Source organism: Apteryx mantelli, chromosome 3, assembly GCF_036417845.1.
Source record: "Apteryx mantelli isolate bAptMan1 chromosome 3, bAptMan1.hap1, whole genome shotgun sequence".
Classification (NCBI taxonomy): Eukaryota; Metazoa; Chordata; class Aves; order Apterygiformes; family Apterygidae; genus Apteryx; species Apteryx mantelli.
In genome coordinates this window covers 103,617,189-103,829,359 of record NC_089980.1, presented here as the reverse complement: position 1 = coordinate 103,829,359, position 212,171 = coordinate 103,617,189, and the positions used below count along the sequence as shown (strand labels likewise).

General features: G+C 37.7%; 2 protein-coding genes across 2 annotated transcripts; one reads left to right on the top strand and one right to left on the bottom strand.

Annotated features, from left to right (window-relative positions):
• The first annotated feature begins 3,217 nt into the window (after positions 1-3,217).
• On the top strand, positions 3,218-133,779 carry MYO6 (myosin VI). The gene is made up of 33 exons (XM_067294094.1): positions 3,218-3,253; positions 35,729-35,867; positions 44,082-44,151; positions 49,311-49,384; positions 51,532-51,661; positions 52,699-52,804; positions 54,717-54,772; positions 56,994-57,091; positions 58,875-59,039; positions 69,711-69,791; positions 72,451-72,631; positions 75,802-75,946; positions 88,660-88,817; positions 89,940-90,031; positions 90,600-90,672; positions 93,304-93,431; positions 94,541-94,636; positions 96,768-96,941; positions 100,577-100,615; positions 102,219-102,312; positions 104,418-104,548; positions 104,676-104,753; positions 105,714-105,843; positions 106,647-106,737; positions 107,615-107,765; positions 109,214-109,422; positions 109,822-109,900; positions 114,422-114,582; positions 122,360-122,463; positions 123,986-124,117; positions 128,748-128,966; positions 130,373-130,647; positions 133,473-133,779. The coding sequence occupies exons 2-32, from the start codon at positions 35,751-35,753 to the stop codon at positions 130,570-130,572; spliced, it is 3,762 nt and encodes a 1,253-aa protein (XP_067150195.1). The 5' UTR covers positions 3,218-3,253; positions 35,729-35,750; the 3' UTR covers positions 130,573-130,647; positions 133,473-133,779.
• Positions 133,780-138,562: 4,783 nt separating this feature from the next.
• On the bottom strand, positions 138,563-187,171 carry IMPG1 (interphotoreceptor matrix proteoglycan 1). Its single transcript, XM_067294595.1, is given in 20 exon segments — positions 138,563-138,759; positions 139,990-140,171; positions 140,269-140,345; positions 140,347-140,446; positions 143,480-143,690; positions 148,131-148,350; positions 149,324-149,898; positions 164,314-164,504; positions 164,604-164,824; positions 165,338-165,414; positions 166,938-167,191; positions 168,582-168,602; positions 170,395-170,453; positions 174,391-174,537; positions 177,100-177,191; positions 178,263-178,330; positions 181,003-181,031; positions 181,244-181,410; positions 186,293-186,526; positions 187,168-187,171. Coding segments are annotated over 20 exon segments (3,126 nt in total).
• Positions 187,172-212,171: the final 25,000 nt, after the last annotated feature.

Below are 212,171 nucleotides of genomic sequence, written 5' to 3'. Positions count from 1 at the left end.
AGAATTGAGTGATGGTAAAGGTAGTCTGTTCTCCCTCGCAGCCATTAAACTGACTCTATCCCTTATAAATATCAGTAGCCTAAAATAGTGATCAAGTAAAAAATGGTTTGAGCCTCCACCCTAGCCATACTGTTCCCTGGTATTCTGAAAAATCTCAGTTAGACTGAAATAACAGAGGTTGGTCAAACTTTCCTGTGAATGAAATCTGAAATGCTTCCCCCTCGTATACCAAAAATGGGTACAGTAAAACACATTCTTCCTTGTTTTCTCATTTCATCTTTTTTCCCCTTTGTTTAGGTTGAAGTTCCTGCACTCGTATTTTCCTTCTGCAGGAATTTTCTTCTATTTTCCCAGAAGATCTACAGAACAAACACTGCAGTGGCTTAGGTTATTTTTAGAATTCCCAGGGAGAAAAAAGTGAGAGAATAGACAGACATGCTCCTTACTGGGAAGTGGCATGTTAGATCATGAGATACTCTTCAGCGCTGCATCAGTTCCAAGGTAAAGTGGAATTGATTGGCTTGTTTACATTGAAAATATTTTGTTGACCATTTCCTGACATTATATCCTGTTTTGCTAACATTTTTGTTTTTTAATCAGTCAGTGAACTTAATACATGACTAGAAAATGAAATGAAAATTTTTTTCCAGATAATTATTATCCTTATCTCTTTTGCAAATAAAAAGAAGACTGAATATACAAAATACTACCCTAAAAGGTAGTAGTTTAAGTGGAAAGTCACTCCCATTCTCTAGAAATTTAAAAATATTTTGATTTGTCAAACCTGATAACTATTCTTAAATTGTATCAAGTGAATATGCAAATGCCAAATTAAACTGTCACTTTGCAGACATCTGTAATGCTTTAGAAAACAAAATAAGCTTGTAGCATGTTTTATGAATTGTAGGAATGTTAATCAGGACCCAGGATTTAACTCCACCCATGCTCTGCCTTAGATGCAGGCTTACTCATACATTTTGTGTACTCCCATTTTCATTTCCATGTGTACTTCCATGCTATTCCTTGACAGAACCCTTTCCCTGGAAAACTCCCTGGGATTTCTGTTTTTTCCCTAAAGGGGCCGAGATTAAGTTTTCCAGACATTCAGAAAGGATGCACCTAAACATACCATGTCTAAAGAAAAGTAGCCAGGGACATAATGTTAAGGAAAACATGAGAGATTTTGGAGTATGAACTAGCTAGATTCACTCTGTCAGCAAAACACACAAGAATTTATGCTCTCGAGTTGGACAGCAAAGAGGCTTTGCACATACAGTCAGGATAATTATGCCATTCATGAAGTATTGCATGAGGAGAAGCAAAGTTTCTATGGGAAAATTGACAAACAAATGGATAATGTTAGGAATGCTAATAAAACCAAGGGAGAGGGAGGCGAGACAAAACTCAAGTATAGGTACTTAAGGAGGGGTGGTTACATGCGTCTTTGGGGGTGTGACGCAAAGTTTAAGTATGATGCAATGCTGTCCAGTTGGGTTGCTCTCTTGAGTCATACCAACGCACTGGTGGTGGCCACTGGGATAAATAGCTGGGTGTGTGCGGGTGCAAGAGCAAACCTCCACACCAGCTTGGAAAGTCCGTGGAAATGCTGGTATGTAGGCTGGCAAGCGCGCCACCTTGCCAGGGCACCCCACTCAGACTGCACAGGGCCAAAGGCAGGCAGACGTGATTCTGGCTTCGAGCAACAGGCGCGATCTTAGCCCGTTTCGTGCAAAATTCAGCAATACGTATCTGTGGATCCCCAGAAAAAGGGCTGTCATGGTGGTGAAAACAATAGCACCTAAACAAGAGGGGAATTTGTGAGAGAGGATGTTTTTCAAGGAATCTCTAATTTTCAGGATTTCCACAGCAGCAGAGCTGCCATCTACTTCATGTCCCTCTTCACAGTGTGATGGTTAATTAAACCAAACATGAGAGCAGCAGGGAAACTTCACTTTATTTCAGTTCGCTTTTGCTTTGAGATTCTGACATACAAATACAAAGTTGAAGCATTCATGTTGGCACTGAAGTTGCTGATCAACTCTAGCATTTGAAATGCAAACAGAGAGCAAAAGACATAAGTAGCAGCAAAAAATACTGCTTATAAGAGAGTACACTGAGACAGCCTCACTGAGATCAGAGCTAAAAGGTGTTAAGACACTGCACAAAAATAACTCAGAAAATTTGTATTAATTTAATTCTTATCAATACACATCTGGAGGTACAACTCTCAGACTGTGGATGCAGTTATTTTGGTATAAAAATGCTGTGACATGCATACCTTATTTCTGCGTAAGAAAAATATGTGACAAACCAAAAACTGACTCTTTATGTGATGGCATTAGATCAAAAAAAAACCCCAACTGCAACCCCCCCCCCAAAAAAAAAAAAAAAAAAACCAACCCAAAACCAAAACGACTAAACACCAGTTTCTGGTGCTAGAAAGAAAAAGCCTGATGAGACCTCGCAGACCGCTCCTGCCCAAGCCCCCAGGACGTTTTACCCAGGGGAAGCGCCCTGCGTCTCCGCCCGCTGCAGGGGGGCACCCCGGCGCCATGGCCCCCACCTGGGGCGGGGCCAACGGTCACCGCCCGGCGCGCGGCCCCCTGCAGCGCGGGAGGGGGCGGGGCGGGAGCAGCCCCGCGCCTTCAGGTGAGGCGGGCGGCGGGAGCCGCGGAGCCAGCGCCGGGCCCGGGCGGGAGAGCAGCTGGCTTGCTGCCACCGTGGGGGCAAAGTCTCGCCCTTGGCCCGGGTAAGGCAGGTGCCGCCCGCTCGCAGGCCACGGACGCGGGGCCCAGCGGCGGCTTGGCGGAGCGGGGGCGGTGGGGGAGACCTCGCCTCGTCCCCCCCCCGACCCGAGGGAGGGGAGAGGGCGGGGGGGGGACGCGCTGCCCCCAGAGCGCCGCGCCCCTGGCCGAGCCCGCTGCCGCCCGGCTCAGCGCGGGGCCGAGCCCGAGCCCTGCCCTGCGCGCAGCGGCCTTGGCGGCCGCGGAGAGGCCCGGACGGGCAGCGCAGGCTGGGGGGCGGGCAGGGTCTCCCGGAGTGGCAGCGCCGGCCGGCCCGAGCCGCGCTTCCCCTACCGCCGCCCCCTCCCCCCGCCGCGGTGGCTGCCCTCGCCGCGCAGTCTCCGCCCCCGGCCGGCCCCCGCGGCGCTGACGTCCCGGGCGGCTCGCCGGGCCGCGCCGGGGGGCGGCGCAGAGCAGCGCGGCAGCGGAGCCAGCCGGGCGCGGAGCGCGTAGCGCCGCCGCCACAGCAGGTAACTCGGTGCCGGGCCGTGCCGCGACGGAGGGGGAGGGGGGGTGCGGCGTCACCCGGCCGGGCCCCACGGCGGCGGGTTATTGCCCTTCACCCTTCCCCGCTGCGTCCTGCCCCTGCCGTGCTCGGCGGGCGGGCGGGCGGTGCCCTCCGTCCCCCCCCCCCCCCCCCGGCACCTCCTGGCCGCGCTGCGGGCCGCCGCGGCAGGTGCGGGCGGCTGCTGCGGGCGTCGGGAGCCGCTGCCCGGGGGGTGCCCGCGGGCTGCCCGCCAGCGCCGGCCGGGAGGGTCTGGTAACTCTGCGTCTGTAACGTGCTTCCCAAAGGGGTGGGGGGAAGCGGGGGCTTCCCGGAGCGCCGCTGCGAGCGTAGGTGCCCTGTGGTATTAAACGTAGGCATTGTAATAATACGCAGTAGTTAGTTCTTTAAAAGTTTAGCAAGCCTAAAACAGAAGGTGAATACTTCAGTGGAGAGGATTAGAGTTTGAAACATTAAACGTTGAGAACAGAAGCTTCAGTTGCATTCAGTAGATCTCACCTTACGCATCTCTTTAATTAAATAAACATATTACCATTAACGTGGGAGAAGAAACACAAGGGCAGAGGATGCGTCCCAAGCAGTCAGATACTGGTCCTGTGGTCTGAAAGCTTGCCTAGAGCCAGTAGCTTCAAGTGAAAGCTTTTAAATGTATATGTGGAATCAGGAAGAGTCTTCCTGGGAGCATTCCTGAGGTTTCCCTTTAAGTTCTTATCAGGATGGTTTTTAGCATAGCCAGACCTTCCTTATTAGATACAATCATAGATTACAGTGCTTTTCCTTTACCTCATGAAATGTCATTGGACTTTTTCTTGTTCCTTTAGCATCATCTCCTGTAAAATGCCATACATGCTAAATTATACTGGGTTTCATTTTAATTCCTCTCAATTCAAAAACATTGCTTTGTCCTTGCAAGGAAAATGAATTTTTTTACGGCATTGACATACTCCAGAGTATGACTTGAACTATAATTAAAACACATCTTCTGTTGAAGCAAATTTGGAAATCAATGTGCATAAGCATGATATACTACCAAAAGCTGTTTTTCAATTTCTGTTAATTATGTTTATTACTGAATAGGAAATCTTAAATAAAAATATTCTTCCCCTTAATCTGCCATCACTTGGATACAATTTATAATGTATCATATTTTTTGTGGATGCTTGCCTGGTACTTGCTAGTCAGATTCCTAGCTAGTAAATCCCAATGCCATCAAGAGACCCATAAAGTTAAAATAGCTAAATTAATAGATTACAGATTGCACAAATGGATGGTTATTACCTGTTATTTCACTTAAATATTGCTGACTGTGTCAGCTTTTTTTTTTTTTTTTTAAACAAGAGTGGAGGGAAGTAGTATGTCATGACATCAAAATTAGTGTCCTGTCTTGCTATTGGAAGGAAAAGAACTTTCTTTGAAGTGAGCTAATTTCTTACGGTTCAGTTGACGTTATTAGGCTGTAAAATGGCCTATGAACTTGGTTAGCAGTCATCAGAGTACAAAGGTTGACAGCATAGTTAAGTTTTCCTTTTGTTACAAGTGTGACAAATTAACAGAGAATAGAGAGAAACAAACTCTGAAATTAAATGTGATCTGCAGTTTATTTTTTCAATAGAGAAGAATGCTAGGAAAAAAATCTGGTAACAGTAAAAATGATTTAAGTTATCCTAGTGAAAGTCTGAAAGTACAAACAAATGCCTTCTTGCAATATTTGTTTAAATATCATTGTAAAACAGTGCTAATGTGCAAGATAATTGTGTACATTTTATAAAATAACTGCAAAGAAAAGAGCAAGTTCATTGTTAGAGGTGGGAGAGTAAATATGAAAACTAAGTGGCATAGCAGAAGGTAGAAACCTTTGCACTGATTTTAATAAAACAGAAATTAAAATTTAGCTTGACTATTTTAGTAGATTTTTTTAAAATGTGTATAAATTAATCTATTTAGTGAAAGTACAGTTATGCCTTTCTGGAACTATAAAGCCAACAGAATGAATATAACGGTAGTTAAAGACTGCTGCAAGGCTTAAAAGCTATCTGAATTAGAAAACATGACAGAATTAGTGTGCAGAAATTGTGAATATGTACAATTGTAATAAACTAATCCCCCAGCCCCGTACTCTGACTTGAGTGGGCTTTCATGTATAATCTACACTAAATACTGTATCCTTCAGAATCCAGGATCGCTATGCATCTTTGTTTTGATGTTCAGTCACATAAGCCAGGTAAAGTAGCGGTTTCTTGTACCTGGCCTGCAAGGTCACAAAAGGGGCTTGTGAATACTTCATATTCTCTTGATATTTAATAACACTGGTCTGAAGAAAACTTTGAAGTTTTAGAAATTTTGACAGGAGAAATATGATACATGATAATATTGTGAGTGATGCAACAAAGGTGAGGAGGGATGAATTTTTTTATTTTCTCAGTACAAGATACAGAAGCATAGAATTAAACTGGCAATTTCAAAACAGACAAAAGGGATTGGTCTTTACCCAGTGTGTAGTTAGTTAAGCTTTGGAAATCCTTTCTGAAGCATGTGGATACTTAAAGTTTAGAGGGACTCGATTAGCAACAGGACAAATTCATGGAGGGAAAATTCACAAAAGCATATTGTGTACAGAACACCTTTTCTAGCTCAGGAATTTGCTGAGCTGCAAACTGTTGGAAGCTGGGAGAATATACGAGGAGAGTATTACTCCATTTTTGTACTCATTCCAGGCAGACAGCGTACTTGAAACAACAGATCTGCCATCTGACTAAGTAGGGCTGCTCTTAGTAAAATTATTTATTAATCTAAAATATTTGGGAACAGCCGAGGAAAAGGGACCAAGTCTAGATACTATAACTATTTAGTGGATGATTGTTCTCAAGGAGTAATTATGTGTCATCATCAAACTGGGAGGATAGTTCAAGTAGTACTATGGGGTGGTTCTGACACCTTTGTATTTGGTGTTGTCATTAATATCTTTGATGAATAGAATATGTGCAAAGTTTGAAGAAGACTGAGTAGGGGTTTCAAGTCCTGTTTTTGATGCTTTGTTTTGGAGGAGAGGAGTTTTTGATAAATTGGATGGGTGTATTCAAGTACAAAATACTGTCCTTAGGAAGGAGATCTCATAACGCAGATGGAAAAAGTTGACTTGGCAACAGTGCCATGAAAAAGGATCTGAGGGTTGTGAGGGATCACAGTAAGCAATAGGATGCAGTAATGTAAAAGTTTATCATTCAATTCTTGATATTAATGAAGTCTAAGAATAAATTTGTTCAGTTTTGGGTACTGCCTTTTAAGAAAGATAAATGCAGACTTCACAGTCTGGCAGATATGGTCATCAAGGTTGAGAAAGGGTTGGAGAAAGCAAGATCTACAAAGAATGATTAAGCTAAGCAAGCTCAGTTTCAGCAGAAGTAAGAGTAGATGTGGGGACAGGAGGGTGCCACAGTCTTAAATTTTATAAGGAGTGGTCTTTGTCATTCTGTCAGTGACCGCATCAAATAAGAAGGAAACAGTCTGTACCAAAGGTTTGATTCAGTTAGTAAAAGCTATTATGCTGTTGAGAAAAACTGGAACAAGCTGAGGTTGTGGAATCTCCTTTTTGGGAAGGGTTTTAAAAGTAGAATAGGACTCGTATTAAGGATATATTAAAGACTTCCCTCAAAACTGTTCAACAACTTCTTGTGCAGGGAGTTGAACTTGATGAGTTCTTTGGATACTGTTTGTATTCTATCAATCATAAGTATATATGGAAAAAGACATTTCGGTGCTCAAAATAAACACAGTTTCTGTAATACGGAACTAGAAGATTTTGGTGACCTGATGTTACAGCTTTTGGGCCTAAAAGTAGTATTGAGGCAAACTATTTAAACATGCATTCAACAACAAAATGCTGTGTTTCAGGAACGTGGACCGTAATCTTGTATCATCTATCCCCCATCAAGGATAGAAACTGAAGTATTTGTCTTCTACCACAGTGTATATACTGTACCTGACTTCATAATCTTTGTCCAAATGTTATAATGTCTTCTGTTTTGATATGTTTTTAAATAATTGTCAGTCTGCAATGCATCTGATTTTTGTAAGCAGAGTACATTTGTTTAGGTACCATCATTTTGAAGCAATTACAATCTGCTATTTAAAATATGCATGAGCAAATAAAAATTGCTTGGTGACTTAATATTTTAACATAGCATACCATCTATTTAGGTTTTTGTTCTGCTGTTACTTGGAATGACCATATTACACTTGTATTTCTTCTTGTAAATACTGGTGATTGAATCTAAAATACATGTTTCTGAATTTTTGATAGACATTATGGTAGTATAACGAACACATGGGAAAAACACAGTTCTTGAAGTCAGTAAATGAGGTAATTTCTTACTCCTCCCCCCCAAATAAAATTAGTTTTACAAAGCTAAATGAGAAGTCTTGACAATTTCCTCTGAGGTTTCAATGACAAGAAAAAAATACATACAAGCTTAGGCACTTTTAATTTCTGGTAGAATTATTTATATAGGAAATGAGTCGTATCTATTAATATTTAATAATACGTATGTTATTGAAAAGAACGTGCTAATTCTGCCTTTCAGTAAATGACTATCTTAGAATATGAGTTAAAAAAAGATTGACCTAGTCAAAGTGAATTCTGACTTTGTTTTGTTGAACGGCATGCAAAACCGAGCCAGTCCGTGGTGGGGCTGGGAAGAGCAGGTTCAGTTCTGTTCCATAGCTGTGGTATGTGTCAGAGTTTAAAGGCAAAGCCTGTTGTGATCAGTGGAGCGGTTAACATGGCCTTGCAGAAAATGATTTGGGAGCCCTTGCAGCGCACTAAATTTTTCCCACTGAGTGAGTGAAAAGGGAATGAGTTGCAGTGAGGCTATGCCTACCCCACAGTCACAGTGTCGACTGCAGCTCCTGTAGGCATGCTCAAGTTATGCAAGCTAATTTACAGCTACTGTTGGTAGCATGGTAGGAACAAATTCTTGGTTAGTGTGGTTTGGTATCTATGCTGCCATTACTACCCTGCAGGTGGTACCCAGGGTTTATGTGACTTGTAAACCATTTCTGTCAAAAAAATTTTTTCCCATCAGCTGAATGCTTCCCCTAGTTCTGCAAATGGGTGGATACAGGGTAGCTTCTCCTTGCTCCATTGAATGAGAGAAGGATGAGGGTACTGAAGTTGAACCTTATTTTCATGTGTACTACCCAAAGCAGTGCTGCTGTTGTTTTAACCTGGCCTCTGACTGGCAGAGGTAGAGGAGCCAGAAAGGGGGCAATTTCCAAACTGGGAACTGCTGAACTGAACTATCATGAGCTAGAATAGGTATGTCTATGCATGCATGTTTCAGGACCTAGTCATCTCAAAACAAAACAAAAAAAAACACCCCAAAGTTTTTGGTTGGAAGTCTGAGAGAATCTTGCATTTGTTTTCTTTGCAATTAACAATGTTTAGCAGGCTGACTTGAAATTTGGGAAAAAATGAGAAGCAGGTAATGTAACAAAGCAGTGGTTCACAAAAATCTCTCTTACATCAGGTAGGTTTGTGGCTGTATTGGGAACAGCAGCTTCTTGAATTAAATCTAAACTATTTTATGGATTGCCCAGGCCTATCTAAAGTTGTGTCAGTGTTGTTATGTTTAATATTTTGAGCAAGTCCAACTTGAAATTTTTTTTTTATAGTCCAGAATTAATTCTCTCTCGTTTGTCATGTTCTCTTAGTTTTCTGTGCTACCATGACACTTGAGAGAGTTTTGGTGATCTCAGATTCATTCTTAGTCCCCAGGAGCTAAAGAAATCTGACTAAAATGTGATACTATAATAACAGTTTTTCACAAGAAATTGAGTATTGAAGGGTAGAGTGTCATCAGGTCCTCTGATGTGATCCACTCGTGAAACTAGCATCGGGCAGTGCTGCACTGAAAAGCTTGTCACTTCATAGGAGAGACAACAGAGAGATGGCAGGGGCTGCTCGGAGGTCCAAGAGCTAGGCCAGTGACTGAGGCAGGGTGAAGGCTCGATTCGAGTTCACATCCAAACTTTGTTGATTCCCAATTTATTCAAGTGCAGCACATCACACCCACTCTGTAGTGGCAGAGATAATAGCAATAGAAATCTTTTTAGCAATCCTTTGTTGCAAAGATGGACTGCTTTGCTGTGTCTTCCGTCTTAACTGGGTGATTGCTGTGCATAGGCATGCCAGACTTCCCACAGTAGTAGCTCTCTGCTGGTTTTAGAAGACTCAGTTAGTTCAAGCTTTAATGGTATGTGTTAACCTCCTGCGGTGAGGACAAGCTCTGCTTATGTGCTGCAGAGTTTCCAGGACAAGGATCAAAGCATTAAGGAATGAAAATGCAAACACATATTTTAATAACTTCAGTTTTAAAGATTCTCTAGGGTTGTAATTTCGTGAATAGTTGGGCTGATGTAATTGTTTGCTGCCCCCTCGAAAGGAGGAAATCTTCTCACTGCTGTTCCCTCCCCTCCCAGCAGTGCTGATGTTCATTGGGCTCTTTCACATGTCAATTCAAATGTCATTCAGTTCTTCTGCTGACTCTGCAGAAAATAAGAAAAACAATCTTCTTTCTCTTCTTCGTCTCCCTGCTACAGAGGGATGTAATGAGTTTCAGAGCTCATACAAAGAAGGCAGCAGGAATATTCAGCCAGGAGCAGAAACAAGGGGAGAAGGATGAGAGGTTTATGCTTCTCAGTGGTTGTAAGCTATTAGTTCAGCTTACCACATCTCGTGAAATGAAGGCATTTTTGCAGTCTTTTAGACCTGTGCAATCCTTTTTTGCCTTTCCCATAAAGGGACATAAATGCCTTCGGCAGCCCTGTTGCAGGGAGGAATAAACAGCATAAATAGTGAATTTCAGAGCCATATGATAAGGCTGGAAAGGATTTTAAAAGATCACGGATTTTAGAAGGCCCTAAAATAACCTTGACTTTTAATATTATGTGAAGATGATAAGAACACTTGTTTTTAGTAGATGTGATGGCTTGGAGGGGGATTTCTTCTTTTATTTTTCTCTTTTTTCTTACCTAGAACTCTTTACAAAGATAGGGAAGACGGTATAAATCTTTACTGTATAGTTTTATGGAATGCTAATAAGTTTATAATTTTTGCAGTGTTTGCTAATCAGTTTAAAGCTTTTTATGTGTTCATGCAATTAGCCTTTTTAGCAGGCATTTAGATATATATTTGACCTTCTGCGGCATGGTGTACATTTCTGCTGTAGTGCAAAGAATATTTATGTGGATCCTACAAGGATGGTGCAGTTTCTCCTTCTCTTATTTGTTGGATTGCCTTTTGATGCACATTCTGCCAGGCCCATTTTCTCCTCCTCTTTTATTTTTTTTCTAAAAATAGACCTGCGAGCTGTGTATTCACTTAGTGGGAATGCATGTGCATGTTGCATCATCGCTTTATTGACCGTGTTTATTCTTTGCTGGGATCAAGCTATTTCTCAGAGACTTAGTTTTTGTTGATTTCAGTAACTGATCTCCTTGTGGCAATGGCTAGAGTACTTGTATCAAGTTTTGAAGCTCTAAGGGAACAGAAAAGAACTGGACTTGTTCATCATAGTTGTATTGAATCAGAATTGTTGGCAGGAGTAAAGCATTTAATTACAAGTGTGCAGAAGAAATAGAAGGTTTAGTGGTGGTGTGATGATCTTCATCTTTAATTGTGGTCCTGTTGCAGGATTCTTGCGTCTTCGGAGGCATCTGAAATTAGTCATTGTCAGGCCTCACAATTCAAATTATATGGACCTTGAGAGAGTGTTTAGTTACTTCAAGAATGCTGTAAATTAAATTTAGACTTTTTCCAGCTGTTTGGAGATGCATTATGGTCTTTTGAAAGTAGTGTAACATCTTCCTTTGTGTTTTCTAGTTCATTTATACAAGAAGAAAATTTTAAGCTTTGTTTAGTGGAAAGATGCTTTTTAAATATGTTTTGTATGATATCCTGATGGTAATCTGAAACAGAATTTTTTTTATATGCTGTTTCTGTTTTGCTTTAAAGTTCTACATCTGTTTAAAGAAAACGATATATTATTTGAAGAAAAGGATATTTCTCCCTACTAACTTAAGGAGAGGAATCTTAAACATGAAGTTTCCTAGTCTGTTATCATGCTGTACAAGTCATATCTTGCTCAAAAGGTCAACACCCACAGAACATGTTTTTTGCACTGCAGTAGACTAAATAGCTGCTTTTCTGAGGGCTATAACAGTCTTTTCTATTGTAAATGAAAATACAGTCTTCCAGTGATATGGCATCTGATACTAAGGATATTTGTAAGATGTTACATGCTAAATTACATGTATACATGTTCAACACTAAAGCAATAGTGACAGATCATATTTTGAACATACACTCTTACTGACTATACTGTTTCAATTTAAATCCTTACTGTCTTTTCCAATTTTTCTTTCATATATTTATTTTTAAAATCTTATATCTTTTTTTTTTAATAGGAACATTGAAAATAGATTTTTACAAGTGTTGGAAGTGAGGGGGCTTTTTTATTTCTGTTAATGTGGTGTTGTAGTTTTCTTCATGTAGTCATCAGCCTATCAGTGGTTTTAAGATACTAGGTGATTCATAAACTTTTATTCAAATTGCTTGTTGCAGCTTTCATCACAAACTCTTCTGTTACGGTCCTGGATCAGTTACTGAGCTCTGTAGAAGGATAATTTATTTCTCCACTCAAAGAATGTAGTTCTATTGTTTCCTGAATTTCATTTAATTTTTTTAACTAAAAAATAGGGAATTCATATGAGTTCCCTATTGGGAACTCATGTATATTCATATGAGTTCCTCTACTTGCACCATCCCTTTCTTGAGATTCCTAGCTACTTTCTCAGAACAGACGCTTGAACTTAGCATCTCTAAAATATTTTCCTGAATGACTTTTTAAAATGTATAAAATAGCATAGTTCATTGACTGTTTGCATCAGGTAGCAGTGGAAATTTGTGCAATTTTGGTCAAAGCTGCCTATTTTTGATTTTTTTTTTCTATTAGTCTTGGTTTCTTTATGAATCCCTGTGGGAGGGAAAAGGGTAAACAAAGAATACTTTGTTATTGGCATGTTTCCTGCATGATCGTGCTGATTTAGTCTTAATAAGGAGGTAGAAGGAGGGGAGAGGGAAACTAGCAGGAAGAGAGAGAATAGTTTGAGATAAGCTATTTCTTGACAAGCATTTGAAAGTTGAGAGATGGTGCCAAGACAGGAAGAGGCCTGAGAGCTGAGAGGATCAAAAGAACCCTGACAGATTTAAAAGGGAACACTTGAAGAATCGTACTGAGACACAAATGCTATTTTGTCTGTTTGAGGATGTGAGGTTAGCATCAGGGGTTGTCCTCCTTACCATGCACAGATTGGACTTCAAAATCATGCTTTCCTCTATGGTTGAAAATACATTATTAAGACTGTTGTCTGATCATGATATATCCCTGGTCACTGACTGCTGAAGGGAAGAACTAGAGGGACCTGACATCAGTTGTATCTGCAGTCATAAGAAGACCAAGAGGCATAACAGTTTGGTCTGAGCATTTCACCCCAAGACAGGTAAAGATTTTGGAGTGGCATCTGAAAGTGTGCTAAATTGTGGTCAGTTGTAATTAATGTAAGTTAATTGTCTCATGTTTTCCTAGGACTTAATGTGTTCTCTCTAGCAGTCTCTCATTTTCATCAGTCTTCTTTTTAACTGATGATTATCAAATAATTTTGAGAGAACCCAGGTAAGACAGGAGCCTTCTAAAAAGTTCTGTCATTTTGTCTACATATTTTATGGAGAAATTTAAACTGACAAGATTATCTTTGCATGAGGGCTGTGTGGTTTTGTTTTGTTTTGATCAGTTGTTCTATTTTAAATTCATAACCTACCTTTGCCATGAAAAACTTTTTGTATGCAAACAAAGCCATAACTGGTATTTTCTGATCTGACAATGAGGTAAGGACATCTATGATATAAATACTTAAAAACAACAGAGCCCCCTCTCCCTCTTCCCACCCCTAACTAGATTTAATTTAACTGTTTTCAGGCCTTTGTTTAAGGAAAATTTGTGTGAGTATAACCTACCTCAGTATACAGAAGAACCAAATCAAATATGAAATCGTAGGCAGGCTTGCAGGAGAAAGGTTTCTGTGTTGTGAGAAGTTAGCCTTGTGATGATGATAAGCATTTAAATGAACTTTGGTAGTTGGTATGGGGGACAAAGGCTGTTCATTTTGTATCTCAGGTCTTAGCACTCTTCAAGCTACTACTTTCAAAGATTTTTTTTTTTCTTTTCTGCCACATGCACACTTCCCTTGAACATCTCCTCTATGTTTTTGGACTATGCTTAACTTTCAGTATAAGCTAAAAGCCTGTACTAGAACCTAGGGAACCTAGAAAAGCTACAGAGCTTTCTGTGTCATTGCACTTCTGTTAAGGTCTTCACATATTGTTCCAGGCTAACAAGAAGAAAGGGTAGCAGAAGAATGAAGAGTGGGTTTTTTTTTGTTGTTTTAAGGTCTTACTCCAGCTGAGGGATTTCCTCTTTTTCATGTACTAAATCTCTCCTTAAAGGACACCCACCCAACTGGAATGGGAATGGCTCAGTGTGAAGCTCTGGTGCTTCAGGCTATAGTGAGTCATATATAGGATGCAGGCCTTGGTTCTGTGATAATCTTTGTGTTGTTGGATGCAGCGACAGTCAGATTCTGACCCAGGTATGCACTGATGACATTTACTTGGAGTTCACCAGAGCATACACCATCATAAGTACTCCAGTATATGCTGTTAGTATGTCACCTAGATTGACATCTCAGGTTGCGTTGTGCCTTACCCATCATTCATCTGCCTGGATCACGCTGGGATTCAGGCTGCAGTGGAGGTGTGGTCTGAGCTTTAGTAACTCAGGTGGAGATATTTGTGGGTGGTTTCTCAAGGTGGCTCCCAATGAATCAGACTTAAGTTTTCAGGATCAGCTACTGCCCTTAAAGAAGCCTTACATAGATGCTATTCCCAGGACATCTGCTTTTTTTCTTTTCTTTTGTTGCATTTACCCTACTACTTCTAGGATATACTGCCTTTTGTGTTTCACTGTTTCCTGGAAGCAAGCAAGATTCGTGTGGTGTCAGTCCTACAAATGAGAATGCAGTTCTGTAATCTCCCTGCTCATCATGAACTGTGCATAGCAAGATAGATTGCAAATGGAGTTGTACAAATGCAGCAAGTAAAACCGGCTCCATCGCTATGTATTTCTTCTGATGAGAGAGATACTAGCTTTTGTTTTACTTGATAACTAGGCTTGGTGTCTAGTCAGGATGGCAGTTACTGGTATTGGGGAGACACAAGGTAGGATATCTGGCAGAGAATTTAACAGTTAAAAGAGGACTTTCAAAATCTACATTTTTTTCTACTCTGCCTTCCCTTGCTGAGGAAGATTACCTATATGAAAATACCAGTATGTGCTGAATTGGGAATGGCTGTAATTACTTGGAAGCTGTCAATCTACAATTCCCCCCACTTGTCAGCCTGAGGCTGGGAGGGTGACATGGAGGTGACATTTACTATGTGGAACAGTCTTGTCACAGAAGGCTTTGTTCAAGTGGGCCCAACACAGCCCAGGAAGCCGTTCAGTAGAAAGTGCTTGCTCCCTATCTGAATCAACAGTAAGGAGTACCTTTTGTTGTTATGCGGTGTTGTGGGTTGCTGCTCTGTTGGTGACTCCTCTGGCTAATTACAGCAGTCCTTACACTGGATGATACAGCAGGGATCTTGTTCTGGGTCAGTAGAAGCACCTCTTCACCAAGCTAAGAGTATTCTAGCAAAGAAACCCCATGCCTTTTGCTGCCCAAAATGCATGTGAATTCACTAAAATCCTAGATTGAAGCAGCAACCTGTTTCCTTGTTTTGGGAAACATGGAATGGGGAATAATGATTTGTTGTGTTGAACTGAAGATCTATAAGCTAATTTTAGCTGAAGCTTAATGTATAAAGGGAAGCAGTTTAGCTTGGAAGGGTCTGAGAATAGAAGGGAAATAAGTGCCAGAGGTAAAAATTTATCCATGCTGGTATTGACGAGGGGGGATGTGGGCAGAAGCAGCCAGGTGGTCAAGGTAAGGAAAGCACAGTTCAGTACAGTGGCTGTGCAGAGCTGTGGACATGCTGAACGAAGCAGGCTGGGAAGATGTGATTTATCTACCAAGCAGAACCTAGCCTGTCAGGTGAGATCATGCACAACACACGACCAGTACAGCCACCTCTGACAAAATGCAGAGCTCCTGGCTTGGTGTTCTTCCCCTAAACCAAAAGCAATTAGAGCATTTCAAGGAGTTTTTCTTACCTGGAATAGTGTCAGTCTGATACTTTCCTAGAATGTGGCCCATTCTGCTGTCGTATTTTCTCTCAAATACCTTCAGTGATCCTGCCATTTCTTTTCTTTTTTTTTTTTTTTTTTTTTTTTTTTAAAGTAGCTCCCTGGTTTTAACTATAAATGTGAGTTGCTCTTTAGAGTAAAAAAAAAATAAAATTGTGGCTAGGAGAAGAGATAAGCTATGGAATGCTTAGAGGAAGGGGAATATGAGAGCCAAGGAAAAGTAAAATCATTCAAAATAATAAAGGCCTATCTTTTATTGTACTCTTATGGTAGAAGAATAGCTCAGATGAAAAATTAGTCCTCTGTCCCATTCATCCCTTCCCTTATGTTTTTCAATAAAAGGATTAATTCAAAAGAGTCATAGCAATAAGTTACAGGTAGGCTTTCACAATTTAATAATTGTGTAAGTGTAAGAGCACTTCCTGGGTGGCTCAGTGTTCTGCCTGAAGCACACACCTCTCATTATGATTTACTGTGTTGTTATTACAGGGCACATTCTATATACGTTTTCAGAATGATGTTGAAATGCTCAATGCTTCTGTATCAGAAAAGGATCATCACAGAGCACAGGTTGCTGGATGTGTGAAGAAATGAATTAAGTTACAGCGTCTAGTAAGAGTTTAATAAATTTCATAAGAGTAGAAGCTGAAAAAGCAATTTCTTTTTGAAGAACCTTAGAGTTATACTTTTCTCTGTTGTATGCTTAAATTTGAACTTCAGCAAATTTTGCTAACTTTACTAACTCATATTTTTCTTCACTTTTAACTGAAAAATATTTATTATCTTTTAAACAGATGCAATAGTATTTTTCCTTAAGCAGAAGAGAATGTGTATCCTTCACAGTTTGTAACAGTGAGAGTTTGCCAGCATGACTCACTGACTTCCCCCTTGTCTGTGAGAGGAGTATAGGAAGACTATCACTGGTCGTGCAGGCATTTGAGAAGGGTGCTGATTATTTTCTGTTTTTCCATGTTGCTAAATTCTTCAAGTTAATCAAGAAGCGCATATATATATATATATATGTATGTGTGTGTGTGTGTATATATATATATATTTTAATTTGTCATGGTAAACCATTATAGCTAGTGAGCTCTCTTTATTAGTTATCCAAATAAAGCAGAAACCCTGGAAGATATGAATTTACTTTTAACAGAATATTAATACTGAAATGCTATGTCAGGTTAATTGTTACTAATTTTCATTCTGTGTAGCAGGAAAAAGATATTAGCTGCTTTTGTTTTTCGGGGTTGCTGTGGAAGTTAAATATAGTCTTTTGAACTATAGCCTGGTGCTTCTTTTAAGTATCCTCTTTTTTAAATAGAGATAATAAAGGAATTCTTTAGACCTGTGTGTCCTTTAACAAATAAAAGGAAACATGTACCTTCCTGTAATTGAAGGTATGTATGCTATTGTGGAGGGTGGAACATGAGCTTTAGTAAAGAGAGGTGGAGTCACCAATAACATGGTGTGGTGAGAATACTGATTCATCTGTTGATGTATTTTGCAAAAATGAGTCTGGTGTGGGTTTTTTTAATTATCATTTTCTAATTCAGTGGATTGAGAGTTACATCAGTTGATAGACTGTTTTGTTCTGTCATCTTATTCTTTTCAAACTTAATTGTTCTTCAGTTCCTGCCTCAAGACATACTAAAGTTTTGTATAGGTCTCCTGAACCTGAATGAACTGTGCATTTCTATTGTATTGTGTATCTGAGCACCAAACAAAGGAATTAGTCTTTTCTGAGTTCCTGAGGAAATGTCTGGTTAGAATTAACCATCTGAGTCCTTCATAGTATTGTTATATTAATCTCTATTCTATGCATGTTGTTTTTTCTTTCACATTATATGTTGTGAATTTTTCCTAAGGTGATCTCAGAAGATGTCTAGTGATATAATGCTGTAAGACAATTATTAACTTTTAGTTTTCTAGTTCCCATGCATAATTCAAAAATGAAAACTATTCTGAGGAGAGTTTTTTACTCCAAAGAGGAAGGAGATCTATGAGGAGATCTCCAGGAGATCTATGAGGAATTTGGTATTAAAAAAAAAAAAAAAAAAGAACCCCAAGAACATGCTCAGATACTACGGCAGTGTGAAGAAGCATCCATCATGAAAAGAGGTTTGAAATATTTCTGTTCACAGGAAGGAGCTGAGTAGTTTGTATTTGTGCAGAATTTCCTGATTACTGTAATTTGAACTCTGGTGGAGCACAAATTTTGGATGAGACTACAAGGAAAAAATATATATGTGTGCATGTGTAATAGATGAGATGTTTGCTGGAATATGGGAATGCTCAAGACCTACGTATTGGAGTCCCACCTAGAGTGTTTGAGTCACTTTAAGTTGGAGTACAGTAGAAGAGAAGTCCATAAAACCAAAGAGATTACTTCGTAATAGCCTGCGCAAAGAAATCATCAGATTGTTTTCTTGAAGGTTAGTTGACGATAAGCCCCAAAAGATCACATAGGCATCCCCTCTATAAACTATAGGCTCTTTTGCTTCTTTGAGCAGTCTGGGTTAGAATGATATTTTTCATCCTTTAAAAACTAGGAGAATATTGGCTTTGTGAGGGGAGGAAAAAAAAAGATCATGGACTGTTTCATGTTTTGCTGTTGTTTGGCAGCTAGCAGTGAGGTCTTGCTTGTAATTACAAATGTATTACTTGAATGCTGCTACCATCAGAATTTTTTTGTGTGACTTGAACTTTTAGACCTCTTGTTTAACTGTTGAAGTTTCTGGGTAGTTGCAGTGTCTGCAAATGCTGACACTAGTCAGGAATTGACTCTTGAGTGTTTCTGGCATTAGCGCTCTTCTGTTCAGTGGGGCTGTATATGTGCTTAAAATAAATAAAAAGACAGCTGCTTTGCAGACTGGGTGTGATGTCTTGTGAACCAGAGATTGAGAGATATTGAGCTAGGAAGAAAAAAAATCTAGTGCTACTTTAAAAATCTTCATTATTATTAAAAGTAATTCTACAAAATATTTTCCCAATGATTCATTACCTTTGGTGTTTAAAAACTGTCTTATTTCTAGTCTGTTTGTGTGGCCTCAGTTTACAGTGATTGTATTGTAGCTTTGCTAGGATGAATAATTCTGTAGCCTGTTTTACAAGTAAACATTGTATATATTTAAACTGTGATTAAGTGGTCCTTATCTTTTCTCTTACACAAAGTGTTTAAAACTGTATGGCATTTTCTATTTATCTGTTACTGAACATATAGGAAAAATGTGAAGATGTACAAGAAGAAAATGCATTGCTTTGGCCTTGGAGGAACAAGGGAAATGTCCTCAAGCTTAGAAGTTAATAATGTATCTTTCAGCTGGAAAAGTTCTGAAATTATTCAGTTGGTAGGTTGTGCTAAAATTGGAGGAAGGCTTTAAAGGTGCTGTTCTTGATTACAGAAGGTGTTTGAATTAAAAAAGTATAAGAAGATTTAATTTTTTTGAAATCATGCTTAAGAATTATTTCACCTTATCGTCTTCTCTAATTGATTGATTGGATAATAGGTTTAAATACACCAACTAACAAAATCCATGGATTTTATAGCAACTGATCTAAATTGATCTAATTAAGTTTGTTTTTTTCCTCTTGTGTCACCTGGGTGAATCCTAATGATGTATAGCAGGTTGAATTAAATTGGGTTGTGCCAGTTTCTTGGGGATGGTGTTGAGAAAATTAGGAATTTCCTCACAAAAGTTAATTGTAGGGGGGCGGGGAAAGGACTAAGTGGAAATGGTAGCTCAGCGCATTACTGTTCCGCCTACACCTGGTCCACCCAGCCCATTTAGGAAATTTCATTTCATTGGCTTTCTTGGTAGTCTGAATGTCCATTGTATCCACTTCATCATGTGTGCGTAGACACGTAGCTGATATATGGTTTAAACCCATGAAATCAGCTTTTTTTGTTACTATATAACAATGATTCAGTCTTTTGGATTTCTGGACCCCCTGAAGTTTCTACTGGGGAGCTGGAATCTGTTAGAAATTACACATGCTTGGATTGTTTGGAGTATTGATTTTTCTTAATCTCCTTTTATGGACTGCCAAACCAACAGTTAAAAATAACTACTCTAGAAGAATGTTATTTCAATCCTAAAGGCATATTAGCCAGATCTCTGTGATCCACTTAAAGCATCTAACTTTTACATTTGAGAAGTTTAATTTCAACCATCCTTGACCCCAGATAACTCAAAGAAATGCCAATAATCAATTCCAAAATATCTGCCAATAGAGTTTTTCATATTTTTCCCTTTTTTCCATTGCAATGAAAAACACAAGAACAAAATACGTAGTTGCTTTGTAAACACTGTGTGCACATTATTTTCTTTGAAAAGTTTAAAAATGCATCTTCATTCTCTGAAGATAAAATTCATGGTTTTCTGGATTGGCTGTGAACATCTGAACTGAAGCTGGGCCCATATACTTCAGACCATTCTGGTACATATTTTGCAAAGTGTTACGGATGACATCAGCAGAGGGAGATATGAAAAATTACTGACTTTTCAGAAATACTGAACAAAATCTCTCAAAGCTGTTGGAAAGCCATTAGGTTTAGAAAGGTTTGAGTTTTTAACCTGAATCTTAAAGAAAATACCCTTAATTATCATGTCAGATATTTTGTTTCTGTATCAAATATTTTGGTGTTAATAAAGGAAACTTTCATTTGTACTAAAGAAATGAAAATATATATTAAAAATTAATAGAGTGAGTCTGCTTGAACTTTCATGTATAGGAGGAGGACTTACCCAGTCTGTATTAATTCTCTTTAACTGTGTCCTTCACACCCTTTGCTTATGGTATGATTTTACAAGACATGGTGAACCAATGTACCAACTTGCTGTTGCCCAAAGGAGGAGTTTCTGCCCTCATCTTCTCCTTTTCCTGGATATACTTGCTACTTCTTATCTTACACTGGCAGCAGAGCTCATCCAACTTTTTTGAGCTGGGCGGAATCATTAAAATGAGTTAAACCATCCATTTCAGGGAGGTGCTTTTCTGCCATTTTTAGCGCGTTGAATTGGCTTACAAGAGACTCTGGCAGCCTGTCTGGCAGACTAGCAGACTCCGGAGCTGATACTGGGAAGGGGGAGAGGAGGGGACCAAGAAACAGGAAGAGTGACTTTTGTCCTTACAGCAGTGAGCTATTAAGTTACCTTACTTTAAAAAAAACAAAACAAAACAAAACTCTTCCCTAAGTCACAAAATATCCAGAGTATGTCTTGATATTTTCCTAGCCGATTGTGAGAAGGAGCATAACTTGGTGAGTAAGGTGGTTGAATTGTCCTGGGGGGAGCGGAAGGAGTTTTGTCTGTTTTTAATGGCGGTATCTGTAGTTTGTGGGGAAGTGTAACAATGTACTGATCTTGTATTTGGCACTTTCAAACTTCCATGCGTGAGCTTCATGTGCTCTCTCCTCAGGGGTGGTTTTTAGTAATGTATATAGGTCTGCTGTCTTCCAGTGTGTTTAAAATAGTCTGGATTTATGTTTTATTATTTATTACCCATAAATGAAATAAAAATTTAGTTCTTATAATGTGATTGAAGAATATGAGTGGAAATCTTGATACATGTTTATAACTGTTAAACTGCAGATGTTAACTATGCTTCTGCACTTAACGCCCTCTTTCCTGTCTCCCTGGGTCCAACCAGTAGTGGAAAGATTAATATCTTCAGGGGAGAGGAATCTGTACCTTGTTTTAGACAAAACATGATGATTAAAGCTATTTGTAAGCTGAACAAGCACACGCTTTTGTTTGGAAAAGCTAAGCTAAACAGAGAATTATGTCAGAACATGAAAGAACAGAACTTATTTGCATTCCTGTTGCTGCTACTACCAAGTTGCCAGTTCCCATCACCATCTAATGGTGAGCTAATTGTAAGCTTCCAGCTGAGCATATAAGTGATATTTTACTTTAAGATCTGCTGTCCCATTAGACGTTACTGTCTGCTGGATTGCAGGGCAGAGTTCCACTGCGGTGCTTTACTTCTGCGGTGGTGGTAATGGCTGGTCACCGGGCTGGCACGGAGGAGTGACTTCCCATGTGATGGGCTTACAACTGCCTGATGTTTGCTCTCAGTTTAAAACCCAGCAGGATATGAACTGCTGGATAGTCTTGGGATAATTTAGAGAGCACTAAAGATAATTTTAATCACACTTTGTTTTTAAAGAGCAGGAGAACAAGATTGCACCACTTACATAAGGTCTGAAGGGGAAAACTCAGTTTGGCTAGTGTTTGAACTCTGTTTTTTGAAAGAAGGATATATTTAAAGTACTGAACTTAGGAGGTCTGAGGCAAAATGCTTGTGTTAGAGTAGGGACTGTTTGTCCACAGTCAGGGAACAAGTAAGCATGGCTTAGGCCTACAGTTAAAAAAAAAAAAAAAAAAAGTTTTGAGAAGTTGTCCTTCCATTATTTTAAGGCCTTTCTTGCTGCTGAGGTAGTGCTATATGATCTTCTAGCATAGTATTGAAAAATAAAACTTAGATTAACGTTAAGATAAAGTTGAAAATAAAATACAGATAAAGGGAAAAAAATACTTAACCTGGCCTGTGACTGTATTAGAGCAACAGTCTACAATTTCTGTCTTTTGCAATGCCAGGAACCATTAGCAACTGGATAAGAATGATTACGGGTGTGTCCACATTAGTGACTTAGTTCAGCTGAGGAGCTTGATCTTGAGGTGAACCTCTGCACCTACTTGTCTGCACTTACTGTACTTTGGTTCCTAGCACACAAACTAGTTTCCTTCTGGATGAAACTAAACTGGAAGATGCTCTTTAGAAGCACATTTAGTACTTTCCAACTCTGAATTCATACTCGGTCTGTGGGACCAGACTAGACTTACTAAAACTGCTTGGTACTGACTAGAATTAGTAAAACCCTCAAAATGCATATAGTATGGGTACTTCACCGTCAGCACTGCTGTCTCTGCAAATTTGCTCCTATTGTACTGGGCTACTTGCTAACATAGACATCCATTGAAGGTTAAAACTTACCTTTTGCAGTTACATATGTCAGGAGAGATGATGACTTGAAAAAAATCTGTACATAATATGCTCTGCGTTTCTGAATTTTGTCCTTTTATTGAAGTTGTGGATATTATTAAAAAATACAGAATTTGTTAAAAAAAAAATCTAAAGTCGACTGTACAGTGCTTCTGTGAGACTTTGATCTTTAAAGCATAATTATTTATTCTGCCCTAAAATAGATGCAGTTTAATTCAAAATATTTTAGGAGGGGCTGTAAAGCAACAAAATGGAAGAAAGGTGTCATTTGTAGTTGAAAAATGAAACAAGTTTTTTTTTTTTTTTTCTTCTTCTTCTGGGGTAAAAAAAGATCTTACCCCCATTGCCTTCTCCTGCCACCCCCCCTAAGAAAAAAGAAAAAAAAATGGTTAAATTCTGGGGTATTAAAGGAAAGCAAATGAAATAGAGACAAAATATTCAAGTAATCGAAAGAGGGAAAAGGAAAAAGTGTTGATGGTGACTTCAGTATCATTTCATTTAATAGAGATACAGTTTGATTCGGTTTTCTGAACTTCTGTTCACCCCTCCTGCCCTGGTTATGAGAGTGTCTAACCACCAGATTATCATAGGATGTATGTGTCTTAGACATTTCAACTGGCACTGTTCTACTTGATATCTAAATTAAGACTGCATGGGGGCAGGACTTTTACCCTGGTGTCTCATTTCTTAAAAGAGTTTCCTAGCCTCTGGAGGTGCGCTCTTTGTTTCAGACTGCGCAAGTATTTTGTACAGAGGCTCGCATGTCCTAGTTAAGTGCTCTACTCTTTGAGCTGTAAAGTCAAATTGGGAGAGACAGCATTACTGTGATTGTTCTCTCAATTACTCAGCAGGTTTTGAACTTAAAAACACTTAAACCACATTTTGTTGCTGAATTTACAACCTGACTAAAAGCTTACCTTGAGTCTACTTACAGCTTTCTTGCCAAAATAAATAGGCTGTTCTTAATATGTGACCTTAATGGTTTGCCCTCAGCATAAGCTTTCTTACAGAATTTATTATTACATTTAAGAGTTGATCTTAATAGTCATAATTCTGTATATGTTATTCTCAGCTTGCTTTAACATCAGATTTATTGGGATCACATGTGCCTTTGATCACTGTGCTTCAGTAGAATTCCCAGCCTTAAGGATAATACTCACGCATGTGAAGAGAGAGTGCTTTCATAGTATAGCCTGCAGCCGTGGGACTTGCTTTTGAAAGCCTTGAAGTTACCATGGTTTCTTTTGAAAGATGAGTTTGACCAAGTCATGTCTCTTGTATAGGCTTTGTAACACTTGAACAGAAAATAAATTATGATTTTTGTGATAACGCAGGATTAATTTTTAGTCATTGTTGACTTTAACAGCATATTTTGAACAAAGATGCTCTTTCTTGCAGCATTCCTATGAAATTAATATATAACTTAATACATGGGGGGAAAACAGTGTTCAGATGATGTATCTGAGGTTTTAAAATCAGTCAGTAAAATACAATTGGACTTTGATCTCAGTCTTCTATCTTTGAGCTTCTAACCATTTTCTGAACATGAAGTGAGCATAATATTCTTTAGCTGGGACCCTCTTAACCTGTGGTCTGTAAAAGTGCAGCGCCTTGGAAACTTCATCAGTCACCTGCTGCAACTCCCTGAAATACTGGGAGAGTAGGAAGAAAAATCATGTGTTGGGAGCATATTTGTCTTAAGACTGCCAAAATCTGAGCAAAGCTTCGTTGTGGTCTGGAGTCCGTAATTTGCGTGGCACTGTTCCAAAGTTTAGGGAAGCCCTGGATGGTCTGAAACCTTGCAGAAAACTCATATCCTACCCAAAATCAAAGAGCTGTGTTGTGTGCAAGGGAGGGGAAGGAGTGGACTGGAGAAAGAGTTCAGCTGTGGTCAGGATGTGGCTGATGTGGAAATTGTTATGGTCTGCAGTTTTCCCTGCTGCCAAGATCCTGTTGGTACTAATAGCGGATTTTGTTTGATTTGTTGCCATGCAGATGCCTAGCCTTTACAGCACTTTGGCTTCTGTGAAATATATTAAATGTCTCTCATGATCTTTTGTATTAGGAGAAAAGCTTTCAGTCCCATCCCTCAGAATTATTTTATGAATGACATTAGTCAACTTGCAGTAGATTTTTCTGTCTGTTTTTTATCAACAAGATAGAGTAGATCTGGACAAGAATATAGCTTTTTTTAGTTATCTATTCTGGGGTGGAGAGGTTCTTCCGAGTTCACTGTGGTCTGTAGAGGACTGTGGGTGTTTTAGTCCTTCACCTGTGAATCAGACCCATACTTTTTTTTTATGGGAAGTACAAGCTGTTGTGGAGAGATGGAAAGGGAGGCTGAAACTGGTATTATAAGCATTTTTAGAAGCTAATTTTGTATCTGAAAGAGTTAAGGTTTCTGAACAGAGAGGGATGGTAATAAAGTTACTGGACTGTGCCTGCTAATCTGCAGATGCTGATAGTCATTAATTTGTAATATTTTCTTCTTTTAATAGGGTGGCTAAATCAAAGTTAGTACTTTTTGGAAACCTCTGATTCACTCACTTTTTTTTAATCTGTTTTTTATTTTGGTTATAAGACAGAAGTGCAGTAGTATTTTTTCCAGTGTGGCCTCTGTGCAGTGGGGTGAGGTCAAGTATATGAGGTTTCATGTTGATCCTCTAGCAGCCTTTGATGCTGCTGCCCACAATGTTTAGTTTATTTGATCTGACTTTGGATCCTGGCAGAGAATATAATATTTTTCTAAAATATCAGTTCCATTTTCACTCTGCTATATTACCAAGAAGTGGTGTTTGGCAATGTTTTGTTATTGATGGACTTTAAAAAAAATTTTTATGCAGATGTGTTTCTGTTCTATTAATTATGTACATATGTGAGGTTGTTGAGAAAAATCTTGATATGCACCTGGTAGGTACTATCTGTCTGATAAAACTCAGTGCAGTTTGCTTGCTTACCTACCTATCTATCTATCTATTTACTTACTTTGTTTTGCTTCATTGCACTACAGAGGGGTAGATAACTGAGGGTTATACATCTAAACTTCAAAACCTGACAAGACAGATGGGTTCAGGGAAGTAGCTAGAGTTGTGTTTTGCGGTATGCGATCAGTCAACCCCTGACAGTCCATGGAGCGTTCTAAAGCATTCCCAATTGCAACTAAGGAGAACAAAGTTCTTATTAGCAGGCTTAGGGTTACTATGCAGAACTTGACTTTCTCTGTTGAAGTTGTAGGGTTGCCTGAACTGAAATGACTGAGGATGACTCATTTAAAAGGGCAAAACATATGATGTTGTCACTAGTTAGTGTAGATTTCTTCTTCAAGAGTTTTTTCTGAAAAGCTATTGACTTGAATTACTGGTGCATTAGCAAAAATTCAGAAGCACTGTTTTCATCTGTGGCTGGCAATATGCCTCTGACCCTCTTGTGAGGGGAGGGACTTTGTGGTGTTTGTTTATGAATTCTGGAATAAATTACTGGGAGTCAGTCTACCTTGGCCTTTTTCTAGACCTGTTCAGCAACAGCTGGTGTAGAATGCCATATGGGTTTACTTTAACTGGTATTAACCCCTGCTAATTACGCTGAAGTGCTGGTTACACCAAAATGTGCTTTTCAGCAGACATTTGCAGTGGTCTACAGAAGATGAACGTTCTGGGGTCCCAGTTACTTCGCATAATGTGCAGCTTCTGCAATTCAGGTTATGGGAGATAATGATCAGATATTTACCTTCCAAAACAACATTTATGGTAGGTGATAGCTTTTCATTTAAGTATTTGGGAGTCAAGGGATGGATTCTCTTACCTTATTATTTTTTTTCCCTTGGGTGATCTGATTTTCCACTGTGCAGAGCTAAGGTTTCTTGTGTTTGGCAGATTTGAGTGCTGATTGATAACTTCTGTTTGATCTTTCGTACAGAGCTCAAAGAGAAATTGATGGATACATAAAGGAGAATAAATAAATTTTGTTATTAGGTCACCTGAAGATGAGCAGTAGCTTGGTACTAGGATGTGCTGGGTGGGGAAATTAGACATTCCAACTTAACAATAGGAGAGTATGAAATTTAGAAGATGAATGGGTGGGGAAGGCTGGAAAATGACATAACTGGAAGAGAATTTAAACCTCGTTAGCCTAGAGCGACACCCTCATTCTTTAAGAAATAGTTATGCTTTCCTATGTTTACGTGTGGAGAACGTGTCGCATGAGGGTGTAAACAAACACACTGTTAAAATGCTAGTTGAAGTGGCTTCAAAAGTTGCTTGCCCTTAGCTGTTAATTGAGTATGATTTAAGCTAGTGTGTTTGAGCACTGAATTATGCTGCCATTGGTCACACGGTGTGGTTTCTCAGCTGTGAGGATAGCTACATTTCAGAGTTCACATCATTAACTTGCATTACTCCAGCTAGATCTGCAAGATGATGTTCTTATCTGCTCCTGTGTTCCTATGTACTTTGTCACGAGATGGCTTAAGATGCCATTGATTTCTTACTTTGTTATGTTCGTCTGTTTATTGAGTTCTATCTTGTACATCCTTATTTCCTTCTCACTGCCTGCTCTGTGCACTTTGTGTTTGTTTTGCTGAGCTGGACTTTCACAATCTGAAAGACTTCATTTTGAACCATAGATTTCTTAGCCATGTTGGTTTGCTTTTGCTATTCTGTTTCTCTTTTCTGTTTAGTAATGCTTCTGAAGTAGTGTCCAGACCATAACCGAGGAGTTCTTTCTCTAATTTTAACTTCAGCTTTTGGTTGTTTTTTTTTTTTTTTTTTTTGACTCTCTTTGTTGTCTTGATGAAAATTGAAATCATGGTTTTGGTTTTGCTGCTTTTCCACTTTCTGCTTGTTGCTATTATTGGCTTAGACACGATGTGAAAATGCTTGTGCAGGTCCACTTTGTATACTTCTTTGTGGGTCCATCAGCCATTTCAACTAAGGTTATTTTAGTTAACAAGAACTAGGACTGAAACCTACGTATTTTGTTAGTAGGAAATAAAACAGGAAAAATGTTCTTGACAGAACTGAAGCTTAAAAAGCTGACAGAAGAGCAAGAATCAGAGGAAATCATCAAATATTGTTGATCCTAATATAGATTAAGTTCAACTTCCCTGTACCATAGTCAAAAGACCACAAACTCTGTGGTTAAAGTTTTATAAGCTTAAAGTTGTACAAAATTAATTCTCTGGCTTGTACAACAGCAGTTGACTAATACTGGTTAAAGAGAACTGAAACTAAAGTTTGATAAAATTTTAAAACTAGCTGGGTTTTTATTAAGAAATAAACTGGAATTGTTGCAAATAAGAACTTTACTGTTTCAGCCTGGCTTTCACAATATTGAGGCGTTTTTGTTTAGTTTTGTTTGTCTTGTTTTAAACTGTTATTACATCAGCCATAGCTTGACAGATCTAGTCAATACTTGCCGTAGGCAGTGTTCCCAATGAGACAGGCAGAGTATGCATGGGGGACAGTGTTGTGTAAGTTGCCATAAAGATCTTAGTAGGTGCTCATATTGCCTGTTGATGAATGTAGTTCAAAAAAATTATACGACTTTTTGGGATGAGTCCATAGTAAAGTTTTCTCCTGTAAGTGATTAATTCATGTAACTCCTTTGCTGGGATATAAGAAAATTTTTTACCAAATTTTTCATGGTTAGCAGTTTTAGTTAGGCTTAGTAGAAGTAATATGTTACTTTTTATGGTGGATTTGAAGCTCTTGATGATACAACTACTCTTACATTTTTATAGTGTCTCTAAACAAAACTTCACGTAAGGCTGCTTTTTCTTTTAAAGATCTAAAGAATTGCTTGCAGACTACAGCTTGCTAAGAACTAAATTTATTGTTGTTGATGACAGATGAAAACTTCTTGTTCCCTTCAATTTAATATTTTAGGTTTACAGAAATGATTTTCCCCCTTCATATATGCCTTGGTCCTTTTTCATGGAAGTACATTGTGTCAAGTATGAACAGTGTCATGATTACCTCCAAATGTAATATAAGTATCAATATGCAAGGTAATACAGAATTTAGAATATAGAATGCTGCAGTCTTCCTGTGTTAATCCTTTTCTAACAGTGCAATTTGTGACAGTAGGAATTTGTAATATTTTCTAAGAGGTAGCTGTGTTAAGTGAACAAATGTCCATCTTGAAGAACAGCGCGATCCTTCATGGCTGCAAACCCTCCGCTGTGGCCTACATTTTGAGGCTGTGATTTGTATGGTTTCCCTGTTTGCCGTGCGCTGCCAATCGTGCTGCTCTTTGCTGCTTGCTTGTTTGCCCATCTCCCGTGCTTGCGATGCTGCGAGCTGCTGTCTTGTATGTGGCTGCCACCTCTCTTCCGCCAGTTTGCAACTAATGATCCTTCATTCTCTCCGAACCTTGTTGCGGACCTGTCTGTTTCATAGTATCTACAAAATGAATGCGTTTGCTTTAATTACCCAAACCCTCCTTTCTTTGGGTTTTCAGAGCTTTGTTATAACTTTAATTTAAAGATTTTCTTGTGCACCCAGTACTTTTTTTTTTTTTCTTATGCAGTACTGAGGCTCTTGGCACTTAGTAAATAATAATTTAAAAGCATTAAGTCTTTTAGCAGTCTGTTCAGTTAAAGTAAGAATTGTTTTATATGCTTCTTGCAATATGTGATTTTCTTTTTAATCTCATCCTTTTGTAATGGATTGCTTTTTTGTTCTGTGGAAGGTGCGTATTAATAAAAAAAAAGGAAATTGATTAAATGCAAAATATTTAAAAAGTATTAAATATATTTGAGAACGTTTCACTTTCAGAGCAGTGATAAATTCAAAACAAATTGATTTCCTGTGAAGAAAATTTCTTACCATTATTGGACTTAACAAATCTGGTTCTTTTTAAGAATCTGTTTTCGTGCAGTATCCGTCTAAATATTTACAGAGTGGATATGATTTTTTTTCAAAGTATTGGTTCCTATTCAGGCCATCTCCTAACACAGATCAGCATTTCTTGAAGTGGACAGGAAGGGAAGAGACATGAGCAAGGAGCAAAGAAAGGAATAAAGCTGGGATGAACTGACCAGAGGAGAAACTAAGGTGAGGGGAAATGAGATGGTTTAGGGCAGACTGTTAAAGGTCTTTCCTTCACCATTCCTGCCCTGTCGCATGCCCTGTTCTGCTCCTGTTTCAGGATATTTTTCCAGGGCCACATGCTTTTTTCCTTCTAATTTCAGAGCGTTTTTATAAACGTTCCTCATAGTGAGGAAAGTGGAAAGAGTATGGATGTACAAGGGTAGACTGTTTGAGAAATGATTCAGAGCAGTGTTGCTTTCTGTACTGAGATCCAGAGTATTTTTTTGTAATTGTGAATTGCCGCATTTAATGTAAAAAAACAAACAAACTAGATTTCTCTTATGCTTTAACCATGAGGATTGACATGTCTTTTTAAAATATGTTTTGAGTAGTAAACACAAAGGCACATTAAACATTTCCTAGGTGAATACTAAATACAAAGTGAATACAAATACAAAAGGGCAATTTGTGTGGAAGTACTACAGAAAGCAGCTTTTAACTATACAGTATTCAGAACATGTTGATACATGTAACATACAGGAAAATGAGCTTTCCATTAGAGAAATTTCTTAAACTATTGCATTCAGATTGTCTCTGGGAGTCAGAGTATGTAGCTTTTAAGAAAAAAAAAAAAGTCTTTCTCCAATAATTCTCAGATGTGTGAACTGTTGCTGTTTGGTTCAGTTGCATATGTCTGTGAAATGTATTGGCAATTAATAGATCAGCATTAACAATTTCAAGGGCTGTTGGTTTATAAGATACCTTTGTGCCGTGCTGTATTCTAGCCCGTTTTCTTCTGCTCTGGGATGGTGGAAGTCTCCTTTTGACACAGTTTAGCCGTACCAAACTACATTTTTTTCCATTCCTACTCAGACAACTTCAATAGGACAGTAAGGGTTTTTAATGCAGAGAAGTTTTACAGTAGATTGGAAGACTGTATAAAAAATAGAGATTGAATGGGCTTAATATTCACTTAAATAATGCAGTTATGATTGTATTGCATTTAGCTCAAGAAGAATCTCTGTACTAGACCTGCAGTTCCTTTGAAATATCTTGTCTGCAAGGGAGTGCTGAATGCTGCATAAACTTTGATTTGTAGACATTTCAGTTAAATAATGAACTAGGGTCAAAAAAAGAACTTGACTGACAGCAAGTTACATCCGTAGATCTATTTTTCCTCTATTTGGTCTGTCCTGTATGTTCATAGGATCTTTCCCAAAGCATTTTTATTTGTTAATCCTGATGCAGGCTGCAGAATTTTGAGCAACTCTTAAACACCTGGAGTAGGATTTTTAAGTAGAAAAGAACCTGTATAATTCTACTTTTACTGTGATAATTTGCATATAATTTTTTTTACCTAGTTTATTCTATACAAATTCTTACTAGTTAATTTTCCTTGGATGTAGACAACCTGATGAGATACCATCTGTTGTTTAATACAGTTTTATTTTTTGTTTGGTGTAATTGGTTAATTTACCAATCAGTACAGTGGCTTGATATAGGAAACTGTTAGTTTGTAGATCACATCACACAAATGTCTACCTCTGAGCACTGGTAACAAGTTTAGTAGTTGCAATACTGTATTTTGCCGTTCTGGAATTCTTTCACCTAATGATAGAGTTGATTCCCTTCTAAATACCCTACCAAACTTAAGATGTAATTGCATTGCATTCTTTTTAAATCAGTAATATTTAAGTATATAAAAGTGGGATGATAATATACTAACTTTCAACTGAGAAATTCTTAGTCACTTCATAAATCCAGTGTGTTATATAGATCCCTTTTGAGAATCAGAATCATTAAACAGTGCCTAAAAGAGGGAGTAATAGTGCAGGAAAAGTTCAAGAAGAGCTGGCGGTTGTTTTTCTTGCTGTTGTAATCTGTAGTAGTTTATTCCAGTATTCCCTGGAATAGGCATGAGTTTTGTCTTACAAATGAGTTTTTTGCACTGCCAGCTACTAGTGTTTAGCCATAATTAGTGTTGAATACTCTTACTAATAATTAAGGCAAAGCTTTTTTCCTGTGGCTTACAGTTGTCATCTTTTCTGCAATAAAAGGAAAATGAGATGAAAAAACGGGGCTTATTTTTGTAAAGTGTATGCATATAAAATATAGCCACCTCTGCATAACACATCTATAACAGCTCAGAAATGTGAAGACATTTGCTTGTAGTGAGACTATATGCAGTAGTTAATCAAATGGAAAAAATCAGGTCTGTATTTCCAAAGTGTTAGACACGGTTTTTGGAAGGCTGTAATTTGCAGAAGTGATTTTACTCCTTGCCAATTATGGAAATATAAAATCTGACATTTGAAAGAATGGCTATTAGGATTTCACATGAAGGCTTGTTTCATTACTGTCCTGCTCCAGTGGAAGAAGACAAACTGCTATAAAGGGTGGCTGGTCTCTCTCCACTGACTGCAAAAAGAGCATAGGGAGACTGACTTCCTGGTTATAAGTTTAACCTTTGTGAATACTCTGCTTTATGCTGGAATAAGTCTTAATTTTGGAGACCAAAATGAACTAAATCAATGACCTAATTGAACTTCTTATCAACTATCTGTTTAACGTATGTTGACTATATATATAGTGATTTTGGCCTCCTTTGGAAGCATAATTCAGGCGATTTTGCAAGCCATCATATTTGGTGGTGTTGCTGTCAAAAGCTGTTGCCTTAGTGCTTGTAGCCTGTATATGAATGTCTTCACTTCCATAGTATTTGGAAAGAGTATGTGTCATCAGCAGTCTAATGAAATTGGCTGTATGTGGATTGGTTTCAAATATGCAGACAGGAAAAAGAAAAGTTTCTATTCCCATTGATAGCTATTCATGAATGGTCTGTTACATTTTTCCCAATTTGTATTCTTTGATATTTTTTAGTCAGTAAAGTATAGTTTCATATTTAAAGGACTTGTATCAGGAAATTGAACTTTGAACTTGCACTTTTCTGTTTCAATTAGTTTTTAAAATGCTGGGCTGGAAACAGGGTGTTCAAGAGCTAATTCAGGAATAGACCTTATCTGCCTTCCTCAAGGGCAGTGACATACATACATACATACATACATACACACACACACACACATGCATGCATGTATGTGTGTGTGTGTGTGTGTATATCTATATCTATCTATCAGATGGAAGGGGAGATAAGAGGATGGTAGCAGGTATTGCCTGGTAGGTTTCAGCATCCAATTTTATTCTGCTGCTAAAAGTCTGTCAGAGTCCTAACTAACAGAGGCGGAGGTATTATTAGTGGTGCTAAAATAAAATGTTACAGCAACTAGTTTTATGCTGCTTCGTGTTCATTAAAAATAATTGTGCCCTGAATGACCACTATGCTTCTGTTTAGTTGCTTTCACTCAGCAGATTCTTAGATGTTTACAAAGTCTCAAGTATTTTTTCTAAACATGTTATTTTTGGTAAAGGCTGAATTGACTTATTGATCTGTCCTTCAAGAGGATTTTTTAGCTCACAACATTTCCCTGTCATAATTTACTAATAAAGCATGAAGTAGACTGAAGAATATATAAGGATACAAAAGTCCATGTGAGGAAATGAAGGAAAAGCCATAAGATACTGATTTGAGGGACTGGATTCCAAACTGAAACAGGAACAGTTCAGCAGAGAGCTAACTTCTTAATAGAGAAATTCTGGCAGTAATTTCGGGATATTTTTCTTGTGTGACATGGTTACATCTGGAGTACTGGCCATGTTTCTCATAATGTAAAGGAGACACTTGTTTTTAGTGGTTGTGTGACATAGCAAAGTACCAATTGGAAGAAGCATTTTAAAAGAAAATGATAGGCTTGTGAAAAATGAAGGTTTGGTTATATCCAGAAATAAACTCAGATGTTTAGCAGCTACAGCCATTATGGCAGTTGTACTCAGAGGTCAGATCTGTCTGAAAAAAATTATAACTGTGGTATGTATTCAATCTGATATACAGAATCGTAAAGAAAAGAAAGACTGGCTGACAGCCAAGCGTGAGTGAATACAAATGTTGTTCTGAAGGATTTATTGCATGTTGCTGACAACACATGACCGAGCTAATCGGGTTTTGTAGGCTTCATGGAATGTCGTGGAAGGTCTGAAGTAAATGTAGATGAATGTGATGCTCGAGGCTCTTGAACATAAACTCTCTGTGACTAGTTACAAGAAGTTAATGTACTCTGGTCATGGGGGAAAAGTAAATTGCAAGTTTTTCTATACTAAATATAATTTTGCTATAAATAGCATGAATTACATGAATAGAATACACTAGAAACACTTATGAAATCTTCGTTATTATCTTCATAGATCCTGAACCATGTTGTGGGGTGGGGGGGAGAATGGCACCTGATTTGTTAACTGAGTAAACTTAAACATAAAACCAGAGATCAACACGAAATAAAGTATAACTCTTTTTTCGAAGACTCTTCAGACTGTTACTTCATTCAAAAAGTATTCAGCTTTGCATCATAATGTCTTTGCTTTAGAATTAGTTTTTATCTTAACATAAAAGGTAACAGTAAAATGTTTTATTCTTTGGTACTAAAGTGTTAAGACCCATTTTCAAAGCAGTCACAGAAGCCTTTTTCTTCTCTTCAAGTCTTCCTAAATTCTTGGAGGCAGCAAAGAACAGGCTGTGTGAGGCATGTCCTAACAAATTCTCCATCAGATAAGAGTGTCCTCCTCTGCTTGTGGTTGTACAACTTTCTGGTGGGACAATGGCTCTTTTTCCTTGCTACTGTTTATCAAAGAGGGGTCTACAGCTATCATTTGCTCTGAGAAGTTTTGGAGCTCCTTTTTCCTTAAGATGTGGCTAAAGAAAAATGTGGGACTTGTTTCCAACTTACAGGCTCTTGAGGTTTGCTGCTGGTATTTTCTTTACTGCTTGGCAGGCTTATTTGGGCTCATGCTGAGAGAGACAAGTTACACTTTAGCGATATGAGGTGGTACTTAAAAATTTTGAATCACTAAAGCTGTTACTTTAGTATGTGAATGAGTGTTAGAAGGAAATAAGAAACTGTCAACAGAAGTGAGCCTTCCAAGCCATGTGGATTTCCTTTTTCTCACTAGGATAGGGACTGTAAAATAGGTTTTCAAAAAAAAAAAAAAAAAAAAAAAAAAGACTAATTCAGCATGTTTAAAATGGCACCATTACATTAGCCATTCAAAATAATGTGCCAGTCCTGGCAACATTCCTGGTTAGTTCAATGAGCATTGCATGCAATCAAGTACTCCTTTTAGTTAGGAACTTATTAAGCTGCATAACTTGAGGAGCCTGAGTTTTGAATATCTTGGCTTTAGTATCTTTTTCCCTTGAAGACCACAGGTTCTGTAAAATCCAAGACTATTTGCACATCTTATTGAGATGGAAAGTAAAGTCACTGCTCCTTAAGAGGAGAGTTGGAATGTGAGAGTATTGAAGTCAGTGTCTCACAAGCTTATAGAATACTAAATCAATTGTGAGCAAATATATTCCTGAGTTATTTAAGAACTATAGAACTGTATGCCCAGGTACCAAGCCGTGTGAAACGAGTGTGCATGTTCAAATGGCAAGAGACTGCATTTCTGCTCACATACCTGGACATGTACCCATTAGAGAAATTTGGGTATTTCTGTTATAAAGATGCACACCAAATCGGTTACAGAAAAGCATCCAGTCATGTGATCCACTGAAATATTAGTAATATATATATATATGCTATTAGCGTTGTCTCAGTTTTGAATCAATTCTGTATTTTTATTTTGATTATGTGATTGAACCCTTTGGGTCTTAAGTTGGGGAAAGTAATGCAGGGAGTACTGGGTGGGCTCCCCAGAAATATTGATCTGTTCTTGAGTCTTCTCCCTACCTGTGTCTGCAGGGTCCTTAGCAAGGAAAGTGTTACGGGTTGGAAAAAGACTGGAAGAATTTTATCCTATAAGCTGCCTCCAGTCTTCAGGCTCATTACTTCCACACTGAGTAACAGGAATAAACATAATAAACTAAAGCCTGTATAGAAAGTCCTGCTACCTTAACAGATTTGTAAACAACACTTTTTTTTTTCTTCTTCTTTTTTCTTACAGGAAATATTGGATAGCTCCCACAATGGACGACGGGAAGCCTGTTTGGGCTCCACACCCAACTGATGGGTTTCAGATGGGGATGATTGTGGACATTGGCACTGACAACTTAACTATTGAACCTTTGAATCAAAAAGGCAAGGTAAGTGTCTTGCAAGAACAGAGAAAAATCTTACAAAAATATGTTTTACCTGTAAGCCAGATCTTTACTGGTATCTACCATTGTGTGCAGGCTGAAAGTATAGAAAACAAAGTCTGGTTTCTGTTCTAAATTGTATTTGGCTAAGGAACTTCATTTAGCTTTTGCTTATTTTACAAGTGACATGCTTTCTGTGAGTTATTTGTGCGTATCTGCTTGTGAATGATTGAGTCTTTGTAGTGATTTGATTGTGTTGTATACTTAACCAGTCTCATATTTAGAAAGGTAAAGAATCTATTGCTGAGATTAGCCACTTTCTTTTCCCTTAGTCTCTTAGATACTGTTCTAATGGTCAGAAATTACTGATGAATTACAAATAGTAATTTTGTTTGTACTGATGAAGGTCAGATGACACTTCAGTAGAATTAATTTTGTAAGTATTTGTTAGTGATGTCTTCTAAATTTCTGATTAATATTCCATTTGATAGATAACTAAGAGGGCAGCTAATACTGAATTTGAGCTAAATCTTAGGCTGTGTTTCTGGATTGTTAGCTTTTTAAAATAGACAAGAATGCTCCTATTTTACCTAATTCAGTTTAAGCATTCTAATTCGCTGAAGGATTTTTTTAAAGTCTGAAAAGAAAAAGCTGTTGTAGATATGCTCTGAGAGAACTGATAATTTAAGAAAGAAGGTATATGTGAAGAAACTGAATTTCAGAGGTGTGTATTAACCATAGTTCCATATAATGAATATGCAATGTTAATCTCAGCAGTTATTGTTAGCCTCAGCCTAGCCACCTAAGCAGCTGGAATATGAGGTGTCTTGTTGAAGATAGGTGCCTATAGACAGTGAAGGAAATTGCCAGAAGACCATCTGTTCTACCCATCTCAGATAGGGGGGTTTCATTGTGGGATGAACCACCTTCTGAAGTGCCTGTCTTGCTCTCCAGTGGCTGCAAGAGTCCTAGACTGTAGCTGTTAGACACCTGCCTTTTAGACTGCTAAAGTTTGAGGTGAATCCTCTGCTCTCAAGTACCTTGAAAAGTAACATAATCTCCAACAAAGGTCCTATGTAATTGCTACATCAAATTGAAGACTAAGTCAATGCAACATTTAAAATGGAGTCCTAATCCATCCTAATTAGTGTGTTCAAACTGCCTCATTTATCATGGCATCTTTCATATTCAGTATGTCTTAGTTAAATGTCAGTTTGCTACAGGAAGTGCCCTGTACCTATCAATTACCCTAATTCGAATGGCGAGTACCCTGTTTTTTACTACTGGGAATAAGATTAAATGCTGTGTTTATAAAGCTGTTGGTTTTGGTGTTTGTAAATATTATTTAAAATACGTGCTGTTTCTAATAATTTTGTCCTTCATACAACTTGAGTTATGAAATGGGCAAATCTCTGTGGTAACTTCTTTTTCATGTTGATATTGATAGAGAATGCCTTGTCACAGGTCAGAAGGTTATGAAGCAGTTCTTCCTTTTGGGGGGAATATTTATAGGCCTTTTTTTTATTATTTTAACCTTGAATAGGAAGTTAACTTTCTTTCCTTAGAAATACAAAGTAAGCATAATGTCTGATTATTATTATTATTATTTTTTTGGATAAGGTCTGTAGATTTAGCACTATTATGCATTCTTCAGTTTGGGGAAGAACAAAATCATTCAAACAAGAGTGTATTAAATATTGAAAGGCTATGCTTAAGTAGTCTTCAACTGACTTAAGTGACCTAAACTCTGTATCCTCCTTTGGCATTCTGGAAAGGTATATCGGGGAAGTTACTGCTATATTGGTCTTCTATTTACTTATTTATTTATTTATTTATTTTTTACCAGATATACTTCAGTGACTAGTGTACTCTAAACCTGAAGTTACTGATTTTCATCACCCACACTCATTTCTGTTTATATCCCTAAATGGCTCTGAAGTGATAAAGAGCAGAAGTGCACACAGTGAAGAAGAAACGGGCAATAAGGAGACTCTTGAGTCACTATTTCTAATATCTGCTTCCTTGGCCTCTCTTTTTATAAGACCAAAAATGATCCTTAGTTGCAGCTGTCAAAAATATAACCTTGCCACTGAAGAAGTTTCTACTTTTTTTGTTTGGGTGTACAATCTTCAAAACAATGGAACAGATAACATAATCTGATGTTATGTACACATGCTCTGATTTTCCCATGAATGGATTGTGGTGTAAAATGACCCCTTTTCATTTAAAAATTGTGTGGTCTAAGTGCTCCCTTCTGTAAACAGGGAAACTGGGATTCAGATCTGCGCTACTCATACATGTGATGCTTTGGCTGCTGGGAATGTTGCCCTATGGTGGGAAACTGAAAAGTAGGTAGTTTCCACTCATGAAAAAAGTCTGTGTGCAGTCCTGCCAGATGCTGTAGTGACTAATACAATCCCAAGGAAGTATGGGAGAAAAGTGTCAACATTCCTGTGTTTTTTTTTCCAAGTCATTATAACGATTCACGCCCTTGGATTTTTTCATTTGTTTCTAGCAGCACTGCAAACTTTTATATCTTAGCCAGTAGGATACATTTTTAATGTATATCTATGTTCTTTGCTATTTCCAGTACTGGAACAGTGTTAGGAAGATTCTAGCTTCACTAGAAGTACCTGTGTGGTAGGCAGGTGTTTCCAAAAACAGCTTATTCAGGAGTTACCAGCAGTTGTGGAGTGAGTAATTTTGAGCTCCACAGCATGCTGTGCATGTGTGCAGTAGAAGATAAACTGCCAACCCCCTTCACTGCCTGACTTCACTATGATAGTAATGTCATCTTACTCTGCACAGGGCCATCCGGCCATGGAGACAGTGCATTTGTCCCAAATAAAGTTTGACTGCCTGCCAAAGACCTGGGGTGGTCTCTGGTTAGGGGTTCCCTGTGGAAAGTGGGTCATTTTGAGTTCCCTTAAACATAATGCAGTACCACTTATATATGTCTCACAGTTTGGGTTCTCTGTGGTAGGGCTGTCATGTGTCCTTTGAATCTTGATTATGCTTTAAATTTTAAAAACTGAAGGTATGGCAAGAAAAAGCTTTATCTCCATGCCAGTAAATATTAAATTTTTTGAGCTCCTGTGAAAGGCTCATGTCCATGGTTTCAGCTGTTCCTCATGTAATACGAATTCTGCTTTTAGGCCACTAGTATTTCTGAGAATACTAAAACTCTTGCCTATGTAAGAAATGCTCTTTATTTCTAATACTTAAGCTTGTTGAGGATTTGAAATGTCTTTCCTTTTAATAAGAGTTATCAAGAAGCAATAGGAATATTTTGCTTCGTGGTTCACAATGAACGATCACTGTTATTTAGAAAGATAGTTTTTCCGATGTTGGCTGTTTTCTTGAATTACGCAAATCAACTAAGTGTGTAATGTTCATTCACCTAAGGGAGTTAACAGTCAGACATGTAAATTCCGTAGAGATTATGGATCCATGTTTATAATAATCAAACTTCTTGATAATAACAGAAGTGGAGTAAAATACTTTCTTAAGTACCTTCTCAGTCTTTTCAAGGTGTTTATTTCCTTTTACAGTGAAATGCTTCTTACTGATTTTTGTTGTTTTAAGAAGACCCTGTTCTTTTTGTGCATTTAGACCATTAATTTGTAGTAAGCATTAATACACATTGTTATCAACTTTGTTTACTCAAAATGATAGTTTGAAAGTGCTCTTTGGGAAGGAGGAGTGATCCAGCAGCTCTGGGGTAGCCCATGACAATTACAGGGAGGAGATGAGTAACCTGATCTTGTAAACATATCCAGGCAGCAAAACTTATTTTTTAATCTGGGTTGTGAACCTGTCATATGTAGTCTCTGTAGAAGCCGGTAACTTACCAGAGACCATGAACTGAAAAGTAAATGTGTATGTGTATGTCTAACTCTGGGCTTTTATACCACCTAATATATGTTGTTAATAACTGCAATAAATGCTACAAGACAGTAGTTAGGTGATATCTTAAAATCTTTCCTCCCTTCCTCGCCGGTAGGTAGTTCTGTCACTGCAGAGTAGCACCCTCTCAGCTGTGCCAGCAGAATTATTTGCAACACGACAAACTGGGTCAGGGGATGGATCCACCTTAAAAAGGTACAAGGATGGCAACAAGCAGCGAAGGAAGAAGGAGTATCTGAAGCCAGTGCGGCCACAGATTACTTTGTATTATGAAACCAAGTTCATCAGGCCAGACTTGGTGAAGGTGGTTAGCCAACATGCTGATTTACTCATAAAGCAGCGGTAGCAGCTTTGGGTACCGCAGCCTGTACAGGGTTAACAACAGCACTTACATTTCTCTGCCCAAGCTGGATGTCTAGAGAGAGGGGGGGGGGATCTGAGTCACTGAGACTGCATTGTACCAGAAAGGGTAATCCCAAGTTGTAATAACTTTGTTACCTGAACAGAGGATACATGTGTTATGTATGATGGGAATTACTCCACAAAAGCCAGATCATTGGCTTTCAAAGCTGATAAATGCCACAACTGGAAAGAAAATAGAGCTGTTTTCTGTCTGGAGGGTGAAACTGGAGGGTGGCTTGCTAATCAGTGTGGTCCCACCTAGGGCTGGAGTGCTGCCCTGAGGAAGCACAATGTTGAGTGAGGTGGAGCAGAGAGAAATGTGGCCAGGAGTCCTGGGCCCATGGCGCGGTGCCTTGGCGCTCTGATGTAAAAAAGAAAGGAGGCAGGCAGAAAGGCAGCCAGTTGTTAAGCTCAATTACTATTGCATTTATGCTTCTTTTACTTGGGATATACTTTTCTAAACTTAGTGGAAATCCTGTCAAGTCCTGTTGAATATATCTCGTTTTGTGCTTGGTACTATAACAGGGGAAGGCAGAGTAGAGTGAAAATGTCAAACTAAGAATTTACTGTTTTCTTAGAGATAGCAAATTTTATTAAAAAAAAAACAAAAAAAACTGGGGACAAATACCTTTCAGAGACCTGTATGGTACTGAGGAACAGGGGGCAGGTGTTTCCTAGAGCTTAAGTAATGAACTTCTAGTGATGTTGGGAAGGCATATGGTGCTGCAGACACCAGTGAACTCTCCTCCTGCAGCGAACTGAGAGGCAACTTATGGCTCTGAGTGAACACCGAAGTGTTCTAGAAGCCTTTATGGGGCATCTGTTTTAGCATGCTGTGAACAACTACAAGGGTATTTTCCAGAGTTAAGTATAAATGAATACATGTGTTGGGCAAATAGGGATTGGAATGTCCAAAGTTCAGTGTTTCAAGCTAAGATGTTATTTTAGCAGTGAGCACAGCTTATTGGGGCAAATGAGACATGTTCTTATCCATCTTACAAACTCGTATTGCTTTAGGTTGTTTTGTGAAATATAACTGAGAGTGGGGATGTCTCCATGTTGGTATGCTGGAAGGTATAAAGGAAGGCATGATTACATGTATTGGATTACATGGTAGAAAGAAGATCCTGCTTGAATGGAAAGGTATCTTTTTTCACTCGTCTAGCTTCTGGGAGAATAGTTAAGATTGTCTCTGAATTTGAAGGGTTGCTTCATTTGTAGGGAAAAAAAACCTACAGCAAAACCCCTCTGTTTTGCCTGCCGAGATTACTTCAGTGTTTCATAAGATGAATATCCTCTCCTTTTTTTTATTTTTAGAACAAGTGTGTCCTAAGCCAGGTCTTAATGCAAAAGTCTTTGACTAAATGCCTGAAGTGTTTTCTCCAGAGAAACTTTATCCTTTTAAAAAAAAAAAAAAAAAAAGTGTTTTTAAGGATCGTTAGAGAATGCGATAAAGAATTTTTTGGGATAATTTTTTTAATTATAGACCTTTGATAGCTTGCCCATTTTCCTATGTATTAGATTTTAATAATAATTGGTAATATTCAGACCTCTGCGCATAATGATAACTCATGGTAACTAATAATCTTAAGCATAATGCAGTAGTGCAGCTGTGATAAACAGGAGTTAACTTCTTCATTGACAAAGTTGAAACAAGACTTTATGTTCTGGTCTGGTCTAAAAAATCCGATCTGGACTAAAATAGCCAAAAAACACTAGCTTTTAGATAAGTCTTTTTTGTACTGCTTATCTGATTTATCACTTCTGAAATATTTAAATATGGTATTGTAATGAATTACAGACTGCAGAGAGGACTTACGGAAGGAAACCTGGTTTGTCACAATCTGACTGTCCCTGGAACATAACTAATAATGCAACTTCTAGCAATAATTTTGCAACTCATATTGGGTGAGAAAATGAAAGAGGACATAACACAATAAGAATTCTCATTATTTTTTCATCAAAATTTATCTGTTGGATCAGAAGGCTGAAAGACACTGAGAAAGCCCATCCTCTTCTGTACGTAAATCTGTGCATAAATTGTAGCTCATTTTAGATCCGTGAAATGTTAAAATATCAAAGATTTGTGAAGAATGCTGCAGAATAGCTGTGTATCATGCTTACTCCATTCTGTGACAAAAATTTGTCCTTGTCATGGTGTTTACACTTGGGTTGCACTTCAGTAGACTAGAACAACAAATGAAGTTAGACTTTTGGGAAGCCAGTCAAGCAGTTTTTAAGCTTTTACTGGTTTATGCAGAATGAACTGAGTATATGGGAAACTCTGTATTAAAATACATCTTTATCCAATGCAATCTACTTTACCACTGACAATTTTGCAGAGAAAATTCTGAAAACTAACATATTCTAACTGCAGCATTTTGAGAGGGAGGAGATGGGGATTCTATGCTGTGCTAAAACTCAGAATAGCAGCTAGCAACATCTTGAGGTAGGTAAGGACTTAGATCCTCCATAGCTTCACCATGTTCTGATAAAAGATATTTTGGAGATAGTTGGTCTGATCGACATTCAGACATTACAAAGTCATTGTGCAGCTCCTTTTGCCTTAGGAAAGCTTTTGTGTGTTTTTTATAGAGTAAATCCTGATAAGAGGATGGCAAAAGAGAATTTATTAGGGCTATAAATTACATAAACCGTGGATGACCTTGTAGGGAGGGATATAGTAGACTTACTGCTTTCCAGCTGGCAGCAATTAGTTTGGCTCAGATACCTTTTTAAACCTTGCCACTTTGAAGTGAGTTGGAATTTGTGGTTCTTCATGATGGTGTAAGTTATAAGACCACATATGTTGTTTCTGTTGTATTGAAGCAAAGATTAAGCAAGTTTCTGTACTTCTCCCAGACTTTCATATGAGATGTTTTTTCTGGGACTGCCTTGCTGAGTACAGTTTTAAATAAACAAACTTATTCATTTCTTAAGGTAATTTTCTTAGATCTGGTTGTTTGTCTTTTGAAAAATTAGAGGGAGTAGATTAGACTTAGTCTTCATTTCCACATAGAAAAGGAGACTGTGCCTGTAGCAGCTTGACGGCTGTAATATTCAATTGGTACAACAGGGTTTTTGTTCATTCATAGGTAGCTCAAAGTATTACTGCTGTAAACAATAATGTGTAATTAAAAATCCACCTCACAGTATGTATTTTAGTGCAGATGCTGTAACACGTGTTCTCATATGTTTTTCCTTCCTTTTTAAAACAATATGAATTATGATTTCTGGAGAACAAAAGAGAGACAAAGTTGCTTTTGTTATTAATTTGTCCAGCTGGACTTGAATACTTGATAAATGGCTTTTTTGTGCAACTAGAGTACAGCAGTTGAAGGAAGTTTTTGTTCTACATTAGTACTGATTGGGGGGGGGGGGGCGGGGGGAGCAAGCAACAACCCAAAGCTACGATATTTGGGGATACAGAGGATTGTATTATGTATTGGATGTTTGTGGTTTAAATGTTTATGTTTTAAAACAGTATATGATAACGACAGTGCAGTCCTTGTACTGAACTAATAGATTGTTTTTTACTCATTGAGCTGCTTTGCAAAACCAAGAAAGGTTGGGGGTTTTTGTTTTGTTTTTTTTACAGTTCTATTTGCAATAATTTTTTTATAATCCATATTTTTGGTATTGTTTGTTGCTGTTGTGTGTCAGTAATTACATGCAATTTTGGAAATAAGGGTTAAGTATTATTGCTATTAAAATGCATATTATGGTGATTGCAGCAGCTCCTGTGTGCATCTAGTAACTCAGTAAAATTTGCAGTGCTGAATTATATAGCTGGCAACTTTGTTAACTGTGCACAATCACAGTGCATTTACTTACAACATGTTACAAGGCATCTTTGAACTATATTGCTATTATTATGGAATTCTGAAAATGTTAATATATTTCATCTAACAGACTTTCCAGGCTGCTATCAGTCAAGTGTTTCCTGCAGAAGAGGACAGTAAAAAGGATGTGGAAGATAACTGTGAGTTATGTATTTAAAAACTAAATACTTATTTGAAAATGAATTATGTTCAGGAGAGAATATACAGCTTCCTTACTAGCTCCCTATTCCTTCCTTGCAGTCTTTTCATTTTGTTTCTTTGATTGAATTTGTGTATGACCTTTACTAGTCCATTAAAACCTCTTAAAGTAAGCCCATTTTCAAGAACTTGCCCGTATGATTTATTGTAGCCTTTTTCATTTTAAAATGAACACTTAAAGGGAACTCAGGGTTGCATTATTCCCACAGACAACTGCTATTTGACTTGCTTCAGATCTACATTAGATGTTACTAACTGCAACATGGTCAACTGCATGCAGCATTATGGGATTGACTAAATCTTTTATAGTGCAGCAAGAAAATTAGTTGCTTTATCAGCAACTGTACTATACTGTATTTTTCTGTGTGTAATAACAGTCCTTTGGAAGTACGGGTAATTGCAAAGACATAGCAAGATAACCTGCCCAAAGCTGGAGACAAGAATATGGACCCATCAGGGCCACTGGAAGAGGAAATAGGATATAGTCAATACAGGAGTGCTGCTGGAGAAGGAGTTTTGAGATGAACTTCTATAACCTGCATTGCTGTTGACTTGAGGTGTTTTTATTTTGTTAAATATTTTATGGATTAGATTTGTGAAAACAAATATAGTATTCAAACCTGAGGGGAGAGGGTACCACGAAAGAAGAATAAACTAGCAGCAGTTTTTGGACAACTGTTAAACAAATATTTTTCTATTGTTGCTCTGTATGAACAAATCTGTTTACAGAGATTATCGTAACTTGAAGACCTTATGAAGGAAATTGTCTTTCCCATTTGTTTCTTGTGGGATTTATTGGTTGGCCAAAATATTGATTACCTTTTAAATGCTGGGCAAAAGTAGCTTCTATTGTTCTTCATTTAAAATAAATAGAGCGTAAGACTTTCAAAGTTGTTTAGATGATTTAGGAACCACAATTCCTATTGTAGAATAGGGTATGGTATTTATGTCCCATGACAGGAAGTACAGCTGCTATGGCTGCTCTGTAACGAACAGGAAAATGAGCCCTGAAGCTTATGATCTGACTTACATGGTTAAGAACCAAAGGGGGGTGTTTTCTAGCTGATCGTCTTTTTTCCAGGTACTTATATTTTTGCAAACAGTATGTAGCATGAAACTTTTCAAAGTTGGTATCTGTTTATCTGCACATGACAGTTGTTAGGGAAATGCACTGAATTTGTGCATCTGTCATGATTTCACCGTGATGTCCTACCACCTCACTGTCTTCGCAGGGAATTGAAATTTGAAATGAGATTATAGGAATAATTTGATATTTCAGGAAAGTAGTATTCAATTAAGCTAAAATAGTCTTTCTGTCAGAAAATTTCTTCTTTGGCTTCTTGGCTAAAATATAAAACTTAAATGTTTTGACCTGTTATCCTTTCTGTATCAGATATTACTTTGGGGCTTTTAATAGCTTTCTGCTTTTTGATCAGTAGTTGAGGTACATTTCCAGGATGTGTAAAACCCGGCTTCACTTTCCTTCTCTGTCAGAGAGGATTTATGCTGGCATCATTGATCTTTAAGGGGAACAGAGGAATATAAATCACTAGGAAATTTTATAAAATACTGTGTGCTTTCAGTCTCTCCTTATAGTACCATTATGAAAAATACTGAAAAACTAGTTAATATATTTACCATTCCAGCCCATGCTTAGTGATTAACTCCCTTTTAGGAAGTAATTTGCTGAAGTGTAGGTTTTTTTCATCCTTAGTCTTCCATTATCTCTCATGCCTGTAGCACTAGCTGCTAGGGGTGCCTTTTTGAGAGTCTAGCCCTTCTTCAAAAGTGAATTTTCAGTAAATATTGCAAACAGTACTGGGGCAAAGCATTTAACTTTTTTGTGATTCACTCTTCTAAGTTGTTGGGGGCTGTTATTGTATTAGCTACCAGAATGAAATCAGGGATGTGCTCTTGTACTGTGAACAGCTTGCTATGAAAACTCTTTGGCAACAATTTGCTGGTCATGTATGTAAAGCGTAACAGCTTGTTACTGCTGCCTGAATCTCTTCTGCTCAGTAAGATTTTTAAGGCCTTGTTTCTGCAAATTTAAGGATAGGTAATCCTGCAGAATTAGCCTTCAGTTTGTCTTAGTTTAGTATATGTACTGTGATTAGATTAGGGACAAATGTGGAATTTTTATTTTTTATGGTCAAGAAAAAACACTTTCATTTTGAGGTAAAACAAGTTTAAAGAAAGTGAGGGAGAGAGGGTATCAGATGAATATCTTAAAAATTAGTTGTACAGATGCTGGGCCTTGTATACACGATAAAAAAAAAATATATTTTCTGTACAACCTTGCTTCATTGTGTACACAAGAAAGCCAGTGTGAGTACATCTGACATTGATGTTTCCTGACTTTAAGTGCCTGACTTCACCTCTGTGAACTTAGTACTTGTGTGTAAGTAAATATACGGACTATAAAATGCACACACACTGTTTGGTTATAGTTAGGAACAAGCCATATGAGTATTCAGAATTCTCTCTCTGGTGACTTCCTTTGCACTTGAATGTTGATGCCACATTTAAAGGATTTATTCTAGAGAGGAGGCGTTTTGAAGTTGATGGCATAAGCCGTAGTTTGCATGTCTTGAGTGAAGGAGGCAACGCTCCCTCTGGGAACAAGCTCCAATTATACACTGAGTCTGCAGGTATAATTCCTTTAATGAGGACTAGAATCCTTTTGCTAAGAAACTGTTGGGGACGCATCAAAACCTGGGGTCATTTGTTATTTGGATGGTTATTAAGATTTTATTAGGATGCTTAACTGAGTGCTACTTCTGTTGAAATATGCTGCAAACCCTGAGAAGCTCTTATGAAGATCCAATCAAGGGAGTGGATTGTTCCCTTTGAATTTTAAGTGTATGCAAAACTACTCCTATAAACTAATTCCTTAACTCAATGCTGAGAACCAAAATGACTTTAGAAATTAGCAAATGTCAAAAATTAGGCCCCCCGCAAAGACACACAGAAGCAGAGAGGGAGATTTAACTTTCATTAGAGCAAGCAGAAGTTTCTGATTCTGGCTCGTTTCCTTTTAATGTCTTTTTCTCTTGGGATGACCTCATTAAAAGCGGTGAAGGAAAAAATAGGTCTGTCAAAGGAGACCTGCAGTTTGTGGGCTCGAAGCTGTTTTCTCAGGCTTGTGCACTTCAATGCGGAGGCAGGCCCTTCATGCCTGGGGAGGCAAGGAGGAGAACTGCGGGTGGGCAGTACTGGTACGGGAGCACTTGTGTGCTGCATGTGCCCTAAGCCCAAAGCGCCTGGAGCGCCTACGCTGTTTGTGTGCAGCAGGTCTGGTCAGATAGCAGAGCAAGGGCTATGGTGATCAGTGCTGGCCTGCCACTGCAGGAAGGAATTGGACACAGGCCTGATTTTAAGGGTGTTGCGGTCCAAAGGGCGATTCCACTTATCATAAAGCAAAAGCGTGCCTTTGTATGCCTCAGCCTCAGCCAACACAGGTACGTATGTACATGGGATTTTATGGAGGAAGGTGGTTTCTTCTAAACAGCCTGGAAGTTACAAGGTCCTTTGAGAAACATGTCTGACTCCAGCCATTTGAAATAAAGCTATATTTAGTTACATAAAGGAAGGAAGTGCTATTATTCAGTGGTGCTTTGCAGGCCGGAGGGAGGCTGCATGTAGTTGTTGAACCTGCTTTTGCTTCAGGCTAGTTTGGTACACGTGGTAGGAGGCAGAGTTGCTCCTTGTTCCACTGCAGAAGGACATGTATAACATTAAAAGAGAAAACACACATGCTCTTGAAAAGCTCCCATTATCCCTTACCAGCATCTTTTGGTTCAGTGGAAGAACCATAAAGGAGAAGTTAAGGGCTTCTTACTCAGCTTCAGGCTTCCTTGCGGGATGAGGTGCCCGAGAAGATTGACTTTAGGTAACAAGAATTGACGGTCTTTCTTGCACATATGTGTAAGTAAGTTAGCATACAGTTTTCTCTGTTGTAGCCCCTGAAAGGACTTTGATCCCCTTGTCCTGAATTCAGAAACAGCAATAGCTTTCTACGCTTTGCTTATTGTAGATTGGAGATGCATATATGACCTTCGTGTGAGGTAGGAAGTAGGAGTTATCACTAAAAGCACAGTGCTAGTTGTGTTTAAAAAAAAAACCCAAAAAACAAAAAAACAGTATGTTAGTTCATTGTAACAAGACAGAAAAATGAGGGGGGGTATTGTGCATTTGAATTTCAAGTGGATAGAAAGAGGATTAAACATATTTGAAAACTGAGGCTGTGGAATAAGTAGTGCCCTCAGTAGGTTTAGGAATAATGCTTTTAATATCATTACAGTGGGAACTGGTAACGACCTCTGTAATTAAGGCTGCTTTATGCTTTCCAGTGTTTTATAGTTGAAAACAAGGACTAGCTTTGCCAGAATGTTAATCCGCAAGATCTGAAGCTTTCTGTGTGCTTACTCTGCCTCGAGTTGCCTTTTTCTAACATTTCAGCAATGTTAGTTCAGTTATTTTACATTAACAAATTTAAAAATAACTAGGTTTTGTTGTGTAGAACTTTTTTTTTTCCCTAACAGTTTCTTTGAAGAGGAACAAAGTCGGAAATGAGACTTGAAAGGTTGCATTGGTACCTGGTGTCAGAATGACACCTGTTGCTGCCTCTAGAAAATACTTGCCAGTTGAATTGGTGATACAAACATCTAAAAATCACCAAGAACAAGCAGTTAGATGGAATTACTCTATGTACATCATTGCAGAGACTGCAGAGTTGGAAGGAAGAAAATAGTGTTACAGATTTTGATAGTCATGGAGGGAAATGCACTGTGCTCATCTGAAAGGCTGTTAAAAGGGAACTTCAGACTTACCTCTTTCACAGGGTCTGTGTTGAGATCCCGTAGTCTAATTCTGTGTTCAACAACTTTAACTACTGTCGTACAACGTACGGTATAAAAATTTTTAAAATATGTTTTAAGTCAGCAGTTCTGCTTTAAGAGAGTATGAAGAAATGAAAGGATTAAACTATAACCAAAAAGAGGGGAAGCAAAACTCTCCTTAAGGCTAAATTTTAGTTGCCTGGCCATACACTAAGGTAGTCCTGAGTTCTTAACGGTATGTGGTTGTCTTTTAATTGCAGGTTCCCTTATGTACTTGAATGAAGCCACTCTCCTTCACAATATCAAAGTTCGGTACAGTAAAGACAGAATTTACGTAAGTATTGCATGTCATGTCAAACAGTCTAATGGTAAATATCCAGTCCAAAAAAAAAACCTTAATAAAAAACATGTTTTTGATCCTTTTTGTTCTATCACAGAGTAAGCAGGAATGATAACTCTGGAACTTAGGAGGTTTTAGGCATTTTTGGTACATTGCACCTTGTTTGAGATCTGGATCAAGTTAATGCTGGCTGATTTTTACCACGGAGGATAATAGATTTTTCTCTACGTGACTGTTCAGTTGTGACTAGAGCGTAGCATTGTATCACAAAAGTGTGTTCCTGCAGGTAGCTTGCTTTGCCAGTAGAGAGACTGTTACCAAAGATGGTTCCCTTTCTTCATTATTTTTGAACGAAGCAAACAGGTGCCTCCTTTGACACCTCCTAGCTCAGATGTCCATCTTAATCTTTTATATTGCTATCGAATTGCCTAATTGTACTTAATGAATTCTGACTAAATTACATTTTGTCCTTGCCATCTGCCCTGACACTGACAGCTGTGAAACAGAAGAAAGATAAGTTTCCCCCCCCCCCTTTTTTTTTTTTTTTGGTTAATAGAAAGCTGGCCACTGATAATAAATGATGTTTCTTCATGTTTTATAAGTGGCAGTGTTAAGCTAATCTACTCTTGTGTTACCACAGTGTTCTGTAGTGTATTGATTTAGAGTTAAACCCTTGTGTGTGTCCATGTGTATGTATATAAAGAAAGTATATTTGTATTGCCATGTTGCGGTTAACTTTACACAGCTATAAATTGTTTATGGAATCAAGACCAAGCATCATCTTTAAAGTAAATAAATAAAAATGGCCATTTGAATGTTGTTCTGGAAAAATGAAAAAAGAACAATAAAACCAGAAAACCTCAAAGAAATAAAATAAAATTCTAAAATTGAACTAATCATTCAGTAGAATAGTATTTAGCTTCATAGAGCCTTCCTTCATTTTACCTAAATGCAACTGAAGTTGTCCTGAGTTGAGGTTATTTTCTAAAAAATAATTAAAAAAATTAGCTCAGTGTGTATCTTAACTATCTTTCCCTTTTAACTTTAAGATACCATTTGAATCAACTTTTGCCTTTTTCAGTGCTTTTTTAGTTAATAATATTTGTCTTGTTATCAAGAGGGAAACTAATATTAGTACTTGCAGCTTTTGAAGAGCTCTGTGTGTGTGCTTGCCTTCACTGAAATAAATGGTGAGAATAGAAGTATTTAAGAAAATTTGTATATGGTGTGTGGTCCAGCCTTCTATGAACATGTCACAATAGAGTCCAGATTTCAGTCGTCTTGGGATATGATGATCTCAATAACAACAAACCAAATAAGTTATGGAAGCTGGTTTACGTGGTTTCTTAGGGCCTTTTCCTGCAAATCTGCTTTTTTTTTTTTAATGTTTCAGACATCTGTCTGTCCTTATATGTAATCTGGCCATTATAACCAAAGCATGAAAGTTTTTCAGAAGCCTTAAAAAACTTTTCTATTGTTGTCCTTATTCTGCAGAAAGGGAAAAAGCAGTCTTGGTTTGAGATTTTTCTTGAACTCCTCCTCTATTAGAGAACATTTGTATTCTGTTTCTCCCTGTGGAACCAACCATAGCTAATTTCTCTCAGCTGAATGCTTTTATTGCCTGGCTTGAGCATGTTCCCAGGCTCCTGCCTTGATTCTGTCAGTCCTTCCTGCTGAGTTACTTCCATTTTGTATTGAAATTTTTTTTCCCCTCATTGGAGGAGATTGCACAATGCTAGCGAGTTTATTCATTCTTGAGGAGGAGGTAGTGATGTCTTGTCCATGATCATGTAATGGGAAATAAATTAAAAGGAGAAGGAGAAAGGTCAAATTCAGAACATATTCCACAGCTAAGTGGTTAGGAAATTCTCCTGAGAAGTGCTTCTTCGTAGAGAAGGCTCTAAGGCAATTAGAGCAGCTCTGAAAACATGTCCCTTATTTGTATCTGCATCGGCAAGAAAGAATTGTAAATGTAATTGTTATACTTGGAGACTTGCTTACTAATAGTTTTGTCTCCTACCTTCATTCTATTTTTTGGAACTTGAGGAAAAGCCTGTAGTCTTCAATAGTAATTGAAAATTGCTGTTAACCAGTTGGTTGGATACTAGCTAATAGTTTGCTATTAATTCGTTTCTTCACAGACCTATGTAGCCAACATTCTTATTGCAGTGAATCCATATTTTGATATTCCTAAGTTTTATTCTTCAGAAACCATTAAAAAATACCAAGGTAGATCACTTGGGACGTTACCACCACATGTTTTTGCAGTTGGTATGTATTGAATCTGTATTTGTCTTTTATAAAACAAGTATTAAATGCTTTGCTGTTATGTGTTAATAGCCATCTGTAACTTAACTCTTTTACTTTCAACTATTATGAACTAAAAGCACCAATTACTAAAATTGCAAATCTTCCAGTATTTGTTGCTCAATTTGAAGAATTTGGAAATTAGCAATCCTGACAGCTAAAGGTGACTATTCCATACCTTCAGTCTTTTATATCAGAGCAGTTTCAATAAGTGTAATTTACGATCATAAAAATAACAAATGCAAATTTTAGAAGTGAAGAATGATATAATTATAACTGGCACTGTCTTTCAGTATAGTGATTTCCTTTCTCTTTTGGCATATTGCCAGAGCACATGCACTGTTTCTTTTTATAGGTTTGACTTAATGGCACAAACCTGATTTCAGTCACTTTGCAAGTAATAGTATTTAAGGAAAAAAAGTGCAAACTACAAATCAACAGTTGATTTGTTGCTACCCTTGTCACAGTGTATTAAAGCTATATATGTGAATTTTGTTTTGTAATCAAACACCTTTTGAAGTGTGAATAGCTTGTTTTTCTGTACCTATTGCATAATAAGAAAATTACCCAAGTATTTTTCAAAGTATCCTTGTCATAAATGTCAAATGTTAGAAAGTGCAACTGAAAGTTTCCTTTAAAAAAATATAATAAACAAAGCAAAATCAGTCTTAAGCTATTTCATAAATATATTTAATTCTGGAGATTTAGTTCTAGGTGGTTGTTTGTGTTTTGTTATGTTTTGTCCTGGATATAGCTCAGTAGGTCTTTGTATTTAAAGGCTTAATGCTTTTATACGTCAGTGTCAGAGAGTGGGCAATTGTAATATAATTTAAAGGGAACCAGACTTTGATAGGCTGTAATGCTCTTGATTGTAAAACTTTGCCTTTTATTCTTTAAAATGTTAATTTTTCATTTTTGTATTATGGATTAACTTTTATTTTAGTATTCAGGAGAGTTACAAGCATAATTTTTGTCATGTTAATTTTTTTTTTTTTTTTAAGCTGATAAAGCATTTCGTGATATGAAAGTACTCAAGATGAGCCAGTCCATTATAGTTTCTGGAGAATCAGGAGCTGGAAAGACAGAAAACACTAAATTTGTTTTGAGGTTTGTGCTTTTGGACCAAAATTATTCAACTAATCTCTTATGTTGATGCATTTGTTTGATGCGTAGACAGAGCTAATTGTAAGGTAGTCAACGACAGTAAAGTAGGTTTAAGACACAATTCAGGAATATAAGTATATACTTCCACATACGCATTAATACAACAAATTCATATGGTTAAACTTGCATGCTGACATGATAACATATGGAAGTGGCTATATTTTCCAGAAACCTACTCAGTTGTTGGTTGTCAGTTTATGATGAGGTCATTTTGATATTGTGCTCCTAGAACAGATGGAAACAAAAATAGACATTTTAAATGTGTCTTGTGTGACAGTGTTGTTTTTGCCATAAATGTGCATTTCTCTGCTTTCCTTGTCTTTGTTTCTTTAGCTTGTTTGAGTGTCCAGGGTTTTTAACTCTTGATTTTGGGATGACTGCAGGGATTCTGGGATATACTTCTACCCTAATTTACTGACTAAGTATTGAATAAAGGGATTTGTTAATTTAATTGATGTTCATGTATGACAGGTACTAAATCAAGAACCTTAAACTACAGGGAGGTCATGTTGCTGATATATATCCTTGCTTCATTTTTATATTATCTTAATTTTTTTACTGTATTTGCATTATACTTTAACTGCTTTAGATCTCTCTGGAACACCATAGGTGGAGAACACTGCTCAGTTAAATTGACTTACAGGTGGCATGGTTCTCCAGGGAAGCACAGTGCAGGCAGCATGTATGCATTGCACTCCCCCTGTCCTTGTTTCCCTGTATAAATCTTTAATTCCCTTTTCCTTTACATCATGTGTTCTCTAGTGTCTGTGTGGGGTAGTGGTCTTATCTTCTGCATCCCCAGAAGAATTGTCATAGTTGGTCATTTGTTCTTTATATGGTTCTTCTCTACCCTGTGTAACCTTTAATGGATAGCTGTTAGGAGTTACTGCAAGGTGATGGTGGTAATTTTTGTAGGGGATATCTTAACTGAAGACAACTCACAAAGCTGATCCTGCTAAGAACAGGAAAAGAGAGTGGTCACTACAAGAACATCCCCTGAGGAACGTTCTTACAGGAAGCATTCTTCTGCTTCTCAGCAAAGTTTTTCCAGTTACAGGGCAGGTGAATATCACTGCAGCCACTTCGCTCTGCCACCCATGCCCATATAGTCTGTGAACAAAATGTCACTGAGTTTTAAAAGTAGGAAGTTTTCTTTTCCTCGTGTAATCAGAAAGGTACTAATACAGATTTGTTAATATTGCTAAACTTTTTTGGAAGACCGCATTTAAAGAAATATTTTTAACATGTCCCAGATTTACCTGTAAATTTCTAGAAAGTATGCCCTGTACTCAGAAAAAAAGCTGTAACTTGGGAGCAAATATGTTGTGGGTTTATTTTCCTATTTTCAAGTTCCTTCTTCAGTTGCTAAATTGAAGCTTACCTTCATTATGCACCTGCAGTTTCCTATCTCACAGTCTAAATGGGGGATTCTCATTAATACTGATAGCGAGGAACACAGAGGCTGTATGCATGTAAATAATCTTAATTTCAGGAAATATATGTGAACATTCATGAGCTTATGGAGATTAATAATAAATACAGATAGCACGGTAGTATATTCAGTATATTTATACAAAAAGTAATTTCCATATGAATATCTGAAAGTAATTTCTAAATGTGTCTGGAATTAATGAAGAAAATCTGAGGTCTGCAAGAATGTATCTTTCTTCTAACAAAAGAAAAGTCAAATTGTTTGTATTTATTTTAAAAGCATTTAGGTACTTGGCACTTATAATCAATTTGTTCTCCGTTTAGCAAATGGCTAGGAAGCATGATGCACAAACATGCTACACCCTGTTGAATTTAAGTAAACTGACAAGTGGAAGGTATCAATCATTTCTATCTTACTCTACAGGTATTTGACAGAATCCTATGGTACTGGCCAAGATATTGATGATAGAATTGTAGAAGGTATTGTATTTTATTAAACTAAAGGTTCCAAAATGTTTCAATTTTTTTTGAAATTTGAAATGTTAAACAAAAATAAATAAAGGCTAGGTTGATAATATTACCAGACCTCCTAGGGCATAATTTACCAGTAGTTTACCTTGATACTAATATCTGGAAAGTTATTTCTTCTTTGTGATTTGCTTTATTTTAACTTGGTGTAATGTCATACAGTCCTTAATCTAGAAGATGTTCAAGCGTGAAAGTTTACACACGTGTATCCAGGACTGGATTTTACACTGTATGAAATCTTCAAGGACAAGATTATATCCTCATTAGTACTGTTGGTACCAGAAAGGTGTAATTCCTTCTCCCCACCATAAAGTTCTCAAAGATGGATACAGCAATGAAGTTCTTTTAAACTCTGACCCTCCTTTTCTGGGTCATTTTTCTGTTATGTCTATTTGTCATAAAGCAATTAATTTGAATTAATTTTCATCTCCTTTATTGTGTCTATCCTTATACTAGACTCCCAAAAAAGGCCAGAAGTTTTGAACATCCAGTTTATCTTTTTAAATGTTATAGGCACTTGCTACTTGCACAGGAAATAACTTTTTGAATAAACATAAATATCTCAAAACCAACCAACCCCCAACCATTCCCCAAAATGCCTTGGCTCTCAGTGTTAGTCTTCTGTAGCTTATTGTAGACCTATTTCAGAAATTAATTGCCCTCACTTTCTTTCTTAAATAAAAAATTGCTTTCTTTTACTTTGAATGTTTCTGTTTTCAAATTTGAGCCACTGGATTATTCAAAAGTAGTACTGCAGGCTTTAATCTTTTATTGTTGTAGGATTGTTTAAACCAATTTGTTAATGAAATCCCTTGTGTGCTAAAGGAACTCAGAAGGTGGCCAAGAGTTGAATAATGCCTCTCCCAATATGCCATAAAGTTAATTGGTACTTGTAGGTATTTTTAGAAAAGTATTTTTAATCTAAAACAGCATCTGATGCATGAATTTTGAAGTTTTGGAGCACAATCTGAATGAGCATGGTCACAGCATCTGTTTTACTAGAGGAACCTGTGGCCTATCTGAAAGACCACTTGCCATCTTTTTATTCATAATCCATACTTCAAAAATTTTAATATTATGTAAGATATTTGGATGTCTGAATAGTTATCAAAGATATCTTAATATGACAGTTTTGAAAATCAGATTTTCATTTTCATACACTTCTATTAAAAAAACAAAAACCCAGCCAAAACAAAAATGTTAATGCAGATTTTCCTAATAAATGATGCATTATCACCCTTAATTTATCCAACCATTGTAGTTATTCCTTCAAACTTTAATTTTTGTAGGAGCAGATTTGTATATGGTTATCAATGGAGATTTAAATCTGAGTTTCTGCTCAGATAGTTTCCAGCATGTGTTTTTAGCTAAAAACCTTAAAATATCTTGCTGATATTTTCTGTGGCTTATTGTTAGCACGTATCAGAAAAGTAATTTTCTTAGATCTTCGGCTGATTTTCAGAGTTAGTAAAATAGTCTTTCAGAAGCATTGTGTTGCATAACTAATAAGCTTTTTCAATCTGCTTAAATTGTGCATGTTTAATATATATATGCATTATTGCCACCACAGTTCCTGTAAGGGCTCTTCTTTGAGGCCGCTTGAAATCTACAGCCAGTGAAAAATAAAATCACTCAGTCACTTAATTGAGCTAATGTTTGAAAAAGCATTTTTAAGTTGTTTTTTAAATCAGCACACACTTCTAATACGTTTTTTTCATTCCTAGTTGATCTAACACGTTGTATGCATGACGTTCAGCTAGCATGTTTGTTTGTGGGACAAGTGGGTAATTTAGATTTATGAATGATAATTCATTGAGAAGTCTAAAATTGTCTGTTGTCTCTCATAGTTTATAAATCAATTATTTACCTACTTCTTGTAAGAGAATATCACTGAATCATTTTCAGTGATAGTCTCTGAATTTCTTATAGTATTGATTCAAAAACCTTGCAGTGTTTGTGTAATATTTAAGCTCTTCATTCACTTTATTGTAAATTCCACCATGGTACATCTAGTACAGTTTGCAAAATTGATTATTTCTAATAGGTAATATATATATTTATAGTCAAATCTTATTCCCCGTCAGTACCCTGAATAATTAGTATGCATTTGTTCTCTCTTTTCTTTTTGATAGTTTATTGATCAAATTTTAACTTTTTTTTTTTTTTTAAACAGCAAATCCCCTATTAGAAGCCTTTGGAAATGCAAAGACTGTTCGCAACAACAATAGCAGTCGTTTTGGGAAATTTGTAGAAATTCACTTCAATGAGAAGGTACTGGTATTTTGATATAGATAGTGATGATTTTGCCCTAAAATGGAAATGCTAGACTGGAAGTGGGCTGAATACACTTGGCTTGGTTATCTTGCACCATATAGCCACTATCCTGCTTTCCAGCCTCAGATTGTATTCTGTCAGCTCGAACAGAAAACTGAAGCCACAGGGTACTTTGTCACTAGTGGAAAACTGTGGGTCAAGCCAGTGGGAAAATTACTTTCTCCACAAAAGAACAAAAATAGTCCCCTTCATTGCAAGGGCAGGGGGGGAAGCATATGTAAAGAATAACTTTATTGCTCTTAAGCATTTATACATTCCTTTAATTCATAAATAAACATGAGTTACTTATTATATACAAACAGATATAAACATGTGTCTTTTTAAATTAAGCATTCATGTTTTCATGTATTTGTTTGACATTTTGGGACCTTATATGAATAACACGTATCTGACAAAAGTCACGGAATTGGTTTGTGTCAAAAGTACTATTCACTGTGTAGCCTAGGAAGAATTTTCTTTCTTTGTGCATAGTTTTGTTTGGATAGTTTATGTATACACACATTCCACAGTTAAGGGTGACTGTGTCTGTCCAGCACATTCAAGTTGAAGACTTGTTGACCATCCCTGTAGAGAATATGTATGTGCCTCCTCATCTTTGCCATGTTGGTTGAGGATGTAAAAAAACAGTTTGTTTCAGTTCCTTTGTGCAGAGTTGGAGCTCACCATCTGGTCTTGAGCTTGTGGTCTTTTCCGAAGTTTTCATTGCTCAGTTCTGTAACTAAACTTTAGATCTTTGCTTAACAGTTTGGACAGTAAATAATCAAACCCCTTCAAGGGGAGAGGGACTTTATCTGTTGGTCCAGTCCATATTAACAAAATTATGGAAAGGGCCCCAGATTTCCACTTGGCGTGATGCATCCCTGTCCTGTCAACTGACCATCATGTTTTAGCATGAAGCATTAATTGCTTCAAGTGAAGCAAATAGCACTCAGAATATCTTCAGGATCTACTCAGCTTATTTCAGCATTCCAGTGTAAGACCAAGCTGTTTATTTGAGCCCCCTTTTTACAAGACTTCGTAAGGGTCTTGGTGGCCATATTAGGTCTGTAGTCCAATACAAGTACAACACTGGGGTGTCTTTCTGAATGAATGACTACCTAACCATGGTCAATCTTAACAGTCAGTAAGGTCGTCTTAGTTGCTGTAATGGCCATAAGAGTAGGATTTTCTTACTGTTATGTTTAGGCACATAACAAGTTTACATCCAAAATTGTGTTATACCTCTATATGAGAAAATAAGTGCAAGTATTTGAAATAGAAGTTTTTACTCATAATTATCTTTCTAAGATGTTGTCCAAATGTGTATTCTGTAATTTGCCCCCTTTTATCTTTTTTTGCAAGAATCTCAGTGAAATGCAGTGAGTTGTAATAGAACTATAATAGCAGTTACTGATGTCAGCTGAAAGTGTAAGGGTGGTTATAACAGAGCTCTTTGCAGGAACTACTGCCAAGAATTTCTGCTTGTGGATATGAAGCAGACCCTTCTTATTAGAGGAATGTATGCAAGTGCAATAAATAAAGGGAGGGGAAAAAAAGTAATAGTAAGGATAATAGTTTCTTTTTTAACTTTAATACACATTAAGTATAGATATATTTTGACCTTCTCTTGAGCAGTGTCCATTGAAAGAACCATGATCAGACAAATATAAATTGAAAACTCCTAACTTGGAAATAATCAGAAAAATACTCGGATAATCAGAAAAATATTTCTTCCTCCTAGAATTCGGTGGTTGGTGGATTTGTATCACATTACCTTCTGGAGAAATCTAGGATCTGTGTGCAAGGCAAAGAAGAGAGGAATTATCATATCTTTTACAGGCTTTGTGCTGGTGCTCCGGAAGACATTAGGCAAAAGCTATATTTAAGCTCTCCTGACAACTTTAGGGTGAGTATTGAAGTCAGTGATTCTAAAATTGCTCATATGGCCATGCATGGATTTTTTCATGTAGATATTAGCTTATTATCTTATTTGATCCTGATAAAAGGCTGCCTGCCTGCCACTTTTTCCATATTGGAAGATTTCCTGTACTTTTTTTTCCTTTCAAAATCGAGGAATCTTTGCTTTTTCTAAAAATATACTGTTGCATACTCAGCTGCTAGTAATTTTGTTACGAGCTCTTCTTGAGGTGTAGAGTGTTCCCCCTCCGCACTGTGATCCAACTGTTCTGTGAGTAACCCGTCTTTACATTAATCTGAAAAATAAAAAACATTTATTCCTTCCTCCTCTTACCATGCATTTAGGAAGACTAAAGGAATTGCATCCTCTGTTTCTATCTTTTGAATTATTCCTTTCTCACACTTCCCACCTAGGATCACCACCATGGTGGCAAGGTGGTCATGTGTCTCTGTTGCAGTCCTTACACTTTCACATCACATTTTTTTCTTTCCTATTCTGTTTGATGTACTCTGTTCCACATCTGTCATTTTCTCCGTTTCAGAATCTCTGCCGTTCCTCTCTTCATACTCCTCTGTCATTCTTGGCCACTCCAGTTAACATAAGACTCATCAGTCCTTTTAGGCTGAAAGTTTACCCTTTTTTTTTCCTCCATTTGACCTGAAGCCCATGCTCAACTCTTATTGCCAAGATTACTTCTTTTCATTAAGCATAATTCTCCCTCTTATTTTTCTTCTACTTTATTCTTTCCTGAGGATGACTTATTATCTCTGAATTTTCTGTCTTTCTACAACCTGTCACTGTTCTGGTCACAGAAAGGCCAGTAAAATGCGAATGAAGTCAGTGCTGAATGTAGTACATGTAACTATATACCTAAGTGATAATAGACTTAAAATAAACATGGAGGAAATAGCACTTGAATTGTTGTGTATACTTTTTTTTAGAAAATATCAGCTTACTGTTCAGTGGCAGAGAAAAAGCAAAGTAGAACTTTAGGAATCATTAGGAAAGGAATTGAGAATGAAATAGTGTGTTATGCTGCTACATAGATCCACATTTATAATAGTTTGCACGGTTTTGTCATCCCAGCTGAGGAAGGAATAGTAGAAGTCTTGGATGAAATATAGATTGTGTTTTACTTCTTCAATTTAACTTCTTTACTTTTTTGTCTGTCTTTCCTCCTTTCTCTTCCACTTCTCTAGCTGTTCAGATCTCACTGAATTATTTTCAGAAAAGACAAGTGATTCTCTCACTTCCGTATGGGGAAACTTTTCTTTCCGTTTTTCTTTCCTTCTTGTTGGTCAAAAATTTCTCTTCCTCTCTACTTTTTTAGCTTTTCTATTTGCCTGAGTGACCCCATCCCCATTTCCTTTATTTTTAAATTCTCATTTAATTTTTTTACTGTTTTACACCATGATTATTGCAGTCATTTTTTCCCTTGAGAAACGAATATTGTTGTACTCATATCCAACCAGAGCAACTTCACTGATATGGCTGTTTTTCATTGTTTTCTGGACTGTCCTTTCTGTTTCCCTTCAAAGGAAGCTTTTGTCTTCACGTTCAACTCATAAGCTGATTCTCATCTTATTCTTTCATCTACAATGTACTAGTAAGGTGAAGACTCTTGCCTTCAATCACCCTGTACTTCCATTACCTGATATTTAATTATTCATATATAAGCATATTGATTTTTTTTTTCCTTTTGACAATGATACTTGAACTGTAAGCATCCACAAATACCTGCTTTGTCGGTTTCTATTTAAAAGAAGACAAAGATTAGTAAATCAATGTGCTGAGGTGACTGTGCATCCTACTGATAAATGGTAGTCAGTTTGCTTTTGTTCTGTCATTTGTCTGTCTCTATCCATTGTCTCTCTTGCGCTTGGCTTGGAGTCTCACTGAGGCAGAAATCTGTGTATTCCTAGAGCACGCAGAACAAGTCCCTGCCCGAGGCTTTTAAGAGCTTTTCTAACACAAACTTGGAGAGCGTGTGGAATTCTGAGAACATATATTAATTGACTGTCATCTTCGTAAACTTCCTATATCTTCAACAGGATACTATGCACTGCTAACAAAGTATCTGCTAATATATTCATTGGGTTTTCTGTTGGTGTTTTTTCCTGCTTGGTTTTCTAAAGTAATAAAACTTGTCAGACTGTGCTTATCTGTTACTTTCTCCAATAACTTTTTGTATTCGGTTTTATCAAAATTCAGCAAAGGGCTAGAAGCCTTAAAGATAGGAAGTTTCTACTATACTTCTGTACAAAACAGTGCTCGCATAGGCGAGACCTAAATTAGTGCACTCACTGTGCGAAAGGCAGCCTGTAGATTGATCACTTAAAAGGTTGCTGCTGCTGCCTCTTGGAATGGCCAACTCAGTGCATACTGATGAGCCAGGAAGCAGGTACAGAGCGACAATTCCATATAGTACACTTCACACACTTGTATTCTGGTTTCTTGATGATCCTGCTCCCTAAAAGTCATGGTAGTGTTTTAGGACAAATTCCCTTCCTCAAAGGTCTTCTTAGGGGCTAGGGATGCCAGTACATCTTAATATTATTTCTTCATTCTGTAAAGATAAAATTTTCTTATAGTCCATCTATTTTTGCTCAGTCTGATGTTTATTAAGAAAGAACTGTGTCTGCTCACTAAGAGAATTTTTCTTTTAAACATAGCTGACAAGCAATGCTTTAAAAAAAAGGCCCAAACTCATTCCTTTCCATATGATGTGGAACTACAGGCGTACCTTGTTTTATTGCGCTTTGCTTTATTGCGCTTCACAGATACTGTGTTTTTTACAAACTGAAGGTTTGTGGCAACCCTGCGTTGAGCAAGTCTGTCAGCGCCATTTTTCCAACAGCATGTGCTCACTTCGTGCCTCTGTGTCACATTTTGGTAATTCTCGTAAAATTTCAAACTTTTTCATTATTATGATATCTGTTATGGTGATCTGTGATCAGTGATCTTTGTTACTATTGTAATTGTTTTGGGGCGCCGTGAACTGCACCCCTATAAGATGGCAAACTTAATCGATAAATGTTGTGTGTGTTCTGACTGCTCCACCGACCGGCCGTTCCCCTGTCTCTCTCCCTCTCCTCGGGCCTCCCTATGCCCTGAGACACAACAGTATTGAAATTAGGGCAATTAATAACCCTACAATGGCCTCTAAGCATTCAAGTGAAGGAAGAGTCGCATGCCTCTCACTTTATGCTTCATCATTTCTAGCTTTTGATTTAGTGAGGAAGGCATGTCAAAAGCCAAGATAGGCCAAAAGCTGGGCCTCTTGCGCCAAACAGTGAGCCAAGTTGTGAATGCAAAGGAAAAGGTCTTGAAGGAAATTCAAAGTGCTACTCTAGTGAACACAGGAATGATGAGAAAGCGAAACAGCCTTCTTGCTGATAGGGAGAAAGTTTTAGTGGTCTGGATAGAAGATCAAACCAGCCACAACATTCCCTTAAGCCAAAGCCTAATCCAGAGCAAGGCCCTAGCTCTCTTCAATTCTGTGAAGGCTGAGGGAGGTGAGGAAGCTGCAGAAGAAAAGTTTGAAGCTAGCAGATGTTGGTTCATGAGGTTTAAGGAAAGAAGCCATCTCCATAACATAAAAGTGCAAGGTGAAGCAGCAAGTGCTGATGTAGAAGCTGGAGCAAGTTATCCAGAAGATCTAGCTAAGAGAATTGATGAAGGTGACTACACTAACCAGCAGATTTTCAGTGTAGACAAAACAGCCTTATTTTGGAAGAAGAAGCCATCTAGGACTTTCATAGCTAGAGAGGAGAAGTCAATGCCTGGCTTCAGAGCTTCAAAGGACAAGCTGACAGCAAGAGAACTAGAATTAGAAGTGGAGCCTGAAGATGTGACTGAATTGCTGCAATCTCCTGATAAAACTTTAATGGATGAGGAGTTGCTTCTTATGGATGAGCAAAGAAAGTGGTTTCTTGAGATGGAATCTGCTCCTGGTGAAGATGCTGTGAACGTTGTTGAAATGACAACAAAGGATTTAGATTACATACACTGAGTTGATAAAGCAGCAGCAGGGTGTGAGAGTTAACGACTGGCTGCGCCGCTGGTGTTGGCAACAGGGTTTTGGTTTCTACAACCATGGGACCCTGTTTGAAGATTGACAACTGATGGCGAGAGATGGGATCCACCTCACGAGGCAGGGCACGCGGGTCTTTGCCAACAGGTTGGCCAACCTGGTAAGGAGGGCTTTAAACTAGGAAAGATGGGGGAAGGGGAGAGTTATAGTGCCAGGGTAGTTGGCAAAAGACTGCTCAAGTCAGGATGCCTCCAGCAGGTGAATGCAGCCAGGGAAGTGCGCATGGGACGTGGCTATGGAGGATCCTCTTGTATCCCTCCTGGGAAACCTGCATGCTCGATCACCTCTCTGAAATGCCTGTACACCAATGCACGCAGCATGGGGAACAAACAGGAAGAAGTAGAGATGTGTGTGCGGTCGCAGGGCCATGATCTCATTGCCATTACAGAGACATGGTGGGATAGCTCGCATGACTGGAGTGCTGCCATGGATGGCTACGTGCTTTTTAGGAAAGACAGGCCAGGAAAGCGAGGTGGTGGAGTTGCTCTTTATGTGAGAGAGCAACTGGAATGTATTGAGCTGTGCCTAGGGGTGGATGAAGAGCGAGTCGAGAGCTTATGGGTAAGGATTAAAGGGCAGGCTAGCATGGGTGACACTGTTGTGGGTGTTTACTACAGGCCACCTGATCAGGAAGAGGAAGTCGATGAGGCCTTCTACAGACAGCTGGAAGTAGCCTCACGATCCCAGGCCCTGGTTCTCATGGGGGACTTCAACCACCCTGATATCTGCTGGAAAGACAACACAGCTAGGCGCAAACAGTCCCGGAGGCTCCTGCAGAGCATTGGTGACAACTTCTTGACACAGGTGGTGGAGGAGCCAACAAGGAGAGGTGTGCTGCTGGACCTCGTACTAACAGACAAAGAAGGACTGGTGGAAGATGTGAAGGTCGGGGGCGGCCTTGGCTGCAGTGACCATGAGATGGTGGAGTTCAGGATCCTGCGAGGAGGCAGCAGGGCACCAAGTAGGATCGCAACCCTGGACTTCAGGAGAGCAAACTTTGGCCTCTTCAGGGACCTACTTGGAGGAATCCCATGGGTTAGGGCCCTAGAAGGAAGGGGGGTCCAAGAGAGCTGGTTAATATTCAAACATCACTTCCTCCAGGCTCAAGAGCGGTGCATCCCTGTGAGTAAGAAGTCAAGCAAAGGAGGCAGGAGACCTGCATGGATGAGCAAGGAGCTCCTGGCAAAACTCAAGCAGAAGAAGGAAGTATACAGAAAGTGGAAAGGGGGACGGGCCACTTGGGAGGAATATAGGAACCTTGTCAGAGTATGCAGGGATGCGACAAGGAAGGCTAAGGCCCGTTTGGAATTAAATCTGGCAAGAGATGTCAAGGACAGCAAGAAGGGCTTCTTCAAATACATCAGTAGCAAGAGGAAGACTAGGGAAAGCGTGGGCCCTTTGCTGAATGGGGTGGGTGCCCTGGTGATGAAGGATGCAGAGAAGGCAGAGTTACTGAATGCCTTCTCTGCTTCAGTCTTTACTGCTCAGGCCAGCCCTCAGGAACCCCAGACCCTGGAGGCAAGAGAGAAAGTCTGGAGAAAGGAAGACTTTCCCTTGGTGGAGGAGGAGTGGGTTAGAGATCATTTAGGCAAACTTGACACCCACAGATCCATGGGCCCCGATGGGATGCACCCACGAGTGCTGAGGGAGCTGGTGGATGTCATTGCTAAGCCACTCCCCATCATCTTTGAAAGGTCATGGAGAACAGGAGAGGTGCCTGAGGACTGGAAGAAAGCCAATGTCACCCCAGTCTTCAAAAAGGGCAAGAAGGAGGACCCAGGGAACTACAGGCCAGTCAGCCTCACCTCCATCCCTGGAAAGGTGATGGAGCAGCTCATCCTGGAGGCCATCTCCAAGCATGTGGAGGACAAGAAGGTGATCAGGAGTAGTCAGCATGGCTTCACGAAGGGAAAATCATGCTTAACCAATCTGATAGCCTTCTCTGATGGAATGACTGGCTGGGTAGATGAGGGGAGAGCAGTGGATGTTGTCTACCTTGACTTCAGCAAGGCTTCTGACGCTGTCTCCCATAACATCCTCATAGACAAGCTCAGGAAGTGTGGTTTAGATGAGTGGACAGTGAGGTGGATTGAGAACTGGCTGAATGGCAGAGCTCAGAGGGTTGTGCTCAGTGGCGCAGAGTCTAGTTGGAGGCCTGTAGCTAGCGGTGTCCCCCAGGGGTCAGTCCTGGGTCCAGTCTTGTTCAACTTCTTCATCAATGACCTGGATGAAGGGACAGAGTGCACCCTCAGCGAGTTTGCTGACGATACAAAACTGGGAGGAGTGGCCGATACACCAGAGGTCTGTGCTGCCATTCAGAGAGACCTGGACAGGCTGGAGAGGTGGGCAGAGAGGAACCTCCTGAAGTTCAACAAAGGCAAGTGCAGGGTCCTGCACCTGGGGAGGAATAACCCCATGCACCAGTACAGGCTGGGGGCTGACCTGCTGGAAAGCAGCTCTGTGGAGAAGGACCTGGGAGTGCTGGTGAACACCAAGTTAAGCATGAGGCAGTAATGTGCCCTTGTGGCCAAGAAGGCCAGTGGTGTCCTGGGGTGCATCAGGAAGAGTGTTGCCAGCAGGTTGAGGGAGGTGATCCTCCCCCTCTACTCAGCCCTGCTGAGGCCCCATCTGGAGTACTGCGTCCAGTTCTGGGCTCCCCAGTACAAGAGGGATGTGGCACTACTGGAGCAAGTCCAGTGAAGGGCCACAAAGATGATGAGGGGACTGGAGCATCTCTCTTATGAGGAAAGGCTGAGAGAGCTTGGCCTGTTTAGCTTGGAGAAGAGAAGGCTGAGAGGAGATCTTATCAACGTGTACAAGTATCTGAAGGGAGGGTGTCGAGAGGATGGGACCAGACTTTTCAGTGGTGCCGAGCGACAGGACGCGAGGCAATGGGCACAAACTGAAACACAGACGCTTCCATCTGAACATGAGGAAAAACTTTTTCACGGTGAGGGTGCCAGAGCACTGGAACAGGTTGCCCAGAGAGGTTGTGGAGTCTCCTTCTCTGGAGATATTCAAAACCCGCCTGGACGTGATCCTGTGCAACGTGCTCTAGGTGACCCTGTTTGAGCAGGGGGGTTGGACTAGACGATCTCCAGAGGTCCCTTCCAACCTCAGCGATTCTGTGATTCTGTGATTTGCTTTATTGCGGTGGTCTGGAACTGAACCCGCAATATCTCTGAGGTATGCCTGTACTTTTCAAAACTTTCTTCTTTAATATGCAATTGTTATATGCAACATTCTTTTATATATTTTAAAGCTAAAATCTTTCAGATACGTACATTTTTATTGTGCAGTCTCTTTTCCATTAATACTAATTTCTTGTACTTAATAGATTTTTAATTCTGTAACTGAATACACTACCTGCCCACTCTTGGGAATTTTTTGATCAAAAACTCTGCTTAGGAGAGCACACAAAGTTGTAGGTGTCAAGGTCAGAATTATGACCTGCTTAAAATTAGGCTGGTGCAGTGCAGTACTGAACAGTGTAAGTACCTGTACAGAATACATTTACTGTGCCTGTTTTGTTTATAAAGAGCTTATGGTCACACAGGCCTTCTCACACTCTGTAATATGATTTTTTTTGTTTGTTTTCTGTTAAATTTACAGCAGGTGCTTTCATTTACATTCAGAATGTTTTATTGCTGTAGCAAGAATCAATATTTGAATCCTGAGTTCTTTGCTGTCTGTGAAAGATTCACTGTAAATGTTAATTTTTAAACAATTTTTAATACTTAAACTTTTTTCCCTTCTGAATTTAAAGTAGGTGATCTTTAATTAAAAGGAAACTTACTCAGAGAATACACCTTATCATTATCTCAGAGACTACATCTTTGTTTATATGTAAATTAATATAAATATACTTAAAGATTAGTCATATTATATTGTATTTTCATGAAATACCAATCTATAGGAGATTTTTTGAAAAAAATGTAAAAGGTTATTTTTTTCCCCTAAATTTGTATTACTTTTGTTGGGATTATTTTTTCCATCTTGTTCTTTCTCAAGTCCTTCTTCAGGTTTTATAATAAAATGACTCTAATGAATCCTGTTATTGTCACTTTTTATTACCACATTTTTTATTGACTGTATGTGTGTCTTGTTGAAATTATCACAGAAATACCATCTCTGAAGTTTCTACTAATAATAAATGGTGATATTAGTGGTTACCACCAGTATTTGATGTTTGATCAGTGTTTTGATATTAATGCTAATTTTTTTTGAGGAATGACAAGAAAAAAATTTGGCAGAATAGATCTTAAATTGATTGTTTAGAAAAACCAGTCCCTAAAGATGCAATTTTCATGGGCCATTTGTCTTATGGTTTTTAGTTTGTCAACTCAAAGTCCAAATTAGAGTCAGCTTAGGTCCTAAGACTCAAATGTGTTTCGCTCAATGCCTGGTTTCTCTTTGCTATATTAACTTCAAAATAGGACCATCTCAAATCTAAGGCAGTTCTCATTTTTCACAGAACTGAAACAGTATTTAAAAAGAAGGATTTTTTTTTTTAGATACTCATGTAATTTAATGCTTTTTTTCTTCCTCCAATAGCCCTGCCTCCCCTTGTGTCAAACGATCCCCCTAAGATCTTCTCTTCGTGCATTTGGCTGTCTTGGCATAGGTGCATACTTACCATGGGCACATGAACCAAAACGACTGCACCAGTCACACCTGCCTAAACTGTTATCTGGATTTGGGCAGGGGGCTACTGCTCTGTTAGTCCTTCCTTCCCCTGCAGTTCTCTCAGGGAAGAATAAATATACTAGGCAAAGGACTATGAAGAGTTGCAAGTTTCTTTTCTTGTCTTTACCTACCCTTCCTGCCGACACACTCACTCAGTCCTGGTTACTCATGTTTTGGTTTCCTCTGCAGAAGTTTTCAGAGATTCAAAGCCATTGGATAATCCTGTGCTGAACCCAGCCACTGAGTAGGTCCAGGTGGCTTTGATTGCACCAGGTGGCTTGGAAAGAGTCTGCACAGTCAATGTGCACCTGGAGTATACTTGATAGATAGGACAAGCTGAATTTTTTCAGATCTTAATTTCTAGAGAAAAAATCTAGTTGCCATGTGTTTGGATCAGTGAAACTATAATGGGGCCTTGTCCTTCAATTTTTTTGTTGTTGTTTTTTTCAAAGCACAATGATATTTAAAGGCTATACCTGGCTATTGCAAGCTGTATAAAAAGTTTGTGTGCAAGCTTGTGTGCTTTAAAAATACAATTTCTCCTAAATTTAGTATGTGTGTTTACTTGATTTTTTAGCTTTCATATGACAGGTATTGTCTTGTGATCCATTGTCTCCTACGTAGGTAATTATTGAATACCGTGCTGGTTCACTTTCTCAGTCTGTCAGATAAGTTTCCGCTCTCTTGTTGATAGGTATGACCTTTTTCACCCCCCACCCCCAGTTCCTGGGATCATGTTACTAAGTACTGTGATACAGGGATATAATGTTGTATTTAAAATCTACTCTGCTTTGCATTCTTATTTGCTGATACAGTAAAGTTTTCAATTTCATTAAACACCAAACTTAATGTTTCTCGTCACTGTGTTTTAATATTAAATTAAAATTTGTGACCTAGTTTTCTTCCACTGTTAGAAATCCTTTGGAGAATGTTTTACCTTTTAGAACTTTGTATATAATTTTATTCGAAGTACAGAATTACCTGTGTTCACCTAGTTGAATACATCTTTGTTCATGAACTGGAGCAAGGAATCATAATTCACTCAAATTGTAGTTCATTCAGACAAAGGGCTCTTATCTAGTTTTTGGACAGAGTTCCTAGTTTCAGCTGAACAAATCAGAATGAAAAAGCTGGTGATACCATTTTTATGGAAGTGTCAGTCATTATCTGAATGCTTGAACTATTCCCTTTACTATACAGCGGGATTGATACCAGAAGCCAGATTCTGAATAGGCTTCTTGCTTGCACCACATTAAAAGTTTGTAATATTCTTCAAACTTTTTATTCAACTATGTTTCTTATTACCTGTAGAAGTAATCACTAGTGAGGAAAAAATGACCATAAAACTGTATAAAATGTGATAACTGTAATTTTTAGTATTAGAGATGATATCACCAACTCCCTTGACTTCCCCCCTCCTTCCCCACAAATACAGTATATAAAGCTTATATATGACTTAAAGACTATAGTACAGCTTGGTAGAGTTAAAGTTCAGTATTATGAATGGACTAGAAAATGTACTTTTGTGGTTCCTAATTTTAATTGCCTTTTTATGTAATCCCAGTCTCCATTAGTAGGTTTAGTGGAGTCAAACAAAGATAAGACAGTGGGTCCTAACACAGTGAATATCCCACTGTAGCAAACGGTACTTTAGTTGTCAAAATTGAAAAGCTTTTAATAGAAGTTTGCTACTGTTGTACTTCTGTAACTCCGTAGATGTAAGTAAGTACATTTTCAAGGAATGAATTCTGAATACCTAGCATGTTGTTGCTATCATATAATGAAATAAAGCTACGTAAAGCAAACTTTAATTAATAACATTTTTTTTTACTGCTATCTGTAATCAGGTATGCTTTTCCTCTTTTTTTTTATTGTTCTAGTATTTAAATCGGGGCTGTACCAGATACTTTGCTACCAAAGAAACAGACAAGCAGATTTTGCAAAATCGGAAGAGTCCTGAGGTATGGTGTATGTTTCCTATCTTCAGTTACTTTATATTATTAACTAATGCAGATAGACTTAAAAATGATGATTACAGTCTTACAGTGTGGAATGAAATGTTCATTTTACACATCTTTGCAGGTTTAAAGGTGTGCCATCAAAGCTGGCATATTCAGAGCTCCGGTTTTGGAGTTCAATCCTAGAAATTCATTTTAATGTGCATAGTAAAACCCAAAATGGAACACTATATAAAATTGTTTCCTTTTCATTCTTATAATAATATAACATGTAACGATGCAGCATGTCTCTGTAAAAAGCAAAAATAAGTCCAAGACTTTTTGTTGTTTTCTTTTCAGATCTTAGTATTGTTAGGAATAGATCAGAAGCAGTAGTTTTTTTCCAAAGCTGCTTTTCCAAAGTTTTTACTGTCTGGATATTTGGAGTGATATTTCAAACTGTTTTAAAAAACATTTATACAGCCTCATTTCCAGGATGGGTAAATCCCCAGTATACTTTTTCTTTTTTCTTTTTCTTTTTTTTTTGAGATACCTTCTTTCTATGAACTGTTTCTTATGACAGAACATGGCATTTCCTGGAGGAAAGCATGAAACTTCGCACCATTTTTTTTTTCCCCCCCCGCTGCTCCATCTCCCATTACACTTTTTAGAACTAGAATTACCAGACTTTAAATCACTAAGCCTTTGAGCTTGTTTGCATGAGGACACTGAAGAAGTTAATCTGAATTAATAGTATATATGAATTAAAAGTTGTTTAAAAACTTTGTTGTACTAGACAACAGAGTAGAAGTATAATTTGCATCTTTTCATATATAAAGTTTCAAATTTTCATTTGCCAAGCTGGAAAATTATCTCTTTGTTTAAACATTTCCATACTTGTGATTCAGTAGCAGGGCAAGCTACATCCATGTGTAGGGTAATACAAAGATAAGTTTACTCGAGACCTTCTCCCCCGTGACCCTACCATCTTTTTTAACTTTGAGGACTTGGGCTTGAGCTTGTTCAGAGCTTGTGCACAGAAAGATAGTATAGATATTTCCTTTGCTCGACTTAGCATTGTGAAATATACTCCTGGCTTTCTAGTGTTTGTATGTTGTAATACTGAGCACCCCATGCCAATTTCTTTTGTCTGAATGTAGAATATTTTCTATCATCAGGAATGGTGGAAAGTGAGATGCAGAAATACTGATTTGATATTACTGTGAGGCAGAAAGTTGGTAAATATATAACGCTGTCAAATGTATAGGCTGAGAGATGGTTGGGAGCTTTTGCCTCAATTTGCCTCAAATACGTATTTATTATGGTCTCTGTAGTGAAGGCAGTCTAGGTGCTCTTTAGGCATAAAGTATCATAACTCATTTATTCTTGCCACTGGAAGATGGACCTGTGCAACCTTCTGTCACTTACTTGATTTACAATCTGGTGTTCTGTCATAAAATGAGTCCTCTAATGGATTTGATCTGAAATAAGTGTTCATCTAAACTAAAAGATACTGAAAGAATGATTCTGAAAATACATATTGGACATTAAATAGTGGAACAAATGATGCTGTAATAACTGTATGTTACAGGCATGACAATTTGAAGAAGGAATAAAGCATCACACTTCAGTGACTTTAAAACTTAGTCTAGCTACTTAAATAGGAAGTGTATTGCATTGTCTAGGTATTTTAGTCAGAAATTAATATTTGCTCTGTGATTTTATGAAAAATAGTATTATCTTTTATTTAAGAAAGTAACTGGAATAGTCAATTAATACTTAAATTATTTTTGTGTTTTTCTTATCAGGAAGATGAGGTGATCATTTTACATAATTAAGAAATGTAGCTTAATTTTATTGATGTGTCTAAATGCTGTGTGAAGTGAATTTTTCAGATGCATGTGTTTTGTTTTGATAAAAATCACGTTAGCTCTTTGATATTAACTAGGCTTCTATTTAAAGTTAATTATGAAATCTGTTTAGTTTAAAGCATTTTAATATCATTGTAAAACTCAAATTAGCCTGTGCATGTTCGGTTAGTCTTTTGATTGCATGCAGATACTTTACTATCTACTCTTTGAAACAGTTCACAATCAAAATGGCTTTTGATGTATTTAAATTAGGACAATCAGCAATATGTTAAATGAATATTTTAAAACCTAGGTGGTATTCTTTTAACCCTTAGAACTTTGCAAACAACTTTACTGTTTCTTAATCCCCAGCAAAAATTAACAAGCATATTTCTGTAAACAAGTTTGTTTGGATACTCATTCTTTTCCATTTCTGATTTGCCTTGTACTCTTTTCCCATAGCTTGTCAAACCCACTCTATCATCTTACTACAAGCACTTTAGTCCTTCTTTCAACTACTACAGGAAGCTCTCCTCAGTATAAGTGCTTCTCTAGTTCCCTTAGCTCTTCATTTCCACTGCTGACTGTCCTGTATTCCTCTGTCCTTAGCTGTCAAACTTTCCAACTCTGCTTCAAAGTATCAAGAAATTAAAACAAACTAGAGTACCTGCAAAATTTGTATTGTATGACAAACTCTAATGTCTTTCTATTTAGCTTGTTTTTTGCATGCCTTTGTATGCTTTTTGTCATGCTTTATTTTTGACTGGAAATAATTGTTTACATTTTCTTGAAAATCACTTGCTGAATTGTTGGCTTGCCTTGTTGTTTTATAGTACCTTAAAGCAGGTTCCTTGAAGGATCCACTCTTAGATGATCATGGAGACTTCAACAGAATGTGCACAGCAATGAGAAAGATTGGACTGGATGATGCAGAAAAACTTGATCTTTTTCGAGTAGTGGCTGGTGTTCTACACCTTGGAAATATTGATTTCGAGGAAGCTGGGAGCACTTCAGGTTAGATGAAACATAAGTTATTTTCTGCAAAAGTAATGAAAATGTCTCTCGATACAGATAATTCCTTTCCGTATGAATTACTGCTTTGGAATACTGCCATGCATTCAAGGGTAATTCACCCCATTTTGAGGTTTTTGACCTCAAGGTCAAAAGGTTATAACTTTTTTGAAGTTATACTTCTTTGCATGCTCCAGAAGCAAGTAGGCTCTCACTGAAATAGCTCAAGAAAGTGCTGTGTGCAAAGTTTGTATGAAGAAAAGAGACATTTTGTTTCTTGAAACTGTACTTGTATTTTTTTATTTTATTATTATTAAAATTCAATTTCTTGATAATGTCACAAAAGCATCATGAAATTAGAAACTCTGTCTGTATGGAAAGGCATTATGTCCTTTGACTTCCAAAAATATCTTCTTTTTAGTATTTTGAGAGGTGAGGAAAAGTTACAATAAAAATGCAGGTCAATGTAATCTTCCTGATTTTAAGATATCATTTGCAAAACAAATTGATATGAGAGTAGCTGGGGCTGAGTAGTAGAATGCACAGGAAGGCTGAGGAAGGGCAATGAGTATTTTGGGAATATTTACCTTATTATTGAAATCAGCTTTTGTAAGTTGAGAACTACTATTCATGTGTTCTTGAAGGAACTGAAGAAACTCCCAGTCTGGGCATACTATGAAGAAGACTGGTAGAAAAATTGTTTGTGTAGATCTTTATCTTGAGTTGCCAGATGCAGTATAACTAGTTCATTTTAGTCCTGTTTCCTGTATGAATAGATACTGCCAAGCTTGTGTAGAGTTGTTAGAAAGGACATAAAAAAGGACATTTTAAATAACATTTTGAATGAGGAATTTAATTATTTTTAGCCTTTGGGTTTGCTATCTACCAACTCCAAGCACAGAATCATCACGGAATCATTCAGGTGGAAAGGGATCTCAGGAGGTCTCTAGTCCAACCTCCAGCTCAGAGCAGGGTCAACACTGAATTCAAACCAGATTGCTTAGGGTTTGTTCACAGGGTTTTGAAAACCTCCAAGGACAGAAATTCTACAGCTTCTCTGGGTAACTTGTTTCAATGTTTAATCATTCTCACAGTGAATTTTCTTTTTCCTTATATCAGATCAGAATCTCTCCAGTTTCAATTTATGATCTTCCCATCTCAGTGAAGATTATTAAATTTAGCATATTAACATGAATGAATCTGGGAAGATGTGAGAGTAGGGAAGAAGGCTAGTGGATTCACAGGGCTAGGCAATAAGTTGGCAGAGAGCTTTGGTGTATGGGCCTTCTGAGATGGGATTTGAGGTTGGATAAAGGTACAAGATTTGATGGGGTGGAAAAGATGCGAGTATGAGTGGAGAGGGTGTTTCAAGAGGCCGAGAAAGGAGGAGAAGGGGAGCCACAGCAGGTATGGAAGGTCTGAATTTAGAGAATGAAAGGAGGACCTAGTGAAGTTTTCTCTGTTGGCTTTAAATGTCAACATTCATATTTTATGGAATACATAGGCTCTTAAAATGTTCATTGAAAATACAAGCCTTTTTCTACTCCCACCTTGTATGGGTGGACACAGGTGTTCATTTGAATTGCTCTAGGAGGGTAGCCTGTATGTTTTGTGGAAGTATATCTGTACCTGAAGCCCTTAAAAGTTTTGCTGCTGCTTCAAAAACCCGGGAAACGCCAAACAAAAGATATTTCTGACAGTGGTGTTTCAGTGCTGTACAGATTACTTTCTAAGACAATACTTGAGTTTTTCACAAAAGCTTTAATCTTGGAAGGACTCTTTCCTCCCTGTTTCAATAAATGTCATTCCACAGTTAATTCCTTAAAGTAATGAATGACTAGTTCTTTATCCCTTCTGGTCTCTTCACTTACCTGTAGCAATAATTTTCCTGAGAATAACAGGAAATAGATGTTGTGATCCTGGCATATGTCCTTTGTTTAAGAGTTACGTTTTGTTGAAATGTTTGAGTGTTTTAGTAAAAGATTTGTGAACCTGTAGTAGTGTGGGATAAGCTCTAGTGGTAAGGTTATAGAGCAGAACAGAAAAAAGCACAACTTTGAGCTATTTATCTAGAAAAATGTAGATATCAGTATCTGAAAAAGGATGTGGAAGGAGTTTGCCATGCCAGGCACTGTTATTGGTCTGTATAGCAAAGAAGTCTGGAAGATTACAGGAATATCTAAATCCAGAAAGGTTAAATTACTATAGCAAATTACTAAGTATTAGCACTTTTCTCTACTTCTGTATTTGTGGGATAGTTCTCTCTTTTAAAGCAGAATTTCCATTAGCTTTGGAACAGTGTATGTTTAGAACAGTGTTCTCAAACTACAGAATTTGATGCATAACTTTCTTTTTGAGAAATGACTCTTCATGTCTGTAACCTGTGAATTCATTTCCAGATGCAGACTTCCATTCATTCAAAGTTGCTATTATTTCTAGTTCTCATGGCAAAATTGCTGCCAGTTCCTCATTTCCTAGAATTTGCTATAAAAATGCCAAATTTGCAGCTGTTTCATTAATGTAAGAAAGTATACTCTAAAAAGAGTGTTGTTTGTTTATATGCTATTGGACCATTGAAAGGCAAAACCTATCCATTAGGTCAAGCTCGAGTGTCCTTTGCAGAAATATGGATGGAAACCTTTGAGTGACACCAAGTTAGAGAACTTCATTCTCTTTTGAGATTTATTTGAAAAATCAAATAGTATTTAAAAGTGATAGAAATATATTGCAGAATGGCAAAATCTTGCCTTGCAATGCAGTGTATTTTAATGTTCTGTACTCAAAAAGAAACATTAAATAAGATCTTTCAGTATGTACATTTTAGATTTCTGAGCAAATCATGTTATTTTATTATTACGTGTGCTAATTTAACACAGAGACGGAAGCTATGTATTTGCCTAAATGGTACACTGAATTAACTGAATTGTGCTTGCTTACAGCTTTTGCATTGTTTTAAAAGCATCTCTGTGTGTAAAGCAGTGTGTGCTATTTCACACAGAGGTTTTCTTTATTGGTACTGTTCTTTTGCGAACCCTGATCAACTCTGGGTGTCAGAACCGTGCCCTGTATTGAAAAGCAGGCTCGCGGATGCTGAAAGCCAGGTCAAAATCCGCGCTCTTGCTCGGGAGCCTGGGTCTGGTGCCTCCGTAACGCTTTGCGCCCTGCTTCCGCAGGCGGCTGCACGCTGAAGAACCGCAGCGGGCAGGCGCTGGAGTGCTGCGCCGCGCTGCTGGGGCTCGACGAGGACGACCTGCGCGGCAGCCTCACCACGCGCGTCATGCTCACCACGGCAGGGGGCGCCAAAGGAACGGTCATCAAGTGAGTGCCGCGCCGCCAACGGCCGCCAACGGCCGCGGCGGGCCTGAGCCCCCCCCCCCCCCCCGCCCCCTTCCCCTCCCGCTGCCTGCACAGGCAGCCTCGGGCGCGAGTCTACCTGCGAGCTGTCCCAGCGTCGGTGTTTTCCTCTCCTTCTGTAGCAGTAGACTTCTGCTTCTGTGCCGCTTTGTTTCGGAAGCTGTCCCTCATCCTTGCTGCGTGGAACAGTAAATAACAATCCAGTTGTGACACCAGTTTTCACATTTGACTCGGGAGAATCAAAGCGGGGAAGTCACAGCAGCTTCAAGAATTAAAAATAAAAATAAAAAAGTGCTAGCATGTTTATCATACCACTACTAAAACAAACTCTTTATCCCAGGACTGCCCTGTGCTTTGAGCTAGGAGCCCCTTAGCAGAAGGCCCTTCCCCTCCCATCCCACAAGGCAATAGCTCATTTGAGGTAACCGTTAAGGATTTGTGTGTCCAACCTGGTGCCAAAGGCTTTGGGCTGTGCTTTGGGAACCACCACCTTAGAAAATTCCTCCCTTATCCACATGAAAAAGGGAAAATGATCAGAAACTCCTGCTTGACCATTTGCAAGTATGAGCTGAGTCACAGTTAGCAAAGGGCAGTTAAGATGACTACTTAATGGGGTGTAGAGTGCGAAAATATGAGAGTGTAGCAGATCAGTATCGTCAGGCCTTTCAAAATAGAAACAACTAGTTGTGTTTCTCCGCTATTTAAGCGATGGTGATTTTGAACTGACAATTATTAACAGAAGTTTGAGATACACAGATCTATTTATCTGTATTTTTAACTAGCTAATGTGCATTTGTAGACACTTCATACTCAGGCTTGCTTGTTTTGTTGCTATTTGGTCACTGGGTTTTTTTACCTTTATTTAGAAGAATGACTGTTTGTACAGTGTTTGACAAAGATGGTCTTTTGGGGGGAAGAAGAGCAGCTTTGAACATGTCACCTTCACCTTTTATAAAGCCTCTTATAAGCCAGTGAATGCATTGTGAGGCCAAAGAAAATATAGTAGTAACCCTGTTAAATTCCTAAGTTACACAGCAAATTAGATATGTTAATAGATTAACAAATACTCTGGAGGGATGCTGATGCTGTTAACTAGTGTGCCTCAAGAAATTCTGAGGATACTTTGATGCATCTGTCTTGTGGAGGCTGCACAGTGTAGCAGTGACTACTGTCAGGTGGCATTAAGGTCTGGGATGCTCTAACTGGAGGGTAGTAGAGAGATGATAGTTGCAGCCCCCTTTGTCCACCTTCCCGTATTCACGCTTCTTAGTGTCCTAACGGTTTTCAACTCTTCTGTGGTTGTCTTCGCAACAACAGGTGATAAATTTCTCTGCATTGCCACTCGTAATTCTTCTTCAATCAGGTTTGAGCTTGTATTGTTTAAACACGACCACAAACACTAATTCAGAAACATGCTTCTTCTTGCTGTTGTTGGTAAACAAACATTTAATCAAAATCACGAAGTTAATCATGTTTCATAGAAACATAAGAATATTAAAACAATATAAATTTAGAGGAAAGGTATTTTTTCTGTAGGTATTAAGAATAACTCATTATTGGAGTAAATAATAATAGTGACCTTAAAAAAGAGTAATTGTCCTTTTTTGCATTAACTTATATCTTGACAAGAAGCTCTTATCAAGGTAACTTTGTAGGCACAGAAATCATATAGTGATTTTTTTTTTTTCTGTACCCACATGGACAACAAATAATTGCAAAGAACATGTTTAGAAATGATACTGATCATAACATTCTAATGCCCATGATAGTTATGACTTTTTAAAAACTGAATTGTATTAAAATGGTTGATTTCATAAACAAAAGGAAACTGTAGTGAAAAAAGTTTAGCTTCCACCACAAGTTTTCTACTATTGAGACTGATCCTTCTAACACATAAGCTGTTAGGGATGCTAGATAAGCTGCAAGCAACTGGATAGCAGTTGGTTTTCTCACTATGTCTTTTCAATATCTGTCTTTTTTTTCCTGGAGTTTAAAGAAAGCATTGTATCGAAACTAACTTTGAGACAAACAGTTTTGAGCAAACTAATTCTCTGTGTTTAGCAGAATGTGTTGATCCTTTAGTTAGGAAACTAATTAATACTCACTTCAGTCATTGGAAGAATGCACAGGAGTTTCATATTGACTAGGGAAACAATCAGGTTGTTTTGGCTTCACTGAATTGGAAATATAATTAACTACCTGTATTAATACATATAAGTTCATTACATCTTTTGCATGTTTTAACATTTGTTATTTCTGTTATTTGAAGCAGATTATTTATGTTTTGTGGTACTAAGTATTTGTTAACTTTTCATAAACTCGTGGACTGAAACAATAGATAACCTTGGACTATCTCTGTGGCTACAAGTTTAAGGTAAACTTAGCAGGTGTTAGTTAATGCACTTTTAGGTCATCTCAGACTTATGAGGTGAAAAGTTGATTTTTGAGCACTTCAGAGCTTTGGCTTCCTTAGTCCCCAAGGGGATGTAATGGATTTGAGTAATGAAGGTTTTCAATGGTCAAGAGCTCATTCTGTGAAAGAGAAGTAACCTTGATCTCTACCTAATTCCAACTGATAATACTAAGCTTAAAGATGGTAGCTGTAGTGGAAACACTGCTCAGTGCCAGCTTCCTGCAGGGTGAAACGGCCAGGATCTGCAGGGTGAAACTGATCTTCCTGGCCAAAATTTGAACCTAGTAAACCATTGGTGACAGACTTGCCTGTGCTCTTGGAACATCATATCTTTTAAGGGAACACAGAATATTATCAGCTCTTCTGAATTAACTTAGATTCAGGAATCTTAAGTTTATTATGGGTATGTGCTGTTGGTCCAGTACTACATTATTACCAAGTAGGTAATCTCAGTGGTGTATTTCTAGCAGGTTCTTCGGCGATCTGCTTATTTTTGTAGTTGGGAAGAAGAGATATTCAAGAGTTAGAACTTCAAATGATTGCTACTGAAATGGTTACAGTACAATGAAAAATGTTAAGTAAGGATAGGGGAGGGATTATTCTGCCTTCAGTTAAAAGCTCAACATCCAGATCTCTTTGTAATATTTTAAATAGTGTTTTTTCTGGAAAATGGTTACAGTTTTTTTTCTTAAGTTATTAAAAATACAGGGCTCTTAATCATTATCATCTTGCCTTATTACCAGCTGCTATGGAGAGTGATAAATTACTCTTTTCTTTATAACAATATCTACATGTAGGAGGACTTGGGTTTTGCAGGAAAAATTAAGTTTCTCTTGTGCGCAATATTTTCTGAGTTACTCTTGCTATTTGTTCTCTTCCAGACCATGTCTAAACTGATAGCAAAATCTTTGATAAATTAATCCAGCAGAACCTTTAGCAGTATTACAGATACAGTTACAGCAGACAATTATATCCCATAGAGTACAGGTGACACTTGTATTAACACATGGCAGAATGAGGTTTGCAGGTTTTGAAAGATCGTAACTGTGTCACTTACTTCAGCTTGTGATCCACTATAATTGCTGATCTTTCTCTGCTGTCTGACTGTTCATCTAGTTATTCCCCATCTTGCATTTGTACATTTGAATTCTAAGTATACCACAGCACTTTTTTCTTTACGGAATTCAGTCTTGTGGATTTTTAGATCATTTCTTCAATTTATCAAGATGATTTTTATATGCTAATCTTGCTTTCCAGATTTCCTGCTTTCTTTCTTAGCTCAGTATTATCAGACTGTTTTATGAAAATACCTTTACTTCGTAATTCCCATTTAGTGAAAGTGTTAACTAGAAACAGAAGGGTTCCTAAAAAAAAAAAAAAAAAAAAAAATCACTTTCATGTTATATTCAGATGGCACCTTACTGGAAATGCCTTCAGTGAACTGCTGACTGACTCTCTGAGAACAGATCAGTTCTGTCTTTTGTGCACATAACATAAATAAAGCTTGTCTGTATAGTTTCCTTTTGAGAATGTTGGGAGGGAAGTATCAAAAGCCTTGCTACATGAAGATGTATCACATATACTGCCTCCCACTCAGCACTTGTCAAGTGACCCTGTCAAGGAAGGTTTCTTAAGAACAAATCATCTCTGATGCTTGGTTCTTTTTACTATCTCACTGCATCTGAGGTATTTACACATAGCTCTGATTTGCTGTGGTATATATACATACGTATAATTTCTGTTACAGCTTCAAATTTACCTTGGATTATGAATGTAAAGATCTTATCTGTTTAGCATATTCATGCTAGTAAGCCTAGGACATTACACACTTTAGCAGTGTACTGCTGCAAAAGTCTGCATACACAAGCAGTTATGTTTTTGTGCCAGCAGATCTTTTCCCCCAGTATTTTATTTTGTGGATGGCAAAAAAGATTTCAGAGTACTCCTTCCACCATCTGAAAGGATTACTTCATTAAGCCTCTTTCTCCAGCATTTTCTAAACTTGTGCAGCTAAAAGCAAACATATGCTAATAAATACATGCATAAATAATATCTTCTTCCCGTGTGGCTTACTGCATGTGCAAGGAAGGTGGATGGGACAGCTTTAGATATTTATTAAATAACCAGGTTGTGCTACTGTAGCCTGGTTTAGAAATGATTTGTTAAACCTCTATGTGATACTGATAATAATCAAGTACATTGTTTTATTTTTTTCCAGCAGCCCCAAGAGCTGTTCATTTCATTTCTTTTCTTTCTTTCTTTCTTTCTTTGGGACTTTTTGTGTAAAAGTAGATCATGTGATTGCTAATAGGTCACAATGAATAAATAGCTCAGCTGAAATTGCTATGCTCAAGAGCATAACAAAAGCTTTGTACTGCTCTGCACAATAGAGCCACCAAGGAGCAGTGGGAGGGTGGTGCTGAATACTGTCTCTGTGGATTTATTAAATACTAATATGCAGTGGACTGCCAAGGAGACTTGACAGCTGCACTAAATTTGTCTGTCCTTTTTAGTCTTCCAAAAAGAGCATAATAATCACCTGTTGGCTGAGGTATTTGCTGTCCATGTACAGTTCATTTACAGAGAGAAATAATGTGGTGTTATTCAAAATCCAGTATACCTCTTAAACTGTAAATGCGCTGTACTACTCCCTTATTCAGCTTCACCCTTTCCATGAAGATTTTCAGACAGAACTCCATCATCACAAAATAGATTATTTTACAGTGTGAAACATTTAACTAGCATCATTCCATGTCCTTCTGCTTCTTTTGGAGTAGTACATTTTCTACCAAAATGCATTTTTGTGGTAGTACTGAGGTCTGTGTTGAAAACACATTGGAAGGCTAGCCAAAAGTCAAACTTTCAAAATTTCTGGATTTATTTCTTTTGCAGTCTTTAGAACTTTTTTTTTCTCAAATTAAAAACACACTACTTCTATTTTTGAATTACGTAGGCCTTTCATTAGGTAGGGTTATTCATCCAGACTGTTTCGTTTGTGAAGTAGCAGTCTGGTTGGTTGGCAGTGACTGACGGACATTGCTTCACCTGTTCTTTCTCCCCTATTTATTGACAACCATGGACAGATTTACTTGGTCTGGATAAATAACCTGAATAATGTTAAATGATGGAAAATGTTTGGGGACTGGATAGAATTGTCCATAGGATAAATTCAGCCTACGAGAGAGCTTCACCTAGGCCTTAGACTGTAGATCACTAGAAACCTTCCTGAAGAAATTAGTATGAAAATCAGATACGTTTTTGTGTTGCTGCCTTACCCAAATAGCTGGAAAATGGTGAAAAATTTCTTCCCTGTTTCTTGCAAGCGTGTGATGGAGGAGATGGGAAAAAGTGAAAGAGAGGAAGGAAAGGTATCTTCCTGTACAGGAAAAGATAGTTAGTTCTTTAATAATGTTCTCCTATATTCTGCTAGTTCAGTGCAATTTTAGCGTTATTTTGTGGTTATGTACTTTCAGCTGTGCAAAACACATTGTAGGGTTAACAGAGGCAGTGAACAGACACAGCAGTTTGCAGAGGCAGCGAACAGACGCAGCAGTTTGCGCAGCAGTTCGCGCAGAAGGGCGCGCGAAGGAACCTTTGTTTCTGTTCCCTGTGGTGTAGGTTTCCTCAAGTATGGTCGTGACACGCCGCACAGCGCGTTCCCCAGTGGCTGTTGGAGTTGCTGTGTCAGAGGCTGTGACCCAGACCGACCCTCTGACAGTAGATGCGGCCCTACAGGTCTCAGGCTGCAGGGAGTGCTTGGGGCCTCTCCGGGAGGCCTGGGCTGGCAGCCAGCTCTCCTGCAGGAGGTGTGCTGCTGTTGGCGAGTTGTGTCGTCAGGTAAGGGAGTTACAGGAGGAGGTCAGTAGGCTGCGCAGCATCCGAGAAGATGAGCAAGAGATAGACAGGGTATTCTCGGAGACTGTGCAGCTCCAGGAGTCCCAACCCCCTGCAGCAGTGGAGTTGCCAGAGGGCTCTGTGCCGTGTGAAATGGTACATCATAACACCGTAGAAGACTGGAAACTGGTCACTGCTCGTGGGAGGAGAAAGGCTCCTACTCCTCCTGAAGACCTGAAGCTGAAGAACAGGTTTAGTGCCCTCCAGGATGAGGAGGAGATGGGCATGGCTGCAAGGGAAGTTCCTGGGACAACAGACCCTGTGCCGTGCTGGATCGCCCGGAAAAAGCGGCGGGTGATTGTTGTGGGGGACTCCCTGCTACAGGGGAGGGAGGCATCTATCTGTCGACCTGACCTCTTGTCTAGAGAGGTTTGTGGCCTGCCAGGGGCTCGCGTACGAGACACCATGGAAAGACTGCCAAGGCTCGTCCATTCTTCGGACTATTACCCACTGCTGCTCTTCCATGTGGGCGCCAATGACACCAAGGGCAAACTGGAGACCATCAAGCAGGATTTCAGAGCTCTGGGGATGGTGGTCAAGGGTCTGGGAGCCCAGGTCATCTTCTCCTCAATCCTGCCAGTGAGGGGGATGGATGAGAGGAGGAGGAGACGGACTTTCCAGGTTAACGACTGGCTGCGCCGCTGGTGTTGGCAACAGGGTTTTGGTTTCTACGACCATGGGACCCTGTTTGAAGATTGACAACTGATGGCAAGAGATGGGATCCACCTCACGAGGCGGGGCACGCGGGTCTTTGCCAACAGGTTGGCCAACCTGGTAAGGAGGGCTTTAAACTAGGAAAGATGGGGGAAGGGGAGAGTTATAGTGCCAGGGTAGTTGGCAAAAGACTGCTCAAGTCAGGATGCCTCCAGCAGGTGAATGCAGCCAGGGAAGTGCGCATGGGACGTGGCTATGGAGGATCCTCTTGTATCCCTCCTGGGAAACCTGCATGCTCGATCACCTCTCTGAAATGCCTGTACACCAATGCACGCAGCATGGGGAACAAACAGGAAAAAGTAGAGATGTGTGTGCGGTTGCAGGGCCATGATCTCATTGCCATTACAGAGACATGGTGGGATAGCTCGCATGACTGGAGTGCTGCCATGGATGGCTACGTGCTTTTTAGGAAAGACAGGCCAGGAAAGCGAGGTGGTGGAGTTGCTCTTTATGTGAGAGAGCAACTGGAATGTATTGAGCTGTGCCTAGGGGTGGATGAAGAGCGAGTCGAGAGCTTATGGGTAAGGATTAAAGGGCAGGCTAGCATGGGTGACACTGTTGTGGGTGTTTACTACAGGCCACCTGATCAGGAAGAGGAAGTCGATGAGGCCTTCTACAGACAGCTGGAAGTAGCCTCACGATCCCAGGCCCTGGTTCTCATGGGGGACTTCAACCACCCCGATATCTGCTGGAAAGACAACACAGCTAGGCGCAAACAGTCCCGGAGGTTCCTGCAGAGCATTGGTGACAACTTCTTGACACAGGTGGTGGAGGAGCCAACAAGGAGAGGTGTGCTGCTGGACCTGGTACTAACAAACAAAGAAGGACTGGTGGAAGATGTGAAGGTCGGGGGCAGCCTTGGCTGCAGTGATCATGAGATGGTGGAGTTCAGTATCCTGCGAGGAGGCAGCAGGGCACCAAGTAGGATCGCAACCCTGGACTTCAGGAGAGCAAACTTTGGCCTCTTCAGGGACCTACTTGGAGGAATCCCATGGGTTAGGGCCCTAGAAGGAAGGGGCGTTCAAGAAAGCTGGTTAATATTCAAACATCACTTCCTCCAGGCTCAAGAGCAGTGCATCCCTATGAGTAGGAAGTCAAGCAAAGGAGGCAGGAGACCTGCATGGATGAGTAAGGAGCTCCTGGCAAAACTCAAGCAGAAGAAGGAAGTATACAGAAAGTGGAAAGGGGGACGGGCCACTTGGGAGGAATATAGGAACCTTGTCAGAGTATGCAGGGATGTGACGAGGAAGGCTAAGGCCCGTTTGGAATTAAATCTGGCGAGAGATGTCAAGGACAGCAAGAAGGGCTTCTTCAAATACATCAGTAGCAAGAGGAAGACTAGGGAAAGCGTGGGCCCTTTGCTGAATGGGGTGGGTGCCCTGGTGATGAAGGATACAGAGAAGGCAGAGTTACTGAATGCCTTCTCTGCTTCAGTCTTTACTGCTCAGGCCAGCCCTCAGGAACCCCAGACCCTGGAGGCAAGAGAGAAAGACTGGAGAGAGGAAGACTTTCCCTTGGTGGAGGAGGAGTGGGGTTAGAGATCATTTAAGCAAACTTGACACCCACAAATCCATGGGCCCTGATGGGATGCACCCACGAGTGCTGAGGGAGCTGGTGGATGTCATTGCTAAGCCACTCTCCATCATCTTTGAAAGGTCATGGAGAACAGGAGAGGTGCCTGAGGACTGGAAGAAAGCCAATGTCACCCCAGTCTTCAAAAAGGGCAAGAAGGAGGACCCAGGGAACTACAGGCCAGTCAGCCTCACCTCCATCCCTGGAAAGGTGATGGAGCAGCTCATCCTGGAGGCCATCTCCAAGCATGTGGAGGACAAGAAGGTGATCAGGAGTAGTCAGCATGGCTTCACGAAGGGAAAATCATGCTTAACCAATCTGATAGCCTTCTCTGATGGAATGACTGGCTGGGTAGATGAGGGGAGAGCAGTGGATGTTGTCTACCTTGACTTCAGCAAGGCTTTTGACACTGTCTCCCATAACATCCTCATAGACAAGCTCAGGAAGTGTGGTTTAGATGAGTGGACAGTGAGGTGGATTGAGAACTGGCTGAATGGCAGAGCTCAGAGGGTTGTGCTCAGTGGCGCAGAGTCTAGTTGGAGGCCTGTAGCTAGCGGTGTCCCCCAGGGGTCAGTCCTGGGTCCAGTCTTGTTCAACTTCTTCATCAATGACCTGGATGAAGACACAGAGTGCACCCTCAGCAAGTTTGCTGACGATACCAAACCGGGAGGAGTGGCTGATACACCAGAGGGCTGTGCTGCCATTCAGAGAGACCTGGACAGGCTGGAGAGGTGGGCAGAGAGGAACCTCCTGAAGTTCAACAAAGGCAAGTGCAGGGTCCTGCACCTGGGGAGGAATAACCCCATGCACCAGTACAGGCTGGGGGCTGACCTGCTGGAAAGCAGCTCTGTGGAGAAGGACCTGGGAGTGCTGGTGAACACCAAGTTAAGCATGAGGCAGTAATGTGCCCTTGTGGCCAAGAAGGCCAGTGGTGTCCTGGGGTGCATCAGGAAGAGTGTTGCCAGCAGGTTGAGGGAGGTGATCCTCCCCCTCTACTCAGCCCTGCTGAGGCCCCATCTGGAGTACTGCGTCCAGTTCTGGGCTCCCCAGTACAAGAGGGATGTGGCACTACTGGAGCAAGTCCAGTGAAGGGCCACAAAGATGATGAGGGGACTGGAGCATCTCTCTTATGAGGAAAGACTGAGAGTGCTGGACCTGTTTAGCCTGGAGAAGAGAAGGCTGAGAGGAGATCTTATCAACGTGTACAAGTATCTGAAGGGAGGGTGTCGAGAGGATGGGACCAGACTCTTTTCAGTGGTGCCGAGCGACAGGACGCGAGGCAACGGGCACAAACTGAAACACAGACAGTTCCATCTGGACATGAGGAAAAACTTTTTCACGGTGAGGGTGCCAGAGCGCTGGAACAGGTTGCCCAGAGAGGTTGTGGAGTCTCTTTCTCTGGAGATGTTCAAAACGCGCCTGGATGCAATCCTGTGCAATGTGCTCTAGGTGACCCTGCTTGATCGGGGGGTTGGACTAGACGATCTCCAGAGGTCCCTTCCAACCTCAGCGATTCTGTGATTCTGTTAGGTTTTCTTTCTTTCCGTGTGTTTCTGTTGAATACTGTGATAATTCATATTAATAATAGGGTTTTGTGCCTTCTCTGGAACTCTACATAATACTGGTACAGTTTATTTTTTGTAGAATAGAGCTATTTTGTAACTATATGCTCTAGAAGTATAACTGTTTCCCATGTTGTTTAACGGACTTAAAAACAATAGAAAGCATAAATGATTTTGTCATATTGTGTTATATAATACGTCTGCAGCTGATGTGGGAATTAGCATTCTGATCTCTTAAACATATCAGAACGTAAAGGTACCTTCCTTCTGTTTATAAGATTTCTGTTGGTACTTGTTACCCTAAGATAAATCAACAGATACTTAGTGGAAGACGAGATGGTGTTAAAGCTAATTACTATCTAATGTAATGTAGCTGCAGGTGTCCTTAGTGACTGGAGTCTCTAGTTTCCTGACTTACCAGTCTCAATAGAAAGTGATCTCCAACAGTCTCAGGTTTCTGCTTCAGAAGTGTCATCTTTGAAAATTACAGAAATAGCAATTGTGAGTGAGTTTAGTGCTTGTGAACCCTGGGAAGTCAAGGAAACGGTGCAATGCGGGTAAACTGTGTAGTGTTGGTTTTCCTTACGTGACCTGCCAGTTCTTGCTACTCCGGTGTAAAGAAAACAACCTGGAGGGGGCGACAGAGCAGTTCCGCAACTGTGACATCTTAAACCTCTTAGGTTGGGGTTACCAAACAGTTTAGATAAGAGTGACTTTTTAAAGGTAGGTTCTTGCATATTAGAAAGGTTCTGTACTTGATTATCCAGCACCTTACCAGAGCAGTCTGTCCTTTGATCGAATACTAATTGTTACTGTAGCTGTGGTGGTCGAAGGATATGAGGGGCAGGTAACATAAGGAGAAGTAATACAGGATGTTATATGGGGAGAAGTGATTTCTTTTAAGCCAACTGATTGATGTATTTAGACAAAACAGGAGAGCTTTCAGCATACAGCTGAAACCATCATCCAGGATTTTTCATGGCATAAGAGGACTGGTGTGATTAAAAATCTTGACATTCCCCCTGTCCCTTTCTGCAAATTATATTAGTTTGTTTAGTAAAGGCTGTCTCCCTAAATTTTCTTTTTTTGATTTACTTAAACATTGGATATATCTGTATATCATGATACAGTGTTGTGCAATGCCTTTGTGTACCCATGGTTGTTCTGGTAAGAAACTTAAATTATAGACCTTCTTTCTGTGTGTAAAATTTTGATAATGTCTGATCAAGGGGCTGTCAGTGTTTCCGTTTAATTTTTTCTCTCTTTGCTTTGATGTTTTTCACTGACATCTAAAAATCCTTTGGAGAGTTTTGATCTTTGATCAGATTCTGTTCTGTGGAGGTTGCTGGGAATTTTGCTTTTGAATTCTTTGGCAATTTGATAAAGATCTAAGTGCAATTTGTGATCATTTTATAAAGCTCAAAGTTCATTTTTGTTGGGAGTCTCATTTCTCATGCTTCTCTCATGCTGTTTTTTCAACTAGTTCCTTAAAACTTTATCCATGAATGAGTTGTCTTATTCTGCGGACTTTTAGAGGTACTTCCTGAGCTGTATATAGTATAACTTTTTTGGTACTCTTTTTGTAAAACTCAACCCTATTTAAAAAAAAAAAAAAAGGAAAAAAAAAAAGTCATGCAGAACATATTTATCCAGGAAATGGGCTAGTTAGATGTGCTTTTAAATATATGCATTCTAAACATGTTCCTTCCATAGTGACTTCATGAAATAGCTAAATTTATATTATAATTTATATAGCTAAAATATATGTTTATATTTGCCTGGTATTCCTACAGTTTTGTCATGCATTTCATAACCTTTGACACTTTGACTCAGGTTTTAAAAACAGCTAACAAAGATAAATGCTAAACTGGGATATAAACTTATAATAAATAGGCCCAGTGCAGAGTAAAAGTTTATAAGTCAAGAGGGGAAAAAAAGGATAAATTCTCAGCTGTTAAAAGACCTCTTTTTCTAGTGAATAAAAAGAATCCTTATTTTGAGGTTGCATCTAGCTTTCACCATCAGAACACATACTCCTTATCTTCACTTTCTTATTTCTGTTACCAGTTAATTTGCAGCCCTATAGTTTCAGTTATAGCCCTTATGAATACATAAGGTCAAGGTTGTCAGAGCAAAACTGAAATTTTATTGTATTTGTTAAGCTTTTATTGTAATTAGGCAGATCATAACTAACGTTGAAATATTTTTGTAGATGGGACTATGTGTATTTTAGATGTCTTTGTCTGTCTGTCATCAACATAGTTCTGATATTTCATTCATGTTTATTAGATCTATAATCTGCATCTCACTGCTAGGGAGAATAGTGAAACATTATTCTTACTTTTTACAGGTAGAGTAGTTAAACAGTCTTGCCACATTAGACTTCTACCTGGGTCCAGAGCTCAGGTTTTTGTGTCCTAATTCACAAGAATGGGAGAGGCTCTTTTTAAGTTTAGGGCCTAATCTCAAGTATTTTAGAGTGAGGAATTTTGAAACTTAACATCTGTATTTTTGTTCTATAGGGTACCCTTGAAAGTGGAACAAGCAAACAACGCTCGTGATGCCTTGGCTAAAACGGTGTATAGTCATCTCTTTGACCATGTAGTAAACAGGGTAAACCAGTGTTTTCCATTTGAGACTTCTTCTTTCTTCATTGGCGTTTTAGATATAGCTGGTTTTGGTAAGTATACTTCAAAAAATTCTTTTTTTCTAGTTGAATATTATTGCCACCAAAGATTCAGTGATAAATTTTAAAACAGAATGTGGTAGGGTTTTGTTTTTGGTGGTGGTACATGAGATGGGATATGTGTACTGAGGAGGATATCCAGAGAGCAGACAGTGCCTTGTTTTTCCTGAGATATGGGAATGCAGAGGAGGTCTGGAGCTTCTGCTGCTGACCTAGCAGTCAGAAGTGTTAGTATGAAACTAGACATCTCTGTAAAGATTTGTGATTCCTGCAGTGCCTGGACAGATGCTACTTTTTCTCCTGTGGTCATTCCTATACTGTTTTGAAGCACTAGAAGTTTGCTACTCGTTTTAACAGTAGCAGCTGTTACTCAGTACTCTGAGGAATCTGTTTCTTGATGTTGTGTTGATTAAAAAAAGCGGGGCTGAAGTGCTTACGCCTACTTTCTTTGCATAGAATCTTACTGTGGCCACCTAGTAAAATTAGGAAAGGTGTTGAATGTGCACACTGTTTTCATTCAGTCCTAAGAAGATCTCCACGTACTGATTGACAAGCAAACGAAGTCTTTGAATTAAAATTCCTGGGGGATGTTTCTGTAAGAGAGCTGGACTGCAGGTTTCTGGTTGCTTCCTGGAAGTGGTGGGCATTGATGATTCCCATAAAGCTGGTGGAGTCTTAGGCTCCTTAAGATTCACAGTAGGGCATGTTTGCTCGTGTGCTGAAACCCTGCTAAGGAAGGTAGTCCAAGAACGGTAAAAAGAGAACCTTTGGTTTTGGGGTCCTTAGGGCTATGATGTCAAGTGCCAGCCTGTCATAACACGGATGCATGACTGTGTATATTGACACAGTGTCATTTTATGGTAGCATCTCGGTTAGATTTGCTAACAGATGTAACTGACTGTTGTTGTGTTAAGAGATATGGATCTACCTCAGTGTTTTTACAAGACTCTCTTATATGCAACTTGAAAATTTGTAAAAGCTTTTATTTATTGAATGAAACACATGGATCTGAGCACACCTTTAAATATTTACACTCTGAAGCTTTTCGCACTTACTGTGTAATATAAACTCTTGGAACACTGGTTTATCACAGAAGTTTTAACTTCTGTTTTTCAGAATACTTTGAACACAACAGTTTTGAACAATTCTGCATTAACTACTGTAATGAAAAGCTGCAGCAGTTTTTTAATGAAAGGATTCTGAAAGAGGTATGTTATATTTTGTTATATCTGAGGGTGTTGATTTTTTTTTTATTTTTTTTATTTTTTTTTTTTAGTAAAATAGCATTTTCTGTAAGATTGCTCTTTCTGCTCAGGTTAAAAATTTCAGTCGACAAATTGTGTCTTTTTGCTGTGTGAGATCAGGTTAAGCTAGAAAAGAGTATGACCTTTTGACAACCAAAACTTACTCTCTTGTGTGTGCACGCGCACACACACACACACACACATGTTCACACTGTCTCTTTCTTTTCTTTTTCTTTTTTTTAAATCATATTCAAACAAGAAGTCCTACTCCAGATATGTTTCATTAACATCAGGCATCGAAAAACTGTTAGGAACATCTACATCTGTGTTTTCATTGAGCATATAATTAAGGAATTGAAGCTGGAATATAATAAGCTGTGTCAGAGAAATTTAAAATACATATTTATTCATGCTGTATATAACAATGATGTCTTCATATTTAGTAAGAAAAAAAAACCTTTCTGGTGGATAAAAAAAAAACATATGGAGAGTGGTGTTTTCTGTTTCACAATTATTATTCATTTTTGTTCAGGAACAAGAACTTTACCAGAAAGAAGGCCTGGGGGTTAATGAAGTGCACTATGTAGATAATCAGGACTGTATAGGTATGTACTTCTTGAAATATCAAACTGTTTGTTAATATCAGGGAGTGCAAACTTTAAAGTAGAGTAGACGAAACATAGGTAGCACTAGCAATTTTATGCTTCTAATGACCGTTGCAGCCTTGTGAATTCTTCCTTAGACCTTATTCTTGTATATATGTTTGTTTGAGGTTGTTTTTACTTGCAGTCGCAAGATTGGGATCTTGTTATATCCCAAAGCAAAGTTCTGAATATTGCATCTTTGTGTGTGTGTGTAAATTTGTAATGTTACAGTTTCAGTTGGTAATGGAGCCATGTTGTCCTACAGTGTGTAGTAACTGCAGTTGGGACTTGTGAATTTCTTTTGGATTTTCCAAGAAAACTAATCAAAACACACAAAATAGGATAAATAAAGTGGGTTTTTTTGTGTGTGTGTGTGTGGTGTGAAACGATTAAAAGCAAAGAAGGGTTTGAGGATGTCTCGGCAGGGAAAAATCCCATGAATTGCAGTCCCACCCCCCACGCACACACACACTTGAGACAATCAGTAAAGGGGGGGAAAAAAGTATAGACAAAAGGTTGTAGGTTTTACTGTTGGTTTTAGATTTGCACAGATTGATATATCAAAGGCTTACGATTTTTTTTTCTACTCTCAGCTTGTGTTCTCCACTTGCTGTATTGTGAACAGAACGGATTGTGCTTTCACATTTACAGCAGTTTGCCTGTAGTAGCTGGTGTAATTCTGCGTAGAGGACTCACAGTGAGAGAGTGCAACATCTGTTGCAAAATGTCAGGTTCTTCTGAGTTTCTGTAGCTCTGCTCAAGAAGTTTTCGCTTTGTCAGGTAGGACTGTGCAGTTACTACCTTTGAGTTAACTAAAGACAACATGTGTCAAGCAAAACTATTGGCCATCTTGAGAAAAAGCAGTAGGAAGGCGCCTGGAGGAGGGAACAAAAGCGTAGCAACAGTAAATATGTGACTTTTATGAATGCAAACTGTATCTCATCTGGTGGTTTGATAATGGCTGTATGACCCTATTCCCCAAAATATTGTGATAGCTCAGAGACTGTCATGTTCCCATTTAAAAAAACAAAAATAAAACAAAACTTTTTTCTCTCATGCGTGTTTGTTTTGAAACATATCTGAGAACCAAAAGCATTTTCTCTGATGCCTGTTTGAAAAAATAGGTCTTACTCTTAGGAGGAAAATGGGTCATGATTTGTTTTTTGCCCTCTTTCAGGTTGTTGAAATTGTTGCCACAGAGTCATCCACTAGCCACAGAAGTGGTTTGGGCAGTTGACCTAAGAACAGTGGCAGCAGAGATGCTCTGTCACCCAGTCATGACCCCTTTTGCTATTCTAGCCAACATACGACACTGCACTACAGATTTCACACATTTCTACGTAGTATGACTTATTCCTAGATAAGCTAATAAAATTCTTGCCTAACTTCACCCCACCATTTGTGCCTTAATTCTCTTTTTGCATAGTTAGGAAAAAATGATTTTCTACTTCCTCTTGGAGCGAGTGAGAAATGAAAATGTTGTTTTCCACAGATTTTTTTTTTCTTTTTTATTTAAGGTGTTGGGCCAGACCAGCAATAGCAGTGAACACATAAAAGTGTTAACCGTCTCTAGAGAGAGGTGTATTATGTTGACATGAAAATTTTTTTAATGCTATGGAAGAATTTTAAAGATAGTAATTAGCATGTTTTGATGAAATAGAAATAATCTCTGAAGCTAAATTCATTTTATATTTATTTTATTCATCATAATATCATTTAATATACACTATATGCATAAAATATATCAATAAAATGAATTATTCCAATTTTATAAGCATAAATTCTTTGGATCAGTGTTGTCTTGTGTTTTATAGCCTCATATTATAAGATCTATTATATGAGCTCATAGACACTGCTGCAGTACAAATATTAGTCATTTTTTCCTTTCCTCATAAAAAAATGGGTAATAAAAATTCCTCTTAAAGAACAACTTCTTAGGTGATATGGCAAAGTCTTTAAAAGCTGCAAAATGCATATGTGTCTGATAATTTCCAGAGCATAAATTTCTGTGTCAGCTTTCAAGTGCTTTTGTGTTTGTACGTGAAAAATCAAAACAATACTCTTGTAAAAAGTTTTGAAATTAGCACATTATGCTCAGGTCTGATCCATCTTTCTTAAAATAAAATGCCTTTTGTTTTTTCCCTTGGGTCCTGCTGTGAAAGAAAGTATGAGCCTTTTTGTGCTTTTAGATTCAACATGTGGCAAAACATGGATGAAAAGCTTAAAAAAAAAAAATCAGTATAAGCAATTATCCCATAAAGACCTATGCCCATACCACAAAAACATTTAGGCATCTTTTGGGAGTTAGATGACTGGCCATGAAAGGACCCAAAAGGTTCAGTATTTGTGTTTCTTGTGTTAAAGTTGGAACTTCTGATAATGTGTATAGAATATTGATTAAATCAGCAATTCCAGTAGGTAAAAGTAGTTTACGGTGACTTTGTTCCTTATGCTAACAGCTTCACCTGGATACAATTACACAAAACCAGTTCAGTAGCATTTTAAACTTGTGATGTTCATGATCTGATATGTGATTATTAATTGAATTTTTGTAAACATTGTTTTTTTGTTTTGTTTTGCTTTTACAAATAGATTTGATTGAAGCAAAATTAATAGGTGTACTGGATATTTTGGATGAAGAAAATCGTCTTCCCCAACCAAGTGACCAGCATTTTACTTCAGTTGTGCACCAAAAACACAAGGACCATTTCAGACTCTCTGTAAGTTTATTTATGTTGTCTGTGTTGTTCTAATAAAAATGAGTTCTCGGAACATTTGATAGTAACACTTCAATTTAATGAAAACCTTTTCTAAGATATCCCAAATTGCATCAGTTTCCACAATTTGTATTGTTTTGTCAAGAACAAGTTTAGACATAAGGTTTGTTGAAAAGTTCACTGAAGGCTTGTTAAGTCTTGTAGACATTCTAATATCCTGCTGAAAGTGCTGTCGTCTGTCTTCATCTGTACTTGATGTTTATTAGCACATAATGCATAAAGAAAATAAAACCACAATTTAGATTATTTTGTATCGAATGAACTATTTTGTTGTTCCTTTCCAGTATTGCTTGTTTTGGAGAATATCTAACTGGCATGAAGTGTCTAGCTGGCACTTCAGATGAAAATGAGGAACACACCAGGAAAACTTTTGTGTTGTTAGTTCTTTAACGTACAGCACTCTGTGGAAGACTGATGCAAACCATGGCTATTTATGTACATGACTTCTGCTGAATTGCAAAAATATATGAATGTTAATTCCCTGCTGAAAAAATGCAAACAAAGGGAGCCAAAATAAAAGTTGTTATCCACTTTTACCTTTCATAAATTTCCACCTAAGCTGCTTAACTAGATTCCTGTGCAATGAAACATTCTTCCCAGTATATGTATGATCAGCTAGCTGGTTGCCTTTTAAAGATAAAGATGGTAAAGATACCATCCAAACCTGTATTTTAAACTTCTATTCCCAAATCCTATGACAACATTATGCATCAGCCTGTAGTCAGCTAGGGAATGAATGGAATAAAAATTATTGAATAAATGGGGGGAGATTCAACCATCTGGTCTCAGCAGTCTTGGTGAGTTTTATTTTGAATTTGAGGCTCATTCAGATTTGAGGTACCTAAGGGTATGAATGGGAATGAAAATAGTGTTTGTTTTTGTTTTTAATATCTTGTTTTGAACTGAAATGGTGGTGGTCATCACAATTATACAGCAAGAAGTGTCATTTTTAACACCTAGTACTCCTGGCAGAAACATGGTGTTGTCCCAGCAGTAACTTCTCCTCACTGTTCAATGTAATTCTTCTTTGTAATTTTACTTTTTAATTACAGATTCCGAGAAAGTCTAAATTGGCTGTTCACAGAAATATCAGAGATGATGAAGGCTTTATTATCCGGCATTTTGCAGGAGCAGTATGCTATGAGACGGTAATTTTACTTAACAACAAAATCAAGTCAGCTAATTTTATTATGCTTTATAGTATCTTATTTTTTGAGTTTAGAGGCTACAAATAAAGTACTTTTTCATCCAAAGAGAAATTCAAGAGATGATTTGTATTTTAGCTTTGAATCTAAATTTTGTGATTCATGACAGAACTGACATTTTACTTTAACTTCTCAAATTACAGACTGTTCTGTTGAGACGTATCTTATACAAGTGCTTGTTACAAATCTATATTTAGGTAATGGTGTCAATATTAAATATATTGATTTCATGGTCTGCTGCAAAATCTTATGTCAACAGAAGTTTGCATCTTGGGGAAAGGAGTGCACCATATGATGTAAGTGTTGCACTTAACAGTAACTTTCAGAAGCATACTTCTCCACAACTGTTTATTTTTATGTTAAAAAATCACTTTTTTTTTTTTTTTAGTATTTTCCATTGCTGCTTACAATAGAATTATTCATGTAAGGATATGAAATATCTGAAATTGTCACCCTGAAATACGTTCTGGATTCTTGCACTTTTATATGACTATTCATCATACGAAAACATTGAAATGTCCTAAACCAGTAACTAAAACAATTTTTTAAAAATTATGCATTAAATATGAATAGCTGAAAATAAGAGTTGGGGGGAGGGGGGAAGGTCCCTAATGCTTTGTTGTTCTCGTCTCTAACTCCAGTGTGTAAAAGACAAGCTATTTCCAAAGCTGGTTTTTATCATTTGAAAATGGGGACTTTCACAGTACTTTCTTACTTTCTTCAAAATACTCTAAGAATGATAATGGTTCCTATGCTGTTTTGAAGTAGGTACACTGTGTACATCATTTTACAGTTAAAATTGAGGTCTGTGTGCTGCCTAAGTGATTTTTGAGGTAACACGAGTCAATATCAAAATAATAAATACAATTAGAAGACTTACAATTAGAAAGAAGCATTAGAAGAATTGTTCTAAGTGCTCTGTGTTAAACTGTGTACCTCATCAGGATACATCAATAATGCCTTCACGATACCTGACAAGAGTCAGAGATGCGCGCACAAGCTCTGCTCTCAGAACCAATCAGATATGAGGCAGCTTTGATCCAGAAGCTATACTAATATGCTTCAGTTAATTTATCCTGCCCCTCAGCGTGACTTACTTAGCTTAGGCTGAACAATTTCTGGACCGCAGCTGCCTTGTACCTTACCAGTTCTTTCTTTCTCCTTCTCTGTCACTGCATTTGTTGTCGTGACAACTCTCACAATCTGCTTTGTGGTGAGGACGCTCACGTGGCTGCATTCGTATTCCAGTCTTGTGTTCTCACAGTCCAAGTAAATTTTGTAGGCCTTTGTTCTTTCATTCCTATCAGCACTGAAGCTTTTTATGGGATGTATTGGCAAATTTGTATTTTTCTTGTTCAAATTAATTTCATAAATGTTCATAGATGCCCAAATCACTATGAAAGTTGCACCAAAAACTATTAAGAATTTTGTTGCGTGAAATTGGATATAGGTTTCTTGATCTCTGGAGTTCAGTTTAATGCTTTGCTACTGACTTTTTAAAAGTTAGCTGATTTAAATAAACCAGAGAGGTATGGTTTGTAGGAAGGGGATAATATCTTTTATTATACCAGCTGTCCTTAAACAGTCATAATATAACAGTACTACTGAAATAACTGTTCATTTTTCATTTCATTTGCCAAAACTCTAGATGCACCAGTTAGTGTGCAGGCTAGTTCTTGTTTCACAGCAAATCTTAAATGATTTTATGAGTGATGAAGAATTAAGCTTCCCAGAACTCCCAAGTGACGAGGTGTTGAGAGCTGGAAGCGGAGATGGGGAGTATAATCATTGGCAAAAGCACAACTGATTTCTTAAAAGGCACTAGACCTTGCCTTGAGTCTCATGATTCCATCAACATCCTTCAAATTTAAAAATATCTTTTCTCTCTGTTGTCATTAGTGTTTTGCGTGTCCTGCTGAAAAGTCATTTGAAATAATATACAAATATTTATTCCACAATTCTAGCTGATTTTGAGTTAAGCATGTAATTTTGTTTTTCTTTCAATTTTCTTTAAGACATAACTACTTAGGGTTGTGAAACAAATGTGCTATTATTTCTTGGGTTGTCTTTTCAGACGCAGTTTGTGGAGAAAAATAATGATGCTTTGCACATGTCCCTTGAATCTCTTATATGCGAGTCCAAGGACAAGTTCGTTCGACAGCTGTTTGAATCTAACACTAACAACAACAAGGATCCCAAACAAAAAGCAGGAAAACTTAGTTTCATCAGTGTGGGAAACAAATTCAAGGTAAGACAGTACAGCAAAGAATCCATTTTCTTCTAAAATATGCCACTCATAAGTTATCTGAAATAAGTAGAACCTAAGGATGGGAGAACTAGTGGTAACTTGAGATTCATACAAAGAAAATTCTTTGAAGCGTAAGAAATCAGTGTATTCAAGTTAAATGCTACCCATTTCTGTCAAAAAGACATTTGAAAATAGTTCTTGTAGAGATTATGCAGTAATTCAGAAGTTGTAATTTTGCAAGGACACAAGGAAACCTTTATTCTGAAGGTCTAAACTCCTGGTCTAAATCTGGCTTCTGTGGCCTCTGAGGGATTCTGTATGTGACAAAAAGTGTTCTTCCATCCTGTCTTAATTGTGTGCTGTAGGAGATGCATCAACTGGACTACAGTTTGCCATTCTCAAAATTCGACAGCTAACCTAACCACTGTACTTCTCCTTTTAAAATATTGTTAAGATAGTAATTGCTTTCACAGAAGTATATTCATTGTGCTGAACAATTCCTTTCTCAATACCTGAATCTCATGCTTTTCCTCATTTTCTCCTTTCTTCTGCTTGTTGTAAAGCTGACCTTCAAACCCTGTCTTCTCCAATTGTTTTCTGCATCCTTTTCTCATTCAGCAGTTTTATTTTAGCTGGACTATTCCAGCTTAGGATGGCTAGAAAAGAGAACTATAGGGGAATTGTGAGAGGAAAAGCAGGCACAACCATGGGCTGCAGGTAAATTTTTCAATCTCATGGACTTATTATTGATAGAGTTGCTGCAATTCCAGCAAGAGTTCTTCTCAACGCATCTGGGCCAGATCCAATGAAGGATTTAGATGCCTTCAAATCAGGTGCTGCAACATTTTTGGTTTGCTACCTTAGCTAAGGCACCTAAAACCCCAAATCATGTTCCTAGACAACTTTTGCAGTCCATGGGGAAAGCAGGACAATCCAAAAAAACACAGGCAGAGTGGCTAATAGCAACAGACTCTTTCTCCATTCCTGCTCCATCTCAAGGTTACATGCCTGAATCAGGACTGTGAGAGAGATTTCTTCTTTCAAAATCTTATCCGGTGGCTTAGTGAGTAGAATGGTTCTCTAAAAACGCAGAGGCTAGAAGAAAAGGAAGGGTATGGTACCAACACTTGCTTTATATATAGCAGCTGTGTTCTGCTTCGTTTCTATACTCTATTCAGTGTTTTATCTCCAGTATATTTCCCTTAGCAACAAGCTATTGGCTAATCTGTCAGAGGTGATCTCCCTCATTCCCTTCTGGAGCTGAGCTGTTATGTAGCAAAAAATAAAGTTTTAATGGGGCCAGGAGGAGTATAAGGGAGATATAATGTAGTGGTTTTGGTCTTTACTGGGAACTGGGCAACCTTTTCTCTGAGTTTTGCTTTCGGGATTCTTTCCTCCTTCTCCTTATTATTCAGTTGTTGTAGAATTATCCTGTAGCCATTGGTTTAATATAAAATGCATGAGCAGAAGTCATACAGATATCCTACCTTCTGAACAAGACCATGATATGTCTGTTGTAAGGGAAGCTGGGATATTGTGCATTGTTTTTATAACCGCATTTTCAAAATGCAAGCAACTGCAGGACCTGTGAGATGATTTCCACTTTGTTCCATCTGGGTTCTCAATTCCTTTTGGATTTAGCACCCCCCATCCAGTTGCTATGGACAGGTGAATGGATACTGTTGTCCAAAGGGGGTTGAAGTAAAAAGGAAAGTGTTTAAGTTAAACAGCAACTGAGTGGGAGACTTTCTGAATTGCCTTTTGGGCTTCAGTGTTCACCTCTGCACCTAGAACATGACTAAAGTCCTTTTTGGATCTGGCCCACCAATCTATAATTCTTTAAATGTTTTCAACTTTCATGGCATTTTGAATGTATGTGTTACTTCCAATAATTCATTTAGTGTTCCCTTCCCAGACAAAGCACATACTACTGATGAACACTAATAGCCTTGAAAATTTCACTTCAGATGGCATCAAAATATGTTCTCTTATCTGTGTAGAAGTTTCATCTCTTTAAGAATAAGAATTCTCAATGTATCAGTATATAAGCCAGTCTTGAATTCCTCTAATTACATCCTTTCCTTATAACTAATTAAAATTAATTCACATAAACAAGTTGAGAAAATGATGAACTAATTTATCACATCTACTCAAGGATTTGGGGGGTAATTTTACCTTAATATGGTAATGATGGATTAAATTGCGATAATTCAGAACAGCAGTAGTTTTAGCAATATGCCTTATTTATATGATCATTTCATTATTGAAACTAGTTAGTGACTCTGGCTTATTTCTTGTCAAATTGTGGGCATCCAGGGGATATAAGGAGGGGTATTTTTGCTCTAGCCAGAACTATATTTTGATGATGGAAATTAGGCTGTCCCTTCCAAAATGAAGCATCACAAATTTAAGGAAACATGAAGATTATATGCAAAGTAGATATTAAAGTATTTGTCTGTGAGAACTGAGCAGGAGGTTATCAGTGTTTATCATGTCTCTTGTGGCACTCCCTCCCTCTTTCTAACCATATACATGAAAAATAAAAAACACATTTTTATCCACTGGAAGCAAGACTGGCAGCTCTAGGTGAAGCGTATCTGCTGGTACAAATCCAGCTTCTGGGATTCAAGGTAATTGAAAGATCTGATCACAAAAATATAGACAAAAGTCAGATCCCTTTGATCTGCTTCCAATACAGAAAATGAGGAATATATTAAGATGTTTAGAATTCTGTCTTAGATCAATCCACATTCTTAATTTTGTGAGTAAACTAGAAAGACTGTCATGACAGTAATATGTATGGGTACAACAGGCACATCTGTAAAGTAGAAGTATAACTCTTGTATTTGATCTGGTTCTGGAATATTTAAGTCCCTCCCAAAATACATTCAAGAGCAACTAACCCTCTTCCCCTCATAGCCCTAAGTCTCTAGTGATCTTATACCCTTTCCCCAAAAAATCATAAGGTCTTTTGTCATCACAATTTGTTTAAATCCAGCCTGAATAAATGTAGTTTAAAATTAAGACTAGTCTGTTGAATTTCTCATCAAAGGAGAGTTTGGAATTAAAAAAAAGAATTTGATAATACAGATTCATCTACTAAAATTTTGACTCAAACTTTCAAGCCAACAGTGCAACACAGCTTCAACAGCAACAAAAAACATCGAAAGATTGAAGTGATCTGTAAAGGAAGCTGAACATATCTGTTATCTGTGTGAATTATTTAACATATAGGTATATATTTGTTATAGGTTAAATTTGGGTTTTCAAAATTTTAATGTATTTTTTGTATCATTGCTGGTCAGTCTCACTTCCTTAGTAACTTTTTTATATGGACATTATTTCCTTTATTTTCCCAAATGGGTTTGCACTTTTTTTGATAGCCAAATTTCAGTCATACACATGGTATTGTTGTTAAATTCAACACAAGCTGTTTCCTCAGGATCATTCATGCACTCTTGCATGATTTTGCCTGTTAAAGATTTGTGAACATTTGATTTATCAGTTCTGTCTGATCTACTAACAATAAACATGCATGCGGTAATGCTATATCACTGTACTGTGTGTCTGCTTTTGTAGTTATCATGGTAAGTTATTCTATGTCAGTCTTTTGAAATACCTGTTTTCTTTTGCAGACTCAGTTAAATTTGCTTCTTGAGAAGCTTCACAGTACTGTAAGTATAAATACAGATGCAGGTTCATCATTTTCTCTTTCCAGTGCTTCTCACATAAATTCTAATCAGTTATCTCAACAATTTAGCTTAAAGTAGATGTCTAGTGATAAAAAATAACTTCAGAGTCTGCAGTTATGTGAAGTGTCTTGCTGTGCAGCTAATGAATATTGAGTTAATTTTTTGGGGGGGAAAAAACTGAAAATTTTGTTGTTGAACAAAAGTTACGCGGTTTTAAGTAAACAATATTGTATTCTACTTAAATCTATCCAGGCTGCAATCTCCTTTTCTGTTAGTTTCACTTTCTTCCTTTCACTGCTTATCATTGACTAATCTGCAGAAGATTTAGAGTTTTATTTAAAAGTAAGATAGGCAATATATTAATAACTTCTGTTTTCACATTCCATAAGGTAGTTTAAACTAAGATGTTTTAACTCCTTTTTGTGATAGGCTGCAGATGCACAGATGGTCAAAGAGCCTGATTCTACCGAATGAGTATTTACTCATTTAGCTGATATGATTTGATAGCTTGTGGAATTCTCCCTGTAATTCAGCTAATCATTTATTTATTTATTTATTTATTTTAGAAGATGCATTTGTGAGAATACATTCTTGTTATTTCTCTCAGAGATTATGCTCTGGCAGAAAAAAAACCTGCCAAATGAATGGGACAGGTGCCGGAATGTAGCCAGCATTCAGACCTCGCTGTACTTGTGAGGCTGGTCTGAAAGGGAGATAATGTCCTTCACCTCAGAACAGCATGAAACTGAGAGTCAGTCCAACGAAAAGGAGTGTGGCCACTCTGAGTTTAGCTAACCAATGGTTAGAGATGTATCATTAATATAGAGCTGTCTTTGGCAGGCCCTTTCTGACTCCAAGGGGAGAGAATGGGTACAAAACACTCTCAAAACATTCAAACCAGGAGTAGAATTATGTTTTCTTAGTCCCAGTTTTGTTTTTGTATATAGGATAGGATTTCATTAGCTGCCTATTATAGGAAAAACTGAGTAACTAGATGATGATTAAAAAAAAAAAAGTCCTCCCTTAAAGAGGGATTGTGAAATAATCAGAGAAAGCAGTGGTTGAAATTGTAAAGAAAGTATATATGGTGATAAGAGAAGAGCAGGTTGGAACAACAAATGGAGGAAGGGAAAGTGAAGCCATGAGGCAAAGGAAACTGGAAAAAGTCAGTTAGAAGAAAAGTCAAGTTTAACTGCCATGATTCCAGCGTCAGGAGGTTGGAAGGATGTCCCCTGTGATGTGAACTCTGGAGGACTGAGATATTTAGCTGATGTGGCTGTGAAGATGATGAGTGTAGTAGAAACTAGAGCTGTACATCATAATTAGATTGTTTTAATGGTAAGAAGAGGAGTTGAGTGAAAACTCAAAAGTTGAGGTTCCAATTAATAGCTTGAGCATTGAGATCAGTTATGTCAAGACAAAATTAGAATGCAAACTGGCTCTAACAAGAAAAATGATGTCAAATTTTCTCTTTTTAGAAATCTGTTATTTTACTTTTTTCTTAACAGTTATTTAAGAATTACTGAAGTAATTTCAGGAGGTTTAAAAATATATAGATTCTGCTAACTTGCCCTTTTGACAATAGGGGTCTAGTTTTATTCGCTGCATCAAACCCAATTTAAAGATGACAAGTCACCATTTTGAAGGGGGACAGATCCTCTCTCAGCTTCAGTGTTCAGGTAATGTATGCATCTGATATCCCCCCTCCCCCCCCATTTATTATTTCGAGCTTTGTAGATTGACCTAAATTTGAAATATGTGAAATGGAAACAGTATGTTTCCTAACTTGAACTGTTGCTTTCTAGAAGGTCAGTTATTTATGTCTTTCAAGCACTAACTAATTTCGATTCTCAGTAACTGAGGCTCCCATTTTAGTCAAAAGAGATTTAGTTAATGCAGCCTAGGAAGTGATTCATATGAACAGCCATAAGACCTCTTATTTGCAAGCAGAGTTGCTTTAATCTCCATCAACCATTTCTGAATTGATTTTAATGAGAGTATAGACACAGTAAGGAGCCATGTATTGGTACTTAAATTTAGATTTCTTAATCTGGAGCTGAATCCATGTCTCAGTGTTTTGCCCACAATGTTGCTGGGGCAGCAGCTCAGTCCAGAACAACAGAATTCCTTTGAATTCCTGCGGCAATTGAAGTGTTAGAAACTCACTTGTGCATTTAGAGACAGTCAGTATTAGCTGGGGTATCTAATTGTTGAAACAAATCTGTTTTCTTCCATTTCCTTCTATAACAGAATCAAATAAGTCCCATTTTACTTTTTAAAAATTACTTTATACCACTGTTAATTTGATTTGGATCTAAGCTTCCAACAATGGCATTTCCGCATAGTCTTTCCTGTTGTTTTGTGTACTACAGTGGTAATGTGAGGCTACATTTTCGTTGTTCTTGAAATGCTAGGTGCTTTCAAATTTTATAGCTTTATTTTAAAGGACAAGTATTAGCAGTCTTTTTTTGCCCCACTGAGCAGCAGCCTGAATGGCTTGCTAGGTTGTTAGAATGCTTGTTGGTATTGTGTCACGTCATTCTTCATACGGTGCTTATTCACCAACATATTTTGATATTTATTTTTTTCCCTTCCTATGTTTTTCCTTCTAGTATTCTTGTCCTTTTGGTAACTTGTGTTTACTTTTTTCACTTTTGGAAGTCAAGAGACATTTCCAGGTTTTGCAGCTGGTGTTTTGGCAAGCCACCATGTATTTATCATATCACGTTATAATCACAAATGCTTAACAACTTTTTGGCAATTAGGATTCCATTAACATTATTAGTAGTAGGTTTCTTCAGGTTAATAGCATTTGGCATGTCAAAGAGAGGAGAAAGTAAGAAATGAACTTCTTTTATTTTCCACTGTAACAATTGTAATGTTTTATAATAATCTTACAAGTTTACTTTTCTGTGTGTGCTACTTTAGCAACAGTAAATGAAGTTCAATCTAGTAAAAAAAAAAAAAAAAAAAAAGATATATAATGTTAAAAAAGTAAGAATTAATACTATATATATATGTATGTGCATATATATATATATTTTTTAAGAAAGACTTAGTGGAAACAAATCAAATCATTAAAAACAAGTCTGCAAATTATGAAGGTTAGAGACGGCAACCATGAGTTAACAGTAAACTTAGAAACTGATGTACAAAATCTGTTGCTGGAGCTATGTAGAGGAATGGGCAAAACCTAGCATGGTCTGTGCTTCTTGAAGTAATTTGAACCATTTCCTGACTTTGTGCTCTACTGATGCCCTAGTTATAGCTGAAATGTAGAAGCACTGTTTGGGGAATTAAAATTACATCTTTCCAACTGACATCTAGTACTGCAAGTACACAAAATGTTCTAAAAGTGCACTTGTATCAGGCACTGCATCTGTACCGCATCTCACAAATATTGACGCGATAAAAAGGAGAGCCATACTGGACATGGTTTTTCCTTTTTTAAGACAGAATTGCAAAATCTCAAGTCTGCTAAAAAGAAAAAAATATTTAGCAGAATGACTGGGAAAAAAAATGCTCTTCATGTTTGGGTGTTACTTACCTGTCTAAATAGGGAGAAAGTCATAATGGACCTCTCTCACCTGTTCGTAACTCTTTGTGAGTGATCACATGATCAAGAAATGCTAGAGGCTTGGTCTAATCTGTGATGAACTTTATGGATTGGATTCTGAACAATGTTTGTGAGGCTTTGTCGTGAACTACTGGTTATCATAAAAATCATTGCTTTATTTACATTTTACTAGTACCAACTTTTGTGTGTGTGTTCCTATGAATATAGGAATGGTGTCTGTTTTGGACTTAATGCAAGGCGGTTTCCCTTCACGAGCATCATTTCATGAACTATATAATATGTACAAGAAATACTTGCCTGAAAAATTGGCTCGATTGGATCCTAGGCTCTTTTGCAAGGTAAGTTAGAAATTAATTCTTCTGCCATACCATCAAGGGCAGAAAATATATTTGTGTGTATTTTTTGTCTTTTATGTTTTTTGGAGGAGAAAGATAAGCCAAATTTGTTTTTTTTTCTTTGTTTCAGGCACTATTTAAAGCCTTAGGATTGAATGAAAATGATTACAAATTTGGGTTAACCAAGGTGTTTTTTAGACCTGGCAAGGTAATGTGTCTCTTTCTTTTTCCATTTGGAGCTCATGAATGTGAATCAAAGAATAATTGACATTGGAAGGGACCTCTGAAGGTCATTTGGTCAACACTTTGCTTAAAGTAGGACCAACTTAGGTGATGTTGCTCAGAGTCTTTTGTAAATATTGATCATTTTCTATGGAAAAAAAATCATAACTGTCTTCATAGTTTTGTTGCTAGAAGTGCTGTATTTCTGAAGCAATATTTGTGGCTTTGTATTTCACAAGTTTCCCCCATGTTCTACAAGTCACTTAGAAATCTATTTAGGACTACTAAAAAGAGCAAGTCAGAGGAAAGAAATAAACACTTTCCACTAAAAGGTATTTATAGCTGAAAGCTCTTCCTATGATCATGAGCACTGCTGTTGCTAGGACAGAGAAAGAAGAAGAAGTAGGGAGCTGTTGTGACTGGAAAGGAACCTTCATCATAGGCACAGAACAGTGTCTTAACTGTCATAATTATCCGTAAGTGGAAATGCAGGATTTTCAGAAGAGTTTGCCTTTAGTTAGACTCTTATATGAAGATTTAAAAAGTTGAGCAATGTTTTCAGGGCTTTAATTTTTCACCAAATGCAGAATTTGAGGTATCTTAAAGTTATGGAACTTCAGAGCAATTATTTAGGAAGTAGAGTACCAAATCATTCCTTAAAATATTGTCTATACATTTTTATTTTTAATGATTAGTAAATGGTTGGGTTATTCAAAATCTTAAGCATTTCACATCAATTAAAAAATAAGTCATTTCTGTTATCATCAAAGTTATAACTAAAGTTATGCCAGATACATACCTTCTTGTCTTGAATTAATTGAGTGGATATAATGGTAATGTACAGTTCAGTGTTCTGTTTACATTACATATATTTTACTCAACTTGCTCTTAAATAATGTCTAACACTTTCTGTTCTCCTCATTTGTAAAACTGGTTTTGTACTTAGTTTGCAGAGTTTGATCAGATAATGAAGTCGGATCCGGATCATTTAGCAGAGCTAGTTAAACGAGTCAATCACTGGCTTATCTGCAGTCGCTGGAAAAAAGTTCAGTGGTGTTCTCTCTCAGTGATTAAATGTATGTATTTTATATTTTAATAAAATGTTTGTTAGCAGTATAGCAAAGCAGTTACCATCATCTTGAAATGTGGCCGTGGTCATATATAACAGATGCTGACATGGTAAATTCTGAGTAGTTCCTTTCAAGACTGGTGAGATTTCTCATAGTTTGTGTTAGGTAAATATAGGAGGGCTTAAAGCAGAGGTTTGTAAAAGTGGTGATGTGGTGGGCTGTATTTTCCAACCTCCTGTGTCCAGGCTGCTTAGATGCTTCCTGAAGCCCTGGTAAACACTTGCGCTGAAATAGCTAGCGATTAAAGGTCTTGGGGAGGCACCTCGACGTTGGCAGGAAAGAGCAGCAGTTTCAGCTCTGAGCTGACAATATAGAGTCATTTAGTTGAGCTTCGGGGAATTGCCTGCACAGAGATTATTAACATCCAGGCAGTAACAGCACATTCAGAAGCACTGATATGAATCATGGGGCAAATGTCTCCATTCCAGGAGTTACTGCGGATTGGAGAGTGCCAGTCACTACTGATACATGCTTTCTAAATGCTCAGCCTGCTCTGCTCACTGTGCTGAGTAGGAGCAAGGCAGTGTGGAATAGTTTGGTACTGGTGAGGTGGTTCATTAAAGATGCCTGTATGCCTAACTCAAGACTGAATTCTGTTGTCTACTGTGACTTAATGGACCTAGCTCTTAAGCACGTATCGTCTACATACAAGTTTGAGCCTATCAAGTGTGTGAGTAATAGAGGAAATATAGGAGTTCTGTTAAATTGTTCAAACCATTGAGACTCAGTCAGTCTTTTGTGTGTTACAGTGAAAAACAAGATAAAATATCGAGCCAGTGCCTGCATTAAAATACAAAAGACTATTCGAATGTGGCTTTGCAAGAGAAAGCACAAACCACGGTAAGAGGTTATTCCTTGATTGAAGAAAATGTCTGTTTTTAAAACAGTTTCTTCTGAACGTAAATAAGAGATTTACTATGCTTAACTAAATGTATACAAAGTCATAGAATGATGTATGAGTGAAAGGGGCTTTGAGGGGTGCTGCCTTCCACCTCTCTTTCCCAAGGATGAATCAAGTAAATCTGAACCTTTCCTAAGAGATGTTTAACTTGTTTGTAGAATTCTCCAGTGATAACTAAGGGTTCCTAAGAACAGAGCTGAGTCTTTCCATATGTGATTCAGGACTTTTTGTCCTTTACTCATTCTCACTTTCCTCTGTAGGCCTCCTTTCTTCCACATCTGAGCAATAATTGTGTGTTCTCTCTCTCTGTCTCTCTTTTCCTCTTGAAGTTAAGTAACTCCGTTAGCTTTAATCTGATTGTATGGAATACTGATGGAAAAAACTTTGGCCATTAAGCACTCCTGACATTATTGTTCTTTGATAGAGACCCAACACTCTTTGTTCTTCATTACTGGGGTTCTTATAAAATGTTTTCTTTTACATCCTTTGATAGTTACATTTCATTTTGTACCTTAGTGTTTCTGATCATTTCCCTAAATGTTTATGCTGTTCTTCTATGCTCATCTTTAATGATTTGATTTAGTTTCTACTTTTTGTATGTTGTTTTTTCTGAATTCCTGTTCAGTGATTTCTTTCTTTCTAAACTGCCTCTGTAGAGTTATAATTTGGCCTTCAGTATTGTTTCTTTAAGAAGCTGCAAGCTTTTCTGGACTCTCTTTCCCCAGACTTTTATTTTCTATGGGGTCTAATGACCCCATTGTAAAATCATAATTGTAAAATAATCTGAAGATACAATAAACTGTCTTCCATTCACAGCATTGATGGTCTGATAAAAGTGCGTACACTGAAAAAGAGACTTGATAAGTTTAATGAAGTAGTAAGTGCTCTGAAGGAGGGGAAGGCAGAGACAAGCAAGCAGGTCAAGGAGCTGGAATATTCTATTGATGCTTCAATGACCAAAATTAAGGTATGATATTAACCAGAGAAATGGCTTCTTATTACTGAAATCTCTTAAAACTTAATCTCAAATAGAAGGCCAACATTATTTCTTTTTTTTTTCTTTTTAATAGGAAGTACTTTGGACAAAGATTTTGTATTTAAATGGCTTCCTGTAGACATTTATGTCAGAGGTCTCATTTTTCAGAGGCACTGGGCACTTCTAAATCCTATTTAAAGTTATTTGTGAATGTAGCTGAAATGAATCATGAAATTGGGGGCATACATCTATGTTTCAATGTGTGGTGACATTGTGAGGCTGTGGTGTTAATAATTTGGTTGTTGCCTTTATTCTTAGTGATGCGTATTGGCAGTATTTTAAATTAATCAGGGCTGAAACTTACAAACATTAAACAACAAACATAGTGGTGAGATTCATATTCTGGTTATGTCTCTTTTTTTTTTTTTTTCAGAGCTGGTAGTAAAGAGAGTTCAGCTTGCTGAATTTGCTTTGAGGTCCATAGTCCTTGATCCCTTATCACAAGAGCACAGAGGCAAAATGAAAGCATACTGAAATTTATTAATGGTAGAAGGATTTTAGTGTGTTGAGTTTTATGTTCTAGGCCATATTATAACCTTCTCTAGTGTACTGTATTCAGATTTTGCTATTTAAAATCTCTTGTTGAAAAGATGGTAGCTAATAATAAGATAATGTGCTGGGTTTTAAAGCAGTTAAAATTTATAGCTCCCTTCTCTAATAGAAATAAGGCAAGTTGACTATTAGTATGAGATAGCCTCAAAAAAGGTCACCAAACACCCCATGTCACACGTGCTTATTGTCTTTTTTTTTTCTTTGTACGCCTCAGCACGAAGAGTAAAGGAAAACAGAAAATGAAATTGTTATATCTGTCAGTGAGATTTGAAAATATATGTAACAAAGGGTATTGCTTTATTAAATATTTTCATCATGTTATTTGCTACTCATTTTTAAAATATTTTTAAATGTTTTGTATTGTGGCCCAATATTTTTACCATGGGTGCTAGCATAATAAGAGATCTAAAACTATTCTGTGCTACCATATATAAGGTGGAACTGTTAAGTAACCACTACAGAAGCTAAGGACATGACACAGAATGCACATAGGAAGCTCCTAGTTCTCAGAATGGTAAGGATTAATTTCTGTTGCTTAAAAACGGCAGGTTTCAAAAGTGAAGGCAGGTTTTAAAGTGAAGTCCTGTCCAGTGTCAGTGACAAAAATGGAGACTGCTTTCTATGGCTTTAAATGAAAGAAGAAAGTAATGTATCCGCAGGATTTTAGAAAGGAAATGAAGGACTTGCTTAAGGTTCCTCTTCCCCCGCTCCCTCATATATATATTTTAGTTACAGTGCTCAGTGCTTTCGTAGCACTTCATATAATTTTTAAAGATGAAGTACAAACTTAAAGGAATATTATCCCTTCTTACTATTTCATTTTGCAGACCACTATAATGACAAGAGAACAGATACAGAAAGAATATGATGCTCTAGTTAGAAGCTCTGAGCATCTTCTGAGTGCACTACAGGAAAAGAAACAGCAAGAGGAAGAAGCAGAGAGGCTGCGACGCATCCAGGAGGAAATGGAAAAAGAAAGAAAGAGACGTGAAGAGGAGGAGCAACGCCGAAGGAAGGAAGAAGAGGAAAGACGTTTGTTAGTGTTGAATAAGTTGCTACTTTTGGAATGAGAAGCGAATAGGAAAGGCATTTTAATCAGCTTGTGTTTAATATTCCTGTGCCAAAAGAGAATAATACAGATTGTACTCCTGGTGTGCTATGCACTGTGTAAAAAACATTTTTTCATAAGGGTTTATATTGTAGGTATAGTCAGAAGAGAGTATGGAAGAGAAGATATGAAGCAACTGGGAATACAGTCAGACTTGGAAAGTTTCTTGACTTTACACATAGTGCCTTGTCATAAGGACTGTACTGACTTCTGGATTACTATTTAATTTTGTGGAAGATGCTTTCTTATTTCATGTTCACTTGCATCATAATATAATTATTGAAAGTTTTTTCATCTTCCCCCTTTCCTCCCCTGCTCTTGTAATAGGAAATCTGAGATTGAGGCAAAGAGAAAACAGGAAGAGGAAGAGAGGAAAAAGAGGGAAGAGGAAGAAAAGCATATTCAGGTAATGTTTTAACTGTGCTTTCCAAAAAAATCTTTTCCACAACTTAACATTTTCCACCTGAAACTACTGAGTCTAATAGCTTCATTTTATAAGTGGATCTCAAAATCATATGGCAGTGTTGTATTTGGCATGTTTAATATAATCTATCTAGAAATAGTACTATGTAATTTTATTTAATTGTAACTACAAAAATAGAAAAACTATGTTAAGTAAATTCTGTTGTCAGATAAGAAGGGATGCGTGTGTGAATGAGAGGCCTGTTGGCAGGAGCTGGACAGTTATCTGTATCAAGGTTGTATATTTTGTCTGAGACACAAGAGAGAAGGGGCCAAAAGGTAGTTTAAGAAAGTATTAATGTTCCTGAAAATTCTTTTGGCAGTATTTGTTGACATGACTGAGTAGGAATAAACAGCAAAATCAGACATTTTAGAAATCACTGTTTGGCATCCTATGGTGTTAAAGGTAAAGAAAATAAAGGGACAAGTAAAGTAACATTGTAAAAAAAAAAAAAAAAAAAAAAAGGTTTTTTTTTTGTTTTTTGTTTTTTGTTTTTTTTTTTTTTGCCTCAGTCTTTACTGGTAAGACCAGTCTGTAGGAATCCCAGGTCCCTGGGACCTGTGGGAAAGTGTGAAGCAAGGAAGAGTTACCTTCAGTGGAGGAGATCAGGTGAGGGAACATGTAAACACACTGGACATACACAAGTCCACAAGACCTGACGGGATGCACCCCTGAGTGCTGAGGGAGCTGCCTGGTGTCATTACAAGGCCACTCTCAATTATCTTTGAAAGGTTATGGTGGTTGGGAGAGGTTCCTGAGGACTGGAAGACTGTCTTCCTGAAGGGCAAGGAGGAGGATCCAGGGAACTGCAGGCCGATCAGCCTCACCTCAGTCCATGGGGAGGTGATGGAGTGAATCTCCCTGGAAACCATTTTCAAACATGGGAAGGTCAAGAAGGTGTTTGGGAATAGTCAGCATGGATTTATGAAGGGGAGATCATGCCTGACAAACCTGATAGTCCTCTATGAAGAGATAACTGGCTGGTGGATGAGGGGAGAGCAGTGGATGTTGTTTACCTTAACTTTAGCAAGGCTTTTGACACTGTCTCCCATAACATCCTTGTAGACAAACTGATGAAAGTATGGGCTAGATAAGTGGGCAGTGAGGCAGGCTGAAAATGGGCTGAACTGTTGGGCTAAAAGGATTGCGATGAGCAGCGCGAAGTCCAGCTAGAGGCCAGCCACTCAGGGGTTGATGCTGGGTCCAGTACTCGCATCTTTGCTAATGACCTAGATGATGGGACAGAGTGCCACCTCAGCAAGCTTGCAGATGATACAAAACTGGGAAGAGTGGCTGATACACTAGATGGTTGAGCTGTCATTCAGAGGGATTGTGACAGACTGGAGAAGCGGGCTGGCAAGGATCCCATGAAGTTCAACAAAGGGAAGTGCAGATACCTGCCCCCGGGTAGGAAAAACCCTGTGCACCAGTACAGGCTAAAGGCTGACCAGCTGGAGAGCAGCTTTGCAGAAAAGGCCCTGGGAGTCCTGGTGGACAACCAGTTGGACATGAGCCGGCAGTGTGTCTTTGAAGCCAAGAAGGCCAGTGGTGCATAAGGAAGAACATTGCCAGCAGGTTGACAGAGGTGATTCTTCCCCTGTAATTGTTACCGGTGAGGCCACATCTGGAGTGCTGTGTCAAGTTTAGGGCTCCCCGGTATAAGAGGGACATGGACATACTGGAGCAATTCCTCCAAAGGACCATGAAGATGATTAAGGGACTGGAACGTCTGAGATAGAAGGGGACACTGGTAGAACTTGGGACTGTTTATGTTGGAGAAAAGCTTGCTCAGGGGGGATCTCACTGATGTGTATAAATACCTAATGGGAGGGAAGTAAAGAAGATGAAGCCAGACTTTTTTCTCAGGCATGCCCAGTGACAGGATGAGAGGCAATGGGCACAAATTGAAATACTGGAAAACACATTTAAATATAAGAAGAAACATTTTTATTGTGAGGGTGATTGAACACTGGAATGGTTGCCCAGAGAGGTTGTGGCGTCTCTGTCCTTGAAGATACTCAAAACCTGACTGGACATGGTGTTGTGCAGTGCTCTCTAGCTGATCCTGCTTTGAGTAGGGATTGTGCTAAATGATCTCCAGAGATTCTTTCCAGCCTCAACCATCTGTGATTCTGTGATTAAGAGCTCAATCCTGGATTTAAAGGCATTTAGTAGAGTTGAAGAGCTTCCACAACATAAAAATAAAGTGATATGGAAGGCTGTAATAGAACTGAGATGAAAAAGAAATGGAGATACAATCCGACCTGGAGATGATCTTTCAGAGCCCATTTCTTATTCTTTCTGATAACTTATATTGAAGCTGGGTGTTGAGGGTGATGGAATTGTTGTGAGCACAATTGCACTACATGCATCAAGGAAAACATTTGTAGAGTGGGATCATACTAGATTTGTGATGGAAATTAGGCTATTGTAGTAAGTTGAACTGGTAAATAAAGGAATAATTTTTAGGAACAGGAGGTGTTAACTAAATATTTTCAATGAAAAAGAAACATTTGTCATTTAGGTCTCTGTTCAGTGTTTTGATTTGGGGAGGTGTTGCTAAAACTCACATATTTTGCAGTTTTCTGTCCAGAGTGGTATTGCACAGAGTCATATGAATTAAGCTTCTGATAATACTTCATATGCTATATGATCATGACTAATCATGATACCGCCATGAAGAATATGGAAATTATTTTAATTGAAATACCTTCAAGTGATTCAATTTTGCTCAGTTTCTAGTGCAAATGTTTCAAGATGAGGAAGTACCTGTTTAGTGTAGAGAAATAACCTTTAACCTAGGCTGCAGTGGGCTTGGGCTGAAAGGAAAGTAGAGGAAGAGAGAGGAGCATTTATTGTGTATGAAAAATGAGCTCTCTGTATTCTGAATCTAAAAGCAATGAAGTATTTTGGTTGTAACTATGTGGTTAGGCATAGTGTCTGTAAAAATCAATGAAGATTGCTTGCAAGCCCTAAATGATGCCCTCCCTGTACCATGATTTAATCAAGTCCTAAAGATTGTATTTCCTGAGTTTCCAAGTTGGTTTTTGTACCCTTGTTACGAATTAAGTGGCTGGAACTAACTTAGAGGTTATATCCTAACTTTGACCAAAAATGGATCTTTCTTGTGTTACCGTGTCTATCACCTGTGTCACGATAGTAAGCAACATCAGTTTATAGAAATTAGGTATAAAAAGTTAGCTGCTAGTCTTCAAATCATTGTTCAGAGACTATTTCAGAAGTTCCTAGTATTTTGGGAGAAATTCATAGAAGTTTTCATTCAGGAACAGTTTAAATGGATTAAACTGTGTCTGCTGAGGAAAGAAGATGGACTACTACCAGAAGTTTTAAAAACTTGGTCTGCCAGTCCTATATGCATTTTTAAGGCTAGCTTTTATTTATATTTCTTTGTTTCTGAAATGTGCATATCTGCAGTGCAGGATGTAATTACACTTTTACTTAGAAACACTTACTGCATTCTGGATAAAAAGCAGATATGTAATTCTGTAGGGCATTTCTTTCTTCTACATACAGTTCTACATACAGTTCTACATACAGTTCTACATACAGTTCTACATACAGTTCTACATACAGTTATTCATTATCTCTCCTTTTGGTGGTTGATACTATTAGCTAATCTAGGCTTCACAGAGAAAGTCTCTGGTGTTACTGCATTGCTTTGCTGATGCAAATTCACGATGACCAGTGGGAGTGGCTTTGTTTTGTTGACTTTTGGGCACCAAGAAAGGCATTGCTTAAAGTTGGCATGTATGACTTTCAGAAGTTTGCATTGAATGCTCAAATTTTACTTGTTGTGTGTGCAAGACCCTTCTTTGTTAAATAATGATGGTAAGGCGGAATTGTGGCTTTGCTCTGCAGAGGCAACATATCTGGATTGTTTCCTCACTGCAGTAAGTCAGAATTTTGCCGTTTACTTAAATTTGGGGACAGATCAGGTCTAAAGCGTTCATCCTGATCCCCTTTCAAAATGAACCACAGACCTATATGCAAAATAATACTTATTGCTAGGTCCTATAAATGCCAAATGCAGAATACAAAGGAAATACTGTGTTAGGGCTATGGAGGACTAACCATACTGCTGTGTGTCATCTGAGTTTTATTAATTCTAAAGATTTCTCAAATCTAATTTTCATGATTAGTAAAATAGTTGAGGAAAAACGTGATGTGTTTTTTATATAGGAGTGATTGATTGACATTTTAATTTGAGTAAGTAATTCAAGTGATGAGTTCTAATCATCTGATAAACTATGAGAAGCAAGATGCAATCTGTAGCTCTTGTATTTTTCTTGAATCAATTTAAGAACTATTCCTGTTACTTTTTTAATTTTGTAAATTTGGCATGTAAGCTATAAATGTACTTTTTTGCACATCTTTCTAACCATTTGCTTAAGTAACATTTTGTTTTTGATTGGATAAGATTAAAGTTTTGGTTTTATAAAACAGGCTGAAATTGAGGCTCAGCTAGCTAGAGAACGTGAAGAAGAAACCCAGCACCAAGCAGTCCTTGAACAGGAACGTCGTGATTGTGAACTTGCAATGAGAATTGCCCAGACTGAGGCAGAACTCATCAGTGATGAGGCACAGCTTGATTTAGGATTGCGGAGGTATGGGGCTTAATACTTTTAAATCTCTGCTTTTTCTTTTCCTTAGCTGATTTCTCTTGAGAATACTAAGCTCTCGTTTGTTTTATGTGTTTATGTATTAACTAAAAAAACCTTTCAAGTTAACATATTAGAATATTTTTTTCAAATTAACTTGTCAAATTTGTTAAAAACTGCTTGTTTCTGCTGAGAAATAGTTTTTCCATTGTGCATCTTGCTACATCAGTAATTTAGATATATGTGAATATGACTCCAGTTCTGTGGGAAAGCATCATGTTGAAAAAAACAAAACCTCAGTCCGTTTCTTTTTCTCTTCTTGAATCCTGGTGAGGATGGCAACTGATTTGAATTACGATTTTATGACCCATTTAAAGTAGGGGCCGGAATTTTTTCAGTGGTTAGCAGGAATAAAATGTAGCCTTTCTAATACTTGATGATTGCAGTTGTATATTACCAATTTATTTATTTTCAACTAAGATGCCCTCTTTTAAGGCAGAAATAATATTTATTTCCCTATCCTGACTGGTAAGTTTTTATAACGCAGAAAGGCTATGGGCTTGAAAATTAAGCATTTTCTTAAATATTTTCTGTTGTTGTTTTGTTTGAACTTTCCAATGAGTCAGTGCTTGACTTTTGGTGTGCAGATCCATATTGCCTGCAAAGCATGACCCCTTTATGTTTAAAGGGTGAATCCACAGAAGCTCTATAGCCAGCAAATATACATATAATTGATGCATATTCTGACTGTGTGGTGGTGTGCCTTTGTTTCTCCCCAGAAGTTATTTTTAGGATATGTTCTTAATGCAGTTCTCCTTAGGTGCTAACACAGAAAGATATTTATGTTTTTTGGCAGTTATAAGCTCACAAAAAGGAGTTTTCTTTTGTTTTTATATGAGTAGTTCTGATTTCAGATTACTTAGTTCAAGTATGATCAAGATTTATATAATATGTGTATATTTATATATTAAACACACAGGTGCGCGTGTATACACACACACACACACACACACACTTATACTTGTAAATACACATGTGGTTTAATGAAGTTTCACTGTCCCACCTGGGCAGTTTCTAAAGGCTCCATACATTAATTGGGGTTCAATGAAAAGTGAATCAGGGCTTTTGACTTCCTGTATCAAGAGTGCTGCAGGAATATTGTGAAAAGCTTAGTTGAGAATTTGGCATGAATGTAAAAAAAAATAGTATTTACTGATCAGATTGTTTTTAGGGGCTTACCAACATGATTGTGCCATTGGCTTGTTAGATGATGCAAAAGCCCTTCATAAATGAGTGTTTCCACATGATTCAAGCTCTTAAATATTCTCTGTTTGCTACTCAGAATTTTATTTAGATGCGTACTTTTTTAATAACTGCATCTCTGTATGACATACCTAGGTAATTTTTGTGTCATGTACCATATTAATTTGTAAACACTGCTGCTAAAATTATCAGTGTTTTTGCTCTTGTTTATCATACAATAGCTATCATATTATCTCAGATATGACTTTAAGCTGTTCAGCTGGATGTCCAAGCTAAGCGCTTTACAGGCATCATTCTGGAGATTTTTCACGTTTTCCCTATTTGGATTTTGGTGCAATACAGTACGTGGAAAATGAACCCAAAGTCACTGTAGTGTTGCAACCTGGCAAACTTCTCCTCTCAAATATGAAGGAAGAGAGGGTTTGGAGGAGGAGGGCTCAGAGAATTCAATAACTTTCCTGGGTCAACGAAGCTCTAATCTCCACAGTACTTCCTACTGCTCAAGGGCAATCCTGGTATTGGTCTTCCTCGTGAAGTCCAGGGATGGATGCTTAGGCTAACCAGCCAGTTTCCCTCTGCCGTGAAGTGGTAGGAGAATGAAGACTCTGCTCTGAAGGGTTAGAAAGGACAGAATGGTCTGAACAAGTTAACACAGCAATGTAAATCCTTGCTTGAGCAAGATGAGATATAAACCTAGGAAAAATAGTAGAGAGATTTTTCTGCTTATATGAGACTTCTTTTTAGGTCATTAGCAAAAAATTTCTTCCTGACTGTTTTTAGACATCCCCAACTTTCCAGAGTGTTAAACATGTCCAAAAAAGAAGATTCTGTTAATTTCAGCTTTGATTTGATTTTGTTCTGATTTATTTAAAAACGAACTAAAACCTTGCCCAAAACCCAGTATCTTCTACTGAAATTAAAGGGCAAAATTTCCATATAACTGCAGGAATGGGTTTGAAGCTGGAAGATGTGTTGAAATTCTTCTCTGTAAGTTAAATCTCATCATTGGTTTGAACAAAATGTGCAAGTTAATTAAAACAAGTCCTCAGGACTTATGTTTAACTGATATCAATTAACGTTTTACTAGAGTCTACTGAAGTTGTATTCTGCCATCTTCTGGATTCAAGACCTCCATATTCTATCATACCTTAAAATCACTGTGACTTTTATGTGTATTTTCCCTTTCCATTAAAGCTTGGTGTAGTAAGATGCAGTATGTGTGCATTATGCTGAATTCGCACAGTGCCACCGGTTCTCCAGTGCTGTCACATTTGCAAATAAGTGTTTTAGGTTTAGGCTTTGGCATGAACAAAGGGATATTTTCCATTGTGCTGCACTACCTGTGGAGTGCAAATAGTAAGCTCTGCAACTTCTTAGCTGCTTAGGCAGTTATGTGCCACTGCAAAGGAACTCCCATGTTTTGCCCACTTTTACGGAACCTGTGATGCTATGCACTGGCGTATTTGAAAATAGGCAGCCTCTGTTTCATTTTTTTTTTCTCCTCGATACCTTGCTTCATTTACCTTAGTTTTTCTAAATATTTACAGGAGTGTAAATAGGTGTAGTTTCTTTTAGAAATATACTCATTGATATTTGTCAAAGAAAAAAAGCCTGGTATGTTGTTCTGGCAGCGGCTTCAGCTTTTTTATTTGTATTATTCTGTGCTGAATATGCTGGACTTCTCCTGGATTCATAGAATTTTATTATTCATCCAAAATTGAGAAGCACATGTAATAAGGGATTTACTGCACACAAGTGTAATTTAACAGAAGTGTTTAACAGTTGAGTAGAAGTTACAATTAAATAATGGCCTTATCTATTTTCATCTGTGCAAAATTTTTTGTGGCTTATTTCAATGTATTAAATAATACAGTATGTAGCACTAAAATAAGCTAGCCTCAGTGAAGATGATTTATCTGTTCTGTATGTTTCGTTGGACCAATCCAAATGTGTTCATTTGTAGCATATTTGATGCTGGCACTCTGCTGCATGTGTGTACATGTGGGTCTTCGTTATGGTAGTCAGACTGAATTCCCAGTGTCTTTTAACAGACTGCATGAAGCAGCTCTCTGCCCTGTTCCTGGAGCAGCTGAATGAGGATTGTTGTTATTTCTTGTGATATGCTTATCTACGCATAAAATCCATAAATAGCATGTCTCTGAATCTTTGATTCAAAAGGTGAAATCAACTGACTTACAAATAAGTAAAGAAATCTGAACTTAATGTTAAAATATAAAACATAAGCATAATAAAAAAGGGAAAGTTCCAGCTGTGAATTAAAAATTTTTCCAAACTATCTTAATTTTACTTTTTCTAACAATATTGCCCTCATGACAGAATGAGAAAGATGTAGGAAAAAAGTATATACAATCCATAATCAGAAAAAATCATAAGATAAATCAGAGGATGTGTGTGTGTGTTGGGGGGGGAATAATACAATGACCAACCTTTTCCTCCTTCAGATTATTAGAAGGCTAATTAGGGAATAACTAGACTAACATAAATATCTTCTGTTTGCAGAGCCAATGAAACAAAGCTGCAAATGACTGCGTATGATATTTTTTTTTTCATCTTGAATATTCTAATAGAAAATAATGTAACATTAATTAATTCAAAGGAAATTGATATTGTCCTCATATCATTTACTAATACCCCTATAATAATCTTTATTAGACTGAATCTGTAAAATACAAAGCAATTTGTAATACTTTATATCCCCTACTTTGCTTATATCTAATATACAATTTAACAGTAAACTAATAAATCTAATAATGTTCATTTAAAGATGATTATAATTAGTGTAAATTTTTCTGCATACCAGCCATTTTTTACTGTCCTATATGATTTATTTCTTCTTAACAACAAATCAGGACTAAATATTATATATAATGAGAATGGTTATTACTTAAAATTAGCAGCTGTTTATTTTCTGCACTTGAATTAGCTTCAGTTTGGTTGTCAAGAGACTACTACAGTTATAAAGGCTATTTTTATTTAATATATTTGGTTTATGCTTATTTATCAATTTTTTTATAGGGAACAAATGGCCACAGAAATGTCAGAAATATTGTCTAGGTAGGTGAAAAGACAACACCAATTGAATTAATCATTTTGTAAAAAGAAATTACACATGAAATGGGTTGAAATATAATTGAAAAGTAATGGAATTAATTTTTAAATGCTAATAAACAATTTTTTCAGATAAATTTCCTATATCAACACCTTTTGTGTTAACAATCATTACCTGATTTTTCAGTAATTATTTTTCTGTTATTTTAATTGATTATGTAAAGAAAGAATAAGAGTAACTCAGTGGATAACTATTCTGGGGTTTTGTATAATTTTGATAGATAATGTTCCTCAAGCTTGCTTCTCTCTTCACCCTTTTTCTGAGGATGATACAAAACTAGGCTCCACATCTTTTCAAGAAGAATTTTTGCAAATTCAACACCGTGTTAATTAATAAAATTATCTAATGTTAATGTAACTGTTAGGAGCTTTTAATGAGATACTAAGTTCAGTTGTAATTCCATTCAAATAAACACAATTTTGAAAGTTATCTTGTTAAGTGTATAAAAAGCACTCTAAAACACTAAACAACCCCCCCCCCCCCCCCGCCCAGCCCCATCTGAGATTTTTTTCAGATGCTAATGGAGGACTTCATGCACAGTGCAGGAGTAAGAGAAAATGCAGGTTCAGGTCTGAATGCAATTCTCCTGTAACAGTCTCATACTAGTTTGTATTAGAAGACTCATTCTCTGTTGCAAGGAATTGTTATGGTGTCCTCCACCTCAGTGAGTAACTAGAAGATGTTTTCTGTAACCTGAGGACAGAAGCAGCCTTTTGACATTCATTGTCTGGAACTTACTTGGGAACTCAAATTGCTTTGAGTTTTTAAAAGTAAATCCTCTGTAAAACAAGCCACTGTGCTGTCTATATAGTCTCAAGATTATCAATCTCACATGGTTGATGTGTTTTCTAGTTATAATACTGATAATTGTGAACACAGCTGTTAACTAAATTTGTTCATTGTAGCAGTATTTTAAAAATGGGAGTGAAGAATGTTGTATTTAATTAATTTGGACCAATATAGATGACCAGATTGTATCACATATATTGACATAGTTTCAGTGACACCGGTCAAGTCTTAATATGCAAAAGAAGTCACTAAACTTTGACCAAAATGAGAGGTTCTGTGTGTCAGTAGAACTAAAAATACAGTACTTCTTAGTGCATGCTTATTTGACTAAAAATTTTCACTTTCCATAGACTGGAGACTTTTGATTTGAGACTGAATTTTTAAGTTTGAAATTGTCCTTTTTTTGATGTATGACCTGTTATGGTCAGATTGAGCAGTGAAAACTGACTGCCAGACTGTTACGCTTAAAATCATGAAGAAAACAAAATGGTGATCCTAAGTGCAGAGTAGCACTGTAATGGAAAGGTCAAGCTGTTCAATTGCATTAACATTCTTAAAGATTACTAGTTAACCAGAGCTCATACGGCCTAGTTCTGCTCCTCTAAATTATGTAGCAACTCTTAGAACAGTGGGTAGTGTTGCTAAATATGGAAAATCCTCAGGATTTGGCAAATTAAGATTCAAGAAGGTTAGACACCAGGTAACGGAAATTACATTTAGCAACAATCTTTTAATGTCCTACAGGCATGCTGTTTATAATGCAATATTAATATATATATTTTGAAGATATTCTCTTTGATGATTTATTTTACATCTATCACGTGTAGTACTATGGGTAGGGAAAACTTACCGTCACTGAGCTATGTATTGATTAAAAGGCAAAGAGAATTTTCTTTGTCAAACTTCTGATGTACAATACATAACTGGAAGCTGATTGTTGATTCAGATTAGTAGTACGAGTAGACTGAATTAAACTGATGCTGCAATAAACAGTAAGATTCTGTAGTGTTAATTACATTTGTGGAGATGGTTCAGTTGCTGTTAAGAGCATTTTGTTAAACAGATTGTTAAACAGATTTATTCCATGAAACCTGCAAATGGTATTCATTTGCTGTGTTATCTCCTCTTTCAGGACTCTCATATCTACATAGAGACATTCTGCAATAGCAAATGTATTCATATCCTGTTAACTAAAAAGGGAAAATAAGTAACATTAACAATTTACAGTCTCTTTTCAGAGACCTTTAGATTTTACAGAAAAATAAACTTTATAATCCAGTGAATATCATTTTGAACACTGTAATAATGTAATAGTCCCACAAAGATGTTATTGCAAAAACAGCATTTAACTGAAAAGAGCTGTTTTCTGTCTCTTTTTCTTCTGAATTTTTAATGTAGCCTGTTGTATCAAGTATTTTGCTCCCCTGTTAAGGATCTTCTGTCTGGCCTGTGGAACAAATCCTCTCAGAGACTGAAAGATAATTTAGTCTGCCTCCTATCTTACTCTCAGGCATTAGCAGATGTTGGCAAAGTCATGCATCTGTTCTGAGTTCCTTGGTGTTTAAAAGTGTTCGGATTTTCACCGACAGTTGTAGCATTTTGAACCTGATTTGTGTCTTGATAATCCATGAGAAGATCACAGTCCCAGAGGGAGAGTCCTTTAACTCCTTATCCACGCCATTTGTAAGAATAACAAATGAAAGTATTTTTGTCAGGATTATCTTCATACATGTACATGTAGTGTATATTTGCTGGTACCTTATACATACTTTTAGAGAAGATGGATGTTTTCGTAATAGTTTCTTACTCGCATTTGCAGTTGGCTGTGTTGCACATTATTTACGTAATTAATACCTTTTGCCTTTGAGAAATGCTCTTCCTGGGTGGGTCTCTCTTATATTAGTCAGCCTTTCTTCTGAGAATGGTCTTTGTCTTTTGGTCTCTCAGTGATTTTTTTTTTTTTTTTCCCTCCCCAGAATAGCTATTGCTGTTCTCAGAGAGCTACTGTAACATTAATTAGAATTAATTTGATTTCTTCTCCCAAATGAGACTTTTATGAGAGGCATGGAATATATTCTCTAGTGTTGGAACAAGGATTTTGTTCTAATCCAGTTGTTAAACAGCAGAGGAAACACCTTTTCTCCCTTCTTGTCTACTTTAGAATTACTTTTCCCCCTCTTCTGTTTTTCTAATGGAACTGAAAATGTATGTGGCCACTCTTTGTTAGCAGTATTCTGCATCTTGACTCTTACCAAGAATAATGCACATCACCATGGGTTAGGGTAAACACGCAGAATATGTGTCATCTTGCATTAACTATTAATGATAATTCCTTTTAATCTCTTGGCAACTGATCAGATTATTCATAGAGAATAATTTTGGTCCTAAAAGATACTTTCACTTTTCCTTAATCTTTTGGAAGTCTTAAAAGTAATTTGGTACTTTGCCTTTGAATTCAGTCCTGCTGCTGCTGCTGGTTTTTGTCGTTGTGAGCACGCTACAGTGTCGATCTTGGAATCCATTCCTCCTGTTGTAATATTTCTTATTTCATACCTATCTGTACCTTGAAAAGAGATACTTTTTTTTTTTTAATAATTGTAGGGGTCCTTCAGTTCAAGCCACAAAAGCTGCCGCTGGTACTAAGAAGCATGATCTCAGTAAGTGGAAATATGCAGAACTTCGTGATACAATCAATACATCCTGTGGTAAGTTTTCTTCTGGTTTGGAGGAGAGAGAGAAATCAGGTTCTAGTAATATAAAAGCTGTTACTTTTTCCTTGTGACAAAGTTAAAAGCTCAAGTCATGACTTTATTCATGTTCGAATGAATGTCCTATTAATTTTAAAATGTTATAGTTTCCCCCCAAAAAAACTAGCGAACTCAGTTATTTCCTTATTCAGGAAACAGGAGTTGCTTTGTTACCTCTTTTACAGATTATATATTTATAATACAAAAATGCTTGGGCCATAAAATGTATGCTGTGATTTCTTAATGACATTGTTTCAGTTTTATGTATTTCTACAAAGGGAATTATATTTATAATGCTTTACCTAAAGTTTGAATGTTCCATCAGGATTTATAACTTCTTGCTATCATATCTTGCTGTCACCAAATCACAAGAAAGAAAATTTGTCATGTTAAGCGTAGTATAAAATATTTTCTATCTTGGATGTTTAGATTATTCTTTGAATAGTTTTCCCAATGTGTAGCTTCATTCGGGAAGCTAACAGTTATGATGTTAATTACTTTTCCCCCAACATTATGAAGGTAGAAATTAACATGAACTACTCCTTTATTATATATTACTGTTTTTATCCTGTTTCTAACTGCAAGCAGTTGATTAACTTCTTGGAAAAGATTACTTCGAATTCCTCCCTGATTTAGTAATTGGAAACAAATCCATATTCTCTGTATTTGTTTTTAACCCCCTAAGTTAGCTCCAAATGCTAGCTGTCTTTTTACCACTTTTAAACAGGTAAGACTGGGATGATGTTTTCAACAGGCTGGGTGATGTAGTAATAGGTGGTGCTAATGCACATAGCTGTTCACCCCTAATGAACCCAGTTCAGACTCTCCTAGGTGACTAGTGAAATGCCTTGGAATCATTCTGTTTCCTGGTATCATGAAATTCAGCAAAAATAAAAGATCTTTAGTAAAGTGGAAAAGGAACTCAAATCTGAGTGGTCAAGTTGCCAGATATTCCTCCCCCCCACCCCAGTTGCAGAAATAAAGGGTGAGATTTTTTGTCTCCTGTTGGCTTATGATGAAGTCAACAGGCAAAGTTAAGTGAAGTGAAAATTGTAATTGCAGCAACTCACTGCCCCAAATCTGACAGTAGAACAGCTACTTTGGGGACTGTTGCCCCTCTAAAGGGGAAAAGGGCATAGCACTCCAAGGGAGTTTGAGCTATAAAATTCAGGCCCTGATATTGCAAAGAATCATGTCTTTATGTTTAATGCAATATTAATAGTTATTAATAAAAATCTGTGTTAGAAAGTTGTTTAAGAAACTACTTTTGGCTGTGAAAATAGACGGAGCTTTTAGCAACCTGTATATAAAAGTTACAGCTCACAAAATTTTAATTTCCTTGTATTATAACACATTAGTGTTACAATTTGATCTAAAATTATGTAACTATTAATGAAAAGCATTTAATAAATCTGTTTTCTGATTTGACTCTTATTTGACTATTTTTGACTTCTACCTTCCTTTCTCTTTTTTGAGACAGATATCGAACTATTGGCAGCTTGCAGAGAAGAGTTTCATAGACGGCTAAAGGTATATCATGCTTGGAAATCCAAGAATAAGAAGCGCAATGCAGAAATGGAACAGCGTGCACCCAAATCAGTCACAGACTATGGTGAGGAGAGATAAATTTATGTTTATAATAACTTTGGGTAAAATATTCCAGATAAAACATTTTTAGAATGAATATTTTTTTCTTGTTATATTGAAGAAAATTCTTGTTTGCTTAAACTATTTTTATATTGAATTAAGGTAAATATTTTGAAAAGATTAGAACTGGAAAATGCTTTGCAGTGAGTAGAAGTTGAGTTACTGTGCCACTTAAGACTGAGGAAGGTTGTTTTTCGTTTATGAAACTGTGGCTTGTATTTGAAGACTTTCTAGTACATCTTATTACATATATAATGTTTTTAAGGTGGTTCAGACTATTTCTGACCTCTGTAGTTAACAGATACTTCTTTCAGAGTACTCCTAGGTGTAATTCTCTGTTACAAACTATCATCTAAGATAGAATAGAGTTTCTAAACAATTCCCACAAATACTCCATCTGTCAAAGAACTGTGTATGGTTTCTTGGTGCTAGAAAAAAAGGAGATAGTAAATTAGTAAATAGAGCATGATTCCTTCCTGGTATGTTTGGGGTCCAGACAAACAAAAGGCTTGGTGAGGTTTTCTTTCTCAGGTTTTATCATTTTTTAAGATACAGTTTTATTTTTCTAAGCAGCTAATGATTTTCTTATTTAGATTGCTTTAAGCCTTATATATTTCAGGTGACCTTTTCCTTTTTTAATTCTATAAACATTGATATTGCAACTTCTGATTATGGGATGGCAAATTTTATGTAGTCCCTGCTTTCGTATTAGGCTGCTATTCTGCTGATTGCACAGATGGGTGTTTATTGTGAGCTTTCAAAATAATGCACTAATGAGAATAACTGACTACCTTTCCTATTCAACAAGAAGATGTAGGAGTTATGTTTAACACTGCCAGACCTGAAAATTAGGTGCCCTGTTTCTGGAGTAATACTTGCAGGGTGGATTGTTACCTTTTTTCTTTTTCCTAGTCCAGTGATCACCTGCTATAAAAGGAATCTAAGAAATGAACAGAATTGCAGTGAACAGATGTAATCGTACAGTCCAGTCTTTCCTGCTGCCTTCTGGACCCACAGCTCTTGTGTTCCTGCCTGCAGAGTTAATGGGGGAGGATGAGGAAGGGGAAGCGGGGGAGAGGGTGCTCTCTCCATAGTCCCATTGGGCTGGGTTTAGGCCACTGTCCTGGGATGACGGGGGCTGTGGATCCCAGGTATCCCACTTGTTCTCACTGTCAGTTGTTATACAAAAGTCTCTTCTTCCCCTTGATGCATTTACTGAGTTAGGTGTTGCCTGAGCATTACCTGAGAATTTGAGCTTCTCAGGGAACTTTGGTGTGTATATGTAGTAGGAAGGTTTAGGACCCCCTCCTGTACAGCCTAAGCATGAAAAAGGTGTTAGCAAAAATCAGGGTCCTTGTTGCCATGCCTAGTAATGTGGCTTTAAGTGCTTAAGAAAGCTGATGACTGAAACAGCGGTGAAAGGCTTTTCAAGTGCTTCTGCAAAGTTGTAAGTTGTTTTGAGTTTGAGCTCCTACATTCCATCTGGAGCTAAGCAGTTAAAATATTCATGAGCTATAAAGCACTTTATTGCTAATGGGAAATATTAAAGAGCATAAAATCTTTGGAATTGTACAAATAAAGGTTGCAATATCCATGTTCTCATCATACTGACTTTAAAAAGACAAATTTACATCATTCTTTCCAACATTTTTTGTTGCATTTTTTCACTTTTCTTGAAATATGGCTCCATATTTCTGCAAAAAAGTTAGAACACTGCAGATGATAAGAAAAATACAGTAATGTACTGATACTGACCTTTATAGTCTACCATTAGTGTCAGAGGTAATTCTTTCTGTTGTGAGTAATTATACTACATGAGCATTTTACTTCTTTGTATTATAATTATCCTAGAAAGTAATGAAAAAAATTCTGGTTTCTTAGATGTGCAAGGTATAATTCCTTTGCGTAGATATCGGTGAATATATGCTTCAAATGATGTAGCTGCTTCTTTCCATCTTTTAGCACTAATGTCATATATTTTTACAGTTGTCCATTGATTAAAGTCATTTGTTCAATACAAGGGCTAAGCACTGGCTTGTGGATGATTATTAGAATGGGTAGATTTGATATTAATAGAGGTCTGGAAATTAGAGGCTTTTATTTCCTAATAAAAATATCAAAAATTAAAAGTACTCTGTTGAATAGCTAGCAGATTTGTTACAGCAAGCTGTGCTTAGCTTACAGCTGAGTTTTTTGTAACAGGCATTGAGAATCATTGAATAATCAGTTTCAAAATTAAATCCTGATGGAACTAGAAGCAATTGGAAATCTATGAAAGTTGAGAAAGGAGACATTTTATTCATGTCAGAGAGCAGAAAATGAGTACAAATAATTAGCTCAACACCTCCATTTCTTTTTTAACTAGAATTTCAGTTTGTCTGTCATCAGCATTCGTGAAAATCATTGAGGTAATGAAAGTATAACTTAAACAGGATCAGTGCTTTTATGTTTTGTTCAACATGTAATATTTGTTTACAGATTTTGCACCATTTTTGAACAACTCAAGTAAGTGGGGAAATGGTTTTTTAAGCTAACTTTAAAGAATAGGAACACTTGAAAGCTCTATACTAACTTCATTTATCCAGTGTTTTGCTACACATGTACATAGAATTGTTAAAATAGAATGTTATATTACTATTTTTTAATTATATTCAACTGATGGTAATTATATATTACTCTAGTGTATTTTACTGTATATTTTCATCAGATCCTACCCATCTGAGCAGTCATGGGAAGGGAGAACGAAATAACCTTCTAATACAGGTTATTCGAAAGAACAAGCACCCCCCCCCCCCCCCAATAAATGCTGTGCTAATTCTGACTACTATTTTTACTCTCTGCACAAGCTTATCTGTTGTAGCAAAACTCTGGAATCAACTTAATATAACAGCTATTTTCCTAGCACACAAACTAACATTCAGGTGATGGTTTCTTTTTGAATAAAGAAATACACTTCCTTAGCGGTGAGAAATAGCGGCTATATTGGCTGCTTAGTGTTTCCAGCTTTTCGATTTCCTCTTGTATGTAGATACGCACAGGATTAGAAATAAGTTTTAGCAATTGCCATTGTAGTGCAAAAAGCTTTTGATAGTATTAAAGCACTGATCTGCTGTGATAGATATTCAGACAATTTGCAGAAATAGAATTAATTTTCTGCAATTATAGACTATGTCTCCATATAAAACATCTTTGAATAAAACATGTTTTATCAGAGCTGCTGAATAAAAGTAGTATTCACATACTAAAATCTATTTTATTTTTCTTCTTTTTATTTATGTGGACATGAGAAAAAGTTTGAGGGGGTAATGTATGTATTTTTAAGATACCACTTTTCAGTTTTAGAAATTTGTTTTTTCTTGAATGTGAGTAAAAGCAATTTCAAGGGACACTTGCTAGTCTATTAATCTTGTTCATAACTGTAAAAACACATTATTAAAAGTGACTGTCATTTTTCATTTTATTAAATTTTAGCTCCAGAGTTAGTTTTGCTACTTAATAGACAACTGCCAAAAAGGAATTAATTTTACTCCCTTTATTCTAAGACACTGAACTATTAATACTAATGTTCTTCTGTATAAATGGCATAGATTCCTATTCAGAATTTCTTAAAGAGAGTATTTATTATAAACCACTAAAACAAGATCACTTCAATAAGCTTTTGCAGGAGGCAGGTCTTAAAGAAAAGGGTCTCGCTCAGAAGCCTTTCCTAGTCAAGACCGATTATGACACTGTGTTCATAACTGTAAGAAGGTTGATCAGTTGATGAGTTAACATAGAGAGTATTTGCTTTTCTTCGACAGGAAGTTTCTCTTTTCTCTGCAAAGTTGGAAAGAAATCTGTGGAACTCTGTGAGAGTCCAAAAATGCATATGGGAAATGTTTACCAAAAATGTATGTGAAGCTCTAAGTGGTCTCCTGTAGAAGTTTGGTCAGTGGATCTTAATGGTCTGAAATAAATACCTTCTTAAAAAAAAAAAAAAAAAAAAAAAAAAAAAAAAAAAAAACGGCCAGAAAGTAGTTCTAACACTGGAATATAGTACACAGGAATCAAGACAGATGGTTATTTTTGATGGCTGTTTTGTAGTAAGCAGGATATGTTAATATTTCTATTAACAAATAAGCCAGTAACAAAATTACACACCCTTCTGTGTTGACTGTCAAAAGAAAAATCTTTCTTTAAAGGTGGTGCTTTGTATTTTTGTATCTAAAATTGGTTCTTTGCACAGTGACCTTGTTTTACAAAGGAATGGACTGAACTAGACCAACTATTGATTAATATTTCTGGCTGATAAGGAATTTTATATAGAAAGTTATACCTTAAATATTGGTTTAAAGCAGAATGTGATACTTCATTCACCTTGTTTTGTATAAATGTACTTGAGGCCAGTGAGCAGCCTGGTGTTAGAGGCAGGAATAGTAGTTGAACACGAGCCTTTTTTCACCAGCATCGTTGTTGTAGTGATTAGAAGAATGCACATTCTGTTAGACTGGAGCGCTTTAGACTTTTGGATGACTTTGTATTCTGGGAGTGTCTCATTTTTTCTTTGCTGATTAATTAACCAATTTGTCTTTTTTTTTTTTTTTTTGGTATGATAGCTCAACAGAACCCAACAGCCCAGCTACCAGCCAGACAACAGGAGATAGAAATAAACAGACAACAGCGTTACTTCCGTATTCCTTTCATCCGTCCCATGGACCAATATAAAGATCCCCAGAACAAGAAGAAGGGTTGGTGGTACGCGCATTTTGATGGGCCATGGATTGCTCGGCAAATGGAACTTCATCCTGACAAGGCACCCATTCTCCTTGTAGCTGGTTGGTATTGAAAGCAGAATTCAAATGTAGAAAAGGTTCATTGTTAACATATTTTAGAAAAGGAGGACAATGATGTAAGTTCCCCAAGTCATATCCTGTTTTTTTCATCAGTGTTTTTCAGCTTTTTTCTTTCTTGTCTGGGCAGAATTTGAGAATTTGGTACTGGTGTTGATGGTGGCCAAATGTCATGCAAGACCATTTGAAGGTGTAACTGGTCACGTGTATTGTACTTGTGTGTGTACTTTAATCTAGGAAATCACAGAAGGAAGTGTGGAAGTTAGGTGTAAATAGTTTGATTATTAACCATGCTCAGATTACGCACTGAATTGGAGACAGCATGAAAATAAAAAGTGGTCATAAACTGATCTGGGAAACTCCTAGTCCCTGCTGTATTGGATTTGAGTTAGCTTTGAAACATTACAGCAATATGTATCAAAACATCTTGTGCATTAAAAATTTTGTCTTTCTGTAAGATGGTGCTAATAACAGACTGATGCTTTTACACTATTTATGCTGCCTGGTATGGGACAAGGGCTTCTTAATCTTAAACATTTAAAATAAAAGCTAAATGTGGCAATGGATAGTGAAAGATCTGGTAATGAAATAGGTCTTCACTGTCTGGAGGTTGATTGAAGGAGGAAGGAAAACTGGAAAAATGCTCTGTTTACAGTTGTATTTTGAGTTTTTGTGTTCAACTTGAACAGAGGAAAAGGCCGTAATTTGTTAGCTTCACAGAACGATGCTGTAACCACAGCCAAAGTTCCTTATCTTTCTACTAATTATTTTTAATAGAAGTACTTAAACCATCTTCTGTTTAGTGCCAAAGGCCATAACTAAAAGTAGGGCTGCATTGCTATCATGAATGCCACATTCAGTGGTTCACCTGTTAAAAATAAGATTAAAATAATTTCATTGGACTCCATGTGGGCAGTACCATTTGGTAAACATGAAGTTTGTTTGGCATATGAGGCTGACGGATTCACAATACTGGCAACAGGATCAAAAGTCTAATTTCTTGGTCATTTTGCTGTGCTTAAACAAATTCAATAATAATAACAACAGTTCAGTGGCATATGTAAAAGAAATTCAGTGGTCATCCTGTACTGGATTTCAGGAGAGTATCTCAAGATCTCTTTTTGGCATCTCCCTTTTGTTCCCTTTTGCTCGCTTTTTAAGCATGGTTTTGTCAGTCTCAGCATCTGATATTAGTTTATTCTGAAAACATCTGTTATGTCTTTGCTCTTGTGTAAAAATCTGTCTGAGGCCTGTTTTCCTCATGAGCTCTAAACTCTGCTAACACACTACAGCTTGAGAGAGGAAACAAAGCAAAGATCTTATCTTTGTTAATGGCACCTTTAAATAGTGTAAAAGCCTTATATGGATTTTTTTTTCCTTAACCATTTCAGGTAAGGATGATATAGAGATGTGTGAGCTTAATCTTGAAGAGACTGGCTTAACTCGAAAGCGAGGTGCTGAAATTTTGCCGAGACAGTTTGAAGAGATTTGGGAGCGCTGCGGAGGTATCCAGTATCTTCAAAATGCAATTGAAAGCAGACAAGCTCGTCCCACCTATGCTACGGCCATGCTGCAGAATCTATTGAAATAGTCATTTTCCACAACAGCATTAGAGATGCGAACCCTTGCCTGTGACACAAAGGGAAGAGTTCCTCTGCGCCACGGAGTATGTAAACGTTCTATAATTGTATTAGAGATGTTTAATATAAAGTGAACAGATTTTATTAATCATGTGGCTTGTTAATTTGTACTTTATGATGTTTAATTTGTGTAGTGAGCTTACTAGTTATGCGGATCTTGAAGAAATTTCAGTCAGTGCAGTTTGTCGTATTCAGTTTATAAGTTGCATTGTCTTGGAAAGTTTCTGTTATAACTCTTTACCACTTATAAGTAATCTCGCTGTACTTTGGGTACGTAGTACAAAGAATTGCATTGCAACCACCTTTTTAAAAAATCCCTCTTTAACACACTGAATAGTTGGCTTTAAGCGGTGGCCTAGTAAAGAGGATACATTGTATCTCATAACTGGAATTGTGAGGCCTTAGCTTTGACTTCTGTTCCGGAGAAGTTGGAGTATGCTTTTATATGATCTGAGACATTTTATGTCCTGATTTGAAAACTGCTTAATGTCTGTATTTACCGACTTTTTCAGAAACTGATGTGAAATCCTCTTAAACTTAGACTCATGAATTCCTACTTAAATGCATCCTCTGTCTTGGTTTAAGATAAATGGTTTTCTGTACATTCTGGGAAGAGTGTTCATATATGTCAATACATATAGTATTAGAGGTACTCAAAGAATGTACTGCTCATTAGGGCTTATACCACTTTTCTCTTAGGGATTTTTTTTTTTTTTGAAGTACAGATTTCCATTAGACTGTTTAATTTTTTTCACCAAATTTCCATTAGGAATTCTTGAATGGTTCATTTATCCAGGTAGTGTAATTTAAATATATTATGCAAAATTGTCCAAGGTTTATATGTGGAGGCTTGTAAGATTAAGGATAGTGTAAGGGAAATATGCTTAGTTTTTTGGTGATAGCATAACAACTGAATGTTGAGGTCTGAGCCTCAACCATCCTTTTTATTTTAATTCTAATGAGATGCACAAGGTCTGTAACTTCTGTTAGACTGTATAAAAATCTGGCCAATAACATAATGCGCCATCTAAGTGCTCTATGCTGATTGAAATAGCTACAATTTTTAGTGTACTGGAATATCTTAGTGATTCAGACATTGATCTTTATCTAATATCCTCTGTCAAGTTTCATAGCTTGTAACAGTTCCCTTATTTAGCAATAAGAGTTTTTGTGGATAGGAATTATTAATTTCATACAGTTTTTAAGACGCATTTTATTCATTTACATGGGTGTTTCACAGTGCTGGCCATATTTCAACAAATTCAATGTGATAGTTGTTATCTCTCCAATAGGACTGAAATATAAAATAAGTAGCTTGATGTCCAATTAAATAATCAACCTGATTAAAAAACAAAGTTTGGCTCTAGAGAGTTACAAAGTTTGCTCACACTAACTTATTTCCTTTCAGTTTACTAAGTTTGAAACCTTTTGGAAACTTTAGTTTTTGAATACATACATATACTTGATTATTAATTTTCAGGAGGTACAGCTCTGTAGCACAGTCAGAGAAAGCTGTTGATGCATATGTTCTTGCTGACCTTCGATTGTGCCTGCATGCCACAGTCTGCTTGTTGTTACAAATGCACTCCTTCCTGTAATATATATGAAGACATTTGAGTAGTGCACTAACTCTGTATAAATTTGCTACATCAGGGAATCGCAGCTTTCCTGAACTGTATATTTTCAAGGTCAGTATCACTGCATAGACAGCCTGCTTTTTTGATCATGTGATTGCAACCTAGAAAATACATTTTCATTGTAACCCACACAAACTCTTCACTGAAGCAATAATTTTTGGCTGTAAGATGAAAGACGAGTGCATCAGGCTGCTGGCTAGCAAGTCGCGTACAAACCTGTACAATGTTGCATGGGTTTAAAGGTACTACTTCTGCAGCTTAATTACTGTTTTATTGTGTTACTGAATTGGAAGCAAAGTCTTGAAACTTCCAGTCTCCATAAATTTTTAAATATTAGCACTCCGAGAAACTATGGCCATATATGTTGGACACAAGGACGGAGATCGCTGAATTGATAGGGCTGAGGAGCCTCACCCCATGCTTATTTCTATCTGCATTTAAGTTCTTGGCTTACTGTGTTCAGTCACATAAGATCTGTTATGTATACTTGTGGAGGAGCGACCAAAAAAAAAAAATCCAGTCTGTTCCTTTTATTATGCCAGTATTTGCTTGATGCAGGCTGTTTCCTGATAGTAAGTTATCAACAGATAGACATCAAGAGGAAACTTTCCTTTGTTTTATAGCATGATGCATATAGGGGGTTTTTGTTAACTAAATGACTGACAAATATGTGTTATCAGAAGAATAATTTTGACATTGAAATAGTGAAAGAGGAACTGGTGGCTGGACGTTTGCACATGAGATGTTTCCCACTTCTCTGCATTGCTGTAGCAGTATGCCTAATGCAAGCAGAAGATTTTTTCCAAAAATTGGGGTGTTCTAGTTTGTTCTAGTCTGTCTAGTAGTATGCATTTTTCCTATCCATTAAAAGCAGCCTCTTCTTTTAGTGTTGCTGATGGCTAATCTTTTTGTGCAATATAGTTAATTTTCAGTTCATTTCAGATTTATTTTTTTTTATGTGAGGCAATATTCAGTTGCTTACAGAGTCTTTATTGTCCCATCTGCTGCATCAGATAGTGTGATGCTGTTGGTTGAGTTTAAAAAAAAAAAAAAAAAAAAAAGGCCTGTAGGATTATAGTGTTAGCTAATGCCCTTCTGAGCTACAGTTATAGAGAGAAATTTAATTTTGTTTTTAAAGCGAAATGATGAGGTAAATGTCTTGGTTTGGTTCTGTGTGTTTGATTTTAAAAACAACATTTCTTCCTGCTTCTCAGCAAAGCTGTCCATTGTAGTTGAGATCTTCTGCATAAAACACTCCAGAAAACAAGAGAGGAAGAGAATCACCATGCTAGGCTACGGTCCTGAGTAGGTGACCTAAGAATATAAATATTCTAGAAAATGTTACTTCAGAGACCATAAGGTCATTAAATACATGTCTTTCATCCACTGATGAGATTGTTTTTCTTTTCTATTTGAATCCTTTGGGTTTTTTTTCCAAAATATTTTAAAAGTATTTAAATGACCTCCTAATAATGTACTGAAAATTAAAAAAGCAATAAATAAATACATTCCATGTTGAAATCTCTTGCATATCTCTTAGCATTTTGTCTTTAAGGATTTAAAGTGTCATAAGTAAGAGTTTATTAAGTTATGGGAAGGACAGGGAAATGTTTGTGCTAGAACTGTCTGCTGCCTTTCTATCAGATGTTTATGGTGCTTAAAGCTACTCTAATAAAGATTTTATCTTTAGTTTCTAAGGTAAATGTCCCTCTGAAATAACATTCTGATATCAAGAAATTCTAATATTGTTAGCTTAGTCTCATATCTCAGGATTTATTTAAAAAGTCTTTTTACTTTTATTACTTTTTTTTATCACTTCACCATGAGACTTTTTTGGTATCCAACATATTTATCATCTGCTATGCTGTTTACTGTTTCTTTCATTTTCAATTATGCCAATCTGACTAGTGAAACTGCTTACGATGCTTGGACTTTATAAGCTGCAAGAATTTTTTTTTTTTTCCTTCAAAAAATGCATTAATCATGAAACTTCGCTGTTTTAAGGGCCAAATCAGAGTGGTATTTTTTTCAAATTTAAGATGATTGAAGAAATTCAGACTTTGATATCTAGTAACTATAGTTCTGTATCATTTTCTTTATGATCTTTATTTCCTATGTTAAACTATGGTTTAACACCAACTCTAAGATAGTGGTTTTTTTAGTGTAAGATTAAATACCAATTCAATAACCTGTGAAATTTTCAAGTAAATAGTTTTATTATATTTTATTGAAATACAAAAGACTTAAATCCAGCAAATATATTTGGTAATTAATAGTTGGGCATGATAAATAGTCATGAATAATCATTATTAAATTACACATTTAAAAATTACTTTTACCTAATGCAAACTGGTATTAATTAAAATATGCTAAACACATACAATATATACAGTCGTAAGGGAAACGATGGAATGCTTTCAGCATTCTTAACTTATGTGAGCAACTGCAAAAAGCTAATATTTGTTGGCAGGGATGACTTTCAATGCTCTGCAAGAAGTATTTTTAAAGTGAGGTTCCACTCTGAAGTGTTACTATGTAAGACTGCATCTTCAGTTTCTGTTTTTTTTTCTTTTTTTCATATTTCTTAGTTAAATATATCAAAAATATTTCAGCAGTGGAAACTCAGCCTTGGTTTCTTGGTGAATTGCTTTCATTTGTACACATTTTCTAGTTCTGTTGGTTCTGCAGGCAAACCTGTTTGTGCAGTTACTTGTCTGGAATTCATAAAGAGTTCTCTTGAGGGCAGATAATAAGGTAAACTAAAGTTCAGTCTTTGCTGTGCTAATTGTGTGGGGCTAGCTGTTAAAAAAAAAAAGAATTGTCACTGAGATCAGCTACAATCCCAAATACCCACACAGTTCAGATCTGAATGAGGTGTCAGCCAGTATAGTCATGAGCTTTGTAGAACCTCGCTTTGAACTGTAAATACAACTGCTGGTATGAACCAAGCAGCAAGCAGTGCCTGAACGTTACACAGCGCTGGTGCAACATGTATATGCTCATGAAAAAGATGTTCAAGGAAAAGTAATACTCATACTTGAATCTGGACTGTGGATCCACTGAACACAAATTGCTAAGCCTATAAAATACTTAATGGCCACCGATTGTCTGCTGAAATTTCTTCTACAAAAAATAACAGTAACCTCTCAAAATTATTTGTGTGTATGCCGAGTTTTAAGCGTGCATGCCTGTGTGAATATGTAATCAACTTGCTGGGTGGTTGTGAATATAAATCTCATATCCTTAAATGATGAAAACTGCAGATATTTTGCCTCTGCAAAAAGTGTGAAGTCTTTGGATAAGAGAGTTTATCACCAGCAATTAAGCAGTGAAGTGTGTGTGTCTGCGGGAGGAGGTATATATACACACACAAACACACGCGCGCAAATACACACAATGTTAACAGGAAATTGAGTGATGTTCAGAGAAGCCATTAAAAAAACAAAACAAAACACACACACACACACACACACACACACACACACACACACATACTCACTCGCTCACAAAAACCCCAACCAGTTTGTGATTTGTAATCTGAGTTTTGTAAGGTGAGAATGAAAAAGTTCCCAAACGCTTTTAATGTGGCCTTTGGTCATAAAAAAAGACCCTTACTAATGACAGCTCTTGCTTTAATGTTTGCCACTTACACCGCTTTAGCGAATGTAGAAAGGTTAAGAAAATGGTGTAGAACTGCTTTAAAGGTTTATCTACGTGTTTAGCAGACTGTTTGTGACATACAATATTGCAAACTGTCACTTTTCAGCAAGATCTGTTTCTAGCACTAGGCTCTTAAATAAAAATACAATTAAAACCTGTAAGCACTGTATGCTTAATGCATGCATCTTAACACTGGTGACTTCTTAACAGGAAAATTTTAAACATGGTCAAATAGGTGTTGTTTTTCTTTAGTGAAACAATGTGTTTCATATATACTGATTTTCTCTCTAAAATGGTGAATCTGTAGTAATCCTTGAATTTTCTCATGCATAATGTAACCTGAAAGTCCCATCTTGAATAACACAGGCATCCTTTTTTTTTTTTTGAACACCTGTAAGAGAAACTTTCATAAGACATTTAAAAAGCATTTTTGCATTTGAAAATTATTACTAATCTGCTGTTAATAGGCAAGATCTCACTAAAATCTGTTGGGCTAATTTCCAATTCATTCTAAGGAAAACTGAGTTAATTCTATTCTTGAAGCTATTTTACATACCTACTTTTACACAAGTCATTGAGTTTACAGTAGAATTATTATTTTTACTCCCTGGTATAGCAATGCTGTGTTTCTATACAAAATAACAAGTATCACCTATTTCATCATAATTTGAAGGACGTATTTTTTAGTATAAAATAATTAGAATGCAGTGTGCCACTCTACCATACATATTTGTAAATTTGTAAAACTGAACTGAGAAGAGAGCACTTCCACCTTTGAATGCTCTTTTAGGTCTTCTTTCCCCTGTGACTGTACGCTAAATCTGTGATATTGGTGGGGAGCTCAAATAGACTAACTTGCATTGTTGCCATATCTCTTTAGTCCAAAATACTGTTTGCTTGATAATCCAAGTGACTGGCATGAATATGAAACAAATTGTAGTCTCTTCTTTTTCCTCCTCAAATTTAATTCCAGTCATCTTTCCTGGTGGCTGAGAGTCACTTTTTCAGAGGATGATGCTACTTGGCAGTAACTGGTCTTGATGAGCAGAGAATGACGCTTCATACATTTATGATGGGGAATCCACAAAGGCTTCAGCTGAATTACATCAATGGAGCACCCTTTGGCCATACCAATTAGATTCAGCATCATGAAACAAATTATTCTACCATTTTCTTATCCAGTGCTTCATTTACAATACTTTCAGGATGTTTTAGGTCAAATACTTCTAGGTCATCTGAGGTTTTGTCTGTTTGTTACATCTCCTCTCTGGTATCTTTCGCAGCACAGGTGTTTATTAGGCTAAGAAGCCTATTCACCCTAAATGCCATGTGCAAGCACAAACAGATGACACACAGAATAGCATCCAGTAGATGAACTGAAAAAAACAGACTTTCCAGACAGCTTGTCTTAAGATCCTTGCACCTGAAAGTAGTGTCTTCTTTTTCAGCTTCCCTTTCCCTGAATAGGGGATGGACAGCAGTCACTAAAGGGACAGCAGTTGACAAAATAGTTTAAAAAAAAAAAAGAAAAAAAAAAAGACTTCCTTTCTCTCCTGATACTACCTGACAAACGTTGCATTTTGAATGAGCTGTGTTCAACTCTGCTTCTCAAAAGAGCAGAAAGCACATGTGTAGATGACTTAAGCAGCAGAGAATCAAGATCGTTTGTAGAGAACTTTAGCTTGCTTGACTTTCGACTGTAGTAAACCATCTAGATGTGGGCTTTTTTGTTTGCCTTATGTCTCAGTCTGAATGTGCTTGAACGTGTGAATTCTAGCTCATTGTCAAGTACTGCTTTGGCTCAAAGAAAGAGACTCACATGATTGTTTTATTCCTCCTATTATACTACTTGCTGAGCAAGATACAAAATGTTCCCAGAGACCTAATCCTGTAGAGCAGTAGCTGTGGTTTTCAGCTGTTTGCAACAACGTGTGCTTTCAACTGAGCTCAGAAAAAAGGAAGAGCAAGTTCTTCACATGGACATGAAACACACTTTCTGTTTATTCTGGGATGACTAACTGGGTACAGTTTTTTTTCTGAGAACTAACTGGGAATCCATGTAGTGACTCTATAGCTGAAAATGGAAACATTTTTCATGCTTAGGAGGGGATTAGAAGTTCTTTTAGTTTCTACTGGAATTTTATGTTTATTTTCATATATTCTTTTGTAAAATCAGAGTTATACTTACTGTAGTTGAGGTGTCCTAAAAGGTAAGGTGTCATTATGCATTGGAAAAAAAATTAAAATCATTTTAAAGATCTGGGCTGGAATTTTCAAATCAGTTTAAGAGTTCTAGACATCCAGCTCCTTCTGAAAATTCAAGTGCCATAAAAATCCTGTCCCCAAAGAAGTGTTCCAGATTATGAAATGGAGCTGTTGCTCTTAGTTTCAGCATTTCCTTTGCTAGATCTTGTGAAGAGCTCTGTCAATACACTTTTGGCAGTTAAATACAGCCCAGATTATGGAGGCACAGTTTTCTCCCACACATGTTGTGCTAATTTATTTTTGTCATAAGTTATTTAATGCTTTTGTAAGTAATAACTTTAACTAGTTCAGCTGGTATAAAAGTGAAGTTTACTGGTCTAACCCCCCCCCCCCCCCAACACACACTTCTTTTAAGATGGGTGTAACAAAATGCTGCATTCTAGGTCTTAAAAACAATTGCAGATGTTAGTGCTTTTATTAGGAGAGAAGCCAATTCATTCTCAAGCTCTCCCGAGCTCACAGCTCGTCCTTGTCGACTTGTAGATCTTTTCATTGTGTTCCAGGCCCCCTTCTTGTCAGCTCGGCCTAAACTCTCACCTGAAGTACCCATAGAGACCAAATCTGGGTAGGAATCCTCTGTGTCAAGATCAGTGAAAATAAATTGTTCTCTATGGTATAATTACCTGTTTCCGTATTTACCTAAGCATGGCTGTACTGGCTCAAGCCAAAGATTTTGTAGTCCAGTATCCTGTCTCTAATACCTAGAGGTAGGGCAACCCTGTAGGGATATGGGTACTAACAGCTATAGTAAAACCTTCTTGTTCCTAACCAGCCTATGATTCAGAACAATGCAAATGGCAAGATAAAAGCTTTTGGTCCATCTTTTGAGGGAGAACGCTCAAATACATCAGAACTAAGGGACAGTCTGGCAACTAGAGAAATTCTTGACTTGGCTTTTCTCCCTTCTCCCCCCCTCCCCACATTTTTATTCAAGTACAAGGGGTATTCCATACTTGAAACAACATGTTTAAGATATGAGCATTATACAATATTCTGCTCAAATTGGAATTCCTGCTTGTTCCAAAGCTACGTAGTTTTTAAACTTTAAGCTCGTTTTTAAATGATCTGTTACTCCTAATAAAGTTTCATTTTCATTATTTTAGATATGAATATGGTGAATACTTATTATATGAATATGACTATGACATAAAACTTTGCATAAAAGCACTTTGCATATAATAAAACTTTGCATAAAAGCACTTCAGAATTGATTATTGTTGTCATAGCAAGCATCCAAACAAAAGTGATCTTCAACAGAAAAAAGAAAACAAATTCACATCAGACACTTTTTTCAGTTGTAAATGGAATATGGAACTAGTAAGAAGAGAGGCTTCCTGGTAACATCTACAAATAGGAAACTCAATAGAACTTGAAAGCTCTTTAAAATAGTCACAAACCTTGCTTTTGTCTGGCTGATGCTCGAATTGCAGAATTTCAGAGACTAACTTGTTAGTCTTGGCTTGGTAAACTGGTCTTCTGGTGACCTACAACAGTTAAAAAAAAAAAAAAAATGCACAGGATGATTAATTATTTCATTAAATCACCAAAAACACTCTGATAGGTTGGACCACCAAAGCCATGCAAAGGAGCTGTAACAAAGGCAGTTCTACAATTCTGTTAGGAAGCCTACACAGCAGTAAATGTAAAAATTAAATATATGAATTAGTATTTTTAGTTCTGAAATTATCAAGCAAGAGGTTAGAGTCAAATATGACTTAGTTGTAGAGTTAATACATGAAAATGGACCTGTTATTTGAGGTGCGGCTATTTGTTGAGGGACAAGGAAAGGATTTACATGCATTTTACTTCCATGCTGAACTGTGTTTTCAAATGTGTGTAATGCTCCTTGATCAATGATCTCTGAAGAACTGACACAAGCACTTACGCTACAAGCCGTATGACAAAAGCTAGTTATGGGTTCATCATGTTCAAAAGCAGGATTAATTCTTACAGCATTTTCTGAATTGCAGCTGTTGAAAGTAGGAGTTCTACAATACAGAACATTTTTGTTTATATAAGACTTTAAATTACAAAGAAAAAAAGGAACATTTAAAAATGTGAAGATAAAGATCATGAGCAGCTTACTCCAAATTAGAATTTCTTTTGCATATTCTTCTTAACTTAAAAATTAAAATGATGAAAAGAAAAACAAGGCTTAGTAAAGCCAAGAATGACAGGTTTAAAAATGAAGGGTTGCATGGGTTCTGGAGCAAATTTTGCACAGCGCTCTCCTTGGTAAAACTTGTGTCTGCGTACAGGGCATCTAAAATATGGAGAGGAAGAGAGAAATATACAGAACTTCAGGGCAGAAAATATAGAGTACCTCAATTGAAAATAAAGGAAAATCTGTAATTAAATATAAACATGGTATTCCCAATATAATTAAATGTAATATGACTGTATGAAACAATATGATTGATAATAGAAGAAAGAAAATATTCTTAGATTCATGAGTGTTACCGTTAAACAACAAGACCCTACCATATTCTTTCCCCACCTCCAAATTTTAAGTAAATTACACATCTGGAACAACTCCGACTAATTGCTAGCCCCACAATGAAGTTGAAATAATGTTTATGTTCTAGCGCCCTAAAAGTTCAGAGGTGTTTTGGATTAATCTGTAAATGTAATGTCTTTGACACCTGTTCTGTTTATGTTTAACCTGAGAAGCAAGATCTAAAATGGGAGTTCTACGAAGAATAGTTCCCCTTAAGGCAAGGGAGAAGATTGCCCTGTTATGTATGAGAACACAGGGTTTCAAATTAGTGGAAGTGAATACTAGTGTGGTTCTGAGTAAATTCACAAGCAAAACAAGTGCTTGACTAAAACAGATGCTTCCACTGTAGGTTATAATTTACTATGTGCAGACTGCACAAGTTTGCACAAGTTGTCAGGTTGAGACTGATGCTAAATTATTGTAATTTAGTATAATTCACAAAGTTTCATTTATTATTTTAAACACTTTTATCTCTGCTATGTCCATGGCCTGTCTATAAGATAAAGCATTCTACAGATGGCATTCAGGACCTCCCAAATGATGGTTTGCTAATTACCGTACACTGTCTAAGCCAGGCGTCTCTGAAATGGAAAGGTGTTATTTTTCCTTAGTGTGTTTATCTGGAACAGTAATCTATACCCTTTGAAGTTTTTAACAGGCCCCCTTTAGATCGCAGACTAATTACTAGTACAAAGTACTGCTGCTGCTGTACTGCTGTGACTCCGAAAATCAGGAATTCAACAGTAACTTTGGCGAATTCAGTATAATCTTCCGGTATCTTTTCTGTGATGCCTGCTGCAGAAAATAAATTATGGCAGTTATGTTGTTAAAGTGAAATTACCATATGCAGAATTTGTTCAGTGGTCTTGTTGTTTGATATTAACCTTAAATACTTTAAGAGACATATCATTAATCTACTAAAGTTGGTAGTAAGAGAGAATGAGCAAGTACAAGGATTACATAACTTGTCGCTTGCTTACGCACTTGGCTGGTCAACTACCATGTGCCAGTCTGGTATACAGAGTTCCACATGGGCTCTGGGCAGTCTAGTCTTAAAGTGAGATTACGCTTGATGTTTTTACAGGACAATCAATGTGTTCAGGTACTATTGCAGTACTTAATATTGTCTTAATGTCACTCCATGTAAAAATCCTTATGGAATCCGTTTGCAGTTAGGAGCAGCTGCTATTCCTCAATTCTTTTCTAGAAAGCTCTGAAACCTGCAAGCAGTCTCAGCCTTTATGTGCTTTACTGGCTGGCCTGGAGTCATACAGTGGTGTTCATAGCCGTGTTTAAAAAAATATAGATTTCCTTTTTAGTTCAGCTCAGAAAAACTTAATTTCTTAAAATTGTACTATTTAATCAATAGCAAAAGTGTGAAGATGTTATAATTTTATTTTTCCAAGATGTATCTGGGAATCTGAAAGGAATGTATGATTGCAATGTTGTCATCTCTGCCAATGACACTGAATTTCTAATGCATCTCTAATGAATCTCTAATAAATAACTAGATCACGATGGTCTATGCATATTAATAGGCCAAAATTGATTTATCCATAGTGAATGGTTTATTTTAACTGGCTGCATGGCAGAGCTCAGAGAGTTGTGACCAGTGGCGCAGAGTCTAGTTGGAGGCCTGTAGCTAGCGGTGTCCCCCAGGGGTCAGTACTGGGTCCAGCCCTGTTCAACTTCTTCATCAATGACCTGGATGAAGGGACAGAGTGCACCCTCAGCAAGTTTGCTGACGATACAAAACTGGGAGGAGTGGCCGATACACCAGAGGGCTGTGCTGCCATTCAGAGAGACCTGGACAGGCTGGAGAGGTGGGTGGAGAGGAACCTCATGAAGTCCAACAAAGGCAAGTGCAGGGTCCTGCACCTGGGGAGGAATAACCCCATGCAGCAGTACAGGTTGGGGGTTGACCTGCTGGAAAGCAGCTCTGCGGAGAAGGACCTGGGAGTGCTGGTGGACACCAAGTTAAGCATGAGGCAGCAATGTGCCCTTGTGGCCAAGAAGGCCAATGGTGTCCTGGGGTGCATCAGGAAGAGTGTTGCCAGCAGGTGGAGGGAGGTGAACCTCCCCCTCTACTCAGCCCTGGTGAGGCCGCATCTGGAGTACTGCATCCAGTTCTGGGCTCCCCAGTACAAGAGGGATGTGGCACTACTGGAGCAAGTCCAGTGAAGGGCTACGAAGATGATGAGGGGACTGGAGCATCTCTCTTATGAGGAAAGACTGAGAGAGCTGGGCCTGTTTAGCTTGGAGAAGAGAAGGCTGAGAGGAGATCTTATCAATGTGTACAAGTATCTGAAGGGAGGGTGTCGAGAGGATGGGACCAGACTCTTTTCAGTGGTGCCCAGCGACAGGACGCGAGGCAACAGGCACAAACTGAAACACAGACGCTTCCATCTGAACATGAGGAAAAACTTTTTCACGGTGAGGGTGCCAGAACACTGGAACAGGTTGCCCAGAGAGGTTGTGGAGTCTCCTTCTCTGGAGATATTCAAAACCCGCCTGGACGTGATCCTGTGCAACGTGCTCTAGGTGACCCTGCTTGATCGGGGGGTTGGACTAGATGATCTCCAGAGGTCCCTTCCAACCTCAACCATTCTGTGATTCTGTGAATCTATTTGTGCTGAGGCAGAGTATAGCAATGTAGTCTAAAGTGTCTGATTACCAAGTTCTTGGCTTGTTAGCAGATAGTTTGTGCTGTTTAAAGTACAGACTCAGCACTGTTTCTTCATGCAACAGACATTTCAGGGGATCCATTAACAGAGTGTGTGTTAAATGTCACTTATTTACCTGCAGACAGCTCCTCCTCCTGGAACTAACTCACATGTCCCACCATTGACACAGAGATGCGGTTCCATCTCACACAGGCTCCGACACGGTAGTCCATCCCGGCCTGCGTAACCAGGCTTACAAAGGCAGTCAGCCTCTTTTGTCCACTCGTTCATTACGCATTCTGAAAACTTGTCACAGGCCATGAATTTGCATGGGTCTGCCTGATCAGCTGGAAAGGATGGGCAAATCATTAATTGATGTGTTGATGCATTACCCCAAAGTATTTGTCAGGCTTTGTGGCAGCTAGGGAGAACAATACAAATTTACTAGGCTGCTACTTGTGCACGTTAATAGGAGCATGTAGTCCAGCAAAAAAGGACATGTTTTTTCTTTTTCTAGATGACACAGGAAGCATGAAAGCTAATATTTTCTTGTACAGTTTCCCCCATTATTTTAAGCTGTGACTTTATTTCTGTCTCATTGACAAGGACTTTCACTTTTGGATATTTTGATCCTTTTTTACTATAAAGTGCTAGCTTTACACTCATCGGTGCTATGCTACTGTCTTACACATGTGTAAGAAATATAGCTCCTGCTGCAATCATCTTAATCTAATTTTGAACATGACCAGGAGAGGAAATTAGATTATTGAGTATTGCACAATAGTATGATGACTGCAACCTAGAAATACTGGCACTGTCTACAGAAAATACATGTTTTCAGGGCTTTTTTGGGAAGAGATCTGGTAGCACTGGGAAAACTTGCTGATTTTTTTATTTTTTGATTAGTAAGGGGCTTATGGCTTATTAGTAAGGGACTTACTGCTGTAAGTCTCTTACTCTTTTTTGATTTGTAATCTATGAGATTCAGGGAAAATGAATCTGCTGATGTTCAGAGTAAGGCTAAAGTTAGAGAGAGCCTAAAGTCCTATCTTTCCCTGTCAGACAAGTCTACTTCTCCTTTCCTATCCCCTGCTTCTTACTAGAAATGAATGAAAGACCCAACAGGAGTCATCTTTACACAGTTCGCAGCCCAGCTGCATGCTGAAAAGGCAGAATAAGGTAATAAGGAGGAGGGCTGCATCCACCAATCTTGTCTTGTGGAAGCAGTTTCTTGCACATCATGGGGTAAAGCCCATAGAGAGAAGGCAAAAGCTAAGAAGAACGAGATTAGGGGCTACAAATTCTATTCTTATCAGTAAATGAGCAGCAAACAGTTTCCATCAGATGCGTGAATACAGAAAGGAAGAAGAAAAAAAAAAAAAGTGTACAAAGGCGAGAAAGCAGAGCACGGAGAAGGAAATGAGAGCAGGTTCACAGATACAAGCCAGGCTACACAGGACACCAAGTTCTGAGCGACCTGAACTGTTCAAGGAAATTTTGCACATGTTGTCTTAGCTAAACAGAGGAACTTGGGGTTGGGTCTGGTATACAGGAGTTAATTATCAAAATCACTTAAAATATCAGTGCGGAAGAAAAACAACCTTTTCTAGTTATGCAGGCTTAACATTTCTCTTTAAGATTCATACTGGATATTGCACCTAGTACCTATGTATCTGTGGCTGAGAATTTTTTTCCAGAGCCATTTCAGGGACCTAGATGCTTAGTTATATTAATTTCTGTGAAAAATGAGAATTACATTCTTTATAGCAGTGCTGGAAATCTCAGCCATGCACTAGGATATGCTAAACTGCTGGAAATTAATCCAGCTGAGCTGTTCATTTTGAACTCCTCTTTAATTCTATAGCTAGTTGCTTTTTTGAATTTAAGACTAGTGGAAGCAGTTTTAACATGCTTGCTCTCTCTTTGCTCTATGCCCTATGCATGTTAATTTGAGATCTACTTTGCTCCTGGATTATAAATGGATTTACAAATAAACCTTAAAACAATACTGAGCATTGCTGAATTACAATAAATTACAAGATAACATTACTGTCAGGCAAACCCTTGCCTATATGTAGGCATATGTATATGTATGTATATGCCTATATGCCTATAAGATAATTATTCTAAAAAAGTACTTCATTCTGGTCATTGAAATTACTGATGGGGAATTACAAAATGTAATTTCTAACGGAACAAAAATAGGTGGCAAATCAAAAGAGGAAGTTAGTTTCTACACATTCCTCGCTTATCCCACAGAGAATTGCATTCCTAACAAATCCAGAACACTCACAAAATAAAAATGATTAACAGAAGAGTTTGTAGAACAAAGTAATTGATTAAAATATTAATAGCTGCATTAACTGCATGTCTGCTGTAAGTCTCTCCCCAGTTTTCATGATCACAGTTTAACTTCATACTAGTGGAAATAAAGTTTGATGCTGCTATCAGAGAAAAACAGGCTCTAGCTATGCATTATCTATGGTTGTGTGCTACAGCTCTTCAGTTTTCAGAAGCTGAACGGTATCAGTGTTTTTCTATTTGATAAGTAGAGTTAGGTATGAGCATTTTGCTGAGTTAAAGGGTCATTTTCTTTGTGATAGTATTTCATTTTCCTTAACACAGTTTCGGGCTATGTGCCTGCCATACTTTGTCATCTTTTCTATGTTTTCACTTTGTTTAGATTAAGAAAAAATATATGCAGATATTTTTTAAATCCTGCTACGTTATTCTTTATGGCATTATTTACAACCAATGCAATCAGCCCCTTGCAGCTGTCGCTTATAAAAGGCTGGGTCTCGTAGTAATAAAGTTTGGACTTGTCAGTTCCCTTGAGAGTTTTACTGTGGTATAACTTTGTTACCACTAGATGGCTCTTATTTTCACAATAAATAAGGATTTGCTTCAATTACTTTAATTTACTAAACAGTTTTTTTTTTTTTTTTTGAAGTAAAAAGACAGTGGGGCTTTGAAACACCTATATGGAAATACGGTGAGGTTCTAAAAAAAAATTTTATTTTGCTACTGCTCATGATCCTTGAAAGCTGTGTTCTGAGAACAATCTTGTGTAAATTCATTTTGATATCTCTTTCTTGAATTAAAGTTGAAATACCATACCAATAAAGCAGTAGATATGGAGGCGAAAAAAGATTTTTGTACTTTTCTGTATTTGCATTTTATCAGCTTTTTTGAATTAATTTTTATTTAATGAAATTTACTGCCAAAGCAGAGAATGCGTGGTAGCCTGAAGTTCACTCTTTCTTGGACTCATTTATTACTTTATTCAGCAAAATATAAATTTATCATAGCAGTATTTAAAAGTTAAAATACTGCAGTTTTTAAATTTTCTTTACAAACACTTCCAATTCTTTTAGTGGCCATGAAGAGATATGTAAAATGAAGATAGGTTAGAAACTGTTGTATGAATTGTATATGGATGTTTTGTTCTGGAGTTGCCAAAGATCTTTACATAAAAAGACAGCTTAACCAAAACCGATAAAGGCATCTGCATGCTAAGGTAATAGCATCTTTCTTCTCCATTTCAATTAAATTAAGTTCACAACTGAAACAGTAAAAACTAAAAACCGAAAACAGATCCAGGCTTCAGTTTTACAAAACAGTATAAGGAAAAGTCATGACTCAGACTGAAAATTCTAAGCTTCCTACATTAAAGTAGTGTCCCAATGTATTGTTACTGACTTTATACAATTTAACAAGGGTTGCAGACATATGGTATTTGAAAGGTATTAAATCAGCAGGGATTCTGAAATTAGAAACCTATGGAGTGCAACAGATAGTAATGTTGCTGGTCAGTGAATTTCTGTAGAATATAATTATTCCTAGAAATTACCCTCCTGTCTTGAACTCTATAGCGCTTTAACGATAGTTTAATGATGCTATGACCTAAGGTTCGCTTACAGCATTGCAAAAATAATCAAAACCAATGTTTTATATACTCAGATGCAAGATTTGGATCACTCATGTAAACTGCATAAGCACTTTTTACCCTGTCTTCACCCAGCACTTACACTAGAAAGCTTTTAATTTCCTGTACTTAGCTCTTGTTCTCAAAAGCACTTGTATATGCAATGCAGAGACCAACACCACCACCCAGCATCGCCTTATACTGGAATCTCAACCTCTTGATGTAGTTTTCATTGTTTTTCCCAAAGAGTTGTTTCTTGTATTTCTTTAAATTCCATATTCTTGTTATTTTTATTTCCTAAAGATAGCAGGAAAAACTTAGATGCAGAAGTGAAAAAGGGAGCTTTAAACCACAAAAACTCAGAATGATCGATAGCTCTTGCGATCTCCTTCTAAGTCCCGTTTTTCTCAAAGGAGTTGCCTGTATAGTCCAAGACATCATTGCATGTGCATATTTTGTTAATGTGATTTTTCTACCCAGTGATTTCTGCATGCATCCTGGAGATCTTTACTCTTAACATGAATGTCCTAAGTGGCCTGTCCTACCAGTGTGCCAGAATGACTGACTGAGGGGTTACTATCTAAGAGAAGAACAATTCACATCATGTCTGTTCTGCCTTTGGCTTTGCTGCCTATTAACAAAACAATGTAATTTGTTCATGATATATTATTACAGTATGCGAAAATGTCTGCTGGTAGTTGAATCTGCAAGATCTTGGTTTTTCATATTTCTTATCGCTGGGAGACTATTGCTAATACCAGTCTTTCCAAAACAGACAGTAATCTTTTTGAAGTTGCAGGTATATGGAAAAGGTTACCTATCTGGTTTTGGTTTTGCACATACATTAATAATGCAGTCTTACCTGGCTCAATATCGAGGGAATAGCTGTCAATCTCCAAATTGAGGCGTTGGGCTGCAGCATCACAGAAATCTTCCAAAACACAGTGTACCGCTTCTGTGATATTGTATGGCACTGTTCTGGCAAATTTCATTTTACTATTGACAATCACACTTCCATTCCTGAAGTTAAGTATTTCAAGTTGTTTAAAACCTGTAAGGTTGGACTGAAGGTATGGAAGTAGCTGCAAAACAGAAAGTTGCTTTTATTTTAACTTACTTTTGATGTCTAGCTGCTATTAATTTCTCTTTTCATAGTCACTTTTCATTATCAAGTACATAAATCTATCGCACACTTATTTATCTGAATTTAATACAAGTGTTAAAGTCCACCACCAAATTCACTTTTCTGTTTATTGCTGTATTCCTCTGGATCTTTGCATCTTTCTGAATGAGGTATGGAGATGGATGGGCAGCAATTTCCCCAATAATGAAGTGCACAGCAGTTGGGGAGTTTATTCATCTGGAATTAAAAAAAAAAATCACCTCTCCCAAAAGCCAGCTTTAATTACTTTCAAACGTTCAATCCAGGTGGGTTAGAGCACAGCATAGTAGGCGTGTTACTGAAGTGACCTGTTGCCCTACTGTACCCATGGAGAAAATCCATATCTAATCACATTCCCTTTGCTAAGCTATGATATATTTTTAAAGGCTTATTTTTAAATCTAGAATAAAGACATGAGCCTTAGACGTAATCAGCATTACCATACTGTTGACATGAATATAAAAAAAAGCCGAATAAAATTATATGCCAGGCATGTATCTGGAGCATCTTGAACAGGTGAACACTTTCATATGTCTCTTGACACAGGAAACCAACTTCATAAACTGCTTCTTCATACCCTGACAGCATCCCAGGCTTGTGTGTCCTCCCACTCCCCAAGAAACCACTAAAAACACAGCTTATCAGATTGAATGGTAGTAGGGTCTGATACTGTTAACATATTGTGCTTTTCAGTGTCTAGTTAACTGACTGAGTCAACTGGAATGGACCATCATTTGCCAGCCAAAACCTCAAGGTACAGTGGTCACAGAAGCTTATGGTTGCTTCTCCTGACTTACGGAGCGAAAATTAATTTAACTTAGTGGTGGGGACTATGTATTTTGTTAAACCGTGCCTGACTACTGTGTATAACGTTCAAGTTGATTTTCACCCACCAATTGCACGAACTGTTGTTCTAGTGCTTTGTATTCTGGAGAACTCCTATTGAAGAGGTCATCGGAAAAGTGCATGTTGGTTACCCTTAGGCTGAAGAAAACCACTAGCTCTTTGCCTTTGGCTGCAGTTGTCATGGAGCTGGTAGTTACATACTTCAGTGTAGGAGCTGGGGTGGCTTCTGCAGGCTGAGTTCTCAGCTCTGAGATATATCCGCTGCCAAGCCCTGCTTCATCCAGTGCTGCTGTGCTCATCTCACTGACGCCATCTAACTCTGCAGCAATATCCTGCACTCCTGTCCCAGCGCCCATAGGAGCAATGCTGTCAGCTGCTGGCACTGAGGAATCTGTTACTTCAAGGGACTGGTCGATGACAACAGACAGGCTGTGGGATGGGCTAGTCGCTGAAGGCAGCACTGCTACTTGTTCTGATGGTAGCGCATCTGCAATAACATCTTCAGGCTGTGTGGCAGAGAGATCACCAATAAAGAAAGGCAACGTTTTTGTTTGAAGGTAAGTGCTGTCTGTAACCAAAATGTCATCACCTGATGATTCTGGTTGATCCATGATCTTGACTGCTGCAGAAAAACAGGGGAAAAGCAAATAGCTATTTCAAAAAGCAGATCTATCAGACATCAAGCAGGGGAACTACAGGTACATTGAATTTTCACTGAAGCATTTTTAAAAACAAGCACTAACATTATCTAAACATGAAAATGTTATTGCCATCACCTAGGAAGAACTACTGGAATAAAAACACCCAATCCATGTGTTTGAGTGATGAGATTTTTGTGGGTGCTGTGTTTAAATAATAATTACATTTGGTAAGTATTTCCTGAGCTATTCCTAAGTGCACTCTAGTTTTGAAGGAACATAATCACACTGTCAGTTTATATTGACTGAAAGAGTAGATTGTAGCTTCGAGTTGTCTGCTTGGATCAGTACAATGCCTGAGTCATTTTGGTTCCCTCCTCCTCCATAAGAGGTTAAAGCTGCTATTTGTCAGTAATCATAAAATGTGGTTATGCAAAATGGCACAGCGTCTTTGGATGCAAACTGTGTCAATTTACCTAAAAGACAACAACAGCATCAATGAAAACAAACCCCAAACCCTAAGAGGAAATCATCTGCTGCACTTAAAGCAGACATTTGACCCAGATGCCAAACTTTTATGAGATCCCCACTGGAGTTTGGCATGGGTCTAGGAAGTATGATAAATGTAGCTGAAATTCCAGTCTAGAGCATGATGACTGAGACTGTGTGAATTTGGCTGGCAGCTATATTCAATTGCTTCACGGAAAATTATGGCCTTTAAGTGACAGACATCTGGCCAAACCGACAACTTTGTACTTTTCCACTGATTTACTTATGTGAGCTCCTCATGTGGGACTTTTAGCAGTACCTTGCAGGCAAAATCACTCATCTCAGGTGATAAGAAAGGAAAGAAGTTTTTGTCCGATTGATGGACTTTTCTCCATCTCTAAACACTAATCTCTGCTTAGTGGCAATAAAATAAAAGTACTAAGAGCTTTTTTTTTTCTTTTTTTGCATCTGAAATAACCCGGACTGAAAGAGATGGCAATTATTCTATCCATTTAATAGGAGTTATCCACAGATGTTCTTCGTTTCCTTTTATGTTTCCTTTCTTCTAAAGGAATGTGGTCCAAACTTCTGTTTATCATGTTGTTGTTTTTATGAACAAACATACATTTCCAACAAAGAAAAGATTAATATAAAACAGCCATCTACTTTCTCGACACCAGTAATTTAATGGAATGTACTAGTTCCTAACTTCCTCTCCGTATGTATAATGCCTTGTTCAAAGGATTAATCTGTCTAATGTGGACTTTTTTCCTATGTAGCCATTATTAAAGCACTATTTTCATGCTTCTGTTCTTTTCCTTATTGATTTACCATATACTTTCATACACTGGCTAAAGCTACTGTGCTTTAGTAGGAATGCATAGCCATGTCCTCATTCAGTTAAGCTGACCACACCTCTCAAAACACACATTTTCTTCCAAAATTGCTCTGAAACACCATATGTAGTTTTACTACAATTAGATCCTTGGAAACAATTTTTTCCCATCCAGTTACCACTTTGCAAAAAGCTTTGCTAACATCTGCTACATTTTTTTTTCCTTTAGTCATTTGTTTTACTATATGTGTTGATATGGTGATTTAGTGATTGTAGTATGTTTAGCTAAAACACATAGTAGACTGGTTAGTGATTAAACTGTTGGAGTAGGATGTGGGAGTTCTACGTTTTGGTTCTGTTTCAAATGATGTCAAAGCATTGGCGATTCAGGAAAAGACTCTGAAACGCACTACTAATATGCAACATCCGTACTGGATGGAATGCAGAAAGAGACCAAGTGCTGCATCCTCACTTACTATAAGGCCAAACTGTCTGTGTTGATCTGGAAACACCAAAGGGCCATGAAGTGGGTGCAGTAAATTCCCATTTAAGCTAGCACAGTTGTGCAGTCTCCATTTGTCGTGATGTGTAATTTGCACTGATGCCAATATAATACAAGAGCTACAGCCCTAGTCCTGTAGTCTGAGACAATGGAGCCAAAGAGAATAGCAGAGCATTGCATGGAACAGGGGTTGTGCATGCAGCATGTAACACCAAACGCTGCACCACAGCTTGGTGCCCTAACACTACATCAGGAACCTGAGGTGCTTTTCTTTTGTCACGACCTCATGTTTGTTGTATTATCAAGGATATGGACAGATTAGGAAAGCAAATTAAAACAGCACAAGTGATGTTCTCTGTTTAACAAAACTCTTGATGTTATTTGTTGCACTGATAAAGAGTGTGACACACATTGGTTAAGGGAATTCAGAAAAGATTTCTTAGAGTTAGTACTTGAGACTTTAATGCAGGATGATCTACTGACGGGATGAAGCTGCAGCTCCCTGGAACAACCTTCTTTCAGCATGACAACATACACCCAAATGTTTCGAGGTCTGGTGGATGTACAATCATGACGGTATTTGTTAGGCAGTTTACATTTTAGAAATAGGCAACTATAGGAGAAAGAAGTACCAAAAAGGCTTTGAAATTGCAGCAAATATGAAGCAGACAAATCATACATACACCATAGATTTGGAATATAGCTATATATAGCCTACCTTATATATGCATATATATAGCCTATAGGCTACATATAGACTATAAATGTCTTCTGGCATTCTCTTATACACAAGCAAAGTAACTTAGAAGGCCTTGAGGGCATACCAAGATGGCACATATATCACCTGTTGTAATAAGATGCCAATCCTTATTTATCAGTCACTGCCCCTCTAGCTGAGACAGTCACTGACCACAGATGGGTTTATCAATCACCTGCAAAGTGAAAGAAAATGGGCTCACCAAAAGACTGCTGAGTGCTTACTGCAACACAGCACCAATCCCAAACCTTGGGTTACTGACCCAGTCTCTTGGTCGCACTTTGGCTAATGTGTGTGTTTCTTATTACTGCTGCAGGACATGCCTACACAAGCCACCCTTTAAAATCAGCAGTAAAATGATTTGCAACCAGTTTATGCCAAGTTTTTTCACTGTCTACATGAGACTATGTATTCAAATGAATCTTTATGAATTAAAAACTATGGGTGAAATGTAAAGAAGACCTAGACATTTGGAATCCAAAACACTCCTGCCCATTTGCATTTTAAATGTTAGTTTTATATTACTTTGAAATAGCTTGGAACACAAACTATACTTGAACTACTTCCTCATAAAGCAAGTATTTGCAACACTTTTCCATGGTTTGCCTTTTAGATAGGATTTTTACGGCAGAAGGATTAAAAAAAAAACTACACAGGCAATTATTTTATGAAACCTTTAAATGCATAAACACTGAAGTTTTAGACATTCTTAGTCTCAGCGTATTTCATTTCAGCATGCAGTTTGATCTACAACACCACCATTTAGGTGTAGTGAACCTGTAGAGAGTAGGAAATAGGATGCTGAAGTCAAACATGCCCCCAGAGTAACCATATCAAAGGTTGAACAATGGCATGGGATTAAAAACTGTTGTCAACAATAAAAAAACTCAACTCTAGCTCTCAGCCACCTCTTACCCTCCCACAAAGAAGTTCACTGAAATCTCCAGACATTTTTGTATTATATGGATACTGCAGGACAAGCTTGTACTGAGGAGAGCTTTGTATCTAAAACTAAACTGCTGTTGGCAAATATGTGTAAACTCTAAATTAAGAGGCAATTTGCTGTGCATGCTGCTATATTAAATCTTTGTAAAAGAAATGCTACATGCAGGCATTTATTCCCAGCAGAGACAGTAGAATATGTAGGTCTGATTTACCAGAAAAAAAATTGACTGCAATTTTAACAGTTTTATTTTAGATAACTAATTAGCTGTCCTCTTATATTTTTTAAGTGAGGAAAACCCTTCTAATTCACTGTGAATAAGGAATTATTATTTGTGAAAGGTCAAATTGCCATGGAATGTTTTTCTAGCAGCTTTGCATTTATAAGCAGGCCCAGAAGGTTATACATAAGAGAGCCTGGCATCTCATTTCATTCATGAGCTTAATAAGAACTGATATTTCCTATAGGCAATGGACAAATTTCCAGTTCCACTGACACACATTGTTCTCTATATGAAGACTGAAGTATTATGCTCTATATGCATGTGTTTGTATATATGACGACTGAAGAGAGAAAAGAGCTAACCAAGAAATAAATACACACTTAAAAGATGATTGGTCCATAAAGAAGCATAAGAAACTCCTTATGCGCAGTTCTGCTGACATAAATCCCAGAAGGAATGGTACAGCAAGTAGCTGAATTCAAATTTATATATTTTGTTGGTGCCTGAAATGTAAATGCTGGATGCAGGACTGTTATATACAAGCAAACAGATAAAAAGTGGTGAGTTTGTGCTTCAGGTCTTTCATTTTTAACTAGGGTACAAGTAAGACGAGGAGTAAGAGAGCTACAGGGAAGAGGATCACTGATCTAACATGTCACAGCAAATGTCTCACCACACATAATTACTGAATAAGTTTGCCTTTTTAACTGTAAGAACAAACCAGACGAGCCTTACTGGTGGCTGTATATGAACTCTCCAGAAGCTGGGTTTAGTGCCCAGTGAAACCAGTAGAACTCCTTCTCTACTGACTTCAGTGAACCCCTGTACACTGGAAGCAAACCCTATCACTTCTTTATCTTCAGGCCTAAAAAATGTTGCATCTCTTGATGTTCTTCTTCAGAATCCTGGCTGAAACCTTCTCTGTGGTCTTATTTTTCACAGAACAGCCTGATAGCTGCAGCCCTAGCTGCATGTAGTGCTCTATGTAACTTATTTTAAAAGCCTTCAGTTTATTCTGAAAGCCTTCATACCCCACAGCTATGCGTTGTCATCGTGTCCTCACCACCAAAGATGCAAATAAATGTCATTCTGATTTATGATGTCACAAGAGGAGTACTCTGTATCCCAAGAAAATAATATTTAGTAATGATAATCATCTCTCATTCTAAGAACATTTCACTTCTACCTTACACTCAGAAAACTAAGAGTACTAAGTACTAAGAGTTAAATTTGCAAAATCAAGCTCTGAAATGCTAAAACTGCAGAATTCAGGGTACTGAACAACCATATCTTGCTACTCTTTTGTATATGTTCTTTATGAAAGAATCTTTGATTACCTAACTATTTATTTTTCCATAAGTACCTCTGCATCATGGGGGACAGAAGTTGGTGATTCTCCATGAGTGAGCAGCAATGCAGCATTCCTTCATTGTTTCATGGGTAGTTTTGGTATTTGATATTTGAATTCTGCCCCTCAGTGCTAAGTCCTCATTCTAATTTTAGATGTTTATAGTTAGTTATCCAAGTCTGAACTAGTCACCTGAGGCTTCTTTTACAGTAACTGAAGGCAAAAAGGTATCTCTGATTGGCAACTCATTTCACTTCAATTTAAGATGACTGCATTGCTCTCTAGAGTCTCTTTCTTTCCATAAAGGGACCTAAAGTGAGAATCTCAGACTTCAATGACTGGCTTTTGGACATTTAAATTATGAGCTCTAAGCAGAGCTTGCATCACAGACGTGAACGCTCAGCATTCCTGCAAACTTGCTTCAAGATATTAGGTTGCAGAATGAGGACTGCAACATTACCTGTAAAATTCAGTTCATGGGATTGCTGAGCATCAGAAAGCAACTAGAGTAAAAGGAAGAGCCCTGTTTCCTGCGGCAGTCAGATCTGATTTTGATCATCAGATCATTCTCTGTCTTTGTGGAGACCTATTCTTTGCTATGTGCTTCCTCATTTCTGTGTCCTATTTGCAATAGTTTCCTCTGTTTAGACAGACCTAGCACATTCAGAGCAGGTCCATCTTGTGACTGTGGGAAAAAATGGTATGTGCCCATGTATTTTAAAACTGTGTCAAATTTATATGCACTTAGAAGACTAGTTAATTTTACATAGGTAACCATAATTCTGATGGCTGTGGGACCTGGGGCTGCTGACTGCAGTTAGCCTGAAATCCAGTCTGGGGAAGCACTGCAGGAGCCTCTTCACAAAGCCAAGACTGAAAGAACTTATTTAGCTGGACTCTCTACTTTGACAGCAAGGCCCACCTTCTGTTTGGCAACAACTGGACAAGCCTGTTTTACTGACTTTTATGCTTAACTGGATAATTTGATCAAGACAATAGACTGTCCCCTTGCTTTGCGACATATTTCCTCCCAAAGTTATGACATGGCCCTCATCTCATTTAGGCACCTTTGCAATGTTTCCTTTTTTGATGTCAGCAGCAGTATATACTTCTGCAGGGATTGAAAGAATAACTTAAAAGCAAAGAATTGTACATTTGTTCCTTAAAGATGCAAAACATTTAGAGCAAATGATTAAAAACAAAATCAAGCCCAAACCACACATCTATCCCCTGACTATTCTTACCTGCCTGAAGCTTTCCCCTCAGTTCAGCTATTTTTGCCTGTGACTGAGAGTGATGCAGCTCACAACATCAGTATCTGTCTGACTGTCCATGAACTTTTCACTGACATAAATTAGCTAGTCTTCCTCAAATCACCCAGTCTTCCCCATAAGGAAGGAATTCCCTTTACAGAATATTTGAGGGTTAATATTCTTTGACCCAGCTCTCCCTGGGAAATGCAAGCTCCCTTAGCCTTTATAGAAGTCAGTCAGCTGCAACTATGAGAGAATCAGATCCACTTTAGCAATTTCATGTGTTTTGTTGTACCTGTTAGAGTCCACTGAAGTATCAGTTTCTTGTGATCTCTATTACAAATCCTTTTTTTTTTTGATTTACATTTCCACATGTGTTGGCCAATGCATGGTCCAAAAATAGTAATTCAACTTGCTATTTTGCGTCTCATTAAGGATTTTATATACTCCAGTTAGCTATCTGCTAACAGATTTTTCACTAAAGGCTTTCTACATGCTTTGTTGAGTAAGCTCACTGCTTTAAAGATTTGAAATAATGTAATAAATACAATAAATATATGAATTTTATAATTTTCTCAGATACAAAATGGCCATTTAACTACAAAAGGTGGGAATAAAATAGATACAAGTAATTAGACTAGTTTACTTTATAGACCTGTGTCAAATACATATACTAAGAGACTTGACTGTCTTTGGCATTATCATGTTTCAGCAGTTCAAAAGGGTTAACCATTTTGGAAACACATAAATACTTTGAAAAATACAGGAATACGTGGTGTTTAAAATGTCCCAAGACCTCTGAGTAGTAATGTTTGTCTTCATTCTGCAATGAAGCTCTTCAATAAAAGTATCTGTGGGAAAGACACTGGAGAGCAGAAAATGATAATCAGTTAACCTGGGGCCTGATCCATCATTCCACTGCAGTTTCTCCACTGATTTCAAGAGCTGTTGCACCTGTTTATGGCAAATGTGTTGCCTCTTTAAGTTAAGACTCAAAACAGATGTGCGAACATTCACTTGCCTCAGGACCCTTCTGACTATAGCAATAGAAAAGTCAGTATTTCTGTATTAGTTGCTTTAGGTAGTTAACAGTATGCACACTCTTAATTAAAGTATTATGAAGAGAGTGGAATGTTGAGCCAGTATTCCTGCATTTTATAAGAATATTAAACACACAGGAGTATAATTAGATACCTTGTATGGTCAGTAGGTCAATGGTAGGTTATTTTCCATGACAAGTCGCTTTTACCCTTTACTGAACCCTTACCCCATCTCTTACTGAGATTGCCAAATAAAATGACATTTTAGTGTTCAAGTGCTGGAAAAGTCAGTTTTCTCATTAAAGTCCTTGATAAATGATTCAACTGAGAGTAGAATAATACTGTGAAATAGAGGAATTAGTAAGGTAGCAATTAAATTTGTAAGTAAGTAAGTAAATTTCATTTACAGTGAAAACATGTCAAAATTGTTAATGGCTGCTGTGACTATCTTTTATTGTAAGTTCTTTCGTAGTAAAATGATGCACTATTTGCCATTTGTATTTATCAGTATTAAAATATATCCCAAACAAGTAAGGTACCATGTCAAACCAAGATGTCTGGATTTGATCAGTATTCAAATCAATGAATTAAACAGAGAAACGAAATTGAGGAGCAGTGAATTTGCAAATATGAATACACTCTTACAAAGTTACACCCTGACAAGTTACAAGTACAATACCTGTCCTTCAGAACTGAGCGCACCCTCCAAATCCCTGGACACTTTCTCTGTTTTTCTCTACCATATAATAGGAAAAATAACAGCAAATTTTTGTAGGTGATGGGATCATCAGACAGTTTTGTGATATTGGAGTTTATTAAGTTTGTGGAATCATAAAAACAAAATAGAAGTCACACACTACATAAATTCAAGTAATATTGTTGATCCAAGGACCTAGAAACAAAAAGACAAACATGAAATTAGAAAGTTAAAACTTGTGACTATCTTCAGATCTTGTCATCATATGAGCACTTCTAGACTTGCAAAGAAAAATGGTAACACTAAATACACAGAAATTTTTCATACTATATGATCACTTGTGCTTGAATAATATGGAATTAATGAATGAAAGTCAGAGAATGAAGAGTATTTTATTGTCCTAAACAATGCCTTGGAAATCATGCAAGTAAGCTGATCTTTTCATAGCTTTGAAGGAAATGACTGACTATATATATATTTCTGTGTGACAGAGAGAGATGGAAGGAAATACTTAACCATGATGGTCCTGTTGGTTTTACAGTATCTTGTATTGTAAGTATGCATTTCAATTTAAATGCTACTGATAATGATTTTGGACCAGATGCCTTAGTGCTGACTTGGCTTGTTAAAATATCATCATGGCCAGATTCTGAATCTGAGCAGCTCATAACAGAGCACTGTTATCTGGGAGTTGGCAGTTTAAATATTAAAAACAACAATAACTACATGGTTCAGTAAAATGGGTCCATACAGCCTTTAGCTGTTTGTATTGAAATTCCCTGAGACTTTCATAAAACACTGGGGTGTGGAAGTCATAAGACATTTGCTAGTTTCTCTCAAAAAATGACATTTAAAAAAAAAAAGTGACCTTTCTCACCTAAAACCTTTGGATTAAATTACATGGATTTCATTTAACTTTTCTTAATTGTTGTTTGGCAGAGGTGATGATGCAAAGAAGAACCATTATTACAGCTGTTACTGCAACAAGAGTGACTGGTCACAGAACTTACTATTATAATGGGAACCCAAAGCAAAGAAAAAACAACCAGCTAGCTGTTTCTAAACTCCACTCTTCATCCACATGAAAGAAATTTTAGGTGTAACCAATACCAGCTTCACAATATTTTAAAAAGAACTTTTCAGTAAAAGGGGAACAACTGAACTGCAATAGATGTAAGTGGACAAAAAGAAACTGATTTGCACACTGGAATTTTTGTATGCCTATTTTTAAAAAATTAGTTCCAACTTCTGTTTGAAGATACTGTTCATTTTTGTTGGGAAGGTCACTAATGAGACCACTAATACTACTTGTTTTCTCAGTTATCTCCTTTGCTGGCAGGTTTTGCTACATCCACAATACTCTCCTCCAGCTCTGCTTGAAATCTGCTGTCAGTGCAAATTGCATGGCAAAAAATATGGTTACTAAAGGAATGATTGACCATATACAGAAAGTAAAATTTTTGATAGTAAACTTGGTTATCTGTTATTTGCAACACTATTGTACAGTAACAATATTTTTTTAAATTAAAAAAACCAAACACATTTCCACTAACTGGGGAAGAACTAAAAGAAACCCAAACGTGAATGTAATAAAATGAACAAGAAACTAATTCTTTTGCATCCAGGCTTGGTTTAATCAAGTTCTTAATGACACACATAATTATCTTATCACTCTTCAGAATGAAAGTGAAACTTCTACCTGGTAGGAAAAAAACAAAAAACAAAACACCCCCCCACAAACCCCACCATACAGAGTGAAGGACCAAACCACTAGAAAGTGAAATCCCTCTTTCTATTTAGATCATGGATATCCTTACTTGAAATAGTGTTTAATCTTTTGAGCTATATACCTTTCTATATAGTTGTACTGAGAAAGCAGTGTTAAGAACTTAATGGAAAAAATGCCCAGTATCTTCAAGCAGAAGTCAGAACTGATTAAAAAAAATAGGCATACAAAAATTCCAATGTGCAAATATAAAAAACTCCTAGAAAACCAGGAGTTTTGCACATTCTAGATTTTCACAGACACAATACTCAAGAAATTTAGTATAAATCTTTTCTTAAATTTGGCTTCATTGAGGATTTTTTAAGTCCTTTTTTTTAATGTTATGACATCTTTCAGATTGAAGAATACACAGCTTATGTTGATATAAGCACCAGTGCCACCTATGTTAGGCATCTCAGGTATGGCTGAGAGAACCAAAGTTGGAAGCTGAAGCTCTCTCCATAGCTTGTAGATCCGGAGATGTGATTCAGAGCACCCAAGTTACACACCTAAAATAGTCTAGTACAGATGGCATGAGTTATTCCCTAACAAGGAATTCACTACGAAAATGCCAGCCCAAGCTTATAATGTACCTTCTTACACTGAAAGGATACTGAATCCTCCAAAGAAACAGCTGTAGTAATTTTAGAAAATCAAAATTTTAGTATTATTTGGTCATAATACATTATTTCTTGAAGCCAGCATTTCTAGCAAAATCAAGGATTTTTACTGAGTGAGGGAAATGTATTATTCAGGGCATGTTAGTCTCAGCAGTGCAACTTTGGCTGATATTTGTTAGTATAGGACTATATGATGTGTAAACTTCAGTAGCTTCACATATTTATAACCTGGTAAAGGGTAATCTTACAGCTTCAGCCTAAAAGTCTGTATCATTTACTTAAAAACATTTTTCTTATTTTATTACTGCACTGGTGGCAAGTTTCTAAATAAATTTTTCAAGATGTTAATATATTGAAGTTATTTGTGATACTGGCCTTTAAACTTCTGAACTTATTTCTGCCTTTTTTATATTCCTTTTTTATTAGAGGATTAGAACTACTGCAATCAGTGCCTGAAGAATGTAAACTTCCTCAAAGGAGTTTTCATCCCTTTAGTTTCAAAAAAAATTAACTGGAACAAAATGCAATCAAAGATTCAGCTACCACAAGCTGAGCCATAGCAGCAGCAGCTACATACCCCTTCTGGAGGGAAAGCTTCTATGCACACTGTAACAAAGAAGGTAAAGAAGTATAGGTGGGTTGTAGGTTTGTCAGATTTTAAATATTACCATACAGCAGGTACTCCCTTCCTCCTCTCCTCTGACTCTCTGTAGCCTTTGTGGCTGTTGCTGTCAGCCTTGGGAGCAGGTGGGAGAACTTTATCATTTTTTCTGCTTCAATCTCATGCCTGCATACAGACAGAAAGGTTATCGTATATTGTTTTTAACACAAGACAGGATCTGAGACTGAAATGTGCCAAAGTCTGTATTACATACATTACATCTCACTAATAGCGGAGGGTTACCTGCAATCAGTGAAAAGCTTAAGTTTTGGCTGGTAGGATCATTTTAAAGAAGCAATATTATGGTGAATTTGGAGGGAGGGAGATGATTACTTTGGAGTAAAATAGCTCTGACATGGAAGGGGACAGCCAGGAGGGTAATGCTGATTATAGGATATGAAGGAAACATATATGAAGTGATAGCATTTTGGAAACAGCGGTACTGAGGAAAGGTTAGTTCTGAGAGATTAAAAGGGCACATGTGAGGTGCATGAGAATTAACTGCAGGAGCTGAGTAAGGGAGTTGACTAAGTGATGCAAAATGATGACTGTGTGAGAGAGACTCCAAGTATGAGTGTGGGAGATGAGCAATGTGGTCCAGGTGTGCACATGTGGAAACTATGAAAGAGCAATGTGTGCCCGTGTCTGTGGAAGAAAGCTAGATGAAAAAGTATAACTGAACGTGTCGCAGAGCACTGAGGTACATCTCCCTGCATATAGGTGGAGAATGAAGTGTTACGCTTTTTCACTGTACAAGTGGCTTAGGAGTTTTGCCTCTGGATAGGCAAATTTTCTCAACAGAAATATAAATTGTTTTTGTACTTTACATAAAAATGTCACTGAGTCAATGGAATTACCAGTTGTATATAAATGCATAGAGTCTCACGTGCTTTTGTTAAAGTGTATTTACACTGCATATTTGGGGGAAGTGAATAAGAAATCATATTTGAAGGAAGGAAAGCTTAACCTTAAAATAAAATGAAACTGAACAGGAGAAACTGGATAATTTAAGCAAGTGATGTGTTAAATTGGGAAAATAGATAGTACTCTATTTGTCTCGTACCTTTTTGCTCAGATTATATTTCAATTCAGCATTTTTAAGTATGTTTTGAGGATGTGATGCAAGTTTTATTCTGTTTAGGTTGTTTCTGCTGTGTCCAGCAAGGAGATAGCTGAACAGCAGGCTATCTACATTTGCTATATGCTATTCACATATTCTAGTATCTTTAGGACTCTTCAGGATACATGTAGGACTCTCAGTATCGAATTCTAACTAACTTGAGCACAACAGTGAGCATACTATGAACTTTTTCTTAAGCTTGATGCATCTTAACATGTGCGTGCTGAAACTTTTGCATTCACCCTCAGCTTCAGTTTAAGGAAAAATTTTAGGCTAATCAATCTTGTATATCATGCTTGAGAAAATTACACAACTAGACTTACCTTTTCACTCTTCTGAGCATCAGACTAAAGCAGCACCTTCACAAAAAGCATTCTTAGCACATCTGAAGCAGCCAGTGACAATCAGGGAGAGTGAAAGGGTGCAGAGCGAATCTGATGGGGGAGAATGTTGAGAGAAGCTTGTCAGTTTATGGTCAAAGGGAACAAGGAAACCAGAAAAACCTGCAGTGAAAACAGAGGAATTCTTACCCTGTATAACCAGTGATGCAAAAAAACCTGGCTGGCATGTCTGGCACAAAGGATGGGTGAATTCCAGTCCTGGGAACATCTGGAGTAGTTCTTGCAAGAAGTGATGGGGTTTTCTCTTCCATGACAATGCTCGTTATGCCAAAAAGAAAGCTATGCTAAACACACATGGCTCTCAGGCAGCTGGAGATGAACCAGAGGCAGAAAGAACCTGCCAAACATCCAGAAAATTCAGCTTTTCTAGAGACTGCTAGGAAATAGCAGTGAGTGAGGAGAATTGTGCAACTGAATTAATTGTCAGGCAGGAAGAGGATGTCAAACAGCTCGGCTCAAAGCAAGGCTGTGTCAATATGAGAGCAATTATGAAAATACAGTTCATGAGTGAGGCTCTTACCAGTCACGCATACAGGGATGTGACCACCATCCACTCCTCATCAGTGTTTTTCTCACAGGAAAAACACTGTGATACACTCTGCAGTGTCTTCCCTCCTTAAAGTGTTTCTTGAGAGCATGAGGATGATCCAGGCTGGTGAGACTGAGATGTATGAGTACAACAGAATAGTAAAAAGCTTTATTTTGTCCTATATTTCTGGAATGTCCTATATTTCTGGTCCTATATTTCAGAAATATTGCTTCCTCTACGATGGCTGGAATTTTGGGATAGATGGAGGGTGATGGCAGGAACTACTGCTCAAAGGCTGCTCTGCCAGTGGAAGCTGCAGCCCCATACACGCCAGTTACCTCCACACCATAATTCTCCGCTGTGTCCAGCCTGGCTTTCCAGGCTGCTGGTGAAGGTGATGGAGGCAGCAGCCTTACCAGTATTTTGCTGCTCTGTGGAAAACCATGATTTGTCTGTGCCCTAAAGCTCATCCTGATATCTTCCTGCTGACTTTTTTCATCTGCAGGGTCAACGCTTTTCTGCTAGCTATGAAAAACATGGCTATCCTTTCATTTTAGATTATACAGACTTTTCTCTACCCAGACTTATGTAGGTATTTGTGTTTTTGACTTACAATGTGTTTTTTCTTATACAACTGTATGCTATAAAGCAAAGAACTACAGTATAGATAAAACTGAATAAACAAACATGGAAAAGAGTAATTTTTTAAAAGTTTTTCACATTCATCAGACCTGTAGAAATGTAAATTTTTCTGAGCCATGCTACTCATTGCTTGGAATAAATTATTGTATGATACTCTTGTGGACATCATCCAGACCTGTCTGTAGTACTCAAAGTAATTTACCTCCCATGTTTTAAGTACTGGAATTATTCTTATTTGTGCTAGCCTCAGATTTCCTTTATTTTATTTTTTTCTGGCATGTCTTTTTGCTTTGGGTTTGTGAAATTTTACCACAATACCCTGTACAAATCCTGTCTTATCCTTAGGTATGTGTTCTTTTTTGCTTTGCCAACCTCTAAGTCAATTAGAATAGGATTTTCTTGAAGTGGGCATCAGAAATGCAAAGTGTATGTTCTACCCTTGATGGTCCAGAAATATTTCTGTGACAAGTGAAAACTTAAAGGAATGTTTACAGTACCCATATGTGACTGTGTATGTGTAGTAACAACTGAATCTCTCCTACTCTTCCTAATGGAAACGTGTTTTGCATCTTACCTTGTCCAGCCAGACCATCTTGGTCAGCTTCCTTGAAAGGTGGTTCTGTTATACCGGTCAGCTCTTTCTTCCTCTCTGCTTCAGAGAGTGGGGTAAAGCTACCTGTGGTATAAACTGCCAGCATGATAGCCTGCTCTGTTGGAGACTCCAAGTCATCAGTGATTAATTCACTGCTGGTATACTCATCTGCTGGAGGAAGCAAATAGGAATCTTCTGGTTTTGGAGGACTGTGAGTGCCACCCAGAGCGTTGAAAGGCACTGTGAAACTTTGTTGGTCAGTAGTGGTATCTTCTGTGTTTGGAGGAAATCTCTCTCGAGACAGTTCTCTGGAGGGTTTGGTAGGGAATGCAGTTTCAGATGAAAAAAAATTATTAAAGTCTTCAGGGGCACTGATCTCTCCACTTAGCACAGGGATTTCAGTTGCAAATTCATTGACCAAGATGTCTCCTGTTTGGTCCACTGGTGCTGGGCTGGGATAAGCTAGTGGAAGTTCAACACTCATGGATTCCTCCTGAAAAAGGGATTCAGAGGGAAAAAGATCAATGCAAAGTCATTTGCATTAACTTTCACTGCTAGAAAGGCTAATAATCTTTAGTCACAGGATCTTGTGAACAACTAACTCATCATGAAGTCATGGGATATATAAAATGTTTGACATATGCATGTGATCCTAATCACATTGCCTGTTATTTTAAAATCAGTCAAAGAAAGATGACTTTTACTACCTCTATCATTTGCTCTTCTTTCCTCACTGACATGTATTACTTTACTGGTGAGCCATGGTTTACCTTGTAATTAAAAATGGCAAAGGTAATCAAGCAGCAGTATTCATGTGTAAATACTTTAAACAATGTCTCTGCTTTTGCTGTGGAACATCACAATACTTATCTTTGCAGAATTTATATAAAGACAGATATGTATTTTAGTACTAGAGTATTTTTCCTTATATTTGCATATATCTTAGACTGTTTACATTCATTTCTTGTGGAGAAATGAATAAAAATCTCACCTTGAATTAACTTACCAACTCAGGGATTGCTAGAGGAACAGTGACCATGGACTGGATATCATTATCTGAATCACTAGGTGGTTTAATAGATTCTGCAAAAAATAATCATATTTTTATATATACACACACAGAGAACTGAATAGTTCAAAGATGGTCACATTGACAACTGATCAAAACTTATAAACTCAGTAAAAAACAGTATTAAAACAATTATTCTCCATCAAAAAGATGACTTTTAAAAATCAATGTTAAGAAGAAAGAGGCATAAACTTCAATTTAAACTGACAATTGTGAGGAAAGTAGGAATTTTATATGCACTATTCTTTGTACTCCTTATATAGTATAAATGGGATAGGTCTGCAGAGGGCTGAACCATGCATAGCTGGATGAATGATTAAAACCAGTTGAAGTACAAACCAATCAGTGAAATCCACATGGGTTATGATGACTCATTACATTGTGTTGTTCATTAAGCTAAAATTCTTTTCAGTTTTACCCAAAGCCCACACCATTGTTACTCTCAGTAGTTTTGGTTTTAATGCCCAGTTGCCTCCTTAACCTTCTCTGAGGAGCTCTGTAAAACATACATACACGCAAGTTGATTTCCTAAAACTAGTAATTAAAAATAGCTAGTGGGAAAAAAGTTACTTAACAATTTATATTGTTAAAATGTTTTACACCCCTTAATTTTTTTCTTGTCACTTTTAATCTTTATTAAATAAAACATTTTAATCATGCCAAAAATATTAGTTCATCTAAACATTTTTTGACAGAAGAAAATGTTGCTGTTTGTAAATGAAATGGTATGGCTAAAATTTGCTGAGTGTTTTAACATTGTTTTGATATATATATAAATATGAAAAAAAACTTTTGAACTGTTTTCCCAATTTTTAACCTAGCTCTCCAAAACTAAGGCTATGCTAGCTTTGAAAAAATAACTGATGGACTATAAGGGGATATCTACGATGGATTACTGGACATGATAGAGCCTCTGAACCTTCTGCTGGGGTTTTTCCTCACCCAGCTTTAGCTCTCTACTCTAAGCTTGTCATCTACACTCCATCTGTGCTTCCGGGAAAGAAATGCCCCCTCACAATGTGAGATTCACACCACCAATTTTAGCATGAGATCAAATGCTCTTTAAAGTGCTTGCCTTTCTCCTCTGACTCCACTGGAAGGTTAGACAGCTTGCCTACAATGGAGGCTTAGTTTTCAGATAGCTAAATCTAGGTTAGCGGAAACACTCACTTTTTTCTTATTAAAAACAGGAGACTGTCCTTACTGGGAAATCAAATGATTTTGTGAATTTCCGTACTATATTTCTTGTTTCTTCTCTTATTTGACTGAATCTACAAAATATTCAGCTTTTCTAAACAAATGACCTATAAAAACAGATCCTCCAATGTGATTAGACGTTAGGCTCTAAAATTATAAAGGGCCATTTTGTTTTAAAATTTAACTTAGATCTAAGCATCCTTTGGATGCTATGCAAAGTATAGCAGAATGGGCTATGTCAAATGAAAATGATCTGTGAGGGAGGCAAAGACCTTACTCAAATTGCATATATTTGCAAGGCAAGGTTTAGACCTGTGCCTGTACTGGCCTGCCTACTGACCATCGTTAAATTGAAGTGTTCCAAGGTCCATCAGCAGGGACTTGTCCTCACGGAGTGCTGTGGCAACCAGTTGCTGAAGATCTATTACTGTGAGTTTAGTTGCTGCTACCTCCTTCTCTTCCTTTGGAGAAGGTGGAGTTTTTTCATTTTCAACCTTATTAGAGCCAATAGTTGAGATGTCATCTGCTGGGCTTTTGATTTCTGAGCCATCTCTCTCAAAGTTTACCACATATCGTGCTATAGTGCTGCTTGATCTGCAAAGGGAGGATACAATAATGTCCAGTGCAACAAAATCACTTACTGGTTGAGGACTGAATTTAGAAAAAAACAAAAACAAAAACAATCTATGCAGCCCAAACATATCATCGCCTGTAAAAATAACACAGATAAACTTTTTTCTAGCCATATGGTCACCTCCAAATTACTTTTGCTATACCTAAGCCTTTTTTCTTCTATGCATAATTTTTTAATAAAAATTTCAATTTTGAAGAACATTATAAAAATGTCCTAACATAATCCAGTTAAAGCTGACTACTCAGAGCCTTGTAGGACTGATAATGCAGTGTGAAGTTATTGGTTATCGGTTCACACAGTCATAAATGCACGCTGGAAGTTAACAGAAGCCATAATCACCTATTGATTATGCAGGAACCCATGAAAAGTGAGTAGACAGTCTTCAGCTTATAGAACTACACATAACCAAAAATTCTATCATGTTTCATACAATTTTCACTCTTTTTGAAGAACAGCCAAGAAAATTAACTAATGTTGGAAGCAAATCACTTTCCACAGTAGGTGTTAGCTTGTCCAGCTGAGTGTGTATAGATTCTGCTTAGATGTACTAGTTTAACGAAAGACTTGAATCTTTTCAATTATTAATACAGCACTTTTCATAAATGCTAAATGTACTTAACTAAAGTGAAAAAATAACAAATATATTGTGAAACATTTGTATTGCACTATGTTGCTTTCTACAATTTCACATAACCGGAGAGAGAGAAATTTCATCTTATCTAGTACGTGCTATGTATTTATGTGACATTACAAAAATACAGGAAAGGCACTAGGCAACTATTCCTTTTAAAATACAGGTAAAAGAGAAATTTTGAGACTTGCTAGAGAAATTAATCGCCAGGAGCACTTTCAAGCAATAACAAAAGATTCCACAGTTGTATGTATTACCAGTCAAAAGCTCCCTGCATTTTATCAGACTAACAACTGGTCTCTTTACCATTCTATCCGTTCTGGTAATTGAGGCAGCCAATCAAATCCTACATACTTACTCAGCAGAATGTATATATGGAACACAGCTAAGAAACAGCTGATCAAAAATGCAAATGTAAATATGAAGTTTCCCTATTTTTTTACTTTAAGTTTATGGCTAACAGAGATCTCCAGTCATCTGAATGGGAATTTTGTTCAGACAATTCCCTTCTTTCTAGAGAGATACTGACAAAATTTGATTATGTGAACCTTTCAGATTAAGGCAAAAACTGTCCCTGCCACTTTATCTCAGATCCTGTACCTGGGCAGAACACAAATCAATTTACTTTGTCACATCAAGATAAAAAACATTTATGGATGTACCTATCTACATTTATTAGTTTATAAAAAGATTTATCTTATTAATTACAGACAAATTACCCATCTTTTTCCTTCTTCTGTCTTCATTTCATCACAGAAGAAAGGGTGTGAGAATGCATGGCAAAAAAAAAGAAAAACAGAGATTCATGTATATTGGCAAACCATGCAGTCATACATCAAAAACATCATGACATTTTATCTTCTGTCTGTCCTCTATAGTCTTTATCTCAGTGAAAATTACAGCCTACTCTCCATCATTACACTGTTTCTCTTCCAAACAATGGGAATCTTCATGAGTGGGAAAACAGGAATTTTACTTTACCTTGATAGCTTGAAAGATTTGCTTTCATATTTCCAAGACAAATAATGCAATTTGAGGTACTGTCATCGCTATTCTATATTTTTACAGTGGTAATGAACACCTATGATGACAGTGGCAACTATTACTGTTACCGTACTTGTTGCCTACTCAGATCCTAGTCGCAGAGTAACTTTGACCTATTAATTGCATCTGGATGACATGCCTGTAGTGACCTTCTGTAATATAATGCTGCATGATGCCCTGTTATTTTTATTTCCCTGATGAATTCTCTAGCACATCTCCAATATTGTCCCTCTGTATTGCCTCATGGCAAATTCTGCTAACAAATGTACCAAAACAGCCAAAGGAGAATAGACAGCAACATATCTAAGCCTATTTTTGCTGTTGGGAAGCAATCCTTGTCTTTTACATTGATGAACGTACTTTCTCATCAGCGTCTGAGACTTAAGACCAAGATACTAAACAAAAATTGATCCCAAATCTCTTGGAGTCGCAACTGAAGGAGGTTACTTAGCGTAAGCTGTGACTGCAAGATGCCTCTACAGATTTTCTCTGCTTGTTCTGTAGTAGTCAGCTTTTGCTCTTCTTCCTTTCACTGTCTATCAAAATGTTAAACAACTCACTTTCACTCTGTTTTGTTCTTATCTCTCCCTTTTCCCAGTAATTTTGCAGAGAGAAAAGCTGGGAAAAGTAAGCTCTTGTCTAAAATTACACTGTAATATGATTATTCTTCAAGATGTACTAAATATTAATAGAAAAACTGAATCTTCTTCAGGCTGTGACATAAGCCCACATGAATTCATGTCTCTTCTTGCTCTTTCTCCCCTTTCAGTTTCTGTTTTTTATTACTATTTGTAATTTTGTTTTCCCTGGACTCTTCACATATCACATGCTCTTATCTTTGGAATCAACCACATGAAATACTCATTTTTTGAAAAAACTGTAGATTCTCTATTGAAACAATACATAGTAGCTTGTATTAGCAGTAAACATATGAGGAAGTTAAAAATATAAGAAGGGCAAGACAGAACAGGAATTGATTCAAAAGTAAAGCATCTGAATGGTTTAAAACACCTGGAAAAGTGCAAAAATTTTACATGTGTGAATGTATCATATCCTCCTGCAACCTACTCTTGCCAAAGCACCTTCACTGTGCTCTATAAAGGGCACAGGATCCACACACAAAAAGCTATCCATTCAAATCATTCATGCTCTTAACCCTCTTTGCCCAAGCCATTTAAGAAATTTCTTATTTCAATGATGCTAGCAAACAAACGATTTGAAAACATTAATAAGTCACCTGAAACAGTATTTCTAATTTCCTCAGGGAACCAGAACTACTTCTCCTCCTTAATAATTCAAAGGTTTATAGCCTCACTTGGGATGTGTTTGTACTTCTCTCCATATTTTCTCTGTATTTTTCCCAGAGAATTAATTTCTATTTACAGCAACACACGCTCCACTACTAATAGGTCTCTTAATAATGGAGGAGGGAAGGGAGATGAGAATCCTAGCAGCCAACAGAAAAATGAGTCCCATTTTCTTACTTACTTAAATCCTAACACATGGATTTCTTTGAATCCTGGAAGTTTCTCAAATATTTTTTGCATCTACAAAAAAATATAAGCTCATTAATTCAGTGTAAGTTCTGCTGCTAAATGATTTATTTAAATGCAAATATCTGCTGCCAAAAAGTAAAAGCACAGGTTAGTTACCTAGACCACATTTTTCATATTTCAGTAAAAGTTTTAGGAAACTGTGTCAACAGCCCTTTCTGTAGTATCATCATTGCTCAACTTAAAAACACTATTTGGTTTTGTATATGCTGTCTGTATTACCTGTTAATAGGCAAAATGAAATACAAACTATAGCTTTTTTGGTATTGTAATTATGTAAATTAGTGGTAATCTAGTTCATAATAGAGCAAGTCAAATTGGTATTAATTGAATCAAACGTTTTTCTTATCTTCAAAAATTTTGGTTCATGAATTACTTTGTAATTCACCTTAACTGTAAATTATTAATTACTTAAAAATATTAACCAAATGCAGATGGATTTAGATTACTTGTGAAATTATTTATGAATTAAACATTTTAACTGTCTTGTACAGTCACTTCATATATTTTTAATTCTAATGCAAGTAATTGCAGTTAGAACTTTTTAAATAGAAAAGCCAATATGAAGCACAAATAATGAACAGAAAATGTGAATTTTGTATGCATCTTGCAGACTTCAGAGGGTAAGCATTTTTATTAGCACCTCCAGCACTAACAATGTATTGAGGTCCAGCACATTGATAGAAACAAACTGATCTCTTCAAACTGTAGTAACATTTATACAGCTAAGTCAAACGAAATACTTTATGTACTTCTAGTATATCAGAGGAAAGGTGTTTTTTTTTTAAATGCACAGTTCCTCTCTGATTAACTTCCTGGTCCTGCTAAGTGCCAGGCAGCACATCCCTTAGGCCTTTCATCTGCTAGTAAAGTCTGTGGAGGAGGGGGAAGTCAGCACTTGAAAAGAAGTGAAAAAGCCTTTTGAGGAATCAGGTCTTTTTAATTCAGTTTATCACTTAAAAAGTATGAACAAATGTGGAGGTCTTTTCTCTTTTTTAGTTGTATGATTCTGTACAAACTCAGCATAAATTTAAAATTCATTCATGAGTGAGAATTTGTCCGAACTGGTAGGCAGTCAGAACCAGGTTAGCTGTTTCAGTAGTACTGGAAATGGCTGGTAACTCCAAGGAAGGTGAGTAGGGAACATCTATAAAGCCCTCTAGTGTGCAGAGATTTTCACTTTTTCCATTCCTCCTTTCTTGAGTCTTTGAAAGAACCAAGGTGCTATGTTTTGTTGGTTGTTGCTTAATGCCTGTTCTTTTCTAGGTTTCACCAATGGTTGAGAGAGTTTCAGATTTATTCTCCCTGTATTAAAACGGCATCTTAGGGTTTGGGTGTTACATAACCCTACGAACACAGAAGATGTTCTTTGTTAGGTGTCAGAAAGATTGCTAGGTAACTTCCACAACTTTCTTTGTGTCTCTAATATTAGCTAAGTGAAGTAGCCCAGGACCAGTATATTATCACAGTTCCAGATGTCAGCTACACAGTATCTGCCTAGGTGTCTTTTTCATCATAGCAAGCAGTAGAGAAGCTAATGTCTAGGGCAGAAAATGGCCTATCATCTATACTCCCTTTGACCATCTCTCTCAAGAGGAAAGTAGGGAAGGAACTCAGATGACTGCTTCACTTTTGAGCTTGGTTTGAGTTAGTAAAAGTGGAGCAGAATTAATAATTAGACTGCAGGGAGATTTTTAATAGTATTCAGGGCAATAATACTAAAGATAACAGAGGTTAAGGGCCTAAATATCAGTAAAATCTGTGTCAGCAGGATAAAATTGATTTTCCTAAATGTAGGCCAGTAGTATCATTCTAGATTCCTCAAGGTTTTCTGCTCAGCTGCTGCTCTCATATTTGAAAGCCCTATGCAGACAGTTGGACACCCTCAGGCACCTAAAATGGCAACTGATGTTGATGGTGATGACACTCAATCTGTTTTTAGATATATTTTGCCAGTTGACTGTTGCTATGGGCTCTGTCTCTTCCTGGTTCACTTTATACCATAATAAATAATGCTTTCTTTTAACTGTATGCACACATGCAGCTTAATATTTCCTACTTTAGCCAAATGAAACTCGATTCACTGAGTAGCATAAGCAACTGAATGTGTATTCCATTTTTCATGTGGTTTTAAGTAAATTCTGTAATATATAAATGTCCTTCAGAACATTTACATTGTAATGTCTGCTGTAACTCCTCTCTTTTGCCATGTCCTAGAATGAATTAGAAGGTGATAGGAGCTTGGAACCCCACAGTCCCAACCCTCACAAGGGCTTTTATGGGAGTTTGTGCAGGAGTTCATACAGTTGGATGAGTTTCTGATTCTAACCTCCTCACTTTCACCCCTTCAGCATACTTTGGAGGAAAGAACACCAGTTGCATTTCATGGTCTTGGGTTACAATTCATTTTCTATTCAAAACTGCATGTCAAGAACAGCTTTGGACACTTTTAAAGTGGATGGATAAAATTTCATGAAAATGGAAAATAGCTTAACAGTCAAGAAACTTTCCAATTTTTTTCCTCTTATATTCCTCATAGATGCAATAGGAACTTGTTAAAACAAAAGTAGCGAAATAACTCAAAAATCAGATTGCTGAATTACAAAACTTTATGTGTAGCAAACAAAGCCTGCAGGCAGTTCTGTGTTCTATGTGAGAATAATCCTGGAAATCTCCAGAGAACCCACTTTTCATCAGCTCTGCCAACACTTGCATCATCATTTCTCTATGCATAGCTGAAACTGAACCAGGATAGTAAAATAGCTTGCACTAAGGAGTACCTGTGAAACTGATGAGGAGCTTTAGTTAATTTTATTGAGCAAACCTTTGGGGAACCTTAGCTCATTAACTGCTATCTATTAAACTGATAACTGAACATTCAGTTAATGTTATTAATTATATAAAAACACCACAAACGTTACAGGTCTTGAAAAGACTATGGTAATGCACAACAAAATGACTTGGAAATCATTCTGTTTTCAGATCTGTTGGCCGCTGCCTTTGAAGAATAGTTCAGACAATGATAGCTAATTTCTTTCATTTGTATTACATTTCTCATTAGGTTTATTAACCTGTAGAAATTAAATTACATCAAAGTACTGTTCATTAATTCCTGATCAGGCCCAAATGATGTTTCTAAAGCTACAGGGGGGCTAATACTCTGTTCACCAGTTATCTGAGGCTTTACTGTTGAAAAAGATGTTGTCTTGTTAGCTTGGTAGCTGAACAGATGTCCTAAATGGTGGGGGAAGATGGCTATACCTGAAGCAAAACTGGAGACAATACAAATTATCTGGTTTAAATGAGGACAGTTATCTAGATTCTAGTTCTATTTCATGGTGGAAGTCCCAGTGATGGCAGGCACTATGCAAACATGAAGTATGGAAGAGTACCCCAACTTTGTGCTCTTGAACATAAAATACAAGGCCTTATTACACATTTTAATAGTTATGTTACTCCTGTGGAACAATGATGATTTCTGAACATCCAAAGATACGCTCCGCTGTGAGTTTATGAAGGTACATCATTTGACCAGTGCCCCTCTGCCCTGTGCTGCTATGATATAAATAATACTCCTAATCTTTCCTTGTGTAGTGCAATGGCTTATACTTTCTACTGCCGTCTTGTTTATAATCATACTTGTGATACTCATATTGTACTTGCCTGAAGTTCTGATGACATCTTGAATTAGTGCAGAGAGTTGGCAATGTTAGAGAGTCTACTAACTTCCATTAATATCCCTCAGTGACCAGCAGTGACCAATTCCCTAGAAACCTGCAAACTGGCATTTTAATAGGCCAACATGCTGCAGTGTGATACCTAGTTAGGGATAGTTGCCAAAGTGCCTTCATTTCACTGTTGTGAGCACATTTCTGTAGTTTCTTATTATGAGTCTATCAAGGTGTACAAAGCATTTAGTCAGCCTCCTTACCTGTAGCTGAAATTTGGCAGCAAGTTGCCGGTACTGTGGGGAGTTGAGATCATTAAGCTCAGCTGTATACTCCTGATTAGTGAGAGTGACACTGAATTCTACCATTTGCTCCACAGGCAGTTCTGGAACTGTATTTGTTCCCAGCTCCTGGAAAAAAAGGCAAAAGAAAAAAAGAGGAGAAATAATACTAAGTGATTTTTTTCCCCATACTTCAATATTTAACAGGTAGAAGGGCTCCCTCTTAAGCCCTTCCCTAAAACGACTTTCTGAACTCTATCCCGCAAAGGGTGAGGACTCCTAACCACATCTGTTGGCTTAATTCTTCTGCCTTTATAAACAAGTTTTTATCACTGTGGCTTGAAAGTTGCTATTGATATGCATAAAGGAGGACGATAAAGAGAAACAAGTCATTTGTTGCAGAGTGAGTGTTGCAAAAAGTTTTCTTGTTTCCACCATGATTAAAGTGATACAGCTTTAATTGCCACTTTGGAGGAAGATTTGTGACATTAAGGAGAGGGACAAGCAAATGCTAAAAGCTAGTTGGTATCCTATGCTCAGAACACCTTTAGTCGATCAGAGGAGATTGCCAGATTGTCTGATGCTGTTTCATGTTTAGATATTTGCAGTTTTGTTTTGTTTTGTTTTCTGGTAAAAAAAAAAATAGAATTGGTGCTACTTGTGTTACACCTTCCCTATGCAGTTGAATTTACTGTTATTAAAAGCACTCTTCTTTTGTTTACTGCTTCATAACACTATGTGCAATTTTGGTCTACACTTTCTAATTTTTTCCTTTAATAATGTTAATCTCCAGAAGACATGTCATTTACAGGCTACTGTGTGCTGCTCATAAGAAGGACAGCCACTTTGGGTGCATTCACAAATATTTCCTAACTCATCCCAGATATAATATTACGCTTTTGTTAATTTTAAGATCAGGAGAACTCTCCTGCTCCTCACTCACAAGCAAAGCTGAGCTTCAGATTTTAAGTCTTGGAATGCAAGTACCTGAAAAGGTGATACAGATGGGCCACATAGGAAACTCTTGCCTTTTGTCAGTCTCTCAGTCCTTCTTTATAACTCTCATTACTAATGTGAACAGGTATCATGCCTTTATTCCATTGCCAATCTATTTTACTGCAGAATAAAACCTTTCAGTTTTTTCTGAATAAAACCTTTCAGGGTTCTATTATGTTTGCCTGTTAAAAACACAAAGAATCTAGAACAAGTTTTTCTTTACTGCATTTATTGCATAAATATTGCATATTTATACTTACTAGTAATACTTAAATATTCTGTGTTCTTTGAATACTTTATTTTTGACATTTTTATTTGCTGAAGGGCAATTCTACTCTCAGCTAGGCTTTTTAACAAACAAAAGAAACCCACCAACAAGAGCAAGTCAATGTTAAAGAAGAAATTGGCCCAACAGAGCAGCAAGCTCATCAATTTTGAATCCAACACAGGCGGTGTTTCCATTTCTGCTGTCAGGTGGGTTGGCACTGTGCTGCTGGGGAGATCAGTCCCTTACCTAACGTCTAGGTTTTGCTAGCTTCCAAGAAAAAGCAGAACAAGAAATGGGTCCTATTATGAGACAGGGGATAAGAGATAAAATGTTAATGTAATCAAAAATGAGCAAAACAGGAAAGAATACTTTTTGCACCCATCCATTCTGCATGACTCAGCTGTGCTAAATCATTACTTAGGATGCCTCAGTTTCAGACAAATATGTCTTGTGCTGTACATAAAAAATAACTTTCAGTGGCTCATCAGTCAGAGCTAGAGCACGCAGTGCTGTTCTACAATAAAAACGTGATCAAGGTATACATGCTATACATAGAGCTGCTATAAGACTTTCAAAATTCCTTTAGGGAGCTGGCTACCAAAGACTGGGCCAAGAAAGAATGAGGAGAGCAAGAAAGGAGGAATTAATCAATGCCAGTCTCCTAGTCCATCTCAAACTTAACACAAATAAGAGATCTTAGACCCATTTTTTCCTCATATTTGTATCTGCTGTTCCTCTCCCAGAGCCATGATACAGATAAGCAATATATAGGCAAGTACATTAAGATGGTTCTGTTTCTTTAGATCCTGAGGCCGTAATAATTTGGGACAGGCTTTCCTCTCGGTTTGGGAAACTTTGGGCGGCGGAGCCAAGCGCCGGCAGCTCCACCGCGCGGCCCTCATCGCTTTCCAGAAGGTTCCGCGGCGGCCGCGCAGCCGCTCGGGGGAGGGTGGGGGGAGGGGCGCTGCCCCGACGCAGCAGCCCCGGTCGGGCAAACAACGGCTGTTCCTCGAGCGCTGGCGGACGTGAGCTGCGGCGCTTGGGAGCGGTTGTAAACCTGCACGGAGACGGGGCGGCTCTCGGTGCTGCCCGAGGAGACTCTGGTGGAGGAGATCCCCTCTGGGGGGCTGACTGACGAGGCAGGAAGGAGGTGAGAAGGTCTGGTCCTGTCCACTGTGTTGCGGAAAGCTCGAAAGGTACGCGCTTTTACAGAATTTAATGAAAAACAAGGCTACAAGAAACGTTATTCACGATTCCAGTGTAGAATAGATGCTAATTAAAACCCTTCAGTCCCATCAGCAGTAGCAGAGTGTAGCGCTAATGGCTGTGAGCTGCAGAGTTTATAAGGCTGCCCCCACCCTCCTCTTTTTTGCCCGCTGAGTTCAGAAACTGCAGGTAAGTGGGATGGGAATGTAGGCTGTCCTCACCTTCACGGGAGTCTTTGTGTCGTTGATGATTTCGTTGAGCAGTGTACCATTCAGCACCGGTGCGTATGCAGAAAGGGACGGGCTGGGGGAACCTGCGAGAGTTTGAAATAAAATCGAGCAAGAATGGAATGCGCATCAGACAGACAAAAATCTTCTTTTTCTGTCGCTGAGCTGCCAGCTTGCAGGAGAAGCTTTCCTTAAGGAGGGTGTGTTGGGGTGCAAGCCTGTGCCATTTAAAGGTGGTCATGACTTGTGGCATGAGTAAAGCTGCATCTTTTTGTATAACAGATGACCTTTCTTTCTGGTTGAAACATCAATAGAGCTGCATGTTTGTGACTGAAAGCAAAATGGAACTGTCTATGTGTGTATGAAGTCATGTGAATTAAATATTATACATGAGCAATTCCTGTTACACTGAAATATATATAACTGAATGTGTTTCTTTGATTTTGGCAGCTGAGATAATTGTCTCTATAATGGACACCCTTCTTTAGGGCTTCAATTTAAAGTAACAAGAGGCTTTGAGGAAGACTGAATTTTCTAGCTGGAGGCAAATATACTGTGCTGGAAGTCACTGTCAGTAAGGTTCTGTCATGTACAGCCCTCAAAAATATATATGCAGGATGTTTCCTCATTGAACCAAGCTGGTCATATTTACAGATTCTTATCACTGCGTGATTTTCTAGCATTGTTTTAAAGAACTATGGTATGCAACAGTGTTGATATATCTAAACTGAATAATCTACTGATCTTAATATTTTGGCATCAGTGTGACTTTATGGCTATTACTCATTCTTTATTTTCATCTGTTTGCTTATTTTGGCTAACAAAATGCAGCAGCTGACACTCTAAATGTTATTTCATAACTGAAGCAAAATTAGCTTTACTCACTGCACATGAAACAAAGAAAACATAGTTCAGAAGATGCATTTAAAAACTGTGAAACAAACCTGAAATGCTACATTTGCGTAGCAGACATGCTATTGAGAAGTCAAAAAGTGCTTTTTATAGATCATTTTGTCAAAGCGTTTTTATTGTAGTTCACTGAACTTGACATGCTTCTATTGCATTCGTTAAACTACAGCCTTTTGAGATCTACAAGTCACTGGCTTTAGCAAGTCTGTTTAATGGGTAGATTTGGAGCAAGCAGTTTTGATTTTTACCTGTAGAAATGGAAGGAATGTCTTCCAGCTTTTTGCCACCTGTTTTCTGTGTGGATATTTCATCTTTCCTATCAATCAAATAGAAATGAGTAATTTAATTATCAACACCAATGCTTTACTGGCAATGGCAAAGATGTAACAAAATGTAGAAATTACTCCTGTATTAAATGTGCTTTTAAATGAAAGAACTAATGAATTTCTAATGTAATATTTTGAGAACCTGGTTAAATAGGGCAGTGGTACAGTAGGTCCTATTTTATATTCTACAGTTTATAAAATATTTGCTTCTTTTTCTTCAGCATATTTGTTCTTTCATTGAGAACAATACTGATTTGATACTGTCCTCCACTGAGAAGCTGTGTGACTATCACTCCTCTTGGTTGATGAGGTTTCACGAGTGATTTTCTCTGGGAAGTCAGACAGATGGAGTCACACAAATGAACTGTAATAGTACTGTCAATTCATGGACTATGCAGCAGGGCTTGCTTTTTCTCTCTATGAAGTTAACAAATAGTTGACCACTGCCTAAAATGGGAGTAAGCTTTCTTGTAACTTATCTAAATCAAGCATTCTCTCCTTTGCTGTACCTCATGCTATCAGTATAGTTCAGTGGGGGCTTTGGGCTTCTTTTAATTTTGTAGCCTCTGGATTCTTCCAGGGCATTTCGTGGTTTGGTGTGAGTAGAGAATGGGGAGGAGTTACTGTTCAGTTGTCAGTCTGCATTAGAATATCGTTAGGCCACTTCCAACTAATGATAGTTTCAAATTAGATTTCTGGATCAAGATCATTATGAATTGTAGGGATGTTTAGATTTAGATCTGGTTGTAATATTCATGGACTAAAGCCTACCATGAGCCCTATGGCAGGTACTTGAGAACTCAAGAATATGGTATGTGTGATACACAGATTGTCTACCTTGTGTCATGGCGTTAGTTTTTGTATTGTTGTTGTTATTCATTATTTTGGTTGTAAGTTTTACAGATATGTGCTGATGAATGAATTTTGAAAGCGAGTGTTAACTTGTCTGATAAGCAGAGGTGGTATATGTATATATGCCCATTTTATAATAAATGTGTTAAAGATTTCCATAAGACTATCAAATAATTTTTGCTGTAAAAACCTAACTTTTATTCATTTATAGCTTTTGGAAACATTCAGATTCTTAGATAAGGATTTTCTAAGTTATATTTTGAGATTTTCCTTTCCTGAAAATTGAAATGAAGAATTTCAGATTATTTGGATTCTAAGTGGGAAAAAAAAATTACAACATAAAAATAAAAAAGTGCCATCACTGAAATAAATGAGGATAGAATTTCTTCAAATTTCTATAGAAATAGCTACTATTAAGGCAATGCATAAGACTGGAATGCTTGTGAAGACTGATCTAAGTGAAAGAATTCAGGGCACTGCAAACGCATAGTGTGGTGTTCTCATTTATCACCGTGAAGCTCATGTAATGTATACAGCAAAAGAGGGTTGGGCTGCATTTGTGTACAGAACCAACCTTGCTTTTTAGTAACATATCTAAAGAATATGGGCAATGCCTGACTTACCTCCTACTCTAAGATATCTTGTGTGGTTAGAACTAAATTACCATTTGTAATGTTTGAGAATGTCAAGTAATTATGTGTAGCATCTTTAATTGTGAGACTGATCTCTTTACATGACATCTACAGAAGATACAGAACAACCTGTTTCCCCAAACTACACAATAGTAATGAAGTCCAACAATGCACCATGGTTGCCTACATTTCCAGCTAAAATATGTATATAATTTACTTCATCCTCTGAGCTGTGCCTAGGGAAAGCTGTACAGTTCACAAAGAGCATAAAATCTCTGAAATCAGTCACTTCACTCATTGCCTCGCTGCTGCTGTTTGCACTAGACTGAGTGAAAGACCTCCCTTTGGACTTCAAGGGGAGTTTTATTATGCCCTACATTATTAAAAATACATTTCTTAGAAGAACACTCAAAGCTCCCATATTGTAACCAATAAAGATACATAAAACCTCTGTGATCCTGAGACAGTAGAACATAAGAATGGAAGGAATTGTTTGCTACATCTGAAAATCTAGGAAAATTTGAAGGAGAAATAATACATTAATCTGAGAAACAGTGGACAATGACTTGTCTGGCTGTACTGTGATATTTACATGCAGAGAGACAGAGTTCAGTCTTGTAACTTTAATCCTACCTTTCTCAGACTTTAGAGGATTGGGAGAAGCATAATTTTTTTTTTTTTCAAAGAGTATTTACAGAATAAAGCAGCACATTAACACTAGTGTGACCTATACAAATACAGAGGAAAGCTGAAATGAAGACACAGAGTTGTCATATTATTGCTCAATGCAACCTCCAAGATAAACTTTTTTTTCACCTCTCTGACTTTCCTTTTGAGGAGAATTATGGTCTGCGGGTAAGCTTTAGCCACGCTCAGCATCAAAACTAGTCCAGTGGCTAACAGGTGGTGACTCTGCTGGAGATTGATGCTTATGTTGGTCTAAGAGGACATTCTTTCTCAAAGTAGACAGGCAACTCAAACATTTGGGCGACATTCATTATTTGTGATTCAGTTACCTGTACTACAGTATGTACAGTATACACATCTCTCATGGCACACACCAAATACATCACAGTGCTGTCTGTGTATATACTCGCAGCCATGCACATCTACATGTAACTTTTTCAAAAAAAGGCAGTAGCATCAAGCAGCAAGATTTCTACTTTTGCTTTACTTACCTTTCCTGGAAGGTTCTATGTTTTACTCGCTGCAAAAAGATTAAGAAAAACAACATTTTACTAGTGGATGTATCCAACAATATAACAGAAGCCTGTTAGCCCTTTGTTTACAGTACTTTTATGTTATCCTTCTAACACATACCCCCTCCTCTTCCTGAGCAATACTTTGCTTTTATATATACAGTTGGGGAGGGGCTGGGAAATCCTCCTCAGTTTCTAAACAAATGTCAGTGATTCTTACCCGTTGAATTATTTCCAGATGCTCTTGGGAATTGCTGAAGTTTTTGCCAATGTCGAATATGCAGAAGGTTTCCCTCTGGCAGGCAGTAACCCAGTTCTGATACTCAAAACTGTCAGGAATCCGATCCAGAAAAATACGAAAGGCTTCCCATACAGCTTCCTGGCAGACTGAATAAGAAGAAGGGGGCTAGGGATGGATACTTTGTACCAAAAAGTAAAACTTTAAAGCCATTTTAAAATGATTTGGGAGTTGCACATTTTATTGTAGCTAGTAAACAAATCAAACTTCTTTAAGTCTTTTAGGTATTTTTGAGTTGACGGTCATTTGCCTTTATGTTGAAGGTTTAGTCTTCTCTGACTTAAGGCTTGCTGACTACCCTCATCTTAAAAGAGAGATTAATTTGGCCCATCATCATCATTATAAATAAAGAACAAACACAAATCACTCTTCCTTCATCTCAAAGACACATACACCGCATGTTTTTGTAATGAGAGCAAACAGGGAGGTAAAGTAAATCATCTAGCAGTTTTAATACTTGAATAATCATAATTTTAACTGTATACTAAGGTTTTATATATTAGAAATTATTAACTAGGGATAGAACAAGCTAAACAGAACATGCTTAAGATTTTGATATTTCCCACTCATATAATAAAATCCTTTTAATGGAAAACATTTTTTTTAAAATGCAGCAGGCCAAAATGCTATGCTAATATTCTGAATTTTAAGTGTATTTAGTCTTTTAAAAGCCTTAAAGATTTTTTTTGCAGCAAGAATTTGACATATAAAACTACCTATTTCTTTTTCCTGTTTCTTTAAGCACCTCTGGAAAAATTGAATAAAGGTAAAACTCCTTTGGAAAGAACAGAGTTTCCTTTTTCCCCTACAAGTGTACACATTCATTTATTCAATATTAAATATCTCCTCCACAGTGATGAATCACTCTGTTGAATGCCAAGCTACATCAAGCAAGGTTAACAGGTACTGTAGCTATGGAGAGAAGAGCAGTATTCTAAATCATTTAAGGAAATGAAAATGAACACAGAGAGTATGACAGTGGGGGAGATTTGGAAAAGATGGTATTTGTGAATGGCTCTAAGGGATTTTCATTTAGTGGATACAAACTGGCTCCAGCTGTTACTTATGTGAGATGATGCATACATAAAAATCTAATAATGGTTACTGGTACTCATACATATCCCGCTGCCTCACTCCTTATGCACAAAAGCTGTGAAGTTTAGCTGTAGTATGTTACAAACATGTATATTCGGTCATGGCATATTCGGTCCTGGCCTTCAGTTTTTTAATCTATTTTGTAACAACCAGAAGTGTGTCAGGCATTCCAAAGAGAACTTGTAAAGAGTTTCTGCTGCAAAGAGCTTGGTCTCTACATGGTGTGTAAGTGAGGTTCATGACATGGATGAATAAGTGAGGGAGGAGAGAAAGCAGAAGCAGCTAGGTTATAAAATGGCTGCTCAGACATACTTTATAAGGCTTATTTTCCTTTAATTTTTCTGAGAACACAGCTTCTAGGTGTCTCTGCAGAAGGGAGTTTTTGAAAGTCGGGGAGACGTAGAACAGGGCAGGTGGGGCTCCACTTCCGAGTGCACTGTTACAAACACCTTGCTGAAGTCTCCTCTTTTTTGTTAATTGAAACCATTTCTAACTCTAAAAGATTCTGGAAGATAAACTGATTTAGGGATTTCCAGAAAGCTACTGCCTATCTGATTAATTATGCTGATATGTCTTTGGATGCCTGTCTAGATACCAGCCCTTCCCTGCACCTAAAATGTTTGGGTTTCACCTAATATACTTTGCACAGCCTTGAACTAAGTGTAGAATGAATCCTGGCTGTACTTGGGTTGTGTCTGAAATCACTGAGTGCTGCAGAAATCCTCAGGCTAGCACAAGCTACAGCCAGGAAGTGCAGTTCTGTGTGGGCTTTCCTTCTTACCTGCAGAAATACACACTTATGCGGGTTGTCTGCTGCAGGACCTGTAAATTTGGCTCTTGTAGGATAACAAACATGGCTCTGTGCCTGTTAGAACCCATCTGTTTTGAGCAGAATCAGTTCAGTTTATCTGCAGATACAAAACAAGTCAGTCTTCAAGACTGGTGTGAAAGGATTTGTCTTTGCTAATGATGGCTGTGACGATTAAGTATTAAAGGCTTCCGTATCAGCTCTAATACTGCTTGTAATACAATCTAGTTCTTGGATTTATGAACTCAGCAGTTTGACAATGTTGTTTTTCCTTACTGAAGTCCCTACCTCCCCATTAATGGATGACTGCTTCTGTCGTTACTTGTTGATTCCTCTGTTTAGTATTTTTAGTGTCAACAAACCTAGCTGGAATTTTGGCTTTGTTAAAATGAAAGAACAGACTTCAAAATATTCTTTCAAGTTAAAATGCTTTTAGAGAAGGAGATTTTCAAACATAATAGAAAAATAATTTTGGCAAAAAACTTTCCAGCAATTTAAACACTGTTGCCTTTAGCACTTTGCATAGTTAGTTACTGTGAGATGGGATATTTGTTTTCAGTACTGAATACCTTCTCTGACTTAGGATGATATAATTATCTGCATTATCTAAAATACCACTGTTTGAAATTACCCATTCCTAACACTGATTGCCTTATTTCCCAAACTTGCTGTAGGGATATACTCACACAGCTGTGTCAGGGCACCTCAGTAATAACTAGGGAACCACCTGCCCTCCCAGTAGAGCAGCTGATTATAGAGCATAGGTGGCTAGATTATTAAAAGGGAACAGGCTGTCTTTTGGGAGAATTTGTTCATAATGACCTAGCAGTTAGGGCTACTTTCTGTCATCTTTCTCTCGTTTATTACTTTTTTAGTGTCTTGTTTTTTCTGAGCAGTATCTGCTGAAGAAGGAGATCATATCTGATGAAAAGCAATCCCGTTATTATGGTTTAGATAAACATGACACATGGCCAGCTGAGGAGATGTTGTAGCTGACTCCGTATGTGTTCTCATGTTGCCTCACTTGAGAGACTGCCTTTATGGTGATTTGTGCTATGGTGTATTTCAGAGTTGGTGTAGGGTCACACTAGGCTCAGCCAGTAACTGGCTAGGCTCTTATCTCAGCTGCTTTGTGTTGTGTACTCATTCCTGAAAGCCTTTTAAGGTAAACTAAGGGTGGTAGAATATCAAAATTTTTGTGTAACTTCCTTTAGGAAGCAGTGAAATTCTATAGAGGACAAATGTGATTCATGGTGCCATTACTGTTCTAAATGTCTCGTGGCACTTGGAGGGGTGGAAGCGGTCCCCTAGCCTTTAGATAAGGAAGAGAGAATGGATCTAAAGTTATGTCCACAAAAAAAAATGAAGATAAGGTTGTGCCACAGATATGCTATCTAGTGTAAGCCATAAGACTCCATCCAGTGTGGCTACCAGGTTACATTTCCATGAAGGTTAGTTTTGTGGTTACTAGGCCCAGCTTCAAGGATAATGCTTGTGTCACCAAATTTTCACCTCCACTTTTTTTTTTTTTTTTCCCCATTTGTCAAGTAGTTTCGTGTGCTCAGCTGGGAGGACATAAGTGTTTGGTTCTGATTTTTCCTTGAAAGAAAGATTTTTTTTTTTTTCCAGGTTTTTACCAGGGACATATTGTAATGGAAAATGTGCAGCTGTTCAAGGAAGCAGGAACACCTATTTCTGGATGAATATCTGAATTATTCAGCTGCAGTCTTCTGTTCTCTTGCTTCCTCTTTGGGAAGTAGCTGAGTTTCAGCTGGAGAACAGGATGATCCCTATACAGAAAAATCTGAGTGTGTAGGACACTACTGGAAAGAAGAGCTGTAAGGTTAAACCTGCTTGCACTAGAAGGCTTAGAGACCACATTGTCCTGCTCTGAACCAATGTGTTGCTCTCCAGAAAAGGTAGTAGTAGCATCAGTATGAGTTTTAAATGAAAATGTCATAGGTTCAGTGCTTTGATTTCAGGTTAAATGGTACCACCATAAGAGAGCTTGTTTTAGGAGTCTAATTAATGTTTAGGAAAGGCTTTTTCAATCAGCTCTTTCACACAGGTTTCTGAATTCTGTCTAATGCCCAACTTAGTTGGAACTTAGTCCCTAACTGGAATCTGAATATGTTTGGATCCATAGGAATGGCTACAGACATTGGTGTAGTCTGCTTATACAGTCTGCTATGCTGCCTATAGGAAGTGGCTGCTACAGCAAAATTTTCCCAGCTTTACACCCTAGTTTCATTTTAGAGGGAACTAGTTGGTTCCATGGAAGAGAGCTCAGGAGCAGCAGAATAACATACATGTATATGAATTGTTGGATACTAATACAGAGGAACAAATAGATAAATTACATTATTTAAGAGAGTAGGTGTAGACTACTTGCATCCCAGAAGTCCTGAGTAGGTTTTAGAGTTAGTGTTGGACTCCCTAGCTGCAGCCCAAAAATATGCAATTTTTTAATACAATTTGGAACTGCTGCAGCATGAAAGGCTGGGAGAAAGAGGGTGCACTGTGCTCTCTAGGGGCCTGAAATTGTAGTGGCACCTCTGTGGGCTCTCTTCAGCTCTTTGCAGGAGCTATCACAATTATCTTAATGTTTGAAGAGTACCAGCACTGCCACAGACTAAATACAACTGCAGATACACTGAAGTATTTATACAATGACGGATGAATAGTTTCATTACCTGACTTAAACTGGTGGGATTAACTCTGAGTAGCAAACATGGTACGTGCTACACTTTTGGGGAAGGTGGTACATCTTTACACAGTAGTGCTAACAAAATGTGGTCTTCACATTCTGCCATAGTAGAACACATACCATTTCACTGAACTCATTAGCCTTTTGAGTGCATTGTTTTATTCTGTTCTGATAATTGTCTGTATCTTGAAGCACGCTGATGTACATATAACATTTAATCAGGTAAATAAAAACAAAGAATAGAGCAAGTACCACATACACTGCCCAGAGTTATAAAACAGGCTTCTGAAAAATTCTTGTTTTTCCTCAATGAAAGGAAAGACCTTCAGGAAGGAAGCATGTGGTACAATCATCATCTTACCTCGTAATCTATAGTGAGCTTGGTGACTGGCTAAAATCTGCTTCACTGATTCTTGTGGGCAAACTTTCACACCAGTTGGGAAGAAAGGTGACCTCTTTGTTCGGTGCTTTGCCATGTCAAATATTCGCCTTATGGTTGACACTCTGGACCTCTTTGTTGTTCTTTCTGTTTTATCTGACCCTGAGGTGTCTGCAAGATGTTTGACTTCACCACGATTTATTTTATTAGGGATTTCTGGAAAAGATAAAATGTAAACATGTACATAAACATACATTGTGTAGGCAATAGGTGTGCACTGCAAGATCGTGTCTTGAAAATGGGTGTGAACCTGAGAGCTCTTTCTGTTGCATTGTGTTGGTGTTTTCAGTGTTCTGACTGAATGAATGTACTGAGGAGAACAGTTCTGTGATCACCCTGGAGAGCTGAGACTCAAGAGACCTGGTAGCTCATCACATCACCTCCAGGTCATACAGGGTAAAAGTTTTAAAAACCTGTCTTGTTTTCTTGATTGAACTTTGGATCCACAAAGGACACTTAGGTGCTTGAAATTAGCAGCACTGCAGTAAGTACCTATCTGGAGCTTGGGGAAAATGAAAGGTATCTGTATCAGCTGACAGTGTTAAATGGTGCTTATGCTAGTCAATAGGTAATATGAAGGATAGTTGTACCTTAAATCATCACCTTTTTAAGGTGTTCTGATCTTTGCTCTGGGCTTCAGGGTACATCTCCCTTCACATAAGGTTCATACTCTTCAACCCACCCCAGAAACTAAACACTGAAACTCTTTCAAAAGCTGAACAGGATTTTGATCATCTTTGGGGAAAGAAAGAGCTGTTTCTGGTTGTCCTCCTTTACTCTGCAGTGCACTCCTCTACCCATCCCTCGCCTAGCCTGAAGTATTAATTAGAGCGACTGGAACATAGGTCTTCTCTTTCTCACTGTGTTTCTTCACCACTGGATGATAGTGTCATGAACACTCTGGTTCTTTATATCTTAACAGATCTTTAACTATTCTTTGGAAAGTGAAGCAGCTTCAGTATAAAAGAGTGAAATCAGTGAGTGGGAATTGAGGATCTAGGCTGAGTTTTGTTTATGCAGTTATTCAGTTAAAAAAAATAGAAATGCTTCTAGAGTGTCAAAATAGCCTCAAGAACACAAACCCCCTATCTTAAGCACACAAAAATTCAGGACTTGTTTGGTTCTACTTCCTAAGTGTTTGTGATGCAGTAATATATGACATAATTTAATTTCCTGTAAAAATGTTAACAATAAAAATAAAATGTAAGGTATGCATTTACATGAGCTGAAATATGGTATTTTGCTGGATCATTTGAATGAAGCAATTAATATATATTAGATTATCTTCCAAATTTTTGTATCCATTGTAATAATGATACTAAAGTTAGTTTGTAAGGGTCTTTTTTGCTGTATTTTCATATAATAAATGGCTTGATGGAAGAACTGCTCTGAAAGAAAGGGGTAAAATCTGGATGTACTTGGAAAACTTTCTAAGGTAGAAAATGTGAGAAAGACAGCTGATGAATTGACTGAAAAAAGATTGCTTTGGAGAACAGTTTAAAATTTTTTTAAAGGAAAATTGAAAGGAAATAGTATGGTTCCAAAGGATCAAGTTTAGAGAGAGTAATAATAGAAAAATTAAAAAAGATCAATTTGCTCAAGAAAGGGAAGAAATGACGTGCGGTAAATGTGTTTAAAACAAACAAACCCACCAACAATTATTATTTTCTTAGACAAATCAAGAGAAAAGGAAGGTAAAAACACATCATCTTGACAACTGTGTTAATTAAACATTTAAAGAAAAATGGGTAGATAAAAGATAAGAGAAAAATAATAGAAAAGTGTAATGTTGCAAAAGAAAGCTACTTCAAGTGAAGGATGGGAGAAGCTGTTCTGTGTATGTCAATATTGTCTCGTTCTTATTTAAGTTCAGAGTGAACATCCAGTGTTTACTGAGCAGAAATGACAATAACAAATCTGTTATGAAATAGGTGGTACTCTGGTAAGGAAAAGAGTTGACTGCTTGATTATGATAAGTTTTGTATGTAAGATGGGAATTTATAAAAATGAAGGCAGCAGGCGACTGACTGCTTTGTAAATCATGCTACAGGTAGCTCAGTAGCAACCTGTAGACCCAGTAAATGGAACTGTCTGATAGTTGCAAGGTAAATAAAAATGATGCATATGGTGTTTGTCATAAAATCCAGTGGAAATAAATATTTTTCTGCTGTGATGTCAGATCATGAACTATAACAGTAACACTGCAGAAAAGGAACTTGCCCTGTGAACACGTGGCTTCAAGGTTTGTCAGAAACCACAAGGGGCCAAACACTGGATCATTTGAGACGTTGAATGATTTCAGTGAAATTTAATTCCAGATTTTAATTCCAAATTTAATTCCAAATGAGCCTTAGCCTTCCTCGTCACATCCCTGCATACTCTGACAAGGTTCCTATATTCCTCCCAAGTGGCCTGTCCCCCTTTCCACTTTCTGTATACTTTCTTCTTCTGGTTGAGTTTTGCCAGGAGCTCCTTACTCATCCATGCAGGTCTCCTGCCTCCTTTGCTTGACTTCTTACTCACAGGGATGCACCGCTCTCCTCCTTGCAGGATCCTGACTCCACCATCTCATGATCACTGCAGCCAAGGCCACCCCCAGCCTTCACATCTTCAACCAGTCCTTCTTTGTTTGTTAGTACCAGGTCCAGCAGCACACCTCTCCTTGTTGGCTCCTCCACCACCTGTGTCAAGAAGTTGTCACCAATGCTCTGCAGGAACCTCCGGGACTGTTTGTGCCTAGCTGTGTTGTCTTTCCAGCAGATGTCAGGGTGGTTGAAGTCCCCCATGAGAACCAGGGCCTGGGATTGTGAGGCTACTTCCAGCTGTCTGTAGAAGGCCTCATCGACTTCCTCTTCCTGATCAGGTGGCCTGTAGTAAACACCCACAACAGTGTCACCCATGCTAGCCTGCCCTTTAATCCTTACCCGTAAGCTCTCGACTCGCTCTTCATCCACCCCTAGGCACAGCTCAGTACATTCCAGTTGCTCTCTCACATAAAGAGCAACTCCACCACCTCGCTTTCCTGGCCTGTCTTTCCTAAAAAGCACGTAGCCATCCATGGCAGCACTCCAGTCATGCGAGCTATCCCGCCATGTCTCTGTAATGGCAATGAGATCATGGCCCTGCGACCGCACACACATCTCTACTTCTTCCTGTTTGTTCCCCATGCTGCGTGCATTGGTGTACAGGCATTTCAGAGAGGTGATCGAGCATGCAGGTTTCCCAGGAGGGATACAAGAGGATCCTCCATAGCCACGTCCCATGCGCACTTCCCTGGCTGCATTCACCTGCTGGAGGCATCCTGACTTGAGCAGTCTTTTGCCAACTACCCTGGCACTATAACTCTCCCCTTCCCCCATCTTTCCTAGTTTAAAGCCCTCCTTACCAGGTTGGCCAACCTGTTGGCAAAGACCCGCGTGCCCTGCCTCGTGAGGTGGATCCCATCTCTTGCCATCAGTTGTCAATCTTCAAACAGGGTCCCATGGTCGTAGAAACCAAAACCCTGTTGCCAACACCAGCGGCGCAGCCAGTCGTTAACTTGGAAAGTCCGTCTCCTCCTCCTCTCATCCATCCCCCTCACTGGCAGGATTGAGGAGAAGATGACCTGGGCTCCCAGACCCTTGACCACCATCCCCAGAGCTCTGAAATCCTGCTTGATGGTCTCCAGTTTGCCCTTGGTGTCATTGGTGCCCACATGGAAGAGCAGCAGTGGGTAATAGTCCGAAGCGTGGACAAGCCTTGGCAGTCTTTCCATGGTGTCTCGTACGCGAGCCCCTGGCAGGCCACAAACCTCTCTAGACAAGAGGTCAGGTCGACAGATAGGTGCCTCCCTCCCCTGTAGCAGGGAGTCCCCCACAACAATCACCTGCCGCTTTTTCCGGGCGTTCCAACAAGGCACAGGGTCTGTTGTCCTAGGTACTTCCCTTGCAGCCATGCCCATCTCCTCCTCATCCTGGAGGGCACTAAACCTGTTCTTCAGCTGCAAGTCTTCGGGAGGAGTAGGAGCCTTTCTCCTCCCACGAGCAGTGACCAGTTTCCAGCCTTCTTCTACGGTGTTATGATGTACCATTTCACATGGCACAGAGCCCTCTGGCAACTCCACTGCTGTAGGGGGTTGGGACTCATGGAGCTGTATAAATATGTGGATGTTCTTCTAGGATAGATAGGAATGCTTGATTGATAAATGAGACGTTGCCTTTGTAGTAAAACAATTACTAATTAAGAAAACAAGTCTTATTTAAGGAGGTCTGCTGAAATAGATCAAGAAGAAAGCTTAGCAAAGAGGGTGATTTCAGCAAAGACCCTGTAAATGTGTTTGTGATGCAGTTAAGTGTACAGCGGGGCCAACAGCCATGTTGGTAACAAAAAACAAGGATGAATAATGATGAAAGTAGATCTTGAGATCTCTGAAAGGGCTGGCTAGTGTAAACACCAGATGGAGCGCAGAAGGTACAAATAAAGGTAAGATCCTGGACCCTTCACTTGGAGTCAGTCTCTTCCTTACACTGGAGTAGTGAGGATCCTAAATTCTAATGGCACTTGCCAGTGACAGATAAGGTATCCATGATGTATTCTCTCCTTATCTTCCTTGCTATATACTTTTTATACTGTATAGTTTCTATCCGAGTTGCATGGGGAGGATCTGACCAGCTAAAAGGGGATCAGATGAGCAGAGGCAGATTGAAATAAGACATGGCTTTATCAATCAAATGCAGCCTACGTTCTATAAATGAATACTAGGAGCAAGACTTATACTTCCAGAGAAGCATGCAAGAGCCTCCATTTTCCCATGCAGAAATCGAAGCAGAGGCTCTTAGCTTTGCAGAGAAGCAGGAATAACAGGACCCCTCCCACGCTTAATCTGGCAGTCAAGGTTTGTGCACTGTGGTTGGTGGATGATGCTTGTCACACTGTACTTCTTTTACCAAGTTCCAACAAGTCTGCTAATGTGCTTTTTACTTTTTTTTTTTTTTTTTTTTTTTTTCCAGAGCAGGGGTTTCAGGCATTGGCACCCAGCTGAGATGTGTGGTGCCTTTTATACCTCTTGCTGTTGTTGGGGCTGCTTGCTGTTAGTGCTTTGTCAGAAACTATGGCTCTGACTGTATTTGGGTAATGTCTCCCAGCTTGTTTTCACAACTGTGAGAGCTGACAACTCTAAAAGCTTGACAGAATGGAATCCCATGTTAGAAAAATCAATACTAAGAGTTCATCTGCTCAAGTCTTTTCTCTGCTAGCAGAGTGCCCTTAAACCCAAAATTACTTGTCTTGTTTGTGCTTATCTTTGGGTCCAATATATCCTTTAACTATTTTGAATGCATAGAGTGGAAAAACTTTGAGAGGAATTGCTGAGAGGACTCTGCCCAATGTTCATTGCATCCTGGTGGGTAGTGCGTCTTATCTGTGAGCTAACTGGTATAGCTGAGGCACAGGAGGGAATTTGATTTGGATCTCACTCCTCCAGATTTAAGTACACTCAGCTGGTGAACTGCTCAGTAAGAGGGCAGTCCCCGCTACTGCAGGTATATTTTGCTGAGGGATAAAGGATGCACATAGATGCCTAACTTCAGAGGAAATTGAACACTGGCCAGAGAATAATGCTTGTGTTCCTGAAAGACAGGAAGAGGGCTAAGGCAAATACTTCTCAAAATTAATATTGGCTATAATGAGCTCTGCGATTGCTAGCTGGCCTGTTGGCTTGTGTGAATGCCATTCTTAAGTGTCATTGAATTGTAACATTAGCTGTGGAATGAAGCTTGGGTGTCTAATTGTGGCAAGGATCTGTGGGGTCCTGGCCCAGACCTCCAGCCAGGAAGACTCTGTCTTGAATTGACTGTCCACTAGTAAATGTCACATAGCTGATGTCTGCATCCCCAGCAGCACAGAACCTTTCATGTACCTGTTATTATCTAGTCTTATGCTAGATTCAGTGTCACCTTATGTGTCAGGGAATCACTGGGCCCTTCATATGCACATGTACAATAGACTCTGTACTGAAAGCACAGTAAATCCAGTCTCTGTATCTCATGCTTGGATTCATTATGACAAAAAAGTCACCTGCACATATTCACAAGCTGTGCTCAAGCCCTCTGAGACACAGGAGAGGAGCTCTCGGCTCCTGGCATGGAGCTGTGATATTAAGTTGCTTAAAAGAATGTTCTGTAACATTCAGGATTTTAAAGCTGAAGCTTTAAAGCATTTTTAAATTCTTGTTTTGAGATAGCTCTATATAAAGGGATTTTCATTCTTCAGGATTCAGGAAAGTGGTGGGTTTTCATAAATCCTGCTATTTGGCAGGAACAGGTGACAACACTCCTTCATGCATTTATGGAAGATGAACAATTTTTTTCATTGTAGCATAGTACTTGAATGAGTCCTTATATGATATATTCCTATTGTTTTCCTTATGTGAAAAATACTAACTGTCTGATTATAGGGAAGCAATCTGCACCTCAGATCATATATGGAAAAAAATCTGGAGAAAAAGTGATAATTTATTCTAAACTATATGGCTTTTAGCAATGACAGCAATGTCATTGTAATTTTTTTAAATTTTCTTTTTATTTTTAATGGTGTTACATCCAAAGCTAGGATATGGAATTAAATAATGGTAACTTATTCTTTTTAGGCACAAACCTTTCATTAACCTGGATTGGCAAAGATCACTGCTTTTATTTGACTAAGGTGCTTTGGAATTTCATTAAGTGTGAAGAAATTCATTTCTGAAAGAAACTAAAGCAGATATGATAATATCTCAGCTGTTCCCCTTCTCCCAACCACTCGCACAGGTCTGTGGGATTTTCAGTGCTAAGTGGAAATTTCTTCTCACCCTCTAAAAAGATAATTTGGTAAAAATCTTTGAATTATGCTAACTGTACAATTCATGACAAAAGAACTGTGGTGAATTATCTACCTATTATACTGGAAAGATAATATGTTACTGGTAACATTCTCTTGCTTTTGTGAATACAGTTGTCTTATACTGACCAATAACAAATCCGCATTCACAATGAACACAGTTGTACCAACCACAAATATTGAACATGCTGAAAACTTTATGACTCAACACATGTGATTCTGACCCGTGTCCTTCTTAGCTGAAAGAGCATTGTAAGAAACTCATGTTTTCCTTGATGTCACATATCTCATTTAGGGTAGAAATATATTCTTTCTCTTTCATGCAGACATGTACAAATTCTGGTGAAGAAGTCTCATTGATCATCTTCAGCTCTACTAACCACTGCTGCTGAAGTTCATGGAAAAACTATCAAAGGCTGTTAATGAGTTCATTACCAACATCTGAATCCTGTCACAGTCTGGTTAAAGCCCAGGAACCAGACTAGAAACAGCATTGAAAGATGGTGGTTTTTAATGTTGACATATGAAGCTTGTATATCTCTTTCTATTTCCTTGGCCATATTAGAAGCATTTGGTCTGAAGTGCGGTTTTATTATCTGATAAGTATTGCATCAAAATATGCAAGTGAATGTTCTGAGTGGTTCTTTGAGAGACTCATCCAAATCTGCAGTGTTGCAACACTCATTTCAGCACCTCTGCTATTCATTTGCTAACCAGCCTTACTCAAGATGTACAACCATCCTCTAAGAAAGTCAGTGAGACAGCGTAGGTTCAGGTTCTTACAATATTTGCCATATATGTCAACATTGCAGCAATCGTGGTGTGCAGGACAAAGAGTAACATTAGTACAGAATGGGCTTATTGAAGTAGCTGAATTCAAGTATGGTCATGATTAGAATGGCTGGTATATGAGAAAGTTTCCAGGAACGAGAAGCCACTGTGCCATCCTGGTGCTTGAATCAGTATAATTGGAACCAGTCAATTTTTCCTCAGTTTAGGAGCACTCATCCTGCAATATAATCTACAGTCTCTGGTTAATTCATTCCATCTCATTCTGACAGAGGGTGACTTGGTCTTAACTGTACTTAATTGGTATCTCCCAAGTTAGATTGCAGTAAAGTTTGAGTGTGAAGCTACATAGAAAAAGTTAAGTTGGAAGGGGTATCTGGAGGTCATCTAGTCTCATTCCTTGCTCTAAGCTGGGACAATTTCTGAGCTAGATCAAATTGATCTAGATTTGAGGGAAGAGAGGAGAAGGAAAATAACTTGATTAGAAGAACTATCTCCATTAGTGCTGTAACAGTAATGTCATAAAATAAAGGTGAGTACATCACTACCTCCTAACTGAAATTGCTAAGGCTTTCATGATCTGTGTTGACATGAATACTCATATGTATGAAAGGTATACCTGGAGCATACCTACTAAAACTGGCATTTTCAGGCCACTTAGGTTCATGGATACTGAGGTTATTAATACATGGTTGGATAATGTCTGAGAGAGGTACTGAAAGGTTCAGAATGGTCATCAGGGAACTAATTTTGGCTCTGCAAGTGAAGTAGAAATTTAAGAGCCAGTAGAACCTCATTACTGAAAAGGCAGGCACAGTGGCCTAAATGTGATCGGGTACATAGGCTCCTAATTTTTGTTTGATTTTTAAATGGAATATAGGCCCTACTAACTTGCAGACATCTATGTGATTAGACATTTGCTTTGAAAATCAACTTGCTAAACTCTACAGTTGTCTTACTTTATGACCCTAATGTCTCTTACAAGTTAGAGCTTCGGTTTCTACATTGCATCTCAGGTCCCCTTTTGTGAAATGAGGATGATGGTGTTGCTCTGTCTGATGGGTAGATTGTAAAGTTAGAACTGGTGATCCACTTGTATACTCTGATAATGAGTGCCAATTACGTAAGGGAATATAAACATACCTGCTCTGTGGAAGATAGCAGGGAACTCTCAGATGGTTGTCAATCCTGTGTTTTTCAGATATGCTATTATTCTAAAGTACCTGCCCAGTAAATGGTAATTGATAGTGACTAAGTGCCAGTAGAGTATGAAGGCCCCTCTTCACATCTATAGAGTAGTCCCTTTTTAATAATAGCCTTATTAAATAAGAGTATAATAGCCACTTGTTAAAAGGCAATGACAGAATGAGCACCTTGCATGTCTGTCATTTGCTTATGGGAGGAACAGTTTGGATAAGGACCACACAGCATTTGGGCTTGCAGGAAAATACAGGCAATGGTCTGTACTTAGGATGGAAAAATACTTGACCAATTTAACTTCATTTACAGACAAAGCAATTTATTGATCAAATAGATCTATTTTTATATTTTATATCTATCTCTGTGTATATAGATAGAGATATTGGGAGATATTTCTTTTTAAGAGATGTGTTGTTCAATACCATACATTCCTAAAGGGAAGAAATTCATTGTTGGAAATCTAGCTGGCCTTGCAAGAATGTGCAGGTTAGTGCACCTATTTCCTGATAAAGATAGAAGAATTGTGTGGGAGAGAAGCAGGAGATGACTCTTACTTTAATCTCAGAGGGACCGGGAATGGGAAAGAGGTACTCAGGTAGAGGAGAAAACATGTATCTAAAAGATTTGAAACCATCAGGATGCAACAGAATGCATATACAGTTTTCCTTCTGGGAAGAGGATAGAATGTTTGCTACACATGATGAATTTTGGCTATGTCACTTAGTGTTCTGCTGAAGCTACAAGGAAACCACAGTTAACTGAGCAGTGTAGAATAGCGTAAATGGTAATCTGGATTTCTAGCAGGTGAAGACTACCTCCAGGTAAAGTTAATTTATTGTAGCCTATTAAATCATGTCCTATCAAAGGAGAAAATCTTTTATTATTAATAATAACCTTGTTCTCCACAGTTGCTTTCAGACAAAAAAGCCACACAACTAACTGTTCAGTTACATATCGCACACTAATCACTCTGGTATGGGTGTGAGGACATCTGGAATTAAAATTTAATATTCTAGAATGTTTATTCAATTTTAGCTCTTAGGAAATAACTAAAAATTATTCTAGTCTATCTAAAACTAATACAGTTTCACTTTTGTTTGAAAAACAAAGTTTTACTTTTCGTATGTTTAGAAGTACAGCAAGGACAGCTAGCTTTAAGTTGATAAATCTTATTTCATGGGTTAAAGTAGAGAATAATCTTAGTGCAAAAAGCTAATGTCTTTTCTTTCTTTCTTTGAAGTTTCTTGTTCTTTCACTTCCCTCTCCTTTTGGCACAGATTTGTTTAACCCTTTTTTCAAGGGCAGTTATAGTAATGAAGATCTGCAACAGTTATTGTTGAATTGGGACAGCTGAATGGGAAGGGGTAAGTCAGAATGAATTAAAATGATTTCACAGAGCACACAGAAAGCCTTTGTGTCCTAAAGAATGACTGAGTAAATAGAGGATATTTGCTTGTTGAGTAAAAACTAACACTAAGCAGCCTTGAATACTGTCTGGCTCCCTTGCATTCTCAGTGACCGTCAACTGCTAGGATGTACCCAGCATCAGTATACAGTTTTGAGAGTTCAAAGCTTCTCTATATTTCACTAGTTAGCCTGAATTTTCAATGCTTTACAATTCAACAGTTAAAATTTGCTCTAGCATCATATTTTGCATGTATATTTTTTTGTCATCATAAAGATTTTATCCCCCTTACCTTCTTTTCTCATTCTTAGAGACACTTTGTGTCAGGACAAGGGCAAATATCTGAGCTCAAGACCTGAGGTCATTTCCTGAAAGCTGGCACTATTTGTGGCCAAAGATAAATACTCCATCTCTGAAGAGTCTTTGCATTACCCCCCACAGATTTCTGTTTGCTTGCTTGGGAACTGGAGGTGCTCCTGGATGGCCTCTAAGTGGCTGAGAGAAGGACTCTTTTAGTAAAATAAGGTGGGAAAAGAAGGACCAAAAGGCATTCCTGACCTAACCCCATATTTGTTCACCCTGAAATACAGGTATGAGTAAAACAGGAATTTAGGTTTAAGACAGTTTTGTTATTGAGGGGAAAAAAGCAACTGGTTAACCCTATAAATATGTGGAGATTATTAGTTCTGTGTTTTTCTTTTAAGATAGGAGTATTTTGTATCTTAGCCTCTTATTTCCTAGTCTGTTGTAGTTGACGTGTACTGTAAACTTAAGTAGCCCTAAAAGCCTCAGATCATCTATATTAAGATCATTAATGAGTGACTAATATAAGCATTCAAACTACTGGGAATGCCTGTGTACTTTTGCACATATTTTCCCCTAAATATCTGGCCCTAATGCTAAGTTGTAGAACAGCAGTTTTGTAACCATCCCTCCTCTCGTAAAGATGATTCTTCAGGCAAGCATTAAGTTTCCTTAGAGATTTGTGTGCATATACTTGAGATACAACAGAGTTATAAAATGTTATAATATATGGCATAACTACATGACAGTAAAAACTAATTTTTACACATTTGTGCCTACCAGATGTACTTTATAAAATTGGTAGGAAGGAATTTTTTCAATTGTCATTCCCATGAATATGTAGAAAGAATATCTTTGCCTTGAAAGCCATCAAAAATCCGAAAATTCCAAGACTGTTATATAAACTTTGTTACATATTGCAATGACAGGTGAGTTGTTTGTCATATCTGAAAGGGTGAGAATACAAGAGAGGAAAAAAGATCATTTCACTCTAAATTTAGTCTTTCTTTCCCCTAATGCAAGATGCTGTATGGAGTTTATTATTCAGCATTAGTTCCTGAGTATTGACAAACATTCTAAGCACTGAGTCTTCTACTACATCTGTTGGAGAAATGATATGTGGTTCTGTATTCCCCTCTGTCAAGATACTCTCACAGTGTTTTACCAAAGTCTTTTATAGGAAATGTATTGTAACATACAAGCACAATTAACAGTGGGTGAAAATATTTGACCCCACTTTTCACATTATTGCTTTCTCATTTCATAATTACAACTGTGAACATAAATGATACCATCAATCATGCACTAATAACCTGAAATTCATTTTATCTCATTCCATCATAGAATATACAACTTAAATGCAGTGCATACTGATAAACCTCTTCTTTCTTGTCAGAGATGAACTATCTATCACTCATTCTCTCTTTTTGGCCACATTTGCAGGATATTATTAATGATTAAATGAGACTATTTACATGAAATGGGAAGGTAAAATCATAGAGCACCAGCATATAAATCTGCTGTTAGCTGATGCATTATATTGTATCGGGGAGTTTTTCACTGCTGCAGTTGTCCACTAGAGAAGATGTACATAATTCCAGTGAGATATAAGACTTTTGTGTTCTTTATTTTTTGAAAAAAATCAGTGCAGAGAACAGCAAGACTGAAAAAATGATAAATGTGACGTATAAACAAAGCTTTCCAAATAGTATTGACAGCACAGTGTTTTGTTTTGTGCTGTCTCTTTAACAAATATTTAAATATACCATTGAAGAGACCATCTCTTTTATCACTTTTATTTTTTTGCATTTAATTAACATGACTAAGATTGACAGAAAGTAGGTGGTCATTCATGAATAATTTGGGCCAAGCATAAAGCAGTTGTGATGTGGGCTTTTTATTCAGTTATATAAATGTCAAAGCATAGGCAGAAATGTTAGTAAGCAGCCTACCCAAAAATTAAAGACCTCCCCCAAACCTCTAAATCTATTGAGTATGGAAATGAGCAGGGAAAAATCACATCACCATCTTTTGTTTTTTGTTGTTGAAGCTTTAAAATTGCTGTAAACTTTTTAGTGTGTTTAAAAGGAGCACTATTCATCATAGTGGATTTGAAAATTATATTACATGTTATGAAAGGTATATATTCTGTCCAATTATTATGATTATAGCTGTTTTCTTTCTCTGTTTTTACTTTCCCAAATAAGTACTTATGTTGGCAGATGGATCCTTTCTCATTTTTGTTTTGTAATGTGTATATTTTTCTGCTTGTTCTGTTCTGCACATAGTCCTTACCAGTATTGCCATCTTTATTTATTTGGCAATATGGTTTATGCCTCCAGAATTTGCATATTTGAAAGTCTTTGGAGTTGTTTCTAAGAATGGCTAGTAAATACAGAAATTTAGTTTCTCTTCATGTTGATTATAGCAAACATCTTTAACAATGACAGCACTTTCTTTGATATTCTTTTCAGCTGTTTTGCCCCTTTCATACAATTGTTTTAAAATTAAGTTTTTTTCATCATGAAACATATGCAAATGTATCAAAACTAAATGGCATCTCTTGCAGAGACTCCAAAGCTTCTTTAGAAATTTACATCAGAAAGAATGTAAAATGTGAAAATACATGTGATAAATCTGGTCAACATTTCATTTATCTAGCCTTTCAGTGGTAACATTGTTACTAACTATACTGTAACACCACCAAATTCCAAACAAATTCCGTAACTGACAACCTGATTTTTCCAATTTTTTTCAACACATGCAATGTAAATTAATATAATCTTGTTATACATTAACTTACCCTTGCTTCCGTGGGCTTGTAGAGAAAGGCAAATGACCAGAAATATTAATCCAGTTTTCAAATGCATGCCGGCTATTAATCATTCACAATTTTCAAGAACAGTCATGCAGGAAACATGAATATTTAGGTCAAGTAGAAAAAATTTTTTTCTTAAAGAACTAAAATCCCCAAACTTCTTCCTCTTCCTTCTTTTTATTGTTTTTTCAGGTGTCCCACAGCTTTGGACTGCTTTGAGTTGCACCTAGGCGAACAGTGCAACAGGTGCCAGAAGGCAAGAACTGGACAAACCCCTCAAATGCACATGCTTCTAGCCTTGGGGACTGGAGTGTTAAGACTAGAGTGACGAAGGTTTATTTTGTTTGTTTTTTGTTTTTTTAAAAGCAGTGTCTGTTTCTGGAATAATCTGTTTATCTGCTGCTCAGACATAATCCCTCTTACGGTCCAGCTGGAAGAGCTGTCTTCATCTTATTAACCTTCTGGAGCAGCATCTGTCAGCCCCAGAAGCCTTCAGTAGCACCAGGATAAACAACAGAAGTCTCTTCTAGTGCCCATTGCCTTCAGTCATTGGTCATTTGGGCATTCCAGAGGTATGGCGTGTGAGCAGAGGTGAAATCATGGGGAGAGCTGATTGTACTGTTTCCAAACTTGTGATCATAAAAAGTGGGTAACTTTGAAGAGGAAGACCGTATTTTTCTGCAAGAACATACTGTATTCAGCTTTTTTACTGCATTTGACTTGGAAGCCTGTCTCCCTCCTCTTGCCCAAAGGTTGCTGTTGCAGCACTCCTATCAGAACAGTGATGATGATTTTCTGTGACAGTGGTGAAACAATGTGACTCAGCAGTAAATTGCAGCAGCGTTCAGGGCTAGCACAATATAATTCCAAATTGGGAATGGGGGAGGGAGGATGCTGTATGGAGAGAGAATAAGAAACAGAAAGAGGGAAATGCCATTTCAAGCGAATAGCTATAAATAGGCCAAGAATCGTCAGTGAGTGAATACATTTTTCGAACAGATCTTTTGCAGTTTCCTGAATAACTATTCCTGTTATATATTTGGCACATGTAGGTGCCTCACACTTATTTTTTATTTTTAAGAATGTTTTGTAGAGTTTCACTGCACATAAAAAGCTACCAGGTGGACATTTGTAATGGTCTGACCTACTTAGAGACTTCTGTGCGACTGTGCTTTAGCATAGGAGCTATCGACACTGACAGCAAGAATCTCTTGTTTATCACTGTAAGTACAAGTTGCTTTAAGAACAGCCTTCGTTTGAACCCAGTCAGTATTCTATTTTTACCTTGCATTTAAACAATGGCAACCTTGCTCCCTTCCCAAGATTGCCTAATTTTACCTACTTAGAGCAAATAGTACAGAGACTGAGCTAGGACCAGACATGATCTGCTTTCTATTTTCCCAGTCCTTTTTCTTCTTTTCAGTGCTCATTGTAATGTGTTATATATACTGTTTTATGTACATCATTTTTAGAAAACTGTTCCAACAAAACAAATTAAGACCTTGCTAGCAAAGCAATGCAAGGCAACAGTGGAGGTGATGAGAATTTCAACTGGAGAATATTTGAGTAGTATGTAAAGACCATTCTTTAGTAACACCACTATTTGTCTTTATGTAAGTTATATACCATAATCATATGGTATATAATATAGTCATATAAGGCCTACCCCTATGGTCCAAGTAAGCTTTAGCAAGCATTTAGAAGCACATTATAGTTGAAAGATGAAGTTCCCCCAAAACCTCATTGTGTTTTTAGTTGCTTTGGCTCTGAATCTGCACATTTTGGAATTCTGGGAAGTTTTTCTGAGGTTGGTGGAATCTACTATTTGTGTTGACATCATGTGAAAGTGCAGGGTTGGTGTTTCAAAAAGTCATAGGCTAGTTCCTCAGACCACTCTGGGTACCAAATTCCCTATGGAATTCAGTAGGAATTTGATCTTTTAATTCCATTAGAGATCTAATTTAAGCATCGGAGAATGCTTTGAACATGTGCAATAGAGATTTGCTTCATTATTATGCAGAGAGTTAATGAAGCCTGGACCAAGAATCAAAATCCCTGTAGCAAAGCTTTCTCTAAAAACATTGATGAGTGAGCCTTTCACATGTTGGAGAATAACACACATTTAATAAAACATACTTTATTCTTGTCTTTCAGAGAACTTAAAATGAACATGCACATGCGCAATCCTAGAAGACAGCAGCGTTCTTTAGTGTCAAGGTATGACTTATGGAAAATACTAGGCTTCACAGGTAAAATGCACCTAAGAAATTGTAGGGAGGGAGTCTGCATACTTTGAGATTGTGTTTAAGTCATGAATATTTCAAGCTGTTTTCTGTTAAGGCAGTGCCTTCTATGTATTTCCATTTAATTAAGAAATCTGGTAACTAACCTTGATAACTGCCACAGTGGAAGCAAACAAGAATGATAAACACTCATTAAAGCTAAAGCAATATTATCTAGGGACCACTCCATCTCTAAGTACTGTTGTGTTTAATTATAGGTCACTGTTAATTAATCTAAAAGTGCTTCTCCTAGCTGGTTTGCTGTCAACAATAATTATATATTCTTAAAGAGGCAATTAAAAAAAAATCTACTGAAATTCAGTAGTGCATTACAAATACACAAAGTGCACAAATAGTGCACTACCAAGGCATGGGAAGGGCAATCAATACCTTATACTAAAGTATCCATTCATCCAAGATAAGTGCACATAAATGGATAAATCATACCTGTTAATGGTCACCTCAATGATTCACTGCACATATCTGAAATAATGCACTGCTGTGCTGTTTAAAGACAACAAAAGCTGTTTCCTTTGCGTGCAGAAAGATGACAGTTTGAGCCATCAAGGACTCAGTTTAGAAAGCTTTTTATGTAAATGGTTGGCTGGTCTGGGATTCAAGGCACTTGGCAGCATAAAGATGATCTACAACTAGGTATGTACACTGCTGAATTTTAGGTACTTTACTTAGGTATGTAACTTGGGATGCCAGCCAACTCAAGTTCCCCATGAGGAGAAACTGATTTTCTTTTCCAAAGAGCAATTCATACCACGTAAGTTAGAATTCTGGCTTTAGTTGACCCAAGTCACTTCTCCTAGCAGTTTAGCCAACTGTTTTCCATGCTATATTTACTTCAGAGACCTGTCCCACCCTGAGCCAGGGGAGATCTATGATCAGGAACTACCATTTAGCCATAACCCCAAGTCCTTCTCCAGTGTTCATTACTTATATAGGAGCCAGGTTGGTACCTGGCAGCCAGCACATGCCAGGCACAGCTTTAGGCTTCTGATTAAAACTGAGGAAACCTGTTTTTTTCTGCTCCCTTCTTTGCTGTTGGGTCTGGCCAAACCAAGCCTTGTCTCTCAGTCTCCCTATCTGCAAATGGAAGGGATGACCCTGGAGAACTAGAAGAGTCTCTGTAAGAGCAAATGAGAGAATAGGTATAAGCAAGAATGGCTGATTTTTTTTTTTTTCTCCTCCTTGAAATTAAAATGATAATGAAATATTTCACAAACAAAATTATTACTTTGAAATTGAAAAAACTGTGAGTTGAATTATTATTTTATTTTTAGATGATCTGTTTTGCATATCAAAGTTAGGCATCAGCACTAGTCCTATATTGGATTTAATGAGTTTGTTGTGAAGACCACAACTTTTTTTCCCTCTTCTTTAAGCTTTTCCGGCTAGGCCGTATTTGTATTTTGCCCTCTACTGTTGCCCAGTCATCTAGTTTTCTTTTTCTTACTGAAGTAATGCAAGACATATTTAGTGAGGAAAATCAAATAAAAAAGAAGCGTAAAACCTACCCCTCAATACAGTTTAACAATATTTATGTTGTAGTTACTGTCTTTGTTTATATTTCATAGACAGCTTCTCTCTGGCATCTCTTCTTAGTAGCAGGGAGCAAATAAGTCACATCAGGGGAAAGCCAGTTCGGGAATAAGCAAAACTATTTTCTGCATGAAAGAATTGATCCATGTCCAGACACTTTCCGTGCAAAATGCCATGTTGTTTTTCAGACCAATTGTTCATTAAAACCTATTTCTTCTGAAAATCCTTAAATTCTCCCCTCAGTGCTGAACTTGGCCAGTATATCCTGTAGGAGTGCAACATAACTTACTTTGCTGATGGCCATAGACAGTGATAGCACTGGGATTATGGACTTAAAGTCCCACCTACATTTCTGTTGGGGTGTCAATAAAATAATAATAATACAACACCTACTATGGAAATGAGATGGAGTATTAGTCTGAGTAGCTGTCTAAAGTAGAGTAATTTCTTTAGAAAAAAGCAGTAAATTTTAACAGTGATGAATAGCCAAAAGCAGATATCAGTGACCTGGGAGTTCAAAAGAAACTCAGAAATTAAAGTTTTGAGTTGCTGACCATGCAACTGACTGTTTAAATCAGTCTCTGTACCGAAGGACTGGGTTTTCAGAAAGCTTTCATTAGGAGTCCAGGGAACTGCAGTTTGGCAAGTCTGACTTCTGTATTAGGCAAATTGATAGAAACTATAACAAAAGCAATGAGCATGCTAACGAGAAGGATCTGGCTGACACAGTGTCTGTGGTTATCCAACAGCTTTTGATGAGAAGCTGTCATAGAATAAAAGGAAAATTTTTCTTTTGTATTAATAACTTGTTAAAAGATGAGAAATCAGGGAAAGAAAAAGGATTTCAATGGCAAGATGTTTCCCCAGGGATTTATGCTGGAAGAGGAGGCAAATAATAAGGTGACAAAATTTGCTGATGGCACAGACTTGTTCAAAAAGTTAAGATTTAAATAACAGTGAAAAAATACAGACCTGTGTCCTCCTACTGAACATGGATAATAAAGCCGTGGATGAAATATATCCAAAGGAAAAAAAAAATCCTAGCAATGAATAGATAATTATTTGCTGTAAATTGGGTATAGCCACTTGGAAAGCAGAGTTTGAAATAATAATTCTTTGATAATAGAAGCTCAATGTTTAGTCATGATCAGAAGGACAAATAAAATATTAGTGCTTTACTGGGAAAGGCATGAAAACAAATAAAAAAAACTTTATAAAACTTTGGTATATCCATATCAGGAGTATTTAATGATGCTCTGGTCCTGTAATAGCAATAACACATAGTAAAACTAAAGATGTTAATGAGAGGATGATGAAGTTGATCAAAGGTGTAGAATGGCTTCCATGTAAGGAAACATTACACAGGCTAGGAGTCTTTGGCCTGAAGAGAGATGATCAGGGAGGTTGAACCTTGATATATAAAATTACAAAAGAATGGCAAAAAGGAAATGATTATTTACTTTTTCTCATTATAGGAAAACACAAAAATACCCAACTTAATTTTCAGGCAGTAAATATATTGTCCACTTTCTTCCTGAGCCTTATATATTTTTGGTTTCCACAACTGCATGGGGCAGTGCATTCTCCACTATAATTAGACATTTTATGAAAAAGTGCTTCCTCTATATAAGAATAAGAAGCAATTAGACAAATTAATGACGGTTAAGTCCATCAAGGAATGTGGTAAAGTTCCAGCTGCAACCTCTTCAATGTCTGTTAGCTCATGATTTTCAAACGTTGTGAGGGAAAGCTAGGAAATGGATCACTTATTTCTTGTCTGTTCTTTGTATTCTCCTGTGCATCTGCTGTGGGCCATTAATGTAGATAAAATAGTAGATTAACAGGACCGTTGGTCAACGTGGCTACTGTTAGGCACTGAGCTGTAGTCCTTAACTCAAGCTGACCCAAGTGTTATGACAACTCCAGCTAACATTGAGTGCTGCAACAAACTGGTCTGCTTTCTCTGATACCTCTCTCCTCCAAGACAAAGATCCTGAAGTTCTGTTCTGCGATGGCAGCAAATGCTGTGGAATTCTAGTCTGGGCCCAAAACTGAAGTACAGATGATGCTTTAATGCAGTTCTGTGTCTCCTTCCATGAATGAAAGATTTTTAAGTCTTTTATAATCTAAATAATCTCCAAGATGCTCTGGCATCTATAAAAAGCTTTGCTGTTTTGCAGTTACTAACACAGTTACGTAATCCTAGCATCTCTCAAAAAAATGTTGTCATGTGCGTACATTTACATGAGGATTCCAGATGTGTCCCTGTCAATGACTGCTTGACCTGCCATCTGTGTTTTCTTCTGGAATTTTTTATGCTATACACTGTTAAAAGAATTAATGAGTTTAGGTGCTGTTTAGTGTGATAGAAAGTTAAGAGTATGGAAAAAGCATGGTATTAACTAAGTAACTCAGCATAATTGTGGGGAAGATACCTCAGTCTGGCTGCTATTTCAGGATGATTGCTGATTAACCAATTATACTAATCTTGACAGTGTTAATGTTGACAGTCTAAATGGGATTAAAATGATTTTTTCTGGTGGACAGTGATACAGCAAGCTGACCATTAGCTTCCGGTCAGGGGAGATAGTCTACAGTACATCTGCCCAAACAGATTATCTTGTACTCATCTGCATACCCATACACAACTTTCTGTTATTCCCAGAGCTATTTAAGCTTTTATCATGGGGAGCTGTAATGAGCTGAAACATGTTTCTTCACCTACTTGACAAGTTGTTTTCCTCTTGCTTCTCAGAAAGGATTTTTCTAGATTTAGCTGATAGAGTTAGCTGATGTTACTGTTCATAAAAGGGTCCTGGGTAGTGTAGCAAATTATGTTGAACATTGTAGTTATCAGTTATAAAAAAATAAAAGCTACCAAATGTGTCCCTGTATGTGAAGCAAGGCAGGCAGGGACATGATCTGTTATAATATGTATTGTCTAATCAGAAGCAGAAAATACAGAAGTAGCTGGTAGCTCAGTTTCTTTTTATAGCAATGGATGAAGATGTTTAGTAGTGAGTGAGAAGGGAAGAAGGGAAACATCTGAAGTGTTAGGTGTGCTTGTATCTTTATACTAGCTTAGCTTTCCCTCTGTGAGGGACTTGGCATGATACAGTAGCTACCTTTTATTGCCAAGTCTAACACTTCATTTTTTTTTTTCTTCACTGTTTTTCAGTTATTCCTCATCATGAACAATGACAGCGTTTTGTTATCATCAGTGTTTTATTTTCTGGATTTGCCAAATGAGAGTGAAGCATGAAATGACCGTGTTTCCTGTGTGCACAGGCAAGAGTATTTGGCCCAAGAAATGTTCTTGCAAAAACTCAGGATGTGCACTGGTGTCATGAGGCACTGAAACTGTTAAGGGGAGAGAAATCTATCTCAAAAACCTATCCAGAAAAATAAAAATCTGCACAAGATGTAGTTAAAAGTGCACATCACTGGCAAGCAGTTTTTCACTAACCTTTCCTCTTCAGCTTGTTTGCTATTCTATAGTTGAAAGCCACAATGAAAACAGAAAATTAGTATCCTTAAGGTTGCAGCTTTGATTTTTTTAATACTTACTGCTTTACTTGAAGTTTCTTACTGTCCTTTTTTCAGGAGGGGTGCATGTCCCTTTTTGTTCTGGCCAGGGACAGGTGAACCTTGTACTTGCATCGACAGTCAGCAGGACTCCTTGGGCCTGACCATACCCTGGGATTTCCTGATCTTTCCTTACTATAAGTGTGATGGTAACTGTCATTCAGTAACACTTAGTACTAACAAGAGTAAATTTCCAGATTTAGGTCCCAAAGTTTCTTAACAAACTCCAGGAAAATTGGAAGGATAGTTTGAGGTTGCATTTAACTATGCCTGACAATACTTGGGGAAGCATTTATACAATTTAAGCTCTGCTGTTGTCAGTATTACTGATCTTTCTGCTTCAGTTACTTTTGGTAATAAACTTATGGTATGTGTACTCAGAGAAATTCCGTGAAAATCTCTTCTGTCAAAGATATTTGAGAGGCAGTTTATATACTAACAAGTACTGTCCTCTCATCTGTATAGCTTGTTTTATGCTTTTGATTGATTCATATCTCTTTTCTACCCAGCCTACACTATTATACTTATCATTGTTTAGATAAAGGAGTCTATGTAAGTGCAGAAGTTGCTTTTTTACCTTCTGCTGCTGCTGCTGGATCCCTCCATGGAATCTCACAGTTAACTTTGTTATTTTGGTTACCACCAGTAATCTCCTCTATGGTTTATTCAGTATAACATTGCCATGATACAGATTATGCTCTTTTCCTGGTATAATTAGTCACTTTATTTTAGATTGTTAAATCAGATTGTATTATTATTATTAATTATTATTTTACTTTTACATTGTCTCCAAAGGGCTCTATATGAGTTGGCCCTAATTCTGCATCTCATATCTACTTTTTTTGGAAAAGGAGTTGATGCAGCCTAATGACATGAAGATATTTATGCTAGTTCTTTCAAATCATGTTACAGTTATTCATTATATTGCTCAATTGCCCTTTCTCATTTTGATATTTTGTTACTGATAGTGTTTATGAGCAACATGAAATAGATGAGTTCTTGTTCACTATCTGTTCCTAACAGAAAACTTTCTGAATGAATTTTGGCTGTTTTCTATGAAGACATGTATATTTTTATCGTTTCCAAAAGTTGTAACTTGAAGGCATTCTCATGTTTAAGAATTTATTTTTTAACTTTCACTAAACAACTTGGAAAGTTGTCATATGTTATTTAGCAAGGCTATGACCTATGCTTTTCTGTAAAGATGCAGATTGCCTCTCACTTCCGTTTATTTTTCTTTTCTACCTATTTGTATTTCTGAAAGTGTTTGCAGTTTAAATGTACCGTTCTACAGGGCCAAATGTGTTTTACATGCATTACTCTGAATGCTGAGTAGAGCTTGGTTTGTTTATTTTTGAGAAGAGCAGGCTCCAGGGGGATCTTATCAATATGTACAAATATCTGATGGGGGGGGAAGGGAGTAAGGAGGATGGAGCCAGACTCTTTTCAGTGGTGCTAGACAGGAGGCAATGGGCACAAATTGAAATACAGCAAATTCCACTCAAACATAAAACACTTCTTCACTGTAAGAGTGATTAAACACTGTAATAGGTTGTCTGGAGAGGTTGTGGAGTCTCCATTCTTGGAGATACTCAACATCTGACTGAACATGGCCGTGAGCAATCTGCTCTAGGTGACCCCGCTTTGAGCAGAGGGGCTGGACTAGATGATCTGCAGACATCCCTTCCTACCTCAGCTGTTCAGTGGTATTCTCATAGTGAGTGAACAGAAGGAACTCCCCATAAAGAGGCAAACAGCTATTTCTCAGATTCATTTGTGTACCACCTAAGTCTACCATAGGGCCTCCATAAGGCACATTTAGCTCCAAACAGTATTTTCAATGTGATTCTTTGATGTAGCCAATATATTCACATACAAACATTTAAAAGCGTAACCCATACAGAAGGTGAAGAATTATTTGGCATGCAGTTAGGAGGATATCAAGTGTAGAAAGCTAAAATTACATTTTAAAGAAAGGAAACTTTAGACAATAAAAAGAAAAACTTCTGGAATTTGTTCATGCCTGGAACAAAATTCCAGGGTGTGGCAGAAGTTCTGTTGCGTGCATTGTTAGAAATGGGGTTAGTATAGTATTCAGGCTTTTATGTGTTAATCATAATTCTTACAGTAATTCCTAAAGCAGGCTTCAGCTGTTCAGGGTACAGTGTACTAATGCTCAGTTAAAGATGATCCATTCCCAAAAAAGAACGTACAGGATTGATCAAAGTTATAGGACAGGAGTTCAGAAATGTTTCACAGTGTAAGCAGGATCAATTGTGGTGAAGTAACTTCCAGTTTGTAACCTGCATCCTTCAGTTAGGGTACACTTACCCTCTGCATAGCATTGATGGTGCATATGGAAGGCAGGACGGGAGAAGCTGGATCAGGAAATCTGTTGTACACAAATCCTCTTGTTCCTTCTTCTTCACTCCAGAATTAACCCTAAACTGTCAATCTTTCCCTCATCTATTTTTCCTTTTTTTTTTTTTATCACCTTCCCCACCAAGTTATTATTTACCCAACCACCATCTGATGATGATCTTCCATGGTGACTGTCTAACCTCCCATCTGGTCATCTTTCCCCAGGTTTGCATCATCCCCATTTCTGCTTTTCCTCCTTTCTGACCTTCCCATTTCAGTCCACCTCCCAATTTCATTCTGCTTCTTTCTACAGTTTTTTCATCTTCTACATGTCCTTGGCCTTAAGGTGCTTTCCAGCCCACTACTTACTGCATGTTGTTTTGAAAGCTAATAATGGAGTAGAAGACGGTGGTGGGGGTTATTAGCTACCCCTTATTGATGAGTCCAGGATAAGAAGGGAAAAACTTTTTTCAATTTTATTTTATATAATACCACCCTCCTCTGGCAGTTCCTCCTTCCTTCCCTCTACATTTTACTGAAGCCTATTGCAATGTGTAGCAAACTCCTGCTGTCAAAATTAACAAGAGAAGTAATAACCTGGAAAGGCTGAATATCTTTTTATTGGGAAAAAGAAACTCCAGCACTGTGCCTTTCTTCCCGCCCCGTGTTGCACTGTGTCAGCATGTGAATTTATTTAGCTTGTTTTTGTCTGACATCTTTTTCATTCTGACTCCTCTTCCTTAATTGCTATTTTGTAATTTCCCACAGTGATCTCCAGCTTCCCCATGACACACTACAATGAGGGTCTTTTTCCCCTTCTCAAGCAAACTCCAGAAACTGTTTTCAGCTGGACTTGGTGCTTTGCTCAGTGCAGCTGAAAGAGGATGTTTTGTGTGGATTGCTCCCACCTTACCTGAGGTGACAGGGGAGCGAAAGAACTCAGGTTTGCTGGGGATCCTTAGCACTCTCATCTGGAATAGCAAAGGAAAGGTACCTTCAGGGATTTGTCAGGTTTTGTTTTTTCACCACATTTTAACTTTCTTCAGCCATGCAAAAGCTTTAAATGGAGGAGCCAGTCACAGTTTTTGTTTGTTTGGTTTTTGGCACTAAAGAAATTAAAGCAAATAGCATTCTGTATACCAGCTATTTCCCTGTAAATATGAGAAGACACACTGTGTATTTCTTATTCAGGGCTGCCTCCTTGCTATAAACCCCTTAATAGTAATGCAGGTTAGTGGCTCTGTCCCTTTACAGTTAACGTCACAGACATGAGACTGCTTTTTACAACTTCTTTTTATGAATACCTCTCCCCTCTGACATACAGCCACCTTTTGCAACCCCTTAAGCTTCCTTCCTCACAGCCTCTTTCAGCTTAGTGTCACTCCAGCTGCTTTTCACGCTCCTCTCCTCCTTCCATCCTTTGCTCTGGCTATTGCTCTGTCTCTCTCGTGCCTCTCTTTCACATCTCCTGTCCTCTATCTTTCTGTCAGCTAATCCTCTACTAATATAAACTCTGCCCAAAGGACAAATAAAGTAGCTGAACTGGCATGAAACTTGCAGGCTGTTATTCTTCTTGCACTGTTTGCCCATTTAATCCTTTTTGCTAGCTTTTATCTGCTTGTCTGTTTAGATAATAAGTTGTTGTGGGCCAGGGATGCTATGCTTGTATTGTGCCAGCCCCACTTTCCTAAGCACTGTGGTAACAAATACAATAAATGCTAATATCATACTTCATTTGAAAGTGATCAGAGGCCACTCTTGAGGGTGCTAGTGGCAGCTATTTTACTGCTCTCTGTTTGAGATCTGTTTGGGATCCTGCTTCTGCAAACAGATCCAGCCTGTGAAACTAACCCACCTTTAATAGTGCCATCTAGTCATGCTGGAAGTTTTTTGGGGAATGGATGCTAGGTGCCAGCTTCCATGAAGATGTTCCATGAGCATTTTATAGTATTGTACCCAAAACAAACAGGTCTCGTTGACCCTTCATATGTGAGGATGGGGGGGACCTGTGGCACTGAGTGGAAACTCCACCCTCCTGACTCATGCAGCTTGAATAATTTGGGGTGAAGGAAAGGGAACACTGTCTCTGGAAGGATGCCACTGCCCTGTATTTCTCCCATTTACCACAGAGGCCTCTGTTTTCAGTTCAAATGTGCATTGTTGAGACATTCTGCAACTTGTGTACTGATACCCGAAGTCCATCCATATCTTAGTGATGGAGACACAGCAGCACATAGCTCAGCATTGTCTATGAAAGTCAAGAAGAAAAGTATTTAAGCAGTTACACAGTGCATAGCTCCATGTTACTTTTCTAGCAGTTTAAAACCTAGTTTGAAACAAGTATGGCCATCCTTATTTGAAGCATATAACTTGTGGGATCCTGGGTTAGGGTCTGTGGTAGCACCTCTCATGGGAAGCTTGTGCAGGGATTTAGCACCTATCTTGTCTTATCCTTTATTCTCCAGATGGGTGGATGTGCCCACCATATGTAAGGAAGTTCCTGCTTTTTGGGGGCCTGTATTTTCTCTGAAAATAGTTGGGGGGCATTCCTTAGGGGCCATCTGTTCATATACCTTGGAGTGTTCATCAAATGGCCCTGCTTTATAGGAATTCTGTCTACAGGGAGTCTGATTTATCCTAGGAAAGTGATAA

What these genes read in the sequence shown, in the direction of transcription:
- MYO6 (XM_067294094.1), top strand. Translation starts at nt 35,751, where the DNA reads ATGGACGACGGGAAGCCTGTTTGGGCTCCACACCCAACTGATGGGTTT. An exon ending in GCCAAAGGAACGGTCATCAA is followed by an intron (nt 75,947 to 88,659) that starts GTGAGTGCCGCG and finishes TTTGTTCTATAG; the next exon opens with GGTACCCTTGAAAGTGGAAC. An exon ending in AGGACCATTTCAGACTCTCT is followed by an intron (nt 93,432 to 94,540) that starts GTAAGTTTATTT and finishes TTTTAATTACAG; the next exon opens with ATTCCGAGAAAGTCTAAATT.